General features: G+C 38.3%; 1 protein-coding gene across 3 annotated transcripts; it reads right to left on the minus strand.

The window, feature by feature from the left end:
* Positions 1-109,663: 109,663 nt before the first annotated feature.
* On the minus strand, positions 109,664-240,171 carry LOC126457562 (esterase FE4-like). Of its 3 annotated transcripts, none has more exons than XM_050093974.1 (9): positions 240,082-240,171; positions 224,850-225,000; positions 215,620-215,805; positions 160,486-160,685; positions 151,231-151,396; positions 117,000-117,181; positions 110,753-110,885; positions 110,482-110,602; positions 109,664-110,372 (listed from the first exon to the last, which is right to left on the minus strand). In XM_050093974.1, exons 1-9 carry the CDS (start codon positions 240,124-240,126, stop codon positions 110,219-110,221), a joined length of 1,338 nt encoding a protein of 445 aa, XP_049949931.1. In that variant the 5' UTR covers positions 240,127-240,171; the 3' UTR covers positions 109,664-110,218. The 3 variants fall into 3 exon arrangements, with proteins under 3 accessions (XP_049949931.1, XP_049949933.1, XP_049949932.1); XM_050093976.1 differs by lacking the exon at positions 240,082-240,171 and adding an exon at positions 239,471-239,631; XM_050093975.1 differs by lacking the exon at positions 240,082-240,171 and adding an exon at positions 235,466-235,802.
* Between the last annotated feature and the right edge of the window lie 48,187 nt (positions 240,172-288,358).

Consider the following 288,358-nt stretch of genomic DNA (forward strand, 5'->3'; position numbering starts at 1 on the left):
ATAGATTGCTTTGTGGTGCCTGACCTTGCTATGAACATTATTCTCAGGATTAATTTTCTTAGTAAGTATGGTAGCAGTATTATTGTAACAGACAGAGTTCCAGAATTTAATGATGGAGGTAGCAGAAAAAGAGTTAAATTTAGAAACAAATTGACAGGAGGTATAGAGGTGGCTCACATGGGAAGGAAGAATGAGTTTAGTGGAGAGGCATGTTCTCTAGAGCAAATAAATGACAAAATAAGGATATCAGACATTTGTCAAAGGATCAAAGCTCATGGCTCAATGAGCTATTGAATAAATATAAAGATGTGCTTCCAGATAGGTCTGCAGAAGTAGTTGATTTTAAATATTATTTAAAGGTAATGCTCCTTGATGTAATTAGGGTTAAACCTTTCCCTATTGCTGTGGCAAACAAGGAAGCAATAAGGGCCAGAATAATGAAAGTGATAGACTGGAAGGTTATTGAGTTGGGCAGGAATGAGTATAGTAACCCAATTGTTATAATCAAAAAGCAAGATGGTTCTGCGAGGATTGTGTTAGATGTGAGGAGACTGAACAAGATAAGTGTAAAAGAGAATAATCAACCAGAAAACATGAATGAACTTTTACAAAAAAATTAACAAACAACTGATCTCTTTATTTTGTCATTTATTCACTCTAGAGAACACGTGTCCCCACTATACTCATTATTCCTTTCTATGTGAGCCACCACTTTACCTCCTGTCAATTCATTTCGAAACTTAACCCTTTTCTGCTACCTCCATCATTAAATTCCGGAACTCTGTCTGTTACAATAATACTGCTACCATACTTACCAAGAAAATTCATCCTGAGAATAATGTTCATAGCAAGACCAGGCGCCACAAAGCAATCTATATTGAACTCTAAGAAGTATGTAAAGGAAATAATTGTCTGGTGTAGATTTAACTTCACATTGAGAGGAACAAGTGGCAATGTTTTTAACTGTATTCATAAAGATCTTCAAATACAATCATATACCCCACCCAAGTAGTGTTCTGTTTGCTGCAGTAGGTCCTGCACAATCTACCCAGTTCCTGTAGCTGCCTCTCAGCAGGATTGCTTTCCAGCTGGTACATTCACACAGTGTTGAACTGCAGATGAGATTCTAACATACTATGCACACTTTCACTCATTTCTATCCTATGGCATAATCTTCTGGGTAGTTGTAACTAATTGAAGAAAGTATTTATTCCATGGAAGCTTTGCAATAAGAATATCATGTAAAGTTGATAATATAAAATCTTTCAGAAGCCTCTTCAGAGGAAATCTATACTTACATGCCAAATCTACACTTACATGCCAGTACATATACTCCCTAATGGTATTTGTGGTTAATAACAAGAGCAAGTAGTATATGTGGTTAATAATAAGAGTGAATACAAAATAAAGTCAGCAATTCAAAACCGCAATACTGGCAATAGAAATAATTTACATCCCTCTTTAAGGTTCAGAATGGAGTTTCACATTGTGAGGAAAAAATCTATAAGAGGTTGCCAGTGGATATCAGGCAGTAATTTGAAAGTTACCGAATATTTAAACATAAAGTAAAAGAATACCTCGCTAGCCACTCCTTCTACAATATATCTGGATACTTGGACTCAGGAATATAAATTTTGTGTGTAATTATAACATTTGTATCAGATATATCCTCATTTTGACAGTAAATAATAAATAGACAGCTAATAGTGGCCTGTGTAAAGTTAAAATGTGTTGTTTGAAGTATTAGATAAAAATAGCAGCTGGGTAGTGTAAGAGGAGGAGCAGTGTAACAAACATATATAAAGTTGTGGTGACAGTCGACTGCCAGTAACTTCACCGGCAAAGCGCAGAGTAAAAGGTCTTTGGGGACTCGAGCTTCTTTGGCGGTCCTGTCTGCGTCTTGACGAGTGATACACGTGTCGTGAAATTGTGCATTGTTTTTCTTGTGTTCCTGTAAATACACGAACCGTAAATAAAGTGCCTTATCGTAATAAGTTAGAATTTTTGGTGCGTGGACCGTCACTATAGCCATAAAAACCCACATTGGTGACCCCGAGTCGTGAAAATACGTTGCAGTCACACGCTATGTATCACCGGTTTCGCGCCAATAGACAATGTCACAGCCTCCAGTTTTTATGGCAGTGCATGACGCCGTGACCGCAGAATGGACATTCAACTGTGAAGCGCAACGCTTCACCCCGTGTGCCACTAATACACCGGGAATGTTCATATCTCCCGTGTTTGCCTCGAATGGCCGGACGCCTCTAACCTCTGCCGGCATAGCACACCGGGCGCTGTACACATCGTTGCAGACACCTTCTACGGCATTCTATGCTCAACAGAATGCCCCTTCAGCACAGGACCCCGGAAACTCCGAGTTTCTACCGCACAGCATGGACCACGCGGCTGGCCAGTTTCTGGGTCCACATGCAAGGCTGCCGTTTAACGTGCCCCCCTTCGCCCGGTCGAAGGGACACTCGTGCCAACCACGCCGGACCATTTATACGCCTACCCGTCCTGCCGCCCCGCGCACACCTCGGGCAACGCACCTGCCGTGGTTCCGCCCCGTCACTCGGCGCTCAATCACGATCTCGCGCCTCTGCTCGAGATTCCAGCTGCACCGGCAGTTGACCCGCCCATGCCTGCCGTGCCGTGCTTGTCGTGTGGCCGCACAGATTCCGTGCCTACATGGACTGGATACCACGTCTCGCCTACACAGCTAACGGACGTTCAACGCAACACATTGCCTGCCACTGAGGCACATTTCGCACCAGTGAACACCGTGCAGAATCCCCGTGCGTTTCGTGCCCCCCCTGCAGCCCCGCAAACACTGGCCCCCGGCCGTTTTCCGAAGCTGCCGCCGTTACAACCGGACAACCCAGTGACGTGGTTTACCTTGGTGGACAACATGTTGGACATACACGGTATTGCGGACGACAGCACCCGTTTCGTGTGTTTAGTGAACCACCTGCTTGACCACACTGACTTCATCAGTGACTTATTGCTGAACCCTCCTAAGAGCAACAAATATGCCTCTGCTCGTGCATTACTTATCGAACGCCTCTCTCATCCGCCGGCCGATACTATTCACAACATAATTTACGACGACACTTTAGGCGACAGAACACCCTCACAGCAGTGGCGACGCTTGCGTGCACAGGTCGGTACCGAGACCCTGCCGAACTTAGCGCTCTGGGCATTGTGGTTGGTGAAGCTGCCACAAGAACTACAGTTACATTTGCTTCCACATACCGCAGCGTCACTCGAGGATAAACTATGGCTGGCGGATCAGGCATACGCCATTATTCGACACAGCACAGTGTCTCACACCACCGAGGTTGGTAACCCTGTGTGTTTACTTCCACCATCAGCCGGTAGAGGCCGGGTGCGTGCGTATCGCAGACAGCACACGGAACAGCAGCCACCTAGCGGCCAAGACCGGGAACCGCCAGCGGGTCGGCAACAGCTGCTCCCCACCCCAACTGGGCTAGCGCCTGCCCACCCCACCTTCCCCCCGCCTGACGCTTCGGCTGGCGGGATGAGTATAGCCGATTCACACATATGCTGGTTTCACACCACTTTCAGGGACGCCGCTCGCAACTGCCATCCGCCCTGCGCGTTCCCAAACACCGCACGCGGGCCGCAGTAGGCGCCACGGCCCGCGGATACAGTCAGGGGTGCCCACAGACATTGCATTCTGTCAGATCCCCCACCCCACGAGGACGTCTGTACGCTTTGGATGTAGGTTCGCGCCGGTATTTTCTCGTCGATACCGGAGTAGACGTTAGTGTCATACCTCCCACATTTTCTGTAAAGGACACGACATCAACGAAACTGTCCCTTCAAGCAGCAAATAAGTCGACACTTCGTGTCAAGGGTTTCGCCAAGTTACCTATTGAACTCATACATGGTAAACAGTTCACTTGGTCCTTCTACGTGGCTGATGTCGAAGATCCAGTATTAGGCATTGACTTCCTTTTCCACTTCGGACTGTCTCCAGATCTTCAGTCAGCCGCATTATTGCACCACGCCTCGTCCACGCACATTGCATGTTCAGTCACCTCTTCGGCCCCCCTCCCCCTTGGCTGCCCGACGACCTGGGCACAGCTCCCATCAAGTGCTCTTCATCGGCAGACAGCCTCACGATTTCCACCGCCCATCTCCAGCCTGAACGCCCTGCAGTCGACGATCTCCATCCTCACAACGTCGAACGGAACCGTGCCAGATCATCGGCTACGCAAGCCCTCACCGAGGCATGACGCCTCATACAACGCCTGCCAACGCCGCCACCACCTGACACCGGAGATGCACCTCGCGGAACTTTGTCGACACCGAAGCAGACTGCTTCCCTGGCACATCAGGTTAGTGACTCTCGTGTGCTACCGATCCCCGTTCACGATGGGCCCCAAATGAGTTCGCCAGCCAAGCTGAACGCTATTACGAATGGCACGACACACAAAATTGTCACGACAGATGGGCCTCCAGTGCACCATAAAGCGCACGGGCTGCCACCACATAAACTACGCCTTGATAAAGCCGCAGTGGAGGAACTTCTAAGGACAGGCATTGTTCGCCCATCGGACAGTAACTGGTCCTCCCCCATACATTTAGTTCCCAAAAAGGACGGCACTGTGTGCCTGTGAAGCGACTATCGTCGCCTCAACGCGCGGACGGTATTAGACAATTACCCGATACCTCACATACAAGACTTTGCGCAAGTACTTAGCGGAGCACACATCTTGTGTCTTGGACTGCCGCAAGGCATATTTACAGATACCTATGGAACAGAGTGACATCCCAAAGACAGCAGTAATCACACCTTTTGGCCTGTACGAATTTTGTTACATGCCTTATGGTCTCAAAAACGTGGCCCAAACTTGGCAGCGTTTTATAGACTCACTTCTTTTTATCTGCACATATTGCTACGCATACCTCGATGACATACTAATTTTCTCCCCCTCTGACAGGGAACATGAACTCCACCTGGCCACAATACAGGACTTATTGACACGTAACGGAGTCAAGATCAATAATGACAAGTCACAACTCCGTTGCACCGTTGTCACTTTTCTGGGGTACACAGTCTCCTCGGATGGTATATGCCCCCTGCAGGAGCAGGTTGACAGCATTCGTGAGCTACCCCTCCCAGTGTTGTTTCGCGAACTACTCCGGTTTTTAGGAACTGTCAATTTCTACCGTCGTAACCTGCCAATGGCGGCAGCAATTCAAGCCACTTTGACTGATGCATTGGCCGGAAAACAAACCTCAGGCAGTCGCCGAGTACCGTGGTCTGACAGCGTGGTGAGAGCTTTTGAAGACCTTAAATCAGCATTAGCACATGGTGTCACTCTCGCCCACCCTTTGCCAGATGCCTGCATCTCGATTACAGCAGATGCAAGTGATTTCGCAATCGGTGCAGTCGTACAACAGCATGTCAATGACACGACTCAACCACTCTGTTTTTTTTCCAAAAATTATCTACAGCTCAACGTAAATGGTCAGCATTCGACAGAGAATTGCTTGCAGTTTATGAAGCTGTAAAATATTTCTGCACAGACATTGAAGGAAGGAATATAACAATCTTCACGGACCACCGCCCCCTCGCGGAGGCTATCCATAACCCCGCTACTGACCTTCCCCCATGTAGGTTCCGGCAAATGGACTTAATTTGCCAATACACAACAGACATCCGTTACATTCGAGGGTCAGAAAATATGGTGGCTGACTACCTATCACGTATCACTGGAATTTCATCCCCCATTAATTTCGATGAATTGGCCCACTTACAGGACAGTGACACCGAATTGCACAACCTCTGACAGGACCCAGATATTTCCCTTCACATCATTTTGTGCAACCTACCGGGCTCGGCCAAGCCACTGAGGTGTGATACATCCATGGCACCGCTCGGCCTATTGTTCCCCCTGCGCAGCGTCGCCAAGTGTTCAGTACTTTACATAACCTGGCACATCCTGGTGCTAAGGCTACTACGCGCCTGGTTACAGAACGCTTTGTGTGGCCAGGTGTGAAGAGGGATTGTCGTACTTGGGCTCGTGCTTGCTTACAGTGCCAGCGCAGCAAAGTTGGTAGGCACACACAACCCAGTCTAGGTAAATTCGACATCCCGAAAGGCCGCTTCCGTCATGTACATGTGGTTCTCGTAGGACCATTACCCATGTTGGATGGTTTCAGGTATATCCTGTCCAGCATTGATAGCGTTACACGTTGGGTGGAGGCAATCCCCCTGCAGGACATCACAGCAGATTCCGTAGCACGTGCATTTGTATCCTCCTGGATAGATCGATTTGGCTGTCCTACATCCATCACCACCGATCAGGGAAGACAGTTTGAATCCATGCTGTTTAACAAACTCTGCATCCTCTGTGGGGTGGATAGATTCCGCACTACGGCTTACCACCCCCAGAGCAATGGACTGGTCGAGCGATGGCACAGAATGCTGAAAGCGGCACTCATGTGCCACGGTGGTGAGTGGTGTGATGCCCTTCCCTGGGTTATGCTAGGAATACGCACAGCTTACAAGACAGACCTAAAGGCTTCACTTGCAGAGCTCCTGTATGGCAAGACCCTAGTCCTCCCCGCAGAGTTCGTCAACGACGAAGCAATCGCGACCTGTTCGACCTCCCCATGCTAGTTGAACAGGTCTGGACACACATAGCCGCGATCCGCACACCTCCTCCACGGCCACATACCTGCCCTCGCGTGTTCAGGCATGTGGCACTGGACTCTTGTGAGTTCGTTATGTTACGGGATGACACGGTCAAGCCGGCATTACAACCACCCTACTCTGGCCCACATCGAGTAGTGTCTCGCAGGGACAATACTATGAACATACTCGTCAGTGGTCGCCGGCAGACAGTTTCCCTCCAACGCGTGAAATCAGCCCGGACGATCGAAGAATCTGTAACACACCCCCCTGAGTCGAGTGTTCTTCTATCAGATGGTGATGACCCCGATCCCACACAGACCACCCACCCTCCTGAGTCCCACCATGATCGTATGTGCACCGAGCCTACATCCGAGGGCAACTCAGCGGTTGCGTACGATGATATGCTACCTTCATTCCAAACAGGCACTGCGTGTGACAATCCACAATCTCAGGCTCAACCTCATGTTGCGTGTGACATTACATCATCCCAAGTGTTGGTACCCAATACCTCCACAGAGTGTTCCAATGTTTCTCCTGAACTACGTTACTTTTCGCCCCCACCCCCCCTAGTGCACCCTACATCCACTGTCGACGAAATTTGCATCGCAATCAACGCCTCTGAGTGCCAACGCGATGAGCTTTCCTTGCAGCTCCACGAGGGATCCATCTTCGTCCTCCGCATAGGGGACACTTCACGTGGGTCCACACCCACGTCACACATCACCATCCTGCACACAGTCCCTATCCCAAATGGGGTGGATACGGCTGCCATAACTGCAACGTTCAGCACCGACGGGATGCTCAAGATTCGCATCCCCCTCTCCGCCGGTACTGCAACAACATCTCCTGTGCCCATCCAGTTCGCGCGCGCAGGTCAACCAGTCCACCCCCCTCACTGGATGGTGGACTATACGAGCACTAGTCCACCCTGTACAGACAGTATGGACACTTAGCACACGCTGCTATCAACCAGCGAGCATCCCACAAATTCCACTACACAGGAAGACACCCACGTCCGTCCCCCAGTGCTCCGCACTCCTAGGTGGGGGGGCTCTGTGGCGACAGTCGACTGCCAGTAACTTCACCGGCGAAGCGCAGAGTAAAAGGTCTTTGGGGACTCGAGCTCCTTTGGCAGTCCCGTCTGCGTCTTGACGAGTGATACACGTGTCGTGAAATTGTGCATTGTTTTTCTTGTGTTCCTGTAAATATACGAACCGTAAATAAAGTGCCTTATCGTAATAAGTTGGAATTTTTGGTGCGTGGACCATCACTATAGCCATAAAAACCCACAAAGTAATCTCAAAGTAATTACTATAATTATCAGTTTATATAGCTTAGCACTAGTCCTTATTTGTTGTTAGTACATTTTACAGAAGTAGCAGTGACATATTCCACATCCTTCCTTGATGGAAGATGATGTATGAATTGAACAGTGAATGAACACATCTGTTTCATACTATGTAGAAAGGGGCCAATTTATGCACAGAAAGAAAATCTTTTCTAATTAGGTGGCTGAACCTACCGCTCAAAGTCTCCCAGGAAACAATGTCATGGAATTCTTTCCTTTTTATTTCACTGTAGCTGTTTTGATGTGTATTGCATTATGTATTATCACCGATATTTTTTTCTTAATAACTCAACTCACTTGACATCTAACAGTCAGCAACAATTCACAATTGTGACAACCACTTAGCTTCAAAGATTTCCTCAGGATTGCAAAATGAACAAACTTGCACACATACACTGCATTCTAATAATTGTTTAACATCCATTGCAAATTTTTAAACTCTTTCTTACTTAAATTATTATAAGCATTTTCTGATTACTTGCAATTAACTTATAATGAGGAAGCTAAGTAAAAGCCAATTTACTGTTTGCAAAAGACAAATTGCACTACATTTTCAATTAAAATACAGGAAGTCTGTTTTCGTGGACTGCTCAGCTAAATAAATACTGCACCACTTTCACACAGTACTTTTACAGAAAGATTAATTATGGTATAATTAGGCCCCTGGAAAAAGAGTCTCAATATCCTGTTCATACAAACTTTCGGGTAAAGTACTTACTTCATCAGACAGAGCAGGTAAGCTTGCTTTCACCAGTTCTGATGCATTGACCGTCATCAAAAACTGCATAAGATCTGAAGAGTTCTGTGCGTCATATCCCAGGTATGAAACAAAACGGTATGTTCTATCTGTAGCATTTTTATCAAATGCCCATGGGCTAAGTGCAGATCCACTTTGTGCTATAGCACGTTTGAAAAGACCTATCAACAAAAAATAGAGCATTAATTAACTAAACTTGGATACTTTCTTTATCGCTGCTATGCATTTGTGCTAGTATGTCATTGATTTTAGTCACTAAGAGTGCTATTTTTAAGAAAAATAGTTAACACAGTTGTAATAAGATACACTATCATAATATTATTATTAATTGATATAACTGTCACTACTATTCACAGTTTATGCACCTTGTACGTTACACTGTTAACTGTAGACACAGTCACCAGAAGTCTGGTTACATATATGAGATAACCTGAAATCCAGGTAAAATAAGTGCATAAATAAACAAATAAAATAACATTTTTGCTTAGCAGTACTTAAATATGAACAATCCCATTGTGAAATTCAGCTTGAATCCTTCAAATTTTGTCACTCCTATATTTTACAGTTTATGCTTTCACAGTTCCTTCCAGGCTTCATCTACTGTATTCCTTCCAGTAATGATTCTCATGACAGCAGCTGTTTTACCATATCACTATCACTTCAACAAATATCACTGGTGGATTATGCTCTTTAGCTAGCTCCCTCTCCCAAATTCCCTAAAACTGGAACAACAAGTAGTCAATAATTTGTGGAAGAATTCTATTATTACTTGAATGTTGAAACCTTGCAGGCTTCGAGTAACTTGAGGCTGATGCTAGCAGGAACCTAGGTATAGGGGTAAGCAACATGCGCCCCCCCCCCCCCCCCCCCCCATGTCCCACCCCCCTCCCGCCTCCCCCTACCAAATAGTGTTTTTTTTAAATTTTTTTTTTAAATCTCTCATGCTAAATTTTGACTGTAATCACTTACACTGGCTGTTACATTGCAAAGCTTAGCAGCAGCAAGAAGAGTCTGTAAGTTGTCAAAGCTGAGCAGAACTTTGGCTCCTTACTTGTTATTGGTGCATGTCGATACATCATGTCGACTGTCTTATGTCTACGACTGCTACAAACTCTAGTGATCTAAGTGCTGTAACACCATAGCAGTATGGCAGACTCATGTTGTTTGTATCAAATGAAATATAAATGCCATGATGAGCGTGTCTGAAAATGAAGAACTCTATGATATGCTTTCACATAACTGAATAATGTCATATTACTGACTTGAGCTGCTGGTAAAATACTTTACTTATACAACCTATTTCAGTCATCCGACCATCATCAGTTTCATAAAATTATTCACAGCATCATGTTATGTGAAATATAAGGTGATTATTGTCTGTTGATGAAACCATGAGTAAAGCACTATTATCAAATTGTAATATAAATTACATTGTCAGTTGATCATATCTGAGCTAGGAAGTGTGCACAGTCATGTTAAAACTGTAATCAGCATCAGCATCACACAAAGAAGGAAAACTTACTAGCTTTTGCAGTAATTCTTTTCTTAGCTAGAGCAAAATACACAAAGAAAAAGAAAAAACTGCACACACATACACATGCACACACACACACACATACACATGCTTGTGCCCTTACACAGTGTCACACTGGATGGACAGTGCTAGTGCTGCATTTGGCACGTGAACTAGGTTGTGGTGGGAGCAGTGTTGGGTGGGTTATGTATAGGGAGAGAGAGGTAGAAGCCACGGAGAGTGATTGGGGACACAAGTCTGTGTGTTTTTTTTTGGGGGGGGGGGGGGGGGGGTATTACTCCAGCTGAAAAAAAAGGCTTACCCTGAAAGCTAGCAAGTTTCCTTTCTTTCTGTTCTGTCTGTGCCTATTGACAATTCAACACTTCTGCTTTTCTGTGGACATATACAGCAGTTCTGCTGCATACACTGCACAGCTTTTTACAATGAGTTGACTACAACCAGCTGTCCACCAGATGAATGTCCACCACCAATACAAAAGTATTCAAGTTCATATCCTCTCTGCTTTGGCACTAGCAATGCAGAATTTTGTCTGCTTTGGATCTATAAATTCATTAGATTTTGTATCAGCTTTGATCAGTGAAATATCATCAGTCAAAGATGATCGTAATTCACAGGGACATAATCTGAGATCAATCTTTATACAATACAGTTTTCTGAGTTCAGGCTGACCAATTTCACTTTCTGTGATATTCTAAGATCGACTACTTTATACAATTGGCTCTATATGCATTTCTTTTTAGCTGCAGGTCTTCATTAGTAATGGAGAATAACATAATTATCACACTTGCATGAGAAAAGATTCGCTGTACATTCCAGTTTTAGCCATAACAGTAACAGTTTGATAATGAACTTCTTTTTTCCAATACATAAGAAATGGACATAATGAATTTCCTTTCCCATCCAGTCCTATCCATGCACCATCAATAATGACTTCACTGCCAATTAAATGTACACAGTGGTTTTCTAGGCCTTCCTTGTTTAATTTTATGCTTCTTTAGTATCTATAACAGAAAAGCTATTAATTAAAGTAATCAATCTAACAATTTAATTTTGTCCAAAAATTAAAAGACGAGTGCACAGAAGCTAATGGAATTTTCATTGAAGCCACTAGAATGACAATATCTGGAAATAGCTTGATTTATGTAACTACATAAAAATCATGCAGTTTAGTTTACTGTAACTATAAAAACTAATTTTTTAGTGTCTACTACACATTAAACTACAGTGACACAGAATAATCAGAGAGGTATATTTGAATTCATACTTATATAATATATTCATTCCCTTACTGCAAGGAGTACATGAATTAGCATTCCCCTTATGGCTGACTGTGACTATAGGTGACATTTAAAATTCATGTTTTTATACAGCTTAATGTTGTTTCTACCACTTTAACTTTTGGACTTGTATGTTGAAATTTAATTTATTGGTACATTTTTAAACTCTTAACCAGGGTTCTCTTTCCCTCAATCCAAAACTGCTAATGCTTATTGCACATTATATGGTGTTATGAAGGTACCTTTTGACTTTGGTGACAGCACATGGTAATGGACAGAGGCTCCTCCAGCACTTTGACCACCAATTGTAACATCATCTGGATTACCTCCAAATGCTGCAATATTCTGTTTTGTCCATTCCAGTGCAAGGACCTGATCTTTCATGCCAAGATTTCCGGGAAGAACTGAATCACCAGTACTCATGAATCCTGCATTTAACAAAAAATTTTGGTGTACAATATGAAAGTTTCAGATTTTTGTGTGTTGTAATGAATTATTCTGATCTTAGAAACTGAAGGGATAAAGCTTAGAATAGTCACTCATTCTTTTTGTTGAGTCAAAAACTTCATTTAATGTGCTGAAGGAATGTGAACATTTCAACACAGTATATTCAGTTTATATGCCAAGGACATTCCGTAAGTTACTGAAGTACTATTGGGAAACACATAGCTCCATTTTTCTTTTGAAACAGTACATGTTTGACATTGCTGTAATGATGAAGAGCATTTTAGATAAATGTAGAAAAAAATTTAGAAAAGAAAAATTAATAGTCCATGAAAACAATGTGAGCCAGGTAGTACATGCACATTCACTATGTGATCAGAAGTATTCGGACACCCGGCTGAAAATGACTTACAAGTTTGTGTGCCCTCCATCCATAATGCAGGAATTCAATATGGTGTTGGCCACCATTAGCCTTGATGACAGCTTCCACTCTTGCAGGCATATGTTCCGTCAGGTGTTGGAAGGTTCTTGGGGAATGGCAGCCTATTCTTCACAGAGTGAGGAGAGGTATTGATGTCGAACAGTCAGGCCTGGTACAAAGTTTGCATTCCAAAACATCCCAAAGGCATTCTATAGGATTCAGGTCATGACCCTGTGGAAACCATTTCCTTACAGGGATGTCATTGTCGTGTAACTACTCTGCTAAAGGCCATGCATAATGAACAGGAGCTCAATTGTGTTGAAAGATGCAATCACCATACCCGAATTGTTCTTCAACATTGGGAAGCAAGAAGGTGCTTAAAACATCGTTGTAGGCCTGTGCTGTGATAGCACCACACAAAACAACAAGGGGTGCAATCCCCCTCCATGAAAAACACGACCACACCATAACACCACTACCTCCAAATTTTACTGTTGGCACTACACATGCTGGCAGATGAAATTCACCGGGCATTCGACATACCCTCACCCTGCCACATTGTGTAGCATGATACATCACTCCACACAACATTTTTCCACTGTTCAATCATCCAATGTTTACACTCCTTACAAGAAGCGAGACGTTTGGCATTTACCGTTGTGATGTGTGGCTTATGAGCAGCCACTCGACCATGAAATCCAAGTTTTCTCACCTCCTGCCTAACTGTCATAGTACTTGCAGTGGATCCTGATGCAGTTGGGAATTCCTGTGTGATGGTCTAGATAGATGTCTGCCTACTACACATTACGACTCTCTTCAACTGTCGGTGGTCTCTGTCAGTCAACAGAAAAAGTTTGCCTGTACGCTTTTGTGCTGTACATGTCCCTTCATGTTTCCAATTCACTATTACATCAGAAACAGTGGGCAGGGGATGTTTAGGAGTGTGGAAATCTTGCATACAGACGTTTGACACAAGTGACATCCAATCGCCCGACAATGTTCGTAGTCCATGAGTTCCGTGTAGTGCCCCATTCTGCCCTTTCGTGATGTCTAATGACTGCTGAGGTCACCAATATGAAGCACAATGCACCTAATGTGAAAAACATATGTTTTTGGCGGTGTCCGGATACTTCTGATCACATAGTGCAGTTGGCACTGTCACAAATTTTTTAGTGCAAGTGCATTATACATTTGTTCACTGTTCCAAAAATATGTGAGTCAATGCAACTCAACTTTCAGCTGTCTCTCCAGAACTGGGAAAAACAAAGCTCTTATAAAAATTCCAAAGAAGAGAGAGTAAATGTGCATTTTTTTCATACTTGATAATTCATTCCCAATGAGCAATAAATAACTGGGAGGAATCAAAAGCTAAGACAAAAGTACAATCACAAAAAAAAGGAGAAAAGCCAATCAGAAAATAAGATGTATTGACTCTCTATGATTTACTGGAAAAAAAAAAAAAAAAAAAAAAAAAAAAAAAAAAAAAAAAAAATTGTATTGTGTTTACAAGCAGATTTGAGGAACTGTAATGGCAGATATGTTTAACAATATTGAGGATTTTATGAAACAATAAAAGGTACTGAGTACATTAAACAGATAAAAAGAAAACGGTGACTAATTATACACACATACTGTGACTATAATAAAAGCAACACTCACTACAATACAACAGCCCACTGAGTCATAGGATGGAAGAGAAACCACTAGGTTACTGGCCTACAAGCCGCTACCCTACTGGCTACACTAACATACACACGATATGGATACTTAAAGATGACATAATAAACAAAACATTCCAACAAATTTTGTGCAGTATATTCATAAAAGTGCAAAGTGGATAGATGTTGTAAATTTATCTGCAGAGTGCAAGCAATGTTTATGAAATGACATATTTATTTTCATGCTAAAATACATGTTTTATTTAAGAAAAGAACATTTTGTAAATAAGCATTCTCCCATTTCTAATGCTGGTATGCCTTTCATCTTGATACTAGTAAAAACAGATATGTCATTTGACTGGTATGTGCCATAATGATCGTCTTACTGCTTTTAGTGATATGTTCTAGTTGTTGTCTTTGCAAGATGTTTTTGCTAGAATATAAATAGTAAAGATATTATATTGACCACATGAAGCAGGAATTTTTATACTACAAGAGAAGAGTAACCTTTTTATTTTTTTTAATAATAAATATGATCTTTTGTGCCATATTAGATGACTGAGTGTGCAAGAACATAATTAATTTACATAGCCTATTCTGTACCACACACTCTACATTTCATACATAACATGTAATGTCTAGCTTGTTTGTTGGTTTTTACATTACAATGTCCCACATAATCGTATTCAATAATCTCCAAAAAGCATAGTGATTCTCCTGTTCCGTTGCAATACTGTGATCACTGATGGTGATTGTTGTTAAAGACCAGAAATCGATGAAGAGATTTTATTTACATAGTAATAACTTGTTTGTGCTAAGCCAGAGCATGAGTTTTTAGATTTTTTGTCAATATACCATCTACCTCTTGAGGATAATGATAGACTCTAAAGTACTATAATCATCTACATATAGTACTGATATTCCTATGGCAGTACTTTTCAGTAATTCATTAGTAAAAATGATAAAGAGAAGGGAATATAGATTATAGCCTTTAGGCATATTAGGCTTTACAAGTAGCTCTGTGAACTGTAAAGTTTCATTATGCATCTGCCAACTATTACACTGTACATCTTCCTTGAAAGATAAGATACAAATCCTTCAATGCAAGCAGTGTGCTTTTAAAGTTTTAATCTGCATTAAATAAAAAAATTTATAGTTCTGCCTGTTTAAACATCCATGCAAGAAGAAAGATATGGGTTAGCACATGTAACAAAGATGATATCATTCATAAACTCAATAAAAAAAATTACACCCAAGACGATATTATTGAAGTTCTGTTGGCTGGAATATTTACATTAAGTCATGGATTCCAGGCAGGGAGATATCAGGAATGGCATTCATCTTGGTTGCAGGTACTAACAGTGTTTATTAATACAACTGTGCAGCACATGTTCAAGACATTCACACAAACAACTAAGAATAAACTGAGTCCTCATCCAGCACTTCAAAGATATCACTAAACTGAAAGAATGTCTGACAAAGACAATTTTGCACTGAGTTTTTACACTATAAGCTGTCGCTCAGAGGGTAAACTCCCCACAAAATTATAAATTTGATGAACTATAGCAAGAAAACAGACAATGTGAGAACAAATCTTATAGTGAGCTGTTGCCAAACTTACAGTCTCAAAATAATATAAGTTCTAGAGAAAATGCAAGAATATGGGAAGACGTACTCTGAGTACAAAAGAACATTTTGCTTTTGATGTGCAAATGTAGATCACTCATGGAAAGGAAACAAGCTTTTGTGATGACATAGAAAGATAACTGCAGTCATTTATCAAATTCACACAATTTTAAAAAAGGAAATGAAGGTCTCAGTGACAAAAGGGTTTTAAAACATATGAATAAAATAATTAGTATCCCAATAGGATTTGTTGCTGCTATTGCTCCCTTGAACAACACTGGCAATAGAACTCTTAAATATCTCACTGAAGATTCTCAAGTACTGAATGCTCCTGCTCTGCTGCAGAACAGCTATAATGGCATCAGCATCCAACAAACTTTTTTTTAATGTGAGGACTTTTTCTATTCTTGTTAATAGCCTTGGACACAAGTTTGAATCTTGTATTACTAAAGCATCAGCTATTAAGGCGAAAGGTTCTGTCATACCCAGTGCTTCCCTTTGTGAAATTGGCAAGTATCCATATTTATGGAGGATTCTTCAAAATTCTCCATGAAAAAATCTGACATAGAAAGTGACAAATTTGGACGCATGGCCATTCCAGTGGTCATTTCATAATATTTACCACTATACATAATGTGTCAACTTCTGGAGAGAAGTGGTTGGCAAGGAAACTCAATGTATCTTCAAGAGGCACTTTCAAATAACACAGAAAACACAGACTGATCATATTTCATCTGTGCCTATTCTTACGCATTTGATGATGGCGATAACAATCCGGGAGTTCATAATTTGTTGTTCACAATAAGTAACAACAACCAACAACCATTAGGCCAATTTCCTTTCCAACATACAAGCTGGCTACATATTTAGTGCAATCAGAGTCACCAGTTATTATATTTACTATTTTACACTCTCTAAATATTTACGCAATACTAGATAGGTTAAATAACAACATATTATGTACTGTAGAATAAGAAATGTCATCTTGTGGGAAATCTTGGTAGAATATGCTTCTATTATTAGTGATCAGCTGCATTTACAGGTTTGTCTTATTCAGCGTGCTACTAAATTGGGTTATGAAAATTTGGCCACAGATATTTCATTATTTTTCCTGATGCCTCTAAAGCTCTGGTTGTGCAAAATTTGAAATTCCTAGAAAATTTCTTCACTGCCATTACCATTCCGATGTGTTCAAATAATTGTTAATTTACAATAAGCAAAAAATCTGTTGTGTTGGATATGAACTTGTTCCTAAAATTTATCGGTTCTGATATAAGCACACATGATCTATAAATATTTATAGCCAATTATCCTATCACTTCTTTTTCCCTTTGTTTTCTTTATGTTTTTCTGAAAACTTTAACTTGTTTTTATATAAAAAGAAAATTATTTTCAAAATGAAGTTTCACAGTTTAGGCTTTTAAAATCATGATCTGCGCAATGTATGAAGCGACTTCCATACTTACCTAAGGCTCCAAGTCGGTATTGTATGGTAACAACCAAAATTCCATTGTCAACATAATAATCTTGTGAATTTGATTGGGCATACCCTGTTACAAAGCAGCCACCATGTATTAGCACCAACACTGGTCTATTGGGGTTGCTTGTATTTGACGGCAACTGCAACACAATTGAAAGGGAAATATTTGGATGTTGTGGACATTTAAGTAATATATCTGATTTCATACTACTTCATGTTGCAAGAAACTGATTCATCAATAAAAATAGTAGGCAAAAAAATATACCATGCTTTGTGAGTAATCACTAACATTATTTTGTCAAAAATGGATATTTTGAGATTGTGGGTGTGTACAAAGCGCACATTGATTCTTGAAAAGAAGAAAACAGCAACCACACACTCTCAATAATGCTATTTATGTACAGAACTAGTGCCATTGCTGGTCCTGAACCAACAGGTTCATCTCCAGTTGGCTGTTCAAATTTATATAACATTGATTGAGGTTTACATTATTTGTTAGCTGGTTTTTCCCTTTCTGGCAGAAGTGTCATTTGGGCCCTACAGCAGAAGCCCATTTAACAACAACCTATTTAACTGTAAATGTACCTGATAAAAAATGAAAACAATGTAAACAAATCACTAAGGTAGAGTTGTTTCAGATTTAGTTACTTATGGCATTCTAACATAAGTAACCTAAATCTTGAACAATTCTTAGAGATTTATTTACATTGTTTTCATTCTGTATCAGGTACAGTTACAATTAAATAGCTAGGCCATTTCTCATATTGTTTTTTTGCTGTAGGAAACCATCACCTTGAGGGACTTTCACCACAAGACGTAAAAAAAACCGACAAGTAATGCAAACCACAAAGAATTTAATAAAAATATGAACTAACATCTGAAGATGAATCTATTGGTTTGAAAATGATAATGGTATTGTCTGTGTAAATAAATTGGATTATTAATTATCACTCAACAGTTGTGAGTTGGCAAATGTTTTGCATCTGACATGTAATAGTGAAAATTAGTATAACACATTTACACATTTCTGTTTACATTGTCTACATGTTTCAGTGGACCAGTGTAAATTTTGTAAGCGCTTTAATCATTTTGGTGATGATATTAAGGTCTCAATCTTTGAAATACTTTTTTTAGTTCATTCTGGGTGTATGTATGCAAATAACTGTTACCTGGTTCCAACTGGTGTTGTACTCTAACAGAACCTAAACAAACCCAAAACACTGTTGCTAGCTTCTTCGAGTTTGCTGCCAGGCCCTAAAATCAACATGACTCACTATTTCAGTGACCCACCTGCCCACCATCTTTGGTAGAGAAGCTACTGCTACTGCTACTCCCACTGGTTAGTCTTGCTGAAAATTGATGCCAAGGTTGGAAATTGTCATCCTATATAGGCCTTCATACCATGCATGGTGCATGTATTATCCATTACAGGGGTTTCTCCCAAGACTAGGCTTGTGGAGCTATCCATAGTAAAACACCAATGATGTGTCATACTCAAACACTACTGTCAGCCACTCCAGTTGGTTACACCAAAGAATGTTTTCTTTTGGTGTGAGATAGTATAATTTTGTATGTGTGTGTGTGTGTGTGTGTGTGTGTGTGTGTGTGTGTGTGTGTGTGCATGTGTGTGTGTGTGTGTGTGTGTGTGTGTGTGCATGTATAAAATTTTGTGTGTACTTGTGCAAGGGAAGATATAACTGATATGTCAGTTGAGGACCAAAGTGTCCATATGGCAATATTTATACTATCTGTATAAATAAACGAGAGGACAGCCCTCAGTTTCTTTTTTCTTCTTCTTCTTCTTTTCCAAGGGATGCTAGGAGCTGCCTGGCTGCTAGCTTTTGTCTTTTACTGTCCTGATTTTATCATGTAAGCATCAAAATGTGTAGATTGGAATAATCTCCAACACATTACACTAATTTTCATTCAAAATGTGTTCCAATACATTTATACAATATCAATTCGTATATTTATGCCAACAATCATTGTGCTACTAAATCAGCTTTTCCACTTTTTTGTGGGAGAGATGCAACACTTTGACATGACAATTATGTGGCATGTCTTTGTTACTAATTTCCAGCATCTTTTTCTCTTATCATACAGATTGAACCTGCAGTCATTTGAAGAAGAAGTCCAAGAATTTTCACTACACACAGAGCACATAGTTGTTATCAGATTGTGATACGAAATTTGCATTTTCAAAAATTCCATTGGTCCATAACTTTGCTGGTGCTGCTCCAAAAACCAATTTGGGACATTTACAGTGTGCAGCCTTCAACTTCTTCATAATTCATTTAACGAGCAGAGATGGAATCCAACTCACAGGTTCCATGTCTTGCTAAGAGGAAAATCTTTGCCTCTATTAACCAAATTGTCTGCCGACTGGACTTCAAGTGCCTCCTTACAAACACTGTGGCAAAAAACTGTATGTATCAGCAATTCTCACTAAATTTTATCATGTGTCCCTTATTTAAACAATGTTCCATTGCCATTTATTTTTCATGCTGTTGTAGCCTCATATAACAGTGATGTTCCTAATCTGTGCAAATCAACTGACTGATATGAAACTGTGTGCCAGACCGAGACTCGAACTCGGGACCTTTGCCTTTCGCGGGCAAGTGCTGTACCATCTGAGCTGGCAACTGATTGATGTCAGCCTTCCCTCACTGACAAGGAATGTTGTATCTGTCAGGCTTCCTAAGTCCCAAATCATTCCTGAAAGAGCTGAGTAATGCCCTAATTTGGCAGACTGTTTAACAGAGATGAGTGTTTTCTTCCTAGCAGGTTGTGAAATTCTATAACATCTTACATCAAACCGCAACATTCTTTGTCGTAGCTAGCCTATTTGTTAGAGGAAAGTTTGATGTATAATTCATCATTAGCATATGTCATTGGCAGGGAGTACTACAATGTCAATTTGGGGACAGAACATGTGATAGGCAGTACATGCAGTATGTACAGTATGGAGGCCTATAGAGGTCAAATGGTTTCCAGTTTTGCAATCATTTTTTATCAGGACTCAGCAGCAGCAGCAGTACCTCTCTGAAAGATAGTGGACAGGTGAATTGCTGAAATATCCAGTCATATTGAATGTCCAGCAGCAAACACAAGGAGAGAAACAAGAATTATTACACCGTGAAAGCCCTTGCAGTGACATCTCAACATATCTACCAAAAACATTAATCCTACAAAGTTTTGGTCCTATACAAAGAACTCACCTCCAGCCCCACACCAAAGTTTAAACATGATGTACTCATAAAACACCTTACTACCATACATTGTAGTGAATATCTTATTTTACTTGTGCTGATAAATAGATTATAAGCTTTTTGACCTACCTAAGAAAAATGATCATACTCAAGCTCAGGGAAAATAGCCAGATACCCTATAAATAAAGTACCAACGACTGGACAGATTCATATGCAAGATACTGTGCTTTGTAGCTCAGCTTCTGAACTGTTCTGTGTCAGAATGCACACATATACAAAGTACAGAATGAAAAAAAGCGAAAATCTGAGCTAATATGTTCCACATAATTTTAAATATCGACTTGCTGCTCAACATATCTGTGTGGTATATTCCACCCACCATTTCCCATGATCATGAATGTTAAACTCAAGTTCACTGAGAAAAGAACATTATATAAAAAAAGAGAAAATGCAAACACACAAAAATATTGAAAAACGAATCAAACATTAGTTAATAAAGAAAATGAAGAAAACGTTCTCTTAAGTTCTACATTTCATCAGATGAAATTCTAGCACACACTTAGAACTTGTAGTTTCATAAATGAAATCCCCAAAAAAATTAATTGGTAATTGGTTCTTCAATCAAGAAACACAACAACACAAATTACAGCAACTGCTCAAGCAAAGAGAGTTTACAAATGTAATGAGCTAGGGGTACCAATAACAATGAGAAAAGTGGGTAAATGAATTGGGTGTATTATGGCACATGTTACCTTTTTTTTTTAATTTCTTACTGAGTTCATCATTTGGCATTAATAAGATGGAACATTTCAATCATGCTGTGTTACCACTTTGTTGCTGAAATATAAATCAAAACTAAAGGAACAACAATAAATGTAGAAATACCTCTGGGCTAAAAATATTGAGGTAGAGGCAGTCTTCATTTCCTTCTATTACTCCGGATCCACGTCTCTGCACACATTTATCTGCATACGACAAAGCGTCTCTTGTTTCATTCCAAGGAGATAGGGGTACTGGTGGCTGCAAATAACAGTGAACTTTTGTTTATAGGTTCATTTACTCACTTTCAATGTTTAAAAACTCTCCTATACACATTCATTTTGAACTTCAGTTGAGATTACTCAGAATAAAGAATTCTGAATTCAAACTTTATCAGTTCAAATTAATTTAAAGTAACACCTACATAGGCTTTAAAATTAAAGTAAAACCACAATATAATTTATTATAAGTTATGAATACAAGCACTCTGTGTAACGCACCTTCAAGATATTATTTGGAAGATTCATTTTCCGTCCTTTTATTGACTTGCTCATAATGTTTACCAGTGGAAATATGTTCCTGTCCAAGCACAAAAAAAAGGCAGATATGTTCCTCTTTAAAAGGTCTATGTGTAGTAATTAAGAACCTCTGGACCTCAGTAAGGTTCCCTGACAACATCATATTAAGAACATATGGTAAAAATGTTGACACTGCCGAGAACAAAAATTATGGAAGTGGCAATCCCCACAATCAGTACCTTTTGTGTACCATTTATTTATTTATTTATTTATTTTGCCATCCATGGACATTTTAAAATGTATGGATGTTGTCAGTTGTGTACATTCATATATTTATATAGTTTGATGTTACATGTAGTTAAACATTGTGACATATAAGTTATTTACAATCATTTTTGCTCCTTATCAAAATATTGTCACACAAAAGCTATTTACAATCATTTTGTACTAAGTAATTCACTTATAGTGTACAAACAGTGTTCCTGCAGAAACAATTTAAGATTTTTCCTAAAGCGATACATGTTATCTGCTTCTTTGATTTTCTGCAGCAGTTTATTATACAGTTTTACACATTCATACAAGAAGCTATTTTGAGTCTTATGTTTATTCTTTCTGTCTAGGTGAAGATAGTGACTTGTTCTTGTACTATAGTTATGAAAACTGCTATTTGTGCTACAATTTTCTATATTTTTCTTGATGTACACTATAGTCTGGAATATAAATTCACAAGGATCAGTTAGAATTTAACATTTTGAAAAGTTCTCTGAAGTTGCCCCACTTACTGCTTTTTGTTATAACTCTTACTGCTCTCTTTTGCATTTTAAATACTGTTTGTAAATTCTGAGCACTGTTTCCCCAGAAAATAACACCATAACTGATTACTGAATGGCTGGCCGGTGTGGCTGTGCGGTTGTAGGCACTTCAGTCTGGAACCGCGTGACCGCTACGGTCGCAGGTTTGAATCCTGCCTCGGACATGGATGTATGTGATTCCTTAGGTTAGTTAGGTTTAGGTAGTTCTAAGTTCTAGGGGACTGATGACCACAGATATTAAGTCCCATAGTGCTCAGAGCCATTTGAACCATTTGATTACTGAATGAACATAACTAAAGTATACAGTTGTCAAACATTCACTACTGCATGCCGATACAAGGACTCTAAGTGCATAACATGTTGTGGATATCTTTTTCGAGAGTTTCTTAGCATGTTAATTCCACTTCATTTGGCTGTCAATGTGCAACCCTAAGAATTTTGTTGTAGGTACATCATCTATGGAGATGTTATCTAGTATTAAATTTAAGGGATACTGTTTCCTGTTCATTCTAAAGCATATTGTATTTGTTTTCTTTACGATGAGAATTACTTTGTTTTCCTGAGACCATTTGTGAACATCCCTCAGCGCTTCAGTAGAATTTTACAACATTTGTGCTGGTGTCTTACTGGTGATTACTAAGTTGCTGTCATCTGCAAACAATATCTTCTCTCCATGGCTGATATGTTGCGGGAAATCATTTATATACACCAGAAATAATACAGGGCACAGGACACTTCCTTGAGGGACCTCAATATTGATATATTGTGGATCAGATATATGTTTCTCAATGTACTCTGATCCACTGGAGACATGTGTGATATCTACTGACTATACTCTGTTTTCTAGTTATGAACGAAACTATTTGAGAACCACTCCCCTTACTCCTAGTGCCTCTAATATATTGCAGATTCTGTACCTCTACCAGGCCTGAAACCATGTTGGTCATTGCAGAGGAGGTTGAATTTACTTAGATAGCTCTAAAGCCTGTTTTTCATTAATGTTTCTATCACTTTGGAAAAGCATGACAATAGGGCTACTGGTCTGTAGTTCTCAACGTTTTCTACGTCACCTTTCTTGTGAACTGGTTAAATTTTGGCATGCTTCAGATAGTCAGGGAAGCAACCAGTTTTGAAGGATTCATTTATGATTTCTGTTAGTGGACCAAAAACATGTTTCTTCGTGGTTTGCTCAGGAATCACTAACGAACAAATGGTGCTTTTACTAGTTGCCTAAGGTCCACCTCAAATAACACCTAATGCAAAAAAACCAACCAATTTACTCAGTTTGCCTAGGCTGAAAGAAGTTTATAACGTTTAAATTTTGACTGTGTACTACAGTATGCGTGTCTGAAGGAACAGGCACTGTTTTGACAATTTGCTAATCCATTTCGTAGACATGCGTGAATGTCTTGAAAGACCTTGTAGCGACACTGCCGCGCGCTAATTCAAGCTCGCCAGTTTGTGTTGTGTGTGTGGTGTGTACGCGTGTGTCAGTGCAGTGCTGTGCGGTCGTAATTACTGTACACGACATCTGTGTAGTTCCACGCCCAGCCTCTAGAGGCGCTGGGTTTTCTAGCTTTTATATACGTTCTGTTTATTATTATTATTCCTTGTTTTTTGAGTTATTAGTAGATCTGTGCCTCCTGGCTTGTGTGGATGAGTACTGTTTTCTCTCCAATAACTATGGAAGTTTTCCCAGGATGAAGGATCCTTCTGTACAGGCCGGAAGCAAATTTTGCAACTCCGATCAGTCCATACATGCCGGGTGTCGTCAGATACGGGCTCGCAGTAAAGTTATTGTTGCTCAACTGAAGGTCTTTATTCTTCTGAATCACGTTAAGCAAAGGTTGGACAGCCACCAGTTTAGCTGAACCCGACGAGTGGTGACCTCGACGTGATCCAAGCAGAAACCGACGTGATTAAGAAGAAGCAGCCATGAGTTACATAAGTAACGAGCACATAATGACCGAACAGCAGGCCGTCTCCAGGATTGCAGTCCGTTTGCCGCCGTTCTGGCCTGACAACCCGGTACTCTGGTTTGCGCAGGCAGAGGCAAGTTTTTGCTGCGCTGGAATAATAGCCGAAGCAACTAAATTTGCGCTGATTGTGAGACACCTCGACCAACGTCACGCAGCCGAGGTGCAGGACATAATCACAGGACCGTCTGAGACTGGAGCTTATGCCAGGCTAAAATCAGAGTTGATTCGATGGATGGCCACGTCACAAGAGGACCGGATATGTCAGGTTCTGACACAGGAAGAAATTGGCGACAGGAAGCCTTCTCAACACCTGCGACATCTACGCAGCAAAGTTGACACCGTTACTGTGCCAGACATTCTGCTCAGAATGCTGTGGAGCAGTAGGTTGCCGTCGCAAATAAAAGCCATAATCGCCTCACAAAAGGACATGCCGTTGGATGACATGGCGCAGCTAGCAGACCGGATTCAGGACGCGATCACACCGGCTCAGGTCAGCGCAGTCGCGGCGTTGGACAACAGTGCAAACAGTAACGCCTCTGTAGCACAGGCCAACCACGATTCTCTCGCTGTAAGAACGGCAGTCGACAATAAAAGCTTTGAAATACTAGTAATTTACTCGGTGACTGACTGGATCTCAATTTCCTTCCGGAATTGTGATTATGAAATTGTTCAATAATATTTTAAAGTAAGCCATCAACAACAATCAACAATACTAATTTTAAAATGTTATTATTCCTAGAATGCTATCGGCTTCTAATTTCTGCTTACTGAGAATCGAGAAAGAGGCGTAAATGAATATAATTTATTCTGCTATTGCCATTATATGTCTTAACGAATTTATTTGATGGCACAGATTGGTGAGGTAATGTGAACTACTCAGTTGATTAAACAGTCATTTGACACGGGGCATTTGCCAATACTGCTTCTGGTTGGTCACGTAAACACTTCAAAACCGACTCTGGAAATCCAATTCTTGTAACTGGTTTTCCAATTCCGCACTCCCACGAAAAAGCAACTACTTTTGAAACATACTTGGGCTGTCAGGTTTCGTCTTGTTTTTCATCATTCATGATTGTGGCTAGATTGGACTGCGTAAAAAATTGTAGTGTGAAAAAGTTGGGACTTTTTACAGGCGCTGATGACCGCGCAGATGAGCGCCTCACAAACTAAACATCATCATCATTATTATCATCGTCTTGTTTTTACAAATTTTCGATTACAGCTCGTGTCACGTTAGATGATGGAGCAGTGGAGGGATGACAACTGCGCGTGCGCGGCAGCAGAGAAGGGCAAACAAAGTCTACATTGCTGAACTGCGTTGCTGCGGACAACAGTTAGGCTCATTTGTCACAGTACATCATATAATAAGTTCAAAACTATGACATGAATAGTAAATAGTAAAACCAATTTCGCTCATTCGTCATGAGAAATATTAATTCACATCTTGACGACGTTGCATCCACTGCTACGTGACATCAGGAGACAAAGAACAGCTGACAGTTGTGTAAAGACCTGAAGTACAATTTGTCTCGAAATGGCAACTGTCTAACAACAAGATCATTGAAACTGCTTGCAATAATTATCATTTATTGCCTTTTTTACTGTATTACAATTAAAAATTTAATACACAAGAAAATTAACTTCAAGCACAAACCAAAATCATTATATGTTCTTCACAACTTTCATATAGCCTTATCCTTTGCCTAAATTAATTCCAGAGGGCTACACTGACAGTGACATGTGGGTAAACTCAAAACTGTGTGACCCCATTCATGTGCAAGGCAGTCAAGTTTGTACATTCTGTAACGTGACTTGTATAAATTAATAAGCTTCAGGAGATCGGCACGAGTCTGGTTTATACAGTGCTTAATATTTTTATTTTTAAGCCGGGAAAAAATATCCGCTTTTCTGGTGTTTTCTCTGTAACAGTCGAATTATAACTGGCAATGACAGACTTCGAAGCAAGGTATGACAAGAACTGTGAATCACGTCACGAAACTGACAGCGTTCATTTGAATCACGTCACAAAACTGACAGCGTTCATTTCCCAAATGGTAGTTACTGCTGTTTTTCTTACACTAAAAACAAGTTTGCTCTCAGAGACAAAACCGAAAGAAGAGTCAGCGCGCAGAACAATTATCTGAGAAGCTATTCAAATGAAAACTTTAAAACCACCAGTACCATCACACATTTTCCAGCATATCTTCCTGAAACGATTCTAATTGGTGCATGTTTCATCATACACTGTTGAACTACCTCCTTCTCTTGTATTTATATTGGATGTAGCTTGTGCTGCAACTATATCACTGCTTTGAACTAAAAACTCTCTTCTTAACGTATCAGGAAACAATGTTTTTCAAAATTCCTTACATTGATGAAGCGCTTACCATTGAAGCTAATTTTCTCGCTCTTAACTGTAGCACGATTTTGTGAAGTTGGACATTCATGATTCACGTGGAGCACTTTAAAACATCGTTGTTAAAACCATCCATTTATGTTATGGATTCATTGCGATTTCGATGCTTTCCAGGAGACACGAAACCAACTTTTTCTACAGTTCCTACAGCTCTGTCACTTTCGTTCACAATTCTCCTTACAGTTCTCTTCCCAAAGCGGAATGTTAATTTAAACATGATGTGGACTGTGTCAAACTATCATGTGTGATAGTTGCAGTTGAATTAATTCGTCCTTCAGGTGCTGCATAAGCAGTTACTTTGTTCCAGCTTACGACAAATGGATGCTACGCAACTTATTATCACCGCCAGCCAAAACAGGATGTAAGGAAAGAGGATATTTTAATGCTAAGGACACGACTTGAAAAACTTATAGGATTCACATCAGCAACTTCAAAGTGCTTCTATCACCATCACCACATCGCACTGACCAAGAACAGATAAGACAAAACCATTCCTCTCTTCGAGAAACACAATTGTAACCAATTCAATTTTTTTCTGCTTTGTAATAGACTATCTCTTAATCTTTCTATCAGTAAATAAAAGAATTGTATTGTAAAGACTGTTCACCTTCAGTGATTGTTACCCCATCACTAACAGTAGTTATTGCCATCATTTATTTGTTTTTGCTTTTCAGTGTATTTGTACTAGTCGTTACATGTGTTGTGTGTGTCTGTTGGAAGGGTGTGCCTCGATGTGTCTATACAGTAATTTAGACAGGAGAACTTAAGTGTTGCACTGCGAAACTTGGCCAAACGTATAAGTCGAGGCACCTGCCATTGAAGTTATTCATACCGATAAAGAAGTAGCTTATTCGCCATTGGTTCAAGTTAGCGTACTAGAGGGAACTTTGAATCTGACAACTATCAAAGTATGGGATCTTTGTTTACAAGCCGATTAATGTCATATTCTCATTCATTCATGTTTAGATGCAAATTTATCTGGGTTTAACGGTTACTGGTAAGCAAAATTACAGTACACTGTGTCATTATTTACCAAATTAGCTTCAGATTGTTTTACTGTTTTCCATTACCAAAGGATGATATTATCTGGATTTTAACAGGATTGGGAAACTTCTCATATTGGGGCGTGCTTCTGAAGTTTCAGGAAGTAAAACGGGTTTGTTGGGTTTACACAATATTAACTTATTTTGTGCAGTTTTTCTTTGAATATTTTCTGATTACAATTTCACGGTCATAGTAGGTCTCCAGGAACCGTTTTCTTCACCTGTAGCACCGGTACTATTTTTTGTGCACCGTGCAGATTGTTCTGCAGTAAGACTGTGATTGCTGCTGTTGGTATATCAGATTTGAGAAATATTCTAATATTTTATCTCATCTTGAAAATTCAATTGAACGCTAAAATTCTGAGTCATCACTTTTAATGAGGAGTTAAAAATCACTTGTAACTGTAGAAAACCATTTCGAGTCACATGTTGAGACAGAAAAAAATGTACTGGCGCAATGTGTTGAAAAGGGTTTATGCAGTCGTGAAGAAGCTAACAAGTCGTGGACTTCCAGCACATGGGCATGTTGAAAAATTTCATTATGTCTCTTTCACTTATAGCCGAGTTCGATACTTTTCACTCAGAGCATATTGAACAACATGGAAATCCAGTGCAGGGACACAAAAGTTATCTATCTTCAACGATCTGTGAGAAAATAATAGAGCTGCTTCATGAATTAATAAAAAGAATTATCATAACTGTTACCAAACAGGCCAAAGATTTCTCTATAACAGTAGATCCTACTGTGGAAATTTCACTTACCAGTACTGACGAATTATCTTTCATATTAAGATATGTGAATGAGAATGATGAACCTGTTGAATGTTTCATTCTGTTTTTACAACCAGAGACACAAGTCTGAAAACCTAACTGAGGCCATACTGAAAGCCCTGTCTACAAACTCCTATGAAATTACTAACTGTAGAGGCCAGTCATAAGACAATGCAAGCAACTAGTCAGGAGCCTACATTGGCAGTAGTGATGGGCCAATTCGAGTTTATTTCAAACCGATCTGAAAGTTTGCATAAACTGAGTTCAAACCAAGTTAAACCAGTTGGGTCGAAAAAAAAGTAAAGAAAAGAACTGAGATAACATTCAACAGATTATATTCATTTCAGTTAACAAATCAAAGATTCACGGTTTCCCAATTGATGATTATAGGCCTATATGGGGTGATTTTTTCCATTGTGTACAAACTCTAGGGATTGATCGATGAGAGGATATGGAAGAAAAAAGTTCTAATGAATGTATGTCCAGGAACCATTATTCATACTTTGGTACAGAGACTGCGGTCTAGTATGCACTGAACAACACAGCCACAGTTTACAGTATGCACAGTTTCCTCCTAGAGGGTAGTACTGTTCCTCATACATCATACCCTAGCGCCCTCTCCTGTCATAGTAATTGGTAATGTTATGTCCAATTCACTTCTCTTGCTGACTCACCTTGAAGTGGATGTGATACAGTGTTATACGCAATGGTTCTGTATTTTAATTGAGAGCTTCCTGATATGGTGTTTACTTATGAAAGGCAAATGGAAACAGGTGGCGGGCAGCAAGGTTGCATCAGGAGACCTATCCCGCTGATAACCACCACAGCAGTCAATGTTTGCAACAGTGTTTCGTCGTTTATCTGCGACAGGGTCATTTCAGGAAGCAGGAAATCATGAAGGATGTACCCTAAATGTTCAGACATCAGACTTGGAGGAAAATGTGATTAAGACTGTGGAAGGCAACCATCGTGTCAGTAGCAGGTAGTTGGACTGCTTGTAGAGGGTGAACTAGATGATCATGTGGAAAATCTCCATGACAACTGTTACTAATATTATCACTTAGAGCGTGTGCAGGGCTTACTAGCGACAGACACTTCACATCCGGAGCAGTTTCATCACTGTTTCTTCACAAGGCTATTCACATATGTGGACTCCCTTCCGCGGAGTGGTATCTTCGTCTTTCATAATAGTCACCTCTGGGACGGTATGCAGAACCTCCATAGTATGGTGACAGCCTATCATCAGCATTGAATCAGCCGGAATGTGGGAGCTGGGGTAATTGGATACCATATTTTGGGACCAGTCTTCCTTCCACGCCACTTAACAGATCAGAACTATCTGCGTTTCTTGTGGGTGACTTGGCTCCCCTGCTTTAGCTAGTGCCATTGATGATTCGGAAGGATATGTAGCTGCTACATGATGGTGCTCGAGCCCACTTCGCCATTAACACTGAGGTGTATCTCAGTTGTGTCTTCCCTGGTTAATGGATCGGACGAGGGGGTCCATTGGATGGCCTGCTCATTCACCAGATCTCAACCCATGTGATTTCTGGTTATGCGGCCATCTCAAAAGTATTGTGTATGCAGAGGCCATTCCAGATGCAGAGACATTGGTGCTGTGTATTCATGCTGCCTTTGACACTGTTCTGATGCACCCTGGACGATGTGAACGTATGAGACAAAACATGTTACAGCACATACAGACATATGTTGAGGCACACGTAAAGCATTTTCAGCATGTATCTGTAACTGTGGTTGCATGGTACAGCGTGTATTAGACCATGGTCTCTGTAACATTGTATGATTGAATGGGAACCATACATTTCCAGACAGAGGTATGGAAACCATACATTTAGAGACAGAAGTTCATTAGACCTTCCCTGTTCCATATCCTCTCCTCAATCAATCTCTTGAGTTTCTACATGACGTAAAAAATCACTCTGTATATATATATTAGTCAAGAGCGAGATGGATACTTCATATGGTGCAATTTTTGGTCTGTTCGCTTGAAATTTTGAAGATAAGACTTGTGATAACATTCAGTTAGCGCACGTTAATGAAGATATAGATGTCTGATTTGGATGAACTCGGGTTCGATTGGTCCGAAAGTGGCGGTGAGAGCCCTGAACTAACGTGAAACAAATCGTAACTAAGCACCGCTCGCCGTGCAACACATTCAACTCGAGTTAGTAATAATCCAACTCAAGATAGCCCATTTCATAAACCAAGCTGAGTCCAAGCTTGTTAAAGCCGAGTTCGCAGGAAAAGCTAAATTAACGTTCAACTTCATTTGCCATGTTCACGTCTGTCCGAGTAGTAACTTCTCTTAACATATGCCAACCAAACGGAACTGGTACAAAAATTCTGCTGGCGTTCATTTCGCTTGTTAGCGTCTGTGCTGTTTACATACCTTTTTGACAGCAATTTTGGTACTTATATAATTGGCGATGAAACTGGAAACACATTTTGTATTGCTTGATGTCCAAATATCTGATGTCAGAGCAATATTTTCTATCCATTGCAATATATGTCTTACAAGTTATATACTCAATATTATTATAATCTTCTAAGATATCAGTCATTTTTTTCTTGAGGGCAGTTCATAACTGGAGATTTTGTAGCCAAATGTCCCACCACAAGCACGAATGGCTACTGTGCCTTAATCCAAAAATTTAAGTCTTAATAGTGATGTCCCTTTTCGTAATGAATGTAATCTTTCTATATATGAGAGGCAATGTCCCGACTCATTCATTGACAGACTCATCATCGCCCAGCCCAAACCACTGAGGATAGAAACTTGAAATTTGCAGAGAGTGTTCATCTTATACTGTAGGTGTCGTTTAAGAAGAGATTTTTTCGATATTTCGCTTCAAAGGTGCTTTCTCAGAAAATTATTTTGAACAATTAGTTCATGAGCCCACTCGAAGCGTAAGTGGTTGTGAAAGCATACTTGACCTTTTATCAACAAATAATTATGGGCAAATAGTGAGTATCGTGATGAATACAGGGATTAGCGACCGCAAGGCAGTAGCTGCTATGCTGAATACCGTAACTCCTAGAGCCATCAAAAAGAAACGCAAAGTATATCTATTTAAAGAAGCTGATAAAAATGCCCTTTATACCGTTTAAAGAGACAGTCTGCACTCCTTCCGATCTGATCATGTAAGCGTAGGAAAGTTGTGGAATGATTTCAAAGAGACAGTATCGACAGCAATTGACAGATATATACCACATAAATTAATGTGATGGTACTGATCCCCCATGGCACACAAAACAGGTCAGATTGCTGTTCCAGAAGCTGCGAAAAAAGCATACCAAATTTAAAAGAATGCAAAATCCCAAGACTGGTAAAGTTTTGCAGAAGTTAGAAACATAGCTCGTACTTCAATACGAGATGCTTTCAATAATTTCCACAACGAAACTCTGTCTCGAAATCTGTCAGAAAACCCAAAGTGATTCTGGTCATATATAAAGCACACCAGTGACAAAACGCAATCAATACCTCCACTACGCGATAACAACGGTGAAGTCACTGATGACAATGCCACTAAAGCAGAGTTATTAAACACGATTTTCCGGAATTCCTTCACCAAAGAAGGCGAAGTAAATATTCCTGAATTCCAGTCAAGAACAACTGCTAAGATGAGAAACATGGATATAGATATCCTCGGTGTCACAAAGCAGCTTAAATCACTTACAAAAACAAGGCTTCTGGTCCAGTTGTATATCTGTTAGTTCCTCTGAGTATTCTGATACAATAGCTCCATATTTAGCAATTATATACAACTGCTCGCTCACAGAAAGATTCGTACCTAAAGACTGGAAAATTGCTCAGGTCACACCAATACCCAAAAACGGAAGTGGGAGTAATCCGTTGAATTATAGGCCCATATCACTAACGTCGATTTGCAGTAGGGTTTTGGAACATGTACTGTATTCGAACATTGTGAAGTAACTCGAAGAAAATTATTTACTGACACGTAGTCAGCATGAATTCAGAAATATCGTTCTTGCAAAACACAACTAGCCCTTTATACTCATGAAGTAATGAGTGCTACCGACAGGGGATGTCAAATTGATCCTATTTTTTTGGATTTCCAGAAGTCTTTCGACACCGTTCCTCGTAAGCGTCTTCTAACCCAACTGCGTGCCTGTGGAATATCGCCTCATCTGTGTGACTGGATTCGTGATTTCCTGCTAGAAAGGTCACAGTTCATAGCGGTAGGGTGTGAAAGATTTTTTGAAAATAAATCATTAGTAAAGGATACAAACGTTTTTAAAGCTAGAGCTATGAAAAACGGTATTTGACTTCTCGGTTAGAAATAAAAGAAATACCCGTTTAGGTGTTTTTGGAAATGCCACCCATAAGGGAGTGTTGTTTTATGAAGTATTTCCTTATGGAAGCGTTTTTGAAGCAGGCTCTGAAAATTTCAATTTCGCTTCTTTGTTAGAAACAAAATAAACGTCTTTAACTGTTTTTGGAAGCTGGACTTCTAAGGGAGTGGAACAGACTGGTTCACTGACTAATCATTATCCAGCCCAGACCGCTAAGGATGGAAACTTGAAATTTGGAGATGGTGTGGATCTTATACTGTAGGCATAATTTAAGAATGGATTCTCAGAAATTACACTCCTAAGGGAGGAAATAAGGGAGGAAATGCTTTTCGTAAATGTCTTGCTATTAAGGGGAGTTGGAATGCCCTATCTCGCCAATGTTAAATTTGCTAACTTTGTGTACCTTTTTCTTTGGAACTATTATCTTCAGAACTTTGAAATTCTGGCAGAGGTTTTCAGCATATATTGTGAGCCCACTGAACTAGAACCAATGTTTTCTTTTTGTTGGTATAGTATTTATGAATTTTTTACCATTAAGCCATTTTTTATTGGAAAAAGTATAACATAAACTTCCCTAGTTCAGAGAATAAGCCAGTTCTTGTCATGATTCTAGTTCAGTGGCCTCTTTGAACTGTTTTGCAGCATTTCTGAAAATTTGAATGTTGTTGGTTGAGTGGTTTATGAGATAAAGGTACATGTAACACTAAAAATGTCAAATGCCAGAAAATGCGATTAAAGTAATTTATTATGAAAATTCACAAATACCTTTTATTCTATTATCAAAAGTGTCCAGCAGAGTAATCAGGGTCATCTTCTAGTTCTTCTTCTTCACCTAGAAGCTTTCTTCTCCTTGCTGCCCTTGCTTTTTTTGTATTAAATTCAGCTGCATACTGAGCCTTCCTTACTCGCACGCTGTCCAGAAGCTGAAGACCTCTGATGGTGTTGATACCAGGAGCAATGCCGAGCCTTGCCATGACCTTTAGCCTACCCATATGACCATCATTGAATGAAATAACAGCATCACTGACTCCCCATTTCAATGTTTTTATCCCAACAAATACATTCTTAGGTACACGAGTCCAAATGAGGTTGTTGAACGACTCGTTTTGATTCTGGGTACAACCATGAAGACATTTTCGCAGAAGATCAGGATGCCCCAAGTCTCTATATATTGGTTTAATTACTTCCATAACAGCCAATGGAATATAATTTTTATGGTGATAAGGATCCCCAGTAGCTTGAGATTTTCTATAATTGCACCATGACTGAGGACCATCTGGACAAGCAAAATGTTGAGGATTATCATCAGTTGATGATCGATGTAAATATGTGGCCCATACAGCTTGTCTCATTTCCTGCAAATTATTTGCATTATTTCTTATTGCCATACCATAGTATTGTTGTAATTCATTTATAATTTTATCTGACAGGCGACCTCTAATGGTTTTACCATCTGACAAAATTTTGTCCTTCAGATTCTGTTTCAGTTTCCTTAGACGAGTGCCCATTCGTTTCTGAACATGACCGACACATTCTAGTTTAGTTATTGTCTTATTGACATATGGCATGGATTCTGTAACACTTTTGTATGCCTTGGAGTCCCCATCTCCAAGGAATTTTGTGTAAAATACTCCCCGTTCTTTTTCTGATCTGCTAAACATTTTCACAGCAGCGGCAGCCTCCATGCCTCCACTCGTACCTTCATAATTCTTGCTACATATGTGAGCTGCTTCTATCTTACCAGATGCACAATGGTAACAATGTTTAGTGAGCACTTCATAGTCCAAAACTTTACCGCTGTCCACACTAGTAACAGTAGCAACAGCATTTTTGGATGTGTGACCCCTTTTCTGCCAGGTTCCATCAAAAGCAACAGGGATATCTGGGTTTCCTTCATTTATATATTTTGCTTCACTGGCAGCAGCTTTCATTGATAAATCTGCTACAGACTGAACAGCATCTCCTATCACTTCAGTGTAATTGTCAATTTTAGCAGGTGGAGGTGGAAGATTCATTATGGCACAAAATGTTTGAGCAGCAGTATGTCCTTTACCAATTGCTCTCATTGCATACATTAGCCTGATATTACTCTCAAACAAATTGCTACTGCATGTTTTAGAGCTCCAAAAACAGGTCTCATTTTCACAACTGGCACAAACTATAGCAATTTTGCAGGAAAGTCCTATAGATTTTGTTATGTTCATATCAAAAGAACCTCCACAAAGATTACAACACAAACATTTCTTCATAAACTCAGTAAAAACAGGAAAGTCGACTAAAACATATTGTTCATTAGAAGCTTCATCTGTAATTTCACTTGCACAGTTTGATAACTTCTTTTTTGATGCACTGGTGGGCGTGTCTCCTTCACACATCTCAGCTGTACAAACGTCAGAACTTTCACCAGCATCAACAGGTGCTGAAGCAGAATCACTTGAACAAACGTTATTTGTAAATCTATTACCGCGAAACTTTCGCTTTTTAAATAATGATGCACTCCTAGGCATCGTAGAAACTACGCACTCACCACTGAAAGTCAAAACAAGACAGATAACAAACTCCAAATGAGCGACAAACTAAACTCGAGGCTCAAAACAAACACTCACAGATCAAAAACTGAACAATAAACACAGCTAGTCGTAAAAACAATGGTACCTATGGAAGGATCAAAGATTCTACAACTGAAGAGTGAAATCCACAGCCTTCTATATGTAATGTTTTCGGAAATGCGAAGATTTAAATGTGTACAAATCACAAGATGGGTAACTTTGCTGGGCGCACATGTAATTTTGAAAAATTAAATAAAAATACTTCCAATTGGAATTTCTTAACAAATTTTGCACCATTTTAAGCAGAAAATTTCAAATTAAGTTATAAGGTTAAAAACTGAAAATGTGAATTTTTTCCATTTTCCGGCATTCCAACTCCCCTTAAGGCAATTTTGAATCTAGGCCTGCAAAAATTGGTACATAGTTCCTCAGTTAGAAATAAAAGAAATACATGTTTCAGCATTTTTGGAAACTCCACCACTAAGGGGTAAAATATGGGATGAAAATTATTAAGAAAATATTTCATTTACAAATTTTTTTTAACTATAGATCTATGGAAACTAGTATTTCACTTCTCATTTAGATGTAAAGAAACATGTGATAGGGGATGAAGCTTCTATGGCATTACCACCACAAGTACACAAAAGTCATGATTAAAAAAACCTTGAACTCCAGTTACTGGAATCACTTTTCGGTGAGAAGTACATTCTGCAAATACTGTGCTTTGGCGACCTTATTTAGTGCGAAAAAATTAGAAGGTATAACAATTTGGGAACATAAAAATTCTATTAAAGAAAAACAAAAGACTGTGCAGGCCATACAGCCTACAGAAGTAAAAAAAGCAGTGGGCGGTAATCTGGTGTTCAATATCTCAGGTTCAGAACCTTACTGCCACAGCACTACCTCCATAAAAATTATGTTGACAATATAAGTCAACAATGTTTAACGAACATTGCTTTTTAAACTTTGTTTAAGGAGAGCATAGAGTACAGAATCCTCTGGTATTGCATGCGTCTGTACTGCTAAGGTTAATGAATGTCACACTTCAGGCAGAAATTTGAATATACTCAAAGAGTCACTTTGAATTTTCTCTAAGATTTCAAAGACGATCAGACTAGCTTAAACTCTTTGAAAATAACACTTATCAAACGCTTCAACCAAACAAATCATAACAGGATGTTGCACTTTTAAAGAACACATTGGCTGAGATACCATTATGTAGGCATGAACTCAACTCAGCTTCAGTCTACACTCGATGGGATGTCAGTATCCAGCCTCGCACGAAACCGTTATCAGTAGTGGCAACCACTGCACACTGAATAAACACAACTTGAGTTAGCAACGATCTATCAGTGTTGTCTTGAAATTCCCTTGACCCTAGTTAACATGATTTGGTAACTCAAGGTGACCCATCTCTAGTTTGCAGGTACACATTAAAAAAATGAAATCTGAAAGCACACTTATTATGTGCCTTGTACAACACATTCTTTGAAATTTAGTTGCCACTTCTGTAGCACGCTGTTGTCAAGAAGCATATTCATTTTCCAGTTTAGTGCGAAACGTTTATAATTTTTCTCTGTTTCTTTACATCGTTGGGATCGATTTATTTCTTTCATGAAACTAAGAAGCAAAACAGTTTAGACTTTATCAAAAACAAGTTGGTCAGCAAGAGGGGAAGAACCAGTATGTGTAAGTCTAATTGAAAACTGAGAGAGTGTTGTCAATGTCCTCACATGTGCTTCCAACACCTGTGAGAAACCATTTGCGCGAAATGAGACATGAGCTTCACTGGATCAACTCGTTAGACTATATACAGTATTCATGATGACAGTCTGAGAGGACATACTCCAAAGACTCAACAGTGTAAATGCAAAAGTGCAAAGTGTAAATAACTATTGTTAGTGATATAATTCTTGACATTTTATGAATCACTTTCAGGTTTTATTAGCTCTATGCATGAGATGTTCGACTATTATGAAATCAAACTCATGAAATTATGGCTGATATGAACTATATACTTAAATGGATATGGTGTCTGTTCTTTCGGACATGTCTGAAAATTTACGAAAAGCCTTTCATCCCTTATTTCCTCCCATAGAAGTGTAATTTCTGACAATCCCTTCTTAAACAATGCCTACAGTATAAGATCCACACCATCTCCAAATTTCAAGTTGCCATCCTTAGCGGTCTGGGCTGGATGATGATTAGTCAGTGAACCAGTCTGTTCCAATCAATCTACTAAGTGTTGAGGTCTGTAATCTACTAAGTGGAATGGGTGGTTTGAGTGAGTTGTTAACATAAGTTTAGTGTACTTCTCTAGAATATAAAGTTCTTAAAATTGAGAAGACATAGGCCTGAATTATTGCTACTGCTGATTCTAGAATTAATAGAAGTATTTGTCCAATAATTAATAGTGAAATTAAGTTTATTGCTATAGATGGTCCTGTATTTCCTAGTAACGTTAATAGTAAGTGTCCTGCAATTATATTTGCTGCTAGTCGTACTGCTAGTGTACCTGGTCGAATGACATTTCTAATTGTTTCAATTAATACTATAAATGATATTAATGCAGGTGGTGTCCCTTGGAGGACAAGGTGTGTAAATATGTGATTTGCATGATTAATTCATCCAAATAATATAAATCTTAATCATATAGGTAGAGCAATTGCAAATGTTAATGCTAAATGTCTTGTTCCAGTAAAGATGTAAGGGAATAATCCTATGAAATTATTAAATAGTATTATAATAAAGATTGAAATGAAGATGAATGTTGTTCCATTAAATGATTTTGGTCCTAGCAATGTTTTAAATTCATTGTGTAAGGTTAAATTTAGTTTATTTCAAATAATATTAATTCGTGATGGTGTAAGTCAAAATATTGATGGGATTAATAATAATCTTAGGAATGTTCTAGTTCAATTTAATGATAAATTGAAGATATTAGTTGATGGATCAAATGTTGAAAATAAGTTTGTTATCATTTTCAATTCAAGTTCTTTATATCAATTGTTCTTTTTTCTGCTCTTTTAATAAGGTTTGGTTTAAATGAGAAAAAGTTTATTTGATTAAATAAAATTAATGTAGTCGAAAATATAATAAATAGGGAGAATCATATGAGAGGGGATATTTGAGGGATTTGGATTGAATTCCCCATCAGAAGTAGTCGTTAATTTACTATTTTTTGGTTTAAGAGACCATTACTTACTTTCAGTCATCTGATGTATTTCAAGGTGTACTGATTATTTAGTTATTTTAGATTGACATTCTAATGTTATATATTTTAACTAACTCCTTAGATTATCTTAGATAATCACTTGATAAATAAGTTTACTGAAGTTCTTTCAATTACAATTGGTATAAATCTATGGTTTGCTCCACAGATTTCTGAGCATTGTCCAAAGAATAGTCCAGGCCGGTTTATTGTAAATGTTCCCTGGTTTAGTCGACCTGGCGTTGCGTCAATTTTAACCCCTAATGCAGGCACTGCTCATGAGTGTAGAACGTCTGATGCTCTTGTTAATACTCGTACTTCTGTATTTATTGGTAAAATTGTTCGGTTATCTACATCTAGAAGTCGAAATCCGTCGTTTTCTAGGTCTTGTTCTGGTGTTATATAAGTGTCAAATTCTACATATATAAAGCCTGAATATTCATATCTTCAATATCATTGTCGTCCAATTGTTTTAATTGTAATTATTGCGTCTACTGAATCATCAAGTAAATATAGTAGTCGTAATGATGGTAGTGCAATAAAAATTAGTGTAATTGCTGGTAGTGCTGTTCAGATTGTTTCAATTAAATGTCCGTGAAGTATGTTTCGGTTTGTATAGGCAATGAATAATATGTAACTTAGGGCATAGCCTACAATTACTGTAATTAATAATAATATGACCATAGTATGATCATGGAAGAATGATAGTTGCTCCATTAATGGTGAAGCTCCATCTTGAAGGGATAAATTTGATCATGTTGCCATTAATTAATTTTTCTAATAAAAGGTCAAACCTTTATTTGTAGAGCTTAAATCTACTGCACTAATCTGCCATATTAGAATCTAGAAATTAATGGTAGTTCTGAGTAACTGTGTTCCGCAGGTGGGTTATTTTGTAGTCATTCTGTTGATCTTCATATATTAGCTCTAAATATGATTGCCCGGTTTGTAACCATTCTTTCTCATATAATTACAATGAATATAATGATTCCTACAATAGAAATTGTGGACCCGATTCTTGATACTACATTTCATGATGTATATGCGTCTGGATAGTCTGAATATCGTCGTGGTATTCCTGCTAGTCCTAGGAAGTGTTGAGGGAAAAATGTTAAGTTTACTCCAATAAATATAATTGTAAATTGGATTTTTAATCATGTATTATTTATAGTTAATCCTGTAAATAATGGGTATCATTGAATAACACCTCCTATGATTGCGAATACTGCTCCTATGGATAACACATAATGGAAGTGGGCTACTACATAATATGTATCATGTAATACGATGTCAAGTGATGAATTTGCTAATACTAATCCTGTTAATCCACCAATTGTGAATAGAAAAATAAATCCTAAAGCTCATAATAACGGTGGATTGAATTTGAATTTAGTTCCATAGAGTGTGGCTAATCATCTGAATACCTTGATTCCTGTAGGTACAGCAATAATTATTGTTGCTGATGTAAAGTATGCTCGTGTGTCAACATCTATTCCTACTGTGAATATATGATGTGCTCATACAATAAATCCTATTAGTCCAATTGATAATATAGCATAAATTATACCTAATGTTCCAAATGATTCAATTTTTCCTCTTTCTTGACATACAATGTGAGAGATAATTCCAAATCCCGGTATAATTAAAATGTAAACTTCTGGGTGCCCAAAGAATCAGAATAGGTGTTGATATAAAATTGGGTCACCTCCTCCCGCAGGGTCAAAGAATGATGTATTTAAATTTCGATCTGTTAATAGTATAGTAATAGCCCCTGCTAATACTGGAAGCGATAAAAGGAGGAGAAGGGCTGTAATAGCTACAGATCAGACAAATAAAGGTGTTTGATCTAGAGTTATACTTTCTGATCGTATATTAATTGCTGTTGTAATGAAGTTTACTGCACCAAGAATAGATGATACACCTGCTAAGTGAAGTGAAAAAATAGCTAGGTCTCCAGATGCCCCCCCATGTGCGATAGCTCCTGCAAGAGGAGGGTAAACTGTTCATCCTGTACCAGCACCGTTATCTACTATAGAAGATGTAAGAAGAAGGGTAAGTGAAGGTGGTAGTAATCAAAAACTTATATTATTTATTCGTGGGAACACTATATCTGGTGCACCAATTATTAATGGTACGAGTCAATTACCAAATCCACCAATTATAATAGGTATTACTATAAAAAAAATTATTACAAATGCGTGGGCTGTAATAATGACATTATAAATTTGGTCATCTCCAATTAGAGATCCTGGTTGACCAAGTTCAGCATGAATAAGTATTCTTATTGATGTTCCTACTATTCCTGCTCACGCTCCAAATAAGAAGTATAAAGTACCAATATCCTTATGGTTTGTTGAGAATAATCATTTTTGCGGTAAGATGGCTGAATTTAAGGTGGTAGACTGTAAATCTACTTATGAGATGTTTCTCTCTTACCATGCTTTAGGTCTTATATTCAATTACGATTCTAGACTGCAATTCTAGAGGTGTAAAATTTTACTAAGGCCTAAAAGATTATTCTTTTAATTATAACTTTGAAGGTTATTAGTTTGTTTAACTTAAGTCCTTAGTATAATGAGATTAAGGTTGATGTTGAGATTAATCCTATTGTTGAAATTATTACTGTTATAGGAAGAATAATTCTTGATTTTTGAGACTTTATTTTTATAGATCACGAATTTTCTGTGTATGATATAATTAGGGCTGAGAATCTAATACGTATATAATAATAAAGTGTAATTGTAGTTAATACAACCATAATTGTTATGGTAGTTGTTATGTTATTCTCCATCAATGATTGTATTACAATTCATTTTGGTACAAACCCAAGAAATGGTGGTAAACCACCTAAGGATAAAAGGGATAAAAATATTATGAATTTAATTTCAGTTTTTATATTTCTGGCTGAATAAATCTGGTTTATAAAAAATAGATTTATTTGCTTAAATAATAGGACCATAATTAATCTTAATAGTGAATAAATAATAAAGTATAGTTCTCAAATGTTTTCTCTAACTGTTAGAGATCTAATTATTCACCCTAAATGTCTAATTGAGGAATATGCTAGAAGTTGTCGTAGCGATGTTTGATTTAAACCACCTATTGCCCCAATAATAATTCTTAGAATAATAATTGTTCAAATGAAAGTTCTTAGTTGAATACAATAAGATAATACTATTATTGGGGCAATTTTTTGTCATGTTATTAGTGTTAAACAGTTATTTCATCTTGAAGCTCCTATTACTTCTGGAAATCAGAAATGAAAGGGGGCAGCCCCGATCTTTAATAATAATCTAGATCTAATTATTATTGATGGAATAAATTCTGTTTCTCATCCTATTGGATACTTTATTTGAATCAGCAAAATTGAAAATAATAGTATTGTCGATGCTATTGCTTGGACAATAAAATATTTAATTGATGATTCATTTATTATTATATTTTTATTTCTTGTTAGGAGCGGAATAAATGAAAGTAAGTTGATCTCAAGTCCTATTCAAACTCCAAATCAGGAGTTTGATGAAATGGACAGGATCGTTCCTATCATTAATGTTGATAGGAAGAGAAGTTTTGTAGAGTTGTTGGTCATTAAAAAGGAGAGGATTGATACCTCTATAAATGGGGTATGAACCCATTAGCTTGTTTAGCTTACCTTTTTATATTAAGGTGTATGATGCATGTTAGTTTTTGATACTAAAGGAGGTAGTTTAATTCCGTCTTATGTAATTTTTAATGAAGGTAATTTTATTTACTTGATTTACCCTATCAAGGTAACCCTTTAATCAGGCACTTCATTTATATTTAATATATAAATTAAAAATTTTTTTTAGAAATTTGTTTATGTATTATTTTGGTTATTTATAATTAATTTATATCGGTTAGGATAATCTGAATATATATTATATATAATAAATAATGTATATTAATATATTACATTTAATTAATTTTAAATACCTATAATGTTATTTTATAATTATTAAATGATTATTTTAATACATTTATTTACCTAGGATTATAGCTACTTATGTTTTTAGCTTAAAATAGGTTATTATATTATAAATTATATAATAATATGTAAATTAATATTAAATATTATTATAATTGGATATAATAAATATAATTAATATTATTAAATATAAAATTTTATATTAATATAGATAATTATATTAATTATAATAATATAATTTAATATATTATCTATAATTAGATTATTTAACTAATTAATATTTAAGTTAACTTAATATAAAGTTAATTTTATATTAATACCATATTACATTAATTTACATAATTATATTAAATATTTTTATTATATTATTTAATCTTTCTTTATTATTAGTGAAAAGAAAGATTAAATAAGAAAGAATATAATACATTTATTGGTATACATGTTCCATATTAATCTTTATTTATATATAATAGAGAAGTTGTTGTGGTCACTCTAGGGTGCGTTTCTTTTTTTTGTCATTTTTGCGTTCCTTTTCTTTTTTTTCTTTAAATATTTGAATCTTTTATTTTTTCTTATTTTTATAAATTTTTAAATTTCTTATTTTGTTTCCAAAAGTTTTATTCTTGCTTATTTATTCACTTTTTCTTTGAATTATATGTAAGTTTTGTAAAACTAAATGTTCTATTTTGCAGTAATTTGATTTAATTATCAAGTGATTTTGGATTTAGCAATTGATTTAGTATCAGCATAATTCGTGCCAGCAGCCGCGGTTATACGATTGATACAAGTGAATATTATTGGTTAAAACAGTTATTTATATTTTTAGGGTTAAAATATAAATTTGTAAGGTGAAATGTTAAAATTTATTTATAGCTCTTTTTATGAATCTGTGAAATTTGAATAATAAACTAGGATTAGATACCCTATTATTTTAAATGTTAATTATATTTAACAGGGTACTATTAGTTAAGGTCTTTAAACCCAAAGAATTTGGCGGTATCTCATTCCATTCAGAGGAACCTACCCCGTGATTGATAATACACGATTTACTCTACTTAATTTATTTGTTTGTATATCTACGTTATCAGAGAATCTTTTTAGAGTTATAATTCTCAAGATTTATAATTATAAAATATTTCAGGTCAAGGTGCAGCTTATAATTAAGAGGAGGTAGGTTACAATAGATTTTTGTTTATAACGGATTTGATGGTGAAATACTATTAATGAAGGTGGATTTGATAGTAATTTAATTTATTTAATTTAACTGATATTGGCTCTGAGGTGTGTACACATCGCCCGTCGCTCTCATTATTGATTATTCTATTTTATTATTTTAATTTAGCTTCAATTTAGATGAGATAAGTCGTAACATAGTAGATGTACTGGAAAGTGTATCTAGGAAGAGTTTCAAGATATAACTTATTAGTAAAGTGTTTCATTTACACTGGAAATTTTTCTGTGCAAATCAGGATATCTTGATTATTTATTTTATTATATTTATTTTTTGTTTATTTAATTATTTAATAAAAATAATTTTTCGAATTTTGTCTTAGTATATTTTGTAGAATTGATTTTTTATATTATAGTTTATTGGTAATGTAATTGTTTTATGAAATATTATTTTAAATTTTAAAAAGTAGATTTTATTTATTGTACCTTTTGTATCAGGGTTTATCAAAATTTTAGTATTTACTTTACTTGTCTCGATTTGGGTTGATTTATAAATAATTTATAGTTACTGTATCATAATTATTATTAAATTATTTATAGAAATGAGATGTTAATCGTTTCCCAAGATATCTAGTTTCTTAAGAAAAAATTTAATTTTTTGAAGTTAATTGTTTTTATTTAATTTTTTAGGTATAAATATTAACTTATTTATTCTTGAAGGGTTAAGCTTTGAAGTTTATAACCTATAATTTGTTTTATAAAATATAACAGTAAGCTTTAAACCAGCTATCTCTAAGATAACGTTGTAGTTCATTATTTTTATTTTTGATTTTATAATTATTTTAGGTTTATTATAAGGAACTAGGCAAAATTGATTTCCGCCTGTTTATCAAAAACATGTCCTCTAGAAAATACTTTGAGGTCTGGCCTGCTCCCTGAGCAGATTTTTAAAGAGCCACGGTATTTTGACCGTGCAAAGGTAGCATAATCATTAGTCTCTTAATTAGTGGCTGGAATGAATGGCTTGACGAGAAATCAACTGTCTCTTAATAAATTTTTGAATTTAACTTTTGAGTCAAAAGGCTTAAATTTTTCTTTAGGACGAGAAGACCCTATAGAGCTTAATATTTTATTTTTATATAGTTTTTTGTTTGTCTTTCTATATTTAATGATGATGTTTTGTTGGGGTGACATGAAGAATAAATAAACTCTTCATTATTATATCATTTATTTATGTTTGTTGTTTTGATCCATAATTTATGATCATAAGATTAAGTTACCTTAGGGATAACAGCGTAATTGTTTTTGAGAGCTCATATCGACAAAGCAGATTGCGACCTCGATGTTGGATTAAGAAAAATTTTGGGTGCAGTAGCCCAGTAATTAGGTCTGTTCGACCTTTAAATTCTTACATGATCTGAGTTCAGACCGGCGTGAGCCAGGTCGGTTTCTATCCTAAGATTATTAATTCATATTAGTACGAAAGGACCATATGGTTGAAATATTTTTTATTTTATTGATTAATACTAATTAAATTACTATTTTGACAGATTAATGTGTTGAATTTAGAATTCATTTATGTAGATTTTTTCTACAAATAGTATTGATACTTTATGATTTATTTATGTTTATTTTGAATTTTCTTTTATTAGTTATTTGTGTTTTAATTAGTGTTGCTTTTTTAACTTTATTAGAGCGTAAGGTTTTAGGTTATATTCAAATTCGAAAGGGTCCAAATAAAGTAGGTTTTGTTGGGATTCCTCAACCCTTTAGTGATGCTATCAAGTTAATTTGTAAGGAGCAGCCAATTCCTATTATATCTAATTATTTACTTTATTACTTTTCTCCTGTTTTTAATTTAATAATTTCCTTGGCTGTTTGAGTGATTTTCCCTTACTTAACTTATATATGTTCTTTTTCTTATGGATTTTTGTTTTTTTTTATGCTGTACTAGATTAGGTGTTTATACTGTTATAATTGCTGGTTGGTCTTCTAATTCAAATTATTCTTTACTAGGTTCTGTTGCTCAAACAATTTCATATGAAGTTAGTTTGGCTTTAATTTTATTATCTTTAATTATTTTAATTGGTAGTTTTAACATGTTTGATTTTATAAATTATCAGCTTTATTGTTGATTTATTATTATTTCTTTTCCTTTAGCTTTAGCTTGTTTTGCTTCTTGTTTAGCTGAATCTAACCGTACTCTTGACTTTGCCGAGGGTGAATCTGAGTTAGTTTCAGGTTTTAATATTAAATATGGTGCGGGAGGTTTTACTTTAATTTTTTTAACTGAGTATATTAGAATTGTTTTTATAAGAATGTTATTAGCTTTAATTTTTTTGGGTGGTGATTATTATTCTTTTATATTTTTTATTAAGCCTGCTGTTATGTCCTTTGGTTTTATTTGAGTTCGTGGCACATTACCACGTTTTCGTTACGATAAGTTAATGTACTTAGCTTGAAAAGTTTTTTGCCATTATCTTTAAATTTTTTTATTTTCTTTGTTGGTTTAAAGATTTTATTTATTTCATTTATTTAGTGAAATTTTTTAAGAAAAGTTAATAGAAGAGTTAAACTTCTAGTTTTATGTTTTCAAAACATATGCTTTTCCTAAGCTAATTAACTTATTATTCCTTAATTAGTTTATCTCATGCGTTTGCAACATGTGCATTAATTAAGAAGTATGTAAAGTAAATAATTGTTAAGATTTGTCCTGTTATAATGTAAGGTTCTTCAACAGGCCGTTTTCCAATTCATGTTAATAAGCATACAACAACTAGTATAATTCAGAATAAAATCTGGTTGATAGGATAGAATTGAATACCTCGGAATGGTGTCTCATTATAAAATGGTAAAATTATTAAGATTCTAATTGATAAAAATAATGCAATAACACCTCCGAGTTTATTAGGGATTGACCGTAGAATTGCGTATGCAAATAAGAAGTATCATTCTGGTTGAATATGGACTGGAGTTACTAATGGGTTGGCAGGTACAAAATTATCTGGATCTCCTAGGAGGTAAGGATTAATAAGCACAGTATAATTAATAATGATGTTATTAATACAAATGTAATAGAGTCCTTGAAAGTAAAGTATGGGTGAAATGGGATTTTTTCAATATCTCCATTTAGCCCTAGGGGGTTATTAGACCCTGTTTGGTGGAGGAAAAATAAATGAATTGCTGCTATAGCAGCAATAATAAATGGTAGAACATAATGAAATGTAAAGAATCGATTTAATGTTGCATTATCAACAGCAAACCCTCCTCATACTCATTGAACTAAATCTGTTCCTAAGTATGGGATTGCTGATAATAAATTAGTAATTACTGTTGCACCTCAGAATGATATTTGACCTCAAGGTAAAACGTATCCTATAAATGCAGTTGCTATAACTAAGAATAGGATTACTGTACCAATTATTCAGGTGTGTATGTATATATAAGATCCGTAGTAAATTCCTCGTCCGACATGTAAATAAATACAAATAAAAAATATAGAAGCTCCATTTGCATGTAAGGTTCGAATAATTCAGCCATTATTTACGTCTCGGCAGATGTGAACTATACTACTAAATGCTATTTCAATATTTGATGTATAATGTATAGCTAAAAATAGTCCAGTTACAATTTGAATTACCAAACATAACCCTAGTAGGGACCCAAAATTCCATCAAAATGAAATATTTGTTGGTGCGGGTAAATCGACGAAAGAGTTATTAATGACTTTGATTAAAGGATGTCTCAATCGTAAGGGTTTATTCATTAGTAAATTATCTTATTTTACGAATAGGTCCCTGGTTAATGTTGGTGATTTTAACAACTGCTAATAGTGCTAAAAATAAATAAATTATTATTATTATTGTAATAATGAATGTTGGTCTATTATATAGTTTTTCTAAAGAAATTGTTATTTCTTGATAATTGATTGAATTATCAATATTTATAGTTTCAGTATTTTTGAAAAAGTCTATAAATATTGTTATATCTAAAATAATTAATGTTGATATGATAAATATTCATATTGTTAAGGTAATAATTATTGTAATTGATTTCGGTTGAAATATTTCGTTTGATGCAATTCTCGTAATATAAATAAATAGAACTAATATACCACCAAGAAATGTTAAAAATAAAATATATGATAACCAATATCTTTCCATTATTGTTCCTGTTATTAGTCCAACTAGAAAAGTTTGTAGGATCATGAAAAGCATTATTGATATTGGGTGTCTTAATTTAATAAAATTAATATTTATTACGTTTGATAGTGATATAATTATTATTTTGATCATTTCAGGGGTTAGTTTATTTTAAATATCGGTTTTGGGGACCGATGATGGAAAGCTTTCCACCTCTGAAGTTTTAAAAGTAGGGGCCAGACTTATTTCCGGTTTACAAGACCGGCGTTTTTTTTAAACTATTAAAACTAATGTTTATATTCTCTATCTTTACTTCTTTATTGATTTATTTTGCTTCTAAACGTAAGCATTTATTAATGGTTCTTTTGAGATTAGAATATATTGTTCTTTCTTTATTTATGTTGGTTATTGTTTTTCTTATTGAGTTTGATTATGATTATTTTTTTCCTGTTATTTTTTTGGTTTTTTCTGTTTGTGAAGGTGCTTTAGGTCTTTCTATTTTAGTTTCAATAATTCGTTCTCACGGTAATGATTTTTTTAATTCTTTTGGTTTATCTTTATGTTAAAGTATTTATTTATAACTATTTTTTTGATCCCTCTTTGTTTAGTTAATAATTGTTGATGGTTGGTTCATTCTTTAATGTTTCTGTCTAGTTTTGTTTTTATGATTTGTGTTTATTCATATGCAGATTTAAATATGATTAGATATTATTTTGGTATTGATTATTTTTCTTTTAGTTTGATTCTGCTTAGTTTTTGAATTTGTTCTTTAGTAATTACTGCTAGAGGTTCAGTTTATTTAAGTTCTTATCATTCTAATTTTTTTGTTTTTATAGTCTTAATTTTAATGATTATGCTTTATTGTTCATTTGCTAGATTGAGTCTTCTTTCTTTTTATATATTTTTTGAGGCTAGATTGGTTCCTACTTTACTTTTGATTTTGGGTTGAGGCTATCAACCTGAACGGTTGCAGGCTGGTGTTTATTTAATTTTTTATACTCTGGTTGCTAGATTGCCTTTATTATTAGTGTTATTTAGGGTTTATGATTTTTCTAATACTTTATACTTTCCTTTATTGGTTGATTTTGGTTCTTATTATTTTATATTTTATGTTTTTATAATTCTTGCTTTTTTAGTTAAGATGCCAATATTTTTGGTTCATTTATGGCTTCCTAAGGCCCATGTTGAGGCTCCTATTTCAGGTAGAATGATTCTTGCTGGTGTTTTATTAAAGTTAGGTGGTTATGGTATTTTTCGTGTTATAAAGGTTATTTCTTATTTGGGTTTAAAGTTTAATTATTTTTGATTGTCTTTAGGTTTATCTGGTGGGGTTATTGTTAAATTTACTTGTTTTTGTCAGGTTGATTTAAAGTCTTTAATTGCTTATTCCTCTGTTGCTCATATAAGAATGATTATTGGAGGATTGATAACTATGAATTGATGAGGTTGTATAGGTTCTCTTTCTTTAATGGTTGGTCATGGTTTGTGTTCTTCTGGTTTATTTTGTTTATCTAATATTATTTATGAGCATTTAGGTAGACGAAGATTATTAATTAACAAGGGTATAATTAATTTGATACCAAGAATGGCTTTATGATGATTTCTTTTGAGATCTCCTAATATAGCCTCTCCTCCTTCTTTAAATTTGGTAGGTGAACTTAGATTATTAAATAGAATTATGTCTTGATCTTCTTTTAGATTTTTTGCTTTAATTTTTTTGTCTTTTTTTAGAGCTGTTTATACTTTATATATGTATTCTTATTCTCAGCATGGTAATTATTATTCTGGTGTTTATACTTGTTCTCTTGGTTATTTTCGTGAATATCATCTTTTACTTTTACATTGATTCCCTTTAAATATTCTTTGTTTAAAGGGGGAGTGTTTTTTTGTTTAGTTTGCTTAAGTATTTTAATTAAAAATGTTGTTTTGTGGAATCAATGATATGAATTGTTTCATCTTAGGCTGTGAATTTGTTTTCTATTTGTTCTTTGAGTTTTTTTCCTTTACTTTTTTTTCTAGAACTATAATTTTTATTTTGGGTATTTATTATTTAATAATTGATTATAGAGTTTTTGTTGAATGAGAGCTTTTTAATTTAAATGGTTCTATGGTTGTTATGACTTTAATTTGGGATTGAATGTCTCTTATTTTTATATCTTTTCTTATGTATATTTCTTCTTTGGTTATTTATTATAGAGAGGATTATATATTGGGAGAAAAGAATATAAATCGTTTTATTATTATTGTTTTAATATTTATTCTTTCTATAGGGTTTTTAATTATTAGTCCTAATTTGATTAGAATTTTATTGGGATGGGATGGTTTAGGTTTAGTTTCTTATTGTTTAGTTATTTATTATCAAAATGTGAAATCTTATAGTGCTGGTATATTAACTGCACTTTCTAATCGTATTGGTGATGTTGCTATTTTAATTTCTATTGCTTGAATATTGAATTTTGGTGGTTGAAATTATATTTATTATTATGATTTTATTTCTAATTCTTTTGAAATAAAGCTTATTACTATATTAATTGTTTTAGCAGCTATAACTAAAAGAGCTCAAATTCCCTTTTCTTCTTGACTTCCTGCTGCTATGGCTGCCCCTACTCCTGTTTCTGCTTTGGTTCATTCTTCTACTCTTGTTACTGCTGGGGTTTATTTATTAATTCGTTTTAGACCAATATTAGATACTTATAATTGTGGTTGATTCTTACTTTTAATTGGTTGTATAACTATGTTTATGGCCGGTTTGGGAGCAAATATTGAATTTGATTTGAAGAAAATTATTGCTCTTTCTACTTTAAGACAACTTGGTTTAATAATAAGAATTTTGGCTATGGGTTACCCAAAACTTGCATTTTTTCATTTATTAGCTCATGCTTTATTTAAGGCTTTATTGTTTATGTGTGCAGGTTCAATAATTCATAATTTAAAGGATTCTCAGGATATTCGTTTTATAGGTTCAATTGTTAATTTTATGCCTTTAACTTCAGTTTGTTTTAATGTTTCTAGTTTATCTTTGTGTGGTATACCATTTTTAGCAGGTTTTTATTCAAAGGATTTAATTCTTGAGATGGTTTGTTTAAGATGAATTAATTGTTTGGTTTTTTTCCTTTATTTCTTTTCTACTGGTTTAACTGCTTCTTATTCTTTTCGTCTTTTTTATTATTCAATATCTGGTGATAATAATTTTTATTCTAGATTTTCTTTTGACGATAAGGGTTATTATATTTCTTTTGGTATAATTGGTTTATTGTTTGTTGCTGTTTTTGGTGGTAGTCTTTTGTCTTGGTTAATTTTCCCTGTTCCTCATGTGATTGCCTTGCCTTATTATTTGAAGTTTTTAACTATTACTGTAGTTGTTTTGGGTGCTTATTTGGGTTATCTTATTTCTAATTTTGATTTTTCTCAAAATTTATTTTCTTTAAGTATGCTTTCTTTTGTTAGATTTGCTGGTTCTATGTGGTTTATACCTTTCATTTCGACTAAGTTTATTAGATATGTTCCTTTAAAATTGGGTTATTATTCATCAAAGTCATTTGATTATGGTTGAGGTGAATTATTTGGTGGTCAAGGTTTATATAGACTATTTATTTATTTAATTAGTTATATACAAGGTTGATATGATTCTAATTTTAAGATTTATCTTTTAACTTTTATTTTTTGAATATTTATTTTGGTGGTATTATTTTTCGTTTACTTAAATAGCTTATAATTAGAGCGTGACACTGAAGATGTTAAGGAAGTATTTTTACTTTTAGGTATTTATAAATATACATATATTATTTTTACAGTGAAAATGTAATGTTTTATTTAAACTATATAAATTTTAGAAATGTTAACGGAGTTTAACCGCTAATATAAAAAGTTAGCAGCTTTCATATTGGCTTTACATTTCCTTAATTGGAACTTTATAGTTCAATTATATTATTAACAGTAATACGCCTCTTTTTGGCTTCAATTAATAAGAATAATTTTATTTACCAACCTTCCAGGTCGAAACTGACTGCAATACTTCGCATCTTATTCTATTTAAGGTTGATTGATTATATCAATACTTTTTGAATGCAACCCAAATGTTATAGTTAACTACAACCCTTTATTCTGCTCATTCTAAGGCTCCTTGATTTCATTCATGGTATAGTCCACCTAATAATAATATAATAAAAAATATTGTTGATACTGTTCAGATTATAATGTCTGAAGTTTTAAAAATAATTACAATTGGAAGGATTAATGCGATTTCTACATCAAAAATTAGCAAAATTACTGCAATTAAGAAGAATCGAAGTGAGAACGGTATTCGTGCTGATCTTTTTGGGTCAAATCCTTACTCAAATGGTGATCTTTTTTCTCGGTCATTAATTAATTTTTTTGATAATGTTGTTGCAAGGATTATAACAATTATTGGAATAATAAATCTAATAAAAATTCTTGTAGATAAAATTAGGATTGTTTTTCTTGATTTATATCAATCTTTTTGATCGGAAGTCAAATGTACTATTTATACTAGAAAAACAATTATCTACCTCATCAATAAATAGAAATATATAAGAATAATCATACTACATCTACAAAGTGTCAGTATCATGCTGCTGCTTCAAATCCAAAGTGGTGTCTTGGTGAGAATTGGTTTATTGAATGTCAAAGTAGACATGTTGATAAGAAAATTGTTCCGATAATTACATGTAGACCATGAAATCCTGTTGCAACAAAGAATGTTGATCCATAAACTGTGTCTGCAATGGTGAAGGGTGCTTCTCAATATTCATATGCTTGAAGTATAATGAAGTATAGTCCTAGTAGTACTGTGAAGAATAATCCTTGTAATGCTTGAGTATGATTAGATTCTATTAGACTATGATGTGCTCATGTTACTGTTACTCCTGACGCTAAAAGAATAGCTGTATTAAGTAATGGAATTTGTATAGGATTGAAAGGTTGAATTCCTATTGGGGGTCATAATATTCCTAGTTCAATAGTGGGCGCTAGTCTTCTTCTAAAAAATGCTCAGAAAAATGAAACAAAGAATAGTACTTCTGATGCAATAAATAAAATTATTCCTCATCGTAATCCAATTGATACAAATCCCGTATGTAGTCCTTGGTATGTTCCTTCTCGAACTACATCTCGTCATCATTGGATTATAGTTAGAAGTGTAATTCCAAATCCGATTATAAATAAGTTAATGTTAAATAGGTGAAATTCTTTGGACATATCCAAAAGAACGGACTCCATTGATGAACTGCAGCCAACTAGAATGAAATTAGAATTATATTAATACCTTCAGCTGCTAACGGGCGTTGGTATATATCGATGGGGAGAGGTGAAAACGTGTGCCCCAACCTGGACTCGAACCCGAGATCTCCTGCTTACATGGTAGATGCTCTGTCCATCTAAACCACTGAGGGCGTAGAGGATAGTACGACTGCAGGGACTGTCTCATGCACGCCTCCTGCAAGACCCACATTCTCACCTTGCATGTCCACACACTATATTCGTAGTGTCCCACCCCAACACACTCATTACTCATGGAAGACATTCTTACCTGGAAGACATTCTTACCAAATCCCATAAGAGTTGGGGGATATGTTTGTATCTGCACAGAAGAAGAAGGTCATGGCCAGTGTTGCCAGAACTACATACTTATATGGACATGGACATGTCCGAAAGAACATATAAGTATATAGTTCTGACAATATCGGCCATGACCTTCTGTGCGGATGCACACATGTTCCCTGAACTTTTACAGGACTTCGAATGAATGCCTTCCACGAGTAATGAGTGTGTTGGGGTGGGACACTACAAATGTAGTGTGTGGACATACAAGGTGAGAATGTGGGTCTGGCGGGAGGCGTGTGTGAGATAGTCCCTGTAGTTGCAATATCCTCTGTGCCCTCGGTGGCTCAGATGGATAGAGAGTCTGCCATATGCAGGAGGTCCCTGGTTCAAATCCTGTTCGGGGCACACATTTTCACCTATCCCCATTGGTATATATCAACACCTGTTAGCAGCTGGAGGTGTTAATCTAATTTTAATTTCGTTCTAGATGGCTGCAAGTCATCAATGGCGTCTGTTCTTTCAGACATGTCCAAAAGAACAGACGCCAAATTCATATAAGTATATAGTTCTGGCGATACTGGCCACAACCTTCTTCTTCTGTGCAGATGCACACATATTCAACGAACTCTTACGGGACTTGGAAAGAATGCCTTCCATGAGTAATGAGTGTGTTGGGGTGGGACACTATGAATGTAGTGTGTGAACATACAAGGTGAGAATGTGGGTCTCGCCGGAGTCACGAGCAAGATAGTCCTTGCAGTCACAACATCCTCTGTGCCTTCAGTAGCTCAGATGGATAGAGTGTCTGCCATGTAAGCAGGAGATCCTGGGTTCGAGTCCCAGTCGGGGCACACATTTTCACCTGTACCCGTTGGTATATATCAATGCCCGTCAGCAGCTGGAGGTATTTATCTCATTGTCATACCAACCACTGCAGCAACACTTGTTCTGCAGAACATAATCCTTGTTTTGGTACATAGGAGACGAAGCAGAAGTTCAGGCCTAGCCATTGTTCAGATTCCAGTGGATTGGATACCCTGAGCATAAAAGCAGAAGGAGGAAGATGAACGCAGGAGAGGCTAAAATTAAGGATAATTAATTCATTTTAGCTTATAAGCTTGCAATACAGAGTTAGAAGTTATTGTGCAAGAAGCCTAGTAATGAAATAAGTTCCATGGTGCAGGGCAAAGGACACTGTAGAAATGTCTAAGATTAAGTGACAGGGTTAATCATTATAAAAATTCTTAAGAGGCACAACAGGGCCAGGCTGGTCGCCAGGAACTCTTGTTCTTTCATAAGTGAACATATCCTTGAATGATCTGGTTAATGTGGCTGATTGATTTTGTACTATATTCCCACTCATGACTGAATATATTCTTCTGGTCTGTACCATTCATTTTGAGTTTTTCGAGCCGACTCACTTGTGGTATACTTAGACTCTGAAATTTTTTCTCTTCTCTTTTGAAGATTTTGAAGGTTTGATTGTTTAGATTAAAATTACAATTTATAATTCTAGTAATTTACATTATCTCTGTAATTATTTCTATAGTTTAGTGGTGTAATGTTGTAGTTTTGAGCTTGTATTTTTTGTCTTGCAACAATGTGTTCCATAGATCTGAAAATCTGCATAGCATATCCTGATATATGTATAGATTATAGCTTGTATAGTAGATATTTTGCTGATGTTTTCTGGAATATGTTATGTACCAGAAACTTCTATACATCTCTCTGTTATCCTGAGCATCAATTTGTACACTGTTTGGCAAACCATGTAGTCTGTCATAAAATATTGTAAACACCCTGTCTCCAGATTTTGTGAGGGGGATATTGTAATGGAACACTCTTCTCTAACATTACCTTTTTTATATAGAAACAACCAATACCATCTATACTATCGATTCTTGTATAGGTGAAAATTATACGAGAGTGGTTTGAAAAGTTCTCAGAATCACCACGAGAGGTCAGCACTAGTGCAACGAGTTGTTCACATGATATTCATTGGACTGTTTCCTGTAAACATGTGCCAGGTCAGTGCTCTTGGAAGAGAGCTGTGGTGGTGACATGACTTTGTTGTTGTTCCTGCATAGTGATTTTCGAAGATGTAAAAAATCGAAATTTGAGCAGTGACTAAGTACTTGGTAAGGAAAGTATGAAAGCAAAGAACATTCATGTTGATTTCCAGCAAACACTGGGGGACTCTGCTCCTTCATATTCAACTGTTGCCAAGTGGACAAATGAATTTAAACTTTGTTGGGAGACGTTAGATGATGATCCACACAGTGGTCGGCCAAGGTGTATCACTACTCCAGAAATCATTGATAAAGTGCGCAAAATGGTCATGGAGGATCAACAATTGAAAGTGTGTGAAATTTCTCATGCTTGTCAGATGTCATGTGAAAGGGTATATCACATTTTAATTGAAGAATTAGAAATGAAAAAAATATCTGCAAGATGGGTGTTGCAACTCTTGACACATGTGCCATTGCCATTGCTAAATTACATGAACTAAGGCATGAACTGTTGCCACACCCACCTTATTCACCTGATATGGCTCCGTCAGACTCCCATCTCTTCCCAAAACTGAAAATTTTTCTTGGTGGATGAAGATTCACTTCAAATGAAGAATTAACAGCTGAAATTGACAACTATTTTGCAGGTCTGGTGGAAAATCATTTTCAAGATGGGATCAAGGCACTGGAACATCATTGGAGCAAGTGCATTACTCTACAAGGAAACTGCATTGAAAAATAAAAAAAAAATTCAGTGATGTAAGTACTTTTTTTTTATTCCATTCGGAGAACTTTTCAAACCATCCTAGTATCAGCCGTTTAACTGAATGAAATTCATAGGATCTTGTATATGATGTGTTATGTTTTGAGCTAAATTATGCATGAGTAAAAGTAGTACTCTGTATGTATCATTAAAATTACTCTTCTTCTAGAAATATTTGAAATTATGAAATTTCTGAGATATTTAAAATTTGTATTATTATTTGCACAATCTAACGTGAATTAATAAATTTATTTCTGGACTCATTAATAAAATAATATTATATCTTGGTGATGATTCTTCTTTTGTCAAGGAAGTTGCTTTGTAAACTCTTCGTAATATTGTGAGTACTGCAGAATATCAGTAGTAGTGAGCATGTTTCTGATGAAAATGCACATATAGTTTTAATTGTGTTCACAACAATATAATTGATGGTTTTGTTAAAAAGGAGATTGTGAAGTTAGTGTAATATAGAAGAATGGGATAAAATAAAAGAAAATCACAACAAGAAGTAGTACTTCATCAGTCATTTAGTCTTCTGGTACCCAGTAAGTCAAAATTTCGGCCTCAAGAATGTACCCCTAGACACAAGAATTGTAACCAACAAAAACAAGAAAAAAATGAAGATAAGCAAAATGTTTTTCTTTTGTATAGCTTTTGAAAATAATGAAGAAACTAAGAGAAATTTAATGGTGATGTGTCCATGGGTCATCTAACATGAACATCATACACAGATATTGTTGAATGCTGATATTATGCAACAAGACTGTTACTTTATGCAAATAAATGGTTCTAGAGTATTAAGGAGAAACTCTGTGGTCTGTGAGCTCTAAAATATTTAGTACCTAAGTAATGTATTAAATGGAAGACAAGTTATTATTATTCATATTATCGGGCTGTGTGTGTAATGGACAGATGGGACTTCAGTACTTGGTGGCGAGGATGAAATATCAAAGACACATTTCAAGACAATAGACAATACTAGCATAGATTGTGTCAAATTATTGAGTCGTGAGGGGGGGGGGGGGGGAGGGAAAGGTACTTTAATATGAAAATGGCACAGGGAAACAAAGAATTTTTGCCTTCCTCCTCCTTCTCTTCCTCCTCCAGTTTGTTCTTCTTATTCTGGATCTCTTCCAAAGCACCTTTTGGACTGTTAAATCAACATCTATATCAATACTCTGCAGCATCTGTGATGTGTATGGTGGAGGGGACTTCCCCAGGTCCCACATGTTTAGATTTCCTCATGTCCCATTCAGTTATGAATCATATGAGGAATGACTGCTAAAATGCCTCAGAGCAGAGGTAATTATCTGAGTCCTGTCCTTGAAGCCCCTACTGTAGATATGGGGGTAGTGGTATATCCACTGATTCCTGAATTAATACTGCACCTTGATATTTTGTTAGTGGGCTTTTGTTGGATATTTGGTGTTTTCATTTTAAAGAATAGCTCAATCCATCATGTCAGACTTCCATTGCTTCTTGTAGCTGTTCAGTTTGTAGTGAAACTGATCTGGGTTTTGTAGTCTCTAGGCAGTAGTGTAAAGAGCTGCTCGTGTCAAAGCTGAAAGTCTAAATGTGTGCAGGATATTGTTTGCTCAAGATTATATGTGGCACCATAATCTGAATTGCACTAAGAAACATTTATTCGAAGCCAAGGTCACCTATTAAGAATTGTGATAATTTTGTCAACCATGAAAATTTATTAGTGCACTGAACCAGGCCAACACCTAGAGTTACCCATCAACAGCCCAAGTGCTGAAGTTGAATGTTCAGCTGTTTCAGAAAACATAGTCAGCATCTACACAAAACTGTCATGACTGTGGTATTTTATCAAAAAAGACTACAATGTGGTAATTTGACTAATCCAGTCAATAATGAGCATCACTGTGTCCAACAATCATTCACTCTGAGAGAAATGATGTTTCACACATTATGTCAATTGCAAGTTCATTTAAAATGTTGCTTAATTTGAGGTACCGTAATCACTCAAAGGTCTTTAAATAATAATATTAATGAGTCAATTATCTCTCTAGTTAATTAGTTTCAGATAATTCAAAGTACTTTCGAGGAAAGTGAGACTTGCAGACTTTCTATTTATTAAATATACTGAATAGCTCATATGGTTCTGCATATTGTGAACATTATTACAAGCATCAATTTATTTTACAAGCAGCAATTTATTTTATTTCCTAATTATGAATGCCTTAATGAAAGCTGATCACACCAGTGTAAAGACAACAACCAGAATGATAATCTGAACAGTGAATGCAAGTGAAATCTAGTCTAAATAAACTCCTGAGATTTTCGTGTATGTGCTGCATGCCAATAAATGAATGAACAGAAAATGAGATAAATATCAGCAATAAGTTTAGATAATAACAGATGCGAATAATTCACCATGTTATGTCACAATTTCTATTAAGAATACATGAGTATTTGTTTTTAAAACTTCATTTGCATTTTATGTTATTTATTCACAAATTCTTTTGATTTTTTTTTTTCATATTGCCCTCTTGCATGTTTTATTAAGAGAAGACTCCACTTTGTATTATCTTTTCCTCATAATTATCTAAGTTGTAATAAAATTTATTCAGTATGTTGTGTCTAAAATTATGCGATTTTTCAGCTTTTTTATCTTCATAAAAAGTACTCAGGAGCTTGTTAGTATTTACACCATCGAATTCTCAAAGGTAATAATGTATTTGATGACAGTTTTATGATTGCACTAACAAAAGTATTAATTTATACAGATGCAACAATTAAGAACAAAATTTACTTTGCATTGTAGATAATGGTGCTATTAAATTCATTTCTTGTCTGTGTACTCACCATTTTAATTTTTTTTATTTGGTAGCATTCATTATTTTATGCTGACATGTGAAAAATATTCAATGAAAAGTCATTCAAAGTGTGGCTATGAGGTTTCCAAAATAACAGAATAATTATTGGAAGGGAAAACTTACAGCAAACTGAATGAAAAAATTCCAGGAGCTTTGAAGAGCTCCCTATAATATTTACAATTATCTATTTTGGCAGTTTTTGTTAGTCTTTACGATGTAATGTCCATTATTTAATGCAGATCATGCCAAGAATGAGTGGACATAGAGGTCTTTAATCTAACAGAGTAAGGTTATTCATTTCATAATGTAGATGATTATGGTGAACTTTAAACTCGTTTTGTAATAAGAATCATTAGACCAAACTACTTACTCATTGTGCAACAAAGACTGAAGATAAATAAAAAGTATCATCACTGTTCTTAGTGAGCATAGTACATACAATATGTAACCAGTCATCTTATTTTATGCTAACATATGAAAAATATTCAACAAAAAGTCTAATGAAGTGTGGATATGAGGTTTCCAAAATAACAGATTAATAATTGGAAGGGAAAACTTGCAATAAAATGAATGAAAAAAGTCCAGGACCTTTGAAGAGCCCCCTATAATATTTACAATTGTCTATTTTATCAGCATTCATGCTACACAGTTTTGCTGGATAAACACTTACTTATTTGTAATCTTTCCTTAGGTAACTTCATATGACACACAGTGGAAGTATAAAAAGTGAAGCAGTACTAAAATTAGATTAAAAAAATGTATCTTATTATATCATATGGTTGCATTTATTTAGTCATTATTATGTTGTTTCTTGCAGTAGTCTTATGAAGTTGCATTGAGAAGAGCATTTTGTGTGTGTGTGTGTGTGTATGTTGAATTATAAATAATGCAAACCAGTTATGGGGAAGTGTTGCCAATTTTGCCCCTGGCAAAGACTCATGAATAAAACATCAAAGAGAGTGAACCAAATGCTAGGAAATTTTTCTTTTTCCATGACCTAGTGAGTTGTAGATGACAAATTATTCCTGGAGGGTTTTCATCATTGTGTAAAGAAGTTACTGACACTACATCTAACACTCTTTACAGTGTTTTAAAGGCAGCCTTTCTTAACATTTGTAAAACAGGTATAAACATATGAATCATCACAATGAGTCACTGTTAACGTAGTATTTAGTTTCCTGCTGAATTTCAGTCTGCACTGATAATTTTCTGTTACTTTATCTGCTCTGATTGTCCCTGCATCAGTTCATTGTAAATTCGATGGCAATGATAAAATTTAGTTTAAAGAAGTTTGCAAAAAATTGTTTATCACAATTGATTGTTCAACAATTTATTCCTCTTCTTAAAAGTCATCATTATCTCAGAAATCATATTTTAATTGATGCTGAATAACACATCACTAATGAAGTAGTTGAAAATTTACCCAACTCAACAGTTACTATTTGTGGTTCTTTATTTGTTTCTAAAATGTTATGAAGGCACATTCATGCACCTGGCCTGTCCATTAAGATTATGCTCAAAATAATTATGTGTTTAAAAAGTAGCATTACTACATAAGAGAAATAAGATCAAATGAATTACTTTGATTGATAATTTCTTACTTTAAAACGACGTTCTCCAACTGGTGGTTCAGCGTAAGGAACTCTTCTGAATATGTAAACAGGATTGCCAGTTGAAGTATTAAATTGCCGACCCCTTATAGGGCCCAGAGTTGTGTTTACTGTTTTATATATCCTTGTGGCACCCTGAACAGATCATTTATTTGTAGCATATTAGAGAGTATGACAGAAAATCATAAATATTAATTAAGAATACTCACATGTTCTAAATTCTATAAAGTTTACTGTTAAGTTAAGCTTAAAACAAATAGTCAAAGCTAAAGACACAAATATGCATGTGCTGAGAGCTACAGTTTTGCAGAACTGTTGGCATACTACTTCTTAACTCCAAAGTTCCTACAACTATTGAGATACAGCTCTAGTTATAATAAGTAAAACTGATAGATTTCTCACAGTGCTTTCTTACCTGAACTTGTTTTACAGTACAGCAGATGAAAAACAGGATGACTGTGAGAGAAATTAACTTTAAGTAACACATTGCTATGTATAAGATACTTGTAATGTTGCAGATAAAAAGAAGTTTGCCCAAAAAGACTGCTACTTCCACATATATGTAGATGTTTCATAGTAATAACTTGACAGTTAGATAAAATAAGCATTAAGATAAGGCTCACTAGTTAGATGATAATGATCATATAGAGTTCTTGCTGTGTGGGTATTTATCTAATATACATTAAGATAACTTAATATGATTGAACTTGTTACAGGGGAAGAAGCAGCATGCTGATGTTTCTGTACTCATATCAGATAATCATACTGATTTCACACCAGAGATTAGCTAATGATAAGATCTAACTTTTCTTGTTACTTAAGTGGTAGCAACACTAGTAGTGGTAGTAGTAGTAGTAGTAGTAGTACTATAGTAGTAGTTTATATAGTATGCAGAACACCTTGAGTTGTTTCCAGAATCACAGTTTAGGAGAAGATATTGTAGTGTTGCTAGTTAATTACATGTGGTCTCCAAAAAATGTTGTAAGGGAAATATATTGTACAAGCTGTAAGAGAATAAAACAGATATTAAATGGCTAGTAACAATTGATAAATGAGGCAGAAATAACCTGAATGCTTGAAGAAATGAAAGAGGATTAAAAAGTGACAATAAAACTGGTCAAAGACAAAATCTACACAAAAATTTTACTGGGAAGATAACTACATTCAGTTTCCAACTTCAGAACCACATAAATGAGTCTTAATAGGCAAAAAATGAGTTACAATGAGACATAAAATAAATGATCACAAATCTATGTATAGTAAGGGTCCACTTTTTCTGATGATATATAACAATAACAATGAAAAATGAGAGACTAAATAAATACACTATAGACATCAGAAAGAAATAATTTTTAGAATATACTGCATAACGAAACCAAACAAGAAGCAGGGAAAAAGCTTCTCAGTCTTGGAAAATCAAAATGGTTCAAATGGCTCTGAACACTATGGGACTTAACATCAGACGTCATCAGTCCCATAGAACTTAGAACTACTTAAACCTAAGTAACCTAAGGACATCACACACATCAATGCCCGAGGCAGGATTCGAACCTGTGACCATAGCGGTCATGCAGTTCCAAACTGAAGTGCCTAGAACCATTCAACCACACCGTGGAAAATCAAACAGATGGATGTTGATGAAGACACTAACATTATAAGTGGACTTAAGAGGCAATTAGTAATGGTTTTTCAAAGTGTAGGAAAAAGAGGTAGCTAAAGATGATAAATGATCATCACATATAAAAAGTGAATATCTGCTTAAAATAACTGAGTAAATCCATTTCAGAAATGACAGTCCAATTATCATATCCTAAAATGCGAGATAATTACTCATTTATTCCAGTGGTAAAGAAGTGTTAAAAAACAAACCAATGATAGGAAAGGTCAAAGATTGAAACAGATAATGGGATAAAACACATAGGCATTTCCAGCCAGTCTGTAGGAATTCACACTAGGAATGGCAGAGATTGATGGGAAGAATTTTGCATGGAAAATAACAGTTATTTAGCAAATGGTTTTCCAGCTTAAGTGGGGAGTGATATTAAGAAACAAAATTTGTCTTATCAAAAATACGGGAAGAGCCATGTATGCACTGGTTGGATGTTACCAATTATGCTAGAAAGTAACAGAGACAAACAACAGAGGAAGCTTGTATCAAACAGGCATTTGGAAATACAGGGGAATGTGCAAGCAGCCAAGCGGTCCTGCAGGCAATGAGGCACAATAAGGTATTCCCCTGTAGACTGTCATCTTACTGTTTAGTCAGTGTGTCTTGCAACTGGTGGTGGGGAGGAGGGTAGGGGAAGGGAAGGAGTGGTTGCTACTTGGGGTGGGGGGGGGGGGGGGAGGATTAATAACCTGCAGCTCGTGCATGTAATTATCTCCATGGTGTGCCTCATACCTGTTGCCCCAGTCCAATGGGATGAAGTTACACTGACACACATTAGTTTTTAGGATGGAGGATTTAGTGTTTTGCAGTATGACTGGAGATTCTTTTCTAATAGAGTTATCAGTCAGCCATGTTTACCTGTTCTTAGAGACTTATACATTGAATTTAGAGCTGCAAGTAAACATAAATTTAGTATTTCTGTGTGAATGTTGTAAGCTATCACAATTTACTTCTTCAACATTCTGTCCTCGCAGTTGCAGTAGAAATCAATTTTAATTTATCTGTTATACTTCAGATCAGAAAGAAACCTAGTCATCTGGTTTGTAGATGGGAACCAGTCACAGTCGGGCAGTGTTATCATTGGCAGTAATCAATATACTGAGTCACAAATTTGCTGATTTATTAATATGTGTCACTCAACAGCACAAATTTTCACATTCTAATGTTTCAAAACAAAACACCATTCATATTTCTGCCTCTGCCATTTGATTTTTTGTTGCAATTGATACACAAGTATACAGGCTCACATACATTTTATTCGAAAGTATGCTTGCCAGACACTACTATGTGAGTTTTAAAAATACTATTTTCAGCCATTACCACACTGCATATTGCTATGTCAGACTGTTGCAAATCTTACATTGCCTCTGCACCAAAAAATTCCATGACTGGTTTGCTGAGAGCCATAAAAATAAAAGAACAAGGAAATGAAAGTTATCTTAGCGTTGTGAGCTGGTATACTCAAAAATTTAAAATATTAATGAATCAGCATTTTAGCGTAAAGCAAAGCAACTAGCAATGAAAATAAATGTATTGCAAGCAAGGAGCATACTTACTAATGTAGAGAAATGAAATAAGATATATTAATGTAAATAATATATAAATGACCAACAAATCAACAGATATTGGTTGGGGAGATAGGTATATGCACCAGTTATCAGGAAGCTGCACCAAAAATTGTCTGTGCAGAACCATGCACTAAGATACATGCATTCTAAAACATTAAATAAATGTTAATCTTGTAGTTTTAGTGTGCAGCTTGGTAATTTACCTTTTCTCCCCAACGATGTGCAACAATGCCAGCGTATCTGCTGCTGCTACTCTTTCTTCGAGTTGGCTTCCTCTCTGAAGAGCCAAATTTTAAAATGCAAGTCCTCTTCACATCAGGAGAAAGAAATTAGGGTATAGCTTGGTAGTAGAATACAAAACTTGTGACTCCCACATATTAGAACTTTTACTTAACACAATACTGAGATAACTTGATTACATATGTCATTCTTGCACCAGCTCAGAAGACCAACAGACAGCAAGTTTGGTGAAAAAAGAAAAATGAGGTACATAAAATAATTGCTATTTCCGTTCTTCAGTGTTTTTTGTCAGCCGAGACATAATCATACATCTCTACAATATCGTTGCCTTATGGAGAGAGCACGAATATTCATTTATATGTGTAGCCACTTAAAGACTCTACACAACTGTTCCCTGGAACACATATTCAGCATTACATGGTCTTTATATTTCATCGTTGTTACAATAACCCAAGTATTGACATGCTGGGTTTGCATATTTCTTACCCCTTACATGAACATTTTTATATTGCAATTACATTTCTTTACATAAATATTATACATAACTTTCCATAAACACTACACAGAAATTATACATAGAAGACATTTAATATTACATACATCTCTTGTGTTTTTATGTCACATATCATCTTTCTGATTTTACATTACCATTTTTATCATATTTTGCTATCAGGCATTAAACTTTCGAATGTTAACTTGTGAGCTATCTGTATTCATAGTCTTCAATATTGGCAAAATATTTGCATACAACATTATCACATGATGTGCATAAGTTTTATGTTCATTGTTGTTGTTGTGGTCTTCAGTCCAGCTCTCCATGGTACTCTATCCTGTGCAAGCTTCTTCATCTCCCAGAACCTACTGCAACCTACATCCTTCTGAATCTGCTTCGTGTATTTATCTCTTGGTCTCCCTCCACAATTTTTACCCTCCACACTGCCCTCCAATACTAAATTGGTGATCCCTTGATGCCTCAGAACATGTCCTACCAACCGACCCCATCTTCTAGTCGAGTTGTGCCACATATTTCTCTTCTCCCCAATTCTTTTCAGTACCTCCTCATCATTTATGTGATATACCTATCTAATTTTCATCATTCTTCTATAGCACCACATTCTGAAAGCTCCTATTCTCTTCTTGTCCAAACTATTTATCACCCATGTTTCACTTGCATACATGGCTACACTCCATGCAAATACTTTCAGAAACGACTTCCAGACACTTAAATCTATACTCAATGTCAACAAATTTCTCTTATTCAGAAACACTTTCCTTGTCATTGCCAGTCTACATTTTCTCTACTTTGACCATCACCGGCTGCTGTGGTCGAGTGGTTCTAGGTGCTGCAGTCTGGAACCGTGCCACTGCTGTGGTCGCAGGTTCGAATCCTGCCTCAGGCATGGATGTGTGTGATGTCCTTAGGTTAGTTAGATTTAAGTAGTTCTAAGTCTATGGGGACTAATGACCTCAGATGTTAAGTAAGTCCCATAGTGCTTAGAGACATTTGAGCTTCAACCATTATCAGTTATTTTGCTCCCCAAATAGCAAAACTCATCTACTTCTTTAAGTGTCTCATTTCCTAATCTAATTCCCTCAGCATCACTTGACTTAATTTGACTACATTCCATTATCCTTATTTTGGTTTTGTTGACGCTCATCTTATATCCTCCTTCCAAGACACAGTCCATTCCATTCAACTGCTCTTCCAGGTCCTTTGCTGTCTCTGACAGAATTACAATGTCATCGGCAAACCTCAAAGTTTTTATTTCTTGTCTATGGATTTTAATTCCTAGTCCAAATTTTTCTTTTGTTTCCTTTATTGCTTGCTCAATATATAGATTGAATAACATTGGGGTAGGCTACAACCCTGTCTTACTCCCTTCCCAACCTCTGCTTCCCTTTCATTCTCCTCAACTCTTGTAACTGCCATCTGGTTTCTGTACAAATTGTAAATAGCCTTTCGCTCCCTGTATTTTACCCCTGCCACCTTCATACACCATACCTAATGTGAGTGTCCATCATTAAAGATGTGGAGGGAGAAAAGCTTCATAACATGAAATCACAATAAGCCCCCATAACTAATGTTAGCTACACCTCTGACAAATTTACTATGATATGTCTACTGGTCTACAGGAAGTGTTATGGGCAGGAAAAAGCATTCAGTTTTTATTCTACAACTGCAATCCTTCATTCATTACACAATAACTATTGAGTACGTCATTTCAAGGGTATCTAATCATGTTAATCCACTTACCTTGTGTTTACTTTCTACTGATATATTCTGGCAGTAAAATATTGTGTTATACAAGTGTCATCATCAACTGTAAACAGTGTAGTTCAATGTTAGTTACTTATACTTCATTTTACTACTGGATAACACTCTTGTGTATTCTGCTGTACATGAGTATGTCTCTACAAGAATTATGCCAATGAACTAGTGTAAAACAATGTTGAGACAACTTGTGTTCATGTGAAAATGTATTGTAATAACTCTTGCTTGGCGCTCTTCTCAGTCAAATGGTTCAAATGGCTCTGAGCACTATGGGACTTAACTTCTGAGGTCATTAGTCCCCTAGAACTTAGAACTACTTAAACATAACTAACCTAAGGACATCACACACATCCATGCCTGAGGCAGGATTCGAACCTGCGACTGTAGTTATCACGCGGTTCCAGACTGTAGCGCCTAGAACCGCTTGGCTACTCTGGCCAGCTCTCCTCAGTCACATGGACTTATAATGCATGGTCTGACCCCCTTTCAATTTGGTAGCACAAGACTTAAGTTCATCCTTTTTATATATCTGGCGTACTGTAGCTTTTTCATACATGCATTCACACCATCACACTCACACATATTTTTATACATACAATTATTTATTTTCAGTACAACCTTTATGCTTTTGTACCAAACACCTAACTATTGTATCCTCTATTTTATCCAGGACATGACTCCACATGGTTCACTGGAAGGACACTTAAATACTTACTTAGAGGTAAGTGCATAGTTACTCACTGGCTCAGTTTTTTTATGAGTTGTTAATACTGCAGTTATTTTAGGTTACCTTTTTGCACCCGAAAAGCATAGTGTTGTCTTAGATGGGGAACAATCCTGTCTTTCACAGTATATTCGAGACTTAATTTATATTCCTTTATTCCCCATGTAGATATCCCTTTTGTGTAGTGAGTAAATAATGACTTGTATAAATGTAAATAACTTTTATGTAGTATCATACTGTGTGGCTTGTTGCTGTAGATGGTGAACACATACTGTAAGGTTTCTCTAAATGTAGAGTGATTGATGTTTCTTTGCTAAGCTATTGATGTCTGGTGGCGACCTCTGGTGGCAGCAACGTCCAACGCACGAAGGGCTGAATTACGGCACTGCCGACACAAATAGGGGCAGCTGTACCGTTATGCGGAATTTCGGCAATGGTGCGTCGCACACCGGACTGCACGGGAACAAAGCCACCAGCAGTGCGAGCTAGTCGACGCGACACACGTCTCCCCAGTTCTTCCACCGCGGAACACGTGCGTCGAGTCAACGTGACTCCGCCGTAAATGCGTACGCGCGGTCGTAAACGCAGTCGCCGTTAAATTGTCTTTCGCTTCTTCGCGGACATTACGGCGCCTCCGGTCGCGCCAAGAGCAGAACATTCTGTGATGCGGCCTTTTGTCTCGCTCGGTCCACGCGGTCACGCCACGGCTCGTCACTGGAGTGTACACCCTCCGGGATCGGTGACCGAGCTGTGCCGCCAGTGCAACGTGCCTATGTAGACGGACATTAGCGAAGTATATTATTTGTCATTTATTGTAACGGCAGGAAAAATAAATGTGTCCTGTCCAGAAACCGCTTTAGTCATTTATTGCCACAAAGCCTCTCCCATGAGCATAGTGCATGGGCGCAGCGATAAATGCCGGTTCACTGCACATGAGCGACTGTAAGCGGGGATACAACACGTTCTCGCTTCACTGGTGACCCCGACGTGATCTGAGGCTAAAAAACACGTGGTGACGAACGTTCGTCGGTACGAGAGACGTGGAACTGCGAGTAGGCTTGCGCGTATATGCCCACGCCAAACAGTGCTCCGTATTAAAATTTTTTTTTAACTAACTTTTTTTTGTATTGTTTTTGTGTGCGTATATTTTGATCGCGGACTGCTTAGTGTTATTTTTTTTTACCTTTCGTGTGTTTCCCTTGTGTTATTTTCACTGTGTACTTTCCTCTTGTACGAGGATTCGACTCTGAACTAAGATGGCGACACTAGAGGAGTTGCGAAAGACCGTCGAAGAACTGCTCGCACGCAACACGAGGCTAGAGAATGAGCTACAGGCACGGACTACACGCGCAGACGCCGCGCAGCCGCAGACAGCTCAGGACAATGTTGGCGCGCAAATCCCCGCCACACCGACGCCTCCTACGACCGCTGGAACGCCGACAAGCGCTGGACGGGCATTGATCAGGCTGCCTCCCTTTTGGCCGCGCGACCCCGTGATGTGGTTCAGCCAGGTTGAGGCAGTATTTATGAGCAACCACGTGACCTGCGACCTGGCGAAATTTGGGCACGTAGTGAGCCAGCTGGACCAGAACTATGCGGCCGAAGTGCGGGATATAATCACCGCCCCACCGACGCAGTCGAGCTACAAACGGCTCAAGGAAGAGCTGATCCGGCGGATTTCGTCGTCAGAGGAACAGCGTGTGCACCAACTGCTGCGGCAAGAGGAATGCGGCGATCGGAGGCCCTCGCAATTCCTGCGCCACTTGCAGAGCCTCACGCAGTCCGATATGGTGCCAGATTCGCTGTTGCGCACTATCTGGGTGTGCTGCCTCCCAGCTCAGGTGCAGGCAGTGATAGCCGCACAGACGGAGATGCAGCTGGACGCCATCGCAAACTTGGCTGACAGGGTGCACGACGCGCTGACAACGGCGCCTAGCACCGCAGCTGTGGCAGCTTACGACTCCGTCCCCCCACCTCCGTGGCGGCCAGCACCTCCCGCACCCGCATCGGATGCCGACCTGCACCAGCTAGTGCAAAACTTGACCGCACAGGTGGCAGCTCTCTCAACGCAAGTCGACCGGTTGGCGCGCTCACAGCAAGAGGGCAGCACGCGCCGCAGCGGCAGCAGACCGGGCGACAGGCGGCACGGCGTGCGCAGCTGGCAACGCAGCAACAGCCGCTCCAATGGTACCCCGCCGACGTCACAGCACGCACAAAGCGGCTACTGCTGGTACCACGCCCGCTTCGGCAACGAAGCAACCAGGTGCCGCGCTCCATGCTCGCACCCAAATGCCAGCTGCGACCGGACCTAGGTGCACCCGGCTGCAATATGATATCAAAGCGTCTGTTTGTTACGAAACGGGGGGCAGGCGTGAGGTACCTCGTCGACACGGGTTCGGACCTCTCGATATTCCCCCGTTCTATGTTACGAGACCGCAGGCGGGCCGAGGCACTCTGCCTTACAGCGGCAAACAATTCCGCTATTAAAACTTATGGCACACACAGCCGCAATATAGATCTAGGCCTACGGCGCATGTTCTCGTGGACTTTTACCGTGGCTGACGTCAATGAGCCGATCCTGGGCGCAGACTTTCTCGGCCACTACGGGCTACTAGCCGACATCGCAAACGGCCAGCTCATCGACGCCACAACTAATTTAAAGATAGCAGGACAGCGCCGGCAGGCTGCATACTACAGCGTTAAACCCGTGAAGTGCCCCGGACCGTACGCTGACATTCTGGAACAATTCCCCGACCTCACCCGCCCAGCCGGTGCACCAAGAGACATCAAACATTCGACGGTGCACCACATAATAACCACACCCGGACCCCCAACATCGTGTCGCCCACGTCGACTCGCGCCGGACAGACTCGCAGCAGCAAAGGCAGAGTTCGAGGCCATGCTGCGGCAAGGCATCGTGCGACCATCGAGCAGCCCATGGTCATCGGCGTTGCATTTAGTGCCCAAAAAAGACAATTCGTGGCGCCCGTGTGGGGACTATCGCGCCCTTAATTCGCGAACGGTACCGGACCGATACCCAGTCCCACACCTTCAAGACTTCAGCTACGCCTTGGCGGGCTGCACGGTGTTCAGCAAGATTGACTGCACAAAGGCGTACGCCCAAATTCCGGTGGCGCCCGAAGACATCGAAAAAACATCCATCGTAACGCCCTTTGGGCTTTTCGAAAGCCTGTTTATGACTTTCGGTCTTCGGAATGCTGCCCAGACTTGGCAGCGGTTCCTGGATGGCATCTTGCGAGGCTTGCCATTTTGCTTCGCGTACCTCGACGACATCTTGGTGTATTCCAAGTCGCCCGAACTCCACCACCGCCACTTAACGACCGTCTTTCAGCGCCTGAGTGAAACCGACATCGTCATTAACCCCGCTAAATGCGAGTTTGGCGTGACGGAAATTGAGTTCCTCGGACATTTAATTATGCCCACCGGATCGACACGGCTACCGGAGAAAGTGCAGGCAATACAGAACATGCCACGTCCGCAGACACACAGAGAATTATGACGTTACCTCGGCATGTTGAACTTTTATCGACGACACCTGCCCAATGCCGCAGCCGTGCAAGAGCCGCTGACTAAGGCGTTACAAGGTCCTACCTCAAAAGGAAGGACCCTCGTGAATTGGACAGACGCAATGGAGCAGAGCTTCACGGACTCAAAAAGGAATCTCGTGGAAGCGACACTGCTCGCACACCCGGTACATGACGTGGACTTAGCTGTAGTCGTGGACGCCAACCAGGCTGCCATCGGCGCAGCGTTACAACAGCGCGTCGGCGGGAGTTGGCAGCCTCTCGGTTTTTTCTCTAAAAAGCTTTCCGATTCGCAATGTGCTTGGAGCGCTTATGACCGAGAGTTGCTTGCGGTGTACGCGGCGGTGAAATACTTCCGACCGTCCATAGAAGCCCGACAGTTCATCATTTTCACCGATCACAAACCCATTACCCACGCGTTCAAGAACAACCACACTAAGTGTTCACCGCGCCAACTCCAGCAGTTAGAGTACGTGTCGCAATTCACGACTGACATTCGACACATTTCGGGGATAGACAATATCGTCGCCGATTGTTTGTCCCGAGCGTGTGCCGTTATTTCACCCTCTGTGAACTTTGAGGACGTGGCCCAAGTACAGGAGAGTGACGAAGAACTGCACTGCTTCCGTCACGACACTTCCAGCGGCCTGCAACTGGGGCTGGTGCCTGTCCCCGGCTCCGCACGGAAGATTTGGTGTGACACCTCAACCGGCACGCACCGACCGTTCCTCCCGGGGAAATTCCGGCGCAGTGCCTTCGACCGTGTCCACGGACTGTCACACCCCGGCTCCAACACCACTGCGACGCTCGTGGCTGCGCGTTTCGTCTGGCCCGGGCTTCGGAAGGACTGTCGCGAATGGGCGCGCACTTGCACCGCATGTCAGCACGCCAAACTCGGGAGGCACACCCACGCACCTGTGGGCACCTTCCCGGATGCGACACGCCGATTTGCGCACGTTCACGTGGACCTCGTCGGCCCGCTTCCTCTCGCACAAGGCAAGCGGTACCTCCTAACTATGGTGGACCGCTTCACTCGCTGGCCGGAAGCAACGCCCGTCGTGGACATCACAGCCGAGACCGTCGCCACCGCATTCGTCGACACCTGGGTGGCACGCTTCGGATGTCCCAGTCACGTGACAACTGATCGCAGTCGCCAGTTTGACTGCGCGTTGTTCACGCACGTCGCCAGACTGTGTGGCACCCGGTTACACAGGACAACCAGCTACCATCCGGCGTCGAATGGCATGGTCGAACGGTTCCACAGGACTCTCAAAGCCGCTCTAACCTGCCATGACACCTCATGGCCAGAGGCGCTCCCACTGGTGCTGCTCGGCGTGCGAGTCACGCCGAAGGAGGAGATCAGCACGTCACCTGCCGACCTCGTTTACGGGCAATCTCTGACAATCCCAGGCGATTTTGTCGAAGATGCAAGACTCCCACACGACGCCGTGGCACCCACTCTGGCGGAACGTCTGCGCAGTCACATGGCCGGCCTCCGAGTGCACGCACCGACACGGCACGGCACCTGGAAGATATTCGTCCACGCCGACCTGCAGCGCTGCACGCACGTCATGTTGCGGCTGCCCAGACCGCGCCCACCACAGGCGCACCAGTCACCCCCACCACAGCCACCAGCGGACTACGTCATGCGCGCCGGCCGCCGCGTCCGATTCAAACAGCCGTGCTGCGTAGCCAGCACGCCACGACACCCAAACCGGCAATCACGCACCCGAGCCACGGAACGCCGTCAGACTTCGGCGCCCACGAGCCGCCAGCCGCTGCAGAGGCCCGACCTCCAGCTGCAAGTGCCTGCGGCCGGTAACTCCAATCGAGCGTTCATCACAGCTCCTGGACCCACGTTCGCATCTTTTGCCTCCGCCACGTCGGGCGTTGAGGCCGGATCGGCACCCGCGCCAGCTTACCACATTTGCTTCTCCATCGAGCTCCGGACATCGCGCACCACACCGCCCGGCTTGTCCATAGTAGCTCCCGGACCCGCGTTCGAGTTCCGACGGTAACGCACTCGCGCAAGCGCCTTCAAGACGACACCACCATTGACCTGCAACGCGCGCCTTCATGCGCATCGCTACGGACAGTCGCAGCCAGTGCCTGCTGCCGCTGTCACTAACCGCCAGCGTGAGGACACGCCCACCGCACGCTCGTCGGCCCAGCGCGCTGACGTCACAGGCCGCCGCCCTTCGGACACCGACCGACCCCCACCAAAGCTGCCGCACTGCCATCATGCAGTGCGCGAACTTTAAACACACGCGCGCCACTGAACAATCGCCGCGTTTTCACAGCTACAGAGCCCCGCTCTCCAAGGGGGATCTGTGTGGCGGCAGCACCGTCCAACGCACGAAGGGCTGAACTATGGCACTGCCGACACAAGTAGGGGCAGCTGTACCGTTATGCGGAATTTCGGCAACGGTGCATCGCACACCGGACCGCACGGGAACAAAGCCACCAGCAGTGCGAGCTAGTCGACGCGACGTGACACACGTCTCCCCAGTTCTTCCGCCGCGGAACACGTGCGTCGAGTCAACGTGACTCTGCCGTAAATGCGTACGCGCGGTCGTAAACGCAGTCGCCGTTAAATTGTCTTTCGCTTCTTCGCGGACGTTACGGTGCCTCCGGTCGTGCCAAGAGCAGAACATTCTGTGACGCGGCCTTTTGTCTCGCTCGATCCATGCGGTCGCGCCATGGCTCATCACTGGAGTGTACACCCTCCGGGATCGGTGACCGAGCTGTGCCGCCAGTGCAACGCGCCTATGTAGACGGACATTAGTGAAGTATATTATTTGTCATTTATTGTAACGGCAGGAAAAATAAATGTGTCCTGTCCAGAAACCACTTTAGTCATTTATTGCCACAAAGCCTCTCCCATGAGCATAGTGCGTGGGCGCGGCGATAAATGCCGGTTCACTGCACATGAGCGACTGTAAGCGGGGATACAACACGTTCTCGCTTCACTTATATTCCTTTATTCCCCATGTAGATATCCCTTTTGTGTAGTGAGTAAATAATGACTTGTATAAATGTAAATAACTTTTATGTAGTATCATACTGTGTGGCTTGTTGCTGTAGATGGTGAACACATTTTGTAAGGTTTCTCTAAATGTAGAGTGCTTGATGTTTCTTTGCTAAGCTATTGATGTCTGCTGGCGACCCATTGGCTTACAATGTGCTGTGCACATTTGCAGAGGTTGTCAACCTTAAAGCTAGGAACTGTGCATGCATGGTTCTGTCCTAAAGCCATTTCACTACTTACATGCACGGTGTCTCAATCACATACCTACAGTGTGTTTAAACAGTCAAATTAAAGAATTTCTTATGCCTGGTGAGGGTAATGTTTTCTGAGCTGCTCTGACCTGTAAACATACAAAAAAATCTTACACAACTAAAACTTACATCCTAATGAGGCAACACACATGAAATAGGCAAAAATGAAATATTTCCTTGATACTAAACATCAGTTGTAATAAGTATATTTAAGGGATTATATGTCATCTCTTATGTACACTTAGGTACATTCCTCCAAGCCCTTCTTGATCAATGTCATATTTTGTTTAGTGCACAAATTCACATAAATCTTTGTGTGTAGAGCAATTTTTCCTTACCACTGTTTAAGTATACCAACTTATAGCCTCCTGGGTGAGGGAGTTTTGATATAACAAATGGCCCTGTGTACAACAGTCACCACTTGCAATTCAACTTACCATAATTTAACAGTTTTGGATGGGTCCTAAGAAGTGCTTGTTGTCCCCCATATACAAGAGCAATGTACTTACAGCTATCTTCATGTACTGCAATTTGCCAGTATGAAGTCAGAGATCTGTTATGGTAAGGTACTTAACATTATGGAATTTTAGAAGATGTTCTTCCAGGTTGTCAGGACATGTCCCAGCAGGCACAATAATTTTATTTATCCCTTCTGTTTCAAACATGAGGCGATTATTACCATCTGATTTGCTATCAGCCAAAATGGGGCTACAGTATGGAGATTTGTATTATTTCCTAGTTTAGCACTCTACTTATCTCTTTTCTTACAGCCTACTTCTTGACCCATGGGATGGGGTAAGACAAAAAAGCAGCATGTTTTGTGATGTACACCTCCATTTTGTGTTTGTATCCTTTGATTATGCCAGGGTGTCATTCAAAAACATGAACAAAATCCATTAAAAGCTCTTGCAGTTCTTCCTTTCATTCTTCTGTAAGACACACTGACTCATTCACCTTGGCACACATGATCTCAAGGCCTGTTTCCTCTTTTTGTGTGTTTAGAAACATGAGAGTAGAGTAGAAGAATTGTATTCAAACTTCAGGAGTGCATTGTACTTAGCTTTCTCTGCCATTTGAATATCATCAGTTGTTTACAACAATTTGACTCTTTCCTTTACAAATGTCAATTTGTGCTTGGTATTTCCTAAAGGTATTGATGCTGATAAGGCAGTTTACTATTAGCCTTTCAATGGCAAGAAAGATGCATTGTAAGAGAAACTCTGAATTTGAATTAGAATCCTTGCCTGCAATTTAATGTCTCCTACAGCTGTTTGGAAGATCAGTATGTGTCCTTGTTTTTGTAATTGGTCAAAGAGACATGGTGAAATTACATTTGTGGTAGCTCCTGTGTCCAGTACTATGGATAGCCTTAAACCAAATATTTGTGCACTGATTACTACCTGTACTGTGTCTTCATTTCCATTTACACAGGTCATCTTTGATATTACCGCAGCTGTCATATCAAAGAAAACAGCTTTTAACTAGTTCCACTTCCACCCCTATTACTGGTCGTTGAATGGGGACCTATCAAGACCAATTGGAGTTTTCTGAATTGCTCTGAGCACAGACCTCTCAGTTACAGGTAACCTCAACTATGTGGACATTCTGTATCTGATTTCACCAGTGAGTATCTTGCATGTTTTTTAATTCCAAATTTCATTGTCCCTGGCCACTAATCAAAATGTAATTTTGATTGTACTGATTATAGCCAGGCAGTGGCAGATTATTTTGTCATCTGCTTGCATTCTGTTCTTGACAGTGAGTGGTGGCAGTGCATTGTACACTTGCTGTCTATAACCCCTCTGGTCATTAAATCCTGTCTGACAGGTGTTCTGTCCTTGATTATATTTAAATCCTCGCTTGAATTTTTGCTCCTTTCTATTACCAAATTGGTTCCTGTTGGTATTGTCATGAGGGGATATAGCTGCCAACTGTATTGGGTGTTATTGCCATGTTGTGCATTAGTTCATAAGGGTCCTGCCTGTGTGCTATCACTTTGTGGTTGTACAGATCTCTCTTCATAAATAGATCAATGGAACCAAGAAGTGAGAGGAAATTCTCTATATCATGCTCATGAGTGGTGATTAATTTCTGACATATGTTACCTGGTAGTCAGCTTTTCAAGATTTTTAAGAAATCTATGTTTAATATCGAGTTTGTTCAGTAACAGGTTTTATTTAGATACTTCTTGGAGTACTTTCTGAGCCCTCTGTGCTTACAGCTGAATGGCACTGGGTTAAACACTTTATGTCTCAATCTCTCTTGTACTGCAATGGACAGAACTTGCCTAAGACTGCCCTTTCAAATAGTTCATAGTTGTGACATTTTGCCACCATATCAGTGGCCCACAGCAAGAAATCATTCTGTGTATAGCCAACCACAAGGCGTATCTTCTGTGTTTTGGTCCAGTTCCTTGGGAAAATGTTCCGGAGAGCTGTTATGAATATAACTGGGTTTGTTTGCTTACCTTTGGAAGAAAAAGTCAGAAACTGCCCATGTCGTAATAAGCCTTCACCCATGAGCAAAGTAGAAAGGCATGCAACACTGCCTGTTGCCAGTGTGGCATTGTTTTGATGTATCGGATCATATTCTGAATACTTCTGCACAGCAAGGACAGAAGTTGACAACATGTGCTACATGTTACACTTGTGATCTATTTCATCTCACAGGTTTGGGTTCAAGTGCAGATAGATAATCAGATTATCCATCCTGTCTGTTCACACCTGATAGCTTGGGGTTGAATGTTCCCTTTCCTTTTCAATGTTACTAATGATGTTAGTCCATGATTTTTCCTCCACTACTTTCAACCTCTGATCTATTTCAGCTCTTATATCTGCCTTCTGTACCTTCATTGCTTTCTTGATTACATCGGATCAATTGGAATGAAAGTAAATCTAATCTAATCTAACCTACATAACCCTTATGTTCCTAGACTAACTTCTGTGCCAGGGTACGGACTTGGTCTAGGATACCAGCCTTGGCTCTGCCTTTTATTTATTTGATGTCTTTATCTATCCTTTCTTGTTTCTTCCTCATGAAATGAGTATTTAAACTTATGCTACTTAGCTACAGTGACAGGTTTTACTCCTGTTCAGTAAAACCTTTGTACACTGTTTGCAACCCATCAATGGTATCTGCGAGTGTATTTATGTTATGGCACAATTGTGACTGCTCCTGCTGCATCTTTGTCAGAGCCTCAGATACTCCCTTCACCTTTTCCACAAACTGTTCTTGTGCCTTGCCTACTGATGACACTTTTAGGCTTGAATTATCTATACCTTGTGACAAATCACTGAGTAATCATGTATTAAGGTCTTTCCCCATACTTACAAGTGCATCCAGTTATTCATTTGAAAGATCAGTATGCAAATTTTTTGCCAAGTCTTGAACTGTTGTGTTATGTTGGTTTTGATAGCATTAAGAGTTTGCTTTTGCTGTTCAAGTAATTCCATTTGTGTGTCTGTCAGTTGTTTTGAAAACTCATTGACACTTTCTTTAAATAACTGTTATAACATTTGCATCATGATCAGGGTTTCCAGTATGTTCAATGTACCCTGTCCAATCACATTTGCATTAGGCATAAGTGTGGCAGGCAAAGAATGATTTAATAAGCCCATGCTGTTGCATGTTACATTTTCACCAGGGGAAAAATACTCCCTGGAGAAAATTGTGACCCTGTCTCATCTACTGTCATCATTGTATCATTTTGAATGGTAATGTTACTATCATCTGTGTCTATGTTGATTGAAAAATGTAACTGGTTGTCCACTTTGACATCTTGTGCCTGGCTATCCGATAATGGACTGGCAATGATGAGTCTATTGTGTGTAATCATTTTTTGATAACTTTACAAAAGTGAGAAAATAAATGAATACTTTTGAGAATGAAATATTCTGTTTGTAATAGTGAGAATAGCACTATGAAACCTATTCAGTGGTGCCTCACTAACATCTATCAAAATACATTGTCAGCATAACTCAGTTGTATGCACACATTTCTCTCCCTAAAATTAATTTTCTGTCCAATTGCCTACGTATTTTATGAGAATGCTTCAATTTGGGAATTGGTTTAGGAAAGGTACTCTGATCACCACTGGCAGAGATGCTACCAAGGAAAGTCATGAAAACAATGGGTTGTGAATTTTCCTGCCTTTTCATTGGCTTTTTCACTCCTTCCAGAATTTATTCTGCAATTGATTATGTTTAACATTTTGCACATTGTGTGACTTCCTTTTCTGTTTTCATTGCAATATCAAAATACCCCATTCATGAAATTCTGGAAATAGAGAAAGACAACAATTAGTAAAATAGAAAATTTACAAAATTATATAATTATTTTAAATTGTTACAAATGTGCTAACTCTCTCCCAATAGCAATGTCTGTCTGTAGGTCGCCAGGTTGGGGAGAGAGGCATATGCATCCAGTATTGGGAAACCACTCCAAAAATTGTCTGCCCAGAAACATGTGCTGACATATATGCATTCCAAAACATTAAATAAATATGAAGCACATAGTGTGCAGCTTGGTAATTTATCTTTTCTACCCAATGATGTACAACAATGCCAGTGTGGCTGCAGCAGCTATTCTTTCTTTGAGTTGACTTCCTCTCCAAAGAGCTGAATTTTAAAATGCAAGTCCTCTTCACATTGGGAGATGGAAATTAGGACATAGCTCAGTAGTAGAATGCAAAACTTGCAACTCCCACGTATTAGAACTTTTACTTAACACAATACTGAGAGAACTGTATTGCATACATCTTTCTTGCACCAGCTCGGAAGATCAACAGACTACGAGATCAGTGAAAAAAGACAAATGAGGTAAATAAAATAATTGCTAATTTTGTTCTTCAATTTTTATGTCAGTGGGATATAATCTTACATCCCTGTGATATCTTTGCCACATGGAGGCCGTGTGAATATTTATTTATATGTGTAGGTCATTTAAAGAACATACTCAGACAGAAGGGATGCTTTCCACCTAAACTTGTTGTGGATGAGTGTTAATAAACGTAGTCTTAATAAAAAGTAGTTTGAGATAATGAAAAGTCATTTGTAATTTTAAAATATTGGCAAAACTTGTATTTTAATGACAAAAAGTTATTATATGGCCTTTCTATCAAGGAAAATAAATGGATATATGTAAATGTGAACAACATAGAAGTATTTGCAAAACAGACTGAAAGTGTGATGAACATACTCATAAAACTACTGTACAAATGAGGAACATCATGTGGTACACACGTAAATTAGCAATGAAGTTGGAAAGGTTCTATGTCAGAACAAAAAATACCAAACATGTTTGTGGCAAGTGTTTACTGCATGAATAAATAAATAAATACGGTATTTCATCTATTTCATTTATTGTTGGTGGGTCTTAAGCTTACATATTATGTAGAATGCAAAAATGTTTATTAAAATGCAAAGTTTCAGTGTTAATTGATGCAAATAAGAGAAAAAAATATCTATCTCACTTGATGTTTACAGTATTCATTTTCTGTATAAACTATAAAAAGAACACATATATAAAAATGAGTGCTAGTGACCGCTTGTTGATGTTAGTTAGCCAGCCAACCAGTCAGGCAGCAGCAGGAGGCCTAGACAGGTGTAGCAACAGGGAAGTAACTGATTTTGTGACATATTACAAGTTCCTAATCAGGAGCAATTTATTTAATTTCATCTGAGTGCTTTGTTAGTTAGGTTTTTGAATCTTTGCATATTACTCTAATTTATTAGACACAGCTCCTGCATTTTCAGCAGTGTCTACAGTAGAGTTCCATAGCACGTGCCAATAGTCCATTTATCTGCATAGTTTAGTTTTCCACAGTTTTTAGTATGGACAGGGATTGCAGTTGCTGTGTTGGCTTTGGTTACACAGCTTGAGGCTGCAGTGGATAGGCACCCCACTTTTATGTGCTGGCCGTGGGGATCCAATGGACATCCACCACGTCTGAGTCCTCTGATCAGTCCTCACCAGTGGCCAGCCCAGTTACTGCTTGCACTGAGGTTGACCCCTCACCTGAGGTCGAGTGGGAGGTCACCCCGGGGCAAGGCAGGTGGTGAAAGATTTTCCAGGTGGCCGCACATAAGGCTTCCCAGTTTTTCTGACAAACATGTTCCAGGTGCTGCCTTTGGCTGGCACTGTCACTGGACCAGACACTGTCACCTGTCCTGTTTCAAAGGAAACCTCTCAGCCTGCAAGATCCGGACATCACAAAGGGTGGGATTCTTGATAGTTGGGAGCTCCAATGTTAGGCACATTATGGGGCCCCATAGGGACATGGCTGCCAAGAAGAGAAGGAAAACCAATGTGCACTCCATGTGCATACCAGGTGGAGTCATTCCAGATGTGGAACAGGTCTTCCCAGATGCCACAAAGAGCACAGGGTGCAGCCAACTGCAGGTGGTGGCTCACATCGGTACCAATAATGTGTGTCACTTTGGATCAGAAGAGATTCTTTCTGGTTTTGAGCAGCTAACAGAAGTGGTAAAGAATGCCAATCTTGCTTGCAAGATGAAAGCAGAGCTGACCATTTGCAGCATAGTCGACAGGACTGATTGCAGACCTCTGGTACAGGGCTGAGTGGAGGGTCTAAATCAGAGGCTCAGATGGTTCTGCGACTGTGTAGGGTGCAGATTCCTCGACTTGCGTGGAAGGGTAGTTGGGTTTTGGCCTCCACTGGATAGGTCAGGTGTCCACTATATGCAGGAGGTGCTACATGGGTAGCAGGGGCTGGGTGGTTTTTTAGGTTAGAGGGTCTCAGGCAAACACAAGAAGGACTTCAGTTACAAAGGGTGCAGGCCAAACACAAGGAGAACATAGATACAGGAACCATCGGTATAACAGTTATAAATTGTCACATCTGTGTTGGGAAAGTACCAGAGCTCCAAGCACTAATAGAAAGCACTGATGCTGAAGTTGTTATAGGCACTGAAAGCTGGCTAAAGCTGGAGATAAACTCAGCTGAAATTTTTGTAAAGAACCTAATGGTGTTTCAGAATGACATGCTAGACATGATTGGTGGAGGTCATTGTTGGCAACTGGAATAAAATAATAATTGGATCCTTTTACCGACCACCCAATTCAGATGACACAGTTGCTGAAAGGTTCAAAGAAAATTTGAGTTTGTTTTCAAACGCCTACGTGACTCATACGATTATAGTTGGCGGTGACTTTAATTTACCCTCAATATATTGCAGAAAATACATGTTTAATCCCAGAGATCTGCATAAAACATCATCTGAAACTGTGCTAAGCACATTCTCTGAAAATTATTTCGAGCAGTTAGTTCATGAGCCCACACGAACAGTAAACATTTGTGAAAACACACTTGACCTTGTAGCAACAAATAATCCTGAGTTAATAATGAGCATCAAAACAGATACAGGGAGTAGTGAAAACAGGGTTTTCATAGCGAGATTGAATATTGTGATCCCAAAATCCTCCAAAAATAAACGAAAAATATAGCAATTAAGAAAAGCAGATAAAAATTCACTTAATGCCTTCCTGAGAGACAAGCTCCACTCCTTCCAAATTAATAATATAAGTGTAGACCAGATGTGGCTTGAATTCAAGGAAATAGTATCAGCAGCAATTGAGATGTTAACAAACGACAGAGCTGATCCTCCTTGGTACTCAAAATGAGTCAGAACACTGTTACAGAAACAATGAAACGAATTTGCCAAATATAAACAAACGTAAAATCCCCAAGATTGACACTCCTTTACAGAAGCTCAGAATTTAGCACGGACTTCAATGCAAGATGCTCATAATAGTTTCCACAATGGAACTTTGTCTTCAAACCTGGCAGAAAATCCAAAGAGATTCTGGTTGTATGTGAAGTATGTTAGTGGCAAGACACAACCAGTGCCTTCTCTGCATGATAGCAATGGATATACTATCAAAGACAGTGCTGCCAAAGCAGAGTTGCTAAACACAGCCTTCTGAAATGCTTTCAAAAAAGAATATGAAGTAAATATTCGAGAATTCGAATCAAGAACAGCTGCCGACATGAGTAACGTAGAAGTAAATATCCTTGGGGTAGTGAAGCAACTTAAATCACTTAATAAAAGCAAGTCTTCTGGTCCAGAATGTATACTAATTAGGTTCCTTTCAGACTATGCTGATGCATTAGCTCGATACTTAACAGTCACATATAACCATTCACTCAATGAAAGATGCATACCCAAAGACTGGAAAGTTGTACAGGTCACACCCACATTCAAGAAACGTAGTTAGAGTAATCCATAGGCCAATGTCATTCACACTGATATGCAGCAGGATTTTGGAAGATATATTGTGTTCTAACATTATGATTTACTTCAAAGAAAACGGTCTACTGACACATAGTCACTATGGATTTAGAAAAAATCATTCTTGTGAAACACAACTAGCACTTTATTTGCATGAAGTGTTGAGTGCTATTGGCGAGGGATTTCATATTGATTCCGTATTTCCTGATTTCTGAAAGGCTTGTAGAAATATTGCTTGTTTATGGAATATTGTCTCAGTTATGTGACTGGATTTGTGATTTTCTGTCAGAGAGGTCACAGTTCATAGTAACTGATGGAAAGTCATCGAGTAAAACAGAAGTGATTTCTGGCATTCCCCAAGGTAGTGTTATAGTACCTTTGCTGTTCCTTATCTATATAAACGATTTGGGAGGTCTGAGCAGCTGAGCAGCTGAGCAGCTGAGCAGCTGTCTTAGGTTGTTTGCAGATGACACTGTCGTTTATAGACTAATAAAGTCATCAGAAGATCAATACAAATTGCAAAACAATTTAGAAAAGATATCAGAATGCTGTGAAAATTGGCAGTTTACCCTAAATAACGAAAAGTGTGAGGTCATCTACATGAGTGCTAAAAGGAATCTGTTAAACTTTGGTTACATGATAAATCAATCAAATCTAAATGCTGTAAATTCAACTAAATACCTGTTGTTGTTGTTGTTGTTGTTGTGGTCTTCAGTCCTGAGACTGGTTTGATGCAGCTCTCCATGCTACTCTATCCTGTGCAAGCTTTTTCATCTCCCAGTACCTACTGCAACCTACATCCTTCTGAATCTGCTTAGTGTATTCATCTCTTGGTCTCCCTCTACGATTTTTACCCTCCATGCTGCCCTCCAATACTAAATTGTTGATCCCTTGATGCCTCAGAACATGTCCTACCAACCGATCCCTTCTTCTGGTCAAGTTGTGCCACAAACTTCTCTTCTCCCCAATCCTATTCAATACTTCCTCATTAGTTATGTGATCTACCCATCTAATCTTCAGCATTCTTCTGTAGCACCACATTTCGAAAGCTTCTATTCTCTTCTTGTCCAAACTATTTATCGTCCATGTTTCACTTCCATACATGGCTACACTCCATACGAATACTTTCAGAAATGACTTCCTGACACTTAAATCAATACTGGATGTTAACAAATTTCTCTTCTTCAGAAACGCTTTCCTTGCCATTGCCAGCCTACATTTTATATCCTCTAAATACCTAGGAATTACAATTATGAACAACTTAAATTGGAAGGAACACATAGAAAAGGCTAACCAAAGACTGCATTTTATTGGCAGGACACTTAGAAAATGTAGCAGATCTACTAAGGAGACTGCCTGCACTACACTTGTTCATCCTCTTTTAGAATACTGCTGTGTGGTGTGGGATCCTTACTAGATAAGATTGATGGAGTACATCAAAAAAGTTCAAAGAACTGCAGCATGTTTTGTATTATCATGAGATATGAGAGAGAGTGTTACTGAAATGATACAAGATTTGGGCTGGACATAATTAAAACAAAGTCATTTTTCATTGCGACAGAATCTTCTGATGAAATTACAGTCACCAAGTTTCTCCTCTGAATGTGAAAATATTTTGTTGACACTAGCCTACATAGGGAGAAACGATCACCATGATAAAATTAGGGAAATCAGATCTCATATGGACAGATATAGGTGTTCGTTTTTTCTGTGCACTATACGAGACTGGAATAACAGAGAATTGTGAAGGTGGTTCAATGAACCCTCTGCCAGGCACTTAAATGTGATTTGCAGAGTATCCATGTAGATGTAGATGTAGAGTATTATAAAGTGCTTACATATACCCACTGGATAATCTATTAACTGATGCACTTATTTTAATCAAAGGACTGGATCACTCATGAACAACCTTTTCTAAACAGGTCATATGTTCCATCACTGCACAACCTATGTCTTGATGTGAATGAAACAAGAGTTCATGTTGGTTTATGACATGATGCACTGGCAACTGATGTGCCAAGCTTTAGAAGTGCAGTATGAAAGGTCCACGTTGGTGGAAGCTAGTAGCCACTGACCGCTGATGCTGCCAAATGGGAGGGGAAAGCTTAATAGCCCAGTTCATTATTGACACTGCCACAGTCGACTAGAAAATGGTAAACTCAACCTTCAAAAAATGCTGCCAGTTGTGGTATGTCCTGGTGATGATATAACTGTAACATCAAATCTCTGCTGTATTGACTCTCTGGCCACATATCTCATGCAGATCCATGAAATATAAACAGATGATACCAGCAGTAATTTAGATGTTAAAATACATGTTGTCACATTAAGTGAAATGAGCTGCTCTTTCAGTATAGTATTCTCTATATGCTGTAGTCCATAAAATTTGGCTGAATTCACACACGCCAACAGAATTAGGATACACAATCCTTTTGATTCTGAAGGGGCCAACATAGTAATGATTAAATTATTTAATTTCATATTTTATGTTTGAAGATTTTGCATGAGATTTGATGAAATTTCAATCATTTGTTACTCGTTAAAAGCTTCACTAACTTATCATATCTCTGTATGTGAACATTAGCTTCCTTATTCGTGTGGTCTAATAGTTGTTGCAAGATTTCATCATAAGATTTTTTCTTTTCTTTTCTTTCATTTATTTATTTTTTGAAAAGGGGATGGGGGTGTTTGTCACCTACTGTTAAAAAATTTTGGGTGACTTTTGATAGAATTAATTATGCATGGTGGCATACAAATGCTCTCATGACTTAACTGTTGATCATTGTTTCAAAGTCTTGAAGTTCCACATACTGATTCTTATGGTGTTTTCCATAGTATTAATGAAATAATCTTCCAAGTTCTTTCATAACTCTTTCTACTGGATTCAAAGTTCTACAATAAGTAGAAATTAAAATTTGCTTCTCACCATGATTATCCATGAAACTCTTCCATAATTTTGATCTAAACTGTGAGCCATTATTGCTGAGGATGCATTCTGGTTTGGTCATATTCAGAAAATAATATTTTAATTTTTTGATCATTATATAACTGTTAAGTTTGCACAAAGGATAAAGATGTACAAATTTTGAGAAAAGTTCTAGTACTACCACTATGTGCATAAAATTGTCTTTATATCTTTGTGATAATTGTAGTTTTTCTGTCTGATCTCATTGAGGGAGTATAATTTTGCTAAAGCACATATATCCAAACAAATCTGATGATCCATTTTCTTGTCTACTTCATGGATGGCAATATAAAAATTCCTATCTGACCACTCAGTGATTTTGTAATATGGCTTTTTTTTCCATTTCTCAATCCACAGTTTAATGGTTTGCTCACAGAGTAGGATAAGGTCTGCTTCTAAACATTTCATGATCCTTCAAATGCCAGTAATTTTATTCATTTTTTCTGCTGCCACTGCTTGGTGAGTAACTTTTCTATCTGTCCAATTATATGATCTTCTCAAAACATGTTCACTTTTCTTAAAATGTGATACCTTGCAGGAGGTTGAATATTTGTGTATCATGTTTTTGTGCCTTGCAAAGCACATCATAATTAATGTCAACTGCAAGTGCATGCATTCAATTGAGGCAGTCCTCCATGGCATTTTCAGTGCCCTTGATGTCTTAGTGTGTGACCAACTGAGTTTAATTTGGATAAATATTTGTTGCACTTGATGGGTGCATGCAAGGTCATGCTTGGTGCATGTATGTTTCCCAGTCAGTGTGTTTGTCAGTATTGCCTGTATGGTTGCTGCATGCGGTAAGTGACATCTGCAAAAATATCATGCTGAGATATTGGCATAATTCATGATAATTTGTAGGCCACTGAAGCTGAAGAATGAGATACATGCAGTGGCTTGTGGGGTAAACCCCTTTATGACTTACAGAATGGCCCAGAAATATTACTTTGAATTTCCTAAGCTGGCATTTGTCATAACATACCACTACATCACAATGCTCACGAGTCTCAAAATGAGAGACAGAAGTTCTTTGTATTTCCACAGCAATACTAAAAAAACCAAGATATCATCCAGGTACACATAACAGTAAGGGAACTTGAAGAGCTGTAATGTTTGGGATGCATTTTTAAAACCATAAGGCATGAACCAAAATTCATAGAATGAAAACAGGGTGATGACTGCTGTCTTGGATATGTCCTTAGTAGACAAGGAAATTTACAGGCAAGCTTTTCTACGATCTAGAATACCAAAGAACTTGCTAAGGTATGAGTAAAATTTTGAATGTTTGGTATTGGGTAGGTCGCAGGAGGAACAGTGGATGTTTTGGGAGTCAATCCCTTTTTTTTTGGGGGGGGGGGGGGGGGGAAATGAGATGTATGGGCAAAACACACGATCTGTCAGACTGATGGACAATGATAGCTTGCAGCAGTTCACTGATAGCAGTTTTGGCTGTTACTAGGTTATTAAGGGCTAGTTCAAGTACTTTGTGACAGACCAGAGGGCTGAATGTATTACTGATTTTATACACAGTGTCATGTTGAATACCATTCTGTTTAAATGTCACACATGTCCGCCCCTGGTAGCTGAGTGGTCAGCGTGATGGATCTCATACCTAACAGCCTATGTTCAATTCCCGGCTGGGTCGGAGATTTTCCCCACTCAGGAACTAGGTGTTGTATTGTCCTTATCATCATCATTTCATTGCCATCGACATGCAAGTTGCCGAAGTGGCATCAACTTGGAAAGGCTTGCACCAGGCGAACGGTCTATGCCGACGGGAGGCCCTAGCCACATGGCATTTCCATTCCCAATGTCACACATGGGTCCTGGTGGGCTATGGTACCACAAACTGAAGAGACATGCACACTGTGAGAAAAATTCATTGTATTGGCCCTTGTGTGTTTGGTGTATCATGCGTTACATTCTGTCTTAGCTGTATGTGTCTGTTGCTGATGTCATGCTTGTTGCTTCTCATTCATGTTGCTTATGCTGAAGCAGAGATGCTTGTCCTGTTTGATGTGTTGGAGACAGGAACATGCAGTGGCTAACTCAGCTCCTAAAGAAAGAACTGTGGACTGCTATTCATGATGCTCATTGCATAGTCTGTGTTTCTCCTTTCTCACTTCCTCATAGCACATTGTCATCTTTTGTATGTCTGAATCTAAGGTCTAACAGTCATTGAGTAGTGGTACAGGGTTGTCATGTGTGGAGCATGAGGAAAGTGCTTGCAAAGAGTGTCGTCTGAAGCTGGTCATGAATATGGTGGTGAACTACCATGGACGCCTCATACTAATTCTCCACTGTTGGTTTAGTGAAGAGTTCCTCGTGCTAAATCTGAGAAGAGATCTAAGATACATAGAAAATCTGTACCCAAGATTGGCTCACAAAGATCTGCGACCAAGAACTGTTATAAAAATTTTTCACTTGGGCTGAGGTCTGTGGTTTGTGTTAAAGTTCCATAAAGAGTGACAGGAGAGTCATTTGTCACACACAGTTAGACATTCAGTGAAGGAATCTCCATTTTTGATTCTGCCTTGGAATTGTGCTGGCTCCCAAGTTGGTGTCCATCAGAAAGTTTTGATTTCTTAAGTGATCTAGCACTTATGAGACTACTGCTGTCACTTAAAACCAGGACAATACAGAATTAGACCACATGTTTTGACTGCAGGCAATCTAGAGCACTTATTGTAGACCATGTACTGCACAGTGTAGTGCAGTTGCACACATTGTCACTGAGGTGAATGTGGAACCAACACAACCAAGGTCACATCAGCTCACCTGCCAGTGGAGACTTGTCAGCAGGGGATGTGGTTGTTGTGGCAAGTTGGAGATCATTGCTCTCATTGTGGGGGCTAGTGAAGTTACTCCCAAAAGTGTCTGGAACTGCTCAGATCATTTTGACTGCTCATGGATGCAGCTGGCATTGAGCTTCAGGAATGTGCTGGTTGCAACCATTCCTCTCCAAAATGTTTGGGTATTGTTGATATTGGCAAGTAGCAAACAGGGTGTCAGCCAGAACTTATTTGCATTTGACTGGGTCACTGTCATGCATGATCATTGCCAACTGTATCTCCAATGGTAGTTTGATGTGCCATAGCCACATAGTGCATTGTCCGGCATGAGATTAAAATTGATTAATGTATGGAAGTATCACCAGAGCTGACTTGGTATCTTGTTGCTAATCATTCATTGTAAATACTTGTTGTAACTGCTGTTCTGGTGTCTTAGAGAGCTGATGAAGCAATGCTGTTTGGCGGCATTGTATTTGCCACAAACTGGAGATGTGTGTGCATGACATCAATGATGGTGTGGGAATGCTCTCCAAAGCTGCATACTCTTCGAATAGATGCACCTATCTACAGAATGCACCAACCACAAATAACATTGCCTTGTTTCATTTTATCGTTGTTTTACAATTGGAAACCTGTACCTATTTCTTCATTATTGTTTCAGTTAATGCCATGATAAGTTTTGGTGTCATATGTCCATGTGAGCAACAGTTATACAAGATAAACAATGAACCAGATGAGAGAAAAACTATCTATGCAAAAAAAAAGGACCAGATTACAAGCTAGCTGTAAAATCTCACAATGAGACAGTTATCTGCAAAATAATTAATAATCAAATAGGTCCTAGGCTGGGATCTGATGCAGTGTGCTTTTTAATGCTCTGTGTGGGTCACTACCATGTGCTAATGCTTGTACATGGCAACAGAGTGATATAATGAAAGTGTATTTTATTATTATTTAGTTAAAAAGTGATTTAGTTCATACAGTATAAGTTCATTATACCATTGTTTCATTAAACTGAGATTAAACTGTAATTTTGCTCATACATGCTTACCATAATAAATAATGACAGCTATTCTTTGTATGTGTACAAAGTATGCCATGTGGCCACTTGTCTTTCGAAAGTCAGTACACCCACTTGAGGGACAATAGAGTGGCAACCATGCAAGTGTCATAAAAGATGATGTTGCTTGTAGAATGCATTTGATGATTGTCAACCATGTTGCCAGATCCAGATGGAAGGACAGCAGTTTAGGCTGAAAGTTTCACTGAAAATTTATCGTAGAGGCAGTGGTACAATTGACCAGAGGCAACAGCAGACAAAATGGATGGTAAACTGACAGTCTTCTTGCCTGGCACATATGGCTGGGCCATGCATGGGTTACAAGCAGTTATGACAGGATTGTGGCCATCATGGATTGACAGGTAAAACTGAACAATTTGCTGCTGCATAATATGAAAACATTCTGTGGAATACTGACTTATTGTTGGGAAGACAGATTAAACTTATTACCAAAGTAACTGAGAAGATCAAAGTCATTGTACATCATTCACATGTACACAGGCCATGGATCATGTATCTAGATTGTCGCCACAGTGACCTCTCATCTGCATTTATCTGCCACCTCACCTGAACAACACCCCACCTTCTACATGCTCCCCAAAATCCACAGACCAAGCAATTCTGGATGGCCCACTGTAGTTGACTAGGGGCTCCCGCTGAAAGAACTTCTGCTCTTGTTGACTAACATCTCCAACCAATTGCCCAAAACTTAACCTACCACATCAAAGACATTAATCACTTTCTCCACTAACTCCCAAATAATACTCACCCCTTACCTTCTGTATGCTTACTCATCATTGTTGGTGCCACCTAGTGATGAAGCAAGCTGTGACCTTTTAACTTCCTCTCTTGTTTTTCCATCTGCCTCCTTAAATTCATTTTTTCATTTTTGACTAATTACTATGAACATAGATGAGTATAATCTGCATTTCCATAAAAGAGAAAAGTTGGCCATTAGTCTTAAAGAAATATAGCACCAGCACTAATTTTGTGCTTAATTTTGTGTATGTAATTAATTTCCTAATTTATTTTGACCATTCCTAGTTAGCACCTTTGTTATAGGGTGAAATCAGTAATTGCTTTTTGACCTAGATTCTATTGTTGGCTTACAAACAAATATAACTATAAACAAACAATATTACTATAAACTAACTATAAACAAATATAACTATAAACATAAATATAACTATAAACATCTGGAAGAAGAACTACTAGGATTCTTAAAGTATTTATTTGGCTCCATTCGAAAACATATCAGCAAAGCCAGCCCTTACTTAATTCCAAATTAATTACCAAGTTTGTCAAAAGTATTGTTTGTATAACTACATCTGTTAATTTCATTATTTAAACAAATATTTCAGCATAACATTGGTGGTAGAGGAAACTGTTAAAAATAAGGAACTTTTTGATGCATTCAGTTAATTGTATGAGTTATGCTTTAATTGTAATTTCTGTAAGTTAAACATCAAACAACATATAGTTTCAGTACCTATTATTGTGAGGATATATAAAGGCCTGATTTTTGATCCTGAGACAGTCAGTCCACAGCTGATTTTCAGATGGGAAGTCTGTATCAGTTAGAATAACAATAATGCATTGACTTAACAGTGGAATTAGTGTAAAACAAATAGGCCATGTGTTAAAACAATGACAGTGTCTGTTCAATTTATTTGAGACATAGTGTCACACACACACCTTATTATTCTGCAAGAACTGTGAACTGTGTGGTTAGTTATTTACTGCTCATAGATTTTCAACAGCAAACTATTGTAGCAGTCTGCAGATGTTTGCCTGCAACCTATTAATGAGACTTATCATTTACCAATAGTGAACTGGCCATATAACTGTGTAATATTTGGGGGTTGTGAACAGTGAAAGTAAAGAACTGTGAAACACAACTGTGCAACTCTCGGCTCCATCATTTACAGTAGTCAGTGTTGAACTTCCACCTCCAGTTTTTCAGCCAGTAAGAAATTGCAGTATATTGATACTGAGAACTATCATTGAACACCTAAAGCAGGTGAACGTCACAGCCTCCCTATACACCAACGTCCCTCATACCCGTGAGCTTGCCACTATCAAACAGTCCCTCAGACTTCAAACACACTGCTTCATCCCTCATACACCTTACTGCTGTGTCCTGACACCCAACTAATTTTCTTTTGAAGGGAAGCTATACAAACAAATCTGCGGCACAGCCATGGACATCAACATGGCACCCTCCTATGCCAACCTGTTTATGCACCAACTGCAGGAAACCTTCATAGTCTCTCAAAACTGGCAACCACTGGTCTGCTTCAGGTTCATTAATGATATCTTTATGATATGGACTCAGGGTCAAGACACCCCATCCTCATTCATTCACAAGTTCAACACCCTATCTCCCATCTGCTTCACCCAGTTCTCCTCAACCCACCACACCACCTTCCTGGACATTGACCTCCATCTCTCTGATGGCTCCATCCACATCTCTGACCACATTAACACTTGGATGCCCAGACTTTGCCTAACCCCTCAGTCGCCCAGAGGGGTCGTTTTGACCCCTACCATTTTTTTCTCAGTTGTATTTATGGTAACTCTAGGATGAAGGGAAGACATTACTAGCACATTTTTTGCTTTCTTTCCTTGATAGACTGTAAGTAAATATCATCATGTTCTAAAACTTTTGTGGAATACAGAGGACTCTTCAAGGACTTCAGAGCATGTGGTATTTCTATTCTTGCTCTATTTACTGTTGATACAATGGAGGTTGATTTTTCTTTCAATTTTTTGGCTATTTTGAGTGAAGTGAAGTAATTGTCTGTGGTGACATTTCTGTCTTTGCCCAGAAATGGCTTCATAAGATGCATCACTACATAATCTGAAACCCTTTTGTCTTGGAATTGTGTAGTATCCTTCCCAAGATAAGGGAAACCATTGATTATATACTTGCTTTCAATGTAACAAGCTAACCACTATTTTTGCCCATACTTGTCAGGTTTAGAATCCACGAATTGTGCGAACAGGCACCTAGTTTTACTTGGGAAGAGCTGCTTGTCTATTGTTATGTCACTTCCAGGTTTGTAACACATTGAACAGTTTTCCATGAATTTGTTCCAGGTAACAGTAACCAACATCCCTCATACCCATGACCTTGCCACTATCAAACAGTCCCTCGCACTCCAAACACACTGGTGCAAAGATTGGCAACTTGCCATAAATGTTAAAATATGTAAAATTGTACACAAAACAAAAAATACAGTATCCTATGACTGTAATATCAATGAGTAACTGTCAGAATCAACCAACTCACACAAATGCGTAGGTGTAACTTTTTGTAGGGATATGGAATGGAATGTTCACTTACACTCACTCGAGGGTAAAGCAGATGGTAAATTTCAGTTTATTGGTATTGTTTTACTTGGGAAGAGCTGCTTGTCTGTTGTTATGTCACTTCCAGGTTTGTAACACATTGAACAGTTTTCCATGAATTTGTTCCAGGTAACAGTAACCAACATCCCTCATACCTATGACCTTGCCACTATCAAACAGTCCCTCGCACTCCAAACACACTGGTGTAAAGATTGGCAACTTGCTATAAATGTTAAAATACGTAAAATTGTACACAAAACAAAAAATACAGTATCCTATGACTGTAATATCAATGAGTAACTGTCAGAGTCAACCAACTCACACAAATGCGTAGGTGTAACTTTTTGTAGGGATATGGAATGGAATGTTCACTTACACTCATTCAAGGGTAAAGCAGATGGTAAATTTCAGTTTATTGGTATTGTAGAATACTGGAAATGTGCAGTCAGTCTACCAAGGAGATTGCTTACAAATCACTCATATGACTCATTCTAGTATATTGCTCAAGTGTGTGGGACCCTTAGTAGATGGACTAACAGGGCTATCAAATGTCTACAGAGGTCAGCATAAATGGTCACATGCTTGCTTGATCTGTGGGAAAGTCTCACAGAGATATTAAAGAAACTGAACTGGTGCACTCTTGGAGATAGATGTAAACTATCCCAAGAAAGCCTACTAACAAAGTTTCAAGTGCCAGCTTTAAATGATGGCTCTAGGTGTATGGTACAATCCCTATGTATTGCTCACCTAGGGATAATGAGGATAAGATTAGAATAAGTGCAGCACTCACAGACCTGCCCGATCTGCCTATACACCACTTCCTACTCTAGTCCTGTCACAGGCTTATCCTACCCAGTCAGACGCTAGCCACCTGTGAAAGAAGCGTTGCAAACACCACACAGCTTTTTGTGTCAGTATGGCTACCAACCAGCTGTCCACTAGGATGAATGGCCATTGCCAAACCGTTGCCAAGAACCAAGTTGACCACCCAGAGGCACAACATTCAGTAGAGCATAACACGATCATTTTCAGTGGCTGCTTCACAACCCAGACCATAGGCTATCTGTATCCTTCCCTCCACCAACAGCATTTCTGGATTACATAGATGGGAGGTATCCTTACAAAATGTCCGACATATCCATAACTGTCTGGCCTCAATCTCTGGCAACCCTGTATTCCCACACCCTCCTCCCAACAGTCTCCCTTTCCTTCCTCCTGTCATCCACTCAGAATTCATGTCTCCATATCACCTTCAGCATGCACCATCACCAACAGCTCCAACAACTGCATATCACATGCCTAGCCAGTGCAACCACCATCAATCCCTCTCTCAGTGCTAACAGGCAAACCTGCTGCCGCTGTTCTGAGCCACTAACCACCCACCCCCAACCCATTTCAGTGCCTCCTACCCCTCTCTTCCTCTACCCACACCACCCAGTACAAAACTCACCCCAACCTAGTCCACCAGATGAAATGCTACACTGGCAGTGTGTGTGTGTGTGTGTGTGTGTGTGTGTGTGTGTGTGTGTGTGTGTGTAGTTATCTGCCTTTATTTGTACTTGATTACTCTGAAAGCTAGGGATATGCCTGTCAATCACTCAAGACTTCTGATTTTTGGTGAGTGGTCTCATTTACTCCAAAACATATGAAAACTCATTGATTTCACTCATTGTAGGTTTATAGCGACCCAGGGTGAATGGGGCCACTATGCTGTAGAGGCAATGGAGTGGCAGGTGGTGGAGGCAGTGAGGTTGGCCAGGAGTGCCTAGGAAAATTCCACTGCAAGATATAACATTGTTGCTTAATCTTGAGCTACAGCGTGGAAGTGTTGCTATGCCCATAGATACACTATCTGCAGCTGTGTGGTCTACCAGCAATGGCATTGACATCAGAAGGTTGAGTCAGTGCACTGGACATCTGATGTCCTTACTTCACTAAGCAGTGTGTGCCAGAGTGAGCACTATGTGACCCTGAATGAGCAGTGCCAGTGATCCATACATCCACTGAATTCTCAAAGGTAGCCACTGCTACTGGATTAGAAGTTCACCCTGGTATGTAAGGATGGCAGCAGTACTGCCCTCTGTTGTTGTGTCATATTATTTTTTTCATTCTTTTGTTTTTGTATATGAAAGCTATATGTAAACTAAATAGGTTGTACAGAGCACCAAAAATATTAATTAACGATTTGGTTTGTGGCAAGGGTAATGTTTTGATACATCTGTCTGAAATAAAAAATATGCTCTTCAATTTGTTAATTCCTGTATCTGCACCCAATTTGTTTCTATAAGTGGTAGTGTGCAGACATATGATTGGATCCATCATACTAGCATTGTTAAAAAGTGTGTATTTCAACCGTGCATTAAAAGTGGTGTAAAAGTTATTATAAAGGCAAAATTTACTCACACATTTACAATATTCAGCTCTGTCTGTTCATCATTTTGCTCACTGCTGAGATCCTGCATCAAGAGGTTCGGAGAAGACAAAGAAGAATTTACACTGTATTGGGAGGAGCGATCCTGCATCGACACTGTACAATCACAACTAAACACAATAGAATTCATGTGAAGCAGTATGTAATGCAAATTATGAATATTGACTTTGAATGTACTGATACTGAAGGTCTGTTGATATTGGTATCAGTTAAAGTTCACCCAGGATTGTGCACAGAGTCATAAATTACCATCAGACATCTTTCAACTACTTTTTCCAATCAATTTTTCCAATTATTCAAGAAATTATTAATCAGTTATCTCCCCCCAAATATATATCACTATTCAGTGGCAACCATGACAGGATGGCACCGAGCAAAATATGAACAGACCTTTCAATTGATGAGATAAAAGTTTTTGAGATAAATGATTCATTTATTGTTACAAGAAACTAATGAAACTTTGATTGCATTTGTTACATGTCCACGAGATTGGGATTCATAAAAACTTGAAGGAGCCAATTAAAATTAAATTCTGCCTACAGACAAGATGCGCTGAGAATACTGATTCCAGCAGTTAAAGTAAGAAGCTGCTATTCTGTACTTGTATATGCCCATGCTTGGTTCCATCTGTCTGGTAGTAGATAATTTCTTATACTTCCAATTAATATCCTTTACAGAAAGTGGAAAACACAAAAATTTGTATAAAGTCATCATTAAAGTGCAAGATAAATCATAAAATTCTGTAACACTGTGTCAGATAGTAACCAGGTTTATTAGTGAATACGCAGGTAAATCTCTTTTCATTGAAAAGTGTCAATATAGACAAAATTTGATATTTCAAATTTTTTTTCATAATTTTGTTAAAAACTGTCCACAATTGAGACAAAGGAAGTAGACATAATTGAAAATCCATAACAAAATGCAATATGCCAAGATGTTGGAAATCCAAGTTTGGCAACAGTTGAAGGTACGTGCCAACTTGTGAACTGGTCAATGGCAATCAAAACAATGAGGCTGGCATTAATCATGATGTCACTCTTATAACACTCGATGAGACAGTTTTTCTGTTCTCACCAGGAAATACTTCTTCAAATAGTGAAACTGAAGGGCACGACAGCAAAAATTCCTTTGATTACTTGCTCTTGGCATCGCAAATGCAAGAACAGGAAACAGTTCATAAAAACACTGTAAATATTAGTGGGATGCACAATATGACACAACTCATGCAACAAATAACACAACAGTTTATGAAACAACAGAAATATCAGAAAAGTGTAAACCGAAAACTTAAGGGCATGACACAGCAGTTCATGAAACATCAGGAAAATACAGGACAACAATCTACACAGCAAAATAAGGCATTTAACGATTTCAGTAATAGTATTAGTCAACAGTTCAGTGAGGTGAGCAAAACGATATGCACTGAATTCCCTGATGAACTATCCGGGAAGTTGACAGAGCTAGGTAAACAACTAAAACAAGAAATAATTACCGACGTATCCCACAATATAAACATGTTAATGGAAAAAGTATAATTCATAATCAATAAACAGGAACAACTTGCAGGTGAGTTACAAAGCCTTAGTGAAGCATATTCTCATGTTCAGGAGACACAGACACAAGTGGATGTGTCAGTAAAAAATATGACAGACACAGTCAGCAACCCACAAGACTTGCGAAAACTTACCTATAGAGGTACAAAAGTTAAGTCTAAAAGTGGATCAGTTAAGTTTAGAGTCAAAATTTGCCAAAAAACCGAGAGATAAGATATGTGCAGATGTAAAGGAAATAACTGAAAAAGCTAAAGCTGGGATGCTGGATAAGGGCAGAACCCTTGCTGAAACGGTAGTATCAGTGTGTAAGATTTATGTAGATAACAATAGAAAAAGCTCTAAAAGAGAAAGAAATTCAATTTCCAGCTAAAATAGATTCAGGTTTAAAGGAACCAAAGGAAAGGTTATGAGGCAGTATTGTTAAAACTATTGACATTCCAAAACAACATTTGACTGACAACAAACCCATGCTTTTAGAGAAGATAGATACTTTCACTGGTTATGCACAATATTTGGCTAGCCTGTTGAAGGAGATTAGTGAAGGTTGCAGAATGCAGCAACACTTGCCAGCAGCTGTACCTATCGAGCAAGCACAATTGCTATGCACTACGCCACAAGCAAATATAAACACGCCTGTCACTGACAGTAAGTTGTGTTTGTCAACATTACTTGCAGGTGAAGGATTACTGAGGCATAGACAATTTGAGTGTTTAGCTCTGAGGGTAAAAGACCAGACCCTGTGGTATTTATCAGAGCATTGTGAAATGTTTTACCTCTTAGCGGGACTAAATCCCAGAAAATTAGATTTATTGTTGGATACACAGAGGGTATGTACTGCTATGGGCTACAGACTTGGCGAAACGTTGCCACTACTATGAACAATCTGAGAGAGCCTTTCTGGATAAATATTGGTCTGAGACCATACAAGAGAGGTTCAGGCATGAAGTATTCAACCCTGCTCCTTTCAACAGTAACCATGGAAGTTTAAGCAGCTATTTTGAAAAATATTTGAATAAAACCAGATACCGGACAACCCTGATATCCAAGTAGTACTGAAAATTTGAAAGGGCCATCTTCCTGCCCACATTGGGGAATAACTCATTACCATTCCAGAACATGACACCAAAAACTTTATATCTGTACTGGATTCAGCAGATTTGATATACCAAGAGAGACCAGTACAACCCAAGCCTGCTAATAGGCAGATATTGCCACAGAGATTTATGGACCAACAAGTGAATAACTGATTCATAGTACAATATGGATGGCAACCTTACCTCACACAGACCTATGATATTGGTAACAGTAATCACAATGGCAATGGTAAAAGCTGTAAATTCAAGGGTGGATACAAAAGTAATTGGCAAAAATTTAACAAAAACAACTACAATGGGCAAGTAGGGTATGGCAGCCTGTACAATATGTTCAGACACAAGCTACTGGCAATAGCCAGCCAATTGCTTGGCAAGCACAAAACATTAACAGACAGCCAAATAATTCACAGACAGTAGTTTTAAGACTTTCCTTGCAGTAGAACTGGGTAAGTGTAAGATTGAACAAGCATCATACACTAAATTCTTGGGAGTATGGTTTGATGAACACTTAAGATGGGAAAAACAAGTAATATCATTGAATAAAAAATTAAGTCAAACATGTTATATACTTATATAATAGAGGGAAACATTCCACATGGGAAAAATATATCTAAAAACAAAGATGATGAGACTTACCAAACACAAGCGCTGGCAGGTCGATAGACACACAAACAAACACAAACGTACACACAAAATTCTAGCTTTCGCAGCCAACGGTTGCTTCGTCAGGAAAGAGGGAAGGAGAGGGAAAGACGAAAGGATGTGGGTTTTAAGGGAGAGGGTAAGAAGTCATTCCAATCCCGGGAGCAGAAAGACTTACCTTAGGGGGAAAAAAGGATGGGTATACACTCGCAACACACACACATATCCATCCACACATACACAGACACAAGCAGACATTTGTAAAGGCAAAGAGTTTGGGCAGAGATGTCAGCCGAGGCAGAAGTAAAGAGGCAAAGATGTTGTTGAAAGACAGGTGAGGTATGAGCGGCGGCAACTTGAAATTAGCGGAGGTTGAGGCCTGGCGGATAACGAGAAGAGAGGATATACTGAAGGGCAAGTTCCCATCTCCGGAGTTCTGACAGGTTGGTGTTAGTGGGAAGTATCCAGATAACCCGGATGGTGTAACACTGTGCCAAGATGTGCTGGCCGTGCACCAAGGCATGTTTAGCCACAGGGTGATCCTCATTACCAACAAACACTGTCTGCCTGTGTCCATTCATGCGAATGGACAGTTTGTTGCTGGTCATTCCCACATAGAAAGCTTCACAGTGTAGGCAGGTTAGTTGGTAAATCACGTGGGTGCTTTCACACGTGGCTCTGCCTTTGATCGTGTACACCTTCCGGGTTACAGGACTGGAGTAGGTGGTGGTGGGAGGGTGCATGGGACAGGTTTTACACCAGGGGTGGTTACAAGGGTAGGAGCCAGAGGGTAGGGAAGGTGGATTGGGGATTTCATAGGGATGAACTAAAAGGTTACGAAGGTTAGGTAGATGGCACAAAGACACTCTTGGTGGAGTGGGGAGGATTTCATGAAGGATGGATCTCGTTTCAGGGCAGGATTTGAGGAAGTCGTATCGCCGCTGGAGAGCCACATTCAGAGTCTGATCCAGTCCCAGAAAGTATCCTGTCACAAGTGGGGCACTTTTGTCGTTCTTCTGTGCGAGGATCTGGGTTTGAGGGGATGAGGAAGTGGCTCTGGTTATTTGCTTCTGTACCAGGTCGGGAGGGTAGTTGCGGGATGCGAAAGCTTTTGTCAGGTTGTTGGTGTAATGGTTCAGGGATTCCAGACTGGAGCAGATTCGTTTGCCACGAAGACCTAGGCTGTAGGGAAGGGACCGTTTGATGCGGAATGGGTGGCAGCTGTCATAATGGAGGTACTGTTGCTTGTTGGTGGGTTTGATGTGGACGGACGTGTGAAGCTGGCCATTGGACAGATGGAGGTCAACGTCAAGGAAAGTGGCATGGGATTTGGAGTAGGACCAGGTGAATCTGATGGAACCAAAGGAGTTGAGGTTGGAGAGGAAATTCTGGAGTTCTTCTTCACTGTGAGTCCAGATCATGAAGATGTCATCAATAAATCTGTACCAAACTTTGGGTTGGCAGGCCTGGGTAACCAAGAAGGCTTCCTCTAAGTGACCCATGAATAGGTTGGCATACAAGGGGGCCATCTTGGTACCCATGGCTGTTCCCTTTAATTGTTGGTATGTCTGGCCTTCAAAAGTGAAGAAGTTGTGGGTCAGGATGAAGCTGGCTAATGTAATGCGGAAAGAGGTTTTAGGTAGGGTGGCAGGTGATCGGCGTGAAAGGAAGTGCTCCATTGCAGCAAGGCCCTGGATGTGCAGAATATTTGTGTATAAAGAAGTGGCATCAATGGTTACAAGGATGGTTTCCGGGGGTAACAGACTGGGTAAGGATTCCAGGCGTTCGTGAAAGCAGTTGGTGTCTTTGATGAAGGATGGGAGACTGCATGTAATGGGTTGAAGGTGTTGATCTACGTAGGCAGAAATACATTCTGTGGGGGCTTGGTAACCAGCTACAATGGGACGGCCGGGATGATTGGGTTTGTGAATTTTAGGAAGAAGGTAGAAGGTAGGGGTGTGGGGTGTCGGTGGGGTCAGGAGGTTGATGGAGTCAGGTGAAAGGTTTTGTAGGGGGCCTAAGGTTCTGAGGATTCCTTGAAGCTCCACCTGGACATCAGGAATGGGATTACCTTGGCAAACTTTGTATGTGGTATTGTCTGAAAGCTGATGCAGTCCCTCAGCCACATACTCCCGACGATCAAGTACCATGGTCATGGAACCCTTGTCTGCCGGAACAATGACGATGGAACGGTCAGCCTTCAGATCACGGATAGCTTGGGCTTCAGCAGTGGTGATGTTGGGAGTAGGATTAAGGTTTTTAAGAAGGATTGAGGGGCAATGCTGGAAGTCAGAAATTCCTGGAAGGTTTGGAGAGGGTGATTTTGAGGAAGAGGAGGTGGGTCCCGCTGTGACGGAGGATGGAACTGTTCCAGGCAGGGTTCAATTTGGATAGTGTCTTGGGGAGTTGGATCATTAGGAGTAGGATTAGGATCATTTTTCTTCATGGCAAAGTGATATTTACAGCAGAGAGTATGAGTGTAGGACAGTAAATCTTTGACGAGGGCTGTTTGGTTGAATCTGGGAGTGGGGCTGAAGGTGAGGCCTTTGGATAGGACAGAGGTTTCGGATTGGGAGAGAGGTTTGGAGGAAAGTTTAACTACCGAATTAGGGTGTTGTGGTTCCAGATTGTGTTGATTGGAATTTTGAGGTTTTGGAGGGAGTGGAGCTGGAAGTGGGAGATTGAGTAGAAGGGAGAGACTGGGTCTGTGTGCAATGAGAGGAGGTTGAGGTTTGCTGGAAGGGTTGTGAAGGGTGAGTGAGTTGCCTTTCCGGAGGTGGGAAACCAGGAGATTGGATAGTTTTTTAATGGTGGAGGGTGGCATGCTGTTCTAATTTGCGGTTGGCCTGTAGGAGGATGCCCTGAACAGCTGGTGTGGATGTAGGAGAGGAAAGATTGAGGACTTTTATTAAGGATAGGAGTTGACGGGTGCGTTCATTGGCTGAGTTGATGTGTAGGTGAAGGATTAGGTGGGTGAGGGCAATGGATTGTTCAGTTTGGAACTGGTATAGAGACTGATGGAAAGAAGGGTTGCAGCCAGAGATGGGAACTTTAAGTGTGAGGCCTTTGGGGGTAATGCCAAATGTCAGACAAGCCTGAGAAAATAAAATATGGGAGTGTAAACTGGCTAGGGTGAAGGCATGTTTGTGGACAGAATGTAAATAAAACTTAATGGGGTCATTGTGGGGGTGTTGTGCGGGTGACATGGTATTAGAAGGTGGAAAGTTAACATGAGGCTGAAATGAAAATGAAAATAAAAATATATGGGGAGAGATAAAGGTGAACTAGAAAGCAACTGGAGATCTGGTGTGAAAAAAGGCGAAAAAGTATTGGTTAAAGCTGGGCTGTGTTAATCCTGTGGTGAACTTGGGTTGGTAGACAACGACGTGCATAAAGGTTAGGTGGTTGTGTTGCCGCCAAAACACGTTAAAGGGTGGAGAAATTCGGGAAAATTTCAAGAAAACTACGTGTAAATGTTATAAAAGGAGTGGTTTTACGGTGGAAGATTATGAAAATGAGGTTAACAATTGTCTGACGAAGAAATAATGACGTTAAATTCTGTGGGAAGCGGCTAAAAATGATCAGTGATGTGAGAAAAACGGAAATGGAAATAAAGCAAAAGTTATTTGAACTAGCCGAAATGGTTGTTTAATAGGTGAAAGGAACTGTTAGTGAAACCAAAATGTCTTTGAAAACAAATGCAGAAATTTCAGACTTAAGAAACACATTTTTGACTGTTCAAACTTCTTGTGTGCAGTAAGAATTCTTTGGTAATACTGCCACAGCAATTTTTCATGGAATGGATTTGTTGTGACAGCAGTTACAAAATAAAATTAGAGGTTTTCCATTAGTAGTACATAAATCTGAACTATTGATCAAAGAAGAGAAGTATGATTCATTGAAGAAACAGGGGGTTGGTACACATCAGAATGTACAGAGAACTGTGGATGAGGACTACCAAATGATATGAGTAATAGAGAGAAAATATAGTGACTGATGACCTAGCAGGTAATGTAAAAAGGTGGGGTTTGAAAGACACCACTAACATGATATTTGCAGAATTTAAAGATGAATTTTTGGAAGAATTCTGGTGTATCCAGAAACAAGACAGTCTGTGATTCAAATTTGTCATCATATGAATACCCAATAATAATGGAAGGCATACCATGAAAGACTTTTGTGAGCCATGGTTTTAAAAACTTGAATACCAGGAAGACAGAAAGTCTGAATCTGAGATGGTATGGGAGTTTCGGAAAAAAAAAAAAAAAAAAAAAAAAAAAAAAAAAAAAAAAAAAAAAAAAAAAAAAAAAAAAAAAGAACTTCCAAATAACTCAAAATGTTACACTGGGAGTAATCATAAAATGTTCAACAAATTTTTAGAAAAGGTGTAGAATGAAGATTGTTGAACAGCTCGTGAACAACAGAATTTCAGGCAGGTGAATCTGTGAGATAGGGGTGGCCAGAATGTGATGAGAGGATGTGGTGTAGGTAACTTTGCTACTCATGGACAAGATAACTTCCAAAATAATGAAGGAGTGCACAGTGATTAGGAAAACTAGTTTCCACATACACAGATGCAAATAAAAGTGGTTTGCCTGAAGACAAGAAAAAAATATGTGTTTTTGAGATAATGTTAGGGGCAGGAGGAAAAGCGTTGTCAGAATGGAAAATGGTTTTGAAAGAGGAGCTATAATCAGAATACAATAGGAGTGTAAACATTGTATTTAAGTACAGAATTGTTTATACAAGACCCATTTCAAGGAAAGAGCTGTGAATCAGAATTTAAGGCAAATGATAAGTAGCAGGTTGAAGAAAGGTATCTGTGAGAGGGTAGGTCAGAAGTACTGTTAGAAAGGCATGTTGGTGTTTCTCATGGATGAGGTGGAGGAGGAGGAGGTGGTATTTGTCAAGAAACTTGATCAAATGTATGACATGTTTCAAAATGGGGAAAACAAAGAACGTAGTGACATGAAGTGGGCTCCTTCAGTATTGAAGGTAACTGAGGAGGAAGAGACGCATAGCAAAAAGATGCTTGCTAGAGATGATATAGATGAAATAACCCCATTCCCACATTATGTAGAAGACACAATTCAGTTATAATGATAACTTTTGAAGAAGCAAACATGATCCAAACATAAGATTAGTGGAAAGCCATGCTGATTTCAATGTTTATGAAGTAAAGGTATGCTAATTGAGATGATTGAATTAGTGGTAGTGGTGACAAATTTATATTCCTGAACAAGAAATGTGTAATGAAAGAGACAAAAGTGAATGTGCTCTAGAGTATAGTGAAAGTGAAGAAAATGCGGTGTCTAATGATGAAGTGACAACTTTGCCCCAGAATACATATGTTATTGTTGATATGATACAGGCAGATGTAATAACTATGTGGGTGGATGATAGTGATATAATTTACAATTCTTATGGTTTTGTAATAGAGGAGTGTGTGTTCAAGAAAGAGGCATACAGATTCACTGACGATCTTGCATTATCATTTCAGAATACGAATAAGGAAGTCCACCATAATGAGAGTGAAACAAAGGCTAGTGAGAATGATGGGGAAACATGCTTACTACATGATGCCTTTATGGAGGTAATTGCTGCTCATGAAGATCTAGTACTAATACAAATTAAAGCTGATGAAACAGAAAGTCAGAAAACTGATAATGTTCAACAAAGAGAAAAGGCTGTAAAAGATGTAGAGGAGAAGATGATGAAGACATCTCTGGGTAAGCATCAAGCAGTAAAAGTTGAATGGATTTCAAGAAAAGACCTGGCAACGGAAAAGGAAAGTGAGGACATCAAGAAACATAAAGAGTGAAACTGACCAGAGAATTAAGTTCTACGAAGAACTGGAAAACAAAATGGTCCCACCATATGGAAAAAGAATAAAATATGTTGAAGAAATAAGGTGGGCAGATGGGTCATGAGACCCAAATGTCATTAATAAAATTTTGCCTTGATATAGTAAGATTTAATGTCAACCAAAATGTTAAAATTGTGCTTTTTGCATAAAGAAACAGTTAAAACAGCTTAAAAAATTTATGGAAGAGTTAATTGAGTTCCCTCCATGTACAGAAAGTAATGTTGATGAAGAAAAAGAGGTGCTTAAAATTCAGATGAGTAAGCAATCAGAAGCTAGGATCCATAGGCATAATAAAAAGCTAAAGGGTACAAAATTGAATATTGCTAACATAGGTTTGGTTAAGACTCATGAAAAATAAAGTGAGATCAACCACAAAATAAGTAAGTTCAAATTCATCTATAGCAGTCCATTTGCAATTGTAAAATCTCCCAATACAAATACATGCTACTTAGCATTTCCTATAACAAGGAAAAAATTGAATATTACAGATAAAAGAAAATATGAACGAAGAATCAATAGTTTTGCTTCTGTCATAATTTTGCATTTTAAATTTAAACTTTTTGATCAGTTAGTAGTATTAGATTGCCCACTACCAGTGTAATGTTTATTTTATGTTTATTGGAGAAACAGTTGACTATATGAAGCTATATATTAATAATGTGAGTGTGTACCTGCAACTGGTGAGCCAAAGGCTGTTAACAAGTAGTTGCAGCACAAGTTTACACTTAAAAAGAGTGGTAGCACAGAGCTCAGATTCTCACAGCTAGTCAGTCAATAAGGGAAGGTGAAAGTTGTGATGGACAATACACAGCATCTTAGATTAGATTAGATTAGATTAATACTTGTTCCATAGATGATGAATGTGACACTTCGTGGTGACGAGGAACATGTCAGGTTAATAAAAGATGTCTGTACAAGATATTACATTACGCAAAAATTGCACATGACACTAATGTTTAAGTTTTTTCCCCTTAATTTATATCTAAAAATTCAGCCAATGAGTAGAAGGAGTTGTCATCTAGAAATTCTTTTAATTTATTTTTAAATGTTAGTTGGCTATCTGTCAGGCTTTTGATGCTGTTTGGTAGGTGACCAAAGACTTTTATGGCAGCATAATTTACCCCTTTCTGTGCCAAAGTCAGATTTAACCCAGCATAGTGAAGATCATCCTTTCTCCTGGTGTTATAGCTATGCACACTGCCATTACTTTTGTACTGGGTTGGATTATTAACAACAAATTTCATAAGTGAATATACATACTGTGAGATTACTGTGAGGATCCCTAGATCCTTAAATAGATGTCTTCAGGATGACCGTGGGTGGGCTGCAGCAATTATTCTGATTACACATTTTTGAGCAATGAATACTTTTCTACTCAACGATGAATTACCCCAGAATATGATGCCATATGAAAGCAGTGAATGAAAGTAGGCATAGTAAGCTAATTTACTGAGATTCTTATCACCAATATTTGCAATAACCCTAATAGCATATGTAGCTGAACTCAGATGTTTCAGCAGACCATCAATGTGTTGCTTCCAGTTTAACCTCTCATCAATTTTGAAAATTCTACCTTAGCTACAGTCTTGTGTTCAAAGTCTATATTTATTACTGGAGTTGTGCCATTTACTGTACGGAACTGTATATACTGTGTTTTATCAAAATTTAAAGAGAGTCCGTTTGCTGAGAACCACTTAATAATTTTGTGAAAAACATCATTCACAATTACATCACTCAGTTCTTGGTTTTTGGATGTTATTACTATACTTGTATCATCAGCAAAAAGAACTGAGTTTGCATCTTCGTCAATGAGGAATGGTAAGTCATTAATGTATATCAAGAACAGTAAAGGACCTAAGACCGAACCCTGTGGTACTTGATAGCCCCCCAGTTTGAGGAATCAGCTGCTGTTTTAACATTACATGAACCACTTATTTCAACTTTCTGCATTCTTCCAGTTAAGTATGAATTAAACCATTTGTGCACTGCCCCACTCAAACCATAATAATTTAGCTTATCTCAAAGAATTCCATGATTTACGCAATCAAAGGCCTTTGAGAGATCACAAAAAATACCAATGGGTGATGTCCAGTTATTCAGAGCATTTAATATTTGATCAGTGAAAGCGTATATAGCATTTTCTGTTGAAAAGCCTTTCTGAAAACCAAACTGACATTTTGTTAGTACTTTATTTTTACAAATATGGGAGGCTACTCTTGAATACATTACTTTCTCAAAAATTTTTGATAGAGCTGTCAGAAGAGAGATTGGGTGGTAGTTGTTGACATCCGATGTATCCCCCTTTTTCTTTTTATGCAATGGTTTTACAATGGCATATTTCAGTCTATCGGGGAAAACACCCTGCTCCAAAGAGCTATTACAAACGTGGCTGAGAATCCTACAAGACCTTTTACTTTTCAGTGAGTTTATTATTTTACTGATTTCAGAGGGAGAGGTTGGTGGAATTACAGTTGTTTCAAACTGCACAGGTATGGCCTCTTCTATTAGTAGCCTTGCATCTTCTAGTGAAGATCTAGATCCTATTTTCTCCACAACATTTAAAAAATTATTATTGAAAATATTTTCAATTTCTAATTGTTTGTTAATACACTTGTCATTCAGTTTTATGGCACTAAAGTCTTCCTGTGCTCTTGGTTGTCCTGTTTCCCTTTCAGTAATATTCCAAATTGCTTTAATTTTATTATCAGAGTTACTGATCTCAGATATGATACACATGCTTCTGGACTTTTTAATAACTTTTCTTAGTACCGCACAATAGTTTTTATAATATTGAACAATTTCGGGGTCAGTACTCCCTCTTGCTGTTAGACACAGTTCTCTTTTTTGGTTGCAAGATATTCTTATTCCTTTAGTTAGCCAAGGTTTTATATATGTTTTCTTGGAATTATGTTTAACTATTTTCTTGGGAAAACAATTTTCAAATACCCTTAAAAATGTATCGTGAAATAAGTTATATTTCGAGTTTGCATCGGGTTCCTTATACACTTCATCCCCGTCTAGCTGCTGTAGGCTTTCCCTAAAGTTTGCAATATTTATATTGTTAATTGAACGCACTGCTTTGAAAGTCTGATTTGATATACTGCATGGAGCTATGTCATGTACTGTAACTAGCTGAGCACCATGATCTGAAAGACCATTCTCAACAGGATAAGCATTTATGTCCTTAAACTTATCTTGGTCTATAAAAAAGTTATCTATCAATGTACTGCTGTTCTTTGTTATCCGAGTAGGAAAATCAATGACGGAGCTCAATTTGAAAGAACTGAGTGATACTACAAGGTCATTCTTCCTATTACACTCTTTCAGGGAATCAACATTGAAATCCTCACAAATGATAATTTGCTTCCCCCTGTCTGACAGATAGCACATCAAAGCATCCAAGTTTTCGAGAAATAGCTGGAAATTCCCTGAGGGGGACCTATACACTGTTACAATTATGAAAGTGCCATCATTTAGTTTAAGTTCAGTGGCACATGCTTCCATATGTTGCTCTACACAAAATTTTTTAGTTTCTAAATTTTTACATTGTGGAAGCTTTTGACATATATGGCAACTCCTCCTCTCATCATATTATCTCTACTTACATGTACAGCTTATTTGTACCCATTGATGCTAACCTTTTGCATATCAGTGACAATGTGATGCTCAGACAGGCATGGTATATCTATTACATTCTGAGTTTCTATATCTTCTAAAGAAAGCAGAATCTCATCAGTTTTATTCTTCAATCCCCCAATATTTTGATGAAATATACTAACATTATTTTTCACTTTACTTTTGTGAGTATCTTGAACGTTTTTAACATCTTTAGTACTTGCCTGGCTGAGTTTCCCACTGGACACTGATCTTACACTAAAAAAGAGTTTCCACCATGAGATGTAGTTCCTCCCCCCTTTAAATTTCCTGCTATCAGCCCAGCCAGTTTACCCTTCCCTTTCTTGTTGAGGTGTAGGCCATGTCTAGTAGAGTCCCACCTACAGAGTGAATCAACAGGAACCACACCAATGTGTGACCCTGCACCAGATCCAAGTAGCCATTCCAACTCCAAATTAACTCTCCTGACAGAAGAGCTCAAATGAGGTCAGTTGTGGCGCTCCAGAACCAACACAAACCCAACACTGGTATGACTTGATGTTGATGCAATCTTTGCCAGGTCACACTCTATGCTGTACCCCGGATCTCTGTCAATACTGTTGCCCGGCCCACCCACAATAACCCTGGTATCTTCCTTAGTAAAGCCTCTACATAGTGAACCTAAATCCTCTGTAACCTGCACCAGTCCAGCACTAGGTTTGAAAAAACTTGTGACCTGGTATTCTGACCATAATTCATCCTGCAGAAGTTGGCCCACACCCCTTGCATGTGAACTATCTAGCAACAAGACTTCCTTTCTCTTTGCAGACTTCCCTACATTCTTATTCAATTTGCTGCTGAAAATTTGTTGAGCCCTGTCTACATCTACTTCTGTGAGAGGCTCATCAGTTTCTGACTGAGGCAACAGGTCAAACCTATTTTGTACATTAATAATAAAGCTGTCAAAAGAATTTCTTGGCCTGTTCCTTATGCCTGTTGCCACTTCCCACCCCTGTTTACCCTCCCCCCTTAACCTGCCCAGTTCTTGTCTAGCCTCATCTAACTCAGCCTGAAGGGCAGCAATTTTCCCCTCCTGTTCCACAACCTTTCTATCTCTGCTGCATAGCCTACAGAACCACTGATGAGTCTCGCTCATTTTCCCAATTCCCACGCCACTACAATCACCCCAATGAAAAAGTTACTACATCCATCACACCAGACCCCGGAGCTAATGATTCTTTTTTATTTTATTTTTTTATTTATAAACCAGCAGGCTTAAGTGCAGAAAAGATGAAAGAGGAGGAGAAGGAGGAGAAGGAAGAGGAAGAGGAGGAGGAGGAGGAGAAGGAAGAGGAGGAGGAGGAGAAGGAAGATATGTACAAGACAACAGGAATAGTACAAAAATAAGAACACTAAGCAGACAAAACTGTATTTGCATGCTGCTGCACAAGTGACCATAAAATTCTTGCTCCAATTTTTCTCAACAACATGCTGATGAAATTCAACAACATACAGTCCTGTGTATTACTGTTCCTTACTTCCGAATTACTGTTTATGAATCTTAAAATCTCCGTAAAATCACTGTACAGCTAGGTTACTAAAATAAAAATTAAAACATTTTAACTTTTTTCATGTTGACACATGGACCCACCCACTTTGTGCAAGGTAGTCTACTATCACCTAAGTGCAATCAGTTTCACCAGAATAATAGGTACCATTATGCCACATCTGATAATGTAATTACTGACCATTACATGTGAGTTCTTACAGGCTCATTCATTGTGGGGATAGGATAAAAATAGCGAACAGTGCTCACAACATATTGAATAAAGAATGAAAAAAATATAAGGTATAAAAAATTTATCTTTATTATATTTATTACACATTTTATGAATTCAAACAGTCTTTGCATTAAGTTGTCAGATGTTAGTTGGCAATAATGAACAAATTATACTTAATATCAAATTGTGATACTTGAAGGCAGGATTGGGTCATCAAGAGGGGCAAAAGAGAATGAAAATTATGCTAGCTTGGGGAAGAAATCCATTGTCAATTTTTTTGTGTTTGCCTCTTGACGACTCAATGCATGTGCTGTTTGGTGAGTATTTGTGATAGCTGAAACATATTTACAAGAAATTACGTAGCTCATTCATATAAATAATTTTAAAAACTGTGCATTTCTCCATCACAATACCTTATTTTTAGTGTGAAAATAGTCATTTCTGTTAGGTATAAAGTAATTTTAACTCATGAAGACAACAAATAAACAGAATATATAAGAATGGAAAATAAATCTCTATGTTTGCACATAATGTTAAAATAATGGCAGAGGAAGGGTGAATGATATTAATAAATACATCACAGTTTTGCCAATAACTAAAATGACAACAAAAATTAACGATATTTCACATATATTCAGCTTTTTCTTATACTCATTATTTTCATTTTGTATGTTTCCTTGAACAATTTATCTATGGCATTACAGTGTGCCAGAAATCCATTCTTTCCTTGTTCAGGCCAGTCCCAGTATAAAGAGGTGAAACAAACTCTAAATAATTTGTGTTGTTTGTTTCATACTGATTCCAGTCTTCTGTAAGTAGTTCATCAATAACTGGAGTTGGATCACTGCAAAAAGAAAATAAGAAGAGTAAAAAAAAATTAAAAATTTAGTTTTAAGTTTCAAAAGTTGAATCATTGCTTTGATTCTGTTTTGATGAAGTGTTTAGTGACTCACCCGTATTTCACAAAATTGGCCCACATATGAAGCAATTGCAGTCCAACTTTGTATCCAACAGAATCTGGTTCAAGATTAACATAGTTTTTTGCATATCTTGTATCATCCCCATGGCAAGCTCCTATCAGAATGTACAGTATTTATTGTTACAATTATATATTAGGAAGAAGTATCATAAGATATGGACACAAGCCACTCATCTTCTTTAATATGAGATACATGTACAAAAAAATAAATTTATATAGGTTTGGTGCTTCCAAGGACAATTTACCTGGAAAATCAGGGTATACATTGAGTGGTCCGTTGAATGAGAACTGATAATAGTACACAGGTTCCGGAGAACTTCTACTCATGTTACGTATAACAGTATCTACTCCTTCCGTAAAACTAAGATCTGATGCCAACTGTAAACAAAGGAAAATTTTTAGTATTATTAACAAAATGCTGCAGACAAAACTGAACACTGGAACCAAAATAAACAATATCATGATCAGTGCAAAATCCTGCCTAACAAGAGAATTCAAAATTATGATGTGATGTTATTTGCATTAATTCTTTCATACATTCACACATCATGTTTCATAAGTTCCATCATCTTGGAGAACTTTACACGATGTGAAATGAGCTGGTTTACACATTAAGAGAGAGAAGAGGCCTCTGCAGACTATTCATGTAAGGTACATCAATAATCACTTATGATCAGTGTTAATCTACTCTCACTGATAATTATCAAAATAACTTCCACAGACTTATAACAGCAGTCATATTCCACACAGAATGTGCAGCTGAGTTGGGACTCCTTTTAAAAATACTATCCAACAGGTCTCTCAAATAAAAAATTGCCTTATGGTTGGAAGAAAGCATGGGCCACACCCTTCCACAAGAAAAGTAGCAGAATTGGTATACAAAACTACTTTTAACTGAGAGCCATCTGTTACAAAATCTTAGAATTTTTTCTGAGCTAAAAAGTAATGAGATATCTTAAAAAGAATAGTCTTCTCCATGCCAGCCACCAAGGATTCCATAGACACCAGTCATGTAAAACACAACCCTCTCTTTCTCATATGACATCATGAAGTTCATGACTCAGAGCACTCAGATGGACACAGCTTTTCTTGAATTTCAATGGGCATTTGACCCAGAGCCACACTGACACTTATTAATGAAAATCATCAACATATGTTGTTGAAACTTTATACATGATTAAATTTGGGTCCCATGCAGTTCAGTTTATGTATGCATTATGTGACAGTCGATGTTAAAAGTAACCTCTCACTTTCTACAGCTCATTCAGTTATCTGTAAGGAAGTGCTTTCTGTAAAGAGTTGTGCTAATTATAGTCAATTTTTTTTGACATTAACTTGCATTGCTCAAGACGACTTTGCCATGGCACAAAATTCTATTGCTTTATGCAATATATAATAATTTAAATTGTAGTCCAACTTTTATTTCTCAAAAACAAAAGAAATAATTTTGATTCAATTTCTGAAAATCCTTTATTTAATACAATTAAATATTACAGACTTTAACCAATGCAGAGGTAAAGCTAGGTTTACCCAGAATGAAGAAACTGACTTCAATGGGCTGCAAAAGAACAAGCTCATTAATTCCCATTATTGAATGTCCAGTTGAGATATGTGAGATTAGCTTCAAATAAATACATCAGAACCTGCCTATAACAACATTCAAAGGACCTTGAAAATTATTTTGCTATAACTGAGATTTTTATTTTCAGTCTGTTGTGGTGACAAATGGAAAACAACAAATTTATTTAGACTTGTTTCATTTTACATACAGAATTAACATTTAAGCTTACATAAATACAGTTCATCCAGCAGTATGTTGAGTTCTCACCAGATTTATTTACTTAGGAGTTGTGATGAAGCAAGCTGGGATAATTTTACTTCCCTTGTTGTTTTGCCATCTGCCTACTTAAATTCGTTAAAGTAGGTGAACCACTACAGAGGGAATTAATCAGTCATTTTACTCTGCTGTCTATTTGCCCAATACACACTTTCTAAATGATGTTCTATGTTCATTATTTCATTTGCAATTTCACTGCTTCATCCCCCTGCTTCATAAAACTTGTTCATAATTCTAATGGTTTCTAAGGCATCATTCACAGTAGGGATAAGCACTTTCTTTCTTTCTTTTTCCTCTTCTTCTTCGTCTCCATCACCATCTTCGCCAACTTCATGTTCACTGTTGCCCTGATTCTACACATTGCTTGCTATTTTGTCTTCAGTTTGCACTTTGCTTGTAGCAAGGCCATCATCTACTGTTGCATATATTTCATAGTCACTCTGATTGAGATATCACAGTTGATTCCTGGCAGCAATGCAGATAGTGGCAGATCATCAGTGTCATTGAATGTGTCTTCAGTTGCGATTCCTGTATGACGGAAACAGTTCTTGAATGTTTTGGGCTGTGGCCCAGCTCCAAGCTTTGGTAATGCATCTCATCACATCCATCAGTGTAATAGAACAATCCTGCTTTTTCTAAATGTATTGTATCATTTTCAGTAATATAAACTTATGATAGTGGCATTTCAGACCTCTAATTACTCATTCATCCAGGAGTTGCAATAAACTTGTTGTACTAGCAGGAAGCAAAACAAGTTTATTATTTACCAGATGAAAGAGTGTGGGATGCTGGACAGTTGTCATCAAGAACCAGTATCTTCATTTTCTGACTTCTAAGCTCCCAGACCCAACACTTTATCTCAACTTCGAAGAGTTCAGAGGTCATCCATGACTTTTTATTAGCATTGTAGTGCACTAGGAGAAGAATCAGTATCTTCATTTTCTGACTTCTAAGCTCCCAGACCCAAGACATTATCTCAACTTCGAAGAGTTCAGAGGTCATCCATGACTTTTTATTAGCATTGTAGTGCACTAGGAGATTTTTTAGATGTTTAAAACACAAAGGACTTTTCAATTTACCTATCATGAGCAATTTTTTCTTCTCAGTTCCATCTATGTTAGCACAAACCAGAACTGTTATTAGTGTTATTAGTTTTAGATAACTTACCACAAACACATTTTTTACCCTTGAATTTCAGAGCTTAGTCAAGTGTCAATTTCAAGAACATGCCAGTCTCATCTGTGTTAAATATGTCATAGTCTGCATATCCTTCACAAAATATAGGCCACATGGTAGTGACCCATTGTTTGATTGTTTCAGTATTCACACTGTTGGCTTCGCCACTCACTTTGCCAAAAGTAATACTATGATGTTGCTTGAATCTGTCAATACAGCCACTGTTCCACAAAAACTCCTCATCTTTTAATTTATTGGCAATTTTTTTTGTTTTCACCATAAGGAGAGGCCCACTAATGGGTACATTGATGCTTCTCTGTTGCTTAAACCACTTAAGCAGCATTTCATACATTTTGCTTCATTCAGCTTTTCATAACCGCTTAATTTTAGATCCGTTTTGTTCAAACACATTAACAATTTTATCCTTGTTCTTCCAGATCATTTGGACTATGGAATTTATGAGGCCAAATTGATGACACATGTCAACCTGTTTAGCTCCATTCTAGATTTCTTGAATCGCTTTTACTTTTTCTTCTACTGTCAAAACTTTTACTAGTAATCCTGTTCTAAATTCCCACACACTTCATAACAAATTGTCATGGGAAGTGGCATCACTTACACTGTTCATTAGTTCTGTGATTGTCACCACTACTGCAGTATGAATGCACTAGGGTAACAATAAGCTTATGAATCTATACTACACCTATTGTTGACAGAAGGGCAGAGAGAAGAATGTGCCAGGTTGCCATATAACAACAATAGATTTCCTTATACAGTACATTGATTCTCTGAAAGTCTTGTTGCAAAAGGAGGCTGAAAATGACACTACATATGATGTGCATGTGTATATATTTTTCACATTAAGCAAGAATGAGAAGTATGCTCCTTATGAGAAATATGGCCATATCACAGAAATCAGGATGTTATAGCCAAGTTGTCATTGTAACCAATTTCATTATAAGAAAGTTCAATTGTATTAACTTGCAAAGATGATAAAACAAATTTTGACAATTTTAAAAGATTTTACTATGAAATGTATACAAGACCAAAACTGCCATGAGATATATTGTCATTTGTCAACTGCTGAGAATATTTGAAGTTTATAATGCCAGTCATTGTATCACAAATTAATGAATGAAATTGTAAAAGATATTAAACACATTTAAAAAAGTACTGGTATGATGAAGCAGTCACAGTGACAGCAGATATACCATCTATACAATTCCTGTCTACTGAGGTGGGCTCTGTTACAGTTTACATATTTTGACATTATGAATAGTTCATGGGTGAATGGCCAGATGTTGGTGTTCAATTGGCACAATATTTCAGCAAGCAACCACACTGCCATCATCATAAGCACACTTGATGTTGGGAATGTGGTTGGTTTCTGAAATACTGAACATGTTGGACCCTGACACTGAGCTGTTCATCTATGAGCTATTTCATCACAAATTATGTCAGGAGAAGTTGAAGAGTCATGCTCCGATGTTACTCAATACCAAAATTTCCTTAACTGTGACTTTTCTGTGGCCAGATGGTCAGCTTTGAAAAGTCATTTATCTAGTCATAAAATTAATTTCTTGTTTTAGTGTCATTGTCCTCAATTCATGTATAGCATCAGTTAGCAGCATTTGCTACATTTTGCTATTCTATAAAAATCATGTACACATCTGCATATGCAATGAAGCCACACACCAAATTCATGGTTATATTTCATGTTAATAGAAGGATGTGTAAGGAAGCAATGTTTATATGTCACACCATATCAACAGTGGTGTGGTGGCTGCACTGTCAGTACCTGTTACTCTATTTCCTTGGATAAGATGGAAATCAGCATATACTCTTTAGGAATGGTAATAAATAGACTGCTTAATTTATAATGAAGTCCTCTATTAGGTATTACACTGAAGAACCAAAGAAACTGGTACACCTGCTTAATATAGTGTAGGGCACCTGTAAGTACAAAGAAGTGGCACAACATGATGTGGCAAGGACTCAACTAATGCCTGAAGTAGTGCAGGAGGAAATTGACACCATGAATACTGCAGGCCTGTCCATAAATCCCTATGAATACAAGGAGGTGGAGATCTCTTCTGAACAGCATGTTGCAAGGTATTCCAGATATGCTCAATAATGTTCATGTCTGGGGAGTTTGGTGGTCAGTGGAAGTATGTAAACTCAGAGGTGTGTTCTTGGAGCCACTCTGTAGCAATTCTGGACATGTTGGGTGTTGCCTTGTCCTGCTGAAACTACCTAAGTCCATTAGAATGCCCAATGGACATGAATGGATGCAGGTGATCAGAGAGGACACTTCCATATATGTCACCTGTCAGAGTCATACCTAGACATATCAGGGGTCCAATATCACTCCAACTGCACATGCCAGACTCCATTATAGAGCCTCCACCAGCTTGAACAGTCCTCTGCTGACATGCAGGGTCCATGGATTCACGAGGTTGTCTCCATAGCCATACACATCCATCCACTTGATACAATTTGAAATGAGACTCATCCAACTAGGCAACATGTTTCCGGTCAACAGCAGTCCAACGTTTGCATCAGACGGATCCAGGCAAGGTGTAAAGCCTTGTGTTGCGCCATCATCAAGGGTACATGAGTGGCCCTTTGGCTCTGAAAGCTCATATCATTGACGTTTCATTGAATGGACCACACACTGAAACTTGTTGATGGTCCAGCATTGAAATCTGCAACCATTTGTGGAAGGGTTGCACTTTTGTCACTTTGAATGATTCTCTTCAGTTGTCATTGGTCCTGTTCTTGTAGGATCTTTTCCTGGCTGCAGCAATGACAGAGATTTAATGGTCTCCTGGATTCCTGGTATTCATGGTACACTCATGAAATGGTCATACGGGAAAATTCCCACTTCATCATTACCTCGGAGATGCTGTGTCCCATTGCTTACAAGCCAACTATAGCACCACATTCAAACTCACTTAAATCTTGATGACCTACCATTATACCAGCAGTAACTGATCTAACAACTGCACCAGACACTTGTTGTCATATATAGGCAATGCTGACAGCAGTGCCGTATTCTGCTTGTTTACGCATCTCTGTATTTGAATAGGCATGCCTATACCAGTTTCTTTGGCATTCCAGTGTCGGTGGTAAATGTTCATTACAATGGACAAGAAGAAAAAAAATATACATGGTTGATGCATGATAGTTTCAGCAGTATGTGTTTTAAGTTACGGGGCTAATTGCATGAAAATTATACCCTATACAATAGAAATGTACTCTACACATTCTAAATTGTTATCACAACATGCCTATTTGTCATAAAAATGAAATTATATAGCTATTTGAGAAAAAGTACTTTTGTTTTAAAATTCAGTACTCTATTACATAGTAAATTACAAGATACCTTTTATTTATTTTACTGTGCAAACAACTGATTCTAGAAATAAATAACACGATGTATTTCTATGCCACATCAAATTTTAAAGAGTATAGGTTACCTTGGCAGTTGAGTCGTTAAGTTGTAAAGTAATTTCATTGTCACCATAATAAAATTGTCGAATTTCTGCAGAGACTCTTAACTGCTCTTCTCTGCTTGACAGTCGGAGCTCATGAGCAACATAAGCATCAAAGTTGTCATTCAAATTCTTTACATCTTCTTCAGATGCGAACACACCACCTTCTGCAAATTAAAAATTCTGTATAATTAATGTTAATATTAATTAAGTTACTATCCTATAAGAAGTATCACTGTCATAAACAACTAATTCTAATGTGCTAGAATATTTGATAGAGCATATTTGTATGGAATTTAACTGCAAAGATCACAAACAAACTCTATAGGATTTCAATATTTAAACATATTACAAAGTCTATAAATAGAAAGCAGCTGCAGTAATTGAAGAGCATTATTTTCTTACCCAAAGGTGATTGCAAGAAAGAATATATCAATGATATGAGCATTTTGAAAGCTGTCTCTTGTATTTACACTACTTAAATGCCACTATTTTGCATACATGTTTAGCAATGTGTGATCTTCTAACTTGTAGCTTCATTTATTTGGATACTAGCCTTTTCTCCATGGCTTTGCCCAAGTATGCATTACACATATATACTGAACACACCTCGTCCTCCTCCTCCTCCTTCTCCTCCTCCAAACCTCTCTGTGTCCATGTCTTCCTCTCTCTATCTGACCATGTCAACCTCCAGCCTCTCTCTGTTTATCTCCTCTTCCCCACTCTCACTGTCTCTTCATTTCTGCCTCCCCCACTCTTTGTCCAGTTCCTCCAGCCCCTCTCTCTGACCATATCTTCCTCCCCCTGTGGTCCAACCACATCGTTCTCCCGCTCTCTCTTTCCACATCTGCCTCCCATCTACCTTTTCCTCCTGCCCAGAACCCTCTACACTTTCCACTTACCTTATGCATCAGGCCCATCTCCCCTCTCTCTTTCCACCCCCCCCCCCCCCCACTTCATCCCTACCCTCCTCTATCCATCTCAGCCATGCTTATCATCATATGTATCCCGTGAAATATAGTTCAACAATGCAGGCTGATACTTCTACAATAACATACCTGTCATGCAAGACAGACTACACATCATGGGCTTGAAAATAATTTATTTACCCCTCATGTGCAAGCCACCATGGAAAGAAAGTCAAAGCAGACTGATAGTACTCCAACAAAATGTGCTTGGAGGTGTACATGTCCAGTTCCTGACAACCATTTCTTGCCATTCAAATGCAGGATGTGCTTCAAAGCAGACTGATTTGGCATGCCGATACTGTTCCTACACAACATGCCTGTTTTGAAGGGCAGCATGTATGCCAGGGGTTGGAGAAAACACGTTTTTCCCTATATATACACGCATCTGTTGGAGCTAAGAGGTAATAAACCCCACAGTGCTGACACTCATGAGGCCTGCTGTTTCTGTGCCAAATTTGACTCAAATTGCTCTTTAGGTTTCACACCTACATTCTGCTTTATATATATAACAGACCGATTCTACATTCACTTACAGAAAAAAATCACAACACAAATAAATAATTAATGTAGAGTAATGAAATTTTCAGAATACATTTGTCTAGGTAACATATTTAAGTGACTACATCGCAAGATCACATGTTAATGTATGTGTGAGATAAGCCATTGCAAATGTGCAATGTTGGTGCATTAATAATTGGTGTAACCAGCAGAATGTTTAATGCAAGCTTGCAAACATGCAAGAATTGTGTCATACAGGTACTGGATGTCAATTTGGAGATGGAGTTCCAAACCTGTGGCACTTGGTCAGTCAATACAGGGATGGTTAATGCTGTTTGTGGAAGGTGCTGGACTTGTCATTTGATAAGGTCCCATATGTGCTCAATTGGAGACAGGTCTGGTGATCAAGAAGGCCAAGGCAACATGTCAAGATTCTGTAGAGTATATTGGGTCACAACAGTGGTATGGGGATGAGCATTATCGTGTTGGAAAACATCCCCTGGAATGCTGTTCATGAATGGCAGCACAACAGGTCAAATCACCAGACAGACATACAAATGTACAGTCAAGCTGCACAGGACAACCATGATAGTTCTCCTTATGTTGTATGAAATTGCACCATGGCTGATAACTCCAAGTATAGGTTCAGTGTGTCTAGCACATAGTCAAACTGATCACAGCCCTCAACTGGCCTCCTTCTAACAACCACACAGATATACTAACACCAAGGCAGAATCAGCTTTCATCCAAAAACATGACAAACCTACACCCTACCCTCCAATAAGCTATCACTTGACACCACTGAAGTCACAAATGGTGATGGTTTGGGGTTGGTGGATTGCAGGCTTGGAGCTGTCCTTGAAGTAACCAATTTGTAAAAGTTCATTGTGGCACTGTGGTGCCAGCTGCTGCTCAAATTTCTGCTGCAGATGAAGTACAATATGCCAGAGCCATATGCTGAACACAATGTTCTTCCAACTTGGTAGTGTCCTATTGCCATCTGAAACCTAGTCTTCTTGTGACCATACATTCTCGTGACCCCTGCTGCCAACATGTGCAATGGTCACATTCCTCCCAAGTCTTTCTGCAATATTCCAGAAGAAACATCCAGCTTCTCATAGCCTATTACTCAACCTCGTTTAAACTCAGTGAGGTGCTGATAATGGCGTCTTTGTCATCTCAAAGGCATTTTTGACTAACATCATCTCACCAGATTCAATCTCAAAGGTAACTAATGCTCATGACCATTACATCATATATTTAAAGCAAATCTGATTTGCATCCTCATAGTGGCACTGCTAGTGGCACTCTTATATTAATCGTTGTATTGAATCATATTATTTTTCTTTCTTTCCTTTTCTTATATATAATCTATATGTAAACTAAATGAGATATAAACCAGACACACTGCCAAAAGTAAATTAACAAGTTGTTTTATGGCAAGGATAATGTTTTGATACATCATTAAATATCTGTATAAAATGAAGTAAGAAATATGCTCTTCAGTTTATTAATTCATGTATCTTCACCCTTTTGTTTCAGGAAGTGGTTGTGCATGGATGTATGCTTGGATTCATTGCACCAACATTGTTAAAAATGTGTATTTTAACCACTCATTAAAAGTATCAGAAAAAGTTTGTAGAAAAGGAATATTTATTCATATGGTTATAATTTCAACTCCTATCTGTTCATCATTTCACTCACTGCCAAGATCCTGCATCAAGAGGTTCCGGGCAGACAAGAATAATTAGTGCCGTATATGGAGGAGTGTTCTTGCATTGACATTGTCACACTCTAGACTTAATACACTGGAATTAATGTGAAGGTAATGACTAAGACTTGATAGGCACTTGGTTTACTTATACTAAAAATATTGTACTTTGTGTGTTTAAGAACTTCTAGACAGTTCAACAATTTCAATGGTTTCAGTGATTATTTGGTAATGCACACTACTGCAAGCAGCAGTACATAATGCAAATTATGTTAATTGACCTTGAATATAATGATATTCCAGGTCTGTTGATACTGGTATCAGTTAATGTTCACCCAAAATTGTGCACAGATTCATAAATTATCTTCAAAACTTTCTCAACTATTCTTTCCAATCAATTTTTCCAATTATTCAAGCAATTATTAATCCATTTCCATTCCACATCCCTATTCATGGTGGCCTATTCCGTGCCAAGTGGTCTAACATCGAGAAATGTTCCCACATGACCATAATGGATTTTGATGAAATTTTGTATGATCATTCACACATGTTCTCAATGAACACTGGTAAAGCTTCAGTTTCAGAAATTCAATACTTTCGGAGATACAGTCACTTGTTTAAGACCATAGCAAAGCTTTCTATAGTGTGTCCTTGAATTTTCAGCAACTTTGAGATGAGATATCTCTGTAAGTATTTACATGAAAGAAACAAAACTTGGCCATCTTATACAACGTTTAGAGCTCTTTAAAGTAAAATATTAAGAAAAGGATTTCTGAGCAATTTTCATATAGATAATTTGAGGCAAAGTTGGGCGAAAAAATTGCTGTTTTAAAAAAAATGCAAACTTTCGTTTTTTTTTATCTCCAAAAGTAATTATGGGATGTACATGAAACTTTGCACACCATCACTCACCAACACAAGGTCTTAGAATATAAAATTTCATTCTCCTATTGCTTTCCATTATTTCATAAATCTAGGGTAAAATTGACGATTTTTCAAAAAGTGCTAAAAATGGGTATTTTAGTCAAATTTCTCAAAAAAGTGTTTTCTTCAAATTCTTCTAAACTATGGTCATTAAAAAGAGCATATTCTAAACTATCTATAAAAGTGGATTTGCAAGCATATAAGGCCCTAAAAAGTAGCATCATCAAAAAGGCGCACTGGAAGTTTGAACACATTTTCCTGGCACTCAAATTATACCTGAAACCTTTTATTATGACTAATAAATGCTTATTAGTTCCTTGAATAATTGAAATAAAAAGATCTGGTAAATAGGCAATGAGACTGTCAGAAAACTTGAAAACTATGAGAAGTAGCCCTTCTGCTTTTATCATAAGTGTTCATCTGCATAAAACTCTTCTCATTTGAGAAAAAAAAGAGAGATCATAAAGAATTCAATGAATAACAGCTTCATATTTTTTGTACTTCTCAAAATTGTAAATATTTACAAGTGGAAAATGAAGACCTAATTTTTGGATTCAATTGCATAAAACATTTTTCCAATAAAGAATCTGTTTGCTTGAATCATGCATCAAGTGATGTAAATTTTCCAATCAATATTGCAGAGATTTTAATACCTAGGTGTTGTAACCTGTGAATTTTTGTCTTAAAGTTATTAGGGAAACATGTGAAATTGCTTGGTTAAACATCGAAGAGTTTTAATTTTGTATTTAATCACACTTAAATGTAGCCTACTACCTTGGTCAACAAGTAACCACTAGTTTCACAGAGAAAATTCAAAAGATTCACTGTTTATAGACAATATAATGGCAACAATTACTTTAACAATCAGATTGTTTCATTATTGTGAGCCTTGTTTGAACAATCTGTATTTCAGTGGTGTGTTTGCAGCATAGTGAGTGGGTTCTCTTGACTGACTGTGGCTTGTTAAGTGATTCGTAAGACCATCAAAGTTTGTAATTTAATTTACAAAAAATTGTTTTGATTGGGTCTTTTAAAGCATATATCTCTTATTAGATTTTTTTAATTGGTATTATACATTGTGTATAATTTCATTCTGTAGCAATTTGTCTGAAATTTAAGCAGATTATAATTTGCACTTAGAGGTCAAATACATTATTTAGTTACCGATTAGAGATGGATGCAGAAGGGAACAGCATACCTTCCTGCTCAATTGGGCAAGGAGATAGTTGAACAAAGTGTCATGTCACTTTCTTTGCCAAAAAAGCTGCTTTAAAATGGTTTGCGGATTTTAGTGATGAGGAAAAAGAGTTGTTGGTCCAATTTTCTGAAGCGAAGCTGGACAATACCTCTCAAGTTTGCCTACACCATGAAGCCCTGTTATTGGCACAATATGAGAGGTTACAAAAAAATGCTTCAATCCCTTTTGGAAGGTGAATCATAATGTTAAGGCAGGAATTCACACTCTTGATACTGAAACACCTAATAAGGCTTCTGATATGTTGAAGAAGCAGCTTCTTAATAACATAAAGCCAGGTCAGAAAATTTGTCCGGCTTGCAGGACTACCTTAAATAAACACTTGGACGAAGCTTTATCAGCCTCATCATCACATTCTGAAGAGGACTTTACACCAAAAGAAGAATAAAATAGTAGCTTATTGTCTATCGGTATTTCACCCGTGAAGAGAACAGTAAGATACAGAGATAAGCCCCAACATGTGAAGAAGAAAATTCAAAAGGCTCAAAATGTGGTTTAAAAACAGAATTGTAAATGCAATGGGAGTAAACTGAAAAACTGAAGATGCTAGTGAAATTAAGGAATGTGGAAACTGTGCCAAGATGCAGAATGCAATTCATAAAGAACAGATGCAAATTTTAACCTTGGCACCTGTAAGTTGTACAGTCAGACAAACAGCAGCTCAGTTCAGCATGTCCAAAAGAATGGTGAAGAATGCTCGGACGCTTAAAGCAGAGAAGGGCATTCTGGCACTTCCCGAAAATAGGCAAAGCAGGAAATTACCAGCAAAAGTTGCTAGTAGAGTGCGAAATTTTTTTGAAGATGATGAGTATAGTAGGGCGTGCCCTGAAAAAAAAGATAGTATTTCAGTTAGACTTTTAGATAGAAAGACATGCATGCAGCAAATATTGTCACTTTGCAATTTACGGGAAATGTATGTTATCTATAAGAATATAAATAATCCAGAAATAGGGTTCTCAAAGTTTTGTGAACTTAGACCCAAATGGTGTGTAACAGTAAGATCAGCTGGAATGCATGCAGTTTGTGTCTGTGCAATTCAATACAATGTTAAGCTTATGCTTAGTGGAGCTGGTATAAATGAAAATTATAAGGAGATTCTCAGCAAGGCAGTTTGCAGTTTGAACTCTAAACAGTGCATGCTACATCGCTGTGAAAGGTGTCCTGGGCCCAAAGCTATAGCATCTGAACTTGCCAGCTATCTCCTAGATCATGAGCCACAGGAAGTTATTGTGTTTAAGCAATGGATACATACCAATTGGGCCACACTGGACTCGAAGTAAATGGTAGTGGATGAATTTATTGAAGATGTAAAAAATAAAATATGGAGTCTGTCATCCCATCATTACATTGCCAAGCATCAAAGCTTGCATCTTAAAGGCCTTAAATGTCATCTGAAAGACGAAGAGCTTGTTGTCCTGATGGATTTTGCAGAAAATTATTCTTTTATCATTCAGGATGCTGTGCAAGGCTTCCACTGGGACAATAGTCAAGCAACAATTCATCCATTTGTTATCTACTTCCGTCAAAATGAGAAAGTACAATCTTTAAGTTTTTGCATTATCAGTGATTGTTTGCGGCATGACGCTATTACAGTTCACGTTTTTATCAGGGAGCTCATCAAATATATAAAAGCATGGTTTGTCCAGATATCCCACATTCATTATTTCAGTGATGGCTCCAAGTGCTCAATATAAAAATTTCAAGAATTTCCAAAATTTGTGCTATCATAAGAGTGATTTTGGAATGACAGTCGAATGGAATTTTTGCTACTAGTCATGGGAAATCACTTAGTGATGGGATTGGAGGTACAACAAAGCAGTTAGCAGCAAGAGCAAGCTTGCAACGGCCACTTAATGGACAAATTCTTACCCCCCTGGATCTGTTTCACTTCTGCTCTTAAAACATTAATGAAATTAAATTTGTTTTCGTCAGTAAAGATGAAATTGAAAAAAATATTGTGTCACAAGAAGAGAGGTTTAAACTTGGACAAACAGTTGCAGGCACTGGAGAAAATCATCACTTTTCACCTATTGACGAAACAACAATTCAGGTCAGCAGAGTTTCAAATGATTGTTCATCTTTTCTAGCTAAAATGGGTCACAGTAATGAAGGAGGTATATTAATGTCTGCTCTCCAACAAGGACAATATATTTCATGCATCTATGAAAATGTGTGGTGGATTGGGAATATCTGTGAGACCTCCACAGAGCAAAGGGATGCGTCAATAAATTTTATGCACCCACATGGTCCAGCAAATTCATTTTACTGGCCACCAGGAAGTGACAAGTGCTGGGTTCCAGAACATCACATTATTGCAGTTGTTCCAGCTCCATCAGTAAATTCTTCTGGCCGGCAATACACCATTCCTCTTGATATTCATCAGAAAATTAATGTAGCATATCAAAAATTGAAATAGGTTAGAGGAAACAATCTAAGGGACCCAAGAGTGCCTTCTAATTTTACACAGGGCACTTAAACAATTTTACTATCAGGATTGGGAAACTGTGTAAAGAAACCCTTATCAGGCTTGGAATCCTTTGGTAAAGAAACCCACCCGTGGCTGTTGTTGCTAAGCTATCGGGCGTGGCCCCAATGGCAATGGGAATGCTGGTTTTCTCAGGTGAAATGAAACTAGCAGTGGTTAAGCCATCATGGACCATAGCAACTCATTTATACACTTCTTTTCCATCAGTAAGCTAGTGTTGTTCATTAAACAGGCAACTAATAATTAGATGATTATGCAAATAAATTTTATGATTTATATTCATTCTTAATAATAATTGTGTGTGTGTGTGTGTGTGTGTGTGTGTGTGTGTGTGTGTGTGTGTGTGTGTGTGTGTGTGTGTGTGTGTGTGTGTGAGAGAGAGAGAGAGAGAGAGAGAGAGAGAGAGAGGGGGGAGAGAGAGAGAGAGAGAGAGAGAGAGAGAGAGAGAGAGAGAGAGAGAGTGGGGGGGGGGGGGGGGGGGGGGGAGGTGACAATTAAGAAATAACATTGTTTTTATTTTTATTCTTTTGCTATTCGGACTTAAGCTAGGTCCTATTCATCAGGACTTCTTATTTCACTTATCCCAGACATTAATAAACATATATAAGGCAAAATAAAAGATTTCAGATATAATTTGAGTGCCAGAAAAAGTGTTGAAACTTACAGTGCGCCTCTTTGAAGATGCTACTTTTTAGGGCCTTATATGCTTGCATTGCAAAACCAAATCCACTTTTATAGATAGTTTAGAATATGCTCTTTCTAATGACCATAGTTTAGAAGAGTTTGGAGAAAACACTTTTTTGAGAAATTTGACTAAAATACCCATTTTTAGCACTTTTTGAAAAATCGTCAATTTTACCCTAGATTTGTGAAATAATGGAAAGCAATAGGAGAATGAAATTTTATATTCTAAGACCTTGTGTTGGTGAGTGATGGTGTGCAAAGTTTCATATACATCCCACAGTTACTTTTGAAGATATAAAAAACAAAAGTTCGCATTTTTTTTTTTAAAACAGCAATTTTTTCGCCCAACTTTGCCTCAAATTATCTATATGAAAATTGCTCAGAAATCCTTTTCTTAATATTTTACTTTAAAGAGCTCTAGACGTTGTATAAGATGGCCAAGTTTTGTTTCGTTCATGCAAATACTTACAGAGATATTTCATCTCAAAGTTGCTGAAAATTCAAGGACACACTATAGAAAGCTGTGCTATGGTCTTAAACAAGTGACTGTATCTCCGAAAGTATTGAATTTCTGAAACTGAAGCTTCACCAGTGTTGATTGAGAACATGTGTAAATGTTCATACAAAATTTCATCAAAATCCATGAGGGTCATGTGGGAGCCTCTAGACCACTTGGCATGGAATGACCCTGGTGCAAAATTTGAATAGACATAATATTTCAGATGTAGAGACATGCCTACCAACTTCCATTTATGTCATACAACTCCTTCTTGGTGCTGCATCCACTGGTGTAATTTGATTTTGTAAATTAACTTCTAATGTTCAGTATATTTAACAAATGATAATGATTTCTGTTGATTTTTTGTTAAATCTATTACAAAATTTCACACCAGAATTATTTTGGATTTTATGTAGTTAACTGGAGACTTTAAATTCATGTTAAGAAAGAAAAAGTGATGTCACACTGTCATGAAAAAGGATAAAAGTAGTTATTTAGTTGACATATGATAATAATCAGTGTATTTGTAGCAAAAGGTTGCTCTGTTGCACAAACAAATAGACAAAAATTTTCAAAGGCCTGTTAAATTCTGTTACCTCGAGACCTGGATAACAGACTATACACTACTACAGGCTGTAATACTACTAACATCTAGATGAGAGTAAAAAAAAAATTACTAGAACAGCATTGAGCCTTATGAACTATGAGTGTGACACCTCAGTTTCATTAATAGTTTTGTCCTATGGTCCTACGTTTTGCTTGATATGGAGGCTTCAGTGACTGCCCTGTATGTTTCCTAAAAAAGTTTATGTACATTACCATTCCTCATTTCTTTCTTATCTGAATAAAACTACAGTATATACTCTGTAAGCAATCATATGATCTATCGTGGAGGGTATCCTGTACCACTAGTAGGCATTCCCTTTCCTGATCCACTTGGAAATGGGTTGAGGAAAAAAACAGCTGTCTGTATACTTCTGTACAAGGCCTAAGTTCTCTTATTTCCTTCATGGTCCTTCTATGAGATGTACGTTCATGGTAGTAGGATCATTCTGCAGTTAATCACAAATGCTGGTGTTGTAAATTTGCATCAAGATGGCGCCGAATGAAATTCGCGAGTGTGTTAGTTCCAGTAATAAATGTAAATTTAATGAAGAAAAGTGTGCATTTTGCAGAAATGTCGGTTGGTATTGTGACCAGTTATGTATTACGTGTTATATTGTGTTAAAAGTATCTGAAAAAAACTGTGATGCATCTATAAACTGTGAAAAAGAAACCATGTTGACGATCGGTAAACAGAACAGCATGAGTTCCGCAAATAAAAGCAAACAATCCGAAGTTTGTGTGAAGTGTAAGAAGTTCGACGTATTTAGTGATGGGAAGTGCATCTCTTGTTATTTAATTATGAAGGTGGTAGTAAAAAATGAGAAACTCAGTGTTTGCTTAGCATCAACTTCATCATACAGCCACGAAATTGCGCTTCAAGAAATAACAAACAGCAAACTATGCTCATGCAGAAAGAAAGTCGTTACAGGTATTATGTGCTTTAAGTGTAAAATTGTTTATCATTATAACTGTGCAAAGGTGGACTCAAAACAAGTGATATGGAAATGTGATAATTGCGTAAAAGTGGGCACTATAGACAGCAAGGAAGAAATAATTTCCGTGTTGTTAGAAGAACTGCAAAGACTGAAAGCTGAAAATGTCACATTGTCTACCAGAAGTCAACAGAACAAAAGTGAATCCCAAGACGAGAGCACAAATTGTTACCAGCCCAAGAAGATACCAAAACATCTCGTTTCTCAGCAGTTATATCATCTGAATACAAGCAACCGTTTTAGTGCCTTAAGTGATAAAATTGATGAAACAGAGAAATCTACTCAGGTGGTAGGACGAGACAATGTTCCTAAAAATTCGACAAAAAGACCAATTGAGAGTCAGCCAACGAATAAGATTTTATTACTATCGGACAGTCATGGGCGAAACTGTGCATCATTGCTAAATGAATTTTTGAAACCCAAGTACTACACATCATCTGTTGTTAAACCAAATGCATGCCTCAGTGGTGTAGTTGAAGGGGCATCAGATCTTACTAGTGATTTCAATTTGGACGATGCAGTTATTATCCTTGCAGGAATAAATGACATTCGTAAGAAAAACAACTTTATTCCAGACTTAGAAAAGTTGACTGCAGCACTTGATCATACAAAGCTATTGTTATGTACCGTTCCCTACTGTTATGACAAGCCAGAAGTCAACGAAACAGTGTACAGATTTAATGAATATATAATGAATTTGTCATCTAATTTTGTTAATGTGAAAGTAATTGATGTCAATTTATTCTTGCAAAGGCCTGATTACACTAATCATGGACTACACCTGAACAAAACAGGAAAGCTCAGACTGTGCAGGAACATTGCTTCATCAGTATCAAACCCATGGAAACGGTGTGATGTAGTAAAAACACTTACAACCAGCTCTGCAAGAAAGGTCAGATTTTGTACCGGTACTGTAGAAACCAATTCATGCCAAGATAGACAGGGAACCAATGTGAATATAAGAAACAGATGTATAGCTGTGTCTCACCCTGTCACTGCCAATGACATATTAATACCATATGATGAAGTTCCACCCAAAGAACCTCAAGGACTGGAGAATAATTCCGATGCAGTATCTCCAAGGGTAAAAGGTAATCCCCGATTTTCTATGAGAGAAAGAAGAATTCCAAAAAGAAACAGTGATTTTTTATGGCCAGCACCCACCCGACCTCGCCAACGACATCTAGTGAACAAATCTCCAGCTGCGACATAGGTCTTAATGTATCCAACACAGTTTTGAGTGCAACGGGGACTAACGGTGTTAATGGACAAGCAGACCAGCAGAAGGACAGTAGAGGTAGCTATAAGAATCTTATTATTCTTCATCAAAATATCAGAAGTCTCAAAAGTAAATTAGAGTTTTTATCTGTAAATTTAGGGGACATGGACACTGTTGACCGTCCTCATGTTTTATGCCTTACTGAGCATCATGTAACAGTTGGAATTGATGGGCTGCAGCTTGATGGGTATGATCTAGCTACTCATTACTGCAGAACAAGTAAGGAGAAAGGTGGTGCTGTAATTTATATAGACAGTAAAATCATTTATAAATCTTTAGATCTAAGTAAGTATTGTGTAGATCAACATTTTGAAGTTTGCGGGACTGAAATTTCTGCAAAGGACATGTTACTTACTGTGCTTGCAATTTACAGAGCTCCAGCAGGGAAATTTTGCATCTTTATGAATAAGTTAGAATCTCTTTTGACCAAATTGTTCTCTAAAACTAGAAATTTAATAATTGTAGGTGACTTTAATGTCAACTTCTTAACTGATAACAACCTCAAAACTGACCTGGACCACTTAATGAATTCTTACAACTTGCCTGCGATGGTTACCTGGCCCACTAGAGTTACAGAAAATTGCAAGAGCCTTCTAGATAATATTTTCATTGACAAGAATAGAGTCAACAGTGCTAGTGTGAGCAAAGTAATTTATGGCCTGTCTGACCATGATGGACAACTTCTGAAAGTAAATAACATCAGTTTGTGCAATAAAATCTCCCACACCTATAGGTCCTATAGATGTATAAACACTGAAACTGTGTCTGCCTTTAACGACTATTTGTCACAGATAGATTGGGAGCCAGTGTACAGCACATCAGATGTTAATGATAAATTTAACCTTTTTTTAAATGAATTTATATCTGTATTTGAAATGGCTTTCCCAAAAAAAACTGTCAGAAAGAACAATGAGGTTTCTTCCAGTAAACCATGGATTACTGGAGGTATAAAAATTTCTTGCAGGACTAAGAGGGAGTTACATGCCTCACTAAGAGTATCAAATGATCCCCTTGAAAGGTCTCATTTTAAGTTATATTGTAAAATTTTAAAAAGGGTGATAAACAAATCCAAGAGCCTGTATATTAAGTCTGAAATTGATAAATCTGAGAACAAAATAAAAGCAGTTTGGAATGTTATAAAGAGAGAGTGTGGCAAGAGTAACAAGAATGTTAATACCACAGAGATAAGCTATAAGGATGAGGTTATTCATAATCCTGTAACAGTTTCCAACATATTCAACAATCACTTCATAACTGCAGCAGAACAAGTAGGTTGTAACGGTCCCTTAAATGCTGCTACGCATTTATTACACAGAGCTAACCCTAACACGTATGACCCAATTTGTATTGCCCCAGTTACTATTACTGAAGTTAAAAATACCATCAAGGCCTTAAAAAATAAAAATTCCACTGGTATTGACAACATTTCACCAAAAATACTGAAGCATTGTAGTGACCACATATGTCAAGTCCTGTGTCACATTTTTAATGAGTCTATCCAGCAAGGTGTCGTCCCAGAGAGATTAAAGCTTGCCGTTGTGAAACCACTTTTCAAGAAGGGTGACAAAACTAATTTATCTAACTACCGTCCAATATCACTACTAAGTAGTTTCTCAAAAGTATTAGAGAAACTAATGTATACAAGAATTGTAGAACATCTTAACAGCCACAACATACTCAACAGAAACCAGTTTGGTTTCCAAAAAGGTAGATCAACTGAGCAGGCTATTTTTTCTCTCACAAATGAAATTTTAGAGTCAATAAATAATAAAATGTCACCTATTGGAATTTTTTGTGACTTGTCTAAGGCCTTTGACTGTGTGGACCACAACATTCTCTTACATAAGGCTAATTTTTATGGCTTGCGAGGTAGCATTGGTAGATGGATAGAATCATATCTGCAAAACAGAAAACAGAAGGTGATAATTAATGGTGCCAATGATAGTCCCATTTCTTCTGATTGGGGCACATTAAAGTGTGGTGTGCCTCAGGGGTCCATCCTAGGGCCTTTGCTTTTCCTTATCTTCATCAATGATCTCCCACTTTGCACAGACACCGAGTGTAAATTTACTCTTTTTGCCGATGACACCACTATTCTGCTTGAAAGTCGAACTAACAGTGACCTAGAAAATAAATGTAATGCTGTACTCATTGACATCCTACACTGGTTTAAGTGCAACGGACTAACTCTAAACATTCAGAAAACTCAGTATATGCAATTTCACACATCTCAACAAGAAAATGAAGTATGCCACTTAAACTGTGGTAACCAAAATATACTACACTGTGAATCATCTAAGTACTTGGGCATTCTAATTGATGGCAAGCTGAACTGGTCTGAGCATATCTTAGACCTACATAGAAGGCTCAGTGTGGCAACTTATGCTCTGCATGTAATCACCCCCATTGGTGATGAGGACGCTACTAAAGCTGCCTACTTTGGTTATTTTCATTCTATCATGTCGTATGGCATAATATTTTGGGGCAACAAGCCTTTAGCCAAAAAAATATTTACTGCACAGAAGAGAGCTGTTAGAATCATGAGTGGTGTTCATCCAAGATATTCTTGCAGAAGTCTGTTTTATAAGTTACAAATATTAACACTTACCTCTCAATTCATATTTTCTTTGATGATTTTTGTTTCTAACAACCTATCTCTTTTTAAAACTAATAGTGAATGTCATGATCATAATACTAGGTCTAAAAATGATCTACATAGGGATCTGAAACATTTAAGTCTTGTTCAGAAAGGTGTTCATTATTCAGCCACAAAAATTTTCAACTCCCTTCCATCAGGTATTAAAGATCACATTAATGTCTTACCTACTTTTAAATGTAAATTGAGAGAATACCTAATGGTAAATTCCTTCTATTCTCTTGATGAGTATCTACAGATAAAGCAATGATTTTTTATACTGATAAAAATTTGTTTGCTATAGATCACATTAACTGTTTAATTTGGAAAATGTACTATATTTCCTTTTTAGGTATTGTTTTATATTACTTGAGCTATACCTTTGATTTGATTTTAACCTACAAACTTATTCATAATCTTATGGTACATTTTTGTCATTTTATATATGTGTATTATTTGTTTAATTTGGAAAATGTCCTATATTTCCTTTTTAGGTATTGTTTTATATTACTTGAGCTATACCTTTGATTTGATTTTAACCTACTAACTTATTCATAATCTTATGGTACATTTTTGTCATTTTATATATGTGTATTATATCTGTTGTATGTAATCATGACTCATTCCACATCCTTGTGATTTATCACAATACGGATTAATTGAATACGAAATAAATAAAATAAAATAATAAAATAAAAATAAATTGACAGTCTTTCTGTACATGGTCGCCTTTGCAAATGAACTATATTTTCCGACAATTCTCCCAATAAACAAAAGTTGACCATCTGCCTTTCTTAGAACTGACCTTGGGTGTTTGTTCCTTTTTTTGGGAAACTGCAATGTTATCCCAGCAGCACTAATTCTATGTTAGAACACTACAGGATTGCTTTTCCTGCTCATCTTTGTTAGCTTAAATTTTTCCACATTTAGGTTTCAGAGGTTTCAAAATCTTTAGATCCCAATTCTTTTTTATTTAGTAATTTAATAGGACATGGGTTCTGCCTCTTTGCAAATGCACTCCTTTTTCTTTTTAGCAGTGAGTTTGCAAAAAGGTGGAATCCATATCCTATAATTTAACTGCAAATGTGGAAAGAAAGGACAAGAGCTGCATATCCAAAAGATGAATATTAATAATTTAAATACAGACATTTTTCAAATGAGTTAGTCAATCGTTTAATAAACTGTTCCTGAATAATTACCTTGCACACTTTCAAATGTGAAGTATATAAGCTATTCTCATTCAGATTAACATTCCTCTTTCACCCTATCAACAAATTCATCTTGACAACTTTTCTGTGTTCCTACTTGAACTTCATTTCTTATGAGGAAGATTCAAACATGCATAATAATGCATATGCAAAACTGTGATGTTTACAACATTAAATATTGGACACATTTGTCAATAAGGACATTTCTAAACAATAAGCATGTTTTTAGTCTGTTGATTGCCATTTTATTATTTATTGATTACTAGCTTTAGGAACTACTGCTTATCTTTATATCAGTTGTAGTGACACAGTAACCCAGCTTACAGAAACACAATTGTTACTATGTCACAGATATTAAAACCAAACTTGTATAAAAAACAGCATAGCAATTTTGTTTTTATTGTGTATGACATTGAAACTGTTGTGTTTGTTTAAGAACAGTTACTGTGACAATACAGATGATGTGAAGATAGACTACAGTGTCCGAAGCCAGTAATAAATAAGTAACATTACAATCAACACTGTGAAAATAAATGTATCTACAGTTTGTGAAATAAATTACAAAAATATAATTTATTCTAAATTTGAGTGATTGTAATAAAAATAATTGATTAAAATTCCAGAATAATATAGCAACATCACTAAAGAAAGTGAGGTTTTTGTAATATCATTATACATAAAGTCAGAAGTTTTCTTATGCCATAGAAGTCAATGGGACTTTCATTCTGGATTATTGCCTCTCATGCTCCATTGATCCAAGTGCACAGTTCTCTAGTACTGATTGATAAACAACAATAATAGCTAGCTGTTTAGTGACAGTATTGCATACAAATAAAATATATAGTACACCTGATGAATGGATAATTTACATGAAAAGAGGCACTGACTGTTACCTCAAAATGCTTGGAAATGTTGCAAAACATGTCACCAAGATGCATAACTGAAACATCACCAGAAGCATCCTGCAGAAATTATATGACTTTTGGTTTCTACAGTTCCCTTGATGTTGAGTTTGTTGTTGGGGAAACCACCAAGTGATTTGAGATTTCAGTGCCAATGTACACCAAATACCATATATATGATAATGGTAAAAGAACTGCAGTGTTCTTTGAATGTTTTTTTCTTCTAAATTTACATAACAGTATTTCTCAATGTGTTACCTTTTTTCCTTGTGATTACTATCTGCATTCACTGGACACCTCTTTTACACTTTGATATGGCCTACATTGACATGTTATGGTCATTGCTGAGTATCTTTGAATTCTCTTGATGACTGCTGCCAGGTTTAGCTGATAAGAACTTCAAATATTAGAACAGTGACATAGAACATCTTGTATGCCATTTCTTCACAGGTACACCATATTAACCCCCCATCACCACCTTCACACACCCCTACAAATTTAATTCTTTCATTTATTTCTCCTACTACTGATTTCACATTTTTGTTCAATTTCATACTTTGTTGTAGTGTTACCCCCATATATTGTGTTTTTGTGCTCCAAAACACTAGGCTCATAATCACTTGAAAAACTATAGTGTTTACCTATTGTAGATGCCCATGTTATATTATTTTGAATATCTGTATAACTCTCAAATATGTGTTAGGCCTACAGCAGCTAAATTTAATGAGCTCAGAATACAATCATATTTCTGTGGCTGCTGTACCTCAGTTCTTTTTAAACAGTAAAAGTATTAACAGGATGACTCTACCAGCATTGTGGCCTAGGTAACACAATATTTCAAATATGTGCAACACTGCTAAGCTGATTTTGTGTGTATTTTGTTTTTGACAGTGCCACTACATCTTCATTATAATAGGACAGCTATGCCTCATCATATTTTAAGGGCAAGTTTTCCGCTTTTCATTTATCACAATGTAATATTTTAAGGCGTAAACTATCCATTATATGTATTTAGTTTTCCCATTTTTCTGTAGATCTGAAGATGGTCAGGCATTTCCCATAAATTATGGTCCATTGGGTGCAGAGCTGGAGCCGGGTTGTGTCCAAGAGGTGTTGCATCACACTTGAATCAGGCTAATTTGATGAGCAAGACATGCATGTGAGCTGATCTTCAAACTCCTCAAACCACTGTAGCATGATTCTGGCCTTGTGAAATGGATAGTTATCCTGTTAAAAATTGTCATTACCATCAGGGAAGCCATTAAACATTAAGGGATGCAAATGGTCCACAACAATGTTCATATGGGCTGCAGCTATCACAATAGCTCTGATTACAACCACAAGTCCCATGAAAACACAGTTGAATGTTCTCCATAGCTTAATAAAGCCCCCACTGAATGTATCTGTGATATTATGGTTTTGAACAGCTGTTTGTCTGAGACATGGTCGGATACAACCATCAACCTGGTGGAATGAGAAAAAGGATTCATTTAACAAGGTGACACATTTCCATTGGCCCATGGCCCAGTCTCAATGATCTCAGATCCAGTGCAGCCACAATTGACAATGTAATTGTGTCAACATGGGAACAAATGGTTGTCATCTGCACCAGAGCCCCATGTTCAATAATGAGCAGTGAACGGTGTGCGGCAAAGCACTTGGACCTGCATCAATATTATGCTCTGTCATCAGATCTTTCATCTGTCATAAATGTTTGTTTATCCTGATTTTCACAGTGGACAAGCCACAAACCTCTGTCTTCTGTGCCATACATGCTCATGACAGTAATGTATGTACAGCTGACCAGCATCAGGCACCAGGCCATTATAATTACACCTTGCAGGATTGTACCTTGTATAATCACAAGAATGATTCCCCATTTCTCTCTACGCTGCTTTACTTACTTGCATTGCTGTGTCAAGGGCAAACATAAAACAAAGTTGGAGGGGGAAGATAAAACATTCATATTTGGAACCAGTCTTCTTAAATGCTAGTAGTACTCATTCATTTAATCATTCACAAATTTTGTTCTGTCAATCCTATCAGGAAGGAGAGCCTTCAGCTACTTATTAACATATGGAAGTAACAACTGCTGGCTATCTCTGTAAAGTATATTAATAACAAACTACAATTACTCAAACTGATAATTATGGCAATTACTTCTAGCTTACTTTATATACACTTATGGTAAAAAAAATCACAACATCAAAAAGTACTTAACGTAAAATAATGAAATTTTGGGAATAAATTTGTCTAGGCAACCTATTTAAGTGATTAACATTGCAAGATTACAGGTTAATGTAGTAAGCCATAATGGATGTGAAATGGTGGTACACTGATAACTGGTGTAACTACCACAAAGTTGAATGCAGGCATGCACAGTGTTGTACAGGTGCTGGATGTCAGCTGCTAGGATGGAGTTGCAAGCCTGTTGCAACTTGGTCAGTCAATATATGGACAGTTAATGCTGTCTGTGGATCACACTAGAGTTGTCATCTGAATGTCTCATATGTGCTGAATTGGAGGCAGATCTGGTGATTGAGCAGGCCAAGGAAACATGTCAGCACTCTGTAGAGCATGCTGGGTTAGAACAGTGGTATGTGGGTGAGCATCATCTTGTCAGAAAATCCCCTCTGGAATGCTGTTCATAAATGGCACAACAGACTGATCCACGACATATAAATTTGCTGTCAGGGTTAGTGGGATAACCAAGAGTGTGTTCCTGCTGTTATATAATATCACACCCTGGACAATAGCTTTAGGTGTGTCTAGCATGGGGAAAAGTTGGTTACAGGCCCTCAACTGGCATCATCAGACAGCCATCAGTGGCACCGAGGCAGAATTGGGATCAGTGGAGTACCTGCTACAGGTCCTCTGTCTTGGAGCTGTCTTTGAAGTAACCAATTTGCAGCAGTCATTGTGTCACTGTGGTGCCAACAGCTGCTCAGATTGCTGCTGTAGATGTAGTAAGATACACCAGAGCCATATGCCAAATGCAATGGTTTTCCAACGTGGCATTGCGACGTGACCATCTGGAGCCTGGTCTTCTTGCATCTGCACATTCTTGTGACCACCAATGTCACCAATCAAGTACAGTGGCTGCATTCCTGCTAAGTCTTTCTGCAGTGTCACAGAAGGAAAATTCTGCACCTCACAGCCAATTACATGACCTTGTTCAAACTCAGTGAGATGCTGATAATGGCATCTTTGTCACCTTAAAGCCATTCCTGACTAACATCAACCCACCATGTCCAATCTCAGAGGTAACTAATGCTCATGACCACTACAACATGTATTTAAAGCAAACTTCATCTGAATCCTTGTAGTGGTGCTACTAGCACCACTCTTACATGATTGGTGCAAAATCTGAAAAGACATCATCTTTCTGATTTATAAACATGCTTACCAATTTCTTTAACATCACAGAAAATGCTGCAGGGTAATTTTTATTGTTTACAGTAGTTCTACTAGAATTGCATGTATTAGATCATGTCTTCCATTCTCAGTAGATAGCCCATAACAGAAGCCAGACTGGGCTGTTGTTATAAGGTTGTTCTCAGAAAAATGATTCAGTATTCTGTGGTAATCTGGTTTCTCAAAATGTTTTGAGAACATATGAAAGAGGAAGATTGGTCTACAATTAGAGATCAGTTTGCTATCTCCACTTTTGCATACTGGTGTTAGTACTACATGCTTCACACTTTTAGGAAAAGCTCCTTCACCTGTCAGTTGATTTCAAAGGCAAATGAAGGATGGCACTACCAACTCAAAGCAACTTTTTAGTACTTTGGTTGGGACATATTAATAACCAGAAGATTGACATATGGTTTTTGTGAGTTATTTGGTGTGGGAGTATGCACTGCCTGTCTAAGTATTCTATAGGGACCATAATATCTGCTATTTTCAGCTACTGTTAAGAAGAGTTCATTGAATTTAGTAGCCAATGATTAAAATTTTGTATCTTCTGTCTCACTGCTACTTAGCAAAATAGCTTATAATGCATTTTAAGTCATGATTACAATTAATCTCCTGCATTAAATAAACATCTCTCTTTCTAATACAATATGTTTTAATCCCAGAAGGCAGGCAACCTTCTCAGATTCCACTGTAAATAACCCTGACTCATTGTGCAGAAAAACTGGATTCAAAATATTGTAAGAATATTTTGAGGAAAAAAGTTGTCATCAACCATGTGCCCTCGATACACTTCTTTCCATTTTTCATCTTGTAAATTGTCTCAAAATTGTGTGGCTGAGTTAGCATTTAAATGTGAAATTTTACTTTTTGTTTCTAAATTAAACATCCCTGATGGGGGTCAGTTATTGTAGCCATTTGACCATAATGGTCAGATAAATCATTTACTATGGGTTTCACATTTATTGTACTAAAGACAAATGCATTTACAAATAAACCAGATATCCACCCATGTCAAACTCTTTAAAGAGCCAAAATTCTGTGTATAAATCAGCTTTTTTACAAAATTGTAACAAGCAATACACTTTTTTGCTTTCAATATTTTGTGGATGCTGTCAGGAAAAAAGTTTCAAATGTGCAAAACTTGTTGGAAGTCGCTAAGTGCTCTCATTCTCAAACACTTTAAGAATATAATCTGGGTACTTTGCATACCGTGAGTTATGTTGTCTCAAGACATATACCCAATTTCTAACTTTAATACTTGACTTATTGCATCATCTCTTTAATGTAAGATTATTCTCTTTAATTAGTAGAATATGACAACATTTAAAAATTTTTAATTTAATCAATAATTAAATGAAATACTGAAAATCAATTTTTTTGCCCCTAGAAGCCTTTAGGCAGGTAACCTGCAACTGGGTGTCAATTTTAGCCATTTGGTAATATAGATTATGAATTGCTGTTGCACTGTATCCTCCTATTCTTGTTGGGAATGTCACCATAGAAGTCAAACCAAATCTGGACTGCATTAATCCTCAGTACTCTTGTTTGGAACTATTCAGGATGAACACTATATTGAAATCCCCACATACAAGCATTTCCAGTAATTACTACTAAGTCTTTTTAATTGTCCCTTGAATTGCTTAATAAAGTTAAATTATTTACTGCTGGTGGCATATAGATTATCAGAACTACTATCTTGTAGGTTGGCAAGTATGTTACTGAAGCAGAACATTCAAGTAAGTGTTCAGCACAGTATTCAATAATGTCTATGGCATAGGACTTTGTAGTGCCTCAAGAATTTCAGCGTAAATTCTAGAAACGCTTGGCCTTCAGCCATCTCAAACACCCGATATTTTAGGTACGACTGCGGGAGAGTGAAAAACATTTCTACTGATCCACCTGTTTCTATCTGCAGATCGGAAGTTTGTTATTAGAAGACTGTAAGAGGGGCAAGTCACTGATGACAACAAGTGTTTGCTGCCAGCATCACAGAAGACGGGAGGAGAACTCAAGGAATAATTATGTCATAATAATTATGTTGGATTCTTTGATGTATTAGTCTCTGTGGTGATTGTAAAAAAGACTATTGAACAGTTGAAGACAGATTGCTGTGCACATTCCTGTATTGAACTCGCTTGAGACCAGAGGCTTTTGAATTACTTCATGTCTTGGCTATGAACAAAACAAGACACATGTATGCTATTTGGATATGTGTAAATGAGTCTAACGTGTAAGGAATAAGTTAGTTTGTAGAAGTTATTATCTGTAAAAGTTGAAAATGTAAAGTGATTGATCCTGAAAGTATTATACGAGTACCAAAATTATTTCAAGGACAGAGAAGTATTTTAATAAATTCCCTTAACCAGCTAAAGTCTTCAGAGAAGAAGCTTGTGGGAGATCGATATAGCTGATTACTGAGGGAAGAGGATTGGCTACACACAAAGTGCAAATTAACTGAGTGGAGAGATGTGTATGCCTTGCAACCCAATACCACACTGTCTCTTGTCACCCGAACAATGTTAGAATGTGGTGACCTAAGTGACTGGACCCAAAGGAAATGGGAATTTAAAGACAGTAATGGAAAGAAAATATTAGGCATTGCCATAGCAACCAATCCTAACAACATATGAGAACTGTTTCTAGTAATTGTATTGAGTCCAATAAACAAATGGAAGAATGTTGTGAGTGCAACACTGTAAAAGACATGAGAAAATAATAGTGGAGAAAACTGGAGAGAAGATCTCAACTTTTCGACTAAGAAGATTGGATGTGGAGAGTAAGCAGACAATAGAAGAATTGTTATCCTTTGTAAATGCAATACCCTGGTTTGGTAACCAGATAGTGATTACAAACAATGAGGAAAATATTATGCAATCTGAAACCAGGGCAGGGGCCCAGGTCATAGAAATACATTAGGAGGCCTAGCTTATAATAAATATGTTAGCTTTATGTATAAAGTACAGGAGTGTACATAGTAGGTATTACTGGGACCAAAAGTAAAGTTGTGAAACACAAGACCCAGGTGAACTGCATCATTGGGAACATCAGACAGTTTTAGTCGTGGAAAATATCAATAGAGAGGTGTTGTTTGGCATAGACTGGCTATCAAACTTTATCTTCATACTGAATTTTGAGGCAAATCTTCATTATTTTGGAATAGTTGATGATAAATATTGTGTAAAGTTTGTGATGGACCACTATAATGGTAAACAAGTAACTGAGAATCAGTGTTTATGATTAACAGCAACAGCGCAGTTGTCACCAGAGATTGAAAACGCAAGTCATGCATCACACCGAGCTGACATACAAAACAAAGTAGATGAATCCCCAATGTTAACGAACAACCAAAAACTGGAATTATCTACAATTCTATTGGAATATGGAATGGTATTTTCTGATAATCTGGGTAGTATTAGTGACTATGTATGTAAATTTAAGATCAAAGATAATACTCCATTTTTTTGTAGACCCTATCTGATACCGGTAAGCCTGAAAGGAGTGGTTAAGGAAGAAATAGATAAGATGATTGAAAATAAAATAATAGAACATAGTACGAGTGTTATGAATAACCCTTTAGTAGTGGTAAGAAAGGCTACAGGAGGTGTGCGGTTAGTGCTGGACACATGGACTTTGAGTAAGCATATAGAGATGGAACGAGAAAGACCAATTAACATTGATGAATTACTGTCCAAATTTGAGAAAGCACAGTATTTTAGCATGATGGACCTGACTGCTGGGAATTGACAAATTCAGTTACATCCTGATTCAAAGAAGTGTACAGCGTTTCTATTTGATGGGAAATCATATCATTTTAATGTGTTACTATTTGGAGTGAATATCTCAGTATCCGTGTTTATACGCACGCTGCACAAGGCATTAGGAAGGGAATTGTTAAGAGAATTAATAATATATGTGGACGATAGCCTTATAATCTCTGCTACACGGGAAGAACGCCTTAAGGAAAACCATGAAAAAATTTAAAGAACAAGGTATTACAGTAAAATTACCTAAATTGCATTTTGTGAGGCAAGAGCTTAAGTTTTTAGGGCATATTGTAGGAGTACAGGGAATTAAAACCCGATCTGGAACATGTAAAGGCCATTAAGGAGTGTCCACCACCTCAAAACATAAGACAATTGAAAGGATTTATTGGAATGGGCAGATATTATATATGATATATATGAAGTCATGAGCCGAACAACCCAAGACTTCTGAATTTATTACAGAAGGGAATCCCGTGGAGTTCGGACCAAGAGGCTAATGATGCATTTGAAGATGTGAAAAAGGCACTAGTAGAATCACCTATACTATACTATCTGGTTATGGGTGAGCCATTTAAAATTTCAACAGATGCATCTGACAATGGTATAGCAGCGGAACTTTTTCAAGGAGAATGGAGTCTGGGAAGTACAGATCACAGATCTATAGCTTTTGCTAGCCGAAGTCATAACAAACATGAATTAAACTATACAGCTACAGAGAAAGAACTTTTAGCGTTAGTATGGAGTATCCAAAAATTCCAAATGTTAGTATTGGGGTCAGAGATCCATATTCAGGGTGGTCCATTGATAGTGACCGGGCCAAATATCTCATGAAATAAGCATCAAACAAAAAAACTACAAAGAACGAAACTCATCTAGCTTGAAGGGGGAAACCAGATGGCGCTATGGTTGGCCCACTAGATGGTGATGCCATAGGTCAAACTGATATCAACTGCACTTTTTTAAAAATAGGAACCCCCATTTTTTATTACATATTCGTGTAGTATGTAAAGAAATATGAATGTTTTAATTGGACCACTTTTTCCGCTTTGTGATAGATGGTGCTGTAATAGTCACAAATTTATAAGTATGTGGTATCATGTAACATTCTACCAGTGCTGATGGTATTTGCTTTGTGATACATTACCCATGTTAAAATGGACCGTTTACCAATTCCAGAAAAGGTCAATATTGTTTTGATGTATGGCTATTGTGATCAAAATACCCAACAGGCATGTGCTATGTATGCTGCTCGATATCCTGGATGACATCATCGAAGTATCCAGACAGTTCGCCGGATTGTTATGTTATTTAAGGAAACAGGAAGTGTTCAGCCATATGTGAAACATCAAACATGACCTGCAACAAATGATGGATGATACCCAAGTAGGTGTTTTAGCTGCTGTTGTGGCTAATCTGCACATCAGTAGCAAACAAATTTCACGATAATTGGGAATCTCAAAAACGTCGGTGTTGAGAATGATACATCAACATCGATTGCACCCATATCATATTTCTATGCACCAGGAATTGCATGGCGATGACTTTGAACGTCATGTACAGTTCTGCCACTGGGCACAGGAGAAATTATGGGACGATGACAGATTTTTTGCATGCGTTCTATTTAGTGATGAAGCGTCATTCACCAACAGTGGTAACGTAAACCGGCATAATATGCACTATTGGGCAACTAAAAATCCATGAAGGCTGTGACAAGTGGAACATCAGCAACCTTGGTGGGTTAATGTATGATTCAGAATTATGGGAGGAAGGATAGTTGGCCCCCAATTTATTGATGGCAGTCTAAATGGTGCAATGTATGCTGATTTCCTACACAATGTTCTACCGATGTTACTACAAGATGTTTCACTGCATGACAGAATGGCGATGTACTTCCAACATGATGGATGTCCGGCACATAGCTCTTGTGTGGTTGAAGCGGTATTGAATAGCATATTTCATGACAGGTGGATTGGTTGTCGAAGCACCATACCGTGGCCCACATGTTCACCTGATCTGACGTCCCCGGATTTCTTTCTGTGGGGAAAGTTGAAGGATATTCGCTTCCGTGATCCACCGACAATGTCTGACAACATGCGTCTGCACATTGTCAATGCATGTGTGAACATTATGGAAGGCAAACTGCTCACTGTTCAGAGGAATGTCATTACACATATTGCCAAATGCATTGAGGTTGACGGACAGCATTTATTGCATTGATGTGGTATTTACAGGTAATCATGCTGCAACAGCATGCATTCTCAGAAATGATAAGTTCACAAAGGTACATGTATCACATTGGAACAATCAAAACAAAATGTTCAAACGTACCTATGTTCTGTATTTTAATTTAAAAAACCTACCTGTTACCAACTGTTTGTCTAAAATTGTGAGCCATATGTTTGTGACTATTACAGTGCCATCTATCACAAAGCGAAAAAAGTGGTCCAACTAAAACATTCATATTTATTTATGTACTACATGAATATGTAATAAAAAATGGGGGTTCCTATTTAAAAAAAACGCAGTTGATATCCGTTTGACCTATGGCAGCACCATCTAGCGGGCCAACCATAATGCAATCTGGTTTTCCCCTTCAAGCTAGATGAGTTTCACTCTTTGTAGTTTTTTCATTTGATGCTTATTTCGTGAGATATTTGGCCCAGTCACAATCAATAGACCACCCTGTATATACAGATCATCAAGCTCTATTTTTTTTAATGAGTAGTCGCTTATTACATAGTAGATTAATGCGGTGGATGTTGTTTCTGCATGAATATGACATTAAAATACCGTATGTAAAAGGCTCTGAAAATATTGTACCTGACACTTTGTCTAGATTACCTCTAGATATGAAAGATTTAAAACTTACAGAAGGACCCAAAGTAATTTTTGAGATAAATTTTATAACAATAGAATATCCACACAACAGGGTACAAGAAATGGCTCAAAGAATAACTGACAATATCCATCATGATTCATACTTTGCATAAATGTATGCTATGTGTAATAGAAAATCTTTACCTCCTAATCAAGCAGAGAAATGGAAAATTATAGGGCAAAATTTATTTTTGAGGGACGGTGGTGTTTATGCATACACAGTATGGACACTTTGGAATAAAAAAGTGTATAGCCAACATTAACAAGTTGTATTATTTTAAAAAGTTGGGACATAAGGTAGCATCTTTAATTAGTACTTGTGAAACCTGTCAGAAAGTAAACGAGAGTAACACTCATGTTAGATACAAAATGTATCCAATCATCCCTAAGGCATTACACGATCTTACAGCAGCCGACTTCTTCAAACCAATTCCGAAAGGAAAAGGAGGAGTCTTGTACATTTTTGTCCTCATAGAGTGTTGGTCTAAGTATGTCTGCCTAGCAAATACACCAACAGTGATACACTGTCTGCAACAATATTTTCTCGAGGTGGGCAAACCAAAACGGTTCCTCTCCAATAATGGACCAATATTTGTTAGTAACAACTTTAAAGAATTCTCAGCATGGGAAGACATTCATCAGGTATTAATCTCCAACTATAATCTGTCTTCTAACCTGAATGAAAGGGTTATGAAAGAAATTGGGAAATTATGCCATACATACTGCCATGAAAAACATACGTCATGGGCAATGAAAGTTAAAGACTTTGAGCTTATTTCAAATGAATTACCACATTTTTCAACTGGATTAACACCTTTCGAAGTAATAGGTAAACCCTTTGTGGGAAAACCCCTTATTAAATGTTTTACTTGGCCAGAACAACCTACTGTTGATCACCAACTTAATCAAACAATAATTTCTAAGAACTTGGTTGAAAGAGCACAATGAGTGAGTAAATATAACAAGAAGGCTGTCAAACCTAAGTATAACATTAATGACCTAGTCTTAGTAAAACAGAATTTTCAGAGCTCTGCCTTTTTTTCAAAAGTATGAGGGACCTTACCGAGTGCAAGCGGAGGTACATCCAAAAGCCTTAGTTTTAGTGGATCCTCTAACAGGATCAGAAAATGAAAATACAATGTAAAAGACATAAAGTTGTATATCCTCTAGTGATGTTAACGTTCTGTCATCTGTGTTAACAGGCGGAGTGACGACCGTCGGATCCCTAGTTGTTTTCGGTGTTTCTTCAAACTTAGTTTTCCTGCATCAAATTCCCTTAAATTCTTAAACTATTGGTAATCTATTCTTGAATTTTTAAACTATCCTATAATTTTAGTATGTAGGAAACTGGATATGACAACAAGATTAGGACCAGTTTAAGAGAATCACAGATAAACAGTGATCTCTAGACATGAAATGAAACAAATAGAATATAGTACTAGTATATAGATAATACCATGGTACTATTCAAACAAAGTGATACCCAGACATCATAAACTGAATGGAGTACTTTATATGTGTATGAAATATAGTGTAAAGTGAATAACTAAACAATTATGTTATCTTAGTGTATAATTTTCTATTTTTGTAGAATAGTTTTATACCTTTTGTGAGATGTAATGTAAATGGGAGGCTTTGTATCACTTTTGGAAGGTGTGGGTAGTGTAAGTACAAGCATGACTAACACTAATCACACACACACCACTTTTCAGACAACCCTCGCAGACAAGTGTAACTGATTCTTCACCATTCGCCATTCCATAGGTGTTGCTAAGATTTTTTTTCGAGGGCTTCAAAGGTGAAGGTGAGAATGACCATTCTGTAGGAAACATTTAACATCATACCTCCTTGGCTTCTCACTCAAGTACCAGCAAAGTAGTGATCCTGGGGAAGGGGGATGGGAAGGGTTTTCCTGTCTTTGGGGCTGTCTTCTTTCTCTTCTTCGACCTTAGCCACCAGTTCTACTTTTTCCTTTCTTACTTCTCATCTGAGTACTGGTCTACCTTTCCCTCTTTCTGTATGCATATACTTCTATTGCTGAAGTCCTTCTTATTTTCCATGGTTTCCAGTAACCTTCAACTTATTTCATATAAGTAGGGTGAAGAATCAGGATACACAAACACACATCTTCATACACACAAAGATATACTTAAGCACAAACAGAAGAATTATGAATTAGAAACCTGAAGTGATGTCAGAACTGCCGAGGGATTTGGGGAATAAAGATATATGTACATCTGAGGCGATGCACATATTACATTGTTGATGTGTAATGGTTCAGCATCATTATCTTTTTGTCACATACATCCGAATTGGTGCACTTATTACAGTGTTGATATGTGATGGTTCTGCATCGTTATTTTTTGTTGCTCTCAAAGATATATTTACATGTGCCATGCTAGTACTTTGAGAAAAGGCATAATATCTACTGGGAGTTGGTGAATACAGGTAGACATAGCATCTACTATGTGTGGGCATGATATCTGTTTATATGGTGAAAGTGAGGAGTGAAAGAGGACTCTGGGTATTAGATGAAGTATTAGAAAGTGGAAAAGAAGAGTAAAGTAGCTTTCTAATTTTACCAGAGAATATTTAAGAATAGTATTCATAAAGGTGTATGCTAGGGTGATGAACTAGGAGGCCTACTCAAGAACGATACCAAGGGTGCACTCGACATTCATTGGATGAGAAAAAGGGCGGATAGGCAGACCTATGAAAGGCTGACCTATACTGCATGAACAGGGGCACCAAGAAGGGGATTGACCTGCACCATAGGAGGATAGGAATAAGAAAGGGGCGTACCTACCAAAACAGAAGGAGAAAGGGTACTCCTAGGATCAACCCATGTAAGATATAGGTACTGTTTCTAAAGGGAAAACTGCAGTATTGTGACACATACCACACGTTTAAAGGGATGAGTCTGTTAAGTTTGAATTCTATGCATCAATAGCCTTATTACATTTCAAGTTTACAAATGTCCAAGAAGATAACATTTTTATTCTACCCAGAGCTCTTCCAGATTACAATAAGTAATGAATAAGTACATTCTTAGGAAAAATAGTTTGGGAAGTAAGAACAAAGTAGCATAGTATTCATGAGTTATGTGCACCTGGAATTTATGACTGTAAGAGGAATAGAAAACAAATATTTTTTTTTTTTTTTTTTGGAGATTGAAAAGAGCTAACTCACAACGTGGATTGAAAGGTTCACATTTTGTAATTGTGGTAAAATCTGCATGGTTATTAGTAAAAAAGAGAGGTACTGTTAAAAGATAAAGAATTATCATCTTGTGTAATATTATTGTACATAATGAATATGTATAAAATATTATGTGTTCGAGCTAAGGGAAGGAATATGTAGTGCCTCAAGAATTTCGGTGTAAATTCTAGAAACTCTCAACCTTCAACCATCTCAAACATCTGATATTTTAGGTACAAGTATGGGAGAGTGACAACATTCCTACCGATCCACTTGTTTCTATGTGCAAGTTGGAAGTTTGTTATTAGAAGACTGTAAGAGGGGTGAGTCACTGACGGCGACAAGTGTTTGCCACCAGCGTCACAGAAGACGGGAGGAGAACTCAAGGAATAATTATGTTGTATTCTTTGATGTGTTAGTGTCTGTGGTGATTGTAAAAAAGACTATTGAACAGGTGATAGATTGCTATGCACATTCATTTACTAGACTTGGTTGAGACTAGAGACTTTTGAATTACTTCTTGTCTTGGCTATGAGTGAAACAAGACACATGTATGTTATTTGAATATGTGTAAATGAGTCTAATGTGTAAGAAATAAGTTATCTTGCAGAAGTTATTATCTGTGAAAGTTGAAAATATAAAGTGATTGAACTGGAAAGTATTATATGAGTACCAAAATTATTTCAAGGATATAGAAGTATTTTAATAACGTCTATGCAGGACTTTATTCCACATTTTTGAGTTTACAGCCACTAATGTCACATTTGCTATTGTTGTTGTTATTATTATTGTGGATTTCAGTCCAAAGACTGTTTTGATGCAGCCCTCCATACTACCCTATCTATGGAAGCCTCCTCATTTTCTAATAACTACTGCACCCAACACCCTTCTGAATCTTGTTATTATAACTACTGAGGCAAAAAGGTCTTAACTGATGGACAGACATTTTGCCCTTATCAGTACTGTGAAATTTAGTTTCTTGCCAAATTTCACGATTCTAAGCCAATGAGAACTACCTTATGGAGTATGTAGAGTGAGTTTGAAGTAGCCGAATATGTGACAAAAATGGCCATATCTATCAATTGAATTAACTTAGAACCTTACATTTATTACACTGCTAAGAGATCCTAGATTTAAGTGAGTGACAAATTTCAACTTGATATGTCTATCAGTTCCCGTGAAAAAGGGTTTATAACAGCTGGACAGACAGACAGAGAGCAAAGGGATTCCATAAGTTTCCATTTTTACTGACTGAGGTATAGAATCCTAAAACAATAAATGACTTGTGAAACCAGTATGTAGTTTATGCAAGTAACTTGTACATTAATAAATTTTTCCCACATAAGATGATTATTCTTGTGCATGATTAAACTGCCACAACTGAAGAGTGTGAGATGAGATGAAGTATAAAATGTGCCATTTTTTAAAATGAGATACAGTAATGCAACACATTATTGTTATTCCCTAAAGTGATGGGAAGCGCACCACTGCTCTATACAAATAGCGCTTTGGAAAATATTGAACATTTTTTACAATGCAGTCACTGTATCATGGTATATGTGTGTGTGTGTGTGTGTGTGTGTGTGTGTGTGTGTGTCAACAAATAACTTTTAGACTTCCTGAAGGGAGAGGAATGTAGGGGGAAACAAACACTGCCTCCTCTCACAGGGCCAGCAGCCTACAAACATGTTGCATTTTTCTGTGAAAGCAGAGGTGACACATGGTCACAGGGCCTCCCAATTCATTATTGTATTGTAAGAGTCTTACTCAAATCCCATGATGTACCATGATTACTCTCTTCACTTGTTCAAAATAAGAAAAGAAAATAAGAAGTAACACACAATACAAATCAAAGCAAGCTCAGAAAGCATTCAGTAATGACTACAGGACTATTGCTCACATAAATGTAAAATGTTGGAGCTGGATGTCTTATATGGGTGTAGGAGCTTCAGAATGTATCCACATTAAGTTCAATTCAGCATGCTTGAACATTTTCTTGAAAATGAAATCATCCTTGGAGCTTGACTTTGGTACCCCAGAAGATGTCTCATTTACTAACATTGGAAAATCCAGCATAGAATATAACAATATAATGAAAAGGATTCTTGTTATTCAGCATACAGTGGAGATGATGAGTTACAGAAAGGTACAACAAAAAGACTGTTGAAAAGTTAGATTTTGACCAACAGACTGGTTCTAGCTGCCAGAGACAGTGGTCATGTGTGTGTGAGTTGTGTTTGTGTAAATTTGTGTTTATGCATGTGTGTGTTGTCTATTTTTGACAAAGGGCTTGTTGGACAAAAGCTAACTTTCCAACAGTCTTTATGTTGTGCCTCTCTGTGACTCAGCACCTCCACTATATGATGAGTGACAACTATTCTTTTCAGTATATTGTCACTTACCAACATGATAATCATCCATCACACACTAGCATTAGTATTCAGAACTGGTTTCAAAGGAGGCAGAATATTATTCAGTGCCTTCCATGACCTCCAAAGTCACCTGATCTCAATCCCATACAGCACATATGGGCTCAACTTAAGAAGACTTTGCAGGACAATTGGCCTCCCCTCCAGGAATCATGAATGTTCTATGGGATTTGGTTCATTCTTCATGGGAGATAGTTGCTGTGGATGAGGAGTTTTTCCATAGATTTGTAAATTCGGTGTCTCGAAGCATCCAAGCTGTTCTTGATGCCAATGGCGTATGGACAAAATACTGAAGCTATACATAGCCTACTCTTCACTTTGTTTTATTTCATTTTTCTATAAAGGGTCTATGCAGTTATTAGTCCAACAATATTTATTTCAAAATACAATCTACTTGCTATTATAGTATTTGTACTTTTATGGGAGATCAGATGAATATCACTCTTTAAAGAGGGTCATTTGTATTTTTATAGGAGATCATATGAATATCACCTTTCAAGGAAGATAATTTTTATTTTTATTGGAGGTCAAATGAATATCACCCTCTGAGGACGATTATTTTTATTATTACTGGAGGTCAGAAATATTACCTTCCAAGGAAGATTATTTTTAGGCATCAAATTCACAAACCAACATTAGTTATTTACCGAAGGGAATATTGAAAAAAGAAAAAATAGAAAATATAATTTAATAACAAAAAGTAAATAAAGCACAGAACATTTGTGATGCACTAAAAAAGAAAATGCTGCAGTGAGATTTGAACTGACACATACTACAGCTACCAGTACAGTAAGCTGACAACCTACCAAGGAGCTACTGATTTTCTCTTATTTTTAGCCTAATAGATGAATAGGACTATTGCAGTTGAAGAAGGGATATTAAACTAGAAATAAGAGATATTGGAAGGCAGATAAAACTGCTCATGTAAATTGCTCATAGGGACTTGATAAAACATGCCAATCAGCTGATACATTTCTCTTAGCTGAAAACTATAGAGACACCAGGTGATGGTCGAAGTAATTACAAATAAATACATCCATTTTCAATATTTTTACTATGACCATTTTTCTGGTTGTTTAACGATTAGGCCATTATGAAATGGAATCTTTTGAAATAATGTGAAACCTAGAAAAGCCTATAATTGCACAATTTGTCATGAATTAAACTTTAAAATATTAATTGCACAAGTATAAGAAAAAGAAAATGACAATTCAATCCAGTTAGAACAGTTATATAATAAAACACTCACCGTTTATGTTTGTGTACCATCAGCCTATCCATCAGCCATTGAAACACACATGAAATGATCATCATTGTAGTAATACTACCAATGTGGAGTTCTTATACATCAGCTATGTCTACGTGATTGAATAATGATTTTCAAAAGAAATGATATGATGTGTTAAACTGCAGTGAATCTTGACATATAGTCTGTTGTACCTATTATACTCCTCCTATTTGATGATGTTAACACCAAGCTGAAGCTCCACAGACCACTAGAGTTGTGAACACTGGCACTTATGAACTAGGGCATGCGCAATGCTCTATACTTGGACTCTAAATTATTTGGGCTGGGCAAACCTTATGCCTTTCATTGGACATCCTCCCTAGTCTTATGAAATGTAAAGTTATTATCACCTGAAGATGCACTTATAATGATGTGTAACCTTTTTTATTGCCAAATAAAGAGAGCTCATGTGGCACTGAAGAATTTTCATTCATTTTCACAAAGTTTTTAAAGCATTTTTTAGGATTATTTTGGAAAGTTTGGAAATTTCTTTACAATAACAATGCTTAATTTTATTTGTTATATAATTATGAGACCAGAGTGTTTTGTGAACACTTATTAATAAAAACAAAGTTTAATTACTTAAAAGGATATTACCTTGTGTCCTAGCCAGCAGTTCATAACTTGTTATGCCTGCCAGATAAGGTACATAGTTATAACGTCCCTCTGCCATTAATATCCGTGGTTCCTCTGCCAGAAAAGCACCTTCATGTTCTGGTTCCAGAGTTGGTACCCATATAGTCATAAAGAAAGTTACACGGTCCTGAAACATACGTTGTGCTAGATGGTAAGATTATTCTGAGATGTTTAAGCACATTACAGCTCATTACTGAAATTTATTTGCATTCCTCAGTTACAACCAATGACACTTGCACTATTTTCAAACCTTACAAAGTTGGAAGTAATCATTAAAAATGATTTGTATTAGAAGTAACTCAATGAAGACTCTAGATTCCCTACAATGAGTCCACACATTAAAAAAATTGCTTGCATTATGATTCCTACAGTTTTTCCAAGGTGTATATTGTTCAATGTTTTGATTTCTGCTGATCATTAAAACTGCAACACCAGGGGAATATCAAATAACCAAATTTTACTTATTGTGTCTATGCAATATTACATTTTTGGTGCAAAATTTAGCATAAAGAGCCACTAACTCTTGCAATAACAATAGCTCTAACCTACATGGGTACTGATTCTAACTGAGGTTGTATGACAGATATGAGTATATTATTCCATCCTGCTTCAACCCTATACAAGGGCTCATCAATTGTACTGGCTGCTGAGTGGCGGCCTACCTGATTCTCAGCAACACCTCACCAGTTGGTTTCAGTGAACTCTTCCCTCATATTCACAAAAGAGGGTTCCATCTCACCCTGGGGTCTGAATTTTAATGTTCCCCAATCTATCCCTCTGTCCTCAGGAAAGTTACAGCTCTGTAAGCTAGGATAGTGTTGTGTATTTCTGTATGTGTCTATCAGAAGTACTGTGTGATTCGTCTCCTAAAGATAAGTACTGGCCGTCAATTTCGACCCCTAGTTTCATATTCCTCATTCTCACTTATTTTTCAGTTAATAATGCTCACATAACATAAATTTCTCATCAACTTCACATTTTTGCCCAGTTGACAAATTTTATTTTTGCTGGAGCCACAGTCATGCTAAAGTTTTTGAATGATGCTTCTGCTATTTGACTTTAACAATTTTTATTATATTGTTCTATGATCCAGAGTTTAGCCTTAGGCCATTTTCAAGTACAAAAACTTATGCAATATATCAAAATACATCAGACTGGTATGAAATACAAGTCTTTGTCAAAAAAGCATACCTTGTCATACAGACTAGATCTGTCTTAGTGAAAGTGGGAACTTCTCTAAAAATGCCTATACATATTGCAGACTTCCATTTGGGGACCCCGTAGCACAGCTGATATATGAAACTGCTAACCAACAAAGAGGTATGCTCCACATTATTGTGGCACATGGGTACACACAACAACTAAATAATACAAGAATATTGATGCTCTTGCATTATGATAGCTCACATCACAGTAAAGTTGATAAGTATATATACATGATCATGAAAAATCATGACAATTTGTAATCAAATCATCAAAATGTGAGAGTAATGGTGGATGTATTCTTAACTTCTTGAATAAATGTGAAGTAGCAGGGAAAGTCATCAAAACAGAAGCAAATTGTCAAAAGAAGGATTGGAGTATTTCATTTCCTCCTGATATGTTAAATGCATTCTTTGCCATACCTATCTTAGAAATAGATATCAAGGAAGATGTAAGTAAGGCACAAGCAACACTTCTGCCATTATACAATAAAGAACACAGCAACTTTATATGAAATGTAACTTGTAGATAGATCAGTGAAGCAATATCTGACAATTAACAAAACATACAAAAAATACTAAACAAAATATTAAGGTAACTTGTATTCCCAGAATACCTTAAAATATTGGTAATCTATCATATTTATAAGAATGGTAACTCAATGTACCTGATTGTTACTGACCCATTTCACTCATATCAGTAAATTCTAAAATGACAGAGTTCTGTGTGCAACAGCAGATGTACCAATAGTCTGAATATAATATTCTAATCTGTCAAGAACAACATGGCAGTAGATCTACATTCTCTATTGTGAAATCAGTTGACATTACTGTAACAAATAGCATACAACTTGCGATGTGTGCCTGCTTTATTTCTTCATATGTTGTCCTTGGTGTTGACATCCTGCGTTGCTCCGCTGGTTGAAAAATGGGGTTAGAAGATCAACACTGACTACTTTAAATAATGTAGCCAACAGGTGTACATATGTGTTTCACCGTTCTTTACTTTCACTGTTCACAAACACCCTCCCCCCCCCCCCCCCCCCCCCGACCCCCCTTCCCACCCAATAATACACAGTTATATGGCCAGTGCACCATTGTTTAGCTTTCGATCAGTCTCATTAATAGGTTGCAGGCAAAAACCCATATCGTGCTAGAATAGTTTACTGTTGAACATCTACTAGCAGTAAAAGGCTAACCACTCAGTTCACAGTTCTTGAAGTATAAACACATGACCTAATTGTACTACACTTATTTCACAGTTAAGATTATGCATTGTTGTTGATCTAACCGATACAGATTCCTCATCTGAAACTTGGCTGTGGACTGACTGCCTTGGGACCAAAAATCGGGCCTTTATATATATCCTCACAATAATAGGCATTGAAACTACATATTGTTTGATGTTTAATTTACAGAAATCACAATTAAAACTTAACTCATTAAATTAACTGAATACATCAAAAGATTGGTTCTTTTTAACTGTTTCTTCTGCTGCAGGGGTTAAGCTGAATTATTTGTTTAACTCATGAAATTAACCAATATCATCATGTAAACAATACTTTTGACAAAACTGCAAATTGCTTTGGAATTAAAGAAGGACTGGCTTTGCTAACATGTTTTGAATAGAGCCAGATGGATCCTATAAGAATACAATTACTTGTTCCTCCAAATGCTTACAATTATTATAGAATTTATATTTGTTTATAAGTCAACAATAGAATTTAAGTTATGAAACAATTACTGATTTCACCCTATAATGAAAGATATTAACTAGAAATAGTCAAAATAAATTAGAAAATCAATCATACATAAAACTAACCACAAAATTAGTTCTGGTGTTATATTCTTTAAAACTGAGGGCCAACCTTTCTCTTTTATGAAAATGCATATTATACTCACATATGTTAATTTTAATTAGTTAAAAATGAAAAAATGAATTTTAAGAATGAATAAAGAAAAAGCCTTTGTTATGGCGTCCCATAAAATATTAATAAGAAATCAGCTTTTTTATTAGTATGATATGGAACACAATATCGAAGTCTGAAGGCCAATATACTATGTAGAAGGGGAGAACACTCTCTTCCTATTGCAGTCACATCTAAGCAACAGCATATCATTAATGTATGTTAACAACTGAAAATAAGATTCTATACCTGCTAGAAAAGGTGCCTTGGATAAGTTCTGTTTATTATGTTTACTGATGGAAAAAAATAAAGAACAGCAACAATTAATTAACATAGAGTAATGAAATTTTGGGAATACATCTGTCCAGATCACACTTAAGAGATCACACATTAATATAAGCACCACTGCAAATGTGAAATGCTGGGACATTAATAACCAGTGTAACTGCCAAAATAATGAGTGTGAACATGCAAATGTGCATGCATTGTGTTATACAGGCATCACAGGCCAATTTGTGGGCTAGAGTTCCATGCCTGTAGGATTTGTTTGGTCAGTACAGAGGCAGTTATTGCTGGTTGTAGATGATGCTGGAGATGTTGTCCAATGATGTCCCATATATGCTCGATTGGACATAGATCTGGTGATTAAGCAGGCCAAGGCAACATGCTGACAATCTGTAGAGCATGTTGGGTTACAACAGTGGTATGTGGGTGAGTTTTATCTTGCCATAAAACACCCCCTGGAATGATGTTCATGAATGGCAGCACAATTCCAGGTGTAGGCCCTGTGTGTCTAGCATGCCCACAACTGGTCTCCTTCTAACCAACACATCACTGGTACCAAGGGAGCACTGGTTTTCATCAGAAATCACAACAGACCTCCACACTCCCCTCCAATGAGCACTCACTTGACACCACTGACATCACAAATGCTAGCGGGTTGGGGTCAGTAGAACGCACATGACAAAGCATCTGGCTTGGAGCTGTTTTTGAAGTAGCCAATTTATAACAGTTTATTGTGTCAGTGAGGTGACAACTGCTGCTGAAATTGCTGCTGCAAATGTAATATGATGGGCCAGAGGCATATCCTGAACACCACGGTCTTCCATCTCAGTAGTGCCAAATGGCCGCTCGAAGCCTGGTATTCTTGTGACTGTACAGTCTCATGACCATGACTGCCAGGTATTATGAACAGTGGCTACATTCCTGCCAAGTACTTCTGTAATATTGCAGAAGAAACATCCAGCTTCTCATAGCCCTATTACATGATCTTGTTCAAAGTCAGTGAGGATTGATAATGGTTCCTTGCTGCCAGGGATTCTTGATTAACATCAGCTCACCATGTGCAACATCAAAGGTACTAATTTCGATGACCATTGCAGTGTGTATTTAAAGCAAACCTAATTTGCATCTTCATAGTGGTGTTGCTAGAAATTCAGATATACATTATCTTTCAGAGATGGAAACACACCTAGCACTTTTGTTTTGTTGCACAGCTCCTTAGTGTCACAATGTTTTTCCCTCTGTGTGTGTGTGTGTGTGTGTGTGTGTGTGTGTGTGTGTGTGTGTGTGTGTGTAAATGATCCACTTTCCATATCGTCTTCTGAGACATTATTGTGTGCAGGTAACATCACACCATTTGCTTAGAATACAAGGTATTTAAAATTAATTGCAAACTCCCTTTCACCCTTCTGTATTTCTCATTTTCCTGTACCCTCCCATGCCAGATGCAGTTCATTGCACCCCATACCTAACACACTCCCACCCCCCCTTTCCTTATTCAAACACACACTTCACGGATTTCAACTAACCAAGCTACATCTGCTGCCCTATCTCTTCACATGTATTCACCCTCCGACATGTACTCTAATGTATTATCATCTTTTTATTTATTTTTTCACTTTCATCTCATTCCACTTTGACACTAGTTTTACCTAGTTTTCGATTTTCACTGCAGCCCCAATCACATATTTTTCTACCATATTTAATCAGTGTCATCTTTTTTGTGATTTTCCCCACGTCTTTTTACTTTACGTATTTGCAAGAATTTTTAATCCTCCAGTATGGAGCTCCTTCCATCAGCAGCCACACAGTAAAGTTTCACTCTCCTTAGTTAGAACACAGCTGCGTATGCTGTTCCTGTGTTGTTGCCTAGCTCATGGAATCCCCCAAAATTGGCCGACCATCAAATTACCCTCTTTGGCTGCAATCCCTTCTTCCATGATGATCTCTCTCCAATCAGTTCCCACTAGTTCATAGCCCTCACCAACCTAGTCCTGTAAAACCATGTAAATCAGGCCTGAACCTCCTTGGAGTATCTCCTCTCCATCCATAAAATTCTCCTGATCTAGAGTCCCAGATTCCTACATTACATTTCCCAGACTGAAATCTTTGCCCTCCAGGAACTAAAGCAGCATGCACAATTCAGTCTGAAAACACTGTGTAATCTGTTCCCTGGAGACATGCAACTTGGACTGCTGCTACACACCACAAGAGTCTTCATTGAACCTCCTCCACATTCCATTGCAGTTGCCATATCCTACCTTGCAGACCTACTATAGTTATCACACTGTCAGAAGTTCCTTGCTGCACCCTACAGAACTCGGAGCCTAAACAGACAAACAACACACTCATGAACCTGTCCTCCAAAAGCTCACTTCCACAGAAGTATCGGTCCTTTCCAAAGGTCTTACCTTTTGCTCCACTCCAAACATCAATCATGCTATGTATGTTGAAGACCTTCCCTCCTTCTCCTGGTCTCTACTATGGAAACACTTTTTCATCACTATCCATACCAACCAGACTCAATCCAAAACCAATACTGAACCCTGTCTATGCAGTTTACTTCTCCATCAAACTGTTATCCACCCTCACTGTCCTCAGATCATCCTCTATTGATTTTCCAGAATTTTCTAACCATGTGCCTTGCCTCACCATCATTCTGAGAATCATCCAACATGGAAGCCAACCTCACATCTGCAGAAAGGACTGCAATCCACTACCTAAAAGCTGAAACCACCCTTAAACAGCTTATCAACAACAGAGGTTCCACTCCTTTGGTTATGAACCACTGGGATTACCTTGCAAAGGACTACTCCATCTGTCATATATGTCCATTTTTAAGCCCTTCCACAATGACCCCATCCCAAAAATCCAGCAGAACCTTAGGTACATCCTAGAACCTCTCCTAGGAACCCAGGAATCTCTCTCTCTCTCTCTCTCTCTCTCTCCTCCTTTCTCTCTCTCCTCCACTCCCTGTATTCCTATCTTCTGCATGCTTCCAAAAGTTCACAAAATCACCCAGGACACTACATTGTGACTGGTTACTGTGCCCCTAATCTCTGGACCAACGCCTTCAGCCTGCAACCTACCATTGTATATAAAAAAATTTCAACCAGCTTCTTCACCAACTCTCCATAATTTCCATTCCTTTACCACCTACAACTCACTTCTCATTGTTGATGCCACCTCCTCTCGCAGCAACATCCGCAGTACCTATGGCCTTCTCATTATTGATTACTTCCTTTCCCAACTCTTGATTGACTTCAAACCTACAACCACCTTCCTGGTCACTATGACCAGCTATACATTCAACCACAATTATTTTTCCTATGAAGATATCACCTCAAATAAATCCATGGTACAGCAATGAGTACCTTTGTATGCCATTCTATGGTAACTGACTCATGGTCCATGAAGAGGAAACCTCTCTAACTGTCCAGAATCCTCAACTTCTTACCTGGTTCAGATTTACTGATGACGCCTTCATGATCTAGACCATGGGTGATGTCACTCTATCAACATTCCTCCAGAGCTTTGACATTTTCTCCCCCTTAGTGTCACCTGGTCCCCATCAGCCCAACAAGCCAACTTCCTTGATGTCAACCTCTACCCAAAGGATAGCTGCATCAGTACCTCTGTCCATATCAAACCTACTAACCATTAACAAGACTTCCACTTCAACAACTGTCATCCAGTCTCCATCAAGAAGTCCCTTGCATGTAGCCTAGCCAACCATAGTCATAACATCTGTAGTGACAAGCAGTCCTCCTCCAGATTTGCCAACTTGTCTGGAAACTGATCTCCCATGCCTTATCTCACTAGTCACCACACTCCCATGGAGCATTCCTTGTCATGACTCAGTACTGTCCAGGACTGGAGCAACTGACTCACATTCACCACCAGGATTTCAGCTACCTCCTATCATGTCCTGAAATGAAAAATATCCTTCCCCTATCCTCCCAACCATTCCCACCATGGTATTCCTCCATTTGCCCAACCTACACAATATCCTTGTCTGTCCTTACTTCATGCCTGTTCCAACTCTTTACTTCATGGCTCATATTCCTGCAATAGACATCGATGCAAGACCTATCTCATACATCTTCTCACTAGCACCTACTCAAGTCCTGTCACAGGCATTTCCTGCTCCATTGAAGGCAGGGCTACCTCTGAAAGCAGCCACGTGATATAGGGGGCTTGTCACAGCAGCCAATGCGCTGGAAGTAATTACAAGCTTTTGCTCCATCATCCTCTGCAAAATGGCCAACTGAAAGTGTGCACTCAGTCGACATCAATGAAGGAAGTTGGCACAGTGCAAAAGAGAATTTATTTTCCCTGTCACTCTTCCTCCTCCTCCTCCTCCTCCTCTGCCTCCTTCTAGGTCCTTCAAGGTAATGTGAATGGTTTGTTTGCTCACCATTAGTTGCTGTCCATCTATTGTTACAATCTACAACAATCAAAAATGACAACACATTGCTGCCCACTGGGGATGAATCATGCAGCATCTGCTTTCCCAAATCAAGATTCTCACAGTACGTTCTTTACACAGGAGCAACTGGAAAGCTAGGGAGCATTACTTTGATGGCAGAGCATCCCTATGAATTGGGCACTTGTGATCAGGCCAAAATGAGATTCTTGAAAACTGTGTATGTTGCCCATTCTGTACTTGACTTTCACACCAGCACCTGACACCCCAGTCATGGAACAAGCCAGTCTTTTCCATACGAGGTAGTGACAGCAGTGTTCCCGTTCAAACATTTCAATCATCACTAGTTTCCAGAATGAGATTTTCACTCTGCAGCGGAGTGTGCACTGATATGAAACTTCTGGCAGATTAAAACTGTGTGCCGGACCAAGACTTGAACTTAGTTGTTGTCCAGTATTGAAAATCTCATTCTGGAAACATCCCCCAGGCTGTGGCTAAGCCACATCTCCACAATATCCTTTCTTTAAGGAGTAGTAGTTCTGCAAGGTTCGCAGGAGAGCTTCTGTAAAGTTTGGAGGTAGGAGACAAGGTATTGGCAGAAGTAAAGCTGTGAGGACAGGGCGTGAGTCGTGCTTGGGCAGCTCAGTTACTAGAGCACTTGCCCGCAAAAGGCAAAGGTCTCAAGTTCGAGTCTCAATCCGGAACTCAGTTTTAATCTGCCAGGAAGATTCATATGAGTGTACACTCTGCTGCAGAGTGAAAATCTCATTCTGGAAACATCCCCCAGTCTGTGGATAAGCCATGTCTCCACAATGTCCTTTCTTTAAGGAGTGCTAGTTCTGCAAGGTTCACAGGAGAGCTTCTGTAAAGTTTGGAAGGTAGGAGACGAGGTACTGGCAGACATAAAGCTGTGAGGATGAGTGTGAGTCGTGCTTGGGTAGCTCAGTTAGTAGAGCACTTCCCGCGAAAGGCAAAGGTCCCGAGTTAGAGTCTCGGTCCGGCACACAATTTTAATCTGCCAGGAAGTTTCATGTCACTAGTTTAATTGCTCATGTGTATATTACTACACCATTATGTTATAACAAATACTGCTGTTAACATGTACAAGTTTAAGTTAAGTTTATACTCTAGCTTGGGATGCCTGAACCACCATAACAATCTGAATAAATGAGCTGACTAAAAACAAATGAAATCAATTGATTTATAAAGTAGTGCACCCATTGTGTTCAGGGCAATAAAGCTGAGAAACTGCAGTGGAAATTACTCCAGCTCATTATTGTTATAACTGACATATGTTCTATACTATGAAAATAAATACAGATTAAAAGCAAACTCCTCTCTATGGATTTAGAGTGGAGTAGATTTCAAGTATAGAAAAAAAGAGATCTGGTGTCATTACCTCTTCAGAGACACCCACAGACTTGTATTTTACCAGTTCTTCTGCTTCAACATTCATCAGAAAATTCATTAGATCTGAAGTGTTATTTGCTTCATATCCCAAATATGAAACATAACGGAATGTCCGATCTGCAATATTTTTTTTAAATGCCCAAGGATTGATTGCACATCCACTTTGTGATATAGCTTGTTTGAAGAGGCCTGTGAACAAAAAACACTTTCTATGAAGAACAAACTATAGACTCCTTTTGAAGAAATACTGAAACTGCAGTTGTTAGTATTTGTGAACTTTACTATAATGTTATGTACCTTTACATTTATATTTGTATGAGTTATGTTTTTGCCCCGGAATATGTTCTTGCTTTAGTACTCACTCCACCAACAATATTATCATTATTTACCTTTGCTCTTTTTGATAAAATTCTGATAGACACATTTGGCTCATTTTCTCTGGATACTATTTTCACATTTTTATGCAGCCCATCTGAGATTTTTACAGTATATAGTAAATAATTATTAATGTACATGACCTCTCCTGAATTCCTTGTAACACTGCTTTACTATCATTTAGAGTACCAGTATTTTTGGCAGCTTCTCAGTGTTATGCAACTCTTCAAACTTAGTCTCCCAGAGATGCTGACAGTAGGAAACAATCAGAATTCTGAATTTTTGCTACTTCTTATCCATCACTGTGATATGTATTTACTCAATTACTCTGACTGATCTCATACAAAATCCTTTTCAACATAAATTAGGTGTCAATAAATGTTTACACAAAAAAACTCAATCATTACTTATGAGTATATCTTGATTTAGCAACTTACATGTTATATAAACTACTATAAGGTTTTTTATTCCACAGTAACACTAAATCTTATTTATATTTACAATATGATCAAAGGTTATGCAAATCTTAGGATGCAACTCCATTAGTTTTGTGTCCTGGAAGATACAAAAACTTTTTTCCACAAAAACTAATTTCACAACTCTCACCTCCTCTCTCTCATCTATTATAGGAAGTACATTTCTCAGTAGTGTCACTGTCATGAATTTACAGGGGTGAGAGCTGAACTGCATCTATGGAGGATAGCTCAACCAACTGTGTAAGTTTTATTACTTCAGAATAAATTAAATTTCCTTCTAACTACTCATTAGGAATTCAGCTTCTCACATTACTTAGAAATAGGTCAATTCTCTGTCATACGAGGCAACAGAACTTTTCATAGGTAAGTTAGAGATTTTTCCAATAAGAGTTAGATGTGCAAAGTTTTCTGTGTGGTACCCTCATAATCTATAAATGAGTAAACATGTTGTTTTCTAACATTATGTTAAAGTTTATGCACATTAAACAATATATTGCATCATGTACTGTTATCAATCTGATATTACACTCCTGGAAATGGAAAAAAGAACACATTGACACCGGTGTGTCAGACCCACCATACTTGCTCCGGACACTGCAAGAGGGCTGTACAAGCAATGATTACACGCACGGCACAGCGGACACACCAGGAACCGTGGTGTTGGCCGTCGAATGGCGCTAGCTGTGCAGCATTTGTGCACCGCCGCCGTCAGTGTCAGCCAGTTTGCCGTGGCATACGGAGCTCCATCGCAGTCTTTAACACTGGTAGCATGCCGCGACAGCGTGGACGTGAACCATATGTGCAGTTGACGGACTTTGAGCGAGGGCGTATAGTGGGCATGCGGGAGGCCGGGTGGACGTACCGCCGAATTGCTCAACACGTGGGGCGTAAGGTCTCCACAGTACATCGATGTTGTCGCCAGTGGTTGGCGGAAGGTGCACGTGCCCGTCGACCTGGGACCGGACCGCAGCGACGCACGGATGCACGCCAAGACCGTAGGATCCTACGCAGTGCCGTAGGGGGCCGCACCGCCACTTCCCAGCAAATTAGGGACACTGTTGCTCCTGGGGTATCGGCGAGGACCATTCGCAACCGTCTCCATGAAGATGGGCTACGGTCCCGCACACCGTTAGGCCGTCTTCCGCTCACGCCCCAACATCGTGCAGCCCGCCTCCAGTGGTGTCGCGACAGGCGTGAATGGAGGGACGAATGGAGATGTGTCGTCTTCAGCGATGAGAGTCACTTCTGCCTTGGTGCCAATGATGGTCGTATGCGTGTTTGGCGCCGTGCAGGTGAGCGCCACAATCAGGACTGCATACGACCGAGGCACACAGGACCAACACCCGGCATCATGGTGTGGGGAGCGATCTCCTACACTGGCCGTACACCACTGGTGATCGTCGAGAGGACACTGAATAGTGCACGGTACATCCAAACCGTCATCGAACCCATCGTTCTACCATTCCTAGACCGGCAAGGGAACTTGCTGTTCCAACAGGACAATGCACGTCCGCATGTATCCCGTGCCACCCAACGTGCTCTAGAAGGTGTAAGTCAACTACCCTGGCCAGCAAGATCTCCGGATCTGTCCCCCATTGAGCATGTTTGGGACTGGATGAAGCATCGTCTCATGCGGTCTGCACGTCCAGCACGAACACTGGTCCAACTGAGGTGCCAGGTGGAAATGGCATCGCAAGCCGTTCCACAGGACTACATCCAGCATCTCTACGATCGTCTCCATGGGAGAATAGCAGCCTGCATTGCTGCGAAAGGTGGATATACACTGTACTAGTGCCGACATTGTGCATGCTCTGTTGCCTGTGTCTATGTGCCTGTGGTTCTGTCAGTGTGATCATGTGATGTATCTGACCCCAGGAATGTGTCAATAAAGTTTCCCCTTCCTGGGACAATGAATTCACGGTGTTCTTATTTCAATTTCCAGGAGTGTATATGTTAACACATATTTGTGTTGTATTATTATTTGATTGAAGTCCCCCTTGGGTGGCATGCAGTGGTTAGAGTTTGCCACTAGATGCCTTTACGTCACAACAAGTATGGCACCCAGCTTCCAACTCCAAATAAACTGCATAAGGTGTCCCTCAGAATAAGCAATCTTCAGGTTTTCCAATGAAGAATATCCAACAATAGAATTATGAAAACATTTTGTAAGATATGAGCAGATTATTTTTTAGAGTCTTGAGAATACTTTTATACTAAAAGTTTGTTTGTACAGGCTCATATGTAAAAAATGTTCTCCTTTATACAATCCAGGGGGAATTTATTTTACAAGTGTGGAAGAATAAGTAATACTTCAAGATTAAAACTGAATTAATACACATAAAAACTATTTCATGAATTTGCAAGTCAGAGCCCTCCCATGTGGCAAATTTTACCACAAGAATTAACTATGGTTTTGTTCAGCACATATCCTCTCAACTGGCAGCTCTGTTGTAACATACCAATCTAGGAGGAAAGAAGATTGAATCAAAAATTTAAATATAAAATTCAAATAATGAAGAAGAATTTTACTACAAGAATACTGAAGAATAATTTCTTTACAATTCATTTTATCAAAACTGGGGATTATTTCATTATGTTTGGAAGACAGTTAAATCATCAACTGCTGAAACCACATAAATCAAAATTTCAATTTTCACTTTTTCACTGAATATCACATTTAAGTCTATAGCCAATCATCTGGTGCTGAAATGAAACATGTCATGGTACTAGAAATGATAGAAATGGAGGTGCATTTTACACTGTTCATTGCTGAAAGCAGATATGACACTGATTTATTTCATTTCAACATGCATTGCTTATATCTGTGCAGAAACTGTTGATTGTAATCTACAGTTGTTGACAAACTTTTTCTTCTTCTTTCTTGTTGCATCGGTAGTCACTATTAGCACTCATTCTCTTTGATTTGAGCAGGTGTTAAAATATTACTATGGCTCCAAAAAGGAAGAATAACAATGCATACTACGATAAAAAAAGGTAACAGCAGCTACTACAAAAGGATTGCCTTTTCAAAATCACAAAGGAGATTATGTCCCAGGGAAAGCAGTTAGAGAATTATGTAGGTACATATTAATCCTACTTAGAACAGTAGTATGAAATGCAAGAGATATAAGTAGGGGTAGTATTGATCTTTATATGCAACACTACCCTTTGCCTATTAATATCCTTTCAGGTGCAAACTGGAATGTTGTGCTTCTATTGACATATTTTAATGTAATGATATTTTGGGAGAATTTATTGATCTTCTTGTCAAATACACCCAGGACTTACAGCGATGTGACTTTGTGAAGCAAAACAGAGGCATCCACTGAAATTTTATCCAGAATGTGGCGAAAAGGGCAGAGATGTAATGTTTCTTTATCATGTAATGCATGAAAGTGAAAGGAAACTGGTTTGCAAGAAGGTGTTCCTAGATGTACACCCAGAGACAAATTTATGAATGTCTTGTATATGTAATTTACTCACAGTATGATCAATGAGAAATATGCAGATTGTAAAGTAAAGTGTGATGTTTATTACAATTATTATCAGAATAATTTTAATTATTGCTCTGGCAGACCCCAAGCAGATGTCTGTTGAAAATGTGAAGAGCCTGAACTCAAACTGTTTATAAGTGCCAATGTTCCGTATTTTATTTTATTTTATGCAAAATGTTCTGCTTCCCATTCTATATTCTAGTTGTACCAACTGTGGGTGTACCGTTTCAGCACACAATTTGAAAGCTGAGTCCTGCACCATGTACTAGGATCAAGAGGATCTACAAAATAAAGGTGCTAATGAACTAGCATCTCTCATTTCTGATTGCACAAAAAATGATTTCAGTAGGAGTGTGATTGTAATACTTTAGTTCTACAATGTTGGTGTCAGCGAGAACAAAAATCAGACATTTATAAGCATGTTAATGGGGATGATTCAAGAAGGAATACTCAATACACAAATTTCCAGAGAGTGCCCACTCACTCCTTCCTTGTGATCATGGCTTCAGACAATATAAGAGGAAAATAATAATTAAAAACACTCATGATTGCATTTACAACTGCATGAAAACATGAAACTAATAGTAACCAGAAAAACAAATGTGACAGTATAATCAATAATACTATTATTAACAATTAATTAATAATACTAGATTTTGTCAAAGAGTGGACCACATATTCTAGAAAAAGTGCTGTTTCATGTGAAACATGAGAGAACAATGTGATTAAAAAATATTCTTTACTCTCAACAGCTTCATAGAAATACAGTACTTTGAAATAAGAGAGGTGGTTGGGCTTCTGTATATTGACAGGATAGCAAGACATACTTTTTGTTTAAGAAAAGCGCATGGGGCCATCATTCCAGGATTAATGGATAGTAATGCAAGGCCTATTCAACTTACCTATTTTCAGAATGAAGATGGAAGATTTTGACAAGGTAAAACACCTACAACTGTCCTTATGATTTTATTTTATTTTGTTGCAACCAGTTTCATCACTTCAATGCGTCATCTTCAGGCAGTTGTTGATGCGGTATGGGTTGCTCTATATATATATATATATATATATATATATATATATATATATATATATATATATATATATATAAAAAGAAAGATGATGAAACTTACCAAACAAAAGCGCTGGCAGGTCGATAGACACACAAACAAACACAAACATACACACAAAATTCTAGCTTTCGCAACCAATGGTTGCCTCGTCAGGAAAGAGGGAAGGAGAAGGAAAGACAAAAGGATATGGGTTTTAAGGGAGAGGGTAAGGAGTCATTCCAATCCCGGGAGCGGAAAGACTTACCTTAGGGGGAAAAAAGGACAGGTATACACTCGCACACACACACATATCCATCCACACATACACAGACACAAGCAGACATTTGTAAAGGCAAAGAGTTTATATATATATATATATATATATATATATATATATATATATATATATATATATATATATATATATATGGTCTTTAAATATGTCTGCAAGTGTCTGTATGTGTGGATGGATATGTGCGTGTGTGCGAGTGTATACCTGTCCTTTTTTCCCCCTAAGGTAAGTCTTTCCGCTCCCGGGATTGGAATGACTCCTTACCCTCTCCCTTAAAACCCACTTCCTTTCGTCTTCCCCTCTCCTTCCCTCTTTCCTGATGAGGCAACAGTTTGTTGCGAAAGCTTGAATTTTGTGTGTATGTTTGTGTTTGTTTGTGTGTCTATCGACCTGCCAGCGCTTTTGTTCGGTAAGTCACCTCATCTTTGTTTATATATATATATATATATATATATATATATATATATATATATAGAGGGAAACATTCCACGTAGGAAAAATATATCTAAGTAAAGTGTGATGTTTATTACAATTATTATCAGAATAATTTTAATTATATCTATCGACCTGCCAGCGCTTTTGTTCGGTAAGTCACCTCATCTTTGTTTATATATATATATATATATATATATATATATATATATATATATATATATATAAAAATAGAGGGAAACATTCCACGTAGGAAAAATATATCTAAAAACAAAGATGATGTGACTTACCAAATGAAAGTGCTGGCAGGTCGACAGACACACAAACAAACACAAACATACATACAAAATTCAAGCTTTCGCAACAAACTGTTGCCTCATCAGGAAAGAGGGAAGGAGAGGGAAAGACGAAAGGATGTGGGTTTTAAGGGAGAGGGTAAGGAGTCATTCCAATCCTGGGAGCGGAAAGACTTACCTTAGTGGGAAAAAAGGACGGGTATACACTCGCACACACACACATATCCATCCACACATATACAGACACAAGCAGGCATATTTAAAGTCAAAGAGTTTCAAATGAAAGTGCTGGCAGGTCGACAGACACACAAACAAACACAAACATACACACAAAATTCAAGCTTTCGCAACAAACTGTTGCCTCATCAGGAAAGAAGGAAGGAGAGGGAAAGACGAAAGGATTTGGGTTTTAAGGGAGAGGGTAAGGAGTCATTCCAATCCCGGAAGCGGAAAGACTTACCTTAGGGGGAAAAAAGGACGGGTATACACTCGCACACACACACACATATCCATCCACACATATACAGACACAAGCAGACATATTTAAAGACAAAGAGTTTGGGCAGAGATGTCAGTCGAGGCAGAAGTGCAGGGGCAAAGATGTTGTTGAATGACAGGCGAGGTATGAGTGGCGGCAACTTGAAATTAGCGGAGATTGAGGCCTGGTGGATAACGGGAAGAGAGGATATATTGAAGAGCAAGTTCCCATCTCCAGAGTTCGGATAGGTTGGTGTTAGTGGGAAGTATCCTGATAACCCGGACGGTGTAACACTGTGCCAAGATGTGCTGGCTGTGCACCAAGGCATGTTTAGCCACAGGGTGATCCTCATTACCAACAAACACTGTCTGCCTGTGTCCATTCATGCGAATGGACAGTTTGTTGCTGGTCATTCCCACATAGAATGCGTCACAGTGTAGGCAGGTCAGTTGGTAGATCACGTGGGTGCTTTCACACGTGGCTCTGCCTTTGATCGTGTACACCTTCCGGGTTACAGGACTGGAGTAGGTGGTGGTGGGAGGGTGCATGGTACAGGTTTTACACCGGGTAGGAGCCAGAGGGTAGGGAAGGTGGTTTGGGGAATTCATAGGGATGAACTAAGAGGTTACGAAGGTTAGGTGGACGGCGGAAAGACACTCTTGGTGGAGTGGGGAGGATTTCATGAAGGATGGATCTCATTTCAGGGCAGGATTTGAGGAAGTCGTATCCCTGCTGGAGAGCCACATTCAGAATCTGATCCAGTCCCGGAAAGTATCCTGTCATAAGTGGGGCACTTTTGTGGTTCTTCTGTGGGAGTTTCTGGGTTTGAGAGGATGTGGAAGTGGCTCTGGTTATTTGCTTCTGTACCAGGTCGGGAGGGTAGTTGCGGGATGCAAAAGCTGTTGTCAGGTTGTTGGTGTAATGCTTCAGGGATTCCGGACTGGAGCAGATTCGTTTGCCACGAAGACCTAGGCTGTAGGGAAAGGACCGTTTGATGTGGAATGGGTGGCAGCTGTCGTAATGGAGGTACTGTTGCTTGTTGGTGGGTTTGATGTGGACGGACATGTGAAGCTGGCCCTTGGACAGGTGGAGGTCAACATCAAGGAAAGTGGCATGGGATTTGGAGTAGGACCAGGTGAATCTGATGGAACCAAAGGAGTTGAGGTTGGAGAGGAAATTCTGGAGTTCTTCTTCACTGTGAGTCCAGATCATGAAGATGTCATCAATAAATCTGTACCAAACTTTGGGTTGGCAGGCCTGGGTAACCAAGAAGGCTTCCTCTAAGCGACCCATGAATAGGTTGGTGTACGAAGGGGCCATCCTGGTACCCATGGCTGTTCCCTTTAATTGTTGGTATGTCTGGCCTTCAAAAGTGAAGAAGTTGTGGGTCAGGATGAAGCTGGCTAAGGTAATGAGGAAAGAGGTTTTAGGTAGGGTGGCAGGTGATCGGCGTGAAAGGAAGTGCTCCATCGCAGCGAGGCCCTGGACGTGCGGGATATTTGTGTATAAGGAAGTGGCATCAATGGTTACAAGGATGGTTTCTGGGGGTAACGGATTGGGTAAGGATTCCAGACGTTCGAGAAAGTGGTTGGTGTCTTTGATGAAGGATGGGAGACTGCACGTAATGGGTTGAAGGTGTTGATCTACGTAGGCAGAGATACATTCTGTGGGGGCTTGGTACCAGCTACAATGGGACGGCCAGAATGATTGGGTTTGTGAATTTTAGGAAGAAGGTAGAAGGTAGGGGTGCGGGGTGTCAGTGGGGTCAGGAGGTTGATGGAGTCAGGTGAAAGGTTTTGTAGGGGGCCTAAGGTTCTGAGGATTCCTTGAAGCTCCGCCTGGACATCAGGAATGGGATTACCTTGGCAAACTTTGTATGTGGTGTTGTCTGAAAGCTGACGCAGTCCCTCAGCCACATACTCCCGACAATCAAGTACCACTGTCGTGGAACCCTTGTCCGCCGGAAGAATGATGATGGACCGGTCTGCCTTCAGATCACGGATTGATTGATTGATTGATTGATTTCTTTATTAATCCATGTAACAATTTACATTGTGTGGATTTCGTCAGCAAAAACATATACAATACAATATACCTACAATTATACACATAAAATTAGTATTTACACACATTTTTGAGGTATCTTAAATTAGTTTTATATCCTTATGTAATTTGTAATTTTCTTATAGTACTGTACAATTTTTGATTACATATCATAATTATTTCCTCATGTATTACAATGCAGGCTACTTTAATTACACTACATGTTTTAATTCAGATAGTCCGTTACTGCGTAATAACTTTTATTTAATAAAAAAAATTTTAGTTTTGTTTTGAACTGTCCGATTGTGTCAATATCTCTTATTTTTTGGGGTAATTTATTATATAATTTAACAGCATTGTACAACAAGCTCTGCTGAGTTTTAACTTTATTTTTCCTCTCTAGATGCAGATTGAATTGGTTTCTAGTTTCATAGCTGTGTACTAATGAATTTTTCATATAGCAGTCAATATTTTTTTTTACATACATAACACTTTGAAAAATGTATTCACAGGGGACAGTTAGGATTTCCAGCTTTTGGAAATGTTCAAGGCAGTGAGCCCTACTGCCACTCTTGGTTATTATACGAATTGCTCTTTTTTGTAATTTGAAAACTATTTGAATATTTTTACTGTTGACTCCCCAAAATATTATTCCATAGGTAATAACAGAGTGGATATAAGAAAAATATACAGATCTGACACATGTAGTATCACAAACTGCAGTCAGAATTCTCAGAGCATAGCATGCTGTAGCGATTCTGTTACTAAGTATTTTAATATGTTCTTCCCACTTTAACTGACTGTCAACATGCATACCAAGAAATTTTGTGTAGTCTACACATTCTATAGTTTCATTGTTTAACTTAAAGTTGTTAAAGTGTGGTTTTTTGCAGACATAGAAGTTAACAGCATTTGTTTTTTTAAGATTTAGTGTTAGTTTATTATTGGATGCCCACTCACGTACACTGTTTAGTGTTTGTTCGGCTTTTTCTTTTAGTGCATCTGGTGATTTGTCACTGATTAGAACATTTGAGTCATCTGCAAACAATATTGTTTGTCCATGCTTGATGCTCTGTGGGAAGTCGTTTATGTAAATGAGGAATAGTACTGGGCCAAGGACACTACCCTGTGGGACACCTATATTTACATAATTTGGGTCTGAAGTATACTTTACAATATAGTTTGAGCAACTTGAAATATGTGAGATTTCAGTTATCTGTCTTCTATTTTTTAGATATGACTGGAACCACTTTTTCACAAGTCCCCTAATTCCAAGTTCATCTAACTTATTTAACAATATGTTGTGGTCTACTGTATCAAACGCTTTAGTTAGATCAAGAAATATACCTGTTGTGTAGTTCCCTTTATCTAATGCTTCTAGAATGTGTTTTGTGAGGTGTGCTGTTGCTGATTCTGTGCTTTTCCCTGATCGAAATCCAAACTGGTCAACAGACAGTAAGTTGTATTTATTTAAATAATTGATTAGCCTATCTTTCATAATAGTTTCTAATATTTTTGCAAAGCATGATAGTAGAGAAATTGGCCTATAATTTTCAATTATTCCTGCATCACCTTTTTTGAAGAGAGGTAGTAATTTCGCATATTTTAAATAGTCTGGAAAGTAGCCCTGCTTGAAAGATTGATTTATAATATCAACTAAAAGTGGAAGTAGGCTCTTGATACAGTCCTTAATTATAAAAATGGGGACTTCATCCAGACCAGCTGAGTTTTTGTTTTTCAGTTTGCTGACTGCTTTATAGACTTCTTCCTGTGTTGTAGGGAATAACACCATTGAGTGTGATACACCATTATTTGGCTTTTTGACCTGAGGGGCTGTTAGAAAATTTTCCTGTAATTTTATTCCTATGCTACTAAAATAATCATTTATATAGTTTGCCAAATATATTGGGTCTTTTATTAAAGTCCCTTCCTCTTTGATTTTCAAGTTTGACAGATTCATTTTCCTGGTACCAGTTTCCTGCTTCACAATCTTCCATACTGCCTTATTTTTGTTTTCAGCAGAGAGCACTATTTTGGAGTTATGAGCTCTCTTTGCTGCAAACAATATTTTCCTATATGTTTTCCTATATCTTTTATAAAATAGTGAGAAAGCAGGATTAGTTTGGCAGTGTTTAATGGAGCTCAGGTACTTTAGTGTTTCAGATGATTTTTTGATTCCTTTTGTGACCCACTTGCTTTTTCCTGCTGTTGGTAATGGACATAATACTTTAGGAAATGTTTCTTCAAAATTTAATTTAAACAATGTCATGAAATTTTTGAATTTTTCATTTGCATCTACCTCTGAGTATACTGAGTCCCATGTTTGTCCTGCTATCTGTTTGGCAAACTCATGTCTATTTTTTTTAGAAAAAATTCGTCTGTAAATATGCATTTTCTTTGTTTCTTCTGGAGTCACTTTTATATTAATGATTTGAGCTGAGTGATCAGATAATCCTAGCTCTGCTACCACCACCTCACAGTTTTCTTTGCCTAAATCTGTTAATACCTGATCAACAGCTGTCTTTGAGTATTTTGTTATTCTGGTTGCACTGTTAACCATTGGAACTAAATTGAAACTTTGAGCAAGACTTTGTAATGAGTCCCATGTAGAATCAGGATTCAGTTTATCCACATTTAGGTCTCCACATATGAGAATGTGGTTCTTTGGAGTGGATATCTTGTCAAGAACATGATTAAGTTTGGAGAAAAAGATATTGAAGTCTCCACTAGGAGATCTGTATATACATAAGATAATCAAATTCCTACACCTGTATTGGTCCCTGATTTCAACTGCTGCCAGTTCAAAATGTTGCTCTTCACTGATTACACATAAATCGCTTCTGGTCTTATACTGATAATTTTGTTTTACATAAATACAACACCCTCCACACTTCATAGAAGTCCTACAGTATGCACACGCTAAATTATAAGACTGCAAGACTAACTGATTAATTTCAGCCTCATTGCACCAATGCTCAGTGAGACAAACAACTGAGCACTCTGTAGACTCCAGCTCCACTTCTAGCTGTTGGGTCTTATTTGCTAGGGAACATATATTTTGGTGAACAACTGTTAAGTAATTTTTTCCACCGCTATTTGCATTACCACTTTTTTTCGTTTTAATGTCGTTCTGTTTTGGTTCAACTGCTTCCTTATTACGATTACACTCACGTTTTTTGTTTGCATATGTTATTCTTGGATAGTCACCCCCTGCAGACCGTATTAGTTTCCCTTATTTTTTATAATTTTACATAAATCCAGGAGCATTTTACTGAAAGTCATTGCACCTAGTCTGTTTAGGTGCAGGCCATCCCTACCCAGACATTTGTCGTCGAGAAATTTATTTGGGTCAACAAACACAACACCAAGTTCGTCGCACTGTTCCCTAATGCCGGTGTTTATTTTGTTTGTATACGCGTTACTCACCGATCTTCTTTGTAGAATTCCGTTGATAACAATTCTGGAGCTTGTAAACAAACCTTTGGCTGACCGAATTACATTACGAATATCATTTATGATTTCTTCTTGTCTGCTGCTTCTAATAGAGTTTGTCCCTACGTGAATTATCACGCCTTTAAAATTTGTGTTGGAATCATTGTTGTTTTGGTTGGATTTTTCCGTGTTCCTAATGTTGTTGAAATGTTTCACAATCTGCTGTGGTCGGATTCCAGGGCGAACATCGACTTTACAATTCGGAACCACTACATTTTTTAACATGGAATCGCCGATAACAAAGAAATCACTTTTGTCGATCTGTTTTGCTGGATTTCTTTCACATTTATCTTTTTTCTTATACGTCACAGTTTTCCACTTATATTTGCTTACAGATTTACCGCACGAATCGTTTTCCGCCACTGTTTTCACTGGGATTTGCATATGCGAGTTTACACAGGTTTGTTTACTTCCCAATAACGGAGTTTGGACGCGCGAGTTTATTGAATTTCCACATGTTTCGCTTTCTGCCATTGTTTTTGCGGGAATAGCCTGGGCTTCAGCAGTGCAGCATGAAGATGGAAGATTTTGACAAAGTAAAACACCTACAACTGTCCTTATGATTTTATTTTATTTTGTTGCAACCAGTTTCATCACTTCAATGCGTCATCTTCAGGCTGTTGTTGATGCGGTATGGGTTGCTATGATTCCTATTTACCAAATGAAAGTGCTGGCAGGTCAACAGACACACAAACAAACACAAACATACACACAAAATTCAAGCTTTCACAACAAACTGTTGCCTCATCAGGAGAGAAGGAAGGAGAGGGAAAGACGAAAGGATGTGGGTTTTAAGGGAGAGGGTAAGGAGTCATTCCAATCCCGGGAGCGGAAAGACTTACCTTAGGGGGAAAAAAGGACAGGTATACACTCGCCCACACACACAAACACACACACACACACACACACACACACACACACACACACACACACACATATCCATCCGCATATACACAGACGCAAGCAGACATTTGTTAGTGTAGGACAGTAAATTTTTGACGAGGGCTGTTTGGTTGAATCTGGGAGTGGGGCTGAAGGTGAGGCCTTTGGTTAGGACAGAGGTTTCAGATTGGGAGAGAGGTTTGGAGGAAAGGTTAACTACTGAATTAGGGTGTTGTGGTTCCAAATTGTGTTGATCGGAATTCTGAGGTTTTGGAGGGAGTGGAGCTGGAAGTGGGAGATTGAGTAGATGGGAGAGACTGGGTTTGTGTGCAATGAGAGGAGGTTGAAGTTTGCTGGAAAGGTTGTGAAGGGTGAGTGAGTTGCCTTTCTGGAGGTGGGAAACCAGGAGGTTGGATAGTTTTTTGAGGTGAAGGGTGGCATGCTGTTTTAATTTGCAGTTGGCCTGTAGGAGGATGCCCTGAACAGCCAGTGTGGATGTGGGAGAGGAAAGATTGAGGAGTTTTTTTAAGGATAGGAGTTGATGGGTGTGTTCATTGGCTGAGTTGATTTGCAGGTGAAGGATTAGGTGGGTGAGGGCAATGGATTGTTCAGTTTGGAACTGGTATAGAGACTGATGGAAAGAAGGGTTGCAGCCAGAGATGGGAACTTTAAGTGTGAGGCCTTTGAGGGTGACGCCAAATATCAGACAAGCCTGAGAAAATAAAATATGGGAGCGTAACCTGGCTATGGCGAAGGCATGTTTGCGGAGGGAATGTAAATAAAACTTAATGGGGTCGTTGTGGGGGTGTTGTGATGGTGACATGGTATTAGAAGGTGGAAAGTGTAACATGAGGCTGAAATGAAAATGTTGCCAGCATTACAAGATAAGCAGATAATGTGTTAGTACTCCAACCATCAGCTGCCAATATCAACTTAGTTGGCAGTTGATGGTTGGAGTGCTGACGCATTATCTGTGTATTCAGGAATGCTGGAAACTGATGTGATACATATAGTAATCATATCAATCCATACCGCATCAACAACAGCTTGAAGATGATGAACTGAAGCGTTGAAACTGGTTGCAAACAAAATAAAATAACATCCTAGGGATGGCTGTAGGTGTTGTATTTTGTCACAATAGTAAACGGTCGTTGTCTCAGAAATCTCCTGCCAAAAGGATGGACATACAAAAGATGAAAGATGTGAAAACAGTCATTGAATATGTCCTGCTGCAATGTGATCATTCTATGAAAAATTGCTTTCTTGGCCAGTGATAGGCTAAAGTCATAGCTAATCCACATTTAACTGTTACTGTTGTTAAAAATAGTTGGTGCTGTTTTGTCACATCATGGCAATATATTTTTAAGTGTTTGTAAAACTGATTCATAAAAAAAGAAAATAATGTGTTTGTATTGTCTGTCAGTTGTTGAAACCAATAAGTTAATAATCTTTGAAATCAACAAAAAGCAAAATGATGTACATTAAGTTGATTATTTCTCTTTCAATGAAAGCAGAATAAAGTCACTTTCAGTTTCAAATAATTCCCGTGAAACCATAATAATACATATAAGTGACAGTATACGGTTATTCACATCTCATGAAAAATTTAAAAATGTGACTTACTTGACTTCAGAAATTTATATTTCAGTTACTGAGTGGAAACAATGTCATTGCATGTGTGAATGCTTTAGTGCAGTGAACAAGGATAGCCAACTGTACTAAATAAAAGAAACAGGAGGTTGTTTGAGAACTTCAATAATAGAACTGAATACTGGTCTTTACATCTCATTTCTACTGAATTACGAGATTAATTGTCATGAACACTGAAAAACTGTGATTACATGATGTGCTTTGTGAATATATAAAATTTCAAAGTGATATAATGTTTAATTGTTGCATCAAAAGGTTATTAAGAGCTATATATTGGAACTGAATACAATTTTCAGATGTCTATTATCACCTACAAAGAAGAAACAAAAGTGAATTTTTCTTGACAACATTATTCAACAAGCTGTTGTGAAGTGAATCAACAAGAAACAAATATGCCATTAGCCTTATCAAATGACTTTTGGCATCAAACAGGAATTATATGGAACTTTTTAAATACATTGAAGCAACTATAAATGGTTCTCAAGAAGAATTTAAGAAAAAATTGCATGTGAAAAGGAAATACAGAAGATTCACGTGCATTACAATTTCAAGGAACATAAGCTGAATCTGTAAGAAGATCAACCAGTTGGCAGCCTGCATTTTACTATCATCAACTTTTACATGACATGACCAGGAGATGCAGTAAGCAGTAATCATGTAGAAACAACACTAAGAGCAACAAGTTATCAAACAGCAACAGTGGCCAAGGGTGAGTCAGCATTGTAGATGACAAGCAGCAATGGCAGACTGGATGTGCTCAACATCAACAGACAGGTAGACACAGACTGTGCATAACATAAGACATCCCAGTGGTGTACGTTTTATGAAAATCCAGTGGATTCACTTTGTTTAATGTATGTTACATTGTGACACAATATCTAAACTGAAAATCATACATAAATGGTGATTGTTTTAGCCAAACACCAGTTCACTCCATATTCTCTGGCCACGATCATGGAATTACTGAACTTTGAAGTATCATAATAAATGTGATCAATAACAAAATGATAACCACATCATCATCAGACTGTGGTATGAAAATTACATTTTGAAATAATCCATTATATTTAAGCAATACTTACGCTTCAATTATTTGAGAACAATCGCATAGCAAAAAAAATATATTTTATTTTTTATCTCCTCTCTCTCTCTCTCATGGATTAAAATCGCTTGCTTGTGACCATCTGTACATGCATGCTAATCTCAGCAACTGCTGTAGGGATTTTGATGCAATTTTGCCTAATAAATACACTGATTGTCAAGGAAGATTTGTATATATAACCTACTCATATTTATTATACACTGTCTGAAATATGATAAGTTAAAGTCAAGTCCTGAAATGCTATGAGAACACAGCATGTACATTCTGATTCACATTGGGTGTGGTGGTCTAGAGGTAGAACGTGTGGGATGGAATCCTAACTAGGTCACTTTTCTTCACTTTACCTTTTAACCTATATTCACCTCTCAATGATGTGGAGATACGCATTTCAAAATATGACGGCAATTTCAGACTGACCACTTCTACTTTCCTCAGATGACAGTTTGTCATCCACTATGCTCCAGCAAGCGCCTTCAAAATTTGTGTTAACTGGAAACCATTGTGAAATACTTGGTTAGACTTCACAGCTACAATGATTGCCTAGAAAGTAATGCACCACATTTTTTCTCAGCTGAAAAGAATGCTACAAGTGTGAAACATTACATACGTATTATTTGAAAGCTCCTGAGTGAGCATGCCAAGTTTTTCTCACTTCCGACAGATAGCTTAGCTGCAGGACAGTTACAACATGGCATCTGTAAGTGATGTTTGTTACAAGCAATGTGCCGTCATTGAATTTCTCACTGCAGAGAAGGAAACTGTAGGGAATATTCACAGACACTTGTGCAAAGTCTATGGAGCATCTGCTGTTGACAGAAGTACAGTTAGTCACTGGGCATGGTGCGTGAGGTCATCAGAAGGTGGTTCGGCAGAGCTCCATGATTTGCAGCAGTCAGAGAGACCATCCATGGCTGTCACAGCTAACATGTTGCAGTGGGCTGATGTTGTCATTTGTGAGGATAGACACATTACAATTTGGCAGTTTGTACTGCATCTGTCAGTCCACAAAGGAAGTGTGGATGCAATTACCTACACTCTTGGATATTCAAGGATTGGTGCCAACGGGACATACATGCCCTGGTTTTGCGCTGGAGGAAGACCATAGAACACGATGGAGATTACGTGGAAAAACAAGGTGTGCAGATAGAACACCATTCTTTTGTGTGTGTATTTCTCATAATGTTCAATAAACAGTTACTGAAGAAAAAGATGCAGTGCATTACCTTTTGGACAACACTCATACAAAGAAACTAAAAAAATTACTTCGAGCTTCAGGATATTTTAATCAAAGATTGATGCATGAGTACACTCAGGATTTTATTAATGGTGATCTTCAAAATACAATTTACCGTTATTTTCTATTACTTTCCTTTGATTTTTAGGATTTAATGAGCTGGCTAGTTTGCCTAAAAACAGTATTAATTACAAAACATCAGTTGTTTCAGATTTCATTGTCACTATTCATAGATAAACATATATCTGATTACTATCTCCCTGGTTAAGCAGATAGCAGATGAAGAAGATATAAAAATAAAGGAAGTATTCTTACAGCAATGACAAAAAAATGTTAGCAATACTGGAACTCATTTAATTTCTGAATACTTAAGATCATTAGTTAAAACACTGTTACTAGAAAAGAATCCCACATTTAAGCAAACTAGCCAGTGTAATTCAATATAAGTTGTAATTAAATCTACAACTGCTTTTTAAAATGGATTTCCCCTTCTATTCAGCTATTCAGAAACATATATCTTTAATTGTAATATGAAAATCCAGTAAACAAGAATATCTTAATTCAGTTTTCATCATTGTACAATTATTCAAAAAAGCTTGTTGGAAGCCATTTTAAGTCAGTCTGCAGTGAGTTTGAAAGGAGCAAGACCTATGTCAACTGATGTGGGGAAATAAACCACAGATAATCTAGTATCAATAGCAGTTTGGAAAAAGGTAGTGAGATTTATCTACATTCCATGTCTGGGAGGTTATTTAATAATCCAGTGACTCTTTTAAATGATTAATTGGACAGTGAATGTATAATTAATTTTATGGGCTGTGTTAATCTTCCAATAATAGTTAATGCTAGGTGTGACAACAGGGTCAGACTGTGATATTTCCAAATGATAATTACCGTGCACTTCGTGTTGATAATGATTTAACTGCTAGATCTGGAAGACACTATGTTAAGATTATAATTCTGTGATTACATTAAGTATTTGTTCACCACATTTGAACCTTTCTTAATAGTTACTTCAGTGTTAGGTTAGTGCACTTTAACAGCATTGCAGGGCATCACTGCATTATGTAGCCTTTACTCTAATTATAAGAGATGGGGCTCAATCTAGCAACAAACAGTGGTTCAGCCACCATAAAGGCAAGTAAAGTGTCTAATCTGCAAATATGGTGTTCAATTTTAATGATTTCTGTTACTCAATGCCCCTAGACTAACACTTATTTCATTCATCTTTTCAGTGGTACAAGGATTGAATTGGGCCAATTCTCCTGCATTTTCCTTTGTAAAGGAACACTTGAAAATGTAGCTAAGCATTTCAGCTTTTGCTTAGCTACCCTCGACTGCAGTTCCTGTCTCTTTCACTAGGGACTGGACACTAACTTTGGTGCCACTAACAGCCTTTATGTACCACCCGAATTTCTTTGGGTTGAGTGAAAGATCACTTGACAATATCCTGCTACAATAGTCATTAAAGGTATCATACATTGCTGTCTTGACACCCAAATGTTTTTCATTCAGAATCATTCTATCTTTTCTCTACACTTTGTTTTACACTTATTATGCAGTAATCTCTCTTTCTTCAGAAGCTTTTTTACAGTGTCTGTATACCATGGAGGTATGAGCTGTTATGAACCGTTCTACTACATACATACCTATCCAGTGTACAGTCAACTATTCTTTTAAACTTCAGCCAGAGCTACTCGACATGGTCCTGCTCTCTGCTGAAAGTTTCAAGTTCCTAATTGAGATATGATACTACTGATTTTTTATCTAGTTTACTGAGAATATATTCTTTCTGCTTGTTTTAGTTGTCATTTGTACTTTGATAATCATTGTTGCCACAACCACATCATGATCACTGATACAAGTTTTGATGGAGACATCCTCAAAGAGGTTGTTGCCATTAGGTCCAATTCATTTCCATCATGAGTTGGGTCCCTAACTACTTATTCTAACTAGTTTTCAGAGAAAGCATTTAGTAAAGTTTCGCAGGATGTCTTTTCAGGCCGACCACTGACAAAACTGTAATTTTCCCAATTAACTGTTGGATGATTAAAATCTTCACTGATAATTACGGTATGATTGCAAAACTTACATATGAGTGAACTGAGGTTTTCTCTTAAGTTTTCAGTTACATCAGGAGATGAGGCTCGTAGGTGACAGAAGGATCCAATTATAATTTGATGCACACCCCTGTTAGCGAGTCTTGCCCAAAAAATCTCTTGTGCAGCTTCAATTTCCGTCTCAGTGGGTTTGAGTTTCTTGTCTACTGTGACAAATACACCACCTCCATTTCCCATTTGCCTATCCTTTTGATATACACTTAAATTTGCCCCCTTAAATCTCACTGCTATCAATTTTCGGTTTCAACCAGCTTTCTGTACCTAGTATTATGTGAGCTTCACTGATTTTCATGAGCACTTCAAAGTCTGGCATTTTGTTGCAAATGCTGTGGCAGTACAACATTAGAATTTTAATACTCTCACCTGTGGGAGGCATTTCTTTTGATTTTACATGGATACTTCTGGGTTTCCTACAGCTATCATTATCTGGATTGAAAGAAGAGTCACCTCATCTGAGAAAAAAAAGCCTTGTGTGTATCCCACATACAATCAGCTACCTGAGTTACAGCCTCTGAAGTGTAGTGTACACTTGACCCATTTAGGGGGCCCACACAGTCTCAAACCTGTTTCACAAGTCGAGGAAGTCCCAGCCTAGCTTGTCACAGAACTTTTGAAGTCTCTGGTTCAGTCCTTCCACTTGACCCAGAACCAAACTGCTGCGATCAGTTCTGGGGACAATGCTGAAAATTTTGAGCTCTGTTGAAACTCCATGCACAAGGCTTGTTCTCTCAAACTTCTGTGCTAATCACTGGAATGACCCATGAATGACTTCAGTGCTGAGATGACAGGTATAATTTCTTCTAAAATGTGCCACAATCTACAGTTAGTTGCATCCTGTTCATTCAATGGCTGCTGGAATATCATCTTCAACATGTTGAATGAGGCATCCAGGCATACACACACCTGCACCTGGTGTCCTTTCCTGTCTCTTGTTCCCATTTTCCTAAGAGGTACAATCATTTGCTGTACGTTTGAACTGACAGTGATTAATAAACCCCTACCATTTTGGATTTGCCTCCTTCTGTCCTTGGATAAAACAGGCTTCCTCAAAACAAGTGAAGTGAGTGCCACTGGCTCAGTTTCAGTTTCAATGAAAGGCATCACCTCAAACTTTCTGTACAAGATACCTAGATCTACCACTGACATGTCATTCACAGTCAAGGGGATGAGTAATGACATATTCTGTACTTTCTACAAAGGAGATAGGATCCATGGGAGAAGATAGCTTGAGGTACCTCTGGTACAGGTATCAAAGGTACACAACTCTCAGGAGCTCTTCCAACACACCAATCCACATCAGCTACCAATTGTTTGACAGTAGTCAGGGTGATTTCCAACTTCTTACAAAAGTCAGCTAACTCATTTTGGCTGGTGCAATGTATTATAAGGCAATGAACAACTATCTTTAAATTAAGCCCACAGATTATCTTTTAATCTGTTGAGCTAAAAAGCTGCTAATTCAGTATAAGCACTGAAGCAAATACAAAAAACGATATTTCTATTAATACAACACAAAAATCTGTGGTAAAAACTAACAGTTTCCTAAAACGTTTTTATGTTAATTAAATATGTTAACAAACTTGAAAACAGAGTTAATTTATGATAAATGCAGATAATATGTGGGGGCTACTCCTCTCTGAGGGAAAACTATATGTAACACTATATGTTAACTGAAAAATCTGCTACAGTAACTAAATCACAAAGGCCGATTTGCTACAAATTTCTTGAAGATTATGCAAAGAGAAATTCTCAAAAACACACATTTATTTGCATCAATATAAAATGAGGTTCAGAGGTGATGTTTTCTTTGGAAGAACTATGAACTACAAACACTGCTTTGTTATGAAATTAATTACATAACCAAAAAGCTGGTACCGGTAGCTTATGAAAATATAGTGTTTCTCACATAATTCTACAATGACATTAGAGAATGATTGTTTTGAACAAGGGTAGGTCTACTGTTCTCAAGAATTTTAAAAGAGCACAATTAAGTTTAAGCCTACAATTAATGGTAACGGTATGAGTTTATCGCGGCACTCGCGAATGTTTGAGATTTCACAATATACTAGTATCACAGTACAAACTGGTATTGATACAATCAGTGAAATATTATGCAAAAACGACATGAACAGTAAAATATGTAAATCCAGAATTTTAAATCAGCAGTTGATCTTGACATGCAGTCTCACACAAAGTAAAATTCCCAAGTCGGCTTTTATATATAAACAAAAGTTTGTATTGCAAGTGTTTTTCACTTATCTGATTCTGTACACAGTTCCACACTGGCGTGCCAAAGAAGAACACTTTAGTGTGAGTTTATCTTGATCAATATTGCTAAAATGCACTACTGTATCAAACAGGAATGGTAGAGAAACTATTGTAATGAGAGGATATTTGGCAAAAGAACTGGCCTACCTATATATTTGACTTAAATTCCATTAAGCATATGTGGAATCCATTGGGCAGACATTGTTCAGAATGTCCACATGCATCAGTGACCATCTGGCAGTAGTCAATTGTGCTGGTGGAGAAATGGAATGCCCTACCACAATAATAGCTTACCAACCCTGTCGTTAGTATGGGAGCACATTGCAGAGCATGCTCTGCCATGTGTGTGATCACATCCTGCTGAGAACCATATCCCAGCAGTTATAATGTAAAGAGGCCATCATGTTTCATGATTACTTGAGCATAATTATTGTCTTTGAATAAAAGTGTCATTTTTGTTTGTCTTATTGTGTATTTTTTGTATATTTCTCAGTTATCTCCCGGACTGTAGCAATTCTTTCTGTGTTTGTTCCAAGTTCTATCAAGCTACTTAGCAATAACACATCATCCAAATGTTACTTTTATCCTTAAGTTGTGTCATCAGTAAACATTACAGTTTTTGAAGAGCCCTCCAATGTCTCAGATAAATCATTTATGTAGATAAATAACATAATAGGGCCAGGCACTGAACTGTGTTGCACAAAATACTGAATACTTTTGCAGCATGAATTTAATCTTATTCCTGTGTTATTGTTGTTGTGGTCTTCAGTCCTGAGACTGGTTTGATGCAGCTCTCCATGCTACTCTATCCTGTGCAAGTTTCTTCATTTCCCAGTACCTACTGCAACCTACTCCTCCTGAATCTGTTAAGTGTATTCATCTCTTGGTCTCACTCTACGATTTTTACCCTCCATGGTTCCCTCCAATATTAAATTGGTGATCCCTTGCTGTCTCAGAATATGCCCTACCAACTGATCCCTTCTTCTAGTCAAGTTGTGTCACATTTCTCTTCTCTCCAATTCTATTCAATACCTCCTCATTAGTTATGTGATCTAACCATTTAGTCTTCAGCATTCTTCTGTAGCACCACATTTATAAAGCTTCTATTCTCTTCTTGTCCATGTTTCACTTCCATACAAGGCTACACTCCATACAAATACTTTCAGAAACGACTTCCTGATGCTTAAATCTGCACTCAATGTTAACAAAGTTCTCTTCTTCAGAAACTATTTCCTTGCCATTGCCAGCCTACATTTTATATCCTCTCTACATCGACCATCATCAGTTATTTTGTTCCCCAAATAGCAAAACTCCTTTACTACTTTAAGTGTCTCATTTCCTAATCTAATTCCCTCAGCATCACTTGATTTAATTCGACTACATTCCATTATCCTCATTTTGCTTTTGTTGATGTTCATCTTATATCCTCCCTTCAAGACACTGTCCATTCCATTCAGCTGCTCTTCCAGGTTCATTGCTGTTTCTGACAGAATTACAATGTCATCGGCGAACCTCAAAGTTTTTATTTCTTCTCCATGGATTTTAATTCCTACTCCAAATTTTTCTTTTGTTTCCTTTACTGCTTGCTCAATATACAATTGAATAACATTGGGGAGAGGCTACAACCCTGTCTCACTCCCTTCCCAACCACTGCTTCCCTTTCATGCCCCTTGACTTTTATAATAACTGTTTGGTTTCTGTACAAATTGTAAATAGCCTTTCACTCCCTGTATCTTACCCCTCCCACCTTCAGAATTTGAAAGAGAGTATTCCAGTCAAAGTTGTCAAAAGCTTTCTCTAAGTCTACAAATGCTAGAAACGAAGGTTTGCCTTTCTTTAATCTATTTCCTAAGATAAGTTGTAGGGTCAGTATTGCCTCATGTGTTCCAACATTTCTAAGGAATGCAAACTGATCTTCCCCGAGGTTGGCTTCTACCAGTTTTTCCATTCGTCTGTAAAGAATTTGTGTTAGTATTTTGCACCGTGGCTTATTAAACTGGTAGTTCAGTAATTTTCACATCTGTCAACACCTGCTTTCTTTGGGATTGGAATTATTATATTCTTCTTGAAGTCTGAGGGTATTCATCTGTCTCATACATCTTGCTCACCAGATGGTAGAGTTTTGTCAGGACTGGTTCTCCCAAGGCTGTCAGTAGTTTCAATGGAATGTTGTCTACTCTCGGGTCCTTGTTTTGATTTAGGTCTTTCAGTGCTCTGTCACACTCTTCATGTAGTATCATATCTCCTATTTAATTTTCATCTACATTCTCTTCCATCTCTATAATATTGTCCTCAAGAACATTGCCCTTGTATAGACCCTCTATATACTCCTTCCACTTTTCTGCTTTCCCTTCTTTGCTCAGAACTGGGTTTCCATCAGAGCTCTTGATATTCACGCAAGTGCTTCTCTTTTCTCCAAAGGTCTCTTTAATTTTCCTGTAGGCAGTATATATCTTACCCCTAGTGATATGCTCCTCTACATCCTTACATTTGTCCTCTAGCCATGCCTGCTTAGCCATTTTGCATTTCCTGTCGATCTCATTTTTGAGACGTTTGTTTTCCTTTTTGCCTGCTTCATTTACTGCATTTTTATATTTTCTCCTTTCATCAATTAAATTCAATATCCCTTCTGTTACCCAGGGATTTCTATTAGCCCTCGTATTTTTACCTACTTGATCCTCTACTACCTTCACTATTTCATCTCTCAAAGCTACCCATTCTTCTTCTACTGTATTTATTTCTGCCATTCTTGTCAATTGTTCCCTAATTCTCTCCCTGAAGCTCTCTACAACCTCTAGTCTTTCAGTTTATACAGGTCTCATCTCCTCAAATTCCCACCTTTTTGCAGTTTCTTCAGTTTTAATCTAATAGATTGTGGTCAGAGTCCACATCTACCCCTGGAAGTGTCTTACAATTTAAAATCTGGTTCCTAAATCTCTTTCTTACCATTGTATAATCTATCTGAGACCTTCCAGTATCTCCAGGCTTCTTCCATGTATACAGCCTTCTTTTATGATTCTTGAACCAAGTGTTAGCTATGATTAAGTTATGCTCTGTGCAAAATTCTACCAGGTGGCTTCCTCTTTCATTCCTTAATCCCATCCCATATTCACATATTATGTTTCCTTCTCTTCCTCTTCCTACTATCGAGTTCCAGTCACCCATGACAATCAAATTCCTGTGTATCATTTGTCAATGGGACCTTCTGTTTTCTATTGTTGAGATATAATTCCATCCATGGAAGGGGAAGACACTTAATGCTGTATAATTTTAGTTTCCGTAACAGAATTTTATTATCTAGAGAACAAATGGTCTTGACAAAGACGCAGAAAATACTGACAGAGTAATTTTATTATTTAGTTCAAGCAGAATTGATTTTGTGAGATCGTATATTGTCTTCTCAATACAAATCCTTTACAAAAGCTAAACTGAGGTGTTGTTAAGAACTTATTCTCAGGAAGACAGTTCAATATTTTGTCATAAACTATTTTCTCAAACACTTTTGAGAACACAGTAAGGAGGGACAATTGGTCTATAATTATATCCAGTTGCTTATCTCCACTTTTGTATATCATTGTTACTACTGCATACTTCACTCCTTCAGGAATTAAACCTTCTCTCTCCAGGTGTATGGTGCTACAGAGTCAGCACAAAATATTTTACTTTGGCTGAGATACCATCATAGTCAGAGCAGTTACTACTTTTTAATGACCTAATGATTTTTGTGATCTCTCTAACAGATGAATTGGAAAAACTGATGTCTGTTGGTGGTGAATGCATTGCCAGTCTAAGTAATTCTGGACCATTTTTCCCTCATTTTTTTCAGTTACTGTTAGAAGGAATTCATTGAATTTAGTAGCCAATGATTAAGTTTGATACCCTCTGTCTCCCTGAAGCTGTCGTCTCAGAGTTCAGTATAATTTGCTTTCCTGAGTTTCTTCATTTTTTGCCTAATAATTCTCCATATTGACTTTGCCTTATTCTAGGAATTTGCCTTGTTTTGGAATTTTATTCATTTATTTTTTTGGTACATAGTTTTCACCCTCTTCATGACAAGCTCAAGAATTTTACAAGACTTTTTGTAGTGCATGTCTAAGTCTTGATTAGAGCTCATCCTTTGTATTAAATAATGCCATCTCTTCCAAATACAATACATTTTGAAATAAAAAAATGTCCCTGACTGTTATAAAGAATTTGTAACGTTGAAAGAATATTTTAGGAAATAATGGAGTGGGTTCCTGTTGTCATGTCCTAGTTCATGAACTGCGGGCAATGTATGAGTGGCCAAGTAAGTGGCCCTGACAGTCAGAATACCAGTTACTTTGGAATAAGGCTGGCCATCTCAGACATATTCTGAGTCATGGTCACCTTTGTGCTCAGATGGCAAAGACTGCCAAACCCACTGGTTAGTCCCTCAACCGTTAGGGGTAAAACTCAATGGGACCTGGGGCAAGTAAGGCTAGCAATCTGCTTCCCTGGTACTTTAAATATTATGCTGGCAACAATCAGAGCAAAATGCCTTGGACCTTTGGAGGTGATGGAGTCCCGCCTCTAATTAACAAACCAGGGACTCCTAAGATACGACTCGGCAAACAAATGGTAACGAGATGGGGAGTTATTAATATCACTGGGGGCTGCTCTGGGAAGAAGGTAGGGCTGGCAGAGGCTGCAAGTAAGATGGGGTTAGACGTTTTAGCTGTTAGTGACATTAGGGTAAGGGGTGAGAAAGAAGAGGAAGTGGGAGAATACAAGGTTTACCTGTCAGGAGTCAAAGCTGGAATAGCACAATGGGGTGTAGGGCTTTACATCAGGAAAGAAATGGAACCCAGTGTAGTTGCAATAAGGTATGTAAATGAACAACTGAGGTGAATAGCTTTGACAGTGTCTAGCAAGAAAATTAGGATTGTGTCAGTATATTCACGTTGTGAAGGGACAGATCAAGACAAGATGATAATTTTTGTGACACACTCAGTGATGTAGTTGTTAGAGTAAAGGACAAGGACAGTGTTCTGCTCATGGGTGATTTTAATGCCAGGACTGGAAATCAAACAGAAGGGTATGAAAAGGCTATGGGTAAATTTGGAGAGGATATGGAGGCCAACAGGAACGGGAAACAACTCTTGGATTTCTGTGCCAGTATGGGCTTAGTAATCACAAACTCCTTTTTTAAACATAAGAACATTCACTGGTATACTTGGGAAGGCAGGGGAACCAGATCTGTCACTGACTATATAATAACAGATCAGGAATTCAGGAAGGCTGTAAGGGACACACGTGTATTCAGGGGATTCTTTGATGACACTGATCGTTATTTAATCTGCAGTGTAATTGGTATTATGAGGCTGAAAGTGCAGGAGGTAAGGTCCATATGTAGGAAGATAAGAGTGAAGAAACTTCAGGATAAGGAAATCAGGCACAAGTACATAACAGATATCTCAGAAAGGTACCAGTTAGTTGAATGTAGTCAATTACAGTCATTGGAAAAGGAATGGACAAGGTACAGGGACACAGTACTTGAAGTGGCTAAAGAATGTCTTGGAACAGGAGTGTGTAAAGGTAGGATGAAGCAAACAGCTTGGTGGAATGACACAGTCAAGGCAGCCTGTAAAAGGAAGAAGAAGGCGTATCAAAAATGGCTACATACTAGAACTCAGGTAGACAGAGAAAGTTACGTTGAAGGAAGAAACAAAGCCAAATTGCAGCATCCAAGGAGAAATCTTGGGAAGACTTGGGAAACACCTTGGAGACTTTGAGTCAAGCTGCTGGAAAACCATTCTGGAGTGTAATTAGCAGTCTTTGAAAGGGAGGTAAGAAGGAAATGACAAGTATTTTGGACAGGTCAGGAAAACTGCTGGTGAATCCTGTTGATGCCTTGGGCAGATGGAGGGAATATTTTTAAGAGTTGCTCAGTGTAGGTGAAAATACGATCAGTAATGTTTCAGATCTCAATGTACAATGGAATAGGAATGATGATGGAAATAGGATCACATTTGAGGAAGTGGAGAAAATGGTCAATAGATTGCAGTGCAATAAAGTGGCTGGGGTGGATGAAATTAAGTTGGAACTCATCAAATACAGTGGAATGTCAGGTCTTAAATGGCTACACAGGATAATCAAAATGGCATGGGTGTCAGGACAGGTTCCATCAGACTGGAGGAAAGCAGTAATCACACCAATCTTTAAACATGGAAACAGAAAAGATTGTAACAACTACACAGGTATCTCTTTAATCAGCGTTGTGGGTAAAATCTTCTCAGGTATTGTTGAAAGGAAAGTTATAGTATTAGTTGAGGCCAAATTGGATGAAAATCAGTGTGGGTTTAGGCCTCTTAGAGGTTGTCAGGACCAGATCTTTAGCTTACGGCAAATAATGGAGAAGTGTTACGAGTAGAATAAGGAATTGTATCTATGCTTTATAGATCTAGAAAAGGCATATGACTGGGTTCCTAGGAGGAAGTTATTGTCTGTTCTATGAGATTATGGAATAGGAGGCAAACTTTTGCAAGCAATTAAAGGTCTTTACATAGATAGTTAGGCAGCAGTTAGAGTTGACGGTAAATTGAGTTCATGATTCAGAGTAGTTTCAGGGGTAAGACAAGGTTGCAACCTGTCTCCACTGTTGTTCATATTATTTTTGGATCATATGTTGAAAACAATAGACTGACTGGGTGAGATTAAGATATGTGAACACAAAATAAGCAGTCTTGCATATGCGGATGACTTAGTTGTGATGGCAGATTCGATTGAAAGTTTGCAAAGTAATATTTCCGAGCTAGAGCAGAAATGTAGGGACTATGGTATGAAGATTAGCATCTCAAGAACGAAAGTAATGTCAGTGGAAAAGAGATGTAAATGGACTGAGTGCCAAATAGGAGGAACAAAGTTAGAACAGATGGACGGTTTCAAGTTCTTAGGATGCATATTCTCACAGGATGGCAACATAGTGAAAGAACTGGAAGCGAGGTGTAGCAAAGCTAATGCAGTGAGTGCTCAGCTACGATCTACTCTCTTCTGCAAGAAGGAAGTCAGTACCAAGACTAAGTTATCTGTGCACCATTCAATCATTTGACCAACTTTGTTGTATGGGAGAAAAAGCTGGGTGGATTCAAGTTACCTTATCAATAAGGTTGAGGTTACGGATATGAAAGTAGCTAGGATGATTGAAGGTACTAGTGGATGGGAACAATGGCAGGATGGTGTCCACAATGAGGAAATCAAAGAAAAACTGGGAATGAACTCTATAGATGTAGCAGTCAGGGTGAACAGGCTTAGATGGTGGGGCCATGTTACATGCATGGGAGAAGCAAGGTTACCCAAGAGACTCAGCAGTAGAGGCTAGGAAGAGTCAGGGTAGACCAAGGAGGAGGTACCTGGATTCAGTTAAGAATGATTTTGAAATAATAGGCTTAACATCAGAAGAGGCACCAATGTTAGCTCTGAATAGGGGATCATGAAGGAATTTTATAAGGGGGACTATGTTCCAGACTGAACACTGAAAGGCATAATCAGTCTTAAATGATGATGATGATGATGATGATGATGATAATTAAATTTCCAATCTACTTTGAGTTCTTGGTAATCTTCTTCACATTTTTCAACCTGTAAATTCCCTCTGACTAGCATAACTAAGTCAGCATTTGCTAGTCTGTGCAAAATTTAATTTTCCTGTCTCAGTTACACCTCATTCATGAAAATGCTTTAATTTGATCACCATGGTCACATAAATTATATATTATGGGGCTCACATCTATTTCATTAAAGACATTTGGATTTACACACAAAATATCAATCACTGTTGTAGCATGTCCTGTTATTCTTGTTGGAAATGTTAGAGTGGAGATCAAACTAGAGTTGGAGATAAGCAACTCTAGGAGCTTATGTGAGGAGAACATCTCATATATATACAGATCTTCATACCCAGTTATTTGTATGACTTGTGTGGTAGATATATCACTCTGCTAAAGTGATACATCACTAAACATCTACTTAGCCAACAAATGATTATTAGGGCAGCTGAAAGCATTTTTATTAGTTAATAGGTTAGAAACACAAACTGTTCACAGGTTTTAGTGATTCTTTGTGCATGTGAACAATGGATACAGATGGCCATTGTGCATCTTCAAGATGGAACTGTGAAATTAAAATTTACCATGAATTACAGTACCTCCTGGGCATGGCATTTGTTCCTTGCTGTGACCTCTTAGTTAGGAGAAGCAGAGTGTGCCCCTAAGTAAAGGTGCACCATGACACTGCTAATGATGTCACAGTGGACAAAAGACATATAAAGAGGTCTGCCAAAAACTGTTTATTCTGTAACTGTATCTTGAGTTCTGGGGGAATTCTTAATATGAAGAGTTATTGTATTTGAGAGCAAGAATATATTTCACATTAATTGGAGAACTGTTGTAATCATGTATGAAATTGCATGGTATGCTGAACTCCATACTTTTAGCAACTGTTGCAGAATGTGGAGGAGTCTGAGTTTTTTAGTATTAATGGTCATGAAGAAATAGAAACATTATCTAAGCAATATCCCATAATTATAGATGTCAAGAAAATTAGTTATCTACAGTGGGTGAAATTATTACATTCTGGTGTACTAGTAAAAGGAGCCAGAACAAAAAATGATGCTGGAAGTGACTTGGGGAACAAAAATAATAATAATAATAATAAGTATGCAAGCACTTACAAGCACAACGGAAAAGAAATTTAAGAATAAACAGTTTATCAATAAATACTTTAAATTAATCAGCAATATAAGTTGGAAGACTGATGCTCAGTCACTACTGAGGTTGATGACTGTATTCATTGAGTCCTCAGTGACTAAGCAGCTGCTTGATAATGAACAACCTGTGACCACCTGACCTCATCAAGTTGCAATGATGTTGTCCCAGTTAATGTCACAACAGGTCAAGCTGCTCAGCTGAGTTCAGTGAGATGCACTGAAACCAAATTAACTCCTTTTTTGTGATGATTTTTTTTTGGTGGGGGGGGGGGGGGGGGGGAGGGAGGAATTTGTTGTGAGATTATTACTGTTTCCATTGCATGCCTGTAGTGATGAAAGTCATGAACGGAACTTAAAAGATTTATTTAATGGACACTTAGTCCATTAGGTTTGAAAAGACTCTCTTGCAGAGACAAAGGAACAGACAATCTTCAGGCTTAAGAATAGGCTAGAAATCATGACCAGTTTAAAAGATAAAACAGATGAGCAGTTCCAGAGGCTTGAAGAACATATTACAGATTCTCACAAAGAAAAATTAGAAATAAATAATAGAATACCTAATTTACAATCAGCCATTTTAACTTTGACATGGGAGCTAGATTCTGAAATTAATTAGTGATGCAACTTACTGAGGAATGACGTTAAGGAATAGCTCAGAGACATTAATACAGATTTAAAGGAGAATTTACTGAAGTACATAAAAAAATTTGATTATATCATCCATTAAATGTTTTAGAACAAAATAAAAATTCCAATGAAACTGAAATCCGAGACTGTACTCTTATAACATTGGAGGAGCTATTCAGTCAGTGAATTAACTGAACAAAAATTTCAGGAGAATATCGAATTATCTGTCAGTACAACTCATTTCTCTGCTGACACAGGCAAGACAGGTGCAGAATTCCAAAAGCTGTGGGATGAATTAGCTAAAATGAAAGGTGAGTTTAATAGGAAGAATCATGAAGAAAACTGTGGGTTCCCTATAGAATTACTACGTCATTTTGCACCGAACACTGGGAAACAATGTACATTTTGGGGAAGGACCCAAGCTTCAGGACATAGCAGCAGAACACTAGGACCTCATATAGAAAAGAAAATCATGAATGGTTATTTGAAGAAGAGGGAACAAATTCTATGAAGAAGGAAGTAAAACTGATGGTAGCAGATGACATTTTTGGGCAAAAATTTACATTCTGGTAGTGAAATATTAATATCACAAGAATTGCTATCAGTAATGAGGAAAAAGTATGTGTGTTCTATACCACTGTTGACTCGATTATTTGTTGTTGTTGGTAATACCAGTAATAAAGAAAAACAAATTATAGTAGAAATCCAATGATCAATTATGATTAACATATTTTACCAAACATTGCTAGTTGCCTAATTTAAACCTTGGCATATGACTGGGCTTAGAATACCCAACAGAAAACAAAATATTACTGAATTTCAACCGGAAAAGAGTTTTATAGGAAACCTTTTGAAAATTGTTTACTATCATTTAAAAAGAAAAAAAAATTCATGATGTATTTCCATTTAGTAGCTTCTAGTTACGTTATTTCAGTAGATAAACCAGAAAAAGCAAAAGAAGAGTTATCTGAAAACATCAGATCAAAATCACAACAATCAAAAATGTTATCAAAAGAACAGAAAATTTAATTAGAAAATGTTTTAGGAAGATATAAAAATGAATTTTTGGTTAAACTGGAAATAATTAAAGGTTTAAGACAAGGACAACAAGCTTTTCTTCTGTATAGCTCTGACTAGTCAAATTTCAGTGAAAGAAAAAATACAAAATAGGATCGATAACACCATAACTGAATGTAAACTTAGTGTCTATATAATCCATTGTTACTTGTAAAGAATTTGCAATAGATATATGGTTAATTGTTGCTGCACATAGATTGAATACACACATAAAAATGGAACAGAATAGACCCTTGGGTGTAAAAGTGTGTTATTAGACTTTGAGGAAGCTGAATTCTTTAGTTTATTGCATTTAACAATAGGATTGCTGAGTACCATTACACAAAGAGTATAAAGTTTTCTTATTTGAAGGTAAATTGCACCAATTTAAAGTATTGCTGTTCAGTTTTGGCATTTTGTTAGTAGTTTCCATTTGTGTTCTCCACAAATAATTAGGATACAGGTTAGTACAACAACTAATGTAGATGAACTACATCTACATCAGTACTCCACAAGCCACCTGGTGGTGTGTGATGGAGGGTAATTCTGGTACCACTAACTGATGCCCCCTTCCCTGTACCACTCACACATGGTCCAGTCAACAAAAAAATATTGGGCAGAAAATTTGGGTAGTCATTTTTGCACAGTACTACAAAGGAGTGTCCTGAACACTCATACTAAAAATCCTGACTTACAGAGTGTGATTTATTTATTTATTTATTTATATACTTGTTCCATAGATCTATACATGTGAGCAAGTCACTCAGATGTGGAACGTGTCAATATACATAATAAAATACATAGAATAAAGACATTGTTATAGTATTAATAACAGTGCACAAAAGTCATAGTTTTTAGCTTAAAAACTAGTCAACATAAATGTGAAGATAGCAGTTTCATATTTAGGGCATTATTGCATTTATTTTAACCTTGAACAGTAATCAAAACTTCCCACTTTGAGTTTAAAAGTGACCCAAAAATGGAAATGAGAAAAACAGGAATTTTTACATTAGGGCATTATTACATTAGTTTAACAGTAAACAGTGTCAAAAAATTTAAAAACATCTTTCCAATCTGGGTTTTACTTATTTCTCTGAAAGAATTCCTCTAGTGAATAAAGTGAGGTCTCAAGTAAATAATTTTTCAAGCTACGTTTAAATACTGATGTACTACTCCTTATACTTTTGATGCTGTTGGGTAGGGAATTGAAAATTTTCGTTCCAGCGTACTTTATCCCTTTCTGAATAAGTGTCAAGTTCTTTAACTCACAGTGGAAAGCCTCTTTTCTTCTGGTGTTATGTTCATGATGTAGGCAATTCGTTTCATAGAGAGTGGGGTTATTTATTATGAAGCACATCTGTGAATATATGTACTGAGATGTTGCTGTCAGCATTTCACTGAAATGGAGTAAGGGGAGGTGATTAAAGATTACTTTTTATGTTTTTCTCAAATAACTTGAAAATTGCAACTTCTGTAAAAAATGTTTCCCAATACAATATTAAACTACATTAAATTTCTTACAAAAAGGTCCTGTTCATTTTTTCTCTAGGACTAATAGTCTCTGCATTGCAATGGGTGAAAAAAATAGCACAGATTATTAAAAGTACTGTTTTAATGGTATAAAATTAACATTTAACTTTAAATAAACTGGGTTAAAAATTAATATTAGGTGTGTGTACCACATCTAAGTGCAGTAGAGCCATATTACTGGATAACATGCATTCTGTGGGTGTAACAGGGAGAAGGATGTGACGCATGGGGTAGAAATGTGAGGGAAGTTAGGTCGCCGGACTGTAGTCATGCAGTTTCCTCCTTCATAGGTTTGCAAATTGAAGACCAAGTAGGTGATTCCTTGTTCTATGTACCCCACTATGTTAGAAGAAGCAGCTACTCTGTGTCTCATAAAGTTATACCAACCCTCCACAGCACTCCTGATGAATGACGAGTGATGCAGTGTGCAGAAACACCTGTTTATTTTCCACAACACTTATTAACACCCCATGGAATCCATTTAGGAGTTTCTAATAACACTAACAAATACTTATGAACAGAATCCATACAAATCTCTGCTCATTGCTCTACACTGTTAAGAGGGGAAATTAATTGTTAGTTACCCTGTATGGCAGCTGTTGTGATCTTCCAGGAAATGCAACTTCACCCACTAAGAGCACTGCTTGATTTTTCCATTTCCAGATAGCATGTCCTGACCACTTCTTTTATGTAAATGAAAATAATTGTAGTGATCTCACATTTATGAAGTGGAGTTAATTTCAGTTTATTATATAAGAAGTCTTTGCAGGCATTAAGTGGCCTTTTATTTAAAATATGTTTCTGCAAACAATGGCTAAGAAGTGTTTAATTTGTAAGTGTGATGTTGTCTGTGACCTATGTAGTGTTGGTGCTAAACGATGGGATTGGTAAATGTGCTGCTCTTTATTTTTGTAGCATATTGTAAAGGCATGTAATTGTGTTGCAGTCACTTGGTGGTGAATTAATGAACGATCGTAAGGTTGCTGCAGTTCTCTCATCATTAACAGTGTTATTGATAGGCTACATAAATCTTTTTGATTCGGGAATTGCTGCCCTATTTAGAGTGGGCTGCACTGATTGGAGCCACTTACCACACATGCAAGTAAATCTTCCAAGATAAGTGTGAATATGACTGATGGATTAGGACTGATTATTTGGAAGTCTAGAACAGTATTCAGGTAGAATTCTTTGCTTGACTTATGTTTAAACACCTGGGTGACCTATTTCTGTTGCATACAGATGCAATTTAAGTCTCTGGGTCTCTTCAGATATTGGGAGAGCTGAGGTTGGGGTGATGCATTTGATAACCATCACACTGAGACAAGTATTCTATACAGTGATCATGGAGGCAATGACATTGACATTGTCAGATACATATTGACAGCATGTTGGGATAGTCTCTTCAGTGGGGTAGACAGTTGACAGATCCAGCTGGTGGAATTTTTTGCATAATGGCTCACTTAACAACTGAAAATATGTACTCACTTAATCAACTGAAAATAACTCCACTGTATAAACATGAGATCAGTGAAGTTATTTTGTCTACTTACATAAGGCAGGATATGCTGGGGAAATTTATAGTCTGTGTGTCAAATGAAAATCAAGCAGACCTCACAAGTTTCCCACTCAGTTTCCCTTCAGCAGTGTAGAATATTGTGCATAGGTTTAGGCAGATTCTGTCCATATATGATTTTTGTGTTATTAGTAATTCGTACCTGTATTCTGTGTAGTGTTAAAGCCTTTTGTGGAAAATAAATATTCTCTGGGCATGACTGCACACTGTGTCACAAGTAATTCATACAGTACACATTGTGACATACTTAGAACCAATTTAATGGGGTAGATAGAATGAGGAATCACCTGCTCAATCTTCAGTTTGCTGACCTGTGAAACAGGGAAATGTGTGACCACAATCCTGTGACCTACCTTCCTTCACACTTCTACCTCACATGTCCCCTCCCCCCGACCTCATTCACCCCATTACACCCCCAGAATATGATTAATCCCTTAATATGGCTTCAGTGCTCTTAGACATGGTATACACATTTAATATTTGTTTTTAACCCACTTCATTTGAAGGTAAACATTCATTTTACACCATTAAACAATATTTTCAATAATTAGTGATTCATCTATCCCCTGAAATGTGTAAACCATCATACCTAGAGAAAAACTGAATAGGGCCTTTTCTGTAGGAAATTTAATGTAGTGTACTTTTGTACTGGAAATCACTTTAGACAGAAGCTGCAGTTTTTATGTTACTGGATACAATATAAAAAGTGACATTTAATTTCCCCCCCCCCCCCCCCCCCCCCCGCCACACACACACACACACACCCACTCCCCCGCCCACCCAACCACAATGCTCACACCCCCAAAGGTCAGGATTTTTAGTATGTTGTTTAGGCCACTCCCTCCTAGCACTGTGCAAAAATTTGCAACTACATGATTTTTTCCCCTAATCAACCTATTTTGATCTTTGTTGTCTGGGCTAGAATGCTGAGTGGGAAGAACAATTGTCAAAAGCCTCTGCATTAGCTCAAATTTCTTGAATTTTCTCATTATGGTCATTTTGCAAGATGTATGTGGGAGGAAATGACATATTGTCCAGCTCTCCCCAGAAAGTACTCTCCCAAAATTTCAATAGTAGTCCTCACTGTGATGCACAATGCCTCCCTTATAGCATCTGCCATTGGAGTTTGTTGAGCATTTCTGTAATGATCTTGCACTGGCTAAATGATTCCTTGTTGAAATGCACCATTCTCTCTACCTCTTCTGTCAGTTCTACCTGGTAAGAGTCCCAGATTGATTAACAACACTGACAAACCAGTGAAACAAGTACCCGATAAGCCACTTCCTAGGTGGATGAGTTAAATCGCCTTAAGATTCTTTGTATGATTCTGTTTAGCATCTTCTTTTCCTAATGTTTATTTCACTTAAGGTTGCTCCAGATAAATATTCCCAGATATTTTACAGCAGATACTGTTTCCAGTAATTTGTCATCAATAGTTGTATAGTAGTGGATTTCTTTTTCGATGTATCTTACATTTATTTATGTTCATGGTCAACTTCCAGAGCCAGCATCATTCATCAATCCTCTGTAAGTCATTCTGCAAATCAATATCATCTTCTGGCATTGCTACTTTTCTGTAGGTAAATGTATAATCTTTGTACAGTCTTAAATAGCTTCCAATACTTTCTACTAGGTCATGTATATACACAGAAAACAGTAACAGTCCTATTACACTCCCTTGTGGTATTCCTGAAATTACCATTATATCTGTTGATTTTGAATCTTGTTTGGTTAAAAGTGACATGTTGAGTTCTATCTGCAAAGAAGTCTTGAATCCAGTTGCAAATCTAGTCGTGTTCTTTTTTTCTCACTAAACACCAATGTGGAGTGGTGTCAAATGCCTTCCTGAAGTCAAGGAACACTGCAACAACCTGAGCTCCACTGTCACAGCACTATGAATCTCATGGAGGAACAGAGTAAGCTGACTTTTGCAAGATCTCTGTTTCCAAAACCCATGTTAATTTTTATAAGAGGAGATTTTCATTCTCCAAAACCATCATAATTCTTGAGCACAAAAGCATGTTCTGTAATTATGCAACAGATGGACATCAAGAATACAGACCTATAATTAAGTGCATCTGTCCTAAGACCCTTCTTGAAAACAGGAATGTCCTGCATTTTTTTTTCTAGCAACTGGCTCTAGGTTCGCCCCCCCCCCCCCCCCCATCATGAACCATAGACCTTGCCATTGGTGGGGAGGCTTGCGTGCCTCAGCGATACAGATATCAGTACCGTAGGTGCAACCACAACGGAGGGGTATCTGTTGAGAGGCCATACAAACATATGGTTCCTGAAGAGGGGCAGCAGCCTTTTCAGTAGTTGCAGGGGCCACAGTCTGGATGATTGACTGATCTGGCCTCGTAACATTAACCAAAACGGCCTTGCTGTGCTGGTACTGCAAATGGCTGAAAGCAAAGGGAAACCACGGCCGTAATTTTTCCCGAAGGCATGCAGCTTTACTGTATGGATAAATGATAATGGCGTCGTCTTGGGTAAAATATTCCAGAGGTAAAATAGTCCCCCATTCGGATCTCCGGTCAGGGACTACTCAGAAGGATGTTGTTATCAGGAGAAAGAAAACTTGCATTCTACGAATCGGAGCATGGAACGTCAGATCCCTTAATCGGGCATGTAGGTTAGAAAATTTAAAAAGGGAAATGGATAGGTTAAAGTTAGATATAGTGGGAATTAGTGAAGTTTGGTGGCAGATCGAACAAGACTTTTGGTCAGGTGAATACAGGGTTATAAATACAAAATCAAATAGGGGTAATGCAGGAGTAGGTTAGTGCGGGTAAGCTACTACAAACAACATAGTGAATGCATTATTGTGGCCACGATAGACATGAAGCCCACGCATAAAACAGTAGTACAAGTCTATATGCTGACTAGCTCTGCAGATGATGAAGAAATCGAAGAAATGTATGATGAGATAAAAGAAATTATTCAGATAATGAAGGGAGACGAAAATTTAATAGTCATGGGTGACTGGAATTCGATAGTAGGAAAAGGAAGAGAAGGAAACGTAGTAGATGAATATGGATTGGGGGTAAGAAATGAAAGAGGAAGCCACCTGGTAGAATTTTGCACAGAGCACAACTTAATCATAGCTAACACTTGGTTCAAGAATCATAAAAGGAGGTTGTATACATGGAAGAAGCCTGGAGATACTGACGGGTATCAGATAGGTTATATAATGGTAAGACAGAGATTTAGGAACCAGGTTTTAAATTTTAAGACATTTCCAGGGGCAGATGTGGACTCTGACCACAATCTATTGGTTATGAACTGTAGATTAAAACTGAAGAGGCTGCAAAAAGGTGGGAATTTGAGGAGATGGGACCTGGATAAACTGAAAGAACCAGAGGTTGTAGAGAGTTTCAGGAAGAGCATAAAGGAACAATTGACAAGAACGGGGGAAAGAAATGCTGTAGAAGAAGAGTGGATAGCTTTGAGGGATGAAGTGGTGAACGCAGCAGAGGATCAAGTAGGTAAAAAAAACAAGGGCTTATAGAAATCCTTGGGTGACAGAAGAAATATTGAATTTAATTGATGAAAGGAGAAAATATAAAAATGCAGTAAATGAAGTAGGCAAAAAGGAATACAAACGTCTCAAAAATGATATCGACAGGAAGTGCAAAATGGCTAAGCAGGCATGGCTAGAGGACAAATGTAAGGATGTAGAGGCTTGTCTCACTAGGGGTAAGATAGATACTGCCTACAGGAAAATTAAAGAGACCTTTGGAGAGAAGAGAACCACTTTTATGAATATCAAGAGCTCAGATGGCAACCCAGTTCTAAGCAAAGAAGGGAAAGCAGAAAGGTGGAAGGAGTATATAGAGGGACTATACAAGGGCGGTGTTCTTGATGACAATATTATGGAAATGGAAGAGGATGAAGATGAAAATGAAATGGGAGATATGATACTGTGTGAAGAATTTGAAAGAGCACTGAAAGACCTCAGTCAAAACAAGGCCTCGGGAGTAGACAACATTCCATGAGAACTACTGACAGCCTTGGGAGAACCAGTCCTGACAAAACTCTACCATCTGGTGAGCAAAATGTATGAGACAGGCGAAATACCCTCAGACTTCAAGAAGAATATAATAATTCCAATCCCAAAGAAAGCAGGTGTTGACAGATGTGAAAATTACCAAAATATCAGTTTAATAAGTCACGGCTGCAAAATACTAACGTGAATTCTGTACAGACGAATGGAAAAACTGGTAGAAGCCGTCCTCGGGAAAGATCAGTTTGGATTCCATAGAAATATGGGAACACATGAGGCAATACTGACCCTACGACTTATCTTAGAAGCTAGATTAAGAAAAGGTATACCTACATTTCTAGCATTTCTAGACTTAGAAAAAGCTTTTGACAATGTTTACTGGAATACTCTCTTTCAAATTCTGAAGGTGGGAGGGGTAAGAAACAGGGAGTGAAAGGCTATTTACAATTTGTACAGAAACCAAACAGTTATTATAAGAGTCAAGGGGCATGAAAGGGAAGCAGTGGTTGGGAAGGGAGTGAGACAGGGTTGTAGCCTCTCCCCGATGCTATTCAATCTGTATATTGAGCAAGCAGTAAAGGAAACAAAAGAAAAATTCGGAGTAGGTATTAAAATCAATGGAGAAGAAATAAAAACTTTGAGGTTCGCCGATGATACTGTAATTCTCTCAGAGACAGCAAAGGACTTGGAAGAGCAGTTGAATGGAATGGACAGTGTCTTGAAGGGAGGATATAAGATGAACATCAACAAAAGCAAAACGAGGATAATGGAATTTCGTCGAATTAAGTCGGGCAATGCTGAGGGAATTAGATTAGGAAATGAGACACTTAAAGTAGTAAAGGAGTTTTGCTATTTGGGGAGCAAAGTAACTGATCATGGTCAAGTAGAGAGGATATAAAATGTAGACACAATGGCAAGGAAAGTGTTTCTCAAGAAGAGAAATTTGTTAATAACGAGTATAGATTTAAGTGTCAGGAAGTTGTTTCTGAAAGTATTTGTATGGAGTGTAGCTATGTATGGAAGTGAAACATGGACGATAAATAGTTTGGACAAGAAGAGAATAGAAGCCTTTGAAATGTGGTGCTACAGAAGAATGCTGAAGATTAGATGGGTAGATCATGTATCTAATGAGGAGGTATTGAATAGGATTGCAGAGAAGAGGAGTTTGTGGCACAACTTGACAAGAAGAAGGGATCGGTTGGCAGGACATGTTCTGAGGCATCAAGGAATCACCAATTTAGTATTCGAGGGCAGCGTGGAGGGTAAAAATCGTAGAGGGAGACCAAGAGATGAATACACTAAACAGATTCAGAAGGATGTAGGTTGCAGTACATATTGGGAGATGAAGAAGCTTGCACAGGATAGAGTAGCATGGAGACCTGCATCAAACCAGTCTCAGGACTGAAGACCACAACAACAATCACTAGGCACTCTTTGTTGCTGAAGTGAACTACAATGAACTGCTGCTATATGGGGAGGAAGTCCTTGTGCATGACCTTTGTAGAATCTTGCAGGTATCTCGTCTAGATTTGATGCCTTTCCACTACTAAGTGATTGTAGTTATTTTTCTATTCCTTGATTGTTTATCTTATTATCTTCTGTTTTGATGTTTGTACAATGATTGAAAATAGGGACTGTTTTACTGTCTTCTGTGGTGGAACAATTTTGGAAGACCAAATTGAGTATTTTGACTTTCTCTCTGTTATCTTCCATTTCAGTGTCAGTATACTTATCGTGCAAACAAGATATCTACCAATACAGGTAAGAAGAAAAAAGAAGATATTTTCATACTTTCAGACAGTCATGGAAAGGGCTTAGCCGACATTTTGTGTAACATGCAAACTATATTCAAGGTTAGTGGAATAACGAAACCGGGGGCCCCCTTGCGCGAAGTTTTAAAAGACTGTGAACATTCTTTGAAGCTTGGAAGCAACTGTCTAATAATAGGAGGTGCTAATGATGTTTATAGGAACGAGGGCAAACTCACCACAAGAGCTCTAAGAAGTACATTACAGAAAATTACAGATGTTAACTTCTTCATTGCCAGTATCCCACAAAGACATGATCTTATAGAAGAATCCTGTGTCAACAAAGAAATCACAGTTACTAATAGGAAATTTGAGAAAATCTGCCGAAGCCTCCCAAATGCCACATATGTGGACGTACCATCCACAGAGAGAAGTCATTTTACAAGGCATGGGCTTCACAGAAATAAACTCAGAAAATCATTCATTAGTCAAGAAATCCTTAATGCAGTGAAGGCAGTTAAGGACAAGAATAGCACGACCATACCACTTCCACCACCAAACACAGCAACTGAAAATTTCCAACAAGAAAATGAAACTGAATCACTGACAACAGGTCCAGCACTAGAATCTCCACTTTCGTCACAAACAGCTGAGATAAATGAGTCAACTAGGACAGAAGTTTCCAAAGCAGCTTCAGCAGAAGCAGCTACATACTACGCAACTGCATCATTAACAAGAAAAAAAACGCCTGATGTGCCAACAGCCAATGACCTTTCATCAGTATTGGCCGCTCCTCAGTCTTCAACAGTGAAAGACTTTTCACCAGCTTCACCATCATCATCAGTAACTGAAGCAAACAGAAGAAGCACAAAACCAGGAAACTTTCAACTCTGCAGGATTTTTGGTACCCGGCCTCAGTTACAAGACTAACATAAGGCAGATACTCTCAGATACACCAACTTCCACGTCAAACCGGCAACAGACTCACCTCCACTGTCATCAACAGAAGAATAACCATGCCACCAGCTCATCTGAAGGATTTTTTAGCATCAGGTCTAAAGGGAAAGGTGCCACCAAGATAAGTGAAAACAAATACCTAACAGCGTTTCACCAAAACATTCAAGCCATAAAGAACAAAGCACAACAGCTAGAAGTAGAATTGGAAAAATTTGATAGCCAAATTTTGTGTATCACTGAACACTGGTGCAAAGGGAAGCAAATTGAACACATTGCATTAGCCTCATTTGACCTTGCATGTTACTATAGCAGAATCTCAATGAATGGTGGAGGTTCATGTATCTATGTAAAAAAAGGTATGTCATTTAAAGTAAGATATGATCTTTTAGATCTAGGTGAGGACAAACATTTCGAACTTTCCGCTGTTGAAATAATAGGACCTGGCATAGCAAAAAAATTAGTCATATTTTGTGTGTACTGCTCTCCTAGTGGAGACATTGATATATTCTTCTCAAAACTGAATCAAAGCTTAGATAGGGTTTCTGGACCAAAAGCAAATGTAATTATCTGTGGTGACTTAAACATTAATATGATGAAGCCTGATAAGGCTAGCAACATATATGTGAATATTCTAAGCTGTTACGGAATATCCTCCCTTGTTAATTGTCCAACTAGAATAACGAAAGAATCCTCCTCATCTATAGATCATGTAGCTACAGATATTGATAGTAAAAGATGTCATATTGTTGTCCAAAACCTGGGCCTAGCAGACCACCTCTGCCAGATCTTAAAAACTAACATTCATGTAGAAACTCCTCCTAAACTTTGTACATACAAAAGAATGTTTTCCAAATCAGCCCTGCATCAGTTTAAATCCCAGCTAGAATATGAAGATTGGAGGGAAGTCTATGCAGAAACCAACGCAAATCAGAAATTTATCAAGTTCATGTCAATTTTTAAACTCAGACTTGAAGAGATGTTTCCCAAAACTCTTTATCAAATTAAAACTACAAAGAGAAATCAGTGGGTGACTACAGGTATCAAAAAATCCTCAGAAACTCTTAGATATCTCAACTCCATAAAAAATAATCAATCTAACCCAGAAGTTCTGCAATCCTACAAAAAGTACAGGAAAATTTACAGAAAGGTGTTGCTAGCCGCAAAAAAACTTTCAAACAACAAAATATTACTTGAAGCTGAAAACAAGAGCAAAGCAGCCTGGAACATCGTCAAACAGGAAACATCTAACTCTGCTAAAAAGGACCTCAATTCACATATTAAAAACAAAAATGTACCAGTAGGTAACCCTAAAAAATTAGCTGATTTTGTAAACTCATATTTCAGTAGTATTGCAAAAAAATTACAGCAGAAATTTCCAGATACGTATGATTTACCTACTCAGAACCAGCCAACAAACTCAATGGTGCTCTTGCCAACTACAGAAAGGGAAGTGGCACTAGTAGTACACCAACTAAAAAATAAAACTTCAGTAGGACTTGATGAAATTCCAGTCTGCGTAATTAAAGATTGTATAGACTCCATAAAGGGCCCATTAACAGACATAATAAATGAATCTTTCGAGTCTGGATACTTTCCGGAGTACCTAAAACAAGCAAAAGTTATACCTATCCTTAAAAACGGAGATGTGGAAAATGTAGAGAACTACAGGCCGATCTCTATACTGTCTATCATTTCTAAAATAATAGAAATACTAGTCAAAAAGAGACTGCTAAATTACCTGAATAAATATAATCTTCTCTCCAATGACCAATTTGGTTTTAGGCCCGGAAAAGGCACACAATATGCTATAGCACAGTTCACTAAAGCAATTTTAGAAGCACTGGACAAAGGTGAAAATGTAAGTGGTATCTTTTTAGACTTGTCCAAGGCCTTTGATACAGTTGACCACAAAATCTTACTTCATAAATTAGGGCAAATAGGAATAAGAGGTGTGACAAAGAAGTGGTTCAAATCATACTTGGAAAATAGAGTTCAACGAGTTGAGATATCACAAGTTTCAAACAATTCCCTTATAAAACACCTGTCTGACCCAGAAAATGTGAATATAGGCGTCCCACAGGGAAGTGTATTAGGCCCAATATTGTTTCTTATATACATTAACGACTTCCCACAAAGCATCAGACATGGCGAAAAAATACTTTTTGCTGATGATAGCAACATAGTAATAACAGGTGAAAATCCAACACAACTGTCAGAAAGAGCAAACGAGGCTCTCAATGATGTCCACAACTGGTCATTAAAAAATAAAGTAACCCTAAATGTAAAGAAAACTAACTATATTAACTTCCAATTGAACAAAAAACACAATGCCACTAGAATAAAAGTTAATAATAATGAATTAGAATGTGTAACAAGTACCAAATTCTTAGGGATGAATGTAGACAGCCAACTGAAATGGACAAACCATGTCAACATTTTGGCAAAGAAATTATCCACAGCATGCTATGCTCTTAGAATCCTTGCACCGGTATGCAATAATACCTGTCTTAAAATAACATATTACGGATATCTACACTCAGTTCTCAGCTATGGGATCATGTTTTGGGGAACAAGTGCCAGTAACATACAAACTGTGTTCAAAGTACAAAAAAGAGCCATAAGGATAATAACAAATAGCAACAACAGGGCCCACTGTCTAGAATTATTTAGAAAGCTAGGAATTCTAACTGTTTCTTGTGAGTATATCTTTCAGAACATAATGTTCATTAAGAAAAATCTTAACATGTACAACACAAACTGCCTAATACATGACCATGAAACAAGAGCTTGTCACCACATCCATCTAGATAGAAAGAACAAGGAAAGGCGCAAAAAAGTATATTTTACAATGGGATAAAACTGTACAACAAATTACCACAAGAAATTAAAGAAATAAATGAGCCCCTCACTTTCAGACAAAAGCTTAAAACCTTTTTAGTAAGTAAAAGTTTTTATACTGTAAAAGAATATTTAACATAGATGTAGATTATTAGCAACATATGACATTATCACCAAAATATTATGTAATTATAAATATGTGTATGACTAGTTATAAAAACTACACAAAATATGAGAAACCTGTTTAATTGTAAATGTAAATGTGTGCTCATGTGTTGTAATCTGACGACATCCATACAATATTTATTGTTCCACGGATGAATAAATAAATAAATAAAAATAAAAAAAAAGTATGGTTAGACTGGCAGAAGAGATGATTTCAAACCACTTTTATGTTAGACTAAAACTTCTAAGGGTTTTTAGATGGATCAGTTGACGAAATTTTACTTTCAAATTCACTGAATGCTTGTCTTATTGCTCACCATATGCTCATTTTCACTTTGTTCAGATTTTGTTTTACAGCCAGGTTTTGACTTCTTTTGAATCTGTGATGAAGCTCTCTTTGTTTATGAGACAGTTTTCTAACACAGTTATAATCCACATTGTATCTTTCCCATCTCTTAAGACCTTGCTCTGAAAATACTTGTCTAACACACATTGAACAATGTTTTTCAATTTTTTCTGTTTATTCTCCACATCTTTGTAACCTCTCTCTCTGGCTAAGCAAAAATAATTTCCTATCCTTCTTAACCATTTCTTGTAGTACCCATAGTTATAGTTGCTATTGCATTATGATCACTGTACTTTTGTTAACTGATTCAATAAATTCAGGTCTCTTTGATATTAGTAGGTCTAAGACAATACCTTCTGAACTGATTCTCTAATTATCTGCTCAAAGTAATTTTCAGACAAGACATTCAGAAAAATATCATATGAATCCTTGTCCCTGGCACCATATTTGATAGCATCTAAATGTGGCAAGCTGAAGCCACCATCTGTTATAATGAGATGACCAAAAAGTTTTTAAGCATATTCTGCAAGTTCTCTCTGAAGCACACTACCCCTACAGCTCCTCACCCAGACAGTCTATAAAAGCGTCTGATTACCATTTTTGACTGACCTTTGATGCTTAACGTGACCTTGGTTAGTTTGCACTCAGAATCCACAATAACTTTGCTAAATATTATTGAATTTTGTACTGCAATAAATACAGTGCCACCACTGGTGAGTAACCTATCCTTACAATAAATAATCCATTCTGAACTTAGGATTTCATTGCTATTCACTTATATTTTTTAACCAATTTTCTGTTCCTGATACTATCTGGATGTAATAACATTCAATAAGTGACACCAATCCCGAAACATATCTTCTCCATGGATTTTAATATCTACTCCGAATTTTTCTTTTGTTTCCTTTACTGCTTGCCCAATATACAGATTGAATAGCATCGGGGAGAGGCTACAACCCTGTCTCACTCCCTTCCCAACCACTGCTTCCCTTTCATACCCCTCGACTCTTATAACTGCCATCTGGTTTCTGCACAAATTGTAAATAGCCTTTCGCTCCCTGTATTTTACCCCTGCCACCTTCAGAATTTGAAAGAGAATATTCCAGTCAACATTGTCAAAAGCTTTCTCTAAGTCTACAAATGTTAGAAACATAGGTTTGCCTTTTCTTAATCTTTCTTCTAAGATAAGTCGTAAGGTTAGTATTGCCTCACGTGTTCCAACATTTCTACAGAATCCAAACTGATCTTCCCCGAGGTCCGCTTCTACCAGTTTTTCCATTCATCTGTAAAGAATTCGCGTTAGTATTTTGCAGCTGCGACTTATTAAACTGATAGTTCAGTAATTTTCACATCTGTCAACACCTGCTTTCTTTGGGATTGGAATTATTATATTCTTCTTGAAGTCTGAGGGTATTTCGCCTGTCTCATACATTGTGCTCACCAGATGGTAGAGTTTTGTCATGACTGGCTCTCCCGAGGCCATCAGTAGTTCTAATGGAATGTTGTCTACTCCCGGGGCCTTGTTTCGACTCAGGTCTTTCAGTGCTCTGTCAAACTCTTCACACAGTATCTTATCTCCCATTTCGTCTTCATCTACATCCTCTTCCATTTCCATAATATTGTCCTCAAGTACATCACCCTTGTATAAACCGTCTATATACTCCTTCCACCTTTCTGCCTTCCCTTCTTTGCTTAGAACTGGGTTGCCATCTGAGCTCTTGATATTCATAAAAGTGGTTCTCTTCTCTCCAAAGGTCTCTTTAATTTTCCTGTAGGCAGTATCTATCTTACCCCTAGTGAGACAAGCCTCTACATCCTTACATTTGTCCTCTAGCCATGCCTGCTTAGCCATTTTGCACTTCCTGTCGATATCATTTTTGAGACGTTTGTATTCCTTTTTGCCTACTTCATTTACTGCATTTTTATATTTTCTCCTTTCATCAATTAAATTCAATATTTCTTCTGTTACCCAAGGATTTCTATTAGCCCTCGTCTTTTTACCTACTTGATCGTCTGCTGCCTTCACTACTTCATCCCTCAGAGCTACCCATTCTTCTTCTACTGTATTTCTTTCCCCCATTCCTGTGAATTGTTCCCGTATGCTCTCCCTGAAACTCTCTACAACCTCAAGTTCTTTCAGTTTATCCAGGTCCCATCTCCTTAAATTCCTACCTTTTTGCAGTTTCTTCAGTTTCAATCTGCAGTTCACAACCAATAGATTGTGGTCAGAATCCACATCTGCCCCAGGAAATGTCTTACAATTTAAAACCTGGTTCCATTATATAATCTATCTGATACCTTTTAGTATCTCCAGGATTCTTCCAGGTATACAGCCTTCTTTTATGATTCTTGGACCAAGTGTTAGATATGATTAAGTTATGCTCTGTGCAAAATTCTACAAGGCAGCTTCCTCTTTCATTCCTTCCCCCCAGTCCATATTCACCTACTATGTTTCCTTCTCTCCCTTTTCCTACTGACGAATTCCAGTCACCCATGACTATTAAATTTTCATCTCCCTTCACTACCTGAATAATTTCTTTTATCTCGTCATACATTTCATCTATTTCTTCATCATCTGCAGAGCTAGTTGGCATATAAACTTGTACTACTGTAGTAGGCATGGGCTTTGTGTCTATCTTGGCCACAATAATGCGTTCACTATGCTGTTTGTAGTAGCTAACCCACACTCCTATTTTTTTATTCATTATTAAACCTACTCTGCATTACCCCTATTTGATTTTGTATTTATAACCCTGTAATCACCTGACCAAAAGTCTTGTTCCTCCTGCCACCGAACTTCACTAATTCTCACTATATCTAACTTTAATCTATCCATTTCCCTTTTTAAATTTTCTAACCTACCTGCCTGATTAAGGGATCTGACATTCCACGCTCCGATCCGTAGAACACCAGTTTTCTTTCTCCTGATAACGACGTCCTCCTGAGTAGTCCCTGCCCGGAGATCCAAATGGGGGACTATTTTACCTCTGGAATATTTTACCCAAGATGACGCCATCATCATTTAATCATACAGTAAAGCTGCATGTCCTCAGGAAAAATTATGGCTGTAGTTTCCCCTTGCTTTCAGCCGTTCGCAGTACCAGCACAGCAAGGCCATTTTGGTTAATGTTACAAGGCCAGATCAGTCAATCATCCAGACTGTTGCCCCTGCAACTACTGAAAAGGCTGCTGCCCCTCTTCAGGAACCACATGTTTGTCTGGCCTCTCAACAGATACCCCTCCGTTGTGGTTGCACCTACGGTACGGCCATCTGTATCGCTGAGGCACGCAAGCCTCCCCACCAACGGCAAGGTTCATGGTTCATGGGGGATTTTAGGTGTTATACTCCCTATTTTCTGAGTGTTCATCTGCTCCTGTTGCTGTGTTAGCGTAATTTTATGTGTCATGTCTGTGGCTGTGTCCAAGTGTGTGTCCTGCTAAAGATTGTGTTGCCATGTTTGTTGTGTGCCTGTTCAAGATCTGCTGTATGGATTTTCTTTTCTATAAACATCACACAGTATTCTTGAAACCTTATCAGCAATGCCTAGATCGCACCATTTGTCTGGATCTCATAACATTTCTTTGATTTTACTGTATTCTGTTATTGGTCTTACATGTGTGAGGCTGTTGCAACATAATTCCACATGTTCAGGAGACCAATACATGTCACGTGTGCATGTAGTACTCTGGCTAAGGTCCACATGGTTCAAACTTGCTGGATATGGGCAATGGCAGTCAAAAAGTGAATCTGCCACAGCCTGAATATGCATGCTTCATCCTCAGTCATTCCCATATAGTTAGGAGAAGGAGAAATGTGACAACCTCTGTCAGTTGTCTCCCACTCTCATTGCCATGTATCATGGGGCCAGCTGTTTAAGTGATTCTGGGGTATTTAAGTGATAATGTATTGTGTTATAGACCTTGCATGTGTGAGGCTGTTGCAACATAATGTCACATATTCAGAAGACACATACATGCCACGTGTGCATGTAGCACTCTGGCTAAGGTCCACATGGTTCATATGTGCTGGATATGGGCCATGGCCAGTCAAAAAGTGAAACTACCACAGCCTGAATCTGCATGCTTCATCCTCAGTCATTCCCAGATATTGAGGGAGAAGGAGAAACGTGACAGCCTCTGTCAGTTGTCTCCCACTCCCATTGCCATGTATCAAGGGGCCAGCTGTTTAAGTGACACTTGTCTACAAAGTTTTCCCTGTTTTAAACCTTGTCATGTTTTCCTCTTTACCCAATATTCTACTGCTCTGTGGCAGATAGTGATGTCAATGGGGCAAGGCCCCAGAACCACACACAAGGCTTTCACTGATGTGGTGCCAAAGGCATCCGACATTCTGAGCAGTATGCTCCTCTGGCCTTAACTCGCTACATGTCTGTAGGTCAGCAGGCTCAGGCAGTGCACCCATGCACTTGCTACAAAGCATACTGTGGCTTCCAAGGCAGCTGTGTGACACATATGTAGTGTCCTTAAAGATAGCCTGTATAGTGTGGTGTTTAGCCTTCAATCTTGTGCATCACTTTTTTCACTTTGTCAATCACCAGCCTGGTCTGCACATTGAAAGTAAGTTGTTCATCAATATGTATTCCTAAATACCATTTTACTTGTTTCCTCTTTATGTTAACGTTGTCCAGTTTAACAGTTAGGTTCCATTTCAATGCCTTTTTGTTTGAAACTATTCTGAATTTGTTTTGACTTCACCAAATACTTGTACTAATGGGAAGTTGTGTTGTTTTATTGGTGAGCTTGTGAGTTTCTGAAAAACAATTAATAAGTCATCTATATAAATATCTAACCCATTTACACTGACATCCACAGCCATGTTTCTTAGGAGTGTCCCAAAATACTGGTCCACAAATTGAGCTTTTTGAGCATCCTTTTGGTATTTTCTTGACTGTTTTCTGGTGCCCTGCTCCCCACTCTGAAGTCCTATTTTTGTAGTACTCTAGTAGACTATTATACTGGGCAGTTGCTAGTTACATCTCCCTCATCCTTGTGAACAATGCAGGACACCAAAGTTTATCAAAAGCACCTGCAACACTGATTAAAATTGCAACTTCATATTTATCATTTGTTGTGTGTATTATTTCTAATGTCTGCATTGTCTATTGATCTTTTTACCCTAAAATAATATTGGTGTTGACTTAGGCCAAAGAGCTGACTGCATGATTGTAGTCGTTCATGAAGGAGCTGCTCCTGTACCTTAGCCAACGTCTTTAGGAGGCAGACTGGCCTGTGTGTTTTGGGGTCAGTTGGGGCTGTGTCCTCTGAACAAGAACTTTGAACTTGCTTGGTAGTTTAATCATTAAAAACCATTCCCTTTTGTGAGATCATATGTTTTGAAGTAATGCTATCAGCAAGCCACACATTAGCATAATTAGTAACCAAAATATTCCTCATTTCTGCACTCATAGCTTGATGTTCAGCTTCTTGACTTTCTCTTCACAACTTCATCAGTCTTTTCTTACACTCAGCTTTATAATGACATTTCTTATGACAATAATAGCACTCAGTACTCTTCTTATTCATAGAACTTCTGCTTGAATTGCTTTGCAAACATTGACCCTGACTTTATCTTTTTTTATTACCATTAACAGCAGTGAAATCAGTTGGTGTTTCTTCAGTTTGTGACAAATGGTACTCTTATTTCAATAACCTTGATGTTAAATTATCAAAAGTCTGCTTGCCTTCATCACATGAGTCTCAAGCTGTAACACAAGAACCATATTTTCCAGAAAGTCCACGTAAACTTTGAAAATCTTGTCTGTATCTCCAACAGGTTCACCAACATCTGCAAGAGACTGTGCTAATGCTTCAACTTTATTTATATTTTAAGCTGTAGTATTACAAAGTGGCATCATAGGCATCATAATTAAAGAACTGTTGTTTCAATGCTACTTTATTTATTGCAGAATGATGCTCATGAATTATCTTAAGCCAATTCCACTGCGCACATGACATGGCAGTTTGCAGCTGATCATTCCATACCAGATGAAATAAAGTGCATTGTTTTTGCATTAAGTTTATTCCAAAAGTTGTGTGTATCTGTACCTTCAACTGACCTTACTTTACTTATGTCAATGGCATCTATCAATTTCTCAGTTCAAAAGATAATTTTCATTTGATATTTTTTTAACTGAAAATTACTTTCATCAAATTTTTTGATACTGAAAAACTTTGTTCATTCCATCTTTTGCCTTTTCACTTTCAAAGCAAAACTCTCAGCGTAGCTGAACATGCTTTGGAGACTTCATTGACAGGAAGAAAATAAAATGTTATCCCAGTACTTAACACTTTTTTCTCAGCCCATAACCAGTTGGACAGGATGTAATTAAATTATAACAGTATATAATGAATGAGATTTATTTTTTGGATAAAAACAAAGACACTCAAACACAAGATAGACAAAATTTCTTAGGAAAAAAATGCAAATGTATTCAATGGAATGAAAGACTGTGTGCTGGCCAGAATCGGCAAAAATAATAAAACATGACATACAAAGACATTATACTTGCACACAGACTTGCAAAAGTAATCATAACAACAAGCTATTCCATGCAGCACTTCAAAACCTCCTACACAGTGCATACAAACTGCCAAAAACTAACAGAGAGCTACCCCTCTGATTTTGCAGCTGTGTGTCATAGCAGGCCTCCCCGCAGATGAAGTGTATTGCAATGGTACTTTCACCATCAGTGAGAGATAGTAACTCAAACCTATTATCAAGGGGGATGAATGAAGAACCTAGAGTTCTTCCTTGTCCCTGTGGTTAGTACATTGTCTATCTTAACAGTAGGCAAACAATATTGAAACATCTTTGCCAGTCCTATTCAATTCCAAAATCTGTTAGTCTATGAGATATAAGTTGCCTTTAAGAACTGAACCTACAAAACCCAAGAAAGTCATTTGTGTTATAATGAAAAAGAAAAACCTGGCATAAAATTTATTGTTTCCTTAAAGCTATATTTTGCCTCTCCAGTAATTGGCAAGGTTATGCTCACTGGCAGATTTATTTACACACACACACAAGCCACCTTCCTGGATGTTGACCTTCACCTCAGAGATGGCTACATGAGTACCTCCATCCATATCAAACTTATTAAACAACCAGCAATACCTCCACTTCGACAGCTGCCACCCATTCAATACCAGGAAGCCCCTTCTGTACAGCCTAGCCACCCATGACCATTGCATCTGCAGTGACAAGCAGTCCCTCTCAAAATATACCGATTGTCTCACTGAAGCCTTCACTGACCATAATTATCCTCCCAACCTTGTACAGAAACAATCTCCCGTTCCTTATCTTTTGAGTCTCCCACCACCTCCCAAAGTCCCACAGTTTGGCCACAGAGGAGCATTCCCCTCGTAACTCAGTACCATCCGGGACTGGAGCAACTGAATTACATTCTCCGCCAGGGTTTCAGTTACCTCTCGTCATGCCTGAAATGAGAAATGTCCTGCCCACTATACTTCCCACCCCTCCTACCATGGTATTCCGCTGTCCACCGAACCTACACAATATACTCGTTCATCCTTATGCAACATCCAATCCCCTACTTCATGGCTCATACCCTTGTAATAGACCTAGATGCAAGACCTGTCCCATACATCCTCCTAAAACCATCTACTCCAGTCTGGTCACTAACATCACCTATCCCATCAAGGGCAGGGCTATCTGTGAAACCAGTCATGTGATTTACAAGCTAAGCTGCAACCTCTGTGCTGCATGCTACATAGGCATGACAACCAACAAGCTCTCTGCCCACATGAATGGCCACCGACAAACTGTGGCCAAGAAACAAATGGACCACCCTGTTGCTGAACACGCAGCCAAACATGATATCCCTCATCTCAATGACTGCTTCACAGCCTGTGCCATATGGATCCTTCCCACCACCACCATCTTTTCTGAATTGCGCAGATGGGAACTTTCCCTGCAATACATCCTACATTCCTGTAACCCTCCTGGCCTCAACCTTCGTTAGTCACTGTCCTCACCCATTCAGCCCCCTCTCTGTTCCCATTCCAGCACTACACAGCTGTCATTTCACCACCACACCCAGTCTTTTAATTTCTTTTATTTCTCTCCTTGCCACTACTTCCACCTCCCCTCTCCGCACCTTCTCTCCTGCCCTCCGTCTAAACTGCAACACTTGACTGTCTGCCACTCCCACCATACTATCCCTCCCCCTCCCCACCCCAGCCTTCTCTTTACCTCCACCCAATCACCACTCCCTTCATGCACTGGTGCTGCTGTTTGCAGGGTAGTCTCAGCTCTCTGAGACCACAGGTGTGTGTGCAAGTTGTGTTTATGTGAGTGGGCAGACATTCCACGTGGGAAAAATATATCTAAAAGCAAAGATGATGTAACTTACCAAGCATTGGTATGTTGATAGACACACAAACAAACACAAACACACACACAAAATTCAAGCTTTTGCAACCCATGGTTGCTTCATCAGGAAAGAGGGAAGGGGAGGGAAAGACGAAAGGATGTGGGTTTTAAGGGAGAGGGTAAGGAGTCATTCCAATCCCGAGAGCGGAAAGACATACCTTAGGGGGAAAAAAGGACAGGTATACACTCGCACACACACACACACACACACACACACACACACATCCATCCGCACATATACAGACACAAGCAGAAATTTGTAAAGGCAAAGAGTTTGGGCAGAGATGTCAGTTGAGGCGGAAGTACAGAGGCAAAGATATTGTTCTCACAAAAAATTAAAAATTTGCAAATCAATATAAATATTGCATGTCACATTGTGGAACTCACAGTTCAATATCTGCAAAAGAATAAAAAGAACCAAACTGAAATATCCCCAAAGGCATACTGATTTCCATAGCAAGATAAATAAATTATGAGGACAATACTTCTTATAATTAATCAGCAAATGAAGAGTTGTATTCCTGTATTAATATAGGGGAAGCATCCTTACTAATAGTTATGTACTGCCTGAGCAAGACAGTCAAAGCAGACACCTGAGTGAAGCAGCACTATCTTTTTTAAGATCGCTTTCATTTAGATTCCTTTGAAGAGAAGGAAGAGAAGTGAAGTTCAACTTTCCACCAAACCGTCCTTATTTTGCTTCCCTATAGTGGCCATAAATCCCTTCAGATTAATGCTGGAATAGTTCTTTAACAAAGCTACAGATGATTCCTCACCTTCACTTGTACACTTTTCCTGAAAATTCCATTATATCAGCTGTTTGGTAAATTATAGTATTCCTAGGTTTAAATAAAACAGTAAATTGTGTCCCTGAACCCATACAAAATCAAAGATAAAGTGAAATATGGTTCACAGGATATTCCATAAAACAGAAAATAATAAAAATATGAAGTAAAAGAAAATTCATATAACTGACGAAATAAACAGATAGTAACAAGTCATTTCTTATTGATCTTTTTTTAAATATTTTTGCAGTGTATTTCTGGCTCCAAAAAGCAATTATGACCTTATAATTTCCAAGAATCAAGGACACCCATACCTGGGGCCAAGGGGGGAGGGAGGGGGCAAAGTCCTCCCACACCTCAGCTCTCCAGGAAAGAAAAAAAAAATGTAGTCAGGTGTTTTTCTGTCAAGAAAATGATTTAAAAGTCGGACCTAGACAGATTTTTAATAGTGTCAGAACTGAAACTTTTTTATGACTACTTACAAGTCAGTATTTGTCTTCCAAAATATTAAATATGCTCCATGCCCACATTTTTAGACTCCTCCCCCCCCCCCCCCCCCATCTGCAAAAAGAACTTATGTATTCTTCTGAATGCTGAAATGTGTCTGTCAAACAAAAATAAGTTACACGCCATTCTGTTGCGAAATACATACCTTCCAAATTTTAGTTATGTACCTTTTGACATGGGTGACAGCACAAGGAAATGTATGGAGGCTCCTCCAGCACTTTGGCCATTAATGGTAACATCATCTGGATTGCCGCCAAATGCAGCAATATTTTGTTGTATCCACTGGAGTGCAAGGACCTGATCCTTCATACCCAGGTTTCCAGGTAGCAGTAAGTCACCTGTACTCATAAATCCTGTTCATAACAAAAGTACTGTCAGTATGAAGCAGTTAAGTGTTACATATCAACACCATTACACAAAAAAACCACCTATCAGGTACACAACCATTAAGAAACTGGTTGTAGATACAGCAAAAGGTTGATAATAAACCTAACATTCTCAGAATGCGTTTTTGTCTTTGCAATTTAAAGGAAAAAGGAAGAAAGATCAATATGTAGAAGAAGTATCTCATAATGAACAAGTGAAAAGTGAAAAATAGGAAAAAACATTTGTTGTATTCCAAGGAATTTCATAATTAGCAATGAGATATAGGTGCACTTTTGGCAGATTTGGCTTATGGAACAAGTCTATTAAATAACAGTTATCACTAGCAAAGACTAGAATATTTAAGTACCAACAAACAGAGCTGGAGGGGATGGTCAGTTGGTTGGCTGATTTGGGGAGGGGACCAAACAGTGAGGTCATCGGTCCCACCGTCTAAGGTGGCAGAAACCAAGGGAGGAACAACACAAACAGCACAATCCAACCAAGGGGAAGGGAAAACAGGCAAACAAAGAGGTAAAAGTAACATCACAACATCACGGCAGTAGGAAGAGGATAAATTGGGGGGGGGGGGGGGGGGGGGGGGAATGGTGAGAGTAGGGGTGCCCCAGAAATGCTATGCGTGTTGGGGAATCAGCACCACTATTGACTCTTCCTGATAACCACACCATACCATAATCACAACATGATGAGGTCAAGATCAGAGGAAGAAGACACAGGAAAATGGGAAATAAAACAGCACAAATGACCAGATAAAGCATAGGGAAAAAGAGGGCAGAACCCTGGTGGTGTGGAGACAGAGCCAAGGCCTCCATAACCAACACCAACATTACTGAGGGTCCACAATTCCAGAGGGAAATTCAGAGACCTGGGAGGGCAAACCACTTTCTTGGGGAAAAAAAAAACAAGGAGACATGTAACCATATAAGGGTCATCCACTAACACCCGGGCCAGGGTGGAAGGGCATATTTAGTGTGAAGGACCAAAAGGTGGGAGCAGTCCAGTAAAATATGGATCACCATGAGGGGTAGTCTGCCCTGGGACTACAAAGGGGAAGAGGCAGGGTGCAGCTCACTATGGAGTAAAGAACTATGCATCAGCCTAGTATAGCAGATGTGAAGATAGCAGAGTATAGGAGATTCCCACTGGGAGAGTTGGAGGGAAGAATGTCATGTGGTGGGATTCTCTTTGATTGCACAAAGTATGTTAGACAGAGGGGTAGCTCCCCCAAGAGTCAGCCCCTGATTGAGCAAAAGGGATTTGACATAAAGACACAAATCTGTCCGCAGAGGGGTCGCAGAGAAGGGGGGCCACCCAATGAAGCAGGCAATCAGCAAGTTCATTACTCAGGATACCCATGTGGCTGGGAACTGAAAGAAAATCAGCTGAACAAAAAGTATCACCAAGAGCGGCAAGAAGATCATGGATGGCACACACCAAGGGGTGGTGGGAAAAACACCAAACAATAGCCTGAAGGCCACTCATTGAGTCCATAGATAACAAAACTCAGGTGAGGCACAACCATTTAATAAAACAGTGGGCTATCAATTCTGGAGTAAACGCCAAACACATGGCAGGCAAAAGATGATGTTCCATGCCAACAGAAAATGTAAATGCATTTCCCAATTGATTGGTGAATTCAGAGCCATCAGTGTAAAAGCAATGGCATCCAGACTCATGTAAGGGCAACACCACTGGAGTAATGGTGGCTTTCAGACACCAGAAGAGATCCATCCAGATCTGCAGCTAAGGAACTAACTAAGCTGGGGTGGTCAGGAGAGACTATGGGAAAAGGACAAGAAGAGAGATGGAAATCATGGCAGAGAGAAGCAAAGTAGAGCCCAACTGGTAAACCCAACAGAGGACAGACAGCAGGTGAGCAATGTCCCAAGCCACAAAAAGAATAGAATAGGAGGGATGAGCAGGGGAAGAGTGGGCAGCAATGGCATAGGCAACCAGGAGCTGGGACCATCAAACTGAAAAGGGATGGACCCCAGCATCAACCAGAAGACTTTTCACAAGACCAGTGTGAAAAGCACCATTGGCTAAATGGAGACCACAGTGGTGGATCAGGTCCAAGAGAAGCAGTGTGGAAGGGGAAGCTTACCTATAAACTTGACAACCATAGCCCAGGTGAGACAGAACTAAGGGTCAAACAATCTGCAGCACCAGATGTTTGGGCAAGGAAGCAAAGGACAATGAGTCTAAAAAAACAGCCAAGCTTCAGAACACAGATATGGGGCAACCAAGTAATCTTGTTGTCAAAAGGAAGATGCAAGAAATGGAACAGGAGGACCATGATCAGGAGTTGGGTGTTGAGGTAGAGATTGAGATCATGATAGACCATAGTACGGTGGCAGAAATGCATCGCCCTCAGCTTAAGGGGAGAGAAACGAAAACTGTGCAAGAGTGTCCACATGGAAATGCACTGGCTGGCACCCTTGAGCTGTCATTCTGCAGAGACCACTGAGTTGGAGCTAGCCCAAATAGAGAAATTCTCCAAATACAGAGCAGGGGGACCAACAGGCCAGTGGAAGCCAAAAGTCCATTAATAGTAGTGAGAAAAAGAATGACACTTATTATGCCATCCTCCTGGGTCTGTGGAGAGCTGAGAACAGTGCCAATAGGAAATCTGAACAACCAGTGGGACAGGAACTGGTGAATTGAGTAGAGGCCTCAAAGACCCACTCATGCAGTGCAAGTAGGATGTCATGGTACCAATCTGTGTCATAGGCATTATGGAGATCAAAGAAATCTGCAACAAGATGGCAGTGCTGAGAAAAGGCCTGCCAAGCTGTGGTTTCCAATCAAAGCAGATGATCTATCAGAGACAGTTTCTCCCAAAAGCCCAACTGGTAAGGAGATAAAAGGTCCTGAGATTCAAAGACCCAACTGACTAATGAACCTCCATCCATTCAAGTAATTTGCAGGGGACATTGGTCAGACTGATGTGTTGATGATGGATTCTTGCCATGCTTGTGGTCAGGAACACATACATGGAGACCACAATGATGCATCAGGTCCAAGAGAAGCAGTGTGGAAGGGGCAGCTTATCCATAAACTTGACAACCATAGCCCAGATGAGACAGAACTAATGCCTGATCATCTTTGGCATGGAGATGTTTAAAGGTAATAAGACAGTGGAGGATGGTGCTGCTTATGGTGGTGCAAACTACCTTATCAGGGTAAAATGCCTTGGAGCCCAAATATGGTAAAACACCTGGAGGCAATATTATCATTGTGAAGAAGTGATGTATTAAAGCAGTTGGTTATGGGTGGAATCAGGGGCAGGGGCTGAATCATGGGAAGAAGACAAGACCAGAAGAAGTTCCCATTCAGTAGAAGCTTCATTGTAGTATGACAAACGGTAAGACGTAAGTTGTAATCTTCAGACCACTGTTTCTGAACAAGAAAGATGCTGGATATGAGGCTGACACTCATGCTGAAGCTGTCACAAAATGGGTTGTGAGATGTTCCACAAGAAATGATGGGTCCATACAAAGGTCACCTGGAAGGGCAGGTCTCAGAATAGAAGACTGCTACTGACGAGCCTGGGGTATGGATTGTAGCCCACACGCATAATGAAGGGACATAAGAAACTAGCACTTCCTTGCTCTGTTTTATTATGTAACAGTCTTTGGCATGAAGATGTGTAAAGGTAATAAGACCGTGGAGGACAGTGCTGCTTATGGTGGTGCAGACAGACCATGGATGACTTCATCAATAAAATCTGACAAAGAAGTTGTAACTATGACCTGGGAGGTATATAGGGAACAGTCAGTATAATGGAAAGCCCAGTGGGGTAACATCGCCATCACGAAGCAGGAAGAGAATGCAAGAATCAAAAGGAAGTGGTCATTGTCACAGAGGCAATCATGTGGTGACCAGTGTAAGGAAGGAAGAAAGGAAAGGTAAGTGAGCAAAAGATCCATGGCAGATAAAGTTCCATATGTGGAACTAAAATGAGTGGGGGACCCATCATTAAGAAAGTACAAGTGTTGGACCACAAGAAATTAGTCAATGAGGAATCCCCAGCTAGATGAAAAAGCACTGCCCCACAGAGAGTGATGGGCATTAAAATCCCCAAGGAGGAGGAAGGGAGGGGGGAGTTGTTGGAGGAGGGCAGTTAGAGAAGGAGGTATAGGTGGCCAGTCAGGGGTGAGACAGAGATTACAAACTGTGACCACAGAGTCCAAGTGGATCAGGATGACAACTGCTTCCATTGTGGTACAAAAGGGGATCCATATACTCACAACATCCATATGAACTAAAATGTAAACACCACTGGAAGCCCTCAAAGGGACCATCTGGTTCTAATACAAAGCATGGAACCCATGAAAGGTCAGTAAGTGAGCATCACTATAATGAGGTTCCTGGAGAATGAGACAAACTGCTGAGTAAAAGGAAATAAGCATGGAACAGGGATCCAAGTGGCACATGAATGGGCTGGAGCCAATCAATCCACCAGGTCACCATCCATCACATCAAGGATGAGATGACACCCATTCATAAGAAGTCAGACTCAAGCTGCAAGGGGGGAGATGGCACATCCAGGGGCATCAAGTGGGCCTATTCCTGGGACTTATGTTTCTCCTTCTTCTCTTCCATAGCTCAAGGAAGGCAGAGCATAGATGGAGATTAGACTTCTACAAGATTCGGAACTGAAAGAGAGTGGGCAACACTGAGACACACGGACTGCGAGCCCCTCGGCTGAATAGTGGCAGCGGGTCTCTGTCCTGGGAAATTCCAGGGTAGTGGTCCTGTGAGGGAGCATCATCACTGGCAGGTACTAAAAAGGGGAATACTTCTGTATCCAGGAAGCAGGAGCAGCACCCAGAGGGGAGGGTGTGGGAACTGCAGGGGATGGGGAGAGGAGAGGAAGGCAGGACTGGAGAGAGGAGGAGGAAAGGATGTAACAGAGGCAAAGTTAGATGTCATCAGCACAGGGTGAAGTTGGTCATATCTGTGACAAGACTCAGTGTAGGATAGATGATCAAGAGATTTATACTCCTGTATCTCCGTCTCCTTCTTATAAGCCAAGCAATCTGGCAAGCATGGGGAGTGATGGTCATGAAAATTAACATACATAGGCTGCAAGACACAGGGGCTCCCCTCATGGAGTGGATGTGCACATTTACCAAATAGAGTATCCGCCATACAGCAGGAAGACATATGCCCACAACACAAGCACAAAAAACAACTCGTGGATGGACAGACATATGCCTTCATATAACACTGTTAACATATAACCTTGACCTTGTACAAGAGGGTATCTCCCTCAAATACCGTTATAAAGGCATGGGTACTGGTGTCATTCTCCTTATGACCTTTCTGAACACACCAAACAAAACTAAAGCCCCGTCATTCCAGATTGGCCCAAACCTCATCAGTTTAAAGGGTGAGGCCTCTATGAACAATGAGTCCATGAACCATATTCAAAGGCTGGTTAGGAGTAATGCTCACTGGGATGTCACCAAGACTGTCACAAGCATGAAGGGCTGCTGATTGGGTGACAGAAGAAGTTCTGATCAACAGCAAACTTGATCTCATCTTACTAAGGGACTCCACCAAATTTTTCCTCAATATTTTCGACATAATATAATCTCTAGGTGGTGGTGAACACATCCCTGTCAGTCCTAGTGCAGATCAGGTAGCAGTCAAAGTGTTTTAGCCAAAGCTGGCAAACCAGGCCACCTTCCCAGGTTGCAGTCAGGGGAGGGAAGGCCGCAGGATCATAAGAAACAGCATTAAATGATCCATTATCAACCAAAGAGATGGCCATAGAAGAACAGTCAGTTTTTTGGAGCTTGATACATTTCATACATAAAGCATCTGCCTTGATACCACCCTATCATATCAGGGCTCTCCCCATGGGCACCATCCAGCCATAGCAAGGGTTCTCTCTCATGCTGGTGCCAGGAGTTCCAATGCTCTAGAATAGCAAGTGACCATTCCAAGGCATATACGGGGAGGCAACAGCTCAGGTATCAGAAATGTGGTCCCTGTATTATCAGGGGGCTCAGCCAGATGGGTACATGATAGCCCCACCACACAGACTGGAAAATGACATCGACAGGAAGTGCAAAATAGGTAAGCAGGGATGGCTAGAGGACAAATGTAATCATGTAGAGGCACATAACACTAGGGGTAAGATAGATACTGCCAACAGGAAAATTAAAGAGACCTTTGGACCCACTTGTATGAATATCAAGAGCTCAGATAGAAACCAATTCTAATCAAAGAAGAGAAAGCAGAAAGATGGAAGGAGTATATAGAGGGTCTATACAAGGGCAATGTTCTTGAGGATAATATTATAGAAATGGAAGAGAATGTAGATGAAGATGAAATAGGAGATGTGATACTACGTGAAGAGTTTGACAGAGCACTGAAAGACCTAAGTCCCAGGAGTAGACAACATTCCATTAGAACTACTGACAGCCTTGGGGGAGCCAGGCCTAACAAAACTCTACTATCTGGTGAGCAAGATGTATGAGACAGGCAAAATACTCTCAGACGTCAAGAAGAATATAATAATTCCAATCCGAAAGAAAGCAGGTGTTGATAGATGTGAAATTTACTGAACTATCAGTTTAATAAGCCACTGCTGCAAAATACTAACACTAATTCTTTACAGACGAATGGAAAAACTGGTTGAAGCCGACCTCGAGCAAAATCAATCTGGATTCCATAGAAAGTTGGAACTTGTGAGGCAATACTGACCCTACGACTTGTCTTAGAAAATAGATTAAGTAAAGGCAAACCTACATTTCTAGCATTTGTAGACTTAGAGAAAGCTTTTGACAATGTTGACTGCAATATTCTCTTTCAAATTCTGAAGGTGGCAGGGGTAAAATACAGGGAGGGAAAGGCTATTTACAATTTGTACAGAAACCAGATGGCAGTTATAAGAGTCAAGGGGCATGAAAGGGAAGCAGTGGTTGGGAAGGGAGTGAGACAGGGTTGTAGCCTCTCCCCAATGTTATTCAATCTGTATATTGATCAAGCAGTAAAGGAAACAAAAGAAAAATTCTGAGTAGGAATTAAAATCCATGGAGAAGAAATAAAAACTTTGAGGTTTGCCGATGACATTGTAATTCTGTCAGAGACAGCAAAGGACTTGGAAGAGCAGCTGAATGGAATGGACAGGGTCTTGAAAGGAGGATATAATATGAACATCAACAAAAGCAAAACGAGGATAATGGAATGTAGTCCAATTAAATCAGGTGATGCTGCAGGAATTAGATTAGGAAATGAGGTGCTTAAGGTAGTAAATGAGTTTTGTTATTTGGGGAAAAAAATAACTGATGATGGTCAGAATAGAGAGGATATAAAATATAGACTGGCAATGGCACGGAAAGCGTTTCTGAAGAAGAGAAATTTGTTAACATCGAATGTAGATTTAAGTGTCAGGAAGCCGTTTCTGAAAGTATTTGTGTGGAGTGTAGCCATGTATGGAAGTGAAACATGGATGATAAATAGTTTAGACAAGAAGAGAATAGAAGCTTTCGAAATGTGGTGCTACAGAAGAATGCTGAAGATTAGATGGGGAGATCACATAACTAATGAGGAGGTATTGAATAGAATTGGAGAGAAGAGAAATTTGTGGCACAACTTGAATAGAAGGAGGGATCAGTTGGTAGGGCATATTCTGAGGCATCAGGGGATCATCAACTTAGTATTGGAGGGCAGTGTGGAGGGTAAAAATCATAGAGGGAGACCAAGAGATGAATACACTAAACAAATTCAGAAGGATGTAGGTTGCAGTAGGTACTGGGAGATGAAAAATCTTGCACATGATAGAATATCATGGAGAGCTGCATCAAACCAGTCTCTGGACTGAAGACCACAACAACATCAGTCAGAACTAGCAAAACAAGTGGAAAAACATGTACAATAAATGAGCTCAAAGAGGAGCCCCTAACTCCATGCTACTCTACAAGCCCAACCATGTAATATAACTATGTCAACCAATGAAAACATGGCAGGAGAACTTCTCAATGAGACAATAACAGGCTAAAAGGCCTATAACTTGAAAGGAAGAAGAAGAAGATGATGATGATAAATATCATGTTCCCTTAACTGTAGTGTCGATACTTATGTGATTAGTACAATATTTCTTCCTTTTTCCACTCACTGACCTGTTTCTCTAAATTATATCTTTGCTAGTTTATGATAATGATATAATCATAGCTCTTGTTACGTTGAGTGCTGTAACATTAAATTTGAACACATAATATGCTATAAGATTCTGCTATAGATGTATGTCAATGGCAGTGGATGGGTGTTTTGTGGATCACTTCTGCTATAACTGTAGATGGGTGTACCTGTGTTTTTTTTTTAAACTACTAGGCATAGGTTTTTGTTTGAAGTATTTGTGATAGATCATGATCAGAATGATGAATCAACCACAGATTCTGTGTCAATATAGAATCTTTGTATGAATCACCACAGACTGATGAATTTGTTAATATTCATCAAAGTTTAGTAGTATAGACCTTTTTAGACATTTTCACTCCAGTTCTTCCTCTATTACGTATAAGCAAAGGAATATATCAGATACATTTGCTGAAAAAAGTGACATTCTGTCAATGGAGAAAAGTGATTTACTCATTACACATTTATTTTTATTTTAGTCAGAATCATATTTATAATATGATAACAGTCATTATCAGTTTTGGCCACACACTTTGGCCATTCACTCTTCAACCAATGTCACTCACCTTGTCCCTGCATCTGTACTCCCCTCATGCCCCAGGATTTCCATTTGTATTAAATCATTTCACCTTAATATCTTATCTCTCTTGTTCCATCAGAAAATTAACAACCCTACTGCTCAAACCCATCGCTTAGTTTGTCATTTTATCCTAAATAAGCTGACTTAGATTTGTCTAATTTATTATCATTTTAATGAGGAATTCCTTGGTTCCAGTCATCTACACACCTAAATAGAAAATACTCTGTAAAAGACAATTAATTTTAACAATCAAAATTTTGTCTATCACTACTAATTCCTTACCTAGAGGTCCAAGTCGGTACTGTATGGAAACAACTAAAATGCCACTGTCAACGTAGAAATCAGGTGAGTATGACTGAGCATAACCTGTTCTGAAGCCACCACCATGAATCATCACAAACACTGGTCTGGGAGTACTTGTATCTGATGATAACTGTTGAACAAGGGAAAAAAACTGATTTCAGAAAAAAATCTTGAAATTTTACTGTATATAAGGTGTAACATACTTTGTGGGTGGGTTCTTGATGTCAAAATAAAAAAAAAGATGTACATCTAAATGTATGTCCAAAAATCCTTTGGTTTTGACTATTAATGAAAGTTTAAAATAAATAACATTTCAAGGTAGAACTATCAACTGATTTTTGGAATTCATTTTCATATCTACCGTTTATGGATAGGTAAAATGCTCATGGCACAATTCATGTAAACTCAATAGCATCTCAAAGTTAATGTGTGATCCGGAATTGCTGGTGACTTGCAGGTCAGTACATTCTTCCAACTTAATTTTTAGGCATTCTATACAAAGACCTTACTCAGAACATTCTTTAACATGTACTACAAGGAGTAGCCCTGCACCTAAGACGATGCATGTACTTTATGTGTGAAAGGGTTCCAGCAAGTTTTTATGATATTGTTCAGTATACATTGGAAAATTTGCATTGTGACAGATGAGTAAGTGGTGCAAGCCTATTGCTGAGGCCTACAGTTTCCTCCAGCATCTGTCCTTCAGTTTATTATATCTTGGATGACTTCATTTTTTTTATTCAAGATACACTCCTATTGCAGAAATGCTTCATCACTTTGTCATAGAAGTCTGTGAAAACACTTGACACTATCCAGAATATATGGAAAATGCTGGGTTCCTACTCACCCTAAAGATGACACATGTCATCTTAATGGTGAGTATCAATCTACCCTTTTCCCTGTCATTTTAACAGTAAGTAGCAATCTATCTTTTTCCTTGTATTGTTGATATGCCAACCTGGAATTTCCATTGTTTTACACTGGCCAGAAGGTATTTGAAAGGGCCAACAGTACATGATCTGATCAATGCATGCATATGTAGAAAGAAGTGGAAGACATTTTGAACATTTGTTATATGCTTATTCCATACAAACTTCAGAAAATGTTGTGCTCTTTATAACCCAAATAATATTTTTATTTTTTATTTATTTACTACATAGACTTGGTTTCTCATTTTTGTGAGAGAAATTTACTCCTAAATATTGTACAAGCATGTCTCCCCCACCTTTTGTAACTCATTACTTGGTTGCTGCATTTTCATTGAATGAATGAATACATATTAAAACTGTCTAAGTTTAAATTATTTTATGAAATTTCAGTGTATGTTTGGAGTCTATGTAGCATAGCTCAATCTGTACACAAACAGCTTTGCCTGCTGACTAAGAACATAATAGAAGATTTTATATGTAACAAATGAAGCAAAAATATGAATATTACTATCCAAAGTTATATACTACCTGACCAAATGTATCAGTGCAAAGAGGAAATTGGCAGTTCCAGAAAAAGCATCCTTTCTTTATTTGATTTTTATTAAAATAATATTATAAAAGGAAAGTTGCTACTCACCATACAGCGGAGATGCTCAGTCATAGATAGGCACAACAAAAAGAAAAGACTCTCTCTCTCTCTCTCTCTCTCTCTCTCTCTCTCTCTCTCTCACTCACACACACACACACACACACACACACACACACACACACACACACACACACACACAAAATCAAGCAAATGCAATTCACAAACACATGACTGCTGTCTCTGGAACTGAAGCCACACTGAGTGTGGTTTCAGTTGCCAGAGACTGAAGTCATGTTTGTGCATGTGTGTGTGTGTGTGTGTGTGTGTGTGTGTGTGTGTGTGTCATCTATTTTTGATGAAGGTCATACTGGCTGAAAGCTTATTTGTGACAGTCTTTTTGCTGTGCCTATCTGCAACTCAGCATTTCTATTCTGGCAGAGATGAATGGGGAGTTGTTCACACCCTAGCAATAATATGGGCAGTGGGGAGAAACAGTGACATAAGTGCTTCAACAAAGGGAAGATTGTTATGGCTTAGCGCCTGGGCATAAGCATCTCAGAAACAGTGATGCTGGTTGCTTGTTTGTGTGCTACTGTCGCGAGCATTCATGGAAAGTGATCAAAAGACTCTGAAACTGTAAGTAGGCTCAAGCTGTTGGACATCCATTTCTCATCATGGAACATGGAGGTTGGAGGCTTTCCCACTCTGTAAAACAGGACAGACAGTGATCTATGGCACAGATACAGAATACAATGCTGGTGCAAGAAAAAGTATTTCAGACCACATAATACAGTGCACATAGTCGAACATGGGATGTTGCATCAGACAACACCTATAGATTCCCATGTCATCCCAGCAACATCATCAGTTAGGAATATAGTGGGCAAGAGATCATCATGACTGGATCATGGATTAATGGAAATGTGTTGCTTGGTTGGGTGATGTATGTTTCTTGATATACTAGATACACCATAATCCAGGTGGACAACTACTTGAAACATGCACTGAGCCATGGATGCAGGCCAGTGGGTGAAGTATTATGCTATGGGGGACATTCACATTCATTTCCATGGGGCCTGGGATAGTAATCAAAGCTACAATGATAGCTATGGACTATCTGCACTCTTTCATGTTCGATATCTTCTCCAATGGAGGTCGCATCTTCCAACTAGATAGCTGTCCTTGTCACAAGGCCAGAATACGCTAGTGAACTCACACTTATTTCTTAGCAACCAAATGCCCCTCATCTGAACCTGATAGAAAACACCTTCAATGCTAGCATATGCCAGCTCTGCGACTACAAACAACTGGCTCATAATTTACTGGAAATGTGTGAACTATGCTAGGCATCTGGTTCCATACACTTCCAGAAACTTACCAAGGACTTGTTGAATCAACTCCATGCAGAACTGCTACTGTATTGCATTCTAAGTGTGGACCTCAATGCTATGAAGTAGGTGGTCATACTATGGCTCTTCAGTGTGTGACAATTACAGCAAATTTATGCTAGCACATACACAACACACACAACTTGGTAATTGTAGTCAGTTACACATTTTCATGTTCCATAGATCATTTGAATGATTCTTGCTTCAAAATGATGTGGAATGAATAAGTTTACAGGATATGTATCCATGATTATTGTTAACATTAACAGCCACATTATTTTTTTAGTCCTACTCACACAATTACAGTTACAAAAAGGTCTTTTTTCTAGTTATCAGTTTTTAAGTAGAAATTTATCATTGGAATAGATGTTGTCCAGGAGAAATTATTTTAAGTTAGATTTAAATCTTATTTTGCTACCTGTCAGGCATTTTATGGCAGTGGACAAGTGACCCAAAATTTTTGTTGCTGCTTATTGAACTCCTTTCTGAATCACTGACAGCTTTAATAATGGATAATAAAGTTCATTTTTTCCTCTGTTGTTCTATGCAGATACAGGCATCTCTGTTTGCAAGTTCTGCAGGACAGCTTTTGTGTAGTTTATAAGATAGTAGATGAGCTACAGGCAGAAGTAAAGCTGTGAGGAAGTGTCATGAACTGTGCTTGGGTAGCTCACTATATAAAGCACTTGCTCATGAAAGGCAAAAGGTCTGAGTTCATGTCTTGGTCCAACAAATAGTTTTAATCTGCCAAGAATTTTGGTATCAGTGCTCATTCTGCTGCAGAGTGAAAATTTCATTCAATAAATTTCTTATCAGCTAATAATTAAGTAAATTGTCATCTTCAATCTAGAATATGGTAGTTTTTCTGGAAAGATGTAATTTTTGGATATAGGTGTATATAACAAGAATTTAACAGTTGGTGGAAGAATAGTATCAATATTAATGAGTGAGGAAGGTAAATAGTATTGTAAGAATGTGAAGCTTGTGTACTATTACAAAGAATTATACATTTTCATAAGCAGCTGAGGTCCATGAATATTGCTGTAGTGATTTGCACCTCCATGATATGGGTGGCACATATCTTTTATGATCTTTTACTACTAGTCAGCTAGTTTCGTGTTCCATGGATCATTTCCACTATAAATCGTATGGTAAGGAATGAGTCTTTCTACTTTCACATGGCAAATTAATTTATAAATATGAGTACACACTGAGCAGTTAGTAATTACTACCCACTATCTTTTACATATTACACTAATATAAATTCTTCTATAGAATAGAAGGAGTTGTTAAGGAGAAACTTTCTTAGTTTGTTTTTAAATTGTACTTTTCTGTTTGCCAGACACAGGCAGTTTTCAACACTTTAGTTGTAGCATTGTGCACTCCTTTTTATACTAAAGGCACCCTTAATATGTAGTAATGAATGTCATTTTTGCTTCTGGTATTGTGATTATGTGCATCATTATTTATCCAACCCACTAAACAGATGTCTTCAAGGTGATCATGGATGAGCACCATATATTAATCTTACAGCAAATTTTTGAGCAATAAAGACTTTTTTTCCTTAAAGATGAGTTACTCCAGAATGGCATTATTGAATGAAAATGTTTAACGTACGTCAACATACTGATTTCTCTCTTCTTTGGATTTGCAGAAATTTTAATTGCAAATGTGGTTGATCTAAGTTATTTTAAGAGTTTCAAATTGCATTTTTCCCATTGAAATTCTGATCAATATGGACACCTAAAAAATTTGGAGTTTTCAACCTAATTATTATTTCCTTGCCATGTACACTTATTGTTAGTGTAGTACCCACAGATGTGCAGAACTAAATATGTTGTGTCTTTTTAAAACTGAACATTGTAATGAATCATCCTCCTCTAACATTATCTTTTTTTATAGAGATAACCAATACCATGTGCACTATCGATTCATGCATAGCTGAAAATTATCTCAGCTGTTTTCCTAAAAGAATTCATATGATTTTGTATAAAATGTATATATCTAAAAAACAAAGATGATGTGACTTACCAAACGAAAGCGCTGGCATGTCGATAGACACACAAACAAACACAAATATACACACAAAATTCTAGCTTTCGCAACCAACTGTTGCCTCGTCAGGAAAGAGGGAAGGAGAGGGAAAGACGAAAGGATTTGGGTTTTAAGGGAGAGGGTAAGGAGTCATTCCAATCCCGGGAGCGGAAAGACTTACCTTAGGGGGAAAAAGGACGGGTATACACTCGCACACACACACATATCCATCCACACATATACAGACACAAGCAGACATATACAGAGGCCTGTATATACACTCGCACACACACACATATCCATCCACACATATACAGACACAAGCAGACATATACAGAGGCCTGTATATGTCTGCTTGTGTCTGTATATGTGTGGATGGATATGTGTGTGTGTGCGAGTGTATACCCGTCCTTTTTCCCCCTAAGGTAAGTCTTTCCGCTCCCGGGATTGGAATGACTCCTTACTCTCTCCCTTAAAACCCAAATCCTTTCGTCTTTCCCTCTCCTTCCCTCTTTCCTGATGAGGCAACCATTGGTTGCGAAAGCTAGAATTTTGTGTGTATGTTTGTGTTTGTTTGTGTGTCTATCAACGTGCCAGCGCTTTCGTTTGGTAAGTCACATCATCTTTGTTTTTTAGATATATTTTTTCCAACGTGGAATGTTTCCTTCTATTATATTCATGTATAAAATGTATTATATTTCAAGCTAAAATGTATAAAAAAGAAATTAATGTGTTACAATTGATATGTACTAACAGTTAAAATTACTCTTCTATTACGACTAATTGAAAATATAAAATTTGTGGCGTACTTAAAATTCGTATTATTAATTTCACAATCTAATGCTAATTGTTAAATTTATTTTCAGACTCAGTTATAAAATAATGTTATATCTTGGTGATGATTCTCCTGGTGAAGAGAAAGTTTATAAACTCTTTTGCTTTGTAAACTCTTTGGAATATAGTTAGTTCCACAGAATGTAAGTAGTGGGGGGGGGGGGGGGGGGAGGGGGGGGGGGGTGGCATGCCTCAGATAGAAACAGCTGTATTTTGCTAATCTTGATTAAATTGTATTTTAAATTGTTGTACTGTAGAACTCTTTGAAAATGTATATTAAATTAAGCAAACTCTTCCAAGCTGCATATCAGAACATGTAGGGCAATATGTGGCCCATTTTTTTTTATGTAAGTGTGGGGATCGAGATGTTACGTATGGTAATATCAAACCCAACATTAAGTATTTGCTCGTTTATAATGAATTAAGTTTATTTTGATCATGTCGGTACAAACACATCCCCTCAAATACAGAGTTCGGAACACACTGAGATCAACAGTTTTCAAAGAAGTTCATTCTCAAAGATGAGGCGGCTGACTCTTGCAGTCGATAACCACCACAGAGCCCCCACCGGTAGTGTGGAGCACGGTAAGGATGATGAGAGGCGTGTGTGCACCCGGCCAGCTGATGGCACAGGTGCGCGTGACCGATCATGTCATGGTAAGCACTACTGCGAGGCACGATCGGACCGTTTCTCGATGTCTTGGTAGGCACAACCAGTGGAGGGAAGGAGGCACGGAAGGCATCCACAAGTTGACTGTGCCATGCTGCTGATGGCATGGTGGAAGCAGAAGGCGGCGGCGTGTTGGTGGGGAGAACATCGTCATGCCGAGGCCGTGCGGCGCAGTGCGGTTTTGATCCAATCAAAGGTGCAGAGTACGTCAAAGATGCGATGCGATGTATTGCCAAAGTATTTGCCAGCAAGATCCACAGTAAGTGCAATATGTCTGGTAACAGTTTGTTATAGGCCATATGACATAAAGGAGCAAGCATGCTGTGGCTTAACAGGTTGTGTAAGAGATGCTGGATGAGCAACACTCGCGGTAATGATGGAGTTATAGAGGCACTTGATGTCACAGCAGGGGAGAAAACAGCAAGCTGCACATGACTGACCTTGGTGGCGGGTGACTTCAGTGTAGACGGAAGCATCACCTCAGAGTCCGTGGACAGTGAGTGCGTTACAGTGCTAGATGGCAGGATGTTCCAAGCGGAGTTGACAGTTTTAGTGTTTTGATCTGCAAAACAGCCATGATCAAAGGTTGGGGGCGTGGCCGTGAGCCCTGTGCATGAGGCATGGCGATGGTGAGAGGCGGTGGAAGGCAGAGGTAGTCGGCAAAACCAAGAACGGAGCAGGAAGGCGATAAGACGTAATGTGAATGTGAAGAAGTCGAATCAGCATATGAACTACTGGTCCATGGCGGAGAGGCGACACAGTTCGATGGAACTGGAGCTGTGTGTGTGCTGTTGCTGCTGGCACTGTGATAGAGTCGTTAGGCTGCAAGCTGCTCACGCAAAACAGCTGCACGGTCGTCTGTCGGAGCGGAAAGATGCTGACTCGTCGAAGCAGAAATGGCAGATGTGTTGGTCGTACATTGCAGAGGTAGTGAAGAGAGTGGCAAAGCAAGCAGCACTGGAATATGGCTGGTTATGCCGTGGTACAGAAACGAAGTGTCTGGAACTACCAAGGAAAGGTGGCAGCGGCGTAAATAAGTTGGTTGTATTACATCAGTAACGTAGAATTTCCACTTGAGGCAGCATGATAATGACAGTTGTGACATCTGGGACACAGATCCATGTAGCGTGATCGTCAAGGTATTAGTTGTAGCTGGCAGTAATGGCAAAGGATTGTCAGCAGTCGGAGGCGGAACAATGACAGGAGCATCTCGTTGCATGTCGTGCTCAGTCGGTGTCAGCTGCAGCATGTGTAACTGATCTTGTACCAACCAGTTGTATGTCGCAATTTGCTCACGTAGCTGTTGCAGTCGTTCAGGCGAAAATGTATGTCATGAAGCAGTCTGCTGTGTATCACTGAGTAAGATGGGGTCGAAATCAGAATCTGTCTCTATCAAAGGGTAACCTGGCGTACAAGACAAGGTCGGCGGCACAGTATTGATGTAACAGTTCGAGTAGAAGTGATCGTGTGTGCGATCACGAATGTGAAACTCAGTACTCGGTGGCGGTGGAGTGAGAACATGTTCACTGCTGTATGAAGCATTGATACGGCTGAAATCGTCTTTTGGGGTGGGTGAACAAGTTGCGGGTGCGATCGAGTAGTGAACGGCCAGGTGGTAAGCATGCATAGTGTCGGCAAGTTGTTGACAAGACACGGGTGCGGTAGCCGTGGCAGGATCGTACATCACACAGCTGTTTGTTTCGACTGGGTCAAGGTCAGTGAGCCAGCAGGTGGCAGCCGTGACGTCGCTGTCAGTAGCGGTCGAGCAGAGTCGTTGCGGCTCGGGTGCTGTGTAGAGGGAGGCATGGCACGTCCAATGTTGCACTGAGAAACAGCCGGCATTATCGTGCATTGTTGTTGATTGGTAGGATGTCCTTGATGAAACTGATCCTGTGAATTCAACGAGGCACACGATTTAGCTGTAGTTCGGAGTTCGTGCGAACTGGGATTTGCAACATAGTCCCCATTTGTTGCAGTCCACTGTTTGGTATGATTGTCCGATGTCGAAGCACTGCACAAAACTAATTCATTACACAAAAGCAAGTTAAAATAGTCCAAATTAATCAGTGAAGGAGCACTGCACTGTCCGGAAGTGAAGCACTGCACAAAACTAATTCATTACACAAAAGCAAGTTAAAATAGTCCAAATTAATCAGTGAAGGAGCACTGCACTGTCCGGAAGTGAAATTACTGATGCATTGAGAGGGTTTCGGCGTACAATGTGCGCACCTCAGTCACATTGTCGATATGTGAGAAGGTGACGAAAGTTACCAAAAAGCACGATTCACACAAGAGTCAGGAATTTACACACTAATTACACTTCCTGTACACTGCATCCAGATGCAGCATGATGCAAAGTCGATGGATGTAGAAATCTGACAAAGGGTTGCTGCATTGTTTGTCCATGGCGATGTTCCAGTACACATTTCTGGCGTCATAAGCAGTGTTCATGAGCGTCAGGGTCACCAGTGTGGAGATTGAGATGTTATGTATGATAATATCAAACCCAACATTAAGTATTCACTCATTTATGAGTAATTAACTTTATTTTGATCATGTCGATACAAACACATCCTCTCGAATCCAGTGTACAGAACACACTAACATCAACAGTTTTCAAAGAAGTTCATTCTCAAAGATGAGGTGGTCGACTCTTGCAGTCGATAACCGCCACATAAGTAACAGAAATCGTATACTCAATTTTAATTTTTATTTTGTATATCTTACATTTAACAATGCATTCAACTGTTTAGCTTTACATTAAAGGAAGTGGTGCATGAGCCATGTCAGTCAGTGAAGATATAGTAGTCAAAGACAGTCAGAGAGAGAGTCAGACAGTGGGTCTGGTTCACTGCCTTTCGGAAGCTGTTTGTGTGACACTCTTTCAGAGGCTGTCAGATGATAAATTTATCTACCATCAATGTATATACTAATCAATCATAACACAAAACAGGAAAAGTGATAACTCCATGTTTTATTTAAAACATTAGTACATCAGCAATGTCAAACACTGGGACTTTCTGAAGCAACAACCCCCAAGGATACTGAAGTTGAGTATCTGATCATATGGAACAGCTAAGTTATTATGTGAACTTTTATTAACTGTGATTGAAATTTTCTAGTTTTCATTTGTCTTCATACTTGTATATGGTGGAGGCCCAAACTATTAAGTTACTCCAATGGTATGCCTGAGAATTCACTATTACCACTACCCAATTATAAATAGAACTATAAAAACTGTATATTTTATTCTCACTCATCATCAGCGATAATAAAAATGCTTCCTTCCTCTCACACATTTAAGGGTGGCATTTTAAACTTATCTCCTGAATCTACCTCTCTCCTCACCCCCAGCATTCCCCCTACTCCTACCTTCTACATGCTTTCTAAAGTTCATAAACTCAATCATCCAGGACACCACATTGTGGCCAGTTATGTTGTCCAAATGACCTACCCACTTATATAAAAGACATCAACTATTTCCTCCACTGGCTCTCCACAGTCCCTGTTGTCCTGTTTTTCATTATGAATGCCATCTCCTACTGAGACATCCCCAGTGGCCATGACCTTGCTGCTATTGAACACTGCACTTTACAATGCCTGACTGACTCCAGACCTACCATCGCCTTCCTGATCACCATGACCAACTATATCCTCACCCACAATTACTTCTACTTTGAATGGTCACCTACAAAAAAATCAATGGTACAACAATGGGCACCCACATGGCACAATCATATGCCAACCTATTCATGGACCATATAATGGAAACCTTCTTAACCACCCAGAATCCCTAACCCTTCACCTGGTTCAGATTCATTGATGACATCTTTGTGATTGGGATTTAAGGTAAGTATACCTTATCCACATTCCTCCAGAACCTCAATATCTTCTCCCTCTTTCACTTCATCTGGTTCTCCTCAATCCAATAAGCCAACTTTCTCAAAATTGACCTCCACCTCAAGATTGACTACATCAGTATTTCCATCCACATCAAACCAACCTACCATTTACACTACCTCTGCTTGAGCAGTTGCCATCCAGTCCATAACAAGAAGTCTCTTCCATATACCATAGCCATCTGTGGCTGTCACATCTATAGTGATTAACAACCACTTTCTGAGTATACAAATGAAGATGAGGTGACTTACCGAACAAAAGCGCTGGCAGGTCGATAGACACACAAACAAACACAAACATACACACAAAATTCAAGCTTTCGCAACAAACTGTTGCCTCATCAGGAAAGAGGGAAGGAGAGGGGAAGACGAAAGGAAGTGGGTTTTAAGGGAGAGGGTAAGGAGTCATTCCAATCCCGGGAGCGGAAAGACTTACCTTAGGGGGAAAAAAGGACAGGTATACACTTGCACACACGCACATATCCATCCACACATACAGACACAAGCAGACATATTTAAAGACAAAGAGTTTGGGCAGAGATATCAGTCGAGGCAGAAGTGTAGAGGCAAAGAAGTTGTTGAAAGACAGGTGAGGTATGAGTGGCGGCAACTTGAAATTAGCGGAGATTGAGGCCTGGCGGATGACGAGAAGAGAGGATATACTGAAGGGCAAGTTACCATCTCCGGAGTTCGGATAGGTTGGTGTTGGTGGGAAGTATCCAGATAACCCGGACGGTGTAACACTGTGCCAAGATGTGCTGGCTGTGCACCAAGGCATGTTTAGCCACAGGGTGATCCTCAGTACCAACAAACACTGTCTGCCTGTGTCCATTCATGCGAATGGACAGTTTGTTGCTGGTCATTCCCACATAGAATGCATCACAGTGTAGGCAGGTCAGTTGGTAAATCACGTGGGTGCTTTCACACGTGGCTCTGCCTCTGATCGTGTACACCTTCCGGGTTACAGGACTGGAGTAGGTGGTGGTGGGAGGGTGCATGGGACAGGTTTTGCATCGGGGGTGGTTACAAGGATAGGAGCCAGAGGGTAGGGAAGGTGGTTTGGGGATTTCATAGGGATGAACTAACAGGTTACGAAGGTTAGGTGGACGGCGGAAAGACACTCTTGGCGGAGTGGGGAGGATTTCATGAAGGATGGATCTCATTTCAGGGCAGGATTTGAGGAAGTCGTATCCCTGCTGGAGAGCCACATTCAGAGTCTGGTCCAGTCCCGGAAAGTATCCTGTCACAAGTGGGGCACTTTTGTGGTTCTTCTGTGGGGGATTCTGGGTTTGAGGGGACGAGGAAGTGGCTCTGGTTATTTGCTTCTGTACCAGGTCGGGAGGGTAGTTGCGGGATGCGAAAGCTGTTTTCAGGTTGTTGGTGTAATGATTCAGGGATTCCGGACTGGAGCAGATTCGTTTGCCACGAAGACCTAGGCTGTAGGGAAGGGACCGTTTGATGTGGAATGGGTGGCAGCTGTCATAATGGAGGTACTGTTGCTTGTTGGTGGGTTTGATGTGGACAGACGTGTGAAGTTGGCCATTGGACAGGTGGAGGTCAACGTCAAGGAAAGTGGCATGGGATTTGGAGTAGGACCAGGTGAAACTGATGGAACCAAAGGAGTTGAGGTTGGAGAGGAAATTCTGGAGTTCTTCTTCACTATGAGTCCAGATCATGAAGATGTCATCAATAAATCTGTACCAAACTTTGGGTTGGCAGACTTGGGTAACCAAGAAGGCTTCTTCTAAGCGACCCATGAATAGGTTGGCGTACGAGGGGGCCATCCTGGTGCCCATGGCTGTTCCCTTTAATTGTTGGTATGTCTGGCCCTCAAAAGTGAAGAAGTTGTGGGTCAGGATGAAGCTGGCTAAGGTGATGAGGAAAGAGGTTTTAGGTAGGGTGGCAGGCGATCGGCGTGAAAGGAAATGCTCCATCGCAGCGAGGCCCTGGACGTGCGGAATATTTGTGTATAAGGATGTGGCATCAATGGTTACAAGGATGGTTTCCGGGGGTAACAGATTGGGTAAGGATTCCAGGCGTTCAAGGAAGTGCTTGGTGTCCTTGATGAAGGATGGGAGACTGCATGTAATGGGTTGAAGGTGTTGATCTACATAGGCAGAGCTACATTCTGTGGGGGCTTGGTAACCAGCTACAATGGGGCGGCCGGGATGATTGGGTTTGTGGATTTTAGGAAGAAGGTAGAAGGTAGGGGTGCGGGGTGTCGGTGGGGTCAGGAGGTTGATGGAGTCAGGTGAAAGGTTTTGCAGGGGGCCTAAGGTTCTGAGGATTCCTTGAAGCTCCGCCTGGACATCAGGAATGGGGTTACCTTGGCAAACTTTGTATGTGGTGTTGTCTGAAAGCTGACGCAGTCCCTCAGCCACATACTCCCGACGATCAAGTACCACGGTCGTGGAACCCTTGTCCGCCGGAAGAATGACGATGGATCGGTCAGCCTTCAGATCATGGATAGCCTGGGCTTCAGCAGTGGTGATGTTGGGTGTAGGATTAAGGTTTTTTAAGAAGGATTGAGATGCAAGGCTGGAAGTCAGAAATTCCTGGAAGGTTTGGAGAGGGTGATTTTGAGGAAGAGGAGGTGGGTCCCGCTGTGACGGAGGACGGAACTGTTCCAGGCAGGGTTCAATTTGGATGGTGTCTTGAGGAGTCGGATCATTAGGAGTAGGATTAGGATCATTTTTCTTCATGGCAAAGTGATACTTCCAGCAGAGAGTACGAGTGTAGGACAGTAAATCTTTGACGAGGGCTGTTTGGTTGAATCTGGGAGTGGGGCTGAAGGTGAGGCCTTTGGATAGGACAGAGGTTTCGGATTGGGAGTGAGGTTTGGAGGAAAGGTTAACTACTGAATTAGGGTGTTGTGGTTCCAGATTGTGTTGATCGGAATTTTGAGGTTTTGGAGGGAGTGGAGCTGGAAGTGGGAGATTGAGTAGATGGGAGAGACTGGGTTTGTGTGCAATGAGAGGAGGTTGAGGTTTGCTGGAAAGGTTGTGAAGGGTGAGTGAGTTGCCTTTCCGGAGGTGGGAAACCAGGAGATTGGATAGTTTTTTGAGGTGGAGGGTGGCATGCTGTTCTAATTTACGGTTGGCCTGTAGGAGGATGCTCTGAACAGCCGGTGTGGATGTGGGAGAGGAAAGATTAAGGACTTTTATTAAGGATAGGAGTTGACGGGTGTGTTCATTGGCTGAGTTGATGTGTAGGTGAAGGATTAGGTGGGTGAGGGCAATGGATTGTTCAGTTTGGAACTGGTATAGGGACTGATGGAAGGAAGGGTTGCAGCCAGAGATGGGAACTTTGAGTGTGAGGCCTTTGGGGGTAATGCCAAATGTCAGACAAGCCTGAGAAAATAAAATATGCGAGCGTAATCTGGCTAGGGCGAAGGCATGTTTGCGGAGGGAATGTAAATAAAACTTAATGGGGTCATTGTGGGGGTGTTGTGAGGGTGACATGGTATTAGAAGGTGGAAAGTGTAACATGAGGTGAAATGAAAATGAAAATAAAAATATATGGGGAGAGATAAAGGTGAACCGGAAAGAAACTGGAGATCTGGAATGAAAAAAGGCGAAAAGGTGTTGGTTACAGCTGGGCTATGTTGGACTTGGGTTGGTAGACAACGATGTGCATAAAGGTTAGGTGGTTGTGTTGCCGCCAAAACACGTTAAAGGACGGAGAAATTCGGGAAAATTTCGAAAAAACTGCGTGTAGTATATTAAAAGGAGTGGTATTGTGGTGGCAGATTATGAAAATGAGGCTAACAATTGTCTGACGAAGAAATAATGGCGTTAAAACCTGTGGGAAGCGGCTAAAAATGATAGGTGATGTGGGAAAAACGGAAATGGAAATAAAGCGAAAGTTATTAGAACTGGCCGAAATGGTTGTTTAAAAGGTGAAAGGAGCTGTTTGTGAACAGAAACGGTGGATATTATAGCGGCGGTAGTGCTGAAAGCGGCAAAAAAAAAATATTTTTTTTGGTTATGGTTTGGAAGTGGGTTACGTATTATTGAGTATATATATAGGCGGGATAAAATAGTATAGCAGATTACGGTAAAAAGGAGAAGGTGAATACAAAGTAAAACTACTGGCAAAAACAGAAAGAGGAAAATAAGACGACAGAAAAGATTTCGAAATGCAACAGTGACAATAACAAACGTAATTGTTGGATTCAAATTAATGATATCAATATAATGGAAGGAAACATTCCACGTGGGAAAAATTATATATAAAAACAAAGATGAGGTGACTTACCGAACAAAAGCGCTGGCAGGTCGATAGACACACAAACAAACACAAACATACACACAAAATTCAAGCTTTCGCAACAAACTGTTGCCTCATCAGGAAAGAGGGAAGGAGAGGGGAAGACGAAAGGAAGTGGGTTTTAAGGGAGAGGGTAAGGAGTCATTCCAATCCCGGGAGCGGAAAGACTTACCTTAGGGGGAAAAAAGGACAGGTATACACTTGCACACACGCACATATCCATCCACACATACAGACACAAGCAGACATATTTAAAGACAAAGAGTTTGGGCAGAGATATTTCATCATCTAGAAAGAGGAAACAAGATGGTGTTAAGTGTGACAGTTACACAGATTTCCTATTAAGGTAAACTGAGAAAAATATTGCTTGCCTTTAAATTGATTATGTGAATGACTCGCTTATTTACACTCCAATAATTTAATGCTATATTTCAATTTTCTCTTTTATAAAACTATGCACCATATTGCTTGTAAAACTAATACTGTGTCACATTTTAATTTTGTTTAACTTCAGTCTTTTTGCTCATGTGTCATCATAGTAATCTTCTTTTCAGTTTTATTGTAATGGGAAATAATGAGACTGAATCTAAGATAAATACCTCTGGGCTGAAAATATTCAGATACAGGCAGTCTTCAGATCCCATTATATTGTCTGTAGAGACCAACTGTATGCATCTTTCAGGTGTCTGCAGAGCATCCTTCCTTTCAGTCCATGGGGTTAGAGGCACTGGGGGCTGTATTTGCAATAAACATAGATCACAATCATGAATTCAAATTATTGGTTGTATGAAACTGTATCAGTATCAGGTATTCTAACAAACAAAACAAAAATTAGACACAATGATGAATCATGAAAGCTTTCAAGGATTAACTGCTATCCAATGAGTACATAATAATACTTCAGCAAAATCTAATTTTTTAACACAAAGAAGAAAAAGTAACTGAGTTTCATACAGGACACAAGACCTGTGCTCTTTTTTTTCTTTATAATAATTTGAATACTCCATTTACTATAATAATTTTTTTCATAAAATGCATCTGGGTTGTAAACTACACCATATAGTAAATTGTTGAACCAATGTTAAGGCTAAAATTGCAAATGTCTTTCATCAATAAAAATTATTTTCTATTATCTACATCTATAGTCTACAAATCATTGTGAATTATGTGGCAGAGGGTACAGCCCATAGTACCAGTTATTAGGGTTTTTCCTGTTCCATTCACACATGGAGCATGGGAAGACTCATTGTTTCAGTGCCTCCATAGGTGCCGTAATTAATCTAATCAAGCCTCCACAATCCCAATGTGAATGATAGGTAGGGTGTTGCAGTATATTCCTAGAGTCATCATTTAAAGCTGGAAACTTTGTAAGTAGGCTTTCTCAGGCTAGTTTGCAGCTATCATCAAGAGTCTGCCAGTACAGTTTCTTTAGCATCTCTGTGGCACACTCTCACAGATCAAACAAACCTGTGACCATCTGTATCACCCTTCTCTGTTTAGTCCTATTTGGTATGAGACTGATTTCATTTCCCCAGTATCTGACCAATAAATCGAGGTCTGCCACCTGCTTTACCCAAGTCTATCTGGTTATTCCATGTCATATTTCTAAAAAGTGGTATATCCAAGTGTTAGTATGAGCTAACTGATTCCAACTTGACTCATTAATATTGCAGTCATAGGATAGTTGGTTTTTTCATTTTGTGAAGTGCACAATTTCGCATTTCCAAGCATTTAAAGCAAGTTGCTCAGCTTTGCATCACTTTGAAATCTTATCAAGATCTGACTGAATTTTTATGCAGCTTCTTACAGACAGTACTTCATAATAGACAGCTGCATCATCCACAAAAAGTCTGAGGTTACTATTAATATTGTCTGCAAGATTATTAAGCAAAGGGTCCCAATGCATTTCCTCGGGCACACCCTAAGTTACTTCTACATCTGTTGGTACTCTCCGTCCAAGATAACTTGCTGCATTCTCCCTACCTGATGTGGTACAGAGTGAAATGCTCTTTGGAAATCAAGAAATATTGCATCTACTTGACTGCCTTGATCCCAAGCTTCCAGTTTGTCATTTGAAAAAAGAGTGAGTTGGGTTTCACATGATCGATGTTCTCAGAATCCTTGATGGTTGGCATGCAGGAGGTTATTCTGTTCAAGATACTTTATTATATCTGAGAACAGAATATGTTCTAAGGCTCCATAAGAAATCATTGTCAAGAATATTGGATGGCAGTTCTGTGCATCACTTCTACTACCAATCTTGTAAATGGATTTGACCTGTACTTTCTTCTGACAACTGGGCACAGTTTTTTTTTGTCTGAGGGATAGTTAAAGGAGGGGCTAACTCAGCCAAAAATTCAATATAGAATCTGATAAGGGTTCAATTGGGCCCTGGAACTTTGTTTGATTTTAATTATTTCAGTTGTTTCTCAGAACCACTGGCACTAACACTTACTTCAGTCATCTTTTCAGTAGTATGAGGATTAAATTGGGACAACTCTCCTTGATTTTCCTTTGTAAAAGAATATTTTAAAATGGAGTTAAGCATCTCTGCTTTTGCTTTGCAATCCTTAATTTCAGTTCCTGTCTCATCCATTTGTAACTGAGCACTAACTTCAGTGCCACTAACAGCCTTAGCATATGACCAGAATGTCTTTTGAAATGATAATTAAATGAAGACCCAAAGCTGTCAACAGGTGTTGATATACATCAATGGGGACAGTTAAAAATGTGTGCTCCAACCGGGACTCAAACCCAGGATCTCCTGCTTACATGGCTGATGCTCTATTCATCTGAGCCACAAAGGGCACAGAGGATAGCGCGACTGAAGCGATTTATCCCTTGCACACTCCCTGTGAGACTCACATTCCCAACTTAGTGTCCATGCACTACATTCATAGTGCCCCTACCCACTACACCCATTACTTGTGGCAGACAATCTTGCCAAGTCTCATAAGAGTTTGGTCAATACATGTGCATCTGCACAAAGAAGAAGGTCAATGGCCGGTTAGCCTTAACTATATGAAGATGGTATATGTTCTTTCAGACATGTCCAGAAGAACAGATCCATCAGTGACCATGCAGCTCTCTAGAATGAAATGATAATTAAATAAAGACCCTAATCTGTCAATGGGAATTGATATACATCAACGGGGACAGTTGAAAATGTGTGCCCTGACTGGCACTCGAACCTGGGATCTCCTGTTTACATGGCAGACTCTATATTCATCTGAGCCACTGGGGGCAGCGAGGATAGTGCAACTGCAGGGATTTATCCCTTGCACACTCCCCATGAGTCTCACATACTCAACTTAATGTCCACACACTACATTCGTAGTGCCCCTGCCCACTACACTCATTACTTGTGGCAGACAATCTTGCCAAGTCCTGTAAGAGTTCGGGCAATGCATGTTCATCTGCACAGAAGAAGAAGGCCAATGTCCAGTTAGCCTTAACTATATGAATATGGTATCTCATTCTAGAGAGCTGCATGGTCACCGATGGATCTGTTCTTCCAGACATGTCCGAAAGAACAAATACCATCATCATGTAGAATGTTTTTTGGTTTTGTGAAAAATCATTTGACAATATCCAGCTATGGTAGTCACTGAAGACTTCACATATTGCTGTCTTGACATGCAAATATGTCTCTCTCTATAGTTCTATGCTCTGTTTTACAACTATTATGCAGTAGTCTCTGTTTCTTTAGAAGTTTCTTCACAGTGATTCTATACTATGAAGGATCCCTTCCATTATGAACTGTTCTACTGTGCACATATCTATACAGTGCATGATTAACTAATCATTTAAATTTAATCCATAGTTCCTCTACATGCACCTGTTCTGAGCTAAATGTTCAAATTCATTACTGAGATATGACACTACTGCTTTTTCATCTAGTTTGTTGAACATGTATAGCTTTCTACTTTTTTTAGTTGCCATTTGTACTTTGGTAATCACTGTTGCCACAACTGCCTCATGGTCACTGATTGAGGTGGACATCTTCAGAGGGGTCAGATCTATTTGTTGCTTTTAGATCTAATATATTTCTATCAAGAGTTTGGTTCCAAACTATCGGTTCAAAGTAGTTTTCAGAGAAGGCATTTAGTAATGTTCTTCTGGATGTCTTGTCCCCCCCCCCCCCCCCTCCCATTAACAAAATTCTAATGTTCCCAATTCATTTCTGGATGATTAAAGTCTCCAGTGATGATTACAGTATGACTGGGAAACTTATGTACAAGGGAACTGAGGTTTTCTTTAAAGTTTACACCAAGACGTGAGTCTGGTGGTCAATAGGATTATAATTTTATGCCCCCATATATACTGAGTCTTATCCAAACAGTCTAGCATGCAGCTTTAATTTCCATCTCAATGAATTTGGATTTCTTATGTCCTGCAACAAATACACCGTCTCCATATCCCATTAGCCTGTCATTTTGATACACACTTAAATTTTCCACAAAAACCTCACTGCTATCAAATTCAGGTTTTAATCAGCTTTCATATCTAATATTGTATGACCTTCATTGCTTTTCAGAAGAGCTTCAAGCTCCAGCATTTTGCAGTGAAAGCTCTGGCAGTTTACTAGGATTTTAATACTCTCACCTGCAGGGCCATTCCTTTGGATCTCACACTTATCTTAAGTGGACCTGTCTGTAAAGGCTAGCATTCACCCACACTTAAGTACTAATTATGTTAACATTCTGTAAACTGGATTTTCCATGTCATCATGTGATCCATAGAGGGTGGAACTGTCTCACAATATGTCAAACTACTGGAGCATTAGAACTCTCCAACATACATTCGCATTGTCCTCCCCAATTCCCCAGTTATTCAACCCAAGGTTTGATGAAAACCATGCTGAGGTGTGCATGGTACATGGGAAGATGTGTCATGAACAGAGGCTCAGGAATACTGGGTCACCTCCCTCAGTAGTAAGCCTTTGTACCACCTGGAGCTCTGTGGTGTCAACCTAACAAATCCCCAAAATGGAGAACACAGAATGAAACAAAGCAAAAACTGAGAGGATTGACAAGATCTAAAACACCAAATCATCAGGGTTGGAACTGATGGAAGCTATTTCTGCAGTGGGACAGGGTGATAGACCAATTCAAGAAGTGTAAATCATCCCTGAAAAGTTGGACCAGGTCAAGATCTAAACCTTGTTTGGGGCTCAGGGGAAAAAAAAATGTCTCAAAGGATGAAAAATGGAAGGTAAAGAACGGCTCCCTAAACATAAATGTAGATTATTAGCAAGTCTTAAACTTAAGACTTGGAAAAAAAAAAAAAAAAAAAAAAAAAAAAAAAAAAAAAAAAAAAAAAAAAAAAAAAACTGCCTCAGAGTGAAGGGGGCAAACAGACCCCTTCTACCTACAAGAGAGGGAACAAGAGAACAAGGGTTAAGTCTAATACTCCCACTTATCAGGATAATCAGATGCAGGAAAAGCTGAGGCATGAAATAGGAAAACAGACCTATGGTACTGCAGTCTCAGTTTTCAGGACAGTGACTATCCAACAGGGATAAAGGTATGGGAATGGTAGATCAGCTTAATGAAAGGAAGTCCAAGATACCTCCAGAGAGTGGGTGAGCTCCTCAGGACTGCAAAAATATCAATTTGCATACTGAAACTTCATAAGGATACTCCTCCAGAGACTCCATTCAGGAAAGTACAGCTGCAGAATCAGGAGGTCTCAACAAAGGACTGGAGGGTAATCAACCAAAAGAGTGTACCAGATAGTGGAACCCTTGCGATGGAAGTCAGTGGAGAATCCGTGAGGGCAATATGAGAATGGGACCTGAAATTGTACTTATGGTACATGGTTTACCATCAGGATAATCAAAGACATTAGAAGTGATCATAGTTTCAAGTTAGTGCCTACAGTTGTTAAAGATAAACCTGCAAGAGAGTAAATAGAGAACTGCCACCCTCAGTCATCTTCTGGGAAGACAGGTAATGATTGTGGCCCTGATCCAGGAACCCTGTTTATATAAAGGGTGCGTATTTTGATCTTCAGAGGAACTGGAAGTAAGTTGGTTTATGCTAGAAATCTAAAGAACTCTAGATCATTCATTTACATCAAAATGGAATTTCATCCATGCTGATGGCAGACTTTTGTTCCAGGTACTTGGTGACCATCAGGATGAAGCAGCATTAGGAAAGTAGCACAAGTGAAATTGTACTGGACTCAGCTTGCTTTCCTCAAAAGGACAGTGCTCCTCCCTCCCAGGAAGTGAGGAGACTGGCAGACAGCTGTTCAAAGCTGAATGAACAACAGTTGGTTGGTTGTGATGCCAGTACCCACAGCCTGATGTGGGGAAGCAGTAACACCAACAGTAGAGGTGAGTACTTCCTTGAATATTTACTCAAGAGTAACTTGAAGATCCTGAATAGAGACCTTCAAGAACTTATGAAGGGGAGAAGTAATTTTGGGAAACAAGGTCATGTGACATTGGAGGTAGCCTTATTTGACCACAAATATCACAAGTTTGAGTCTGAAATAGCCTACAGAAATTCCACGAAAGTAAACTTTAGGAAAAACCTAAATTCACACAAATCTTATGTGTATCTAAAATCAAAATTTCAGTAAGGAATCCAATATGTCTTAAAGAAATGGTGGACGGAGTGACATCTACCATTATGTCTTCATATTTAGAAAACTGTCCTATCACCAAAGAGTGCACAAACAAGACTGTACCTTGATGGAACTATTAACCTGGAATTGCAAAGGAAGCACATAAGAATACTTCAACATTGCAAGAAGGAAAGGACAATGGGCAAAATATAGGGAGGCCCTTGCCAAATACAACCTTGCAATTAAGCAAGCAATGCTATCATTCTGGAAGGCTGTCTGTGAGGAGGTGGAAGATACTGCTACATGCACTAGACTTCATAAAATCCACAATAGAATATGAACTAATCCAGAAGGCACTCTAAGGAAGGAGGACAGCGAGTATAGAAGGACAGTGCATGAGGTGCCAGATGTGCTCCTCAAGACTCACTTCCCTCAGCACACACTGGTAGATAACACAGACCAAGATTCAGTTCCCGGGAGGTACTGGTTCGTAGGGAACCAAAGGGTGAAGAGAGAATTTGCCAGAAAATGTGTTGATTTCAAAAACATTCAACAGGGAGCTAGAACATTTCAACTGTTCTTGACACCAAGTCATAAAGGAATATCTCCTGCTCTACTGCAACAATCAGGAGAGGAAGTAATTGGATTCCTATGCAGAGCCTGGTAGTAGGGGCCATTCCTAATGCTTGGAGGACAGTGAAGATTGTTTTCATTTTGAAGTCTGAGAGAATTGATTATATCGAACAGGCAATCAAGCAAAAAACCATGGCTCACCAAGGGCATAAAAATATCATGCCAGAGAAAAAGGGAACTGTATATAATATCTAGACAATCCAATAATCCCCTGCAGATGAAATATTATAGGACATACTGCAAAATCTTAACTAAAGTCATTAAAAAATCTAAAAGTATGTGCATGCAATCTGAAATTAACTGTTCAAACAATAAAATCAGAACGATTTGGAATGTAATAAAGAGGGAAACAGGTACTGCACCATCTGACAATGAAAAATCTGCTGTCCTAAAAATTAACGATTTGGAAATAACTGATAGTAAACAGATAGCAGATACATTTAACAACCACTTTCTAAGTGTCACCTCTCAAATAGGTTGCAGTGGTGACCTAAGAGAAGCTTTAGATATTCTGAAACTTAACCTCCCACAATGTTTTAATGATATAAATGTAACACCCATAACTGTTAATGAAATAAAAAAAAATAATTCACTCATTGAAAAGTAAAGGATCTTCAGGTATAGATAACATCTCTAATAAACTGTTGAAAGCCTGCAGTAATGATGTAAGTGTAGTACTTGCTCACATTTGCAACATGTCTCTTTATGAGGGAGTTGTTCCAGAGAGAATGAAATATGCCATTGTGAGACCTCTTTTCAAGTCTGGCGATGCTACAGATGTAAAAAATTATCGTCCTGTCTCTCTCTTAACAACATTTTCAAAGGTTCTTGAAAAGGCAGTGTATAACAGGATTGTGGCACATCTTGATAAACTTAATATTATTAACCACAGACAGTTTGGTTTTCAAAAAGGGGTTTCCACAGAGCGTGCCATATATTCACTCACAAATGATGTCTTGGAGTCTATTAATAGTAAGAAGTCACCAGTTGGTGTCTTCTGTGATATTTCCAAGGCCTTTGATTGTGTAAACCACAAGATACTCTTGGAGAAGGCCTATCATTACGGAATCAAAGGGCCTATAGGTAACTGGCTAAAATCATATCTTCAAGACAGGAAACAAAAGGTGGTTCTACATGGCTGCAACAAAGGATCTCCTAATCTAGTGGATTCTGAATGGGGCAAAATTCAGCATGGAGTTCCCCAGGGATCTGTCCTTGGACCCTTGCTGTTTTTAATATATGTTAATGATTTACCCCTGTCCATTAGTAAAAATTGTGAATTCACAATGTTTGCTGATGATACAAGCATTGTCGTTGATGGTCAGTCTACTGCTGATCTGGAGACTGATGTTAATGATATAATCAGAGAAGATACAGCTTGGTTTTCAATTAATTCTCTTTCAGTTAATATTAAAAAAACTAATTTTATACAGTTCCACACAAAAAATAAAACTCTAGAAAGTATAGTAATTGCTCATGACAACCAGGAACTAGAACAGGTGCAATCCACTAAATTCCTGGGGGTTCACATTGACAGTAGGCTCAACTGGGAACAGCATGTGTCCCTTACTCTAAAAAGGCTTTCATCAGCAACTTTTGCTCTAAGAATAATTACTCATTTTGGGGACATCAACATTTTAAAATCGTCTCACTTTGGGTACTTTCACTCATTAATGAGTTATGGAATAATATTCTGGGGTAATTCACCAGCCTCAAAAAAAATCTTAACTGCTCAGAAGAGAGCAGTCAGAATCATGTGTGGGGTTCCTCCACGAACCTCATGTAGAAAACTTTTTATACAGTTAGGTATTCTGACCACAACATGTCAGTACATATACTCTCTGATGAATGTAGTTAATAAAGACTATGCTCAGTATGAAACAAATTGTTCATACCATAACTACAATACTAGAGGTAAAGATGATCTACATGTTGAACTAAAAAATTTAACACTTGTACAGAAGGGAGTAAAGTATGCTGCTATAAAGACATGCATTGCCTAATTATATTAAATGTACAATAGAAAATGAAATGCTGTTCAAAGGTATGTTAAAAAAATACCTGCTCGACTATCCACTGTACTCGTTAGATGAATTCTTTTCCAGAAGTAATGCCCTCCCTTAATAATAGATGTATTTAGTCTCTTAGTTATTAGATGGATGATACAATATTATGTTAATGTTATAGTGTTAATGTTATAGTTATAATGTTATATTGAGAATTGCTATACTAGTTTAATGACAGCTTGTAATATCTATATCATTGAATTATATTACTATTCTGCAGCATTAATTGTATTTGTACAATTGTATTGACACGTTCCACATCCAGGCGAATCACTCGCATGTACGGATCTATGGAATACGTATACCAAACAAATAAAAAAAAAAAAGACTAAGGATATAAGACTGACCAGTCTGTCATTCTTTCACCTAAAGACATTAGAAAAAACTGGTTAGTGTGGATATTAGGGAAGGGAGGTTAATTAAGGTTCCTCTACATGTAAAACAACACACACATCAACCAGGAAAATCATGTGTAACAGCAATTCACCAACTTGTAGGGAAAATGGTAAAAGCACTACACTTTCAGAAAATTGCTCTCTACATCTTCCCAGACATCAAAGGGGCTCTTAGCAATACAGCCTATATCCCCATGGTTAGAGCTACAGAAGAGCATGGTACAGAGACCATGATACACAGGTGGATTAAGACCACGGTGAGTACATGAAAGCACTGGCACAGATGACACACGCTTGAATATTAAGCTCGCGTAATTAATTCTATAATAGCTGTCAATTAAATTAATATTATACTGTAATGAAGTTAATTAAGGTCTGCTTTATATTATCTACTGAAGATTTTGCTCATTACAAAGTATGTCTCGGGGGGGGGGGGGGGGTGACCTAAGGGCCAGTTTCCTTGTACTTTAGACGTAGGTTTATGTAAAAATTTAAGACATTTCTTTAAGTATTAAGTGAAGAATTTAGGTTGTTTCCATTACACGTATATTTAGTAGTGCCATGTCTACTCAGGGAATTAAAGGTTTTAAGTTCTATCTTTTATTTCCTTTCAAACTTGTAAAGTATGTATGACACATATACGATCATAGGCCTAATTTTTCAGGTATACAGGTTTTGATTTTTAACATTAGTTTAACTGCATTACATTACTGTATTAATAGTATACACATATATTAGTGTTCCACATAACTTTAGTGACTCTTTTCATCTGTAGTTAATAGAATATTACTGTTATTGCCAGATATATTTTGTAAAAATATTGTAAACAACCATGAGCAAGAAGTGTTTGAGCTGCCGTAGGAAAGTCAGTTCTGGGGTTCTGTGCAGCTGTTGTGGCAGATGGTTACATTGGGGTGAATGTAGTGGCATGGGAATTGGTGGAAGTAAATGGGACTCTTCCGTGGTATTGCAGAGTATGTTCAAGGAATAGGAAAATAGAGGAACAGGAAGTGAAGATTAGAGTTCTTCACGCTGAACTGGATAGTGCTAGGGAGGAACAGATGAGTTTAAGGGGGGGGGGGGGGGGAGGAGGGTGAAGGCAGGTGGGAAGTGGTAGCAAGGAACAGGGGCCACTGAAAGAGAACTGTATCTGACAGTTTCGTCATTGGTACAAACAATAGATTTGCCTTGCTACCTCAGTCAACTGAGGAAGAGGCTCAAGTAGATGTAAGTATATTCAGCACTCAACAGACTTTCACTAGGAAACCAACTGTTGCAACAAAAGTAGGAAGTAGGAGGAAAGTTCTGTTGTTAAGCAGTAGCCATGGAAGAGGTGTGGGCCAGATCTTGCAGGAAAAATTAGGTGACAGGTACCAGGTCACAAGTATTTTCAAGCCCAGTGCATGTCATAGCCAGGTGATAGAGGATGTAGGATCATTGTGCAAGGGTTTTACAAAGGGATCATGTTATGGTAGTGGGTGGAGCAGTAAAACAGTATTTATAGGGATCAGAGCATCAATATTGAGTGTGACCTGGTAAAAATAGCATCTGCAATGGACCATACAAATTTTGACTTGGTTCCTGCTTTAATGTGGTATGATCAGCCCCAATTGAACAGCTCTGTCAGGAGGGTCAATATGAAGCTATGTCAGCTGCTTCAAGCATCTACTTTGTCAGGCATAGGTTTGATTTTTGTTGATGGTACTGGTAGGTGGGACTTCACAAGACATGGCCTGCATCTCAGTAATAATGTGAAGGCTAAACTGGCTGGTATGATAGCAAAATCTTTAAGGGGGGGGGCACTGAAACTCATTGGAGTACTTTTTTAGGCTAAGATCAGTGTCCAATCACCCTACATTGATTGAAATTAAGCTTAATGAGAAGTTCAGACAGGCAGGTACTAGACATGTGGAAATATCACAAGATTCTCATAACAATACAGCAAAAAATAATGTTAGTATGTCACAAAATTCACATAAAAGCACAGTGAAAAATAATGTTAATATATTGCATCAAAATGTCCGGGGGTTAAAAGACAAAGTAGATGAGCTTCTTGTTTGTTTAGATGATTTAGAAACTGAGGGTGGAATAGATGTACCATGCCTGTCTGAATATCATATAGTCACAGGTATGGAAATGGTAAATGTAGGTGGATATAAGCTTTCAGCACATGTAAGTAGAGACACTATGGAGAGAGGAGGAGTTGACATATATGCTAAAATCTGTCAGTGAGTGAAAAATTTGGAAGCTAAAAAATTTTGCGTAGAGCAACATATAGAAGCACGTGCATGTGAGCTTAAACTAAATAATGTCACTTTTATAATTGTAGGCATGTACAGGTCCCCATTGGAAAATTTTCAACTATTTTTGAAAAACTTGGATTCTTTGTTGTGCTATCTGTCAGAGGAAAGCAAATTATTGTTTGTGGGGATTTCAATGTAGGTTTTCTGAAAGAGTCTTATAGAAAGCTTGATCTTAAAGCATTACTTGGTTCATTCAATTTGACATCAGTTATTGATTTTCCTTCTTGGGTGGTGCAGGAAAGCAGGACACTGATAGATAATGTTTTCATAGACTAAGATATATTTAATCAAATAAAAACTTTTCCTGTTAAGAATGGTCTGTCTGATCATGATACACAGCTAGTTACAGTACATGATATAGCTCCATACAGTAATGCAAAACAAGCCTCCAAAACAGTGTGTTCAATTAACGATTTAAAAATTCAAAATTTTAGGGAAAGCTTCCAACAGTTGGACTGGGATGAGGTGTACAGGGAAGATTATGCTAATTTAAAATTTAATTTATTTCATGATACCTTTATGAGTATATTTGAAAACAGTTTTCCTAAGAAAACAGTGAAATATAATTGTAAGAAACCATGTGAAAAGCCATGGCTTACTAAAGAGATAAAATTATCTTGCAAACAGGAAAGGGAAATGTATCTTATAGCTAAGAGGAGTAATGATCCCAAAACAGTGAAACATTATAAAAACTACTGCACTGTATTAAGAAAAGTTATAAGTCCAGAATTATGTGGCAAACGAGAGCACAGGAAGACTGTATTTTTATCAAATACAATGGAAAGTTTGTTAACAAGAAGTCAGAAGCAGAAAACATTTTAATAATCATTTATTAAGTGTTGTAGAGAAAATAGGATCCAGCTATTCATTAGAAAATGCAAGGCAGTATATGGAAGAGCCAGTACCTATGCAATTTGATAAAACTGAAATTCAACCCACCTCTCCTACTGAAATTAGGAAAGTAGCAAATTCACTCAAAATTAAAGGCTCACATAGAATTGATGGCATTTCAAACAGAGTACTAAAAGCTTGCTCTCAACAAATAAGTAGGATTCTCAGCCACATATGTAGTAGCTCCATGAAACAGGGCATTTTTCCAGATAGATCTGATGCTAACAACTACCACCCAATCTCTCTTCTGACAGCTTTATCCAAAATTCTTGAAAAAAGAATGTATTCTAGAGTAGCATCTCATGAAACTTCCTGGCAGATTAAAACTGTGTGCCCGACCGAGACTCGAACTCGGGACCTTTGCCTTTCACGGGCAAGTGCTCTACCATCTGAGCTACTGAAGCATGACTCACGCCCGGTACTCACAGCTTTACTCTTGCCAGTACCTCATCTCCTACCTTCCAAACTTTACAGAATCTCTCCTGCGAACCTTGCAGAACTAGCACTCCTGAAAGAAAAGATATTGCGGAGACATGGCTTAGCCACAGCCTGGGGGATGTTTCCAGAATGAGATTTTCACTCTGCAGCAGAGTGTGCACTGATATGAAACTTCCTGGCAGATTAAAACTGTGCTTCGGTAGCTCAGATGGTAGAGCACTTGCCCGCGAAAGGCAAAGGTCCTGAGTTCGAGTCTCGGTCGGGCACACAGTTTTAATCTGCCAGGAAGTTTCATATCAGTGCACACTCCGCTGCAGAGTGAAAATCTCACTCTGGAAGCATCTCATATTTGTAAAAATGAAGTACTAACAAAATGTCAATTTGGTTTTCAGAAAGGCTTGACAACAGAAAATGCTGTATATGCTTTCACTGATAAAATATTAAATGCATCGAATAACAGAACATCACCCATTAGGATATTTTGTGATCTCTCAAAGGCTTTTGATTGTGTGAATCATGAAATTCTTCTAGATAAGCTTAAGTATTGTGATATGAGCAGAACAGTGCACAAATCGTTTTATTCAAACTTAACTGGAAGACTGCAGAAGGTTGAAATTAACAGTGCAGATAGTCTGCAAAAACCAGAAGAGTCCTCTAACTGGGGAGCTATGAAAAATGGTGTCCCACAGGGTTCAGTCTTGGGTCCTTTATTGTTCTTAATATACACTCCTGGAAATTGAAATAAGAACACCGTGAATTCATTGTCCCAGGAAGGGGAAACTTTATTGACACATTCCTGGGGTCAGATACATCACATGATCACACTGACAGAACCACAGGCACATAGACACAGGCAACAGAGCATGCACAATGTCGGCACTAGTACAGTGTATATCCACCTTTCGCAGCAATGCAGGCTGCTATTCTCCCATGGAGACGATCGTAGAGATGCTGGATGTAGTCCTGTGGAACGTCTTGCCATGCCATTTCCACCTGGCGCCTCAGTTGGACCAGCGTTCGTGCTGGACGTGCAGACCACGTGAGACGACGCTTCATCCAGTCCCAAACATGCTCAATGGGGGACAGATCCGGAGATCTTGCTGGCCAGGGTAGTTGACTTACACCTTCTAGAGCACGTTGGGTGGCACGGGATACATGCGGACGTGGATTGTCCTGTTGGAACAGCAAGTTCCCTTGGCGGTCTAGGAATGGTAGAACGATGGGTTCGATGACGGTTTGGATGTACCGTGCACTATTCAGTGTCCCCTCGACGATCACCAGTGGTGTACGGCCAGTGTAGGAGATCGCTCCCCACACCATGATGCCGGGTGTTGGCCCTGTGTGCCTCGGTCGTATGCAGTCCTGATTGTGGCGCTCACCTGCACGGCACCAAACACACATACAACCATCATTGGCACCAAGGCAGAAGCGACTCTCATCGCTGAAGACGACACGTCTCCATTCGTCCCTCCATTCACGCCTGTCGCGACACCACTGGAGGCGGGCTGCACGATGTTGGGGCATGGGCGGAAGACGGCCTAACGGTGTGCGGGACCGTAGCCCAGCTTCATGGAGACAGTTGCGAATGGTCCTCGCCGATACCCCAGGAGCAACAGTGTCCCTAATTTGCTGGGAAGTGGCGGTGTGGTCCCCTACGGCACTGCATAGGATCCTATGGTCTTGGCATGCATCCGTGCGTCACTGTGGTCCGGTCCCAGGTCGACGGGAACGTGCACCTTCCGCCGACCACTGGCGACAACATCGATGTACTGTGGAGACGTCACGCCCCACGTGTTGAGCAATTCGGCGGTATGTCCACCCGGCCTCCCGCATGCCCACTATATGCCCTCGCTCAAAGTCCGTCAACTGCACATACGGTTCACGTCCACGCTGTCACGGCATGCTACCAATGTTAAAGACTGCGATGGAGCTCCGTATGCCACGGCAAACTGGCTGACACTGACGGCGGCGGTGCACAAATGCTGCGCAGCTAGCGCCATTCGACGGCCAACACCGCGGTTACTGGTGTGTCCGCTGTGCCGTGCGTGTGATCATTGCTTGTACAGCCCTCTCGCAGTGTCCGGAGCAAGTATGGTGGGTCTGACACACCGGTGTCAATGTGTTCTTTTTTCCATTTCCAGGAGTGTATATTAACGACTTGCCACTCTATATTCATGAAGATGCAAAGCTAGTTATCTTTGCTGATGATGCAAGTATAGTAATTACACCCAACAAGCAAGAATCAGCTGAGGAAATATGCAAATAATGTCTTTCAGAAAATTATTAAGTGTTTCTCTGCAAATGAACTCTCACTAAATTTTGAGAAAACACAGTTCATACAATTCTGTACAGTAAATGGCATAACACCAACGATAAATATAGACTATGAACAGAAATCTGTTGCTAAGGCAGAATACTCAGAATTTCCGGCAGTGTGCATTGATGAGAAATTGAACTGGAAAAAACACATCAATGATCTGCTGAAATGGCTAGGTTCTTATGCTATTAGGGTTATTGCACATTTTGGTGATAAATATATCAGTAAATTAGCCTACTATGCCTATTTTCATTCACTGCTGTCATACAGAATCTTATTTTGTGGCAATTCATCATTAAGAGAGAAAGTATTCGTTACACAAAAGCATGTAATCAGAATAATAACTGGAGCTCACCCAAGATCACCTTGCAGACATTTAATTAAGAAACTTGGGATCATTCAGAGTACCTTCCCAATATATACATTCACTCATCAAATTTGTCATTAATAAACCATCCCAATTCAAAAATAACAGCAAAGTGCATAGCTACAGCACTAGAAGGAAGGATGATCTTCACTATTCTGGATTAAATCTCACTTTGGCACAGAAAGGGGTGATTATGATACCACAAAAATCTTTGGTCATTTGCCAAATAGTATTAAAAGTCTGACAGATAGCCAACCAACATTTAAAAGCAAATTAAAAGAATTTCTGAATGAAAACTCAATCTACTCCATAGATGAATTCTTAGATACGAAGTAGTAATGGAAAAAAAAAAATTAAAAATAAAATTATTTTTTGTAAAGAAAACTTATTTTAAAGTGACACATTCCACATCATTATGAAATGTCGTATTCATGATCTGTGGATCAAGGATTAATGTATGTATGTATGTATGTATGTAACAGCCACCATGACGAATGAGAAAATGAGGATCAACACCACCAGAGGGTGTCTGCAAGGAGCGGTTCCATCTTCACTGCTGTGATACTAGTGGCAAATGAACACATTGAAGAGACAAATATTAGAGATTACTTTTGCCAAGGATCTGCAAATGATTTAGTCATAGTAATACTTGGCAAATATGCTAGTACCATTAGAAAAATTTGCATTGAACACTGACCATTGTACAAAGCTGGTGCAGGGAATAGGATCTAAGGGTCAGTCCCAAGAAAAGTATTGTAGTACCATCCACAAAGAAGCATGTCAAGGACACATACTGAAATCTTAAGCTCTTCAATAAAACTCTACCAGTAGAGGGGGCTGTGAAATACCTAGGGGGAGTTCAGCATGCAAAATTGTTTTAGATCCAACAAACATAAAAGCTATATGTTCCAAGGGGAAAGGTGCTCTTGTGTGCATTATAAGGACCTGTGGTAAAAACAGTCTAAGCCCCAGGACATGTACTGGAAATGCACCACAGTAATGAGACATATGACAAGATATGGGACTACAGTATGGTAGAATAAAGTGCAATTAAAGGTGACTACCAAGGAACTTGACAAGGTGCAGAGTTTGGCCTGCTTAGACATAACAGGCAGCATTAGCAGCACTCTCACTGCTAGGATGGAGACCAAGCTGGATGTCCCCCAATTACACCTTTGGTTACAATGGAGACAGCATCAGAGGCATATGGGTCAAAAATGGAAAGAACTGCTAATCTTTTGGAAGTCCAGAATCCCACACCAATATACGGAATGTGATAAATTAGATATGGTAAGGCAAATCCTGGCTTATATACAACAGCCTCCAGCTGCTTCAATGAACCTTTCAGGGTAACAATTGCAAATAGGGAGCAATGGAAGAATAAACCTCAATATTTTTTAGGACTGAGCAAGGTGGTGCAGTGGTTAGCACACCACACACACATTCGGGATAATGTTGCTTCAGACTCTCAGCTGCCCATCCTGATTTATGTTTTTCATGATTTCCCTAAAACACTTCAGGTAAATGCTGTGATGGTTCCTGTGCAAGGTCATGGCCAACTTCTGTTCCCGTCCTTCCCTAATCCATTGAGACTGATAACCTCACTGTTTGGTCCTCTCCCTTGAACCAACCCACCAACTTTTCAGGAGACAAATTCTGGTTTGCTAACAGACCAAAAACAGACAAAGGTGCTGGGATTGACATATACAGGGTACAGCCCAGACTGGAGACAGCACTCTCTTTATGTAAACTGGCTACCATATTCGTGGCATTTACATTCATTCGGACAGCCAAGCAGCTCTGCAACTGCTATAAGCATGTAAAGGGACACCCTCCTCCAGCATTATTTTTCCTCAACAGAAGTATGCGATACCAAAAATAATTACAAATTTTTAAACATGTTAATATTATCTCAACTGTTTCTCTAAAGGAATATTTCAGGCTATAATTCATAAAAAGAAATTACTTTATTTTTGTTGCCACAGATGATATGTATTAGTTTTGTATGACAGTTAAAATTAGTTTTTTTAGGAATATTTCAAGTTACAAAATATCTGACACACACATAAATTTCTATTATAAATTGTGCCATCTGATGATATTTATTATGTTTGCTAATGTCAATAAAATTTGTAAACTCTTTGGAATATTGTTAGTGCAATGTGATCAGATGTGTTTTTATTTTTGGCAATAACAACGTAATTTTCTGTTTTGAAGTTGAAATTCTAAAGACAGTGTGAAATAGAAAAATGTGAGAGAATAAAATTAACTGCTCAGGCAATTCATTCAGAAGTTATTACCATGAGAACCTATTATATCAAAAATTTCAGCTTCAGGAATCAGCCCCTAGACGTGAAGACATGGAGCCAACTCGAGAAAAGAAGATAAGTAAAAAGTTTATTGTAAATCTTACTCCCCTAAAAGCTCATTAAAAGAGTTAATTATGAAGCCAGTGACAATCAACAAACGATGTGAGACAGGGGTAGATTACAAGTGGTGGCATCACCCAGGATCAATTGACCGATAATGAAGTTATGTCTGTTGCAGAAGAAGGGAGAGTGATTTGTGTCCTTTGCAGTTTATGTATAAATGGATTTCTGATCACTCAAAGAAAGAAGACTGAGAGCTGCCCAACAAAGTTGTATCAGCAGTGACGATGTACTACCAACAATGACAGACCAGATCAAATGAAAGAGACTTTTACAACTACAACGAGTGACGTCAAAAAGGAAAGATAAGTGCAAACTATTTGTGAAACTAATTTGTTTATGGACTCATGTGCTTGTTAACAAAATGAATAGAAACAAGGGCAGGTGTGATGTAGGAGTGAAAGCTGTGGGACCCAGTCGGGGGGGGGGGGGGGGGGGGGGGGGGGGGAAATTGAGGAAATGAAAACAGATAACAATAGCAAATTTAGTGCAGTTAATGATCAGTTAACTGAAATAAGAACATATAAAAATAGTAAATTTGTGCAGTTAATGATCAGTTAACTGAAAAATTTACTTTTCTGCAAAGACAGTTAAATGACCTCAAAACTGAAAACAATAGTAACATGGACAGGGTTAAAGAGCAAATGGACCAACTTAGTAATCAACTTTCAGAGCTAAAAAATGGGTTCTCAGAGGGGTTAAAAAGTATGAATGAAAAAGTTAATGTTTTAGAAAATAAATTTATTGTTTTGGAAAATGAGTTCGTTGTTGAGTCGGCAAGACATCAAAGTTGAACAGAAGGCTGTAGTGGAAAAAATGGAACAAAACATCACTAGTTTAGATCAAAAAATTTAAATGTTGAGAAAAGTATGCAGATCAAAAAATTTCAGTGGTTCGGGAAAATTCCATTCACAAAAAATTTGTATTCAAACAATGGTATTGCATGGTCCAACACTCCAATCAAAAGTTTTCCGTCAGACAATATACATCCATGCACTACCGTAGAAACAGTTTTGTGTCAGGCATGAGTGCCAATCAAAAAACTAAATTTGTTAAAAGATGTCTTGAAGGCAAAGCTCTATACTGGCTAAATTTAAATTTAAGTCATTGTGAAACACATCAAAGCTTTGTGAAAAGTTTTTAGATAAATTTTTGTCAGAAGCTGAACAGGGGAGAATTAAAAGGGAATTTCTGAATGGTCCTAATTATAAGAATATGGATGGTACTCTGGAAGAGTTTTCTAAAAACCAACTTTAGAAATTAACACATATTGACAAACCATTTGATGAAATGACCTAGACTGATGCACTAAAGAGGATATTACCAGAAAGGTTGGAGTGGGATTTAGTACACGGACCTGACGATTGTCTTGAACAATTATTACGATATGCTGAGAGGCTGGATAGTGCAGTATAAAGAAGTATGTATCATAACAATTGGAATGACAGAGATCACAGTGGGAATCACTACAGAAACAGAGATAATGGTAACTTCTATCAGGGTCAGAATGTTAATAGAGAGAGAAATTTTGAACATCAGCAGAATAGGTATAATGGGGATAACGATGGGCAATTTAATAGAAGAAACAATCACAGAGGTAACTACTGAGGAAATGACAGTACACCTCAATGAAAGTCCATAGTTTTGGGGCAAGGAAACACAAGCACAGGATCCCAATCTACACTTGCAATTAGACAATAGTAACAGTGTTAATGATATAGGACAGGTATATGAAGTTGAACACATAAGATTTCTCATTTACGTTTTGATCAAAAGTTTTGGGATACTATGTTTATTTATGGTAATGTAGGTACTAATCACAAACCAGAATGTGAGAGTAATCAGAATTTTGATGTAGTATGTACTAATGATTTCTTATTTTGGTCAGAAAACAGTGTTATTGTGTTTGATCTGTACCTGGAAACACAAGTAACCAGAGTAATGCTATGATACCAGTAAGACTGATAAAATGTTGTAAAGACAGTGTGGATGTAGCATTTGATGAAATAAAAAGTGGTCTTTTATGTGAAGTGTAAGGCTGATAAAATGTTGCAAAAACAGTGTGGATGTAGCATTTGATGAAATAAAAAGTGATCTTTTACGTGAAGTGTCTAATAATAGAGATGATGATTTAGATTTTGGGTGTCCTTACATTGATATTAAGATTGATCAGTGGGAAGGGAATTTGTGGTGTATCTGAACAACTTTCCAAAAAACCAGAAATACAGAATCAATCTGAAATCCATTGCCAATAGCACTCAACATTTCATGTGAGTAAAGAGCTATTTGTGTTTCACATGAACGATGCTTCATAAATCCATGTTGACTGTGTGTCAATACACCATTTTTTTTTCAAGGTAATTCATAATGTTATAACACAATATATGTTCCAAAATGCTGCTGCATATTGACGTTAATGATATGGGCCTGTAATTTAGTGGATTACTCCTACTACCTTTCTTGAATATTGGTGTGACCTGAGCAACCTTCCAGTCTTTGGGCATGGATCTTTTGCTGAGCAAATGGTTGTATATGATTGCGAAGTATGGCTCTATTGCCTCAGCATACTCTGAAAGGAGCCTAATCGTTATAAAGTCTGGACCAGAAGACTTGCTTTTATTAAGTGATTTAAGTTGCTTCACTATTTTGAGGATATCTACTTTTATGTTACTCATGTTGGCTGCTGTTCCTCATTTGAATTCTGGAATATTTACTCCATCTTTTTTGGTGAAGGAATTTTCGAAGGCTGTGATTAGTAATTCTGCTTTGGCAGCACTGTCGTCTATAATATTTCCATTGCTATCATGCAGAGAAGGCATTGATTGTTTCTTGTCACTAACATACTTCACATGCGACTGGAATCTCTTCAGGTTTCAAGACAAAGTTTTGATGAAAAAACTGTTATAACGATCTTGCATTGAAGTCTGCGCTAATTTTTGAGCTTCTGTAGAACGTCGCCAATCTAGAGAATTTTGCTTCTGTTTAAATTTGACATGTTTGTTTCATTGATTCTGCAACAGTGTTCTGAACAATTTAACATGCCATGGGGGATCAGGTCCACTGTTTGTTAATGTATTTGGTAAAATCTCTCAATTGCTGCCGATACTATTTCTTTGAAACTGCTCTACACTTATTTTCTTAATTTGGAAGGAGTGGAAATTGACTTTCAGGATGGTTTCAAGTGAATTTTTATCTGCTTTTTTGAATAGGTTTCTTTTTCTTTTTTTTTGTACCCATTTTGATGTTGTTATTAACTCAGGATTATTTCAATAAAATTTTACTGGGTTTGTGACCCCATTGTCAATACATATATAAAACTACTGACATTTTGGTCCCTGTTACGAAACAAAAACACCCAGAAGGAGTTACCTTGCAACAGGGATTGAAATGTCAGTAGTTTTATATATATTGACAATGTGGTCACAAACCCAGAAAAATTTTATTGGATGTGACAGTGGCTGCAGAAGCCTACATTTATATCAGGATTATTTGTTTCTAAGAGGTCAAGTGTGTTTTCACAACTGTTAACTATTCGCATGGGCTCATGAACTAACTGTACAGAATAATTTTCAGAGAACACATTTAGCACAATTGCAGATAATGTTTTATGCATATCTCTGAAACTGAACATGTATTTTCGCCAAAATATTGAGGGTAAATTAAAGTCACCACTAACTATAATCGTATGAGTCAAGTATGAATCTGAAATCAAACTCAAGTCTTCTTTGAACTTTTCAGCAATTGTATCATCTGAATTGGGAGGTCAGTAATAGGATCCAATTATTATTTTATTTTGGTTGCTGAAAATGACCTCTGCCCATAATAACTTACAGGAACTATCTACTTCAATTTTGCAACAAGATGAACTACTTCTAACAGCAACAAACACGTCACCATCAACTGTGTTTAGCCTATCCTTTCGGAACACCATTAGGTTCTTCACAAAAATTTTGTCTGAGCTTATCTCTGGCTTTAGCTAGCTTTCAGTGCCTATAACAATTTGAGTATCAGTGCTTTCTATTAGTGCTTGGAGCTTTGGTACTTTCACAACACAGCTACGACAATTTACAACTGTTATACTGATGGTTCCTTTATCTACATTCTCCCTGTGTTCGGCCTGCATCCTTTGTGACTGAAGACTTTTTTGTGTTTTCCCGAGACCCTATAACCTAAAAAAACACCCAGTCCATGCCACACAGCCCCTGCTACCATGTAGCTGCCTCCTGTGTATAATGGACTCCTGAGCTATTCAGTGGAACCCGAAACCCAACCACCCTTTGGCACAAGTCAAGGAATCTGCAGTCTGCATGGTTGCAGAACTATCTGAGCCTCTAATTCAGACCCTCCATTCGGGTCTTTACAAGAGGTCTGCAATCAGACCTGTTGACTGTGTGCAAATGGTCAGTTCTGCTTTCATCTTGCAAGCAAGACTGGCAGCCTTTACCACTTCTGTTAGCCACTTGAAACCAGAGAGAATCTCTTCTGGTCCACAGTGACACACATCATTGCTACTGATGTGAGCGACCACTTGCAGTTGGCTGCACCATGTGCTCTTCATGGCATCTTGTTTCGAGTAGGGGGATTAACTTCCCAGTACATTATGTAACTTGAAATCAGTGTGTATCTTTTTTTATAAATTATAAATGTATTTTCTAAGCTGCTATGTTCATAGGTTAGTTTGTATGAACCATTAGCAAATAGAGTGGAAGACATTTACTAGTATGGACAATATATCAAGATGTATACATGTCTGCTATCATACACTGATTTTGGTCCTCAAGCTACTCAATTATGTCATCATTCAAAGCTAATGACTCTGTTTACCTGTATTATTCTGAGTACTGCAATATTGTATCTCACTGGAACTTGATTGTGGGCAAGCTCATTCTTAACTGTTTTGGGCATCACTGGTCATCGCGACTGTGTGTGTGTGTGTGTGTGTGTGTGTGTGTGTGTGTGTGTGTGTGTGTGTGTACTCAAGGAGAGCATGCAACTGTTGATTGAGACTAGACACTTCTTATAATTACTCTTTACATGTGATTGAACCTATTGATATGTTTATGAACTTTATTCATGTTGTTGCATCAAAACATTTTTTGCTGGCTTGTACCCAGTGTGGTCTGGATCCATGGGTCGCTTCCCACATTGTAATATATTTTTGTTATATTGTCCTTCCATGAGTCAAGATATCCTGAAATACTCTGGTTTATGTAGCTGATTGATTTTATGGTATATTCCTACTCATGATCGAGTATATTCTATTGGTCTGTACCTGCCATTGTGAGTTTTCCGAGTCGGCTCATTCATCACACACTTAGGTTCTGATTTTTTTTCTCTTCTCTTTTGAAACTTTGAAGGTGTGAGTTTGTGGATGTTAACCTGCAATTTGTAATTCTAGAAATTTACATTGTCTCTGTGCATATTTCTAGTTTAGTGTTGTAATGATGTAGTTTTGACTTTGTATTATTTGTCTTGTGACAGTATTTTCCACAGATCTGAAAATATGAATGCCATGTCATGAGATGTGAAAAATTTTGACTTGTATAGTAGACATTTTTCTTATGTTTTCTGTAATATGTTATGTATCAGATACTTCTATACAGCTGTATTCTATCTTTTGGCTTCATTTTCTACACTGTTTGGCAAAGCTTCTAGTCTGTCACAAAATATTGTAAGCATATTGTTTCCAAATTCTGTGAGGGGGATATTGTAAAGGGACACCCTCCTCTAGCATTATTTTTCCAGACCAGAAGTAGGCGATACTGAATATAATTACACATTTTTAAACAGGCTAATATTATCTCAACTGTTTCTCAAAAGGAAGTGCCTATGATTTTGCACACAATGTGGCATATTTCAGGCTATAATCCATAAAAAGAAATAACTTTATTTTCATTCTAACAATCAATACGTACTAGCTCTGTAGCTCTATTATTAATTGCATGATCTGAGGATGTTTATTATGTTTACTTTCGGATTAATTTATAAAATAATGATATAAATTGGTGGAGATTCATTTGTCAGGAAATTTGTAAATGCTTTGGAATATTGTTAGTGCTGCAGAATGGATTAGTAGTGGGCATACCTCTGATGTGATCAGACTTGTTTTTATTTTTGGCAACAACAATGTAATTTTTGGTTTTGAAGTGGAAATTGTAAAGACAGTGTGATATAGGAAAATGTGAGAGAATAGAATTAACCGCTCAGGCAATTCTTTCAGAAGTTATTACATCAATTGTAACCATGAGAACCTATAATATCAAAAATTTCAGCTTCAAGAATCAGCTCCTAGACATGAAGAATGGGAGCCAATTATGAGAAAAGAAGATAAGTAAAAAGTTTTATTGTAAAGTTTAATGTTGAGTTAATTATGAAGTCAGTGACAATCAATAAATGATGTGAGGGAGGGATAGATTACAAGCCGCAGCAATGAGATCAAAAATGATTGCAAAATGCTATGAAACCCTTTTGGGGCTAAAGAAAAGCAACAGGGTAAACCTGCAGGAGGTCTCTTGTTGCTCAGAAATCAGTGGTAGTGAAGGAACTCATGGTAGAACTTATGACTCTCTATGGGAACTTCCTGCACGTGATGAGTATAGAGGGATAAGTAACTGTATGCAGACTATGTGGTGAGGAGGATGAAATCAGATTATATTTAATCTTCCAATGCAAGGCACTGGAGGCCAAAAGATACAGAATATTTGGGTCATTAATTCCTGAAGAAACTGTGTCTAATGAAGAACTAATAGAAGGACTCCTAATAATGAGGGGGATGAAACAAGATAATATTTAATCTTCCAATGCTCCAAGCTCTCTCACGTAATATACCTTCTGATGAGACTAAAAGGTACATTAACTGACCAGTACCTTATAATAGTGTGTTACACTCTATTTTCATAGCCACATTAATTATGCACTGCTGTTATGGGGACACTGAAGCACAGCAAGTCTACATTCACCCTGTAAGAAAATGATCATTTTCAGCCAATATGTGCTTTTGTGCCTCATCAGTATAAAGGAAAACCTAGGATCTTTCAGCAGGAGGCAAGAATTACATAATTTTGACACTCACAACAAGAGGAATACTGAAATAACAAGCTGTCAGCTGTCTGGAACACAAGATAGTTTCCCAATAGTTCCTAGAAAAATGTTCAACACACTGCCCTGAGAAGTGAAATGTCTGCCACTAGCATTATTCAAAAGAGCAGTTGCACAGGACTTGAAACAGCATTCATTCTTGAAAGTCTCTTCAGATTTGCTGTCGGATACTAAAATCAACTTGACTCAATATTTCGGCAATCCAGCTGGTCGCCATCTTCAGGAGAATGCTGCTTCTGCTGATGAATCCCGCTGAGAACTGACGCGAGGAAAGCCTACATAGTCACAGCATTCATTCTTCTCTACTGGAAAATTTTTCAACAGTGAACAAAGTGACTAGGCAAAATAATGTTTTATTTGTTATATATGTCCTGCTGTAGCCATTCCCCATCATCATATGGATGTACCAGCCACTCACCTAGCCACCGAATTCAGGAAAACTAAGTGAGGTGATCATCTCTAAGGTGGGGCCACCACAGATGAAAGCCTCTGCGGATGACTGTTACCAAACCATCCGGAAATCTCACTGAAAACATCATCAATGGGCAACATGTCTCGGCTCTAGTCAACTGAGGGGCTTTTATTCTGTAATGTTGAATGTTTCTTGTCAGCAGCTAAAAAATACTATATTACACAATATCTTCTTCTTCTTTCCCTTCAGGCATTTGTCCCACATGACTGCAGGTTCTGCTACATGGGTCCGTTGTCCGCATTTCACTCTATCAAGGGCTGCATCTGGGTGGATGTTCACACACTTAAGGTCTTTATGAATCATTTCAGCCCAAAGTTACTTAGGTCAGCCTTTTGGCCTTCTGCTGATGACTTCAAGTGTGTACCCTGCCTTGGCAATAGAGTCATCATGGGCCCGTAAAACATGTGCAAACCATCGAAGACGACTCTCATGCATCTTGTCTTAGACCGGTGCAACACCAAACTGTTTCCTAATGCTGTCATTGGAAACTTGATTTAATTAGTAAGGCCTGATGTCCACCTTAGCATCTTCATTTCCATTTCCATTACACTTAGACAGCATTCTGTCTCAAGTGTAGTCAGCCAGCACTCACAACCATACAAGGTGACTGGTGAGATTATAGTGCAATAGATTTTTAATTTTAAATTATCTTTCATCCTGTGGTCACAAGTGACTGCGGTTGTTGTTCGCCACTTCATTCAGGCTGCCTGAGTTCTGGTGCTCTTCAGTGAGTCGGCCGTCAACAGTGATTGTGGAACCAAGGTACTTAAACTTACTCACATGAGTCAGATCTTCACCATTAATTGTGATGGTTCCCATTTCATGTTTGTCTGATGTCACATACTCAGTTTTCTTCAAATTAAGGTGCAAACCCTTTTTCGACAACCAGTCACTCCATTTTTTAGTTTGGCTCTGCAGATCAAGTTTGTTTTCTGCTGCCAGCATCAGATCGTCAGCATAAAGTAGGGTCCATGGTAATGGCCAGTGCAGTCAGCTGTCACAGTGTCCATTATGAGAATGAACATAAGTGGTGATAATGCAGAACCTTGATGGATGCTGACTGTGTTGGGGAAGTCCTTGGATAGTCCTGAGGTTGTATGGACATAACTTCTTGGCTGTGCATAAAGTAACTGCACCCAGTTAATAAGCTGCTCTGGCACATCATGCTGTTGAAGTGCTAGCCAGATGGGACTGTGTGGCACCCAATCAAAGGCCTTTTCAAGATCAAGCAATGCTAGATGCAGCGGCTTGGCTTTCTCATGATGTTTCTTGACTAAGAATCCACACTATGTTCCACAACATGAAAGCAATTATGCTGAATGTTGCAAATGGATATAAACACAGGAACATATATAGTAAAAAGAACAACCCTTCAAATTTGTCATTTTAACAAAATATAATTATAATGTCATTCTGGGGTGGGGCTTCTTGCACGCATCACAGGCACTCACAGACTGGGAAAGATCAGAGTCCCAGACTGAGGTAGCTACTCCAACAAACACACTTAACAAAAATTGCACTGAATAGTTGTTTTTCACTGAAGACTTTGTTATCCCACCATCATCAATGAGACAAGTTCCAGTTGTAAACCAAGATGCTCACTTAAATTTTTAACATTTGTCAGTTGTAAAAAGTGCTCAGGCTCACAAAAGAAATGTACATATGGTACTAGCAATGATCATAAGGATTGCAGGTGGTCCAGGACAACTCTGGATCATTGATTATCAGGAGCAACCATGCATGACTCATCCCTGAAGGTATGTGCATTGGAATAGCTGAACCAGTCCAGAATGGGCAGCTTGAGCCATCAATGAAGAACTGTGCTCTGCTATCGTTATAGACAATGCAGTGGAGGAAGATACTATCAAACTGCCAATAGTATCAAGTCTGATCAAGGAATAATGTTGGTGAGTGTTAACTGTTCTGTGCTAATTTTCAGATGCTTTTGAATCCAAATTGGGGAAAAGACAGAGAAAACAGCCTATTGTAAAGTACTGTTTCAACACTGGGGATTATTCACCAACTAACCTGTACTCATGTAGAGTTCTGCTGGCAAGTTCCAAGTCAATTGAAGAATGGGATACAACCCCAGGACTTTGACCAATGATGTCGTGGTTTACTCAGACATATTAATGTCTTTATTTTTGAGCCATAGATAATAAATTGGTTATCTTCTGTGGTGAGGCATCATCATTGTAAATTTAAAAAAAATGAATGTTTTTTTAAAAGACAAGACTAGACATCGTGTACGATATTTGTCACTTGTATTAATTTAAGTTGTTTGCTTGTTACAATTCATTCAGTATTTATTTTCATTCTTAGTGAGTTTGAGATATTTTGGTAGAATTGTTTTTCATTCTGGACTATTTTTACTTTTTCATTTTCATTTGTAGGTATGGATTTATCTATTCCTGTGAATATGGAAGACTTGAAGCAGGGTTTGTCAACTGCAGTATAGAACACAAATTTTACAGTTGTCACATTTTTTCACCTTCACCAGCACTAGTGTCCTATTCTTCACTTGCCCGATATAGGTCAACTGAAGTACAGGATACAAATTTTATGTATCTCGAGTTTTTCTTCTCTGCTAACACTAGTATCTTATTCTTCAGTTGACATACATAGGCCAGCTGAAATACAGGATACAAATTTTACTGTTGTAGGCTTTTTCACTATTGCCAATATTACTACGATAATTTCCAGTTGATATGGTTAGTACCAAAGGCTAAAAAAAGATTTGCATCCCATATTTTAGTTAACCTACACAGGTCAACTTAAATATGAGACACAAATTTTATGTATGTCAGTCTTTTCACCTTCACTACTATTAGTATCAACTGAAGAATATGATGCTAGTAGTAACAGAGGTGAAAAAATTAGCACCTCTAAAATTTGTATCCCGTTCTTCAGTTGACCTACATGGATCAACTGAAGAATAGGATAATAATGCCAGTGAAGGAGAAAAAGTTGACGTAAGTTAAATTTGTATCCCATACTGCAGCTAACCTACACATATCAGCTTAAGTTTGGGATACAACTCATATATGTCAGATGAGGTGTTCCATGCTAACATTACTTCTGTCACTTTTTTTTCTTTTCTGCACTATTATCCCATTCTTCAGTTGAGCTATATAAGTCAACTGGAGAATAGGATACTAGGACTCAAAGAAATGATATTCTTAACATTATATTTTTAAATATGAATGTACATGACATAGGCCTACCATCTCCTGCATTCCTTTGTTTCTTGACATTCATCTTTGCTGTTAAATCTGTGCAATACATCATCTCTAGTAACTTCTGATGTAATTGGTCAAAGCTGATGGGTTGTATCCCAGTCTCCAGTAATCCCAAAGTTCTTGACAACATTACTACAGCAAAATGTGGGCCAATCAGGTTCGTGTATCAAGAATTTGGCCCGTTTTATCAGTAAATTAAAGGGCATAGTGGTACACCTTAAGGACACATTAGTTAGTTGATGTGGTATTGCTACTCACAATGGTTCCACACATACATAGACAGTACATTTGTTTTGTGGCAGCATGGCGGGGAGGAACTGGGTTGTTTTCACAAACATCTCAATGGGATCAGTCCAAAGATTGTTTACCATGGAGGAGGAGGCAGCCAGAAGATTAAATATTCTTGATGTGCTAATTTTTAAGGAGGAAGATGGTAGCTTGGGCCACATGAATTACCAAAACTCCATGCATGCAGGCCATTACTTACACCAGGATTTGAAGCACCATCCAGAACAACTATGGGGAATCATAAAATGTTGGCAGATAGAGCAAGGAAAATCTGAGAACCAGAGGTGCTTGACACAGAATTAAAACATCTCACCAACACACTGCACAAGAATGGTTATTCATTCTCTGAGGTGAAAAGAGCGTTAAGACCATCATGTAGAAATCATAAAAATGCTCAAGGAGCAGTGAAATGAAAAGTTTTCCTTTCTTTCATTAAGGATGTTACTGACCACATAGGGAAAATCTTGAAAACCAGAGCATCATGGCACTCTAAAACCTACCTGGAAGATACAACATCACCTAAAATCAGCCAAGGATGCTTGCCAACCACCGAAAAAAGCAGGAATTTATAGTATTTAGCACAGTTGTGGGGAGGGAACTACGTGGGTACTACAAAATAAATAGTCAAAAAATTACTAGGAGAGCACAAGGGTAACTGCAGAAGAGGGGAGACTGGCAAATCAGCTGTTGCAGAACATGTTTTGCAGCCAGGAAATAACCACATAAATTTTGATAGGACTAAAGTAATGGCAGCCAAAAGTGGATACCATGAAAGGCTACGCAGAAAGGCCATAGAGATTGTAAAATGCCCCAGGAATTTCACTAGGCAGGAAGAGGGTGCAAAATTGAATAACATTTGGATTCCAGTGCTGAAGAAGATGTGTACCAGTCTTCCACCTTGGGGTGATACCAACAGCAGATGACAGCATTCAATAATGGCCAATTGTGCTCACGTATTCAAAACATTTGATGTCATGCCACTGCATGGAAGCATGCAGAAGAAGAATTTTGCTTAGTCATTAGTGAGCCAGGGTGTGAACTGGACATTCAAAAGAAGCTATGATCACACTTGAAAATGTCCTCCATAGATGGGGATAAAACATTGCATTTTAAGGTGAAATGCAATCGACCATGGTATAATACCTGAGAACATTTGATTAATTGTGGCATTTCCAGCCATGAAAGTTTACATTTCACAAGCAAACCATTCTGCCTTTGAAGCAACCCTTTGGCAGAACATAAAAGCACGGACAAAATCTCAGTCTTCACCTCATTACATGGCACTGATGCTGAATGCTGCTGAACAGAGGGAAGATTTAGCATCCTGATAACCCCAGAAGCCTTTGCAAAGTAGAAATCAACCAAAGGAGAATTGCAATTAATAAACAGACTACTGTATAAGAGGAATTATGATACAATGGGGCACACATGGCTGCTTATGAAACTAGCTCATCTACAACCAGCTATCTTGAAATATTTCCGAGAGTCTCCAACATTTGTTCACCTGGGATTCATGAAGATTCTAGACCGTGTCAGGATAAGGTAGCACAACCTAGATATTCACTGATCCATTAGATGCAATGTGAGACAGTATAAGGAATGCTAGTGACTGAAGCAATGCAGCAGCAATCCTATTTGCAGCAATGCCATACCACCAAACTGGAATTGACCTCTTGGTACATACCTAAATGCAACAAATGGCAATCAATGGACAATAGTTTGCACTGACTACCTCACATGCTATGCTGTCACCAAAGCCATACCAACTGCCAAAGTTCTGGAAATTTCAAAGTTCCTTACTGGAGACATCACTTTGAAGTGCAGACCCCATGTGATTATGTCTGATTGTGGAAAATTTTTCCAGTCCAGACTAGTACCAGAGATAATTTGACATTGCAACATCACTTATGACAACAGCTTACCATCCATAGGCAAATGGTCTCACAGAAGTACACTGATGTCTACCAGAGAGATTGGGTACAATTAATTTGCATACAAGACAGGGAAGCAAAGCACTACAGGCTTCACACCATTCTTTCTGCTCCAATATTGTGAGGCCAAAACAACAATAGATATGCTGTTCCCATTTTATCCAGATGATATTCAGGTTGACTATGTGCAACACTTCATTGACAGGACAACTTCTTTGCATATGGATCTTGGACTTCCAGGTGAAGGACTGAGAGTACTATAATGCCATGAACCATCAGTAAAACATGGTCCCCTTGGAGAATTTGTATGGATTTTTATGACTGTGTAGAAAGTAGGTCTATTAGAAAACTAACTAAAATGCTACTTTGGACCATATCTTGTCCTTCACAGCTTAGTCACATGCATTGTCAAGGATCGTGACCCTTCATTAAGAAGACTGGACTGCAGACACATCCTCCAGGTCTTCCATATGAACCCCTACTACAGTCCTGAGGAACAGATCAAATATGGGGACTTCGCATTCAAGCTATCTGAAGGCACTTGATAATCACAAACCCTCAATGCTCAACAAAATACAGAATCTATTACAACATGACCTAAATGCTACGATCATCCAATGCTGCCATATAAAGGACAAATGACAAGATATGGATCTAAGACACTGTATTCATCTACAATGATATCTCCTGAAACAGAGGGGCCACTGTTTCTCCATGAGAGGGAGCAGTGCCATGAGTTGCGTTGCATGCAGTGTGGCACAGTGTTTAGCATTGGTTATTGGTATGCTGTGGGTTGCCAGCTCAAATCTGATCACCAGCAAACATTTATTATTCATAATTTATCATTTGTAAAAGGTTCTTTAAATTTCTGATGCTTGTAATGTCTGAATATTCTGAAATATTCACTGTCTGTACAAATAGCAGTACTCTCTATCCAGGAGGTATTTCTGTTCTGTCTGGACATTGGTGTCAATAATGAGAAATTTTCAGTATTAAGAGTGGTACTTCATTGACCACTCTGCTTTCAGATTTTGATTTGATTATGATTATGATGTGACAATATGACCCTCTGTTTTCTGTTGTTAAGGTATGACTTCACCTATGGAACACAAATGCCTTTAGCACCATGCCATTATACTACCCCTAGTAGAATTTCATGATCTACACAATTAAAGGCCTTGACACTATCATAGAAAATGTGAAAAATGTAATTTTAATTGTTTATTTATACTAGAACTAAGTTTGTGAGACCACATTGCTTTCCATGTAGAGAAGCCATTGTTGTTGTTGTGGTCTTCAGTCCTGAGACTGGTTTGATGCAGCTCTCCATGCTACTCTATCCTGTGCAAGCTTTTTCATCTCCCAGTACCTACTGCAACCTACATCCTTCTGAATCTGCTTAGTGTATTCATCTCTTGGTCTCCCTCTACGATTTTTACCCTGCACGCTGCCCTCCAATACTAAATTGGTGATCCCTTGATGCCTCAGAACATGTCCTACCAACCGATCCCTTCTTCTGGTCAAGTTGTGCCACAAACTCCTCTTCTCCCCAATCCTATTCAATACTTCCTCATCTAATTTTCAGCATTCTTCTGTAGCACCACATTTCGAAAGCTTCTATTCTCTTCTTGTCCAAACTATTTATAGTCCATGTTTCACTTCCATACATGGCTACACTCCATACGAATACTTTCAGAAATGACTTCCTGACACTTCAATCTATACTCGATGTTAACAAATTTCTCTTCTTCAGAAACGCTTTCCTTGCTATTGCCAGCCTACATTTTATATCCTCTCTACTTCAACCATCATCAGTTATTTTGCTCCCCAAATAGCAAAACTCCTTTACTACTTTAAGTGCCTCATTTTCTAATCTAATTCCCTCAGCATCACCCGACTTAATTAGACTACATTCCATTATCCTTGTTTTGCTTTTGTTGATGTTCATCTTATATCCTCCATTCAAGACACTGTCCATTCCGTTCAACTGCTCTTCCAAGTCCTTTGCTGTCTCTGACAGAATTACAATGTCATCGGCGAACCTCAAAGTTTTTATTCCTTCTCCATGAATTTTAATACCTACTCTGAATTTTTCTTTTGTTTCCTTTACTGCTTGCTCAATATACAGATTGAACAACATCGGGGAGAGGCTACAACCCTGTCTTACTCCCTTCCCAACCACTGCTTCCCTTTCATGTCCCTCGACTCTTATAACTGCCATCTGGTTTCTGTACAAATTGTAAATAGCCTTTCGCTCCCTGTATTTTAACCCTGCCACCTTTAGTATTTGAAAGAGAGTATTCCAGTCAACATTGTCAAAAGCTTTCTCTAAGTCTACAAATGCTAGAAACGTAGGTTTGCCTTTCATTAATCTTTCTTCTAAGATAAGTCGTAAGGTCAGTATTGCCTCATGTGTTCCAGTGTTTCTACGGAATTCAAACTGATCTTCCCCGAGGTTGGCTTCTACTAGTTTTTCGATTCATCTGTAAAGAATTCATGTTAGTATTTTGCAGCTGTGACTTATTAAACTGATAGTTCGGTAATTTTCACATCTGTCAACACCTGCTTTCTTTGGGATTGGAATTATTATATTCTTCTTGAAGTCTGAGGGTATTTCACCTGTTTCATACATCTTGCTCACCAGATGGTAGTTTTGTCAGGACTGGCTCTCCCAAGGCCGTCAGTAGTTCCAATGGAATGTTGTCTACTCCGGGGGCCTTGTTTCGACACAGGTCTTTCAGTGCTCTGTCAAACCATTATGCCATTATGGAGAAGCCATTATGGAAGCCAAAATGAGCCGCTGAAATGTTATCATAATATGGGTGGTTCAATATGTTGGTATTAGTAACCTTCTAAAAAGCTTTTGAGACTACAGTAAGGAGGGGGATTGGTCTATAATTAGAAACCAGATTTTTATTTCCACTTTCACAAATAGTTGTTTCAGCTGCATACTTCAGTTTTTAAGAAATACACCTTGACTTATACAGTCGTTTAAAAGATAACTCAAGGACATTACCAACTCAGCCCAAGATTTTAGTACTTTGGTTGAAATATTACAATAACCAGAAGATTTGCTGCTTTCCAGTGACCTATGCATTTTTGTGATCTCTTTAACAACTAGGTTTAGCAAAAATTATGTGTGGAGATAAAGTGTGCAGTGCATGTCAGTGTGTCTGCCCGATCTACTTTTGACAGTCCCATTCTTTGTCACTGTATTGCCATCAACTGATGGAAGAATTTATTGAATTTAGTGGAAAGTGCTTTGAGCCTAGCAATATTCATCTCACTGCTAGTATTGCCAGGAGCTGTACATCATTTTACTTGCTGAGTTTATTTGTCTCATACACAATAATGTTCCAAACTGCCTGTACTTTGTTCTAAGAATTCTGAAAATTTTGAACACAGCACATGATTTTAGTATTTTCAATGACACACTGAGGAATTTATAAATACTGCTTGTAATGCACCTTCAAGTCTTCATTAGCACTACTCCCCTTTATTAGATAAAGCTCTATCTTTCTGGCACAAGATACATTGATCCCAGATTTTAGCCATCTTTTCTCTTGCCTTCCCTGGTAACTGTCCCTAACTCATTGTGTAGGGAAAATAGGTTCATAGTGGCCTGTACACGGTCAGAATTACCTTCTTGCATATTTCCAAGTCTATAACTAAAATCCAGCAGTCAAAAAGCTGTTCAGTATAGTAAACATTTAAGACTTTATTCCACTTTTGTGTATATAGTCATTCACTCCTTTCTTATATTATGCTTACAGTAACTGGATATTATTTTGTATCCATTATGGAACATATATTACATTTTGGTGGCTTTGAAATAATGATCTGTTAGCACTTCTACATAAATACCTGTAGGTTTTTCAATTTCCTGTAGTGATAGAAGAAGCTCATCTTTCATATTTAACAGATTCCTTATAGTTTGGTGGAAAATTCAAAATTTCTTATCAGTTGCCCAAGGTTACTTTATAGTGATAGTTGCAATGGTATCTATAGTTATCCTTAAAACTAATGTGGTGCATACAGTGTGGCTTAGTGATTAACATCACTGGCTGGTGTGCTGCAGGATGCAAGTTTACACCAGTCCACCAGCAATTATTTGTTATTCTGTATGCATCATTTTGGGAAGGTCTTTGAAATATCTTATGATTGTCATGTTTGTATATTCTGGTATATTTTATGCTTGTACAAGTAGCTGCATACTCTGCCTAGGAGGTCAGTTCTGTTCTGGCTGTACACTGGTGTCAGTAATAAATGTGCTTTCAGATCTAAGTGTTGTACTTCACTGATGACCCTGTCTTTTGAGTTGGATTTGATTGTAGTTTTGATGGGACATTCTTTGGTGATGGTGACAGGTGCTTCAAAACATCTACAACATTGTGGCTCCAATTATACAACGTAAAAGCCATGGCACAGGTGGACAGGAACCAGATTAGAAGAAGTAAATTGTTCCTAAAATCTGTATATTCAGGTGACAGATGGATTACAAAACAGCAGTAAGTCAGCTGCACATCCATCAGTGTTTTTTGAAGATGCTTGTCAGGACCAAAGAAAGTGGCTGAAGGGATTCCACTGAGTCACCAGTTACAATAGATGAGATGACATTATGTGTTTGGCAAATGTGTACTTTTACTTGGATGGCACAGCACAGTGGTGGTTCAGAAACAACCAAGTAAAACTCAATACCTGAGACAAATTCCAGGCTGAACTAAAGAAAATGTCTAGTTAAAAATCAACAGCAGGCCCAATAACAGACAAAAAAGTGAAGAACAGGTCTTACCATCATGGCAAAATGACACAGTCATACACACATAATGTTTTGGCACTTGCCACATTGTGAATATGACAGAAGCTGACAAAATCTCTCACTTGATGAAAGGAGTCATGAAAGACATCTACCAAACTCTCCTGGTAAAGAATGTCACAACAGCTGAAGAACTCATCACATGGTGCCAGTACATCAAAGAAATGCAACATGACTGAAAGAAGTGTGACCAACTGCTAAATGTAATCCCTGTGGTTGATATGAATATGATTCAACAGATAGTAAGAGAAGAGACACAGCAGTGTATGGTGACCACAAATATTGGACCATGTATACAACAGATAGCAGCCATAAATGTAGTCCACATACACCAGGAGGTAATACAGAAAATACCATTAGTCATATGCTCCATGAAGAAATGTTTCTGTCAACTCATACTTATGTTGCAATCATCAAACAGTAACTCAGCCTCTAACCAATGCAAGTGCAATCAACTCCTCCACCAAGTATAATGTCCCATGTGAAGAACAGACAGTTGGAGGATAGAGAACCACATGCCAGAATTTTTCCACTGTGGACATCCTGGACATGTTGAATGCTCTAGGAGGGGGAAAAGGTGAGTTTTCAACAACTACTATGCCACCAGATGTCACCAATCATAACAGTTTTGTTCATTCCACTCAACTACAGATGATTATAGTCAATCTATGGAACAAAGCCTGTTGCCATACCTTGGACAAGTTTGCTCCCCAACATGGCATAGGCATTTCCCATCACAGTATAGAGATACCAGCCGCTTGCGTAGCTGCCAACTTCTGAAAAATCAAGCAAGGTGACCATCTATGAAGATGAGGCCACCACAGGTGAAAATCTTCCACAGATGACTATCACCAAGATGTCAGGAAATTTCACTGGTGTCATCACTGATGGTCAATCTGTCCAGGTGTTATTTGACTCAGGGGTTTCCTTTCCTATAATGTAAGATGAGTATTGTCATTAGCAAAAGATGATTATGTTCTGAGATGCAAAGACGATTTTGCTGGAAGACCTAAATGGGAAATACAGCCAGCCAACAGTATATTGCAATAATAACTGTCAGTAACTGAACACAGCCCTTTGAATTTGTGTCTTAACATAATGTAGTCATAATGTTATATTAGGATGGGACTTCTTGCAGGAATCACAAGTAGTCACAGACTGTAAAAGATCATAGTTCCAGACTGATGAAGGTATTCCAACAAGCAAACACAACAAAGATTGCTCTTGGTGGTTGCTTGCCATTGAAGACCTTGTTATCCCAACCTCATCAACAAGACTAGTTCCAGTCATTGATCAATAGCCTCAGTAAAACTATGAAGGTTTTTTCAGCTGCAAATAGCTACTCAGGCTCACAAAGGCTGTCTGCATGCCAGCAATCATCATAAGTATTGTAGGCGGTCATGGAGAACTTTGGCTCACTAATAGCTGTGAGCAACTACAACTTAGCCCTAAAGGTATGTCCACAAGGACTGCCAAACCAGTTCAGGAATGTTGGCTTAGTCTCATTGACAAATAACTGTGCTCTGTTACCACTACAAATAATGCAGCAGAGGAAGCAGCTATTGAACTGCCAATAGGATCTGGCTTGATCGAGGCACAACATCAGCAAGTGATAGCCCTTGTGCAACAATTTTCGGATGCTTTCAAATCTGGAGAGGAGAAAAGACAGACCAATTGGCCCATGGTAAAACACTACATCAACTCTGAAGATCATACACCAATTATCCAGCACTTGCATAGGGTATCCCCAGTTGAACAACAGATAATCCAGGGAGAAACAGAGAAGATGCTGCGAGATAGATCATTGAATGTTCCAAGAGTCTTTGCTCCTCTCCAGTGGTCCTCGCAAAGAAGAAGGGTGGCATATGCTCTTTCTGCATCAACTGCTAATTACTGAACAAAATCATGAATAAAGATGCCTATCCACTGCTGTGCATTGATGACACCCTAGACTGCTTGAGTGGAGCATAGTGTTTTTCAGCTATGGACATGCAGACAGGTTATGGGATTCAAGGTTGATGAAGCTGACAGGGAAACGACTGCTATCATAACTCCTGGTGGCTCCCTGAGGTTAAATTTATGCTGTTTGGACAGTGTATCATTCCAGTCACCTTCATACATATGACAGGCAATCTGTTTCAACACCTCAAATGGACAACATGTCTACGCTATCTGGATGATACTGTCATTTTTTGAAGACATCTAATCTGCCTGACAACTGTATCCAGATGGGTTCAGAACACAGGCTTCCATCTGAATTTGAGAAAGTTCCCATTACAATTAAGTTGTCTACACAGTTAATTCTTGTGGGGACGAAGATGGTTAACTGTTCCAGCTATCTCTGGACAACTGCAGCAACATAAGAAATCATGAAAGGCAAATGCCTGTATTTGTGCAAGCTGAAAGGAGTGTTGATAACTATTATGTTGTACATATCCTCATCCAGTAGTGTTTGCAAATATATATCAGTAAGAACGATCATAGAAAAATATTCTTCTCTGCCAAGATTTATGAGGAGGTATTCTGGGTGCGGTATGGATAGATGTTTACTTGTTGCTGGGAAGTGACTGTTGATTTAAAGTCTATCCATAACTGGAAGGCACCATTGGGTTTTTATACCATCACCAGGGGTGTAGCCAAAAAACGTGTTTTAAATGTGTCAATTACTCTAACCTTTTGGGCTCGATTGAATTCCTGCTCAACAGCTGTTCATCAGGTGACTAGAATTGACCAGGTTCAGCAAAAATGGGGTACCACACTTGATTGCAAGGATATACGAGACTGGAAATCTGTATGCACCCAGACCAAGTTTGAGTAATGATTCAAATGTCAATGACATGTCATCATGTTTCTGGATGGGAACTGTGTCAGAGATGACCTGAAACCTGTCATTGATGGAGGATCCAAAACAATGAGAAGACATCCAGACTGAAAATAGTACCATTAGTCAAGTGATCTTTTTGTAGGCTGCAGTGATTGTGAAGCAAGCCCAGATGGGAGTTGAACTGTCAGCATACACTACCCACACGTGAGAGGGTGGGGATAAGACAGGAGAACCTAGACAATTACTAATTTGGATGTTTACCAAGGAAACTGCAGCCTCTGTGTCCAACTGGGAATAGATATCTTTGTTTGCAATTGTGAGGTTTGGCTGGGTACCCAGTAAATGCAGTTGATCCTTCAGAAGCTGAATTTCTTGATAGAGCAACTTATTTTGCTGATGATATTGTTGTTGCTGTTGTTGAAACTGCTGCTGCAATTTCTGCTGCAGTTGCAGCTGTTGCTTTTCCAAGAGGTTCAGAAGCTTTGCTCCATGGTATTCTGTTAACTTTTTTACCTTGTTACCAGTTATTATGATGGAGATTCAACTGAATGTCAGCAATGACTTGAAAGAAACCCAATGAGGCTGGATCAACTGGTCTGGAGCTGTAAACATCAGATCACCAAGTGGCAACAGAAAGGTTTTTATAAGGAAACAGACAAATGGAGACCAAAAAGTAACCTGGAGAGAAAGAGAGAACATAAGACATATCAGAAGCAAATACCAAGAACCAATGCATTACAAAAATGAGACAATAGTAAAGCAAATACAGCTCCGAGTGCCCTGTCACTGTCTTGCAGAACTTATCCATGACCTTTGATGGAGCAACAATATGGTGTGTGATGTCATGCCAAGATGATGCTAGCACTCGTGTTTTTAACAGCTCTGCCTAGTGGCCAAGTTTCAATTCCATGTGCTCTGGAGGTTTTTCAAAGTCATTTGCCCAGAATACCAGAAGGCCCACTTTCATTCTTACAAACACTTGAACTTTTAGTATTGAGTCATTGTCTAACATGGTCAGAGACACTGTTTAGGACTTGCCTAGTAGTTGTCTCATCTATTTTGATCTAGTCTAAAAATTGATTGTCAATTACTGTACTTCTAGATTTATTTATTTATTTATTATCATCCCAATGATCACATTTGTGATATAGGATTTGTCAGGGTACATTTTAACAACTATTTAATATCTTTACAAAATTTGTATCTGTGCTGAATTCATATTAATTTATTTTATGTTTAATACAATACACAACTAATAAGTGTTTTTATAACATAATTTATTATGCACTGATGTAATTTCATTTGTCACATTAACTTAAACATATATTTTATACAGTTGCGCAGAGATATATGCTTATGCTGTAATAGCATTTGTCAAGCATGTGTTTCTTTAGAACAGTTTTAAATTTATCCTCATTTTCCAGCTCTTTGATATGTTTTGGTAGTGCATTAAAAAGTTTGATGCCTTGATTACATACATGTTTCTGGCTTCGGGTCCTTGTTACAGCTTGTATGTGGAGATCTTTACATTGCCGTGTATCGTAATTATGGAAGTCTGTATTGGATTTCATTTTGTCCTGATTTCTTTTGATCACCAACAGACATTTCAGAATGTATAATGATGGAATTGTTAAAATTTTCAATGCTTTAAAAAGGGGCCTACAATGTGTTTGAGGTGGGCTGTGGGTCATTATCCGAATAGCATGTTTTTGTAATTTGAAAATCTCATTTAGACGACAATTTGTTTTTCCCCAGAATACTATCCCATAGGATGCAATGGACTGAAAATAGCCAAAATATACTAATCTGGTACAGTCATTACTACAAACTCTTGAAATTATTCTAAGCAAAAAACATGCTGAATTTAGTTTTAGTGCTAAGTTCACCACATGGTCCTTCCAATTAATCTTCTCATCAATGTGCATACCCAGGAATTTTGCACACTGTACTCTTTCAAGTTGTTTGCCCTCCATGGTGGGATTCAGGTCGTCCTGTTCACTTATTTTTCCATATTGCACATAATTAGTTTTTTTTTTTGCATTCAGTGTTAGCTTGTTAGCACTAAACCATTTTTGTATATCTTGTAGGACATGGTTCACAGTACTGTGCAATGACTGCTTTGTATCACTAACTATTAAACTAGTATCATCAGCAAATAACATGATTCTAGCTTTTCTCTCTGACACCTGAATATCATTAATGTAAATGAGGAACAGCAAGGGGCCTAATACACTTCCTTGGGGTACACCTACTGTGACCTCCCTTGGATCTGATATTAGTTTAATTTTTTGATTAATATTTGGTGCTGTAATTTCAACCACCTGCATCCTCTTTTCCAGATAAGACTCAAACCACTTTTTTACCGGTCCTCTGATACCTATAGCTTCAAGCTTTTTCAAAAGTATGCTGTGGTCAACAGTGTCAAAGGCTTTTGACAAATCTAGATTTATCCCAACTACACTATTTCCCTCTTCCAATTTAGTGATTATTTCTTTTGTGTATTCTAGTACAGCTGTTTCGGTACTTCTCCCAGCTTGAAATCCATGCTGATTACCGTTTATCAGGTTGTGCATATTAAGATAATGTGTGACTCTATATTTCATTAGTATCTCTAAAACCTTAGAGAAAGTTGAGAGGAGTGAGACAGGTCTGTAGTTTTCTATTTTAAGTTTATCACCCTTTTTTAACAGGGGAATGACTTTAGAAATTTTCAGTTTTTGTGGAAACACACCCTCAGCCATTGACAAGTTTGCTATGTGCGCCAATGGTTTCGCTATCTGATTAGCTGTTTTCTTTACTAATATTATTGGCACCTCATCTACTCCAGCTGACATCTTGGACTTCAGACTTTTAATCACTTTTAAAACTTCCTTTTCGTTTGTTGGAACTGCCATCATACTGCTGGCTGCCTTGTGCTTCAATCTTAATCTGCTCCCCAAGATTCCTGCTTAATGTCTGGGGTACATTTAAAAAGTAATTATTTATATAATTAGGCATGGCATATTTATCTACCATTTTATTCTCCTCATCTTTTAGAATAATTTCCTTGTCTTTGGTAGGTACCCCGGTTTCTTTTCTCACAATTTCCCATGCTATTTTAGTTTTATTTCTGGACTGTTTTATTTCCATATTATTACTTAATAACTTTGCATTTGCAATTAGTCTGCGGTATATTTTCCTATACCTCTTTACATATTCTATAAAATCAATATTTGTACACTCCCTCAAATCTGAATTCAGTTTTTTCATGTTTTCACATGATTTCTTAATTCCAAGAGTCATCCAAGAACTTGATTTTACGTATCCAGTAGACTTGATTGTGGTCAGTTTCTTTGGAAAACACATCTCAAAGTTCATCATATAAATCGATGCAAATACACTATATGCCTCATCTGTACTTGACTGTTTCATAACATCTAACCAATTTTCATTTTCTAAGATACTTATGAACTGATTACACCAGTCCACAGAGAAGTTTCTTTTGTAAATATTATTTACACCTTTATCTTCCTTCGACCTTAAAGGGATTTCAATGGTGATAGCATTGTGGTCAGACAATCCTAAATCTATGTTTGATACCTCTATGTCAGTTTCTGACATATTTGAGAAAATGTTATCTATGAGGCTATTGGAGGTGTTTGTTATTCTAGTTGAATTGTTTATGTGTGGTGACATGTTGAAACTCTTTAATATGTCCAAAAATTGCCTTTTTTGTTGACTTTCAACTAGAAGATTAATATTGAAATCACCACAAAGAATAATCACAGTTTCTTTTTTGTAAATAGTATTTAGCAACAATTCTAATTTATCAAAAAAGTTTCCATGTTTCCACATGGTGATCTATACACTGTTATGACTATGACTTTTTTCATCAGGCCATATAGCTGGACGGCACCTGCTTCAAAACACTTTTCAATACTTAAGTTCTCTGCTTCACATCTCTTCTTAAATTCTAACTCTTGTCTAAGGTAAATACCGACCCCACCACCTTTTTCAATTTTCCTACTATAATTATTTGCCAGTTTAAACGGATTAATATGAATACTACTAATTTCTTGGTCCTTACACCAATGTTCAGTAATACACAAGACATCAGGTTGGGTGTTACTTACTGCTATTTCAAGTTCACAATATTTGTTCTTGAGGCGCTGCACATTTAGAGTCATAATCTTTAGAACAGGGGAGTGAGCACTGGTGGTATTTCTCCTTTCGTTTAACACTGTTATCTTGGAGTTTTCATTATGGCTGGATACCAAAAATCCTGTTGTACCACAGGTTTCTTGTTTCTGTTGCTTTTCCTACTTGAAGTGGATGATGCTGATTGATTGTTTATACTAGCTGTGGCAGCTGATGACCTTTTAATATTTCCAATAGCAGATGATGATGTTTTTAGTGCTTCAGCAAATGTTGCTCTTGTTAAGGTTTTCATTTCTTCTGCTTCTGCCCTCATTTGGAGTGGGATTTTAGGGAACTTTTCTACTGTTATGCGGCTTATTTCTTCTAGTATCTTTTCACCCATCATCTTTTTTCCATAATAGTTCCTGTGCTGTCCATGCCGCGTGAAATGATTTCTCACTGAGCTGTTTGCATCCACAAAAGTTGCACACTTAAAAGCACAGCAGATCTTCCTGAATTTATTATTTGTTGACTTTATTTCTTTGTTCACACATGATTCCTCGATTATATCATGTCTATGTAGCACACTTACAACAAGAACCTTTAAATTTAGATCTGACAGCTTTTTTAGAGTTGTTTGAAGTGCCCTTGTCGCTAGTTGCTTTCATTTTTGTATATGTCATTTGCTCCACCTATTAGCACACAGCATGTTCCAGTCTTCACTAAGTTTTCACAATTATTTACTATTTCATTAAGGGGAGCACCAGGTTTGACAATGGCTGTTACTCTGAATTGCGACTGCCGATCATTTATTATTTGTGCCACACCCTTTGCATGACTATCACCTAATACACAGACTTGATATTTGTTGTTCTCCCGGAGCCCTCGTTCTGTTGTTTTTATAGTACACTTTGGAGAAACATTTCACTCGTTAGAACACACAGATGATCTAGATTCACTTTCATATGTCTTATTTTTTGAGTTCACATTTCGTCCTGTTGTGTCTTTATTACCCGTTTTTCTTTGCACTCTATTTACTGACAATGTCAAACCGCCTAAAAGATTTCGTTTACTACTAGCAGAAGTTTTGTTTGAAACGAAAATTGCCGGTATGTTTTCATTACACTCGTTTTTTAAATCGTCATAATTCCGCTGCTTTATCAGTTCCTCTAACTTATTTATGTAACGATTTGCTAGCACAAGGTCTTGCTGAAGTGATGTAGTAACACTCTCTTCTATGCAGTTATCGTATCTTGACAAAGCTACCGTTAGTAGATCGCAGCATTCCATGCCACAGTCACATTTCGCGTCCCATTCTTCCGTTCCCGCGAAACACTTCGTATGAATCCATTTTTGCGACACTGCACATAACTTGATACCTTTCGCGATGTAGTTATGAGGTTATTCTAGTATGAAAACTGACTACAGAAGTAAGATATATGTGGACATCTAATTTTCCAGGTCTGATCTGTTCCTGGAGTTCATTAGAAAATTTACATTGAAGTTCCCAAGCACTATCCAACTTTTTGCGTTTAAAGACTTACATTAGGAGAGAGTCTCACTGCTTTGAAAAGAGATTAAAATACTGTTACTATTGATAAATAAGAATTACTTAAAGGCAGTTCTATGGCACACATTTCCAAAAGTTTCTCTGGATAAAAACTTTGCACATCAATTGCACTGCATGTGACAATGCTCTTAACATAGATGGCTACACCACCTATTCTTTATATTATCTGAGAATGAATTTGCTAAGTTACAATTACTTATAGCAGAAATAACATTGTGCTCACCAAAACACAAAATACCACCACAAACTATATCTCCCAATCCATGGACATTTACTATAAGCTCATTGACATTATTGCAAAGGCCTCTAATGTTTTGGCGATAAACTGCCAGTTTCTTTGCAGAAGTACTTATATAATTTTGCTCTAAAAAAAGAGCTCTCAGATGAAGCAAGATATTTTTCACTACTCATTTTGCCATGTCTGTTTCCTTACACCAGTGGTTCTCAACAACTTTTTCTATCTGAAGCGCCCCCCCCCCCCCTGTCAACAGAATATCTCATGTTTTTGTTTGCTAATTTTTTGCTTCTTTCGACAAACTTTATTTGGCAATAATCTGCAGTCCACACTTTAGTAAAAAAGAGTTATCAAAGGTCTCAGCAGCCTAAATAGAAATATCTTTAATGCTTATTTAAATACCTAGTGATACTATTTTTACTTAGGCAATACTTTTCACATCTAGTATCTTTTTGTGTGTTGAAAGTCACAAGAAAAAATCATATAATAGATGAGATGGTTAACATTGTTTTTCTTTAAGCAGCTCCTCAATATATGGCTTCAAACTAGTTAAAGCACATCTAACGTTACTCTCCACATTAAGGCGACTGTTGTATTTTGTTTTAATGATGGCTAGTGTTGAGAGTCCAGTCTCATATAGGTATACAGATGAGAACTATATATGCTTAAGGCTTCCTTTGCATTCCTGGGTACTTAGGAAGGAAAATGGACCACAATTCTTCCAATGATATTTGTTGAAAATGCTTTTTAGCACTCAAATCACATTTCACTTCAACTACATCCTCTTGTACTTCATCAGGAAGTGTGTGTACATTAATTTTGATGGTTGATCATGCTAATTTGCATTGCCAGTCTTCTGGAGACCAATGAGGGAAATAAAGTTTGAACTCTTCTTGAAGTCATTCCAGATGACCATTGATGATAACTCCCCAAGTGTTGACATCATACTTTTGCCTACTTAGAAGTTCATTGAATTGAGGGAATGATTAAATGTCAGTAATGAGAGTATCCAGGTGACACTTCCACAGTTGTGACTTTTACAAAAAGGCCATTATGGCTTTATTGACAACCATTATAATGGTGTTTCTACCCTGTAGTTTCAAATTCAGATTACTCAGGGTTTCAAAGAAGTCTGCAAGATATGCTAAGAAAAATATAAATCTGTCATCAGTGAATAAATGATGATGGTCAGCTTTCCCTTTACTTGAAAGAAAAATATCTACCTATGATGTCAATTCTTACCGAGTGGAAAGCACATTGCCCTTCAAAACCCACTGCACTTGTGTATGCAAGATTGAAGATTGGTGTTCATAACTGAGATCATTACATGGAACTTTGAAAAAATTAGTATTCACAGCACTTGACTTAATTTTATCAACCACCCTGATAGCCACTCTCAGTGCAGCGTTCAGTTTGTCTGGTAAAGTTTTAGAAGCAAGAGCTTGTCTGTGGATCATAAAATGAGAGCCAATAGGATTAGGATCATTTTCTTTGACAATGCTTAGAAAGTCAGAACACTGAACCTAACATGGCAGTGTCCCATCAGTAGAAATTCCCATAACTCTGTCCTTTGAACCAAAAAGTCATTACCAGCAGAAAATATATCAGAAGCTTTTGATGTTGTTTTCAAATTTTTAGGTAACAATAGTTTCTCCATTATTTTCATCATGTCCACAAACTGGCCATCTACTATTAATTGACACTGTTGAGCTATATCAACAGAATCAACAAACTGCAAGGTAAAAATGGATACGCTTTTAGTCTTTTAATTGGCTTGTCTTGCACATTCTGGGCCATTTCCTTGTCCCTGCATTGCACATTATTGTTTGAAAAATGGTATCTTGTTCGTTTTTCACTAACTATCTTTTGCAAAGATGAATCTAGTTGCTTTAAGATTGGAAGGTTTGATTAATGTCTCATCAAAAGTATGAGGTTTTTTTTTCTATAAATAGAGAAATTTCATGCATTTCATTTTGCTGCTGAAAGATCCCAGTAGACTCCAATGCCATGTGACTTAAAGAATTTCTTTTTCCAACAAAAAACTCTTTTGGTTTGTTTTTCAACACCAGCTAAGCTGTAGATAGACAACAGCTCACCTGGTGCTGAAAAACCAGATACATAGGGCACAATGTGTCATTACTGAGGATATTATGACATACATCACACTGTAGCAGTTGTACTTGGTCTTTTTCAATAACTGTGAATCCATTCTACATTATACGTTCTTCTTTCAGCAAACTGTTTTTGTAGACGTACAAAAGCAATCAAAATGCTACTCACTTTTAACAGCACAACAGGCATAACACTGAGCTAAGAATGCATAGCACAGACTGTAGAATGTATCATGTTTCCAATAACCCGGTGAAGTGTGAGGCAAAGTTGGTGCTGCCAACTCTACTAAAATGCACACTATCTGTAATAAGAATATAAAATTTTTTACTTGTGTGACCATATATTTCTGCTTTCTCCTGAGTTGCCTGTGCCCCTCTTACCCCCTTTAAATCCTACACGACCCTCCCCCCAGGTTGGAAACAACTGCCATACACTGAAGAATTTGCAAGAAGCAGAGTAGATGTAATTACTCATCTCTTAAACCACACTGTGTTACCAAAGGACATTTAATATACTCTGGAAGAGAGATGAGTACATTAATATTCATGTATATATCTTTATTATCAAAATTTTCTGCTTGTGAGACGAGTTTCCCTATAAAATGATTTCATACCTCATTATGGAATATAACAAGGTGAATAAATTACTACTTGATTTTTATATCACTTATCTATGTGTAATCTGCAGTGTTTGCTAAATTACTGTGCTTCATTAATTGTAAGGTTTCGGTTTCCCAATTATATCAATCTGTAGTTCCCTAAAACTGAACACTGTCTACTTCTTGCAATTCATTGTTTCAATAGATTTTACTGAAAGTACGTAATTCTGTAAACTTACTCTTATCAAAATTTAATGGTAAAAGTCATTTGTCTTGAACTTATCTCTCGCTGTTCTCAATATTCTGTTACCTGCAATGAGTTTTGGAGGCATATGCTACTCACTAAGAGCCAGTTTAATTTTTTAGTTATTTGTCTTTCATGTTTTGGTTTGAATATGCAGCCAGGCACTTGTATACATACTTCTTTTTCTTCTTCCAGTTTTGTTACAAAGCACCTGTGACTCATTCACTTCACAAAATAATATTTCAGCAATTTCTGTGTGCTACATGAGAGAAATGACATAACCATTGTTCACAAATTTTTTTTTCCTTTTATATCCAGCTTTTTAGATTAGACTATATATCCCCCCCCCCCTTCCTCTCACCCTTTTCCAGTCCAAACACACCAAAACAAAAATTCATTACATGGTACACATTTCATTACCTTCATGAAAAATTCACTTTTAAATGGAGAATGTTCTGAAATTAAGTTTTATGACAAACTAAATCTATGTGGCTGGTCTATAATTAAGGGTAATCCATGTCAACACTTGATTGGAAACTATTACAAGGAACACTGCTCTATTCTACTGTCTATTTAAATGCTTTACTCACCTTAAAACGAAGTGCTCCAACTGGAGGTTGAGCATATGGAACACCTCGAAAAATAAACACAGGATTACCAGATGTAGTGTTAAACTGCCGACCTCTAATAGGACCTAGAGGTGTGTCAACTGTTTTGTATATCCTTTCTGCACCCTGTACATGAGATCAGCATCAACAATATTTTAAAAAATGGTATGTATATGTGACCAAAATGTTAGCAGTAGTAGTATTCTTCACATAACTAATAAATATGTAGGAAAAGAGAAGTGCCTGTGGAAGATGTTAAAATGTAACAGAACAATTGGAATTGGATGAAAAGTTACAGAAACCAAAATACTAT

Source organism: Schistocerca serialis, chromosome 2, assembly GCF_023864345.2.
Source record: "Schistocerca serialis cubense isolate TAMUIC-IGC-003099 chromosome 2, iqSchSeri2.2, whole genome shotgun sequence".
Lineage (NCBI taxonomy): Eukaryota > Metazoa > Arthropoda > Insecta > Orthoptera > Acrididae > Schistocerca > Schistocerca serialis.

Bases quoted from the DNA above. Each gene is read 5' to 3' on its own strand.
- LOC126457562 (XM_050093974.1), bottom strand. From the start codon at position 240,126: ATGGGATCTGAAGACTGCCTGTATCTGAATATTTTCAGCCCAGAG. The intron at 151,397-160,485 runs GTAATGACACCA...CGTATGTTTCAG, and splicing joins CTGTGGGTGTCTCTGAAGAG to GACCGTGTAACTTTCTTTAT. The intron at 110,603-110,752 runs GTAAATTGTCCT...ACATTCTGATAG, and splicing joins TGTATACCCTGATTTTCCAG to GAGCTTGCCATGGGGATGAT.